The sequence below is a fragment of the Cryptomeria japonica genome, chromosome 3, assembly GCF_030272615.1.
Source record: "Cryptomeria japonica chromosome 3, Sugi_1.0, whole genome shotgun sequence".
NCBI lineage: Eukaryota > Viridiplantae > Streptophyta > Pinopsida > Cupressales > Cupressaceae > Cryptomeria > Cryptomeria japonica.
The window spans coordinates 228,546,051-228,834,408 of NC_081407.1; the positions used below are offsets into that span (position 1 = coordinate 228,546,051).

The following is a 288,358-nucleotide window of genomic DNA, read 5'->3' on the forward strand; positions in this document are numbered from 1 at the left end:
GTAGGGTATGACCCTGAGCGTTTGACCGAGTGGGGGTGGAGAAATAGGAGCATGCATAGGGTAATAATACCTAATTAAACATGTCGGAGTAGACAGTTCATTATCATGATGAGAAGAATGAGAAATTGGCCACGCAACAACATTCGATTGAATGAGACTGACGATTTTTTTGCTAACCGAAAAAATGTTGCCCTAATAAAACCATAGGGAAAATTGAAAAACAAAGATAGGATTTTGTAGCGGACCCCTCTCGTGGCCCTGTAGGTTCAAACAGATCATTTGCAAGTGCCATAGATTCTGAGTTAGGGCCCGTCAAAGTTTGACAATTTTTAGCACTCAGGGTGCTCAAGGGATGACGTCGGTAGGGTATGACCCTGAGCGTTCGACCGAGTGGGGGTGGAGAAATAGGAGCATGCATAGGGTAATAATGCCTAATTAAACATGTCGGAGTAGACAGTTCATTATCATGATGAGAAGAATGAGAAATTGGCCACGCAACAACATTCGATTGAATGAGACTGACGATTTTTTTGCTAACCGAAAAAATGTTGCCCTAATAAAACCATAGGGAAAATTGAAAAACAAAGATAGGATTTTGTAGGGGACCCCTCTCGTGGCCCTGTAGGTTCAAACAGATCATTTGCAAGTGCCATAGATTCTGAGTTAGGGCCCGTCAAAGTTTGACAATTTCTAGCACTTAGGGTGCTCAAGGGACGACGTCGGTAGGGTATGACCCCGAGCATTCGACTGAGTGGGGGGATGAATAGGAGCATGCATAGGGTAATAATGCCTAACTAGGTGTGTCAAAGCTGATGGTTCATTATCATGACGAGCAAAACGAGAAATTGGCCACGCGACAACATTCGATTAAATGAGACTGACGATTTTTTTGCCAACTGAAAAAATGCTGCCCTAATAAAACCGTAGGGAAAATTGAAAAACCGAGATAGGATTTTGTAGGGAGCCCTCTCATTGGTCCATAGGTTCAAACATATCATTCGTAGGTGCCATAGATTCTGAGTTAGGGCCTGTCAAAGTTTGACAATTTTTAGCACTTAGGGTGCTCAAGGGACGACGCTGGTAGGGTATGACCCTGAGCGTTCAACCACGTGGGGAGGGGGGGGAATAGGAGCATGCATAGGGTAATAATGCCTAACTGGACATGTCAGAGCCTACGGTTCGTTATCACGACGAGTAGAATGAGAAATTGGCCACGCGACAACATTCAATTGAATGAGACTGACGATTTTTTCGCCAATTGAAAAAATGCTGCCCTAATAAAACCATAGGGAAAGTTTAAAAAACAGAGATAGGCTTTTGTAGGGACCCCGCTTGTGGCCCTGTAGGTTCAAATGGATCATTCACAAGTGCCACAGATTCTGAGTTAGGGCCCATCAAAGTTTGACAATTTTTAGCACTTAGGGTGCTTAAGGGATGACGTCGGTAGGGTATGACCCCGAGCGTTCGACCGAGTGGGGGGGTGGGAATAGGAGCATGAATAGGGTAATAATGAATTGAATTGTATTGTTCATTAAATGAATTGTATTGTTCATTATACAAACAACACTTACGATGAAATGAAATGAATTGTATTGTTCATTAAATAACCATTATTAACCATTGTAAATTATTGGATTGAAGATTAAAGTTTTCCATGATAACACCATGTACACATGAGCAACAATTTATATGATCAAATATCAACTTCTGTATATATGAAAATGTCAAATGATTACAAGTGTATGTCCATACACAAATATGGCATAAATGCCAACTCAAACAAAATGTATGTCTATATACGTGAATGTATGTCCATATAAAAAATATACATGCCAAATAGACATGTAAGCATCCCAAAACTATCTATAACATCCTAAGCTACTGATGGATCATCAGAATTGATCTTCGCCACACTGCTCGGCTCTGAAGGCACCTGCACAATAAAAAACAAACCACAATTAAGATTAGTTATATTATACAACTCACATTAAAAAAGTTAACATCAAAATGAACTATAATTGAACTATTCTTGTTTACCTCATATCCATGTTTTCTCTTTGGCTTTGCAGAACTCTTGATGTATGTCTTCAATAGAGGAGGTATGTTTTCAATATTTTCATACGCAACCTACATATGTTCACAAACATGACATTGATACAAGTTAGCATATAATTGTCACTGATAATAATGAATTATATCTACTAAACACAAAATAAAATAAACACACATGTACTTGAGGCATCTCTTCTTCTTCTTCATCTTCAAGTATAATGGGTGTAGTCAACAAGGATGTGAAACCAAGAATTCTTTGTACATATACACAACAAGTATATGAAACTATCAATCTATGTCTAGACGTGTGTAATCATTATAAGTTATTTAAACTATTCATTAAATCATATTTACATTCAATTACCTTTCCCTTGTCTCCAACTGCACTACCAGATCCTAAATCACACAGCCCCACACTCATGCTACTTGTTCCCTAAAAGAGTAAAATAAGATATACATGCAAGTTACTACATAATCTAATTAATACTAATATAAATGATGAGCATGTATGTACAATAAAATACAAACGACTAGGTGCAATAATATATATATCGTAAAGCTATCAAAGGCCAAATGAAATGATCATCAAGGTGCCCTCCTGGATCTTTGTCAACTCCTCCTCGGTCATCAACTGTTAAATAGACCATGTAAATAAAAATTAGTACTTAATATTATCTACTTATAAATATTCATTTAAAATATAGAATGAACTATGAAAATACAAATCTTACCACTACATCATCAATGTATGATGAAGGTGTCTCCTCGCCTCTAGCATGTGAGGACTCTCTAGGGTATCCTCTAATCTGTGTCATAACATCTGGTGCATCATGCATCTCATGCACCTCATAATCTGCATTGTGCGCAAGAAGATCAACAGGTTGTCCAACTGGACCCAAGCATACATGCCCACACATGACACAACTATGGGGCACACAAATGTGTGGCCGAGGAGGACATGTCAGCGCCACCGGATGCACCGCTACCATCAAAAGTAGGTTGAGCTACTGACCCATCTTGAGAAAGAAAAAGGCTACTCAAAGAGTGAATAGCCGATATGGTCTGTGATGTTGTCTCACAGATGATATCTAGATGTTGCACTGGAGGTGGGGGATCAACAAAAGGAGGGGGGACATATGGGCCCTGGACTACTCTGATTTCCCTAGGTCTATTTTGGGGCATACCTAAACCCATGCCCTGAAAAGGTTGGATATCAAAGTAGTTCACATGTTTTCCTAAAACAAACTCAGCATACAATTTTTTGATGAAGTAGAAGGGGACATCAAGATTGTTGTTGGGTGGTTTGTCAAAAACCATCCACCAATGATCCCAAAAGTTTTTCACAATACCATCATTTGTGCACCATTTAATAGTAAGTTTTGTTTTTTTGGGGTCTACGGGTTGACCAGTGTGGGGATTCACAAACAATGTGGCGATAGCGACTTTGGATATCTCAAGATCCTTGATCTCCTTATAGGACAAGCCATCTGCATATTGTTCCCTCATAGAATCTCGCCACAAAAGAGCGACATTGTGCTCCTCAGTGACAATTTCTATACTCTTTATGATCGACATGAGAGGATCAAACATTGGGTTCAGACAAGGGATCCTACGATAGACATCTACGATCCCCCTCAATTGGTTCAAATTTTGTGCTATTAAATCCTGAATTGAGGGGGGTTTGGCAAAAGAGAGTTTTGTGTAGGAGGGTTTGGTTCTTGCAGTTGTGGTTGATCAATGTTTTCACTGTTATCCCCCATTTTTAACCTAATTGAATGTAAACAATTGAATTTAGTTAACAAATTTGAACAATTTTGTATTTGATTTTAAAAAACCTAGTTTTCATGAAAAAACCATATTTTCAATGAAAAACAAATCAACTTTAAAAAAAATACAAAAATTGAATGAAAATGATGAAAAACAATAAAAATCCTACCTTTTAATGTATTTTTTTAGCAAATTTGGGTCAAACAACCATATATCAGGTCCAACCAGATATCGGATTCTAAAACATCGCGCAACCCATGGGTTAAAATAACTCACAGGCTGTTGCAGTCCATTTATATTGTCTCAGAAAATCGGATATCCAATTTTTATACTTAAATTATTTTAAAATAACATTATATTATATAATATAATTTAATAATATATTATGCATTACAATATAATACATAATATATAATATAATAATAGATTATAAAATATAATATAATATTATATAATATATATAATATAATAATATATTATATATTATATAATATGTAATTATATAATATATTATTATATTATATATATTATATATTATATAATATAATTTAATATTATATTTTATAATTTAATATTATATTATATATTATGTATTATATAATATATAATATAATATAATATATATTATATAATATGTAATATATAATATATTGTTATATTACATTATATATTATATAATTTATTTTTTAATTTAAAATTACATATAAAAATCGAATATTCGATATTATCGGATATCCGATTTTATCCGATATCTGATTTGCTTACGTGTTTACCATGCCAAGGTGTGCTGACACCCAGTCCAAGCAAAAAGTCAACATGGATTTTCATGTTTTTAGGCAAGTGGAGAAGGCTATTTTTTTCACATTGCCACTTTTTGGCCCCCCATGATCCTGCACTAACCCATATGGAGGCTCAAAGCTCATGTACTTTTAACCTAAGAAAAAACTGATATTTTAATTCCATGAGTGCATTCAAATAAGACCTAGCTAAGCAACTATAGCTTCAATCAAGAAAAAATATTCAAGAATATCACATTGTAAAAGTTTGATGATAACAAGGCACATATATGCAATAATTTACAAAATACTTGCCATTTGGTTCACTCTTATGTTTCAAAGGCATGTCAAGGATAGGAAACATGCCATACACCTATATATATGACATTTTAGACTAATAAAATTGACACCATGTAGCACATATCCCTTTATTTGTTCATACTAGGTCCTATGAACGATACATGTCAATTTTATTAGCCAATGCATTTTCCCACATTAGGATTAATAGTTTACATTATTAGATCTATATAAAGGTGAATATCATTGCAAAGGATAAGAAAAGATTATTATGTGTACATGATCTCATGTTGAAGATATAACATAATGTGACTTCTTCCACAAGGAGTATTGTATGATCTTTGCCCATATGGGTTTATTATTTTTTAAAGTACATTGAGTATAAGAGCACCTTGACCGTCAAACATCTCTTATGTAGTCTGATCTATATTCTTGTTTTGTATATTTTTATTATTATCTAATATATTTCTACTATTATAAACATGAGATATAACATAATGTGACTTCTTCCACAAGGAGTATTGTATGATCTTTGCCCATATGGGTTTATTATTTTTTAAAGTACATTGAGTATAAGAGCACCTTGACCATCAAACATCTCTTATGTAGTCTGATCTATATTCTTGTTTTGTATATTTTTATTATTATCTAATATATTTCTACTATTATATGTGGATCTTGCAATCTAGGTAATATTGTGAAGACTACAAATTCTATTAGTTTCTTATGTATTTTATTTTCCAATTTGAATTATTTCTTATGGCAATATCTTATAGAAAACAAACATAAAGTCATATGTTCTAGAAAAAGTGTATATTGATTTGTTCTTATGTTTCCTTGATGGGTTAAGAGAAAGAAAAGTATACTATGTATTTATTTGGTAGGGTTTAACACCCCATATGGATTTACCTTCCTAAAAGAAAACTATACACATATGAAATTTATAATTTTAATTAAATGTGATTTCATATTAGAATGTGATTATACGGCAAATATGCTTAGTCATTGAGAACTTAATTGACCTAAAAAATAAGGCGCATAAGTCTGTCTCTACTCATCTAGTAAGAATGCAATGTCAAAAAATGAGCAAGACTCAAACCAATTACAAACCCACCAAGAAGGCAAGAAAAACAAGACTCAAAAGAAGTGATATTGAGCCCAGCAAAAGCTTTTGACTAGAGCAGGTTTTCCAATGACCCCAAAACCTAGAACAACAACAAAGAACAATAAAACACCATGGAATTGGCCTTAGGAAGGCCATCTAAATGTTGCAAGACAAATAGATCAAACATCTTACAATTTGTAAGTACTTAACATTCTAATGCCAATCTCAATAATGTTTTTTATATATTGATACTAATCTTCTAAATTGGTGGCCAATTTAACTTATAGCTAAAATCATTTAATTGGTTATATAAACCTTGTTCCATGGGGATTCCACTCCCCTACCTTCCCCTACCCACTAAAACATCCATATATTTATAGGAAAATTGGGCTTTGAGAAAACGTTGTTCCATTGTCACCACCATGCACTTAAGGATGTTTCTAAAACATCCCATCAAAGGAGGTGATGTTTTCAAGATGTCTCCCTAGTTTGGAGATGCCTTGGAAACTTTGGGACATCCCCAAGACACCCACATGACTCCCAAGAGTATTCTAAACAACCCCAAGACTGAACCATCCCTTGCAATAAGAAAATGAAGAAGTCAATATTTCTTACAAATCAATTTTTTTTCGATCTACATATCAGAAACTCTATCCCTAATGGTCTATGGGCTCCACACACATGCTAAGAAATCACAAAATATTTATAAATAGGCATCTAAGATTTATTCCAAAATCCAAATTTCCCAAGTCACATAAATAGAAAGAACTTGTTATTTTTAAAACAATTGACAATTTGTGAAAATGGGGTGCACCATGAAGGTTTGTATGGTTTTGAAGGCATTAATTTGTGTTTGATGGTAGGTTTCCCTCAACCCTACCCTACATAACAAGGAATGGCCCCTATCCCTACAAGGGGTCCTGCCCCTCAATCCTATTGGGGGCTCTATCCTCAAACCTTTACCCCCCTAGTGTCACCCCACCATCTCCAAGTCTAGGCCTTGATCCCCATGTTCCCAAGACCCATCCCCTCATATTAAGCCTCCTTGGAACATAGATTATAAGTGATTTGGTGACATTAATATTCTGAATAAGAGATTTCAAATATGTATGTTGTGTTGTGATGATAAGTCAATCAAGTTATGACAAGTTAATAGGTGAGGATGCCTTAATAACTCAGTTGCAATATGTTGTGACATTTTCACACATTATCCTATTGAAAATGGGGACCCCCCACTTTTTATTGGCTTAGGTGTCTTAGTTAGGTCATCTCCAAGCTTGGTGATAGTCATGGTTGTTATCCTTTGCTTGTAAAAGAGGTATGTGTTGTGAGTGTCAGGGTTGAAAGATGACATAATGTTGTCCATTCTCAAAAAGTTGTCAAAATTACTAAATTTGCTAATATTGTCAAATGTTGTCAAGTAGCTAGGACAACAAGATGTTGTTCGATGTTGATGATTGTGCACAGATTCGTAAGTTTGCTTGCAGTTCCATCAAGAACTACAAGCACAACACCTAAGGTCATATATTTCAAGTCCACATCATGCAAGGTCTAGGGAGAGAAATGATGAAAATTTGTCTAAGTAAAAGTCAACCACCTCCTCTCATGTACAAGTTTATATGAGGTTTCAAAGGGTAAGTTGTGCATTAGTGTCTAGCCCAACATCATGATCAAACTCTTGAGGGTTTAGGTATTACACCAAGGGACCTTAATTCTACTCAAGGTGGATGGATTGTGTCCATCATGATTCCCTCATCTGACTTGCGAAAGTCAATCCCTGATATTGTCTCTAGAGGAAGGTTTAAGGAGGATGAAATTCGACTAAGTGAAATACAACCCCCCTTGAGCATATATAAGGCTATGCATGGTGACCCTCAAAGACTACCCAATTTGCATCTTTCTGCAAGCTAAGCCATCAATCTTGCCCATGCTATTTTGTGCAAGCTACCCTTTGTTTGAAGTATGAGCTTGTATGGTTGTCATTAATGTTAAAACTAGTTATCTGGATAGATTCTGGTCCAAAAATGCTCCTAGTTCTTGTAGTTTTGGTTGCGTTACAAATTTGAGTTTGGTACTTTTGGTGTTGGTTGTGGTATTTCGATTCAGATGGTTATTTTTGTTCTCTGGTAGTAAGTGTGTTTGTTAAACTAGTCCAGAAAGTCTTCAATAGCCTTTGGATATGTTGCAGATTGTGTTGTGGTTTAGTGGATGTGATTTTATGACTCGTGGAGTATTCTTAGTGTGCTTCTTTCATGGTTTCTTCATTCCATAATAGAGCTTTGTTGATTAATGTTTGGGATATTTAGTTGTGTTATGATTTGGTTCGTGCAATTGAGTTATCTTGATCAAATCATATTCCTTTGATCCAAATATGCATCGGACAATGCATTAAGAAGTTGTTATGGGTCTTACCATGATGATTGGAGATCCGTGTAAGGTATTTTGTATTAGAAGATGTTCTTTGGTCAGCTAATTGCTATGTTTACTTATTACGCTAGGTAACATCTTTAGAGAATGTATTATTGTGTGTAGATTGTTGGATTCATCTGGGAAGGATGTATTGGGACGTGTTTTGGTTTTCTCTTTCTCTTGTAGTGGACCACATTGAGTATTTTTGTTCTGGGTGGCTTATTTTGTGTCATAATGCTTATTCTATTTTTCACCAACCCTCAACTAGGTTTTTGATGATCTATATCATATTTAAGGTGTGTGGATGTATGAGTTGAGCGTGTTAGATGAACTATGTGTGAATTAATGAGAAGAGTATGTGAATAATATGCAGGTAGATTTAAGATTCCAAAATTACAAAATTCAGAGCTTTGAATGTGATATATTCAGTGAGATAGTGTGTTGGGATAGTGGTGATTATCAAATATGTTTATCATGATGTTGATCGCTTGATACTATTATTCAATGACAATTTCATGTTCAAGAGATCCTTTTTAATTTTAGTTCTACTATTTCTTTTGTGGTTGATAGACAATGAGTCCTTCGACAATGGTTTGTATCTTGGCTTGAAGTAGTGAGCCTCAATTATGCAAGTCCTTGTATCTTGCCCTAAGGTAGTGTGACTTAACCTTGCAAGTCTATCAAGCGTTCTTGCTCCTTGGCAGTGAGTCTTAACTTAATAATCATTCACAATAATATTGTGAGTTAGATATTCACTGTGGTTTTTCCTTATTTGGGTTTTTGACGCAGGAGCATCCCCAACTCTTGGCAATCTTGCATCAACCAAAAATATTTATTTTTAGTTGTTTTCTATTCTACAGTTCCAACATTTCTTTTTGCATTTTATTGGATTTGTTTACTGGATCTTGTGGAGATATATTTTTCTTGTGAACATGATTATCTTTCTTATTCCTGTGCTGCGATACGTTTGAATCTTTTTCTGGCAAGTTATCGCTTTTGAATTCTGAGATAGTTTTTTGGCTTAGAACACCAGAGCCGCTTGGACCTATTTGTTATAGTTGAATCTTGTGGATCCTTTCCATAGCTTGCGGAGCCCCAGTTCATTAATTCCAATGTTCCTTGGTATGTGGCCAACCTTCCCTCTAATCCCCACTTCTTCCTTTGGATTTTCCAGAGGATTTTCATGGGCGGAGGCCGACCTGGTGGTTTTGCACGTTTGATCATGTTCACCATTGTTTGATTCTTCTTGGGCCGACGAGATCCCTCTAGATCATATAAATCAATGTAATTAAGCATCATAAAACATCAAAGAGTATATAGAAGATATATCTTAAGATTTAGAGGTCCGGAGTTGACCGATTCTGTAATTGAGCATGTATGTCACAGGCTAGTGAGTTGAATCTTGTAGCCCGAATGTTATCGGTTATTTGTAATCAGTTTCATGATTTAATTCATTCAATTTTACATTGCCTCCATCATCTTGTCTTGATTTCATTGTGTTTACTCTCGTTGCATAGTACAAATAGATCTCATTGAGGTCCCTCCTAATCATGACTGCACCAAGTGGTATCAGAGCGAGATTTTGTTGTCCAGAAGATTTTGTTGTGGGGTCGTGGACTGTCGATCCAACCTGCAGCTACAGAGAACTGGAATGAAGATGGCACGAAGAGTAAATAGGAATGGTGGAGCTCGTGGGAATGCAGACCCTGCTATGATGGAAATGTTGAGAGGAATTAAAGCCCGGTTGAAGCAGTCACCGACTAGGAGGGACCTCAAAGAGATCACTCCAGTCCGGTCAGCAAAAGTGAACACAATGGAAACATAAGGACATGATGGAGGAAATGCAGAATAGATTGAATTATATCATGAAAACTAGTTACAACCAACCGGTAACAACCGGGTTACAATAACCCGCTTGCAGGCCTGCCAAAACATGCTCAAAATTCAAAACAGGTCACAACCGGGACCTTAAATCTTAAGATCTATCTTCCATGCTCTGTCTAACTCCTTCGATTCATTCTAATGCTCTATTAAAATTATTTATATGATCCAAGGGGATCCGGTCGACCCAAAAAGGATCAGAACCTGAATAACAAGACCTAATGTGTAAAACCAACAAAGAAATTCCTCTAGAAAATCCAAAGGATGAAGTTTAGATCATGGGGAAAGGTCGGCCACATGCCAAGGAACATCGAAATTAATGCTCAAGGATCTACAAGCTATGGAAAGGATCAAGTAGATTACCAATGCAAATAGGTCTAGGCAACCGATAACAGAAAACTGTCTCGGAAACCGGTAGTGATAGCTTGTCGGAAAATGATCCAAATGCTCCATGGTTTGGGAATAAGGAAGATGATAAAGCTTCAAGAAAAATCCAACTCCAAAGGTTCCAGTGAGACAAATCCAGGAAACACAGAAAGAAATGCTAAAACTGCAAATAAAAAGCAAAACAAAAAGGAAATATTTTTGGTTGATGCAAGATTGCTATGAACCGGGGATGCTCCTGCATCAAATATTTGAGGTTGTTGAAAAAGTGAGTCTCTCACTTTGCTAGGGTTAGAAGAAAACCAAGGTGGTCCACCTCTACCTAAGAAATCCAAGATGAATCTTCAACTGGTCTATCCTTCCACTTCACAAGATACTCCTTATACTGACTACTCCGGGTACTATGCCCAATCCTACTATCCAAAATGTCTTCAATCTGATCTGATTTCTTTCAGGGCAACTATTTCTCCAAGTTTGAAATATTGTCCTCACTAATTCTGGTTCATGATACTGATGAAGATCTGCAATGTTAAACATGGGTGAAATACTCAGACTATCTGGTAACTCCACTTCATATGCATTTCCATAACTGAACTTTCTCAAAATCTTGCAAGGTCCAAACTTTCTCATCTACAACTTGTTATAAGTTCCAACCGGGAATCTTTCTTTTCTCAAATACACCATCACTTCATCGTCAACTTCAAATTCCTTATGTCTTCTCTTCTCATCTGCTTTCTCCTTTTACTTGTTGTTCATGTCCTCCAGATGTTGCTTAACTTGAATATGTAAGTCCTTCATGTGATCTACAAGTTCTTTTGCTTCTGAACTTCTCCGGTCTTCACTGCTAATATCTCTTAATACTGATATACCTCTAGGGTGTGCTCCGACAACAATCTCAAAAGGTGTCCTTTCGGTACTCATGTTTATTGAATTATTGTAAGCAAACTCTGCTTGTGCAAGAGTCAAATCCCAACTTCCGATTTTGTCTCCAACTAAACATCTCAACAAATTTCCCAAGCTTCGGTTAACTACTTATGTCTGTCCATCAATCTGTGGGTGAAAAGTAGAACTAAACTTCAAATCTGTCTTCATCTTCTTCCAAAGTGTTCTCAAAAAATAACCAATAAACTTAGTGTCTGTGTCTGAAACTATGCTCTTAGGTAATCCATGTAATCTCACTACTTCCTTGAAAAATAGATATGCATGCATCTGATGTTTTCTTACAGGATATGAAATGAGCCATCTTCGAGAATCTATCCACCACCACAAATATAGAATCATCCCCTCTCTGTGTTTTAGGAAATCCAAGCATGAAATCCATTCTTATATCCTCCCAAGGTCTTATCGATACTGTCAAAGGTTTATACAATCCCACATTCTGACTACTACCCTTTGCAACCTGACAAACTCTATAATTTTGCACATATTTCCTAACATCCTTATGAATTTGGGGCCAAAAGTAATGCTCACTCACCAATGCTACTATTTTATCAACACCAAAGTGTCCAACTAATCCTCCACTATGTTCCTCCTTTATCAGAATCTCCCTCATAGAACTCTTAGGTATGCACAATTGTATTCCTCTTAATAACATCCCATCCTGAATGAAGTAATCCAACCACTTGCTTCTATCTACTGTAACCGGTTCTCTACATGCTCTCCAAGGTTGTGCAAAATCTGGGTAATCATCATACAAGGTCTTCAATTCCTCAAATCCTAATACTGTCACTCTCATCTCTGTCAGCAAATTCCTTCTCCTACTCAATGCATCATCAACTTTGTTAGATTTCCCACTTCTATGCTTCAACACAAAGGTGTAACTCTATAAAAATTACACCCATCTCATATGTCTTTGATTCAACTTACTCTGATTGTTCAAATATTGAAAAGCTTGATGATCCGTATATAACACAAACTCCTTACGCAACAAGTAATGTTTCCACTTCTTCAAGGCTTGAACTATGGCATAAAATTCTTGATCATACACTGAATATCTCCTCCAGGAATTATTCAATTTCTCACTGCAAGAAGCCACTGCTCTCCCTTCCTGACTCAAGACCGCTCCTATTGTTGTTCCACTTGCATCACAATCCACTTGAAATACTTTATTGAAATCCAGTAAAGCTAACACAGGATACTCAGTCACTTTCTGTTTCAACAGTTCAAAAGTTTTGTTTGCTCTAGTGGTCCACTTGAATTCCTTCTAATCTCCCCTCATTGTCTTAGTCATAGGGTTGCAAACTGAACTGAAATTTCTCATGAACTTTCGGTAGAAACTAGCCAATCCATGAAATGATCTTACCTCTCCAATGCTTTCCGGTGTAGGCCACTCAACAATTGCTTTTACTTTCTCAGGTTCCATCTTCAAACCATCCTTAGATATCACAAATCCCAAATATACTAATTCTTCCTTCATGAAAGTACACTTCTTAAGGTTTATCGACAACTTTTCTTCCCTCAACCTCTGCAAAAGTTGTCTCAAATGCAACACATGCTCCTCTTTTGTCTTATTGAAAAATCAGAATGTCATCCAAATATACAATAACAAACTTACCCAAGAAGTTTTTCAATACCTCATTCATCATCCTCATGAAAGTACTTGGTGCATTAGTTAACCCAAAAGGCATCACCATCCATTCATACAGTCCTTCATTTGTCTTGAATGTTGTCTTCCACTCATCTCCTTCTCTAATCCTGATTTGATGATATCCACTCTTCAAGTCTATCTTTGTAAAGTACTTGGCTCTGCTCAAACAGTTCATTATGTCATCCATCCTAGGCAAAAGAAACCATAATTTCACTGTGATCTTGTTTATTGCTCTGGAATTGGTACACATCATCCATTCTCCACTCTTCTTAGGTGCTAATACTGTTGGTACTACACAAGGGCTTAGATTTTTTCTGATCAAACCTTTCTTCAACAACTCTTGCGCTTGTCTATTCAACTCTTCATTCTCTACTGGTATCATTCGGTGTGCAAATTTGTTAGGAAAACTAGCTCCAGGAACTAGGGCCATGCAATGACTAATACTTCTCATAAGTGGTAATCTGCTAGACACATTATCTAAAATGATGTCTTCATACTCTGTCAACAAATCTTTTATCTCTTCTCGTTGTTCTTCTTCATGCTCCAAATTCTCAATCTTCTTAGGAACTAAGGAAAAACACACATTCCCATGTCTCAATCCACCCAGGAATTTCCTTCCATCCACCAAATAGATTCTAGCATTCGTACAAACTTCACTCTTCAAAGGTTTCTCCAAGGGCAACAAGGTTTTCTTAATCCCATTGGCCACAATAGTGTATGTATTCTTCCTCCCATCATGTATTGCATATCTATTAAACTGCCAAGGTCTACCCAACAAAAGGAGACAAATATCCATAGGCATAATATCACACAAGACTTCATCATGATAATTCCCAATTTTCAATTTCACCAAACATTGCTCACTTACTAACAACTTATGATCATCCTGAATCCATGCTATCTGATAAGGCTTAGGGTGTTTCAATCTTTCCAAATTCAACTTATTCACCATCTCTTCTGAAACAAGATTATCTGAACTACCACTATTAATGACAACTTTACAACACTTACCAGATACCTTACATCTGGTCTTGAACAAATTCTTCCCCTACAAGGGTTCTTCATCTCTCCCGGTATGACACAAAGCTCTTCTCATCATCAGTAGTTCTCCATCTTCTAATTCATTATTTGGTCGAATAGAGTTTTCTTCCACCACTATTATTCTTCTCGTATTCTCTGTCTTCTTACACTCGAAAGCACGATGTCCTTCTCATCCACACTTATAGCAAGTTCCTCTAAACACTCTCTTGTCTTGTATTTTGTCATCTCTTCCAAAATTCTCATTCCGGAAGCCATCTGGTTCTCTCCTTCGCTAAATTTTTTTATCATCTTTCCGGTATGAATTACCTTCTTTGCTCACTTCTTTGTCCTTAATCTGATCCATACAGGTTCCTCTACCTTCGGTATATCCTCTTCCTCCTTGAAATCTTCCTTTGGAAAACCTTCCACCTCTGCCTCTCTGCCTCTGCTCATGTCTTTTTCTTAGCTTCTCTTCTACTTTCAAGGCATACTGGTAAGCTTCTTCAACACTCTGCAATTTGATCAGACTAAGTTCATCTTGTATCAGCACCTGCAATCCATTCAAATATCTTGCAACTTGTTCAACTTCATCATCAACATGTCTGGATCTAATATTCAACTTGTAAAATGCTTCGGTGTGCTCCTTCACACTAGATTTCTTCTGTCTCAAATTCTGCAACTTCTAGAACATATTTACTTCATAATCAATTGGCATAAATTTTGATTTCAACTTAGCAACCATCTGATCCCATCTCTTGATCTTCTCTTTTCCTATTCTTTGTCTATCAACCTGCAAATGCTCCCACCAAAGAGATACATGACTTTTCAACCGAGTACATGCATATTTCACCTTCCTTTCTTCTATAGTGTTTTCAAAATAAAAATATTTCTCCATCTCCGAGATCCAATCCATCAATTCATCTGAATCCAACTTTCCATCATATTTTAGTGGAGTAAAATGAGGTTTAGTATTCACCCTACTCAAAACCCTCAAAAACCTTTCCTCATCCGGATCAATTGTTGGTGGGTTTACTTGTTCTGTCGGGGCCTCTTCTCCTTCATCTTCACTTACATCTTCAATGTGTTAGCCTCTTCTCTGGGATGTCTCCATGGCTTCCAACCAACTGCAATTCCTTTCAACATTTCCATCACAACAGGGTTTGCATTCCCACGTGCTCCACCATTCCTAGTTCCCCTTCATGCCATCTTTACACCAGTCCTCTATAGCTGCAAGTCAGATCCACAGTTCTCCACCCTACAACAAAATTTCTCAACACAACGCAATCTTCAAAATGAAAGATCGCTCTGATTACACTTGAAGTAGTCACTGACTAGGAGGGACCTCAAAGAGATTAGTCCAAACCAATCAACAAGAGTAAACACAATGGAAACACAAGGACATGATGGAGGAAATGTAGAACAAATTGAATTATATCATGAAAAATAGTTAAAACCAACCAGTAACAACTGGGTTACAGTAACCGGCTAGCAGGCCTGCTAAAACATGCTCAAAATACATAACAGGTCACAATCGGGACCTTAAATATTAAGATCTATCTTCTATGCTTTGTCTAACTCCTTTGATGCATTCTAATGCTCTATTATAATCATTTATACAATCCAAGGGGATCCGGTCGGTCTATAAAGGGATCAAAACCCAAAGAACAAGACCTAACGTGTAAAACCAACAAGGTCGGCCTCTGCCAAAGAAATTCCTCCAGAAAATCCAAAGGATAAAGTGTAGATCATGGGGAAAGGTCGGCCAGATGCCAAGGAACATCAGAATCAATGCTGAGGTCTCCACAAGCTACAGAAAGGATATGGTAGATCACCAATGTAAATAGGTCCAGGCAACCAGTAACAGAAAACTGTCTCGGAAAATGGTAGCAATAACTTGCCGGAAAATGATCCAATGCTCCACGATTTGGGAAAAAGGAAGATGATCCAGTCTTCAAGAAAAATCCAACTCCAAAGGTTCCGGTGAGCCAAATCTAGAAAGCACAAAAAGAAATCTTGAAACTACAAATAGAAAGCAAAACAGAAAGGAAATATTTTTGGTTGATGCAAGATTGCTATGAACCAGGGATGCTCCTGCATCACCAATTAGAAGTCGTTGAGACATCCTAGAGAAGAGGCCGACATATTCAAGATGTGAGTGAAGATGAAGAGGAAGAAGCACCAACAAAACAATAAACCACATTTTACACCACCGAAGTATGATGGAAAGTTGGATTCAAATGAATTAATGGATTGGATCTTGGAGATGGAGAAGTACTTTGATTTTGAGAACACTGCAGAAGAAAGAAAGGTGAAATATGGATATACTCGATTGAAAGGTCATGCATCTCTTTAGTGGGAACATTTGCAGGTTGATAGATAGTGAAGAGGTAAGGAGAAGATCAATTCATGGGAGCCAATGGTTGCTAAGTTGAAATAGAAGTTTATGCCAGCTGACTATGAAGTAAATCTATTCCGGAAGTTGTAGAATTTGAAGCAGAAATAATCAAGTGTGAAGGAGTATACCAAAGCATTCTACAAGTTGAATTTAAGATCCAGACATGTCGATGATGAGATTGAACAAGTTGTGAGATATTTGAATGGATTGTGAATGTCGATACAAGATGAACTTATTTTGATCAAGTTGTAGAGTGTTGAAGAAGCTTACCAATATGCCTTGAAAGAAGAAGATAAGTTGAACAAAAGACATGAGCAAAGATAGAGAGGTAGAGGTAGAAGGTTTTCTGGAGGAAGATTTCAAGGAGGAAGAGGATATTTTGGAGGAAGAGGAACCTGTACAGATCAGAACAAGGACAAAGAAGTAAGCAAAGATGGTAGTTCATATCGACAGGATGATAGAAATTTCTACCAGAGAAGAGAACCCGATAGTTATCGGAATGAAAATTTTGGAAAAGATGACAAAAGACAAGATAAGAAAGTGTTTAAAGGAACTTGCTTTAAGTGTGGAGGAGAAGGACATCGTTCCTTTGAATGTAGGAAAGAACACAGGGTGAACATCCTTGATAGAAGAAAGCCCCACCAGATCGGCTAACAAATCAGAAGATGGAGAACTATTGATGAGGAGGAGAGCCTTATGTCATACCAGAGAGGATGAAGAGCCCTTGTAGAGAAGAAATTTGTTCAAGACCAGATGTAAGGTATCTGGTAAGTGTTGTAAAGTAGTTATTGATAATGGTAGTTCAGATAATCTTATTTCAGAAGAGATGGTGAATAAACCGAAGTTGGAAAGATCGAAATACCCTAAGCCTTATCAGATAGCATGGATTCAAGATGATAATAAGTTGTTCGTAAGTGAGCAATGCTTCGTGAAATTAAAAATTGAAAATTACCGTGATGAAGTTTTGTGTGATATTTATGCCTATGGATATTTGTCACCTATTGTTGTGTAGACCTTGGCAATTTGATAGTCACTAAATACATGATGGAAGAAAGAACATATACACTATTGTAGAAAATGGGATAAAGCAAACCTTTTTACCCCTGAAGAGTGAAGTCTGCACGAATGCTAGAATCTGTTTGGTGGATGGAAGGAAATTTTTGAATGGAATGACACATGAGAATGTGTGTTTTGCCTTAGTTTGTAAGAAGACTGAGAAGATGGAGCGTGAAGAACAACCAGAAGAGATAAAGAAGTTGCTAACAGAGTATGAAGACATCATTTCAGATAATGTGTCTGATGGATTACCACCTATAAGGAGTATCAGTAATTGCATGGACCTAATTCCCGGAGCTAGTTTGCCTAACAAAGTTGCACACTGGATGACACCAGCAGAGAATGAAGAGTTGAATAGACAAGTGCATGAACTGTTGAAGAAAGGTTTGATTAGAGAAAGTTTGAGTCCTTGTGCAATACCAACCATATTAGCACCTAAGAAGAATGGAGAATGAAGGATGAGTACCGATTCTAGAGCCATACACAAGATCACAGTGAAGTACCAGTTTCATTTGCCTAGGATGGATGTCATAATGGATTGTTTGAGTGGAGCAAAATACTACACAAAGATAGACTTGAAGAGTGGATATCATCAGATTAGAATTAAAGAAGGAGATGAGTGGAAAACAACATTCAAGACAAATGAGAGATTTATGAATGGTTGGTGATGCCTTTTGGATTGACTAATGCACCAAGCTTTCATGAGATTGATGAATGATGTGTTGAAGAAATTCATGGGTAAGTTTGTTATTGTATATTTGGATGACATTTTGATTTTCAGTAAGAGAAAAGAGGAGAATTTGTTGCATTTAAGAAAAGTTGACAAAGGTTGAGAGAGGAGAAGTTGTTGATAAATCTTAAGAAGTGTACTTTAATGAAGGACAAATTAGTATATTTGGGATTTATGATATCTGCGGATGGATTGAAGATGGACCCTGAGAAGGTAAAAGCAATAGTTGAATGGCCTACACTAGAAAGCATTGGAGAGGTAAGATCATTTCATTGATTGGCTAGTTTCTACCGGAAGTTTATCAAAAATTTCATTTCAATTTTTAGCCCTATGGTTGAGACAATGATAGGAGATAGGAATGAATTCAAGTGGACCACCGGAGCAAACAAGAACTTTGAATTGTTGAAACATAAAGTGACTGAACAACCTGTGTTAGCTTTACCAAATTTCAACAAGGTATTCCAAGTGGACTGTGATGAAAGTGGGAACACAATTGGAGCATATTAAGTCAGGAGGGAGAGCAGTAGCTTATTTCAGTGAAAAGTTGAATGATACAAGAAGGAGATATTTGGTGTATGATCATGAATTTTATACTATAGTTCAGGCCTTGAAGAAGTGGAGACATTACCTGTTGCCTAAGGAATTTGTGTTGTATATTGATCATCAAGCCTTACAGTATTTGAACAGTTAGAGTAAGTTGAATTAGAGACATATGAGATGGGTAGAGTTTTTTTAGAGTTACACCTTTGTGTTGAAACATAGGAGTGGGAAGTCAAAAAAATTTGTTGATGCATTGAGTAGAAGAAGGAATTTGCTGACATAGATGAGAGTGACAGTATTAGGCTTTGAAGAGTTGAAGAACTTGTATGATGATGACCTAGATTTTACAGAACCTTGGAAAGCATGTAGAGCACCGGTGATGGTAGATAGAAGTCAGTGGTTAGATTATTTCATCCAAGATGGGTTGTTATTCAGAGGTGTTCTGTTGTGTATACCTAAGAGTTTTATGAGGGAGAATCTGATAAAGGAGAAGCATAGTGGAGGATTAGCCTAAAACTTTGGTGTTGACAAAACAATTGCATCAGTCAGTAAACATTACTTTTGGCCTCAGATTCATAAGGATGTTAGAAAATTTGTGCAGAGCTATAGAATTTCTCAGGTTACAAAGGGTAGTAGTCAGAATGTGGGATTGTATAAACCTTTGACAGTACCAGAGAGACCTTGGGAAGACATAAGCATGGATTTCATACTTGGATTACCTAAGGCACAGAGAGGGAATGATTCCATATTTGTGGTGGTGGATAGATTCTCGAAGATGGATCATTTCATACCTTGCAACAAGACATTAGACACACTGCATATAGCTAACTTATTTTTCAAGGAAGTAGTGAGATTTCATGGATTACCTAAGAGAATAGTTTCAGATAGAGACACTAAGTTTGTTGGTTATTTTTGGAGGACACTTTGGAAGAAGATGAAGACAGATTTGAAGTTCAGTTCTACTTTTCACCCATAGATTGATGGACATATAGAGGTAGTTAACAAAATCTTGGGAAATTTGTTGAGATGCTTAGTTGGAGAGAAAACCGGAAGTTGGGACTTGATCCTTGTGCAAGTAAAGTTTGCCTACAATAATTCAGTGAATAGGAGTACCTGAAGAACACCTTTTGAGATTGATACCGGAGCACACCCTAGGGGTATAACAGAATTGAGGGATATCAATAATGAAGATAAGAAGAGTGCAGAGGCAGAAGAATTTATAGATCATATGAAGGCCTTACATATTCAGGTTAAGCATCATTTTGAGGAAATGAACAACAAGTATAAGGAGAAAGCAGATGAGAAGAGAAGACATAAGGAATTTTAAGTTGGCAATGAAGTGATGGTTTATCTAAGAAAAGTAAGATTTCTAGTTGGAACATATAATAAGTTACAAATGAGGAAGTTTGGACCTTGCAAGATCTTGAGGAAATTCAGTTGTGTAAATGCATATGAAGTGGAACTACCAAATAGTTTGAGTATTTCACCTATATTCAACATTACAAACCTACATAAGTATCATGAATCAGAATTCAGTGAAGATAGTATTGCAAACCTAGAGAAATAGTTGCCCCAAAAGGAACTAGATTGGATTGAAGACATTTTGGATAGTAGGATTGGGCGTAGCACCCGAAACAATCAGTACATGGAGTATCTTGTGAAATGGAAGGACAAACTAGTTGAAGATTCATCTTGGATTTCTCAGGTAGAGGTGGACCGCCTTGGTTTTCCTCTGACCCCAACAAAGTGAGGGACTCACTTTTTTTTCAACAACCCCAGATGTTTGATGCAGGAGCATCCCCAGCTCTTGGCAATCTTGCATCAACCAAAAATATTTCTTTTCAGTTCTTTTTTGTTCTACAGTTTCAACATTTCTTTTTGCATTTTCTTGAATTTGCTCACCGGATCTTGCGGAGCTGGATTTTGCTTGTGAACATGATTATCTTCCTTATTCCTGTGCCACGAGACATTTGGATCTTTTTTCGGCAAGTTATCGCTTTTGGATTCTGAGACATTTTTTGTCTTAGAACACTAGAGCTGCTTGGACCTATTTGCTATTGACGAATCTTACACATCTTTTCTGTAGTTTGTGAAGCCTAGTTCATTGATTCCAATGTTCCTAAGCTTGTGGTTGACCTTCCCTCTGATCCACACTTCTTCCTTTGAATTTTCTGGAGGATTTTCATTGGTGGAGGCCGACCTGGTGGTTTTACACGTTTGATCATGTTCATCATTGTTTGATTCTGCTTGGGCCTACCGAATCCCTCTAGACTATATAAATCAATGCAATTAAGCATCATAAATCATCGGAGAGTATATAGAGAATATGTCTTAAGATTTAGAGGTCTGGAGTTGACCAATTCTGTAATTGAGCATGTATACATCAGGCCAGCGAGCCGAATCTTGTAGCCCGGATGTTACCAATTATTTGTAATTAGTTTTCATGATCTAATTCATTATGTTCTGCATTGCCTCCATCATCTTGTCTTGCTTTTGTTGTGTTTACTCTTTTTGCATGGTCTAGATAGATCTCATCGAGGTCCCTCCTAACCGTGACTGCACCAGTTTTCCACATAAATCTGGTGTTCAAAATGTTGATGAGTGATTTTTATGTGTCGATGATTTTTAAAATAATTTGCTTTGAAATTCTAGATCGATTCAGCCCCCCCTCTCTCAATCTTGTTGTGTATTCAACAATTACTATCAAAGCTTGGGTTCTTCTTTAGAAATCTCAACTGCTTGAGGTAGATCCTGAATGGTGCAGGAAATTTATCTTAAAGCACCGATGTTTAATGGAACAAATTTTCCTTATTGGAAGGACAAAATGGATCCTTACCTAGAGACTTTGTGAAATGGAATTTGTGATATTATATTATCTAGATTGGCTATATACCTCTTATGAATGGATGTACAACTCCAGATGAACTTAAGGCTCATGAGACAAATGCAAACACTACAATAGTACCTATCAATAGTCTAAGTGATGTAGTATTTGAAAAAGTTAAAGGATTGAACGAAGATAAGAAAATATGAAACAAGTTGTGTCGTGCATATGAAGGTGATCTCAAGATAGGAAAATCTAGGTTGATGAATGTAAAACAAAAATATGAATGTTTGAGAATGAAAAATGATGAAATTGTTGAGAAACACATACACAAAGTGAATGATACTGATGAGGCTATTTGAATTGTTGGTGGAACATTAGAACAAGGTGATGTTATAAGACTAAACCCTACAAATCAAGGAACTATGTGATTGAGGAATGTCATGATATGAATAACTACTCGATTGATCTATTCATCAAAATATTATCCACTTTCACAATTAGAGATATGGATGATATAAAAATCTACTAGAAAGAAGATGCATTTAATGTTTCAAACATATCAAAATATGAATCGAAAATAAGTGAAAACTTGGATGAGATTGAATTGAACTTAGCAAGAAGATTGAAGAGATGAGTTGGAAAGTACAAAGGTAAATTACCTTTGAAATGCTTTAATTGTGGTAGAATTCCAGTCATTATGCTTCAAAATGTATGTATAAGGAAGATTACAAATTTTTTTATGATGATGAAAAGAAAAGTAGATATAAACGACACGATTTCAATAAAAAGACAAATGATAGAGACAAAGGGAAAAATAATTTATGTTCTATGGAGATACACTCATCTAAGGATGAAGATGGTGAGGACTCGAATGAATAATCTTTATTATTGTATAGAAGAGAACCAAGATAGGCCCAAAAGACATGAAGATGTCCAAGAAAACATAAAGACATCAAGATAAAAAACTACACTGCATGCTAAGGTTGAATAAAGAATATGGATCATTGATTCTAGATGTTCAAATCACATGACCTGAGATAAAAATGAGTTCACTTATTTTAAGAAGTACGATGGTGGATCAATAAAATTTGCAAGAGAGGAAGTTGCACCTATCTGTAGAAAATGAAGTATCTTGATTGATGGTAAGCATAAAATTGATTATGTTTATTATGTTGACGCAATCAAGGTACAAAGATCCAATGAAGGACATCCCAGCCTTGCAACCTATAACACAAAACACCAAACAAGATACCGACAACCGGTAATAGATAACAAGATGTAACTGGTAAATAAATAAAGACCAACCTAACCGATAGGAGAAACCCATGATATAATCAATAACCAGATAAATCAATCATTACAACCCTTTAAAGAATTACATATGCCTTCAGTGGCTACACCTGCTACACCGCGACCCAGGATTACAAAACAATTCATGCAACACAAAACTAAGATCCACAGATCTTTTGCTCAACAAATCAGCCTCCAATAACAATTTGTACTGATCCGGACCTCAGTCCCTCTAGACTTCAGTCCCCCCGGATTAGAATCTCTTTGAAAACTACATCTTTTCTCGATCTCTACTTCCTCCGACCGCTGTCTAGAAAAATGAATCTCTAAAATTTCCCTTTATACCATCCGCAAGCCATAACAACTCGATCAAGTTGGCTAAAGACCAACCGGTTCTTGATGAAACATGCAAATGATATCATGTCGGCCCAAATCACAAAGAACATCTTCAAATGCATAAAAATTCATGCAATCCTCCGAAAATATAGGACAAGGCCCAAAACAACATCGCTCAATGATCTGCAAGTTATGGAAACCACCTGCAACCCAATTCATCTTCGCTTCATACACTGCGAAACCAATCGGTAAGAACATACCAATACCGGGATCAATGTCTCACCGGGAGCAAGTCCAAATGCCAGTTTGAACTACTCTGGTGCTCCTACATCAGACTCTCAGGGTTAATTGAAAAGTGAGCCCGTCACTTGATCTGGTTCGACGATTTGTCAGTAGGTAATTGCAACTGCCTCAGGGGTTCGATGGTATGGCTACAGGTTTTGGTTGCCTCTCCTCGATGATCTACCAGTCCACCCTGCAACCTGCCTCAGTTTGGCGATCTATTCAAGTCTCCACCCACTAATTGCCTCAAGCTCAAGCTCTAGGTTTGACGGTCTTCTTGCAAGCCTATACTACCTCACGTTCTGTAATCTGAACAAGTCTACAAGCTGCCTCAACTTCCTTTCCAACCAACTGGTTCATAACCAGGTCTTCTTCAATCAACAGGTTCACAAACTAGCTTTGATACAAATTGACATAGTCAAGGTAGGAAGATCCAATGAAGGACATCCCCACCTTGCAGCCTATAAAACAAAACACCATGCAAGATATTGGCAATCGATAACAGATAACAAGATATAACCGGTAAATAAATAAAGAGAAACCTAACTGGTAGGAGAAACACATGATATAACCAGTAACTAGATAAATCAATCATTACAACCATTTAAATAATTACATACGCCTTCAACGGCTACACCTATTGGACCATAACCCAGGATTACAAAACAATTCATGCACCACAAAACTAAGATCCACAGATCTTCTGCTCGACAAATTGGCCTTCGGTAATAGTCTGCACTGTTCTGCACTGATCTGGACTTCAGTCCCCTTGGACTAGAATCTCTCCGGAAACTACATCTTCTCTTGGTCTCTACTTCCTCTGACCGATGTCCTACAAAATGAATCTCTAAACTTTCCCTTTATACCATCTGCAAGCCATAACAACTCAATCAAGTCGTCCAGAGACCAACCGGTTCATGATGAAACGTGCAAACGATAACATGTCGGCCCAAATCACCAAGAACATCTTCAAATGCATAAAACTTTATGCAGTCCTCCGTAAATATCGGACAAGGCCCAAAACAACATCGCTCAACGATCACAAGTTACGGAAACCACCCGCAACCTGATTCATCTTCACTCCATACACTGCAAAACTAACTGGAAATAACACACCAATATCGGGCCAATACCAGGATCGATGTCTCGCCGGGATCAAATCCAAACGTCGGTTTGAACTACTCTGGTGCTCCTGCATCATATGTTGAAGGTTTAGGACATAGTTTCCCGAGTGTTAGTCAGCTGTGTAATAAAAGTTATAAAATTTTATTTAGTAAGACCAGATGTGTGATTAAAAAAGGAATTACTAGAAGAACGGTAATAGGTCTTAGAACAAAAGGAAATGTTTATTTCATAAAGGAAAAGAGTGGAATTAGATGTTTTCACACATAGAGAAATGAATGTTGGTTATGACATAAAAGGATGGGACATGTTAACTTTGACAATATGATAAAGATTAGTAATACTAAAGCAATGAGAGATTGACCAAAGATTATCAATTCTACTGATACTATGTGTAGGAAATGTTAATTAGGAAAGAAGACAAAGAGAAGTTTCAAGAACAAGAAGCATTCCACTTCAAGACCCTTGGAGATGGTTCATATAGACCTTTTCTTACATACATGGACAAAAGAACTTAATGGAGAAAGATATTCTATGTTACTCATTGATGATTATTCCAAGATGACCTGAGTTACATTTTTGAAAGAAAAATATGAAACTTTTTCAATAAAGATTTAAAGTGTTCAAATCAATGGTAGAAAATCAAGTGTTTAAGATTTGATAGAGATAGAGAGTTTATTTCAAATGAATATGATAATTTTTGTGAGAAATATGGTATTAGAAGACACTTTTCTGCTCCAAGATTCCATCAACATAATTGTGTGGTAGAAAGGAAGAATAGGTCTATTATTGATATGGCTAGAATTATGATAAAGGATGCTAATTTGACTAATGTATATTGGAAAGAAGTTGTGCATACCATTGTTTACATTCTTAACAAGACACAGATAAGAGTAAATTATACTAAGACACTCTATGAGTTGTAGAATGAAAGACCCCCTATTGTAAAGTATTTCAGAATATTTGGGAGTAACTGTTATATCAAAAGAGATGAAAATGATCTTAGAAAGTTTGATACTAAAGTAGATGAAGGAAGATCCTTGAGATATGCTACAAATAACAAAGCCTACTATGTTACAATAAGAGATTGAAGAAGATAGGGATAGCACAAATGTGAAAGTATATGAAACATGGGATCATATTACCCTTGAATCCGTACATGAGTGAATTTGAAATCATTCCTAGTGCAGTAGAAGAAAAGGTAGATCTAGAAGACAACAATGGGAAAGAAATAGATGAAATTAAAGAGGAATAAAAACCATAACAAGTGATTAAGAATCCAAAAAAATAATTTAGAAAATCATATAATTAGGGACAAAAAAAAGGAGTTTAAACAAGAAAAAGAATTGCAGAGATAAATGAGAAAGAAAACTACTATTTTCTTTTGCTTGTGGAATCTAAATCATATGAAGAAGCAAACAAAAACGTAATTTGGGTAAAAACAATGGAAGAAAAATTTAATCAGATATAGAAGAATCGGACTTGGAAGTTGGTACCTAGACTAGTAGACAAGAATGTGATAGGAACTAAGTGGGTATTCAGAAACAAGCTAAATGAACAAGGACAAGTTACAAGAAACACAACAGGATTGGTTTGTAAAGGCTATTCACAAGTTGAAGGTATTGATTTTGAGGAAAATTTTGCTCCATTAGTTAGGATGGAAGCTATAAGAATGTTTTCTTTATTTTTCTACTTTTAAAAATTTCAAGGTATATCAAATGAATATTAAGTTAGCATTTCTGAATGGAGAACTGGAAGAAGAGGTATACATTGAGAAACCAAATGGATTCAAATTGTCAGAGGATCTGGATATAAGTTTACAAGTTAAAGAAGGCATTTTTTGGACTCAAACAAGTACCTAGACCTTGGTATACTAGATTGGACATATATTTGTTATAGAAAAACTTCAAGAAAGGTGTTGCACACAACAATCATTATTCCAAGATTGAAGATAACAAGTTGTTGATTGTGGTTGTCTATGTTGATGATATTATATTAAGAGGAAGCAATGATTTATGTAGAGAATTTGCAGAAGAGATGCAAAAGGAATTTGAAATGTTAATGATTAGTGAGATGTCAATCTTTCTTGGTTTACAAGTTACTCAGTCGGAAGAAGAAATCTTTATTTCTCAAGCTAAATATGTCTAAGAGATGCTAAAGAAATTTGATATGGAAAATTGTAAATTAGTTACTACCCCTTTAACTATTAGTTGCAAATAAGACAAATATGATACATCTCTGGATGTTGATCATAATGTTGGAATCAATGAACACTGAGAGGGAAGGGGGGTTGAATCAGTATTTTTCAATTAACAACTTTCTTAAATTGATTATTAAACCACTAGATGCAAGTGAATAAAAGAAAAGTGCAGAAACTAAATGCAAACAAGCACAAAACCATAACTGATCATAATGTTGGAATCAATGAACATTGAAATGGAAGGGGGGTTGAATCAGTGTTTTGCAATTAACAACTTTCTTAAACTGATTCTTAAACCACTGGGTGCAAGTGAATAAAAGAAAAGTGCAGAAACTAAATGCAAGCATGCACAAAACCATAACACCAAAATTTTTACATGGAAAGCCAGTAAGGCAAAAACCATGGTGGGATTGAGACCCACAATATTATAATACTGTGATCAGGAGTATAATAATATTACAAGAGGGGAATGAACATGCATTCAAGAACACTGCCTAAAGGTCACTGCTCAAATACAAAAGGGGGCTACAACCTTGGAGGACCCATTGTCCTAAAAATGATTTACAATGACAACAAGAATGTTTGAACTGATGAGTAGCATCTACAAATTACCAAAATGCAGTTTCAGTTAAGCACAAAAAGTCTTCTTCCACTGTTCTATCTCACTTCCATGTTCTGCTCTGCTTTGTCATATACCAAAGCATCAATCCAAGGATAGTGCACATGAAACTGTGCACCAATGCTCATACAATATTTGTACACACACATCAATCCACAAAATGCTCATGCAAGACAATCTTATATATCCGTACCAATTGATTAGGTCACAAATATGTTGGCTACAAAATATTTGCAAAACATGAAATGTGTAACAATAAGTCGGCTCAATCTGATTACAAATCCATATGCGGACCTAAACAAATTGATAATATGCTTTACACATGTTGGCTCGATCACCTCAAACTTAAAACCAATCACCGAAATCATCCCAAAGATTCTGCATAACACGCTTCACCAAAATAACCCTGTTCTTCCTGAAATATTGGATACCAGATCTTCAATCTTACACGAGAATCAATACCGGAGGCTAGGATTGCAAAATAAGTTGTTTTGAACATCCAATCAGCTACCTCTTCCATCGCAACCAAAACTGTGCAACCAAAATTGAGTTCTACCCAATGTACCCATACTCTACCGCATATCGTATTCCACCTTCCAGACTTAAGAAAAATGGATATCAAACTTCTGGTAGAACAATTCAGCATATACTGAATGTGATTTCTGATCTGAGTTGCCATCAATGACAACCCCGAAACATTCCTCATGCACTAATCTCTACTGGTACAATGTCTCTTGCCAACACATAAGAAGTACATATCTATGATTGGATGACCACTATATCTAATTGCCTCTAGACCTGATATTATGCAGGCTATATTTTTAATTACAAGCTTTCAAACTAATCCAAACACTATCACATGAACAAGTAGTGAAGAGGATTTTCAGGTACTTGTAAGGGACTTAAGCTTATGGTCTTTGGTACAAGAAGCATGAAGATTTCATGTTGAAAGCATATACCTATGTTGATTGGGCCAGAAGAATTGATGAAAAGAAAAGTACTAGTGGTGGTGCATTCTTTTTGGAAGACAAATTGGTATCATGGTTGAGTAAGAAGAAAGACTCAATGTCATTATCTACTGCAGAAGAATACATTGTGGCAACATCCTACTGTACTCAAGTTATGTGGATGAAACAAACACTTAAAGATATTAGAGTGGTGTATGATGAACTATTCCTATTATGTGTGATTAGACCAATGCTATAAACATTTCTAGGAGTTCGATAATGCATTCAAGAACAAAATATATCTCAATCTATTATCATTTATTAAGGGAGAAGGTTGCAGAGAAGGAAGTCAAATTAGAATTATATTTCTACAAAATATTAGGTATCAAACATTTTTATTGAGGCGCTGGTGAAAGATATTTTGAGTATCTTCGAAAGAAACTAGGGGTTATTGGCCCTACCTTTTTTAACTAGATACATTATAGTGGTGCATCTTTCGAGAGGGAGATTAAAATACATATTCTTTATCTCCTGAATTTCTGATGTCACACTCTTAGGGGGAGAAGTGGTATGTGTTGGTCAATATGTCATGCAACACGCTTTGTCTTTGATGTCAAGGGGGAGAGATAGTTGTTGTGATATTTGGAGAAAGAGTTGTAAGATTTATGCAAGTATTAATCAAGTGTTTTCATCAATGACAAAGGGGAGATTGTTGGAAGTATGAGCTTGTATAGTTATCATTAATGCCAAACTTGGTTATCCGGATAGATTTTGGTCTGAATATGCTCCTTTTTGTTATAGTTGTTGTGTTGCAGATTGAGTTTGGTACTTTTGGTGTAGGTTGTGGTATTTGATTCAGATGGTTATTTATGTTCTCTAGTAGTAAGTGTGTCTGTTAGATTGGTCCAGAAAAACTTCAGTGGCCTATGGATATGTTGCAAATTGTGTTGTGGTTTAGTGGATGTGATTTTATGGCTCGTGTAATTTTCTCAGTGTGCTTCTCTAGTGGTTTCTTTGTTTCACACGAGAGCTTTGTTGATTCATGTTTGAGATAGTGTTATGATTTGGTGTGTCTGATTGAGTTATATTGATTGGATCATATTCCTTTGGTCCAAATATGCATTAGACAGTGTATTAAGAAGTTGTTGTGAGTCTCACCATGACATGTGGAGATCTGCGTGAGGTATTTCGTATCAAAAGATGTTCTTTGGCTGACTGATTATTATGTCTACACATTACATTTCATAATGTCTTTGGAGAATGTTTTAGCATGTGTAGATAATTGGATATGTCTTGGATGTATTGTGATGTGTTTTGGTTCCCTCTTTCTCCTGAAGTGGACCGATTTGACTATTTTTTGTCAAGGTAGCTTATTTTATGCTTATTTAGTTTTTGGTTGACACTCAACTAAGTTTTTGATGATCTATCTCATATTTAAGGTGTGCGGATGTACAAGTTGAGTGTGTTAGATGAACTATGTGTGAATTGATGAGAAGAGCATGAGAATGATATGCAAATAGATTTGAGATTGTAGAAGTACAAAAGTCAAAGCTTTGAAGGTGATATATTCAACCAGACAATGTGTTGGGATAGTGGTGTTTATTAGAGATGTTTGCCATGATGTTGGTCACTTGATCCAGTTGTTCAAGAACAATTTCATGTTCAAATGATCCTTTTCAATTTCAGTTACAATTTCCTTTGTTGCTGATAGACAGTGAGTCTTTTGACAACAATTCGTATCTTGCCTTAAAGCAATGAGTCTCAGTTGTGGAAGTCCTTTTGTCTTTCCGTAAGGCACCTTTTGTCTTTCTGTAAGGCAATGTGCCTTAGCCTTGAAAGTCCATCATGCATTGTTTCTCCTTTGCAGTGAGCCTAAAACTTTGTAAGCATTCATATTCATATTTTGAGTTAGATTCTCATCATAGTTTTTCCCTATTTGAAATTTTCACGTAAATTTGGTGTTCATGTATTGATGGTTGATGTTCATGTGTTGATGATTGATGTTCATGTGTCAATGATTGATTTATTACTGCTATGTTAACCGGTGCTATTTATAATTAATCTATTTCAAAGTTTCAGACTAATTCACCCCCTACAAGTCCTACCATGTGTTCAACAATTGGTATAAGAGTGTTGGTTCCTCTTTCAAAATCTTAACTACTTGAGGTAGATCCCAAATGGTGTAGGAACTTTATCTTAAAGCATTTATGTTTGATGGAACAATCTTTCTTTATTGGAAGGATATAATGGAATCTTACTTGGAGACTTTATGGAATGGAATTTGGGATATTATTCAGATTGGTTATACACCTCCTCCGAATGGACCTACAACTCTGGATGAACTTAAGGCCTAGGAGTAAAATGCAAAAGATACAACAATACTTATCAGTGGTCTAAGTGATGTAGTATTTGACAAAGTTAAATGATTGAAAGAAGTTAAGGAGATCCGGAACAAGTTGTTAGTGTTTTATAGCTTCGGGAGCTATTTTCTCTTAATTAAAGGCAGGTCGGCCTTCATCTTCTAAATAAAAATTAAATGAAATGTTTTCCAAGGTAGGTCGGCCTTGATGGGCAATTAATATTTTATATCTTGTTTTTTCTCTAGGGGCCCGACCTAGAGAAGAGGTTGCCTAGTTATGTATTTAAGGAAGATCAAGTTCTCTCATTTTGAACATCACAATTCATCCTCTTAAGTTCACCTCTCCTAAGCAGCAGTAGAAGTTCACATCCTCCTTGCAGTAGATCTAATTCTTCAAGAAGTATAATCATTCATTCAAGAGAAGAGACATATATAAAATTGTATGAGACATGGCCCTGTATAAGGCCTAATTGTTGTATGTAGAATTCTACACTTCTTTATCTGATATATAAGAGATTATTTGTTGGGTTTTTCTCCCTCAAGTAGGAAGGTTTTCCCAAGGTAAACGTCATGTTCATTATCTTATGTGTTGCATATTCTAATTTCTTACATTTCTGATCCTAAAACTAACACAAGTTATGTTGTGCATATGAAGATGATCTCAAGACAAAGCAAGATACTTTGATGAATTTGAAAGAAAAATATGAATGTTTGAGAATGACAAATGATGAAAGCGTTGAGAACTAAGTACACAGAGTGAATGATACTACTGAGGTTATCCGAGCTTCCAGTGAAACTTTAGAAGAAGGTCATGTTATAAGAAATATCTTGTTTACACTGACTAAACCCTACAGATCGCGGAAGTGTGTGATTGAAGAATGTCATGATCTAAATAACTACTAGATCAATCAACTCATTAGATTGAAGTAATAAAAGTTAAATAAGATTGAAGCAAACTTCGCGAGAAGATTGAAGAGAGGAATTGGAAAGTACAAAGGTAAGATACCCTTGAAATACTTTAATTGTGGTAAAATTGGTCATTATGCTTCAAAATGTATGTATAAGGAAGAATACAAAAAAATCTGATGATGATGAAAAGAAAAGTAGTTCTAGAAAACATGATTTTATGAAAACAACATATGATAGAGATAAAATAAAAAAGAGTTTATGTTCTATAGAGATACATTCATCTGAGGATGAAGATGGTGAGGACTTGAATAAAGAATCTTTACCTTGGCTATAGAAGAGAAGACCCAAGATAGGTCCAAAAGATAGGAAGATGTTGAAGAAAACAAAAAGGTAGCAAGAGAAAAGACCGCAATGCATGCTAATGTTGAACTGAGAATGTGGATCATTGATTCCAGATGTTCAAATCACATGACATGAGATAAAGATAAGTCCATTAATCTTAAGAAGTATGATGGTGGATCAATGAAATTTGCAGCAAAAGAAGCTGCACCTATTTGTGGAATAGAAAGTATCTTAATTGATGGTGCACATAAAACTGATGATGTTTATTATGTTAAAGGTCTGAGACAAAGTATGTTGAGTGTTAGTTAGATGTGCAATAAAGGTTATGAAGTTTTATTCAATAAGACTAGATGTGTGACATGAAAAGGAAAAACTGAAAGAATGGTAGTAGAAGGTATTAGAACAAATGGAAATGTTTATTTCATTAAGGACAAGAGTGGAAGTATATGTTTTCTGACACAGAGCAACGAATCTTGGTTATGACATAAAAAGATGGGGCATGTTAACTTTGACAATATATTAAAGATCAGTAATACTAAAGCAGTGAGAGATTTACCAAATATTGTTAAGCCCACTGATATTGTGTACAAGGAATGTCAACTAGGAAAGCAGACAAAGAGAAGTTTCAAGAACAATGAGTATTCCACTTCATGCCCCCTGAAGATGGTTCATACAAACTTTTGCGGACCTACAAGGACAAAATAACTTAATGGAGAAAGGTATTTCGTGTTACTCGTTGATGATTATTCTAGGATGACATGAGTTACATTTTTGAAAGAAAAATCTGAAGCTTTTGAAATATTTAAAGTGTTCATATCAATGGTAGAAATTCAAGTTGATGCTAAAATCAAGTGTTTAAGATCTGATGGAGGCAAAGAATTTACTTCAAATGAATTTGACAATTTTTGTGAGATAGAAGGTATTAGAAGACACTTTCTGCTTTGAGAACCCCTCAACAAAATGGTGTGGTAAAGGAAGAATAGGATTGTTATTGAGATGGCTAGAACAATGTTGAAGGATGCTAACTTGGTTAATGTATATTGGAAAGAAGTTATGCATACTATTGTTTAGATTCTTAACAAGGTACAAATAAGAGTAAATCATAATTAAGACACCTTGTGAGCTTTGAAATGGAAGACCCCCTAATGTGAAGTATTTCAAAATCTTTGGGAGTTAAGTGTTATATCAGAAAAGATGAAAATGATATGGAAAGTTTGATACCAAAGCAGATGAAGGAATATTCTTGGGATATGATATAAACAACAAAGCCTAGTGATGTTACAATAAAAGATTAAAAAAGATAGTGGAGAACACAAATATGAAAGTATGTGAAGCGTGAGATCAAATTGCCCTGAACCCATATAGGAGACTAAATTTGAGATCATTCTTGTTGCAATAGAAGAAAAGACAAATCCGGAAGACAATAATAAGAAAGAAACAGATGAAATTGAAGAGGAAGAAGAACCAAAGTAAGTGATTAAGATCCCAACAAAATATGTGCAAAGGAATCATTCAAAAGATCAGAGAATTAGGTACAAAAACAAAGGAGTTCAGATAAGAAATGTTACAGAGGTAAATGAGCAAGCAAACTACTATTTTCTTTTGCTAGTGGAACCTAAATCATATGAAGAAGAGAGGAAAGAAGAACATTGGGTAAAAACAATTGAAGAAAAACTAAATCAAATACAAAAGAATTAGACTTGGGAGCTGGTACCTAGACTAGTGGACAAAAATGTGATAGGAACTAAGTAGGTATTCTGGAACAAGCTAAATGACCAAGGACAAGTTACAAGGAACAAAGCACAAGTTACAAGGAACACAATAAGATTGGTGTGTAAAGGTTATTCAAAAGTTGAAGGTATTGATTTTGAGGAATCATTTGCTCCAATAGCTAGAATGGAAGTTATAAGAATGGTTCTTGCTTTTCTTCTTATAAGAATTTCAAGGTATAGCAAATGGATGTTAAGCCAACATTTTTTAATGGATAATTGGAAGAAGAGGTATACATTGTGAAACCAGATGAATTCAGGTTGCTAGAGGATCTAAATATGGTTTGCAAGTTAAAGAAGGAAATGTATGTACTCAAACAAATGCCTAGAGCTTGGTATGCTAAATTGGATAGATATTTGTTACAACAAAACTTCAGGTCAGGTACTCCAAGCAACAATCTTTATTTCAAGGTTCAAGGTAACAAGTTGTTGATTGTGGTTGTCTATGTTGATGATATTTTATTTGGAGACTGCAATTATTTATGCAAAGAATTTGTAGAAGAGATGTAGAAGGAATTTGAAATGTAAATGATTCATCAGATGTCATTGTTTTTGGTTCTACAAGTTAGTCATTTGGAAGACAAAATCTTTATTTATCAAGCTAAATATGTTAAAGAGGTGCTAAAGAAGTTTGATATGTAGAATTGTAAACAATTACTACCCCTTAAATTGTTTCTTGCAAATTAGGCAAACATGATACATCTTTGAATGTTGATTAGAAGAAGTACAAATCTACGATTGAAGGACCGTTATATCTAACTGCATATAAAGTGGATATTATGTTGGATGTATGTTTAGCTACAAGATTTTAGGCTAATCTGAAGCAATCACATGAACAAGCAGTGAAAAGGGTTTTTAGATACTTGAAAGGGACTCGAGATTTTGGTTTTTGGTACAAGAAGCATGGAGATTTTATGTTGAAAGAATATAGAGATGTTGATTGGGCCAAAAGCATTGATGACAGGAAAAGTACTCTTGGTGGTGCATTCTTTTTGGGAGATAGATTGGTCTCATGGTTAAGTAAGAAGCAAGACTCAGTGTCAATGTCTATTGCAGGAGCATAATGATGAATACTAAGAGGGGGGGGGGCAGGGGGGTGAATTATTATAACCAAAAACTTTCACAAACACAAGCAATTGTATTGTAGACCGGTATAGTCCTTTAGACAAAAAACTGGTTAATACACAAACAAGCCAAATAGAAAATAAAGCATTCACCCACAATAACACAATCACCATAACACAAGATATTTTGATGTGGAAACCCAAATGGGAAAAACCACGGTGAGTAAAACTCACAAGTCTACTATCTGCAGAATAGCAACCAAACCGGTTAAGGTCAGAACGGTTAAGGCCTTACAATGTTCTTCACCAGAACAGATCCTGTTAGGAATCTTGATCTTTGTTAGGAGATAAGTCTTCTTAAAGACTACCCTGTTAAAGGATTTCAGATCCACAACTGTGAATCACCTTGTTAGAGGATTTTGAACAGGCTTAACTAAGCCTACCCGGTTAAGGGTTTCTGACTTGTAGAAGAGATTAGTAATCAACAAGTAAGTGATCTACAAAGTAGCACAAAATGCTTAGTTAGATCCTTGATTGCTCTTTGTTAATGCATTGCAGCATTACTTCAGTCTTCTATTCAATCTATGCCGCAAAGACCTAATCTTCTCTACAACAATTCACACTCACAAAACCCTAGACATGATGTCCTCATATAGGAATTTGATTTCATGTAAGTTCAATGAGATTAGACTACAACTTCCTAGGTATAGTGCATCTAGACATAATTTGTAATACGGAACAGAATCACTGCATTGGTGTCAGTGGATGATAACTCAGCACACTTTACAAGTTTGTCAGTTAACAAAACACAGTATACCGATTACCGGTTTACAAACAAAGACTGGTAAACTGGAACATAGTGTTCCGATCTTAAAAAGATTGGTTGTCGCTTGGGGTCCTCGATCATGCTTTGATCGGTAAGTTCCTTTTGCAAACAACAATAGTCTTCTACAAATAAAGACGTATTCATACAATGGCATATAATACCGGTTTGAACAATACATCACATACTATCGATTGAGAATACCTCATACAACAAATAAGTGTGTGTCCATCAATGACAATCACAACTAAGTACAAAACATCATCAAAATGGAAACAACCTCCCCCTTTGGCATTGATGACAACACTTAGGAAAATTTGACATCTAAGTGGTTACAAAACAAAAATGATGCCATAATCAAAATTACTCCCCCTAAGCATATACACTACTCCCTTTGCCAAAATTACAAGCATGTACTACTTCCATTTGCATAAAATTTTCAATCAATACCACTCCCCCTTTGCCAACAATGACAAAGTAATGCAAACATGCCAAAATCATATTGCATAACATAAAAAACAGAGTATATGTTTATGATAATAATGAGAAACTTTTCAAAAATGAATTTAAAGTTTTTTAGAAAATCCTTCATGTCTATAGACCAAGTATCTAGGAGTGAGGCAACAATTTCACTCTGAGTCTTCATCTCGAATGCTAAATCCTCCATGACATCAATAGTGCTCAACTCCTGAGTGACAATAATGGCGTCCATGTTCATAAAGCACTTCTGAAGAATCAGCAAATTAGGTAACAAAAGCAATTGAAGCTTCTGCAGATCTCTGAATCAATCCTGGCAATCTGTTGCCTGTGAGTCTGTATAGTCTACTCATACACTATGAAGGAATCATATGGCACTTTGAAGTTCTCTATATACTGCTTTAATTCCGATTGGAGTTGACCTTTCTTCTTTAGAGCATCATCACAGAATAGATCGGGCTGACAAATTTTGCTCAAAAGTTTATGTCCTTCAGCCATTGCCAGGCTGATATCATCTCTCTAATGGATCAGCTTGGCTCTGTCTTTGTTAAATTGCTTCATCAATGCAACTTTTAGTGCCTTTGCATGCTTTTTCTCTGTAGTAGCCTGGACAACATCTTCCAATGATTGTACTTGATCACCCACTATTGTGCATAGAAGCTTCAATCGGGCCAGTGAGGAATCGGTACCAGAAAGATCAATATTGGGGACTTGAAAGAGTATCAACAAGTTGAATAACATCTTTTTCTTTCTTCTTTCTTAGTTCCTCCAATCTTTCTTGAGCAAGTTGAATACTTCTAAGTAGCTCATTTTCATCTACAGATTTGGTAAGACATCCAAGAGTCAATTCATTGTGACTGGTGCGATCAACCTGTTTAGCTTGAACTTGATCTCCGGTTGCCTTGGGAGTCTCGGAAGTCTGTCCACCTTCCTTTGCTTTGATCTCGTCTTGTCTCTTCTTCTCCTTCTCTTCTTTCTCCTTAGCCTCCTTGACGACCTTCTCTTTCTCCTCTTTTTCCGCTTTCTCCTTCCTTCTCTGCTTTCTCCTTCTCCACTTTCTCCTTCTCCGCTTTCTCTTTCTCTGCTTTTTCCTTTTCCGTTTTCTCTTTCTCTGCTTTCTCTTTTTCTACTTTCTCTTTCTCTTCTTTCTCCTTTTCAGCTTCCTCCGGTTTAGTACCTTCAACATCTAAGGCATCCACATCAATGGGATCATTTTGCTTAGCTATTGTTTCTCCCTTATCATTGAAGGTTTCATTTGGTTTTGATTTTGATAGGTCAAACACTTGTTCAACTTGTAGATTTACTTCAGATACTTTTTGCATCATGACAGCTTCTTGAGCTTGTAGATGAGTGTCTTTTTCTACTTAAGAGATTTTACCTCCAAGTAAATGAAGTCTTCTCTTTCTCATGAAAAAGATGTCTTTGTACCAATCAAGAAGCTCAAACAATTCAAAATTGAAAGCATCTGGGAAATATTGAGCAAAAATTTGCTCCCTAATTGTTTGCTCATTTTCAATGACAATGAGCCATTTATTATCCAAAGAATCATAGAAAGAATTAGAAACTCTAGGTTTAATATCGGTTGGAAACCAATCATTATCACATAAATACTTAATGAGTTCTTGCTCTACCTCCTTCTTTTCAGTATCGTTAAGATCATCAATATAATCTTTTAGATCATCAAGAATTTACCTTCTAATATTCTTTATAGTCCTTTGAAAATGTGTCATAGGCTTGTAAGAAGGAATGTGTATATTTACCGTTGCAGAGGTTACAGGTACATTACCAGTTAGCTTGGTCTTCTTACCCGATATTTCAGCTTCCGATTCAGTGTCTTCTGAATCTTGTGCTCCATTCTTGGTTCTCTTCTTCCTCTCAAATACCTTTGGGGGACTAGCCTCCGGTTTCTTCTTGGTCGGTGACCTCTTGGTCACTTTTGGACTGGCAGCAGATGTAACCAGTGCCAATGCCGATGGCACAACTTTCCTCTTCTTCTGCTTCGGTACTTCAGTAGGATTAACCCTCTCAGAGTAGGTATCAATCCTTTTCTTCTTTAGATCAAGCGGTGAAGCAAGTAGGGTAGAGGCATACCTAGTGAGTATATTGTTCACCACTTCATAGCCCATAGGTTCAACTTCCTCTTTTCTAGGCTCAACCGCTTCCATTATGCAATGATCTACTTTGATCGTGAAACAAATATCATCCTCATACTTCTTAACCAAGTCACCTGATATCCTTGTTCTCTAGTTCATCTTCAATCTGAACTCATCAAAATACCTGTTCAGAGTCTCCGGATAAGTAGATCCCACTGCTTACAGACTCTCCTTGATTTGTCTTGTAATCGGTAGGTCACTTGACCATTGAACATCACCAACTCCCGAAAAATACACTTGAAAGTAGAAAAACAACCCGACAAGCAGTTGACCAAACTTGAACCTTAGTGCCTTGTCCACTTTGATGGATTTCAGATTCTCCATGAGTTGTTTTTGCATGCAGGTACACAAGTCGTACTCTACATCTTCCTTGATCATTCGATAAGCGACATTCACCGCAGCTATAGGAACAAAATTGATCCTGCTAACATAGAGTACTCTATACCCGATCACCATGCATGCATACTTCACCAAGTCATCTCTTATGTTGTTGACAGTCATTGCCCGCTTGTCGCTCATAGAACCAGTGAGCTCTATCACTTTGGCTTTTGTGATCTTATGAAGAACAGGGACTTCTCCAATATTGCAAAAACCAGTCACGCCATGGATTGCCTCTGGTGTGATATCATGGGTTCGCTCAAGATACATCTTGTCACCATGAACCCTACTAAGAATAATTCTTATATGATCTATGAATTCCTCGAGAAAATATATTGCATTGTGGAAATTCTTCTTTTTGATCATGCTTTACTCTGGTTTAATCTTCTTATCTTTTCCACAGAACAAACTCAATTGGGAGTGAATCACTAGAGACACTAGGTCTTCTAGTTTGCAATCAATGTAACCAAAAACATCCCCTTTGACAATGACTCTAGCGGGAATTTGAGATAGGGCATTGTATTTCAACTTCTTCCTAAGAGATTCAGATGACTCCTCAGGTGCGGAAGAACTAGAAGAGACTTTGGATGTAGAAGCCATGTCTAAATAATTCCAAATGATAAGAGTGATTCGACGAAAAATACCTTTTCACTTTGAACTAGGGTTTGCTGATGTCGAGCACAACACACTTCTCCAAAAGCTTGCTTTACCACTCTGACCTCCACTTTGGATAACTTGAAATGACTGTTGGGTCTTGCATAAGATTTCTTTCTGGATTTGTTTGAATGCAAGATTGATCGCTTTTTTTGCACTGCTCAAGTTAGACAAATGCTTCTTCGAAAATAGGTAAGTAAAAATGACTACAAGAATTGCCTTTATACATGCTCCTACCTACCATAATAAATGCATCACCGTTAGGGTACAAACCCTAATTTTACCTTTTACCACTTCATTTCTTATGTCGGTGGATAGGTAACCAATACCAATAAAAGCACTTTACCAATATACTCCGGGGGTCCAAAACATTGTTACCGATATGTTCCCCCTTAAGATTTTCGAACCTCAATTTGTTGATTCAGGGGTCTCCACATTGGGTGTGGAAACTGGTACATCTTAAGGCTTCTCTTCAGATTTCTTTTTCCAAATTTTATTCATATCTGCCTGACCGGTTTCAACATCGACCTTTCCTTTACCTTCTGGGTCGACCGATTTGTCTTTCGATAGATTATGTCTTAGTCTACATGCTCTGGCAAGATGTCCCGGTTTGTTACAATGATAGCATACCATACCAAGTTCTCTCCATGGTCCGGTGTTCACATTTCCATTCTTTCTCCTGCATGTTGCAGCAGTGTGACCGCTACCATGACAGATCACACAGGTTGCTCTCCAATCGTTTGTCACTCCATAACCATTTGACCAATGGTCATAGGTTCTATACCGATTTGGGTTCCGATTCACAAGAAGTTCTTGGACAACTCCTTTTGATCTCGGTGCATAACCTCCAGGGTTGTTCACAACCGATCTGCACTCAAAAAATCTATACCCAAACTTGTTGCATGTATAAAAATGACCATTAAATCTACCAGTTCCAACCTTGTGGTCATACACATTGTTTTGCATGTAAGGGAAATTATTATAAGTCTTGCTCCTACATACATTGGCAGTATGTCCTTCCTTATGACAATGAAAGCATAGAGGTTTGAACTTTGACTTACCTTTTCTTTTGCTTCTTTTCTTAGGTATCGGTTGCTCTTTTGGTGCATCAATCTTGGTTCCAGAGGATTCACCTTCCTCATATGCAAAGAAACCAAGTCCAATGGTATCCTTTGATGGCTTCATTGATTCCAGCTTTTGGTCCAATTTTGCAGCGCTTCGGTTGAACTTTGCAAGTATATCCTTCGACTCAGCAAGTTCTTTGGAAAGAGCTTCATTGGTCATCATTAAGGTTTCATTCTGAGAAATGGTTGCATTGGGTTCTGCTTGCATTTCTTCTTTCTCTTCCTTACCCTCTTGCAGATAAGCGGTAATGGTACCAATTTCTTGATTCAACTTAAAGATCTCGTGCTCCTTGTCCTTCACTAGATCCTCAGCTTTTCTTCGGTTTTCCAGTTCCCGACTCATCCTAATGGTTAGTCCTTCCAGCTCCCTCCTCAGGTTAGTTTTCGACTCATTCAGTTTCTCCACTTCTTCAACTAGGGCATTCATGTTTGCTTCATCAGAAGAGTTGTTTTCAGTAATTCCCAGCATTTGCTCAAAAAGTTCTCTTCTTTTGGCTAAAGAGGCTTTATACTTGACCTTAAGTTCATCATAGGCTCTCTCAGATTCAGCCAGACGATGAGTGAGTTCCCTCATGCTATATTCCCCCATATCTCATTTCAAGTGGTTAGACTTAAAGAAAGGTTGGCTCTGATACCAATTAATGAATACTAAGAGAAGGGGGGGGGGGGGGGGGGGGTGAATTAGTATACCCAAAAACTTTAACAAACACTTAAGTAATTTTACTATAGACCGATATAGTCCTTTAGACAACAAACTGGTTAATACACAAACAAGCCAAATAGAAAATAAAATATTCACCCACAATAACACAATCACCATAACACAAGATATTTTGACATGAAAACCCAAATGGAAAAAACCATGGTGAGTAAAACTCACAAGTCTACTATCTGCAGAATAGCAACCAGACCAGTTAAGGCCTTACAATGTTCTTCACCAGAATAGATCCTGGTAGGAATCCTGATCTCTGTTAGGAGATAAGTCCAGTTAAAGGCTACCCTGTTAAAGGATTTCAGATCCACAACTATGAACCACCTTGTTAGAGGATTTTGAACAGGCTTAACTAAGCCTACCCCGTTAAGGGTTTCTGACTTGTCGAAGAGATTAGTAATCAACAAGTAAGTGATCTACAAAGTAGCACAAAATGCTTAGTTAGATCCTTGATTGCTCTTTGTTAATGCATTGCAACATTACTTCAGTCTTCTATTCAATCTCTGTCGCAAGATACCTTTTCCACAAAGACCTAATCTTCTCTACAACACTTCACACTCACAAAACCCTAGACATGATGTCCTCATAGAGGAATCTAATCTCATGTCGATCCAATGAGATTAGACTACAACTTCCTAGGTATAGTGCATCTAGACATAATTTGTAACACGGCACAGAATCACCACATCGGTGTCGGTGGATGATAACTCATCACACTTTACAAGTTTGTCGATTAACAAAACACAGTATACTGATTACCAGTTTACAAACAAAGACTGGTAAACTAGAACATAGTGTCTCGATCTTAAAAAGATTGGCTGCTGCTACTTGGGGTCCTCGTATCGCTTGAAGTCCTCGTACCGCTTGAAGTCCTCGTACCGCTTGAGGTCCTCACTCATGCTTTGACTGGTAAGCTCCTTCTGCAAACACCGATAGTCATCTACAAACAAAGACTTATGCATACAATGACATATAATACCAATTTGAACAATACATCACATACTACCGGTTGAGAATAACTCATACAACAAATAAGTGTGTGTCCATCAATGACAATCACAACTATGTACAAAACATCATCAAAATGCCAACACATAATACCTTGTGGCATCATCTTGATGTACTCAAGTTATGTGGACTTAAAGATATCGGAGTTGTGCATGATGAAGCTATTCCTATTATGCATGATAATACCAGTGCTATACACATTTTAAAAAAATCAAGTAATGCATTCAGGAACAAAACATAACTCAATCCATTATCTTTTTTTAAGGGAGAAGGTTGAAGAGATGGAAGTCATATTGGAATACATTTCTACAAAAGAACATGTAGTAGACATTTTCCCTAGGGTGTTGGTGAAGGATACTTTTGAGAATCTCAGACAGAAAATATGGCTTATTGCCCCTCCTTATTTTAACTAGATGAATTAGTGGAGCATCTTTCTAGGGGAAGATTCAACACTTATTTTTTATCTCTTGGATTGATGATGTTACTGATCTCTCAAGGGGAGCAGTGGTGTGTGTTTGTAAGTATGTCATGCAACACCCTTTGTCTTTGATGTCAAAAGGGGGGAGAGAGTTGTGAGATTTATGCAAGTATTGTTCAAGTGTTGCAATCAATGACAAAGGGGGAGATTGTTGGAAGTATGAGCTTGTATGGTTGTCATTGATGTCAAACCTAGTTATATGAATGCATTTTGGTCTGAATATGCTCATGGTTGTTGCAGTCGTGGTTATGTTGCAAATTGAGTTTGGTACTTTTGGTGTTGATTGTGGTATTTCGATTCAAATGGTTAATTTTGTTCTCTCGTACTAAGTGTGCCTGTTAGATTGGTTTGGAAAGTCTTCAGTGGCCTCTAGATATGTTGCAGATTGTGTTGTGGTTTAGTGGATGTGATTTTATGGATTGTGTAGTATTCTTAGTGTGTTTATCTAGTGGTTTCTTTGTTCCACAAGAGATCTTTGTTGATTCATATTCGAGATATTCAGTTTTGTTATGATTCGGTGTGTTCGATTGAGTTATGTTGATTGGATCATATTCATTTGGTTTGGATATGTATTGGAGGATGTATTAAGAAGTTGTTATGGGTCTCACCATGGCATGCGAAGATCTGCATGAGGTATTTCATATTGGAATATGTTTTTTGGCCGATTGATTGCTATGTCTACAGATTACATTTGGTAACATCTCTGACAAATGTATTAGCATGTGTGGATCATTGGATTCATCTTGGAAGGATGTATTGTGATGTGTTTTGGTTTCCTCTTTCTCTTGGAGTGGTCTGATTTGAAAATATTTGGTCTAGGAGGCTTATTTTGTGTAATAAGGCTTATTCTATTTTTCACCGACCCTCAACTAGGTTTTTGATGATCTATCTCATATTAAAGTTGTGTGAATGTACGAGTTGATTGTGTTAGATGAAATGAGTGTGAATTGATGAGAAGAGTATATGAATGATATGCGAGGAGATTTGGGATTGCAAAAGTGCAAAAGTAAGAGCTTTGAAGGTAATATATTCGGTGAGACAGTGGTGATTATCAGAGATGTTTGCCATGATGTTGGTCACTTGATCTAATTGTTCAAGGATAATTTCATGTTCAAGGGATCCTTCTCAATTTCAATTCTACTATTTCTTTCGTTGTTGATAGATAGTGAGTCCTTTGACAACAATTTATATCTTGTCCTAAAGTAGTGACCCTCAGTTGTGCAAGTCATTGTATCTTGCACTAAGGCAGTGTGCCTTAGCCACGGAAGTCCATCAAGTATTGTTTCCCTTTAGTAGTGAGCCTAAAACTTTGTAATGATTCATATTCATATTGTGAGTTAGATTCTCATAGTGGTTTTCCCTATCTGAGTTTTCCAATTATATCTAGTGTTCATGTGTTGATGATTGATTTGATACTACTATGTTAGTTGCTATTGTTTATAATTAATCTGTTTTGAAGTTCCAGACTGATTCACCCCCCTCTCAGTCCTATTGTGTGTTCAACACCCTTCAAACTCCACCCAAGGAAGATTTGTGTGAATAAAACCCCTAAGTCTGCTTTACCTTCATTTTGTGCATTGGAGTAACATCTTTTAAGGGTGCTCCAACTTACCCTTGTGTAAGAACCACCTTAAAATATGCTCAAACATCGTCTATGTGCATGGAAATAAGTGAATCATGTCATCGCAAGGCACCTGCCTAAGTGCTCGTAAGGAGGAAGAGTGTGAAATATTTTAAGTCAATGTTGTGCATGCAAACACATCAAACTCGCTCAGCTAGTGTTCATTGCAAGACCTCTCTCTAAACTTGACCTTATCTTTGGTGGTTCATTACATGCATATGGAGTAATCCCACCCTATATTGTTTGTGCAAGGCATCACTTCATATGCACTCATGGGAGAAGGAAACTCAAATCATATAAGGAGCAATTAGCAATCAGAATTGAGGCATTAACAATCATATCCTAGGAGTATTGAAGTCAAACCTTGCTTATACACCTTAATGATGCCCTTGCTTTTGTGCATTCTAAGTGTCTATGTGCACTCAAGGGATTAATTTGTTTGAGAAAGATCCTTGAATGTGCTAAGAAAGCTTGGGTCTAATACACGCCATGTGTCATGATTTGCACATAAATCTATCTCACTTGCGCCCTACTTATTACTTGTACAAACTACCTTTTTGTCTGCACTCCAACATTTCTATGTTTGTGAAAACTTGGGACTAAATCTTGCCCATGTTGTACATATATAGGTCTCAAATACACTATTAGTTGTGCACAGCAAACCTTAAAATCCACTCTTCATGTGTGTTTTGTACTCCCTTAGACCTTAGGGACAGTCAACATTTGCTTGTGCAAGAGAACTACTTGAAACCTTTGTGCAACCCTAGCTCTCATTTGCGCCTAGCAAGGTTGAAAGCTAGAATTGCACACATGTAAATTAGACCTTAAATAATGAAAATCGGGTCTTAAAGCTTAAGATCGGACCTAAAATCAAACTTGTAAAGACAAAATCAAACTTGTAGCTAATCAGATCAGACCTCGAAAAGGTGAAAATATAACTTCAAGAACAAGGAATTCAGATCTAAAACAAGACATCTAATCTTAATTCATACGCAGATGTAGCGAGTAGAGCAAAATTAATTAGGAAATTGTAAATTGAATAAAGTGAGGAAATGGGGGCTTTAATCATTCATTTATACCCCTCAAATTCATGGACAAAGACAATCGACTTGATCAAAAAGAGGATGTAGGCTGACTTGAAGGGAAAAACAATAAATAAAATGCAAATAATAATAGAGAAGGAGGGGGGGGTGAGGGGGCGACCTAAGCAAGAGATATAATGATGCGTGTGGGAGATGAATGAGAAGTGTTAGCCGACCTGAAACCTAGGAAGAAAGTTTTGCCTTTAGATGCATATAAAGGTTTAGCCAATGAATCACCTTTTCCATGTCATTCAAAACAGTATTTAAGGAGTAGATGTGCAAGCCTATCTAGAGCAGAGGTTCGAATTCCATTACAGTAGAGAAGTGGACATCGAACAAAGCAAATTCGAACTTAAAACTGATCATCGAAAGGAAATACAAGCAAATGAGAAGCAAAGAAGTATGAACTAAAGGTAGATCAAGGTAAATTCAGGCTTGGAAGAGGTAAAATCAAGTTTGGAGGTAAAATTAGACTTGTGGGATGTCATTTGCAGACCCTACAATTCTATGTTTTTAGTAAAATTACCATGTTCAGATTGGAAAGAATTTTCGAAAGCATGATAATTGTAATAGTATTATTTCTTATAAGTTTGAGTTTCATTTCATTCTCCTTAATTCCTAATGTATTCTTTTTTAGGTTTCACACAAAGAAATATGCTTGGAGTGATGGTGAACTACGTTGGAGGACTCAATTAAGACGAATTTTTTTCAACATTAAGGCAAATCAACATCATGAAGGACTTACACACAATATTCATGCCTCAAGAAAGATATTTCAAGCTTAAGACATTCGTGAGGAGGGTGATCAAAGGAATTGAATTCATCAACATCATGAAAGAGAAAATACAAGAGATGAAATGCTGAGTAAGAGTGAGATCAATGCATCAAGGTGACAAAGGACAAACACAATAAAAGAAGTCAAATTTCAAGGATGAAATGAAAGATCAACACCTTCAAAGATATCATGAATGAAAGATGAAGACAACAATGCTAATAGAAGACCAAGAGCTAAGATATGAAAGACATCTTAACAATGAAAATAGAGATGTTGCAACAATCTTGAATTTCCTCTGGAAATCCAAGATCACTATGAGTGCACAAGTAATCTCGATGGAGAACATTCAAGATAATAGATTTCAAATGAGATGCATCACCAAGAGGCAAATTCCCAAAATTTGAAGCTTCAAGTATGATCAAGTTAGATAGATTCAAAAAAGTTGAGCAAAGTTAGCAAGTCGACTTGATCACTAAGATGATGCAATTTGGGAATATGTTCGATCATCATCACATCAGCCAATTGGATAATGTTGAGTATCAAGAGATATTGTTCAATCAAAAACACTTTGTGATGATCTACATGAAAAGAAAACTAAGGTGGTATCCTATTCATCATCAACAAGTCAAGTTATCCACATTAGCATGTCCAAATTCATTATAGCTATATAATCTCATGAAGGAGCAAGTGACACATGGCATTACATTGGAGATTGTTCCATGTACCTAACCTTATTCCTAATTGGTTTGCATTTAAAGGACATGTGTCCATCAAAATGTAATTATTTCATTGGTCGAAGGGAAGTTAGTTATAACTAACCCTAATTAGGGTTTTATCAAATTATCTCAATCATTAATCATAAATCAAACACGGGAGCTTCAATGACTAGGAAATATTATATCATGTGCATTCATATTGGGGGGTTTAATATCCAGAAAATCGAGAACAATAGATTGCCTATCTGGTAAAAAAAGGGGGGTTCCTAATTTGGGCTATGAAAAAATACAATATCTGGTGAAAATAGGGGGGTTTTAATTTGGGTTGTGTATTGGGAGGGGTGACAAAAAAAGAGTTTAGGGCATTATTTTTTGAAAATAGGGTTTAGTATGTCATGAATGCACGTGATATAACCCAGGTTTACTAAGTGGAGCCCTCATGGAACCAATCTGAGCCCTTGAATTGTAACGAGACCTCTATATAAGGCTTGATTCTCTCATTTGTAAAGGTTAACAATTAATAGACAATTGGTAGATTATTAGAGCTAGTAGTAGAGTAGGAGGAAAAAAGATTTGTTGTCAAAGCTTGATGGAATAAACATGCTACTCATTGAAGATATGGTCGATTTTGTGTATTATTTCAACATGTTGCATGGTCTCTACTTCTCAAGTTTTATTTGTTGATTAGATGAATGGAAGACATTATTATTGATGAATGGTCAAGCCTAATGTTCATACCACTTCAAATTTTTTGATTGCAAGTTGCACTATGGTGTTAGACTGAACTTGATCAAAAGCTTAACTTCAATTGCTATATGCTCATTGTTCCTAACATCGGTGTGCATAAGTGATATGAAAATCATTCGCTTACCCTTAGGAGATTACATCCATCTTTGTGTAGTTGTTTTCTCATGGCGAAGCAAAGCTTGGTTTGGTTGCACCAAGTCAACAATCATTTCTTATATTCCTAGGTTTATATTAGATTTCTCAACCCTTCATCTCGTTTGTCTTTATTTTTTAAGTTGAGTAAAATTCCACGTTCCAACAATGTTCATAAGCGTAAGTCCCTTTGTGATAACCAACAATATCACATCATATTCATTGAGTCTATCTGAGCATAAAGTTGATTGTTCGCATTGTAAACCTTGGAGTTGCATTATTTGATCACATCGTCTTAACATATAAGATTTGTTTGTTCAAGAGAAGATAAAATAGTATTTTATTTTGTGTTCGAGGTGTCCTAAAAAACACATCAACAAAATTGGTTGTAGGAGGAGGGTTTGAACACTTGAACATGTGAATAATTGTACTTGTGAATGCAAAAGCCTATCAATTTAGGTAGAGAGTTAGTGGAGGTATAATCTTTTATGCTCGACAGAGTTATCATAAGAATGAAGGTGAGAACACTGGATCATCAATAGGATGTGGAAAAGAAGGGAAGCAGTTCATGTTCAAATCAACCACAGGTTGGAACCAATATGAGCTTTCAAGATACATTCAAGATTTGTTAGATCTCTTTTAAGTTGGAAAATCCCCAAAAAGTGATAAATTTCAAAAAAAAAAATAAAAAAAAAATCTAAAAAAATTTCTCAATGTATGGGCAACTTCATGTTTCACATGGCCAAGGGGATCAACATGTTGATATTCTTTAACTTTGGTGGACTTTGAATGAACAACTACACCCATGCAACTTGTCTAAATTTGTAGTACCAGGGCATTGTAGAGTGCATGAGAGAATTGAGCATGATGACTTACATTGCTTGACATTCTTGTCAAAAGTTGATCTAGCACTACAAGGAAAAATCTTCTTTTGGGATATCCCCAAGATGGAAGTCTTTGTAGAGTTAGATAATTTCAATTGGTGAATTCACCAGGTTCGAAGGGTTGAGTGAGAATCAATTAAGCCTTGATGAAGAATTATGCCTAGAGAGTATAATGCTACCTTGGTGGTGTAGGATTCACAATGCACACGCTCAAATTTTACTTGTTCATTGTGTCAGGATACCATCAACTAGGTCAAATGTCAATATGGTTTACCTGAATCACTAGATGAGTGCATCACTGACAAAATTTGGAGTGAGTATCTTGTAGTTAAATAATATAGAAGAACGAAAGAGCATCATTTGATAGTGAAAAAATGAGTTGCAAGCTAGTATCACAATTCAACCTAGTGATCAATGTGTAGTAGTGAATAGTAGCTTAGTGTACCTTGCACCTAAGGAAGAGTGCAAAACAATTAAAGGTGTTCAAGAAAATGAGATAGTGGCAAGTGAAGATCAATGTGTGGAAGCATTTGGGCAGGAGGTTCTACAAAGCATGGATACTTGTGAAGAGCATCATCAAGGAATTGAAAAGGGGAACATAGCAAATAGCATGAGTGACTTGAAAGGTTATCATACACTTGATGCCTCCTCGTTGTTTCAAGAATAAAGATGAAATTTCAAAACACTCCAAGAGGAGGCAGTCCATGATGAAGATTCAAATGAGCATTTATCACGTATTCAAGAGGAAGAGATCTTTGGTGAGCATTCCTCCTTACAACAAGAAGGGGATTCAAATGAAGAGTTTCAAGACATTCCAATATAGGATATTTCAAGAATCATTGGAAAAGATGATCAAATGAACATGGTTATGGAGCTAGAGAATGATAAGCAGTTTGAAGGGGTGCTACCATTAGAGATTGTACTCTAGGAACAAATTTGCAAAATCTTTGAAGATCAACTTATCAAGGAGGCTATAATTTTCGAAGATATGCTTACAAAACTACATAAGACGCATGGTTTATGCAAGACAATGAGTTTGTCATTACCATGAAGGCCAAGTATGAAGAACAATTTGAAGTGGTGCTACATCCATTACTAAACATTCACAAAAAATTGATAGGTGAAATGTTTCATGTTTATAATTTCAAATTTCCATTTGAATTCAATGTTCACCATTATATGATCACTAATGAGGGTAATTTTGGTTTACATGTTTTGAATGCCTGAGGGATGATACATCACCAATGGCAACCGCTTGAGGCAATTGGGGATCCCTTATCATACAATGTGTTGGGGTAATGGATAAGGATCTCCATTAGAGCTTGAGTCATGCCAAGTTGTCTCTTTTCCTACTCCTAATTTTGAAAGTTGTGAATTTGATTATGAGGGGTTAGGAAGAACAACTTGCATATGGATTGACCATGGACCCGATGAATCGCCACAATTGATAATCTTGCGTGAGATTTTGATTGAATTTGAGAGTTGCATTGTGAGAGCTTGCTTCTTAGAGTTTAAGGATGAGTTCAAGCTCGACTTCGAACTATCACCTTTGCCATGTTTTTGTTGAACAATTTGAGACATCATGTCAAGTCATGTACATATGTCACTCCTTTGAGTCATGTTCAATCTCAGACTTTTTGTATATAGCTTAGGGTAGGTTTTCCTAAATTATGTGTTTTAGTTTAGTCATTTTGTTGAGTCAAGTTATCAATTTGCTTCGAGTCATTTGGTTCAAGATTGTTAAGTGGCTCAAGTCATTTGTTTTCTTTAGTTTGGTTTGCTTTAAGTCTTTTGGGTTAGTCGGCTTTCTTAGTTTAGATGTCCTTAAGTGAGAACTTTATTTGTGAGAAAGGTGTTTGTGTTTTCGCATACACTGGCACAATTTGGATCTCATGTTTGGTCCATTTCCTAAATAACTATTTATGAAGTCCTTTAGAATTTGAGGTTATTCTTCCTTAACTTTATTGTTTGGTTAGGATTTGTACTTAATTTGGAAGGGAATCACCTATCATGTCGTGATATCAAAATCTTTTGATTACTATATTTTACATATTAATCAATTGCTCTAACTTTGTTGTTTGGTTAGGATTCGCACTTAATTTGGAAGGGAATCACCTATTGTGTCATGATATCAATATCTTTTGATTACTATATTTTACACATTTAATCAATTGCTCTAACTTTATTGTTTGGTTAGGATTTGTACTTAATTTGGAAGGGAATCACCTATTGTGTCATGATATCATAATCAAAACCTATTGTGTCGTGATATCAAAATCTTTTGATTACTATATTTTACACATTTAATCAATTGATCTAAGTCATTGTAGTTTCTTAGGTGAAGCCATGGCTAGTGAAAAATCTTAAATCTTGCTTCAACGCTACTGTAATTCTCAAACCCATGTGAGCTTCATTTCGTATGAGACAAAGTGTGGGAAATATGTGAGAAAAGAAAGCAATATCAAAAGAAAGAAAAAAAATCAGAAAGCAAAAGGAAAAAAATCAAGAAGAGAAAAAATGAAATAAAATGAAAAATCAAAGTAATTGGCTTTGGAAACATGTGAGTAACTCCATCGGGGCTATGGACAGCCAGCTAGCAATGGAGCAATATTTGTGAGATTACAACAATAAGCTCATTGGGGCTATGGATACTTGTTGGCAACGAGGCTATATCCAAGATGCTTTTGAAGTTAGAATACTCATGTAGCTTGTCACTATAGATTCTAAGGGTCACAATGATCAAAGGAATGGAAATCATCAACATCATGAAAGAGAAAATACAAGAGATGAAATGCTAAGTAAGAGTAAGATCAATGCATTCAAGGTGAAGGATAAACACAAGTGACGAAGTCAAATTTCAAGGATGAAATGAAAGATCAACACCTATAAAGATGTTAAAAAAAGATAAAGAAGGCAACAATGCTAATACAAGTTCAAGAGCTAAGATATGAAAGATGTCTTAACATTGCAAATAGATATGTTGCAACCATTTTGAATTTCCTCCAAAAACATAGGATCACTGTCAGTGCACAAGGAAGTAATCTTGATGGAGAACATTCAAGATAATAGATTCCAAATGAAATGCATCCCCAAGAGGCGAATTCCCAAAAGATGAAGATGATAGTGTGATCATGTTAGATAGTTTCAGAAGAGTTAAGAAAAACTAGAAAGTCAACTTGATCACTAAGATGATGCAATTTGGGAATATGTCCCATCAACATCACAACAAGCAATTAGAGAATGTTGAGAATCAAGAGATATTACTTAATTACAAACACTTTGTGATGATCTACATGAGGAGCGAACTGAGGTGGCATCCTATTTATCATCAACAAGTCAAATTACTCCACATCAACATGTCCAAATTCATTGTACTTGATTCATCTCATGAAAGAGCAAGTGAAACATGGTATTACATTGGAGATTGTTTCATGCACCTAACCTCATTCCTAATTGGTCTGCATTTAAAGGACATGTCCATCAAAATGTAATTATTTTATTGGTTCAAGGGAAGTCAATTATAACTAACCCTAACTAGGTTTTTATCATGTAATCTTGATCGTTAATCTTGAATCAATCCAAGCCCTTGATTTGTAAAAAGACCTCTATGTAAGACTCAATTCTCTCATTTGTAAAGGTTAATAGTTAATAGGCAGTTAGTATATTATTAGAGCCTACAATAATATAAGAGGAAAGGAGATTGTTGCCAAAGCTTGATGGAATAAACAATACTACTTTCATTGAAGATATGGTGGATTTTGTGGGCTATTTCAACATGTTGCATGGCATCTACTTTTCAAGTTTTACTTGTTGATTAGATGAATGGAGGACATTATTTTTTATGAATGGTGAAGCCTAATTTTCATACCACTTGGAATTTGTTGATACAAATTGCAATGTGTGGTTAGACTGAACTTGATCAAAATCTTAACTTCAATTGCTATATGCTCATTGTTCATAACGTTGGAGCACATAAGTGATATAAAAATTATTTCCTTATCCTTAAGAGATTGCACCATCTTTGTATAGTTGTTCCCTCATGGTGAAGCAAAACTTGGTTTGGTTGCACCGAGTCAACAATCACTTCTTACATTCCTAGGATTAGATTAGAATTCTCAACCCTTCATCTCTTTTGTCTTTATTTTCTAAGTTGAGTAAGATTCTGCGTTCCAACAGTGTTCATAAGCATAAGTCCCTTTGTGATAACCAACAATATCACATCATATTCACTAAATATATCCCATGTATAAAGTTGATTGTTTGCATTGTAAACCTTGGAGTTGTGTTATTTGGTCACATCATCTTAGCATATAAGGTTTCTTTGTTCAAGACAAAATAGAATACTTAGTATTTTATTCTATGTTCAAGGTGTCCTAAAAAACACATTAACACAATGTATTATCCTAGTTTCTATATTCCTTACAAATCTATCAAATGCTCAAATCTTGTGTTATAGGCAATTATCATTGTTTTGTTTTTTTGATAATGTTACTTGTCAGATACTCTTTTGTTGAACGGCATGCTTCTATTGGGCACTGCTAGTTTTAACGGCTAAGTGACATTGTACAGGATAAAGCCTAGCCAAAGATATTTGGCTTCACACTAACTACGGGGTTCATTTCCAAGGTGAGGTTTGTCAGCTTCCAATCTCCACAAATCCCTTTGATAAGGTTCCCAAAGGCCTACTTAACAGATGTTTCCTATGCGATACTTTCCTAAAAGTTATCCATGCATCTGTAATATTCATGTATTGTTTTCTTTTCTTTTGCTGGGTAAACCTTGTGCGAGCTTATGGGCTGCCTTTAATGTCCTGAAACTGCAATCTAATAATTGTAAATAAGTACTACATTCAAATGAATCCAATAACAATTACAATATGTTATAGACCAAGTTAACACAAGGAGGCAGATTTGAATTTTGATCACTCTTACAACACAAATATTGCCATTACATCGCAACTCACAAATATTGCCTTTAACCATATTGTATGTTGTCTTAAAAATAGTTTTTACTTGGTTTATGCACGCAAATTTATAACTACATCATCAATCATGTACATGCTGAGATTTTACCCAGCTGTGCTAATAGGCAAATTGTTAACATAAATGACCCTGGAAAGTTGCTTACATACAAGTGCTTAAATTAAGAACCCTCTGTAAGGCCATCTGTCTGACCACAGTAGAACCCAAAGACTCTCGTTGATGTTTGCATCCACGTTTTTATTTCAAAAAAACTAAATTCCAAGAATATCGAAAAAGCTTACTTCTGGAGTGAACAAATACATCTCACAAGCATGAGTGTCAACGGTGACCTCCATACTCCCAACCATGTTTTTGGATGAAGTTTCATGCTGCAAAAAAAAAAAGTTAAGATACTACAGTTTCCAGATAATCAACCTCTCAAATAGTTTCCCAAATTGTAATTACTTTAATGATTAATCGTTTACGATCTCAAAAATTACTTTGGTTCACTTAAAGGATAATAACAATGCAGTATATAGAACACGGGTAAAGAAACTTGCCTTCCACAAATCCCTAACAGTAACAGCCACATTTGCTTCAAGACCAATAGCATCCCATGTGACTTCAATAGTGGTAGGTTCTGTGCACCTGTTCCAAAATGCTACCACTAAACGTTCTTCAGACAGTGGGCCAGCCCATACCTGAAATAGCAATTCAATCATTTAATATACACCATATTCGAAACATTTACACCCGATACATAGTGGCTGAAACTATGTTGAGCTAAAGAGAACCCTGTCCTATGACATGTCGATGCAATTTTTTTTAAATATCAATTTTAGTCACAAAGAGCCCTCCACAAAAAATACGAGAACAATGCACCACATAACACTAATTCCTCGGCCAATAAATTGTTCTAAATGAAGATACCATCCTAGACTTCAAGTCAGAATCATGGCTGAGACATCAAAACTAACCTTAAAAAGGATTTTATAATTTGTATTGATAATACATGATAAGTGAGAATTCTAAGTTTGTAAAGCTTTTTGGTAAACTGCATAACAAGTTTCACATCAACATTTTGGATCATACTCCAATGATCCATTATTGGGATAACTTAGTAAATTGTGAAGAATACAGAACCTAGTCACTGAAGTTCCAGATGTCAGGATGGCAGTAAGGCTGGAATAGGGATAACAAATTGGTGAAAATTACTCAATGTGAAACAAAGGAGCGAAATGAAGAAAATATAATAAATTTTGTAAGATGAATAAACCTAATTACAAACATCACTGAGAGCCTAAGAGATGAAAAAGTTACCAAAGAAAAGTTAAATTGGATAAGTAATTATAAAAATATATAATATATAAACTAGAGAAATGTTATAAAATAAAATTGAGGATAAATAGAATTTAACAGTTCAAAAGCAGGCGTTATAGAATAAAATGAGTATAATTTGAAAGGTAATATGATGGTATAAAAATATAAAAAGAGAAAACTAATGTAGATATGTAAAATTTTAAAATAATAAAGAATAATTAAATATTACAAAAAGTTATTTAGTACAGTAAATGATACAGGAGCGGAAAAGCCAGAAAATGATGGACTAAATGAACGAGAAAGTAAATAAAGGCAAAAAAGAAGCTGGGAAAAACAAGAGGTTGGGTACGAGCGAATGTCACACAGAAAATTTAATGTAACATAAGGTGAAATAGCATATAAATGAACAAAAATGTCAACAGGTAAAAAAGAACCAAGGCACAGAGGCTGTTCAGGTAAACAAAAATATTATTATGTAGAAATAAATTAGAAAGTATTGAAGTGAACAAAGGTGAAATCAAAAACTCAACAGGAAAGGAGGGGGAGAGAAAAAACCAACAGAAAAGCAGCAGAAAGGGTGAGAGATAAAGGGAATAGGTTGGGAGAGATTAGTAAAAGAAATATTGCACGGTCAAAGAAAAATGAGGGAGCAGAGTGATGAAGAAAAGGAAATAAAAATGAGGACGACAGAAACCCTGAAGAAAAGTTGAAGATCTGGAAAACAAAGCAACTGAGGCTTAACGTCAGTAAGGGTTTGAATCCCCTAGGATTTTGTAAGAACCCAACTTGGCTCTCCTCTGCTGACTGTTTCTTTTGAATGCAATAGATTTGAATTTGTTTTGGTTTTTGAATGTTTATAGATTTTTTTGTGTTTTTTTGGTAATAATGAGCAATGAAACAATACTGGAATAAACTCCTATGCTTAAAATAATACTGGAACAATAATATTACTGCTGGAATTAATTTACGAAACTATCAAGGGAATGTTTGTTCTGTTTTATGGCCAATATGCCTGGAAAACAAATTCATTACAATGTAAGATAAAAACCTGATTTTTGCTGTCCCAGTAGTTGAAAAAAATCTGCCAACTGCAAATTTTAATTTTTTTGAAAAAATTACTGTTCACGCGGTACTGTAGCAGTCCGTACGGCGGTACTGTAGCGTTTACTGTAGCACGGGTACTGTAGCAGCAATTGTATTTTGAAATGATTCGTTCAATTCTGATTTTTAATGGCTGCCAAATGAAACTGTAGGTCTGCAATTAATATATATTCGAAAATCTGCATACCCTAGATGTCTTCCCTTCTTTTTAAAGCCCAAATAGAACTCCAGAATGAAGCTCTCCTGAAATGCCAAATTTAGTGGATATTTCACTACCTCAAATGGTTGCAACACTGAAGAATTGTCGCTCTCCAATGGCTGACTGAATCAGAAACCTGTTGACGTGTATTTTGTACACCATCATACACAGAATAAAATACCTAAAGGCATCTTATCCTCTCTTGAGAAAATAGTCTCTAACTGCTGAAGATTCGCGTAAAGGATCAGTTAGGTAGACTCCAAGGTTCTTTGATGTAGGGTCTCTACGTGTGGACAAGCTCCAGTGGTATGATGTGATTTGCTGGGATCACAAGGGGACTTACATGTGATGATTGAACTTCCGATCTGCTTTGCTGGACACAGGCTCTTACTAACTTAGATTTGAAAAAAAAATGAAAAAGGATAAGGGTGAAGAGAGGATCTAATCCTAATACTAAGAATGTAGGAGCAATGATTGATCTTTGACAAAACTCTAACTAGGTCTTGTTTTGACATCAATGGACCATCTCCACAAGGCTAGTGCAATCTTCTGAGGGAAGCTTTATGATGTTCAAATCATCACCGCAGGCATAGACACCATCCAAGTTGATGCATATCAATGAAGAGGCGACAAATTGAAATTGAGCTTAGGCTGAACGATTCCAGTTGACTACACAAGGCAAGTCTGCAATCAACAAACTGCTAGTAGTATGGATATACGAATTCCACCATCAATCAATCACATTTCCTCCATTCATCTAATCATCTACCATCTAGGATTGAAGACTCAACAAGAAACCATGCAAATTGCAAGAAACGACACACTTCACCATTACTTCAATGAAAATAGAGTTTGTTTACAATCAATGGCAACAATTTCTTGCCTTGTCCTCCTATTCTACTCTAATTGCTATTCTATTTCTATCTTCTAACTATTCCAACTATCTCCTAACTCTCTAGCTATTGCTAATTAGCCTTTACAAATGAAATGCCTGGGCTTATATAGTGCCCACAATACAATTTGATGGCTTAGATCAATTCAAGATCAATGGCCAAGATTCAACAATGAAAACCCTAATTAGGGTTTGTTACAACCATTACATAACATTTAATGCTTGACCAATGATAAAATTGTATTGCTTGGACACATGTCCCCTCTAGAAAAATCGACCAATGGATAGCCGGGGTAGGTACATCGGAGTTTGTGCCACCTTCCATGAGTTAAGTACATTGAATCTGGACATGCTGAGGTGGACCACACTGACTGGAGGAGCGATGACTAGGATGCCACCTCATCTGACACTTGTAGCTTGCTAGATATTCAATTTGATGTCGTTGAGAGGCTATCTTTAATTAACTCTTGTCCTAACTCCTTTTGTCCTTGATGTGCAAGACGATGATGTACCTCGCCTTGGAATGCTGGATTTGGAAGAGGTCGCCCCTGTCTTGGCTTGGTCGTCCCGGGGAAGACCGTCCTGGCGAAGACCGTCCTTGATCCGGCTTGATTTTCCTTGATGAGATCTCCATTTGATGCCTACACAACATTTCAAAATTAGAAACGTGATTTTGCAATATATAACATAGATTAGATTATTTTTTAGGAAACTTCATAATAAATCCTTGAGTTATTATTTCCTAAAAAACGATTGAGCTTATTGAAATTCAAAATTTCAAAAATTCAAAATTTGAAGCTATGACGATCAAAAACTAAAACAATAAAACAAATATCGCCATACCTCAGTAGAGAGCTAACTCTAGAATGCAAAACAAGGAATTTGCCTAGGCAAAATCAAAATTAGATGGCTTCAACGTGATCTCCTTTAAATGAACGATCCCTTTATCAATTCATCACCCTTGAGGATATCTTTGACGTGGTCTTTGGCAAGTTCGCCCAACTTGAGGCTAAGCTCGCACTCCTTTGATGATGTTTGCGCCCTCCTCTTGAATGACAATTTCGCACCTCCTTTGTATTCTCCAAATCGCATGCTAATGAAGGATGTTAAATGATGATTTGAAATGAATAAACCACCTTCCCTTTATAGGCGCTTACCTTCATATTGATCTTAGGCCGACTTTGGTAAATAAGACAAATTTAAAATAAACTTAAAAGGCCGACCCTTGTAAAATGAAACAAATTTTAAATCAAGCGCCCCATTTGATTTTTTATTAATTAATAATTAATTATTAAATGCCTTTATTATTTAAATTAATAAATTTCGATTTTTATAAAGGCAAAAATAATTAATAGATATCAAGCGCAAATTTTAAATGCCATTCTTAATTAAATTTGCAATCCATCGATTTTAGCATTTAAAATAAATTTAAAGAAATGTGTTTGAGCGCCAAATTTTTGAAAATGAAATAATACATACCTCATCGCCCTGGTCCTTGACTGAGGGACAGGAGCGATCCATCAATTTGGTCTTAATTCTTGCATTTTTGACGTTCAAAATCTTGATCCTTACGTTCAAATCGGCATTTTAGCTAGGTCCTTCAAGTTTGATTGACTTGTTTGTGCGAAGGAATGTCTTTAAGATGTGATATCGCCCTGGTCCCTTGGAGAGGGACAGGAGCGATCTTGATGTTTTCACTTGAAATTCTCCATTTTGATATCAACTTTTCCTTGTATGGTGAATAATAACCTTGCTTGTTCATTCCATGCTTGTATCACTTGACTTTTATGAGGCATTTGGACGTTAGAAGGATCATCGCCCTTGTCCCTTGGAGAGGGACAGGAGCGATCCTTGTCTTTTCTCCATTTTAAGCTCAAATTGGTAATATTTAACGTCTATCTCCCTTTGTATCGCCTTCCAAACGATGTTTAAAACCTTGTGCAACCTTGTTTTAACGTGATCTTTAAAGGATATCATGTGTTTTAGTAAATATCGCCCTGGTCCCTTGGAGAGGGACAGGAGCGATATGGTCTCTATGTTTAATTTGATGATCATTTTACGTTCAAAATCCTTTTGTATCACCCTCTAATCATGCCATGGACCTTCTACAATCTCGCAAAACTTTGACCTTACGTAAATCTTGCATGAAGTGGCCAATATATCCAACATCGCTCTGGTCCCTTCCTGAGGGACAGGAGCGAAGTTCATCATTATGTGCTTGTTCTTGTTTTTACCAACTTGCAATCATCTTCATTACGTGAAATGATGTCCTTTCGACCCTCTTGGTTGCTCGAAACTTGTTTGCCTTTTGAAATTTACGCCATTATAGAGATATCGCTCTGGTCCCTTCCTGAGGGACAGGAGCAATCTGGGTCTTAGAGTGTAAATCTCTTCATTGTGATGACCTTTAAGTGCTTGTGCTCGATGAAGATGTCTTGAAATGTCCTTGTCCTCAAGCAACTTTAACTCCAGATGCTGCAAAATCTCCTCATTCTCCCAAGTAGCATCCTCTACTGGCAAATCCTTCCACTTCACCAAATATTCCCGGATGTTACGTCTCCTCAAGTTCCTTTCTCTGAAATCAATGATAGCCTCCGGTATCAAAACAAGTTTTCCCTCATCATCCAGGGGTGGTAGTACTGTAGAAGGCACAATATGATGTCCTAGCGCCTTCTTGAGGCGTGACACATGAAAAACGTTGTGCACCTTGCTCTCTGCCGGTAAATCTAACTCATAAGCCACCTCTCCCACTTTCCTGATAATCCTAAATGGACCATAGTATCGTGGCTTAAGTTTCTCGGCACCACTCTTCTTGAGAGTGGATTGACGGTAAGGCTGCAACATAAGATACACCATATCTCCAACGTCAAAAGTCCGCTCAGTCCTCTTCTGATCTGCATACTGCTTCTGCTGATTCTGTGCCTTAGTTATATTACCCTTGAGAGTCTTAACAATGTCTTGACTCTCCTGTAACAAATCACTTGCACTGGGCACTCTACTGTCACTCAAAAGCAGATCCATAAAATTGGGTGCCTCATACCCATACAGGGCCATAAAGGGTGACATCTGAATAGACATGTGATAAGTGGTATTGTAGCAATACTCACAGAGATAAATCCACTTTACCCATGCCTTCTGTTGCCCTGCTATATAATTTCTGAGATATCCCTCCACCCATTTGTTCACTATCTCTGTCTGACCATCTGTCTGAGGGTGGTAGCTAGTACTCGGAGTGAGCTCTGTCGCACACAACCTGAATAGCTCCTGCCAAAAGTGACTCATAAACCTGCTGTCCCTGTCACTCACAATGCTCCGAGGTAAGCCATGTAATCTGAATATCTCCTTGAAGAACAACTCTGCCACCTGTGTAGCAGTGTATGTAGCAGTGATCGGAAAGAAGTGTGCAAACTTCGTAAGGCGATCCACAACCACATATATGTAGTCCCTGCCTTGGGCCCTAGGCAGTCCTGTGATGAAGTCCATAGACAAACACTCCCACTTCCTATCAGGAATTGGAAGTGGCTGAAGTAAACCGACTGGATAGGAGTGTTCTTGCTTATTCTGTTGGCAGGTGGGACACTCCCTAACATACTGAAGTACCTCTGCTTTGAGCCCTTTCCATGTGAAGCGCTCTCTAATCTGCCGGTATGTCTTGTAGTAACCAGGATGTCCTGCCATAGGTGAATCATGAAAAGATTTCAAAACCATCCTCCTCACTGCTGATCCTGGAACCAAAAATATTCGCCCTTTGTAAATGATTAGCTCATTCACAAGGGTGTATCTGCTGTCCTGAATATTCCCATCTATGAATCCAACTGCCCAAGTATCCTTTGCATACTCTGCAAGGATCAAGTGTCTCCAATCCTCCGATATGTCTGTCAATAAGCTCAAATGGGGCCGACGTGATAAGGCATCAACAACTACATTCTGTGTCCCCTTAAAATATGTAATGTCAAAGTCATAGGACTATAACTTGCTCACCCACTTCTGCTGCCTATCATTGAGATCTCGCTGCCCCAAAAAGTATTTTAGGCTATTATGGTCGGTTTTGATACAAAATTTGCTACCTACCAAATATTGCCTGAATTTAGCCAAAGCATGCATAATGGCTAACATCTCCTTATCATATATGCTGAAGCTCCGCTCTGGCCCTCTCAATTTCCTGCTCTCATAAGCAATAGGGTGCTTCTCCTGCATAAGCACCGCTCCAATGCCTTCCCTGGAAGCATCACAGTGTAGCTCAAAAGGTTTGCTGAAATCTGGTAATGCTAACACTGGACAAGAAGTCATCAACTCCTTAAATTTCTCAAAACACTCCTGTGCCTCAGGAGTCCACAAGAAAGCTCCCTTTCTCATCAAATCTGTCAAGGGTGCTGCATGCCTCGAATATCCATCCACAAACCTCCTGTAGAAACCACATAAGCCCAAAAAGCCCCTCAACTGTGTAAGGTTCACCGGTGAAGGCCACTCCACAATGGCACGAATCTTTTCAGGATCCATGCATACGCCCTCTGCACTGATGATGTGACCCAAGTACAACAACTCTGTCATGCCCAAATCACACTTTGACTCCTTTGCATACAAGGACTCTCTGCCCAATATATCCAACACCTTGTCAAGGTGAACCAAGTGCTCCTCCCAAGATCTACTGTATACCAAGATATCATCGAAGAAGACAAGTACAAATTTCCTCAACTGAGGATGGAAAACCCGATTCATTGTTGCCTGAAAAGTAGCAGGTGCATTAGTTAGCCCAAATGGCATAACTACAAACTCAAAATGGCCACAATGACATCTAAAGGCTGTCTTCTCAATGTCCTGTTCTCTAACTCTGATCTGGTGATAACCTGATCTCAAATCTATCTTCGAGAAGAAGCAAGCTCCATGAAGCTCATCTATCAACTCATCAATCCTAGGAATGGGATACCTGTTTTTAATTGTCTTCCTATTAAGCACCCTGTAATCAATGCACATCCTCAATGTCCCATCCTTCTTCTTCACTAAGACCACTGAAGAAGCGAAAGGAGACTTACTTGGTCTAATGTGGCCCATAGCAAGTAACTCCTTTACAGTTTTCTCAATTTCATCCTTCAACCTCTTCGGATGCCTGTAAGGTGTAATCATGATGGGTTTAGCCCCCTCCTCTAACTCAATGATGTGCTCAATACCCCTGTCTGGTGGTCTACCTGGTGGAATGTCACTGAACACCTTAGAGTGTTTAACTCTAAGCTCCTGAATATCAGGAGGATATTCAATCTTCTGCTGTCCCTCCTGTGATGGCATCAACATGCACTCTGCTGCCCACTCTACCTGATCATGTCGAATCAATCTAGCCATCCTCCGGAAAGAAACCATCCTGAGATCACTGTCCCTGATTGCCTTAAGAATATGTGTCTTCCCATTCACTTTAAACCTCATCTCCATCTCCTTGAGGTTAAGAGTGAACTCCCCAATATCATGCAACCAACTCATCCCAAGGACTATATTTGTATCTCCAATAGGCACAACATAGAAATCTGCCTTAAAGTCATAATTATTAACTTTCAATGGGAGTCCAGTGATCTTACGATCACATTTGAGGACATAGCCATCAGCTACCCTCACTCTAATTCCCCCAAACTCCTCTGTTTGTATGCCACGCTTCTCCACCATCCTAGCATCAATGAAATTATGAGTGGCACCTGTATCAACCAAAGTTATGACTCGCTATCCATCAAGCACTCCTCTCATCCGGAATGACCCTTCCTGCTTGATACTTGTGAGACGAGCTTCCCTAAGTTGTCCATCTCCTTCCCCATCCTTGGACTCCATTTTAGACAAGTTTTCAGCCTTGTCTTCCTCTTTTTCACCATCTATTTCCTCTATATCAGACTGCTGATCTGAATTATCTGATTCCGTTTCCTCATAGTATGCCCACATAACTCTGTTAGCTTTGCCCTTTGGTCTAAGAGGACAATCATGGTTTGCATCATAGGGTCCCTTACAGTAGAAACATAATTTTTTCTTCCTCAAATCATTTAATGTTTCCCTGTCAAAAGGTGCTGGAGTTTTATCTTTAGAATCATTTTTAAAATCAGTCCTCTCTGGTTTTTTATAAAATGGTTTGTTATCCTTACTAGAAGATGCTCCTTTGGACTGAAATTTGTTTGTTGGGACTGCATGTTCCATACTTCTTGCCTTTTTCATAGCTTCCTATAAAGAAATAGGATCAAATGCCTTTATCCAACCTCTTAGTGGTTCGGATAGGCCCTCAATGAAAAGAACTATCAATCTACGCTCTGAAATGTTTGGCACCATGACTGCCAACCGCTGAAATTCACCAATGAAATACTCCAAGTTGCCTGTTTGTTTCAGCTGTGCTAAGTCCCGGAAGTAAACCTCTGGATCTTTCTTGTCAAATCTTTCAACCAACCTATCCACGAAGTCCTGGTACTCTGTCACCTGATTATGCTGAAGTGTTACCATACCATGGTACCACCAATCATGTGCTACTCCCTCCAAATGCAAAGTGGCGTATTTGATAGCTTCAATCTCTGTCATTGGCCTCAGTGCCAAAAATGTGTCAAGCTTATGAATCCAAGCTTGAGCTGTCATCTTACCACTCCCATCAAATGTAGGCATAGTAAGCTTGCCTGTAACCCTATTCAGCTCACTATTTTGACCTCTAGGCCTCCTATCCTGTCTGAGTGACCTGTAATGCTCTCTCCTCTGATTAACAAACCTCTCAAATGTCATCCTCTCTCGCACCTGTGGAGTCAATAAATCCCATTCGTCATTCGCAGCCATGAGGATATCTGCGAACATCTCCTCTCCTGGTTCTCCTGTAGGTGCTACCTCAGGCTCATCTCTAATGAAGGTAGGACGTGTAGGCCTGTCTGCTGTCCTGGAATGAGTCCTATGAGCTCTAGGTGATCCCACTGCACTCCTGTTATCCCCTTGCTCCTGATTCTGTCTGTCTTGTGGGTTCATGCGCTCAATCATGGTGGTGAGTGCCTGCAAGGCCTGAGCCATCTGCTGCTGTCCTGTAGCCATTACTCTGAAAAATTCCCTTGTTTCTTGCTCCTCATTCCTATCGCCTCTGGGTGGGCTACCCCCTTGCCTGTCACCCATGGTGCCCGGCTGCCTGTCAAATTCTTGTTCCCTGTCAAACAAAGCTCGCCTGCGAGTGTAATATCTGTGAGAACCAACCTCAGGCGGCTGCATGTGATTGCTAAACCCTCAGGATGGCAGGATTTAGCTCTGATACCAATGTAAGAACCCAACTTGGCTCTCCTCTGCTGACTGTTTCTTTTGAATGCAATAGATTTGAATTTGTTTTGGTTTTTGAATGTTTATAGATTTTTTTGTGTTTTTTTGGTAATAATGAGCAATGAAACAATACTGGAATAAACTCCTATGCTTAAAATAATACTGGAACAATAATATTACTGCTGGAATTAATTTACGAAACTATCAAGGGAATGTTTGTTCTGTTTTATGGCCAATATGCCTGGAAAACAAATTCATTACAATGTAAGATAAAAACCTGATTTTTGCTATCCCAGTAGTTGAAAAAAATCTGCCAACTGCAAATTTTAATTTTTTTGAAAAAATTACTGTTCACGCGGTACTGTAGCAATCCGTACGGCGGCACTGTTCACGCGGTACTGTAGCAGTCCGTACGGCGGTACTGTAGCGTTTACTGTAGCGCGGGTACTGTAGCAGCAATTGTATTTTGAAATGATTGCTTCAATTCTGATTTTTAATGGCTGCCAAATGAAACTGTAGGTCTGCAATTAATATATATTCGAAAATCTGCATACCCTAGATGTCTTCCCTTCTTTTTAAAGCCCAAATAGAACTCCAGAATGAAGCTCTCCTGAAATGCCAAATTTAGTGGATATTTCACCACCTCAAATGGTTGCAACACTGAAGAATTGTCGCTCTCCAATGGCTGACTGAATCAGAAACCCTTGGCTTCTTCTCCCAAGTTCATAACAAATAAATATCAATTCTCTGGATGGATGATATAAAATGAGCTCTTAAGTCCCTTCTTATTCTTTCTTATGAGAGCTCGAACACTTTCTTGGCCAATGTGGGATTAAAGACATATTCACACATTATAATATTAAAGTGACTTTATTATTATAAAGTTACTTTATAACTTTATAATAACATTAAAATATTTAAATAAATCACTTAAGTCACTTTTAATTAAATTAATTAAATATAAAGTCACCTTTTTTTAATTTTATTTTATTTAATGACTTAATAAGAAATTAATTTAATCAATTTCTCCTTATTTCTCCACTTAGCCTTCGGAGAATGTAAAAGCTAAGAACTCCAATGAGATGCTAAAAAGGTGGGGACATTACAGATTTTCAGGGAAACACAGGGAGGACTGAGGACTGAACTTAGAATTAACATATAATAATTTCTCCAGTATAAATTGTTAAGTTTTGGTGATCAGATTATAATTGCAAAATTATTAGCCAATAAATTGGATTCTTCCTTACAGGATAGTATCAATACGTTCAGACTATAAATTCAATCTGCCCTATCAATGATGATCTGATGATAGACAGAGGAATCACGGCACAAAAGAGAAATTCAAACTGATTGAAGATAGTGTAATGCAGAATGGAAGATGAAGGAAACTCTGCAGAACAAAGAATCCGATTTACTATAGATGCTGATCGAATCTGATATGTAGAATGTAGGACTGTGTTTTATGATGCTATCTTATCCTTCTTATCAATCTGCAGATAGAGAAAGAGATCGATCTTAAAATACTTAACCTGATGCCTGTTCCAAACAACACATCTCTATTCAACCATCACATCTCCCCCCCTTGAATCGGTTATGCATAAATACGTCTAAATACTGCAGTTAGTTAATATGTTTTTACATAGAATTGTTTCATGTATTTAATCGATTCATATATTAATTATTATGTAGCATCAATTCATATATGAATCGGTTCATGTACATTAAGCATTACATAGAATTGAATTTTATATATATATATATACATTAGTTGACAATGAATATTAATATCATTTCATCATAACAATATATTAATTAATTGGTGAACTAAGTTGTCTAATTCCGATTAGACAACTTAGTTAACTCTGTCAGATTAGAAGATTACTTACCGACGCTAATCTTCAACACTCCCTCTTAGCTAGGGAGGAATCTTACTCAAGATCTGAGTCACATAGGTATCACCTCACTGTGATAGCAAATAGCATGGCAAATCCATAGACATCATCTCATGTGATGTCCACCATTATGGCTTATCCACGGATATCACCTCACGTGATATCCACCATAAATATCTCCTCGAATAATATCCACCATTATGGCATATCCATAGATATCACCTCATGAGATATCAATCATTATGGCATATCCATAGATATCACTTCACGTGATATCCACCATAATGATATATACAACCATTATTGTGAGATCGTCACCTTACAATAATGGTGAGATGTACAAGTGTTCATCATTGTGAGATCGTCACCTCACAATGATATTCACCATGGCTCATCCAAAGGGTAAACACACAAGTACAAGAAAATCATCATGGACTCTCTCATGTGATGTTGTCATGGCGTCCCACACATGACATCCACCATGAACCATATTAGAGGGTGGAGATAAGGACTTTCACCTCAAGTCTCTCTCAAGGAGAAATGCATTAACAAGAGTTTATACATTAAACATCTATTCTCAATTAGAAGAATACATTAGTATAACATTTAACTAAATCAATGATGTTGAGACTCAATTTCAGCTATGGCTTCATTCTCCGCCATACCAAGCTTACCTCGAAAGTATACAAACTTTATTCTGAAGAGAGGCTTAGCGAGAATGTTTGTCGTCTGCTCATTAGTACTAATGTATCTTAACCGAATAGCATACCTTTACGCCATGTCTCTAACTTGATCTCCACATGCTTTGACCTTTCAAGAAATACAAGGTTTGGAGTCTGCATCACTCTTGGAGTATTCCAAGATCACCAAATATTTATCTATCCCGGAATATCATGACCTAGGAGTCAGCATAAAGGCCTTCCACCTACAACATAGGTCTCCATCATATGAATCATAGTCCTTTGACTGGTCACTAGAGAAACCATCTTGACATGGTCCACTCCCTCTGAACCAATATGACCAAGATCCTCGGATATCAATCAAAGCACATCCTCTTAGCTGCTCCCTCTGTCACGGAAGCATCCCCTGCAAACATGGTCCCAATCATGGAAAATATCTTGCTTCAGGAGACTCTCATCATCTGGTATGATCCTCATACGACTAGATCCAAAGCCACCATGGATCTACTGTCATAAGATTGAGCCCTAGGTAGGGATATGACCATCTTGAGATTTAGAACAAAATCTCCTTGTAGTGCGCTCCCTCTCACTGGAAGAGCCTTCTTGTCTCATCTTGCTTCATAACCCTAGATGCTATAATCCCCTGCACAAATGCCTCTATGGCTTTCACATGTGAATTACACTTCTGCACGTAAATATTTGTTTTGGAAATGCAAAATCTCGGAATCTCCACTAAAGTCCTCTGCATATTCTTCTTGAATTTCAATCTCTTCATCACAAATAGAACTTACAAACTCTATAACCTGAAAAGCAACAAGGTGTGATTCTAAAGATGTCTTGTATATAAGAGACAAGTTTCTCATAGTAGATTGAAGACATTTTAAAAAAACAAAATATCCAAATGCAGCTTTGTTGTGACCATTTCACACATCGCCCCATTAGAATGGGGACCCCCTCATTCTCGCTTTTGTTTTGCTTGTTTTTCTCTCTGCTTTTAGGATTTTGAGTGAGTGAGTTGTCTATCTGGGCCAGGGCTAAGCCTTAGGGGTTTCTTTTGGATGTTATTCAAGCTGAGTCCAATCAAATTTTGAAAATTGTTAAGTATCCTCCCGAAGATTGAGATGATTGAAATAAGGTGGGTTTTTTTAGGAGAGTCAAATATGTCTCAAGTTAGGTCTAATAAGGGTTTTTTAGGGCAAAATCCAATTTTGACTAAGTGTTAGCATTTTTGAAGGTGAAATTGTGTGTTCTTGCCTAGGTGAGTTTTGATCAAATTTTTGAAGCAAGATGATGCCTAAAACAGACAAATCGCTCCTGACCCTCAAACAAGGCCCAAGGCGAAATTTATCCTGAATACCATTTCTTGTTTTTGATGAACTTGCTAACTGGTTCCTGGCCTTGAAAATGACCTAACTTTGCCTTGTGAAGCAGTTTGGTACTTAAATTTGAAGCAGTTTGGCCTAAAAAGGTAAAATCGCTCCGGACCCTCAGAGAGGGCACAAGGCGAAAATGTTGTTTAAGTCATATTTGTCACTGACTTTTCTAAATTACTTTGTGCAGGGTCTCCTGGAAGGATGATTGAACGTGAATTGATGCTTTGGACGGTTTGAAGACATGAAAGATGGTGAATTTTGGAAACTAAGGAAAAAATCGCTACGGACCCTCAGAGAGGGCCCACAGCGAGATTTTGATTTCCTTCATTTTGCAATGAAAAAAAAACCAAGTTTTCATCATAAATGGAAAATAAATGACTTTCTCCACCCACCTGAGGAATTTTTGGCTAGAAATGATGAAGGGCCTTGTTGAAAACAGAAAAATCGCTACGGACCCTCAGAGAGGGCCCACAGCGAGAAATCTTATAAGGATCATTGTAAGCTTTATTTGGTCAATTTGAGAGGTCAAGAACATGATGAAGGATAGAATGAACATAATGAAGTATCCAGACTTGATCAAAGATGATGAATTGAAGGAGTTTTGCCCAGGAAAGGAAAAATCGCTACGGACCCTCAGAGAGGGCCCACAGCGAGAAATCTTATAAGGATCATTGTAAGCTTTATTTGGTCAATTTGAGAGGTCAAGAACATGATGAAGGATAGAATGAACATAATGAAGTATCCAGACTTGATCAAAGATGATGAATTGAAGGAGTTTTGCCCAGGAAAGGAAAAATCGCTACGGACCCTCAGAGAGGGCCCACAGCGATTTTCTTTGTGTGCACATTTTTGGACAATTCTTGGACATGAATTTTTATTCATAACAAAGAACAAGATGAAATCTTCCTTGGCAAAGTGATTTTTAGACGAAAAGTGAAGCATTTTGGTCCAGGTAGCAAAAATCGCTACGGACCCTCAGAGAGGGTCCACAGTGAGATTTTCAAATATGCATTATTCTTGCAAGATCAAAGTGATTTCATGATTGGAGGGGATGGAGGAAGGCATGGTCTATCCATTGAATATAATTTGGAGGATCAACACGAGGAAATCAACCCAAAATAAAAAAATTTGCTCCTGACCCTCACTGAAGGCCCACAGCGAGAAATCGCTATGGACCCTCAGAGAGGGCCCACAGCGAGAAACCTAAAATGGGAAGTTTTCATCCAAGTTTGAGGAAAGCTAAGGTTAGGCATGGGTTAGAAACGATGTTTGAAAAGCCTTGAAGTAAAAGGAAATCGTTGAGAATCAATATTTTGAAGGCAATTCAAAAAATCGCTACGGACCCTCAGAGAAGGCCCATAGCGATTTTCCAGTTTTCTCTTAAAGAATTGAGATAAAATCTTGCTTGGACAGGAGGAGAACGTGATGTGTTATGCCTTGGAGGTGATTTGAAGATTAAAAGATGAAGGAATTTGCCTAGAACCAAAAAATCGCTCCGGACCCTCACTGAAGGCCCACAGCGAGATTTTCAAAAAATGTATGTTTTCTTCAAAATGGTGCTAAGGCAAGGTTTGAACAAGGAGAAAAGACCTCCAAGAGCAGGATGAATATTATTTTGCATTTAAAACTTGATGATTTTGGTCAGAAAATGAAAAATCGCTCCGAACCCTCAGAGAGGGCCCATAGCGATATTGTTGAAAATCCTCGTTTTACCTTGCCACAACAAAGCGAATTTGGTTGGAGTGGATTAAGGGAAGGCATTGCCAAATGATGAATGAAGTTTTAATGAAAAATGATGAAGAATCAAGCCTAAATTGCAAAAATCGCTATGGACCCTTAGAGAGGGCCCACAGCGAGAAACTTCAAAATCACACCTTTTCTCCAAAATTGGATTGAGCTAAGTTTGCAATTCAGTGAAAGGACCTAGTTGAAATGTCTTGACGAAATTTTGGAGGAGGAAAAGTGCTAAATTTGAGCAAAAAATGAAAAATCGCTCCTGACCCTCAGTGAAGGTCCAGGGCGAAATCCTCAGGAAGTTTCATTAAGCCTTGTTTTAAAAATTAATATTCTCCAAATTGCATTAGATCGCCAAAATTGCTAATTTTGAGGCATTTGAAAAAATTAAAATTAAATTGGCATTAAATAAAAGACATTTTGGCATTTAATAAATTAATTTTAAGCCTTAAAAAATCGAACTTCTATCTTGGAGGCATTTAAAATTAATTTTTATTAAATTAAAATTAAATATGAAGCGCTTAAGGCCTTATTTTCATTTATTTTGCCAAGTCAGCCCCCCTTTTTTGGAATTTTATTTATTTTTTAACCTCTTTTTGCCAAGTCGGCCTAGAGGGAGCAAAGGGGTGAGCGCTCTATATATTGGAGGTGTTTTTTCACAATTCAAATTATTCAATCATTGCTTCAAGTGCGAATTTGGAAGGCTAATTGAAGGTGCGAAATCTGGTTTGCTTGGAGCGAATTTATTTCAAGTGTTGGAGACTAGAAGGAAGTGGAGTTGATTCTTGTGAAGGCTAAAGGAGGCGCATTTTATCCAAGGGAGAACTTTGATCTACATTTTGCCTAGCGAAATTCATCTATTTTTGCATCATTTCTTAGAGTTTAATACTCAAAAGGAGGTATGGCGAAATCATCTTGACACCATTGTTGAAGATTTGAATTTTGAACTTTTTTTTTGAAAATTCTAAGTTTGGCATAGTTAATTAGGAAATGATAACTCAAGATTTATAATGAAGTTTCCTAATTAAAATCTTAAATCTTCCTTTCTACTCTATATTTTTACGCTTCAAGATATATTACTAATTGTGAAATGTTGTGTAGGTGTCAAGATGGCGATTCCAAAGGTGGGAGCATCTACTAGTCGCCCGGCTCTCATGAAGGAAGATCAGAAGAATGAAGAGTTGGAGACTAGGATCATGTCCAAATGGAGCAACATCGGAGATACCAACTTGGGAAACTTCAGTGTGAAGAAGTTTCGAGAGGTCCCCTACATTGGCAAGCCATCACCTATTGCGAAGAAGATAATTGAAAGTGGCATCATCAAGGCGGCCGGTTTCCCCCCAGCAGTCCAGTGTCATGAGCTGATGATCGAGTGTGCCCGCCATTATGACTTACAATCAAGATCGATCGTGTCCAAGGAAGGAAACACTTTAGCTTACCTTTCAGAGGAGGCTATGAGCGAAGCTCTTCATCTTCTAGAGCATAATGATATGATTTACAAAAGCCTAGAAGGAGCCAGGTCAATGTATGAAGATGATCCCGACACTTGCCTGAATCTCATCAACAAGAATTGGTTGCTCAAAAGTCGTCCTCGCCTGAACAAGATTCCCAATACACCGCATAGGATTGATTTCCAAGAGGAGTACAGAGATTTGATAACTTTGCTCAATCGAGTTACGGGGGCTCCTCAAGCCTTCTACTTCGAGAAATGGATGTTCTACTTCATTCAAGTGATTGTCCAAGGGAAAGGAACGATTCATTGGGCTAGAATTATTAGCAATAGCCTGGATGTGTAGTTGAGAAGACTAAGGCCTACCAAGTCGTTCCACATGAGCTCATATGTCATATATGCCTTGATCAGGAGTTTTGAGTATGCAGGGCTACCTCACAGAGGAGTGATCGGAAGCGGACCTGGAGAAGTGAGAGTTTGTGACTCTTATGTTCATTTGCATCATCCACCTGGAAGTGACTACAAGTTAGTCAATGATACCTTCATGATGAACATCACTAGGATATTGCAAGGCGGGATTCACAATCGACTATCTCTGGATGCACAAGAGCTTGTGAAGAGGTATGGTGCATGGTTCATCCAGTTTCAAAAGTTTACATATATCAGAGTTCAGGGGTGTCCTTCACCTCCCTACATGTTGTCTAGGTATCCGACAAACAGGATAGTGCTACTTGAGGTAACCAGGCAGTTGGTAGCTTGTGCAAAGATATCCAGACACAAGCATGGAAATGGAATTCCCGTACCTATCATATTGGGGAATTCAATTGAGGTATGTCCTAATACTCAAGCTTCAGAGGATGCAGAGAAGGAATTAGCCTTGTATTCATTCACCTTCTTTGCCACACGAGAATTTTGATCCTTATGGTTATATGGAGGAGACAGTTGCTAGGAAGTACGGACATAAGTTTCAGGTAGAAGACTTTTGGATGAATCTCTCAAGTGATTTAGAAGTGAAAAGAAAGATGCATTCCAGATTACCTATAGATTTCATCAGGAAATGCAAAGTTTACAGAGTAGCCGATCAAGCTCAAGACAATGGCAGACATCTCCAGTCATCCTATGACAAAGAAGATAAGAGAGTGAAGATAGATTGGAGCGAGCCTGAGATTTCGGACTTGAGAGCTTTGATGGCTCCAGTTTTGTCATGTACTCGCAGATGGGTGGATGTACAACATCAGAAGTTAAGAGAGCAGAACATACCAATGACTTTTACTTTGGAGGAAAGACCAGAAGGAGGAGCGAGTGTAAGTGAAGACAATTCTCATCCTAGAGGTGCAAAGAGGAAAGAAAGACCTGAGAAAAGAGAATCCTTCAAGAAGAAGCAAGAGGCCAATCGAGATCGCCCATCAGATACATCTTCCTGACATGGAAAGAAGGCAAGTCAAGTTGAAGGTCAAAGGAAGATGGTACCTGAGATTGATGAATCTATGGAATCCATGGTACAGAATGATAAGTCAGAGAAGGGACAAACACCTCAACATTCATCAAGTCAACCTCTACAAATTGATGAGCTACAGGAGAATCAAGGAAATGACGATGAGGCGACATCTCCTCTCCGAGAAGATGAACCCTTACTTAAAGAAATACAAGTTAGAGAGACAAGATCTGCCATTCCAGATTGGTTGAAAAAGAGACTGACAAGGGTGATTGTGATTGAAGAAGAAGAAGATGTAATTGACTTAGAGAGCCTTATAGGGAATTCTCAAGAAATAACGGAGAAGAAGAAGGCCACCAAGATGTCCAAGGTGATAAGGGATGAGACAGGATCCAAGAAATTGCAGATAGCTACACCAGTAGTGGACAAGTATGAAGGTGAAATTCTTGCAGATGATTATGATGTAGAAACATTCGAGCTTGGTCCACTCACTACTGAACAGGCAATGGATGAGGCAACCGATTCATTTGAAGCACTTAAGGGAAAACGTAAGGAAGAAATGGAAAAGAATAAGAGGCTTGAGAGAGAGGTCAGTGCTTGGAGAGGCTACTTTAGTCATCTTAATCAGCCCTTGAGACGTCAGGATCCAGTAGTATCTCCTGTGCAAGCACTTCCTCTTGAATCAGTTGGCGAAGCAGAAAGAGTCAAGAGCTTGGTTCAGCTTATGAGCTCTTGGATTGACAAATCCCACACAGTAGCTATTGAATTTGCAACAAGAATGATGAAAACAGTCCATCGAGCTATCCAGGTCCTTGAGATTGTCCACAATCTAATGATAACTGTAGCCGCTTTCGCTCACACTAGAGATGTTATCATTCCTGTTCTGCAAGTAATCAGGCAAACACCAAGGAAGATCCTAGCACAAGAAAAGATAATGGATGGAGGAGCTCATAACCTACTTCAGTGGTCAACTCTACTCCAGATGAAAGAGGTTCTTTTCGAAGACATCAGCATCAAATGCAATCAAGTTGAAGGCGTCATCCATCCAATTCAGGATAAGGTGTTTGAAGTGTTGTGTACCATTCTTGGCAGGCGGATCAAAGTTGAGATGGATGTGGACCTCCAAGAGTTGGAAGAGAGAGTCAAGGTCATCTTTTGCAAAGATGAGAATGTCATCACAGATGAGCAATGGGATCTAATGTTCACTACTATGCTCCTGATTGAGAAGATCAAAAAACTCGAACCTGGATGGGAAGCGGCTCTTCTCACTACCTTTGATCAGGTTATCCACTTGGAGGAACGAATGAAGAACCTTCTTGAGATTCCCATTGTTGAGATTGAAGGAATTGTGTCCAGATTCGTTGCATATGCTAAGAAAGAGCATTGGAAAGGGAACAAGGTTCTAGAAGAAAGGTTGTTATAGAATGATGTGGCATCTTAATTATCATTGGTCTATGTTTCCTCGACTTTTGTGCCAATTAAATATTTGGCTATGCATTTAATAATGTTCATCTAAAAAGGGAACTTTTTGTAACAAACCCTAATTAGGGTTTAGGTGTCAGAATCTCAGCCGTTGATCTTCTTTTGATCTGGGTCGTTCATTGTAATTGAGGATGCTATATATACCCTCACTCATTTTTATTTTGTCATTAGATATTAAGGAGATAGATAATAGTTAGAGCTTTGGAGAGAAGAAAGTTATTTTGTAGCAAGATTGAGTAGTGAAGAAAGAATTTCGAACAATTGTTGTCTATTTTGGCTTTGAGATCAATAAAATATTGAAGTTATGGTGTTTTATTGCAATTCTTGTGGCTATCTTCATGATTGTTTACTTTCTTGAATCATTCTCAGTCGAAGTAGTATTTAAGTTTGAAGGACTAAGTGTTGTGCTTGATCTTTGGTGAGATTCACGTTCCAAACCACTAGCTTCTTACTGATTGTAAGGACGCCTTGTGTGGTCAACTGGAGATATTTAGATTGCTTGAACCTTCAATCATTATTGAACTATTGATATGTATCTTTATGGTAGTATCTATAATTCTTGATGATTTGAAAATCACTAATCACCTTAGAAGATCGCATCAATTCCAGTAGAGTTGTAATTCCTTGGCAATACTGAAATTGGTAGAATCTTACCAAGTCTAGCCTACATTGAGTCATTCTTAGGATTAGATTAGTATCCATCTCTTGAAATCCTATCTTTTTCTATTTTTGAGAACCTGTTAGCATTTAGGAAAATCCCGTTCCTGCAGATCAAGAATACGTAAGGCCCCTTGAAGAAACAGCATTCACAACGACCACTGGTGCTTATCCACACGTAGAGATCCTACAACGAAGAACCTTGAAGTCACCCTGATTGATCCTTTTCACGATATCTTCAGCATTCAGAGACTTTACTCAAGAGAGGATAAGGTACCATTTGGGTATTTTATTCTGTGTTTGATTGTGTACAAAATACACGTCAACAAGCTTGTCGTAAGCGGACATTTGATGACAATGTTGTTTCACAAATAACACATATAATGTAATTGCATGAATTAATAACTACATATGAAATTCAAGAGCATTATTCAACCATAAAACTTATCTCTTTCAAATTAGAATATGAATCCATTTGCCTCCTTTTGTGGAAGAGTCTCACCAACATCCGCAATGGAAGCTTGAGGCATAGTCTTGGTTGGACATTTCATTGCGTGGTGACCATATTTGTCACATCTAAAGCATTGGATTTCTAAAATATCCTTCCTTCTTTTGAAATGTCCTTTCTTACCTTTTTTCTTTGAGGAGTGAGAGGCAAGGACATGAATATCTTCATTTGTAGAACTTTGATCAATGTCTCTTGTGACCAATCTTGACTCTTCTTGAATGCAGTCTATCTTCAATCGATCAAACTTAGGAAGTTTTGATCTTGCGCTTATCCCTTGAATAAATTACTCCCAAGATGAAGGGAGACCATTGAGTGCTAACATGGTTAACTCTTTGCCCTCTATAGTATGTCCAATGGTAGAGAGTTGATCTCTCAATTCAGTAATCCTCATGAAGTATGAGGTGATGGATTCTCCTTTCGTCATTTTGATGTGGTGAAGTTGTTGCTTTAATGCAAGGGCTTGGCTAGTGTTGTTTATCTCATACATCTCCTCTAATGCTTTGAGCATGCCATATGCTGTCTCCAACTTGGAGATAATTGGCACGATGTGATCTTTCACCGAGTCAACCAACATCTTCATTGCTTTATGGTTCTTTCTCTTCCATTGAGGCTTCTCATCCTCTTCAGTTGATTCTGGTATGGCTTTCTTCACGAATTCGTCTAATTCATTTTCCCCCAAGGCAAGCATAATTCTAAACTTCCAGGATACGAAGTTTGATGCTCCTCCAAGTCTGTCTTCAACTCTAATTCCATTCACCATCTTGACGTTGATAGAAGTAGATGAACTTGAAGACAATAATAGAAGATAATCTTGCTTATATGAATCTGATCTATCTTTGCTCAATCCTGCTCTGATACCATGTTAAGTTTTGGTGATCAGATTATAATTGCAAAATTATTAGGCAATAAATTGGATTCTTCCTTACATGATAGTAACATTTGTTCCGACTATAAATTCAATCTGCCCTATCAATGATGATCTGATGATAGACAGAGGAATCACAGCACAAAAGAGAAATTCAAACTGATTGTAGATAGTGTAATGCAGAATGGAAGATGAAGGAAACTCTGCAGAACAAAGAACCCGATTTACTATAGATGCTGATCGAATCTGATATGTAGAATGTAGGACTGTGTTTTATGATGCTATCTTATCCTTCTTATCGATCTGCAGATGGAGGGAGAGATCGATCTTAAAATACTAAACATGATTCCTGTTCCAAACAACACCTCTATTCAACCATCACGTCTCCCCCCCTTGAATTGGTTATGCATAAATACGTCTAAATACTGCACTTAGTTAATACGTTTTTACATAGAATTGATTCATGTATTTAATAGATTCATAAATTAATTATAATGTAGCATCAATTCATATATGAATCGGTTCATGTACATTAAGCATTACATAGAATCGAATTATATATATATTAGTTGACAACGAATATTAATATCATTTCATCATAACAATATATTAATTAATTGGTGAACTAAGTTGTCTAATTCCGATTAGACAACTTAGTTGACTCAGTTAGATTAGAAGATTACTTACCGACACTAATCTTCAACATAAATTGTCTTTAAATGTAATTCGATCATGTAAAAACTGGTGAATAACAATTTTTTTTGACAAATTCTTATTTGTTCATGTCACACAAATTAATACAAAGAATACTAGAATAACCTCAAATAACGTCAATTATTTAAGTTACATAACATAGACTGACCCAATACAGCTTGTTTCGGCCAGCTTTAATTAGGATGTACCATAACTATTCACTTCACCATCATCTTTAGCTCTTCACATATTACTGTGAGGAAGCCATGTACAGAGCATATATAGTCATGGCAATTCCTCATGATAAAATAAAAGGGAAGCAAAAGAAACCAAATTGCACGTAGTTTTAGATTAGCCTATTTTATGATGCTTATGGAACACTTCAATAAAATTTACAATGTAAAATGTCTGTGTAGACACCTAAAAATGGTCAACGCTTGCGGGATCATACTTTAACATTTGCGCATTGCCTCATTTTAGGTTTTTGCGTCGCATTAACATTTCTCCTATGATTTGCACTTGGTCTTTATCATTTGCGAGCATCGAGTCATTCTTCTACATTCTTCATTCGTCTCGCTCTCAAATTTGGTCTTGTTGATAACAATCTTTAATCATGATTTTGGTCGATCTTGTCAATCTCTTATCAACTTGTCAATCTCGTCGTTTTACGATCGATTTGTCATCGATCCTTTTCCTCTTCAATCATGTCAATTTGGGTCAATTTGTCATTGTTCCTCGGCGCATTTATCAATCAGATCATTTATCAATTCAAAATCATGATCAAATCAATATCAACGATCCTTTGTCAAGACCTAATTGTCGTCCTTGTATTTCTAATTCATCTTCCAAGGTTTTATGATTTATTCATTTAATCTTGTTTGGCATTTTCCCTCTAGGTTAAATGATTTATTTATTTATCCTAAGTCTTCTTGTCACAATTATATGTTTATTTAATTGGCTAATTAATTCCTCCTATTTTTGTAAATTAATTAATGAATGAAAAATTATTAATTAATTTACCTAATTTGCATCAATTTCCTAATTTCCACCTATTTTCTAATTTGTCAAATTTAATTTCCACCTAATTAATTTCTCTCTAGTTCTCCCTATTTTTATGCTTCGGTGGAAGCATGAATTTCTCATGCGTCATACTTTTGGCATAGCAAGATGTCATAAGCCTCTAGTCTTCTAACCTTTGCATTGGCAATATGTCATAATTCATGACATAGAAGGTGTCATAACCTTCTTCTTTCCACTCAATTTTCCTATTTTTGAAATCAATTGCCTAAATATCAATTTCATGCTAATCTTGTCTTCTCTCCAATTTATCTATAAATTGGATGAATTTCTTCAATCAAGACCCCCAATTGATCACATTTTTGAATCCCTAATCAGACTATTGAATTTCTAATCACTTTGTCAAATCACGCTTCTAGTATTCTTGTGTCAAAGTCAATCTTGCTTTCTCAATTAGGTTTATGCACTTGAAGATGAGATCTACAACAAAACTATTTGGAGAAGAAAGAAGAACAATGGAGCCGCATGAAGGGAACATCTGGTTTGCATAATCTTTTTAAATGTTTTATCTTTATGTCTCTATTGAGTGTTGTTTAGGATAGATCATTGCAATGAATGCATTTGTGATTGAGCTATTACGTTTATCTTGTTTTGTGATGATTTCCTATTTCCTAACGTACATTAATTGGTGAACCCGACATGAACACTAACCTTCTAACCTCTTTATGGTGTTTTGAATGCTCTCAAGTTGATTTGCAGGCCAAAAAAACCAAAAACAGGGTCGTGCAGGGTTTTCTGGAGACTTCTGCGCCTGTGTCCTGCATCCTGCGCCTGTGTTGAGCATTTTGCGCCTGTGTTGAAGACATTCTGCGCTTGTGTCCTGCTTTCTGCACCTGTGTCCTCAGTTCTGCGCCTGTGTAAAGTCCAGAACAGGGGTAAAAATGCAGTGTTTTATTTGAAATTTGTTTAGTTTTTGCATTCTGTTTTCTGTGCTTTAGATTTTGGTACTAATTATCTGTGCAAAATCTTGGCATATGCATGGCAAAGACAATAAATCAAACTACTAACATGTGTTATGCAGAATCGATAGCCAAAGACAACAAATCAAACTTCTAACTCGGGTTTTTGCAGGTTGCCTTGGAGAAACAACCAAACTTTGTGTTTGTGTTTTTTAATTAGGCACTTAGTGATTTTTTAAATAGGTTGGAATGAACGTGTTTGTGCCTTGATTGTTGAGTGTGACATTGGAGTAGGAGAGTATGCTCTCATCCTTCTTAGGGTGATCAGAAATCCAGATCTTCGATACCATACTCATGTCTTTGATTGTTTGTCTCCTTTAGAGGGCTTGCCTTCCCGACCACTTTGCTTTTGCAAGCAAGTGATAATCGTGAGAAGGGGACGACCCAAAGTGAGTACGGCTAGAATTCCTTGGCATTCTAACTCACTATAAAAAAATACCCGATGAGCGAAAGCTTTGAAGGAAGTATTACGTGGGAATTGCAGTTACTTGGGAAGTGATGACCCTTGGACTCTTTCTCATATCAACATCTAAGTAGGGCCTCTTGGTCTAAATCGTGCTTGCGCGACTACATTTGTTTGGTATCTTGATGGGCTTAATGTCTCAATCACGCTTGCGTGACATCAAGGAGTAATGCTTAACAGAAATCCTTACTAAACACCTTGTTTTTAAAAGCCAAAAACCCTTCTAGTTGCTTGAGAAGGACAAGTTCAGATACTTGGAAGAGATACTAAGTTCGCCATGGGGAGATTTCCATGGGGATTGATGCTTGGCTGCCCTGAGAAGTGAGTGCCGTGGAGGGGAGCCCGTGGGGTCAAGCATCTATGTATTCTCCTTGAATCTTATAACAAGTCTACCTCTCAAGTACCTAATGTCCTTGCCTACCATAAGAAATGTGGAAATGAGCATGATTGTCTTGAGTCTATGTTAAAATATCTTGTCTTCTTTACTTGTCAAAAGTTGAATTGCATCTCATTTCAAAAGCAAAACAAATTGATCCAACATAAGATTAAACACAAGAGACATTCATCCAAGAAAAGTTCAACAAGATTCAAAACTCATCTTCAAACATGGTTAGCAAACATTGTTCAAAATCTTGTCTCAACATTCATGTCACTTACATTTAGGTTCATCCTAGGTTGCATTTTGCAAAATTCATTGTCAAGTACCAAGGTTAGGTTTCACCTAAGTCATACTCCTTTGCATATCAATAAGAGTCATCCATTTGCATATGTCCTCTTGCATCAAAGTCATATCATTGTCATACATTTACTTTGCATACCCTAAGTCTCTTCATTAAGCTTAGGTCATTATCATATCATCTTAAGATCATTTGCATATTAATTGTCCTTTTGCATATAGTCTCAAACTAGGTTTTGTCATACTTGAGTAATCCAAATCTTTGATAAACCCTAAGTCATTGTTAGGAAGTCTAGACCTTGTCAAACTTTTGTCTTTTGTCATCAATGTTATTTGGTCAAACCTAGCTTAGTATCCAAGCATATAGGGGAGACTTTGTCATTTGTCCTTTTGTCACTTGGTCCTTTTGTCCTTTGAGGTCTAGACATCATTTCAATTTCCCAAGGGTCCCTTTCTTAGATTTGCATTCCAAAAAGTTTGTCAAAATCTTGAAAAACAACCAAAAACATAGGTTGCATTCTTGCCATAGATTGCATTTTCATCTATTTAGTTTGCATTTAGTTGCATATCATATATTGTCCTTGAAAAATTCCAAAAATATTGCATTTGCATAAGTGACATGTCTATTGAAACAAGGTTCCAAGCACCAATGATGCAACAAAGTTTGACATATCAACCAACAATGCAATCACAATTCTATCCAACCCAACAACAAAGCGACATTGATCAAACTTTTTATGATGAAACAAGTCTCCAAATACAAAAACTAAAGAAGAAGCTAGCTCAAGAAGAGGAGATATTGGAACAAAGAGTAAAAAACATTGAGAAGAATAGATCACAAATGTCCAAAATGTTTCGAAAATTTCCAGGTCAAAATCTAAATATTGAGCCAATTGATGTAAGGTCTCTTATCGAACGATCAGACATACCAGCTCTCCTCTCCCAAATAGAGATGATGAAACAATTTCAAGAAAAGAGACAACATCAATTTCAACATTATGTGCCTCCACAACAAGAACAAGAAGGTGTTTACTATCAATCAGATTTTCAACCATCACAACCAATTGTCCAACATATGCAACCAGTACAACCAATGGTCCAATCTCAACAATATGTCCAACCGACTATCAAGTATCAACAACAAACTCAATGGACAACTCAGTATCAACAACAACAACCAAACATTCAAAAACAAAGGTTGCAGCACACACCAACCCAAGTTTCAAACATGTTAGAACAATTAAACTATCAAAACATGACATCAGATCAGAACCAAATCCTTGCCAAACAAGTTAAAATTCCAGATCCAATCATGTCAAAACCTCGAAAGAAAGGTGGCTTTATTGCAATGCTCTTAAGGAAATTACCAAGTGAGTTTATTGAGGAAGATCAAGATAATACAACTATGTCTAGCAATGCCTCATCCCCTCGCAAACAAATTGACTCTCCAGTGGCATCTATCCCTACACCTCTAGAAGTTTCACAAGATCCTTCCATATTGTCCTCATCAAACAATACACCCAAGGATGCAATTATCCAAGGGCTATCCATAATTGATTGCCAAGATAATCCAATTCATGATGCACATCCTTGTCATGTTTCAAAAATACAAGACCCAATGCCACCATGCACTTTATTGCCATTACCTGTTTTAGAGGACCCCATTCGAAGTCCCTCTTCCTCATGTTCAAGCATTGATTCCTTGCCAAAATCCATCACAAATGTTCAAAGTGCATCTCCTTCATGCCAAACCATTGATCCCTTGTCAGAATCCTCCATGCATATCAAAAGTCCAACCTCATGTCAAGAGGATAATTTAGAGCATGAAGAAACGTGTCCTAAAGAAAATCAAGATCAAGATCCCGAAACCTTATCATCCCATCCAATTGTTGACCAGGACCCCATGTTCCTAGACACTCACGATGGTTCCCCTATTCTTGTCCATCCTATTCAAAGTCCTATTGACACTCCATTCCCCGAGCAAGATCAAGATATCCCAGTTCATCCAATCCCAAATGATCCCCTTCCATTTCATGAAAACAATGTCCTTTCAAATACCATTGACATTCCACTTCCTAAGAAAGATCAAGATATCCCTTCCATCCTTTCCGATGATCCCATTAAAAGTAAAGAGCAAAGCACCTTTAAAGAGGATTCCAATGATCTTCCTCCTTGTCAAGATCAAATTATTCCTTTAAATCCTCCACAAGATCCTTTTGTTCCTCCATCTCCTTGTCCTAATGCTCCATATACACTCCAAGAGCGCATTTCTTTTGATGATCCCATTATTTCTCCCATTCCATCTCTTGAAGAGCCTATCATTGAACTATGTCCACTACACAATCCTAGTCCCTCTCATGATCCTAATCCCCCTCATGATTCTAACGTGTCAGTGCAAGATGTTCATGAACCCTCGACATGCATAATGGGTTCTTCCACTTTGGTGAAATCCGATCCACTTCAAGAGCTCATTATTTCTCTCATATCATATCCACCTCATAATGGACTCACGTCTTCTTCCCAAAGAAAAGAGTATCCTACAAGTCAAGATATTCATAAAGGCAAAGGAGTAGACCTTCATGAGCAAGAACACCTCCATATCAAAGAATATACTAATGGTCATGGCTACAGAGCTCACACTCAAGGCGCTGGTATCCCTTCAAAGTCAAAATCCAAATGTCCACCTTCCCCATCATCGCTTCCATCCATTCTAGGTCCCTATATCCCTCCATCTCCTATGCAACATCAGCAAAGGCACATATCCTTGAGTAAATTTCATCCATCCAAAAGAACTCTATTTCATTCATATCCATCCATGCATTCCTTTCCTCCTCCAAGCAATTTGGATGCCAAGTCTAAAAGTCATAAGTCTAGCAATCCACATGTATTCAAGGATCAACATGTCCAATATAATCGACATGTCAAAGCAAAGAAAAATTTGATCTATAAAGAAAAAGAAATATCCAAAAGGCCACAAAGGCCCATTGAGCAAAATAAAGCAAAGTCAAAATGTATATGGGTTCCTAAATCCCTAGTACAAGCAATGCACTCCAAGGAACCACAAAAGCATGAAAAATCAACAACCATGTGGATCCCTAAGCGGCTCCTTGAAGCACAAAAGCCTAAAGAAAAATCCAACTTGGCATCCAAAATTGCTATTCCTCCATCCAAACCTCTCAAATCTATTCCTCCATCACCTTCTTCATCCATTTTGGGCCCTTATATCCCAGAATCACTATCCTTTCCTCCATCCAAATCTCATAATTTGAGATCTGTCTTTCCTCCATCAGTCCATCACCCCTCAAGGTGTGTGCCAATGCCAATCTTGCCAACATTTCCATCTACTCAAGCCCAGTTCTTCCAATACCCTATCCATTATCCAATGCATATTTTCCATCCTTCCATCCCTCTGGTCCAATCCTTTGCATAAATCCTTGCCTTAGTTTCATCTCATTTTCCATGTCCTTATCCTACCAACGTCTTTGAGCATACTTTTAAAGGTCATGGTCCATTTTTTTTCAAGGCTACTATCCAATCAAAAAGACGCTTGAGTCCTTCTTCCATCCCCTATCATGTGTCCATCTTCTATTGAAAAAGTCAAAAAAATACACAAAAAAAAAAAGTGAAAAAAAAAAAAGACAAAAGAAAAAAAAAGTAAAGCAAAAAAAATAATTCATCCACTGGTGAAAACCTAGCAAACAGGCGCCTTGGGCAAGTACCGTGATGAAAACCTGGCAAACAGGCGTCATGCGTAATCTATGAACTTCTTGCACACCACACTTGGGGGCAGGTTTCCTCCTTCATATCCTTTTGTCCTTCATTGTTCCATTATCCTATCATACCATGTCATACTCCTTCATGTCCTATTACCCTTCCTTGTCCTATCATCCCTCATGTCCAGTTTCCCTTTCCACCTTTGATCTTGACAAGGCTGAGGATCGTCATGAGCATCATGTATCTTGTTTGCAGCTTTTAGTCCATCATAGCTTTTGGTCTTTATCCATTTGCTTATTACAACCTTTCATCCATATTCCCCGTCTTATTGCAACTTTCTGCCACTATCCCTTAACCTATCCCGTATCCTTCCTCGACCTTCAGTCCATGTCCCTTATCCATTCTTGGTCTTGCTTATCCTATCCATATCTTATCACTATCCATACACTCTTTTTCATTCCTTGATCTTGATCTAACATAAGGACGCAAAAGTTAAACATGGTTTCAAAAACCTCTTGACATGTCCCTCATGCCATGTCACTGCTTTACATTGTCATATCCAGTCTCTTGTCCCATCACGCAATAGCCCTTGAAAATTGCATCTGTATTGTCTCCACGATAAAAGGCCTTTGTCTTCCCTCTATCCACCATCATTTCAGCAAGCCTATTTATTCACCTATCATATTCCTTGCCTTGCTAGACACTGGGGGCAAAATCTTAAAAATCAAATAATGTTTGGAAAAAATTTAAAAAATTGAAAATGTCCTAAAAAAATCTCTAAAAATCAAATAATGTCCTGAAATAAATTCAAAAAAATTGAAAAATGTCTTCACAAAATCTCAAAAACATTTAAAAATGTCCTGAAAAAAAAATCTCCAAAACATTTAAAAATATCCTGAAAAAATCTCTTAAAAATTGAAAATGTCCTGAAAAAATCTCAAAAACATTTAAAAATGTCCTGAAAAAATCTCTTAAAAAAAAAAAAAAATCAAATAAAGTCCTGAAAAAATTCAAAAAAAATAAAATCAAATAAAGTCCTGAAAAAATCTTCAAGCAAAAAAATCGAATAAAGTCTTGAAAAAAGTATCTAAAAACTGAAACATGAAAATCCCTAAAAATCATAAAAAGTCCTTAAAAAAATGCACAAAAAACATTTCAAAACATTAAAATCCAAAAAACAAGCATTTTGCAATAAAGGATCCCTTGGTGCATAGACAGATCACTGAGCATCCATCCAATGCCTCGCAATCAATCGAACATTGTGCTTTATTGAAATCACGCTTAAACAGATGAACTTTTCCAATCAAACCAGACATTCAAACTAATCAAAATTGTCATATCAATCAACCGCAAATTTATTTGTCCTTGGCACACTATCATGGGTCTTATACAGGGTGTGGTATACTCGAAACCAGACTGTGTCCTGTCTTAGACGGGGTACCGCATGTCCTGAAACCAGACAGCATGATCGTCCTATCAACACTTTTAACTTTTGACAATGAAGATCAAGATGTTTGTTTGATTTGTTGGAATTTGTGCATCTTATCTTTTTACTGATTTATCTTTGGCTTTGGTCATGTTCCTATGTTGCTCGATGCTGTCACTGAGCGATTTAGAGTGACCGGGATGGTTCATGGTCCCTTTCTTTTTGTTGTGATTGCTATTTGTCTGTGATGTGTCTGTCTTTTGCAAAAAGGGTTGCATTTCAGCTCTGGCCTTCCATGCCATGATGCTACGCATCCATTCTGCTACATTAAATAAAGGTTCTCACCTACAAAGTGCATTACTGAAAGCAAGTTTTTCTTCATCTCTAACTATCCTCTATCTAATTTCTTCTTACTAACATTTCTTTCGTCAGTCTTGGCAGTCCATTCGATCTTGTCATCTTCTATCATTCTTATCGATCAATTGGCCTCTTTTCTAGATGTTTCCGGCCAATTCCTCGAGGGGGCATGCATATGTCATTGTCATTGTCTGGGGCATTTTCATTATTGTTCTTTGAAACAACGCTTAAAATCGCATTGTCTCAAAGAGGGGCAAAATGTAGACACCTAAAAATGGTCAACGCTTGTAGGATCATACTTTAACATTTGCACATTGCCTCATTTTAGGTTTTTGCGTCGCATTAACATTTCTCCTATGATTCGCACTTGGTCTTTATCATTTGCGAGCATCGAGTCATTCTTCTACATTCTTCATTCGTCTCGCTCTCAAATTTGGTCTTGTTGATAACAATCTTTAATCATGATTTTGGTCGATCTTGACAATCTCTTATCAACTTGTCAATCTCGTCGTTTTACGATCGATTTGTCATCGATCCTTTTCCTCTTCAATCATGTCAATTTGGATCAATTTGCCATTGTTCCTCGGCGCATTTATCAATCAGATCATTTATCAATTCAAAATCATGATCGAATCAATATCAACGATCCTTTGTCAAGACCTAATTGTCGTCCTTGTATTTCTAATTCATCTTCCAAGGTTTTATAATTTATTCATTTAATCTTGTTTGGCATTTCCCCTCTAGGTTAAATGATTTATTTATTTATCCTAAGTCTTCTTGTCACAATTAAATGTTTATTTAATTGGCTAATTAATTCCTCCTATTTTTGTAAATTAATTAATGAATGAAAAATTATTAATTAATTTACCTAATTTGCATCAATTTCCTAATTTCCACCTATTTTCTGATTTGTCAAATTTAATTTCCACCTAATTAATTTCTCTCTAGTTCTCCCTATTTTTATGCTTCGGTGGAAGCATGAATTTCTCATGCGTCATACTTTTGGCATAGCAAGATGTCATAAGCCTCTAGTCTTCTAACCTTTGCATTGGCAATCTGTCATAATTCATGACATAGAAGGTGTCATAACCTTCTTCTTTCCACTCAATTTTCCTATTTTTGAAATCAATTGCCTAAATATCAATTTCATGCTAATCTTGTCTTCTCTCCAATTTATCTATAAATTGGATGAATTTCTTCAATCAAGACCCCCAATTGATCGCATTTTTGAATCCCTAATCAGACTATTGAATTTCTAATCACTTTGTCAAATCACGCTTCTAGTATTCTTGTGTCAAAGTCAATCTTGCTTTCTCAATTAGGTTTATGCACTTGAAGGTGAGATCTACAACAAAACTATTTGGAGAAGAAAGAAGAACAATGGAGCCACATGAAGGGAACATCTGGTTTGCATAATCTTTTTAAATGTTTTATCTTTATGTCTCTATTGAATGTGTTTAGGATAGATCATTGCAATGAGCTTTCGTGATTGAGCTAATGATTAGTATGTTTATCTTGCTTGTGATGATTTCCTATTTCCTAACGTACAGTCTGATTTAGATAAGCTTTCAACCATATTTATTACGAGCTCTTGGGATGCTAAAAGATGGTCTCCTTGTAGGAACTGAAGAATCTGGGAATTAATAGATGATTATGTGAGCAAATGTTATCTTAATGAGAATATAATTGATCCTTTGAAAAGTTATCAAATAATCATAAAATTATCAAGCATCTACAAAATTGTCAGCCATTTTCACTTTCTAACAGCCATTAACATAATTACCTAAGTCCTTGTCAAGTAGTATTCTGTTCTCCCTCAGATTTTCTCAAAACATGCAGGTTTCTTTGAAGGGTAAAACTTATTATATAGCATTGCAATTGCCCGACATCCATTTCCCTAAAATCTCTTAAGCATCAAAAAATGCTCATCGATTCCGATATCTCTAAAGAATTCGAGAAAATCCAGCTCAGAGTTGATTGATCATGTACTCTCTTAGTATGGTTTTATTAAGGCATTCATTTAAAGTTTCTAAAAATTTTCGTCAACAGGTTTGGTTATTCCATCACCTTTTTTTTCTAAGCGTTGAAGCACTGAGTAAGGCTATCCAATCTGTCAAAATATGGAACAGGCTGCATTTGCCTACTCCTAATTCTGAGGCTTGTCGATAAAAGAATAATTTTTTGGGCTTTTTTCACCAACTGGCTAATTTCAAAAGTTAGACTCACTAATGAGCAAATTCTTGAACAACTAATTGCCATTTGTTTCCAATAGAAAAATATAAGCTTGTCAAATTGCCAAAACATGCATGTATTGGTTGAAATATCCCACCCCTCTATAGATATTTAATTTTCTGATTTGTCTTTGTTTTTTCTAATTTCTGTTTTTTTTTGTGTTTTTTGAGATATAAATATTGCACATAAATGCTTGAAAATAAATTGAAATAACTTTAAATACTAAATGAGGATTTAATACACAAATTCACAATTACCATCACTAAAATGGTGAAAATGCTCCATGTTGGGAGCTGTCCCAAAATTTTCTGCTACATTCAACTCTTCAACTGCTGCAAGCACATCATTCTCTATTAAGTTTATTTAAATTCTGTGATCAAGAGGATAGAAGAGATGAAGATATAGTCTCGAATTAAATTTGAACTGCAGTAGTGCGAATGAAAGGAAGCACAACACTTATCGATTTCAGTATTCTGTTCCTCCTTATTGTATGTGTGTTATATATATGTGGAAGAGGGGTTAAGTAGTGAAGAGATATGTCTTCCCATGTGGGAAGACACATCTCTTCCCTACGTGCCACCCATCACCCGTTAACAGCCCGTTAACAATACTAACACAGCCCGTTAATAACATAGCCCGATAACAATTTAAGATCATCGCTGATCGTGAGGAACGCGATTATGAATCGCTTATCATAGCCCGTTAACATGAAAGGGTGTGACCGGTCAAACATCATAATTTGGTTTAGATTTTATTATTGATTTGTTAACATACATACTAATAGTTAACATGTAATCAATGTATCGGAATTATGAAATTGTACGACTGACGTTATATGAATTAACACTCCCTCTTAACTAGGGAGGACACATTTCATGTTAGAGAAAACATCACAATTCATCCATTGATTGTGAAGAGAAGAGATATCACACCATAGTGATATCCAGAGATATGGTCCAACAATGAATATCAAGTCTCATGATACTCACCATAACTCATAGTTATCAAGTAAGGTATGTGCACTGGCATCAAGTCACATGATGCCCACCATACTGATAATGATTCATGGCATGTCTACGAATATTATGTCCATAATATTCACCATGAAGATCTCTATCATAATTATGGTTTATTTAATGATACCAACCAACTGATATCTACCATAATGTCTCAGAGATATATACTATCATGACATGTCCACAGATATCAAGTCACATGATATCCATCAAGATAGATAAATTGATAATTGTAAAATCATCACCTTACAATATCAATTTGAAACAAGTGTTCATTATTGAAGAGTTGTCACCCTTCAATAATGTTCATAGGAGGGCCCATGAAGTCATGGAGTCACACACATGACAAATAAAAGAGTTTACACATTAAACATCTTAAATATATTAGTATATCAGAATAAATGAGACTCTATCTCAAAATTAAATAACATTTTCAACCATACCAAGTTTATCTCTAAAGTGTTCAATCTTGATCCTGGAGAGAGGCTTGGTAAGAATGTCTGCAATCTGATCACCTGTACTAATACAATTCAGTCGGATCACATTCCTTTCCACCATATCTCGAACATAGTGATAAGGAATCTCAATGTGTTTAGACCTGTCATGAAATATTGGATTCATTGAAAGCTTGATGCAACTCCGATTGTCACAATAGATGACAGTAGGATTTAAGGGCTGACCAAAAAGTCCTACAAGCAATTTCCGGAGCCATACTACTTCTCTTGCTCCCATGGAGGCTGCAATGTATTCAGCTTTTGTAGAACTCTGAGCAACTGAAGACTGTTTTCTACATATCCATGAGATCATTCTTGATCCTAAACTAAAGCAACATCCCGACGTTCTTTCCCTGTCAACTATGCTTCCAGCCCAATCAGAATCAGTGAATCTGTGTAGGTCAAGGTCTACATGTTTAAATTTCAGACCAAAACCAATAGTTCCCCGAAGATATCTCAGAATATGCTTTGCAGCAACGAGATGTATTTCCCTAGGTTCACACATGAATTGACTTAGTGTATTAACAGCATAACATATATCAGGTCTTGTGTTTACCAAATACATCAGAGATCCAATAACCTATCTGTAGAGAGTAGGATCTGCAAACTCTAATTCTGCAGTTGCTTCCTTTAGCTTGTGCAGATTTGTCTCCATAGGTGTGGTCATGGATCTACAATCCATCATTCCAAATCTCTTGAGTATATCAATGGTGTATTTTCCTTGATTAAGGATTATACCATCTGCCTGCTGCCAAACTTCCAATCCAAGTAGTGAAGAATTCCTAAATCCTTCATATCAAACTCAGAGGCTAATTCTTTCTTACACTATGAAATACGATTATCCTCTCCTGTGATTAGTAGATCATCAACATAAAGAATAAGAAATAATAATTCACCATTGATTACCTTGTAGTAAAGAGATCTGCTTCATTCTTAGAAAACCCTAATTCCAAGAGATGGTGATCAATTCTTTCATACCATGCTCTGGGGGCATGTTTCAGTCCATATAGGGCTTTCTTTAATTTGCAGACATGTGATTCAACCTTATGAATCACAAAACCTTCAGGTTGCTCCAAAGAACTTCTTCTTCAATCTTACCATTCAGAAAAGCAGTCTTAACATCCATTTGATGGACTTTTCATCCTTTAGATGCGGCAATAACCAAAACTGCTCTGACAGAAGTGTATCTGGCAACAGGAGCAAATGTCTCTTCATAGTCAATACCTTCTTTCTATGAGAAACCTCTGGCAACAAACCTTGCTTTGTGCTTCTCAATGCTGCCATCTGCTGCATGTTTGATTTTAAAGAGCCATTTAGAAGATACCACAAATTTGCCTTTAGGCCTAGGCACAATATCCCAGACATTATTTTTTTAGAATTGACTGATTCTCTTCTGACATAGCATCTTTCCAAACTTGATGCTTGAGAGCATCTCCAACACAGGAAGGTTCTGCATCAATGGTCTCACTCATCAAGGTAGCATAACTGGAAAATTGGTTAGGTCTCTTACTTTCTCTGAAGGTCCCCTTTGGAGCAGCATAATTTTCAGCTTCTTGAAGCACCTTTTTAGCCCAAAGTGGTCTCTTCCTAGTTTCAGGATAATGTTCTTTCAAAGGTAAGTCTTGAACTTCATGCTCAGCGTTTTCAGAGGTCTCCCTCTGAATCTCAGGGGTGGGGTCCTCATCCATGCTTGTAGGAGGATCTTGGTTTTCTAATTCATTGGAGCTTTTGGACATCCTGAATGCTATGCCTTCTTCAAAGATGACATCTCTACTTTGTTCAATTTGCCTTTGTCCAGGTATGCATACTCTGTAAGCCTTAGAGGTTTCACTGTACCCAACAAATACCCCTTTCTTTCCAGAAGGTTCTAATTTTGATCTCTTTTCTTTGGGAACATGAATATAGACTGGACACCCAAAGATCCGGAGATGACTTATGTCAAGTTTGTTACCAGTAAAGGCTTCTTCAGGGGTTTTATTATCAAGAAGAGAATGAGGACATCTATTTTGAATGTACACAGCTGTCCTAGATGCTTCAGCCCAAAATGAGGTTTCTATATTTTGGTCAAACAACATAGCCCTAATAGCTTCTACTATAGTCCTATTCTTTCTTTCAGCTACCCCATTTTGTTGTGGGTTATAAGGTACAGTTAACTCCCTCTTAATCCCAGCATTTATACAATAATCTTTAAACATATCAGAAGTGTATTCCCCCCCATTGTCTGTTCTTAAGGTTATGATTTTCTTACCTGTCATGTTTTCTGCAAGAGCTTTGAATTCCTTAAATTTAGAAATGATTTCTTAAGATTCTTTGTACCTCAAAAAATATATCCAGGTCTTGCTAGAATAATCATCTACAAATATTACATAATATAAAAATCCTCCTAAGGAGGGTACAGACATGGGTCCACATAAATCAAAATGAACTAATTCTAATACATTTTTGGATTTATTGTTGTTAGAATTGAAAGACCCTTTAGTATTCTTTCCCAAGGCACACCCCTTGCATGCTCCTTTAGAACTATGACGTAGCTTGGGTAAGCCAATCACCATCTTCTCTATCTTAGGTAGGGCATGGAAATGAAGGTACCCTAATCTTCTATGCCAAAGTTCATTCGAATCTGGAGTCTCATGAATCAAGACTTGAGGTGGAGTGGTGCAAAGTCTGTAGAGGCTCCCTAGTCTTACTCCAATGGTGTGGGCTTTCTTGATGGTGGAGTTCTTTGGCTAAGCAAGTACCTTTCCTTCCATAATGGTTAATCTGTAACCCTTATCTTCAAGTGCAGAAACTAAGACAAGGTTTCTCTTTATACCGGGTACAAATAGAACTCCAATCAGCTGTAGGGATATGCCTAACTTTAGGTTGATATTGCAGGTTCCTATTCCCATAACTGGATAATTTGAGACATCACCAATTGTCACTTCTTCATTTGAATTTTCCACAAGTGTATCTAGGTGCTCACAAAATCCAATGATGTGTCGAGATGCTTCGCTGTCTATCACCCATGTGTTCGAACTGGAGGTGACTTGACTAGAGAGGGCTGAGTAGAAGACTAGTCTCTCGGAATCACTCCCTTTCTTAACTTCTACCATAGAAGCATGTTGCTTGATCCCGTCTGAACACTTCATTGCATAGTGCCCATATTGGTCACATCTGAAACATTGTACTTCAGACATGTCTCTCTTCTTCTTTGAAGAGCTCTTTCCATTTAAGTCGTTGTCCTCTTTCTCTTAGTGTTCTTCTTCTTTCCTTTCTTGTGGGAATTAGAGTTTAGAACTTGAATGTCCTCATTACCATTGTTTTGTTTTATTCCTCTTGTGACAAGCCAAGATTCCTCTTGAATGCAATCGGTTTTCAATCTATCAAACTTAGGAAATTTAGAACGAGCACTGATTCCTTGAATGAACGATTCCCACGAGGTAGGAAGTCCATTTAGGGCCATCATAGCAAGTTCTTTGTTGTCTACTAGATGTACAATAGTGGATAGTTGATCCCTAAGCTCAGTGATCCTCAAGAAATAGGATGTAACTGTCTCTCCTTTATTCATCTTTATATGGTGTAGTTGATTCTTCAAGGTGAGAGCCCTGCTAGTGTTGTTAATTTCATAAATGTCAACTAGGGCTTTGAACATCTGAAAAGTCGTCTCATATTTAGAAATAACTGGCACAATGTGGTCTCCCACTAAATCCATGATTATCTTAAGAGCCTCCTCACTGTCCTTGCTCCACTGAATTTTCTCCGTATCATCAGAGGGTTCAGGAATTTCACTTTTGACATGGGAGTCAATTTTATTTTCTTTCAAAACAAGCATGATCCTGAATTTCCAAGATACAAAATTTGATGCTCCATCTAGTCGATCTTCAAACCAAACTCCGGTTGCCATTAGGATTATAGGAATATGATCTACTAAGAGCCGGGTGAATGTCTATGAGATCGTTACAAAATTTAATTTGATCTTCCTTAACTTAGCTCTGATACCATGTTAAGTTTATTTTAATTCTGTGATCAAGAGGATAGAAGAGATGAAGATATAGTCTCGAATTAAATTTGAACTGCAGTAGTGCGAACGAAAGGAAGCACAACACTTATCAATTTCAATATTTTGTTCCTCCTTATTGTATGTGTGTTATATATATGTGGAAGAGGGGTTAAGTAGTGAAGATATATGTCTTCCCATGTCGGAAGACACATCTCTTCCCTACGTGCCACTCATCACCCGTTAGCAGCCCGTTAACAATATTAACACAGCCCGTTAATAACATAGCCCGATAACAATTTAAGATCATTGCTGATCGTGAGCAACGCGATTATGAATCGCTTATCATAGCCCGTTAACATGAAAGGGTGTGACCGGTCAAACATCATAATTCGGTTTAGATTTTATTATTGATTTGTTAACATACATACTAATAGTTAACATGTAATCAATGTATTGGAATTATGAAATTGTACGATTGACATTATATGAATTAACATTCTCAATGTCTTCTTCATCATCATTTGTCTTTGATTCTAGCATCTTCTTTTTAGACTCTTCCTTATGTCTAGATTTTGCAAAAATCTTTACAAATCCCTTTTTAATGTCTGGATCCTTCGTCAAATTAATCAATCATTGCATCATATCAGACAAAGACTCATCAACTGTGAACATGATTCTGAAACCAAGACATTGAAACTGATAACAACAATAACCCAATGGGCTGGCAGGAAGAGACAAGCTTTGATACCACTGAAATATCCCACCCCTCTGTGGATATTTAATTTTCAGATTTTTGTCTCTTTTTAGTTTTTTCTAATTTTTGGTTTTTTGTGTTTTTTGAGATATAAATATTGCACATAAATGCTTGAAAATAAATTGAAATAACTTTAACTACTGAATGAGGATTTATTACACAAAATCCACAATTCTTTTTCCAATAATTAAAATTAACAAGCATACCAGGTGAAATGCCTTGCCTGGCAAAGAATGATTGGAAAATAACAATTGTCAATTTGATAATTAATCCTTATCAGAAGCCATATAGTCAAAACCCAATTCCAAAAATCTGGAAATGACACAATTTCCAACTCTCTATGATAAAACCCAACCATTATTACTCTAAATGCCTCTTGAAGGATGATAGGAAGTGATTAATGGCCTCCAAGCTGCAATAAACATTTTGCCTTAGAATAATTCTGTAAACCCCTAAATAACTCTAGAAATCTAAAACAATTATGCCCTACTATAATCTCTAAATGAGATTATCAATTGAGTGCCCTTGGGTGATCTCTCAAACCTGCAAACACTGTCCTTTCTAAGGGATTTCGTCCTCAACAAGTTTGAATGTTCAACAGCAAACCGTTGCTCTCCAAAAAGCTTCATCAATTTGCAAACAATAATGAATTAATGAGCTCTCAAGTGCCCTTTTATAACTTTCTCAAAAACCCACGACTGGGAGAAAATGAAATGCACTTTTATAATTTCATTTTATTTCAATTAATCATTTAATGTAGTTGGCACCTCCATAAAGGCTTAATAAATGACTTTATAATCATTAAAATAATTTGTGCAATCAATACTCATTACATCCCCTTAATATAAAGTCATTAATTTGATTAATATTATTTAAGCCAAAACTTTAATAAATTAGTATTAATAATTAACTCCAATGAAAGCCAATATCGCAACATTTAATTAATTATGCCAACTACCCAGCAATAGTCGTTGTACCCTCCAACCATCCCAATGACTTACACTAAATACTAAGTATGGGACCAAAACATCCAAGTGACTTACTAAAAATAGTGTCTATCAAATAGCTATGAATGATCCCTAGAAGGCAGACGATGAACCAACTGATGAACTAAGTTGGAGAACACTAGAAAAGACATCAAAGTGTCAGTTGAAGAACCTTAGATTACCCTCTAAGGGCCCCCTAATCACCACATTAGTCTACAAGGACCACTGATAATAGGCTGACCTTTGAAAATTACTGATACTTAGGCATGCACAAAAATGGGGACATTACATTAGCAATAAACTATAGTTATTGAAACTTTCCATAATATTTTTTAGACTACAAGAATCGGGTATAGTACCCCCTATAGATTGCAGTACGCCTAGTAAACTTTTTAACATGACCGATGACGCTGATGCAACACGTCCTCCAATACCATGTGGGCTGGGGGGAGACTAGACCTTATGAACTCAGGCTTTACCACTCAAAGCTCTCACCAATCAAGTTAAGCCCCCAGCCCAAACTTTCCATAAAATTCATCTATACTACATCGCTTTATTTTTTATGCTGAAAATATTCAACTACAATTAGATACTTGATTGAATTTTCCTCAATTTGCCAATATAGTGATTCTTCTTGAATGTATCATAATTTAAGTCTAAGTTACCGGTTCTTTCCCTTTTGGCCTGGGTTCGGGTACTAGTTCGTGCCTGATCCTGGTTCGGCTCGGGTTCGACCTGGGTTCCACCCGAGTCCTTCCCAAGTGGCTGGGTGCAGGACCCACAGGGAACCCGACCACCTAGGAAGGACCCGGGTGGAACCCAGGAGGACCCGCGTGAACCCAGGCCCGTGGGTTCCCAAAAACGGGGCCCACGGGTCAAAAATCAATAAAAAAAGACTTTTTAAAATAGCTTTTTAATAATAAAACCCTAATTCGCCCCTTTATGATGCATTTCATGCATCAAAATATTCATTCAACTCATTCTATTTGCATTTTTGAAGATTTTTCTCTAAAAGCCAGGTTTCTTAGTTTTTGCATTTTTCTTCGAAGGTGGTGACTATGAAGATGTGAGACATGCATAAAGGCGTAGGAATCACTACAGAAGGAAGATTTAGCCATCAAAGGTGAGTGAATCTGAATTTTTTACAAGTTTTCAAGAATTTTTTCACGTTTTTTTCAAAAAAAATTTTTAAGTTTTTCTAAAAAAATTTAAATAAGCCTTGTATATTTTTTAACACTTTGTATGCATGGTATAGGGTTATAATGCCGAAATTTAATCAATTTTTTTCAATAATGTTGTGTTTTCTCTTTTTATTTTAGGTGCATTATTCATATAATCATACATAATGGCTAAAACTGGAAGTGCAAGTGCAAGCTCTAGTTCAATTGCCCATACCCGAACTGAAAAATAACCCCTTTAAAATTGATCAAGAATTATGGATTGTATATATTGAACATATATTTAATTAATATATATATGTGTGTGTGTGTGTGTGTGGACGAACCCGTACCTGTACCCAAGAATTTTATTTTTTTTGCGAATCCGTACCCGAATCCGAACCCGAACTGGTAACTCAGAAATTTTAAGTAGCAAGAACACATTAGCCAATTCTGACTTTGATTTTTCCTAACCTCAGGAAAGGAGATTATCAAAGATGAATCTAAAACTGGATTTTAATAATTCATTCGCTTGGAAGGTAAAATAAACCCGTTTAATTATTCAGACTTGGTAGTCCAAGTTTCCTCCTCAGATCTAACTTCCTTTTAAGTAAAGCAGAGATTTTAATATGAATGTCAAGCTTCCATGATAGGTTGATGCATGGAAATTCTCCAATTGGAGCACTCAGAGTTAACTCTAGCCAGAAATATATAGTTGCTCAGGTCTGCCCTACATGAAAAGAAATCTGATTGGGGTAGAATTCTTTTATCAATCTAAAATCATATGTAGTTGCTTGAATTAAGCTTTTTCCTTCAGAATCAAAAACAATATTAATCTCGGTAATCATTTCTTATTTGGGAAGAACTTAAGAGCAGAATTAGCCTCAATAATATATGAGCTGTCAGATTTATTTTCTGAGCTGCTGAAATGAAACTATTTTCCACACTGAAGTTCTCAACAGAATCGCGATACGGAATTCTATATGTCAAGTTTTAAAAGTCCTAGTTCAGAGATATTATTTTTGAAAAAATAAACATAGCTTTTGGATCATTACTAGAATCACATGCACAAATTAAATTACAAGAATACAAAGACATGCTTCAACATACAATAAAAACTGAAGGCTTTGTCAAGGCATACAAGAATTGGATAGCTAAACATCGCAACTACAAGCAAACTTACCACTGCTTACTCAATCATCAACTCCTAACGACATCCTGCACCCCTAGCAACTTGACAACTTTTCAACATTGACAACATGACAACTTTAGCAACTTACCTCAATCCTAAACGAAACCAAACCAACCTCCTCTCACAAGCAAAGGTTAACAACTAAAACCACTGCCAAGCTTGAAGGCAACTAAGCGAAGCAAAAAGTGGGGGTCCCCATTTGGGGTGATGTGTGAAAAAGTAACAACACTACTGTAATCCCTATGGCAACAAGTTTGGAAAACAACACCTTCCAAACAAGTGAAATGAGAAAAAATTATATATCCTAACTCATTTAATATTTTAAACATTGAAAAATGAAATTAAAACACGAGAATTTGTTTATAAAAATAATGAAGAAAAAAACAAAACTTGCCTCCAATCCAAAAAGCTTTCTCTATGATCTCCTTGGCAGGGAATAGGCTCTTGCACATGTATAGTAATAGCAAACCAACAACTTTGAATAGGCTCTAAGTTAAGCATGTATATTTGATATGTGTCTTTTGCATTCAAATGAATTTGTTTTAGTGACTATGTTACTGGGTTCTCCCAGAAACCCCCATACTCGTATGGGTCTAGTTTGGGGCTTTTATGTCACCGCGTTCACCCAGAGTCACATGCAGGCACCCAACACAAAATCAGGCTAAACCCAACGGCCACCCAAAAACAAAAATACATTTTTATAAACAAAAACGAGCCAAACCCACAGATCCCCACAACATTGCATAGCCTTTTCCTACTCTGGTCTTTTTTTGGCTTCAGGATATCCCTGAGGTATTAAAGGATACTGCAAATCAGCCATTAAAGCAAATTTTACTATTTTACCTTATTTACATCTTTTGAATCTTCCTTTCACCCTCCTATCAATCAGTTCATCCCAATGAACATCATTATTTGTGTTGTACCTCCGTTTGGGTCTCTTCTATTGTCTCTCTCTTGTTGAATCAGCATCATCTTGTTGCAAATTTTCGTAGTGTGCAGCAGTTCTATTTGAATCTGCATCATCTGGCTGATTTCCATAATATGCACCAGCAGTGGGGCTTGTAATTTAATGGCAACTCTACCTCTCTTGGCCCCAGACCTAATTTCTTAGCCAATTTTTCCAGGTTTTCAGTAATTTTCAGCTCTGATTTCTGCTCTATCATTGACTGAAACAGCCCCGCATTCTCAACGATTACCACATCACAACTATAGAATGTTTTGTTAGAGTCAATGTCAACAAATTTCTATGCTTTGTGAAAATTGCTATAGCAACATAACCTATAAGCATCATTTTCTGTGTTTGGCATCAAGTTTGGTTTCTTTTTTCTGTAAAACTAGGAACCTATGTATTAATGTATATATGATTGAATCAATAGTTTTAAGATGACCATCCAAAACTACTAGATGACTACTGTAATAATATGATGCTAACATGACATATAGTGCTAACAAACTTAGTAGGCCATTAAAAAAAAGTTAAAAAAATTAAAAAATTAGAAGTTAAAAAAAAAATATTCTAGTAGGGTTTGTTCCAAGTCCTACAAAATGGACCCAAAGTCACTTGAGCCTGTTCTACAGCAGAGCTTGCCAAATCTAGCACTATTTTGCACGACCCTAGATGGCCCCACAAGGCAACCAGATTGGGTTCAAATTCAACCCAAATCTAAGGGTTTCCAAGAGCAAACTGGTAACATAACTAAAAGGTAACTTAAAATATAAGTTACAACTACCATGTAACTTCCCCACTTGGTAATAAATAAAATCATACACTCATTGAACTGGGTGCCATCCAATTCTCTCAAATTCCTTACATTCATTTTCCCAACGAACATACAGCTACCATTACATAATTTGCTAATAAGCTTGTCGTCCATCAGATTTTCTTAGAGCTACACATTGCAGAGTAAAGATCTCAATTATTATGTCAAGGGTGATGCTGAAGTATATAATTTCTACATGGCATAAGATTTTTTAAACTTCTATGAAACCAAATTGGAAAACAAACAATTAATATCCTAGCATGGAATTGTTTGTCTTGTCTTATACCTCTTAGTAAGCATAGTTATGCCATGCAAACAATCACTTTCCAGAAAATAAATCAGACCTTGTATACTTTGCCAAATTACCTCTTAGCTCAAGTGTTTCTGCTCAGCATGTTTTTTGTTGATCTTTTATGAAACAATCAGGTCTAAAAGCTAGTCTTGGTTCTGCTGAATGATGGTAACAAAACAACAAAGTATAGATCGAAGGGAGTGCATTTGGTTCATTGATAAAGTTACAAATCCTAGAAAACATTCATCTGGACATCTTTAAAGAAATTTGCAACGTGTAAGATAGATGGAAAGAAAGGGAATAAAGGAAGATTAAAAAAAGGGAATAAAGTTACAAATCCTAGAAAACATTCATCTGGACATCTTTAAAAAAAATTGCAACGTGTAAGATAGATGGAAAGAAAGGGATTAAAGGAAGATTACCTGTCTACATCCATCTTTACCATCTATGAAAACTTTTCTTCCTTGTATGCCAAGGGTATCTGCAATACAACAGGTAATTACCAGTCAGACCGATCTCAATGTCAAGTGAATTTAGCATCTTTATTTGTTTAAAGTCCAAGATGGAAGAAAAGTACATGTATCAAAGGGTGTAGTTACTCAAGATCACAGTGTGAACTTCCAAATTCTATGGAATTTATCCAATTTGAATGAAGCAAAGTGACAATATATATATATAAGTAATAAAGATATAAGAAAATGGCCTATTACTCTTTACTCTTTAGTACCAGAATCATCGCTAATAATAGAAAGATGAATCTATTACTGGAAGGTATCTGTTCTGCTTTCAAAATCAGAAGTGAAACTTTTCTTAATATGACTTCTATTAATGTGGATGCATGAAAGCCCTGTAGCATGACTGTGATGTCCCCTACTTGGAGGTAGGCTGTTTATCAACAATTAATCTATATTATTGAATGCATCATTAAATATTATAATATCTTAATTTAAATGTTTAGAATAGTAGGCATTTACTTCTTAATAAATAATAATACAATTCCATGACCCTATGTATCAAGGTCTTATCCCTGTTACTTCTCTAACCCAAACTGAAGAGGGGAAATTATTGTGCTAGGGCACTTAGAGACCAATCCACAAGCAGGCTCCCTCAAGGTTTCCGAATGCAGGCCCTTACCCTATCTTGGGACTACTCCGTCAAGGCTTTCGGCATACCTATCCTTACCCCATCTCAGGATTGCCTGACTTGTGAGGATTTAGAATGCCTTTCCCTACACAATCATCCCAATCCTTACCCAGGTATTAGCAGAAGAGCAAGGTTTAGTCCTTTTATCTTATTAGCTTTCCAAGTAGTACAAATGTATAAGAAATTAAGTATGACTGTCATACATATTGCAGTCAATATTAATATTATCATTAAATCCTGCATAAGACATTATCAGGCTTCATATAATAAGCATGCATATTAAGCACATCCCCATGCATATCACCAAGAACAAGGATGTTACTGCCTGTAGCTTAATAACAGTTCTGATCTGATTATTGATGGTGATGTCACTGGATACTTTGATTCCTTTCCTTCATATCCCTCAATGTGAGGGAGAGGTCACACCTCTTCATCATGTACGCCCTTTGGCAAGAGACACACCCTTTCACCATTAGCACACTTTGAAAGAGTGCAACTCTTCGTTATTTCTGCCCTTTGAAAGGAACACAACCTTTCACAATCAGATTTATTTAAATCAGATCTGCACTTCTGATTCCCAAATTTATCCCCTTCAAATGAGGTTCTCTTCTCCCTTTTATATCTCATGTTTGAGGGAGTCACAACTTTTCATTTCATGTCTTTTTACCATTCATTAACTTAATTAATTTTAGTTATATTTAATTATATTCTTTTATATTTTATATTTTAATTTTATTATTATTATTTATTATTAAATTCTATTTCAAAGTGGGGACATTACACCGATATCTAAGGTTTCAGGACGTTTTTTGACCATAGTTCGAAGACTCTGCAAGTACTCTACAAGAATCGCCAAACTCCCAAGTCTCTAAGCTGGTTGAGCCAAGCCAACTAGACTCCCACGCTGAGTATGGCCACCTACTCCAAGAGTCCCAAGTCTTAGGCTCGAACTCTTTTGGTACCTGAAAAGCAGAGTGACTGAACTTTTAAATTTTAAGAGTTTAAGGATCATATGACATGTGTAATGTTTGAATTATAATAAATTGATAGTCAAATTAGACTTTTATATTCTCTAAATACATTGATTTCTTTTTTTGCGTAATTATGAGGTTCATTTTTTGCCGAGTCTCGAGTACCAGTCAAAATTTTGAGCTGCTGAGTTGAATCCAGGTTCAAGTTTTCAAACTATGTTTTGAACAACACTTGTACCACTTCCTACTTGAGATGATTACTAAAATAGAGGGGTTGGAGAGGGTCTAGTGCCATTTCTTGCAATTTACCTTACAGGCCAGGAAACCTGTAAAGATATGCATCACCAAGCTTTGGCCCATACCTCAAAATAAATCATCACTTATTAAGAAAATCACAAACAACCACTTAACAACATTGTAAACAATAAAGACTCAAAAACATATTGCATATATAAATGATCACTTCAAATTGATTGGAAAATTGTAACTAGCACTGTTGAAATTTTAATTTTTATGGCATTTACGAAACTAGTACATTTTGGTAGATATTTTTATTTACCAATAAAAACTCCAAACAGATGCAATATTTCTAGCTTTCTTTAAGCTCCTCTCAAATGATTACTTAAGTTAAAAGCATCTACCTTGATTAATTGCAATCACTTCTTCATTGCTTATGATTTCAAATGTTTCTTTGGTCATATTTCTTACGTCACATCCAACCAAGAGTGGTGCCTGCAAAAAAACAGTAATCAAACACAAATAAGACAATCTATAAATTAGAAAATTAATGAAAAATAATCTAAGGACAAAGGAACCATGATTATAAATTGTTAAACGAAATTTAAATCGATGGATAAGCCTGATCCTGGAAGAGCTGTAGTAGGCAGCTTGTAAGGGATCTAGAGGGATCATTTGATGTCGAGTTATGCATTTCATTTAGAGAACTAGTTAAAAACATTTGTTGGGTTATTCCTTTTCTTTAGATGACTAGTCAAACAACTTGGTTGGGTTATTGCATTCATTTAGTTTAGAGACATATGAATTGTCATCACAAGATCATCGAATATGGTCAAAGGCCATGTTTAGGGAGGGAAATTTCTGAAAACCTACAAACAACCCCATGGCCCTGCAATGGAGTTAGAAAATTTTGAGAGCTTAAGATGAAAATGAGGTTAGTTGTAGAATTAATGAATAGGACAACACTTTAGAAGCTTCCCGATTATACCAGTTTTTAACAAACCATGATCAATTAACAATAATTACAGAAAGAGATAAAAAAACACCATGTACAATGCTGATATAAAAATGGATGGATAAAAAGCATCAACTTTAGAATTTACAACACCTAAAGTAACATCTTCCCAGATAATGGCACCGATTTGTTGGGTGTAAATTGACATGCTATCAAACTCACCAAAACAAAATGAACATTTTAGCTGAGGCGTTTAAAACATCTCCAATTGCCTAAGATTTGGCAATGGCTAATTCCTTCGCAGCAATGTGTGATGTCCCCTCACTATATTGCCCTAAAATCACATTGCTCATTAAGCAATATTAGAATGTCAACTCACCACTAAATGTCCTAGAAAGGAGCAAACCAGGGTCTCAAACCTACAATCAAAATTGAAACAACAAATGCAAACATACACCTAGATCTTTTCAAAATTTAGATAGCTCTTCCTATTTATAAGCATGCAACATATTGGAGAACGATCATGGAGGGTCCACTCGAAGCACTTTCCTATACCAAGCCTAAGAGGGTGTATACTGCAGCTCTCTCCCTTGGTGGCTTGTATGTGCATTCCCTGTCCACATCTTATCTCCCAAAAACACAATTGCCACCTTGTGGGATTGGACAGGGGTTCTAAGCGGACTACCTAGCCCTTTAAGTAAGTGCCCTCTGGTTCTAGGGACCCCTTCGATCCATTCTAGAACAGCCTCTTACCAATCCTAGTTCATCCTTCACTGCTTATACCCTAGACCCGTTGTATAGGGTGGTTTTTAGACACATAAACATTTCTATCATTCTATCATCAATAAGAATACATTCAAGTGGCCTTTATTATATATATACAATGTATACCAATGCAAATAATGATTGGCAGATAATATGTAAGCAATAACTATACCACAGAATAATTAGTATGTTTATAAAGTGCTGGTAATACAGACTGAAATAATTAGAGGTCTGTTATAATTCGGTGTTAGTGGTCTGATGGCTATCTTCCTTCTTAAAAGGCTGCCCTCCTATTTGATGCCTGCAATCTTTGTTTATGGAGTTAAATGCTGATGTTCGATCTGCTAAATGATCGCACACTTGTTGATATTCATGGTTGTTGTTTTGGATTCCAATCTCTATGTATCAGCTTCTCCGCGATGCCTTCCTCTCTTCTTATATCCTCTTCCATCGTTTGAATAATGTGTCCCTTGGGAAAGAGCCTCCACTTTGAAAGGTGGCGTCTTTCCTTCCTACATAACCAGTGCCCTAATTATTTCATTTGTCTTAACAGCCACACTTAATGTATTTGCTTCATTACTTATCCCTAGGCAATGTGAATATCCTTTCCTTCCTTGTGTCCAGCCTACTTGGGTCATGTAAATGTAAGTTCACTTTGGGGGTCATGACCGTCTGCCCTCCTTGAGATTGTTTGTCCTCAAGCAATATCAGATTCAGATGGTTAAAGATCTCTTCTCCCTCCCACATGGCATTCTCCTCAGGTAAGCCCTTCCATTTGATCAAAAAATTCAGGATGGTCTTATTCCTTAATTGCTTCTCTCTCATATTGAGAACTGCTTTAGGCTTTAATATTAGTTTTCCCTCATCATCAAGCGAGGGTGACTCCAAACATGGAACAATTCACTGCCCTAACACTTTCTTGAGTCTTGACACATGAAAGATGTTGTGAATACAGTTGTTCTCGGGCAACTCCAACTTCTAAGCTACTTCGCCTATTTTCCTTACGATCCTATAATGTCCATAGAATCGGGGTTTCAATTTTCCTACTCCACTAATCTTGATGGATAATTGTTTATAGGGCTGTAATCGTAAGAATACTAATTCTCCAACTTCAAATGTTCTGTTCATATAGTTTCAATCAGCATAGATCTTTTGTTGATTATGTGCTTGATGCAAATTGTCCTTGAGAGCATTCATAAAAAACTCTATTGTACAAAACCTTTTGTCCTTGGTACTCCGCTTTCTTGTGAAATCAAGCTTCCAAAGGAAACTAGTTCATAACTATATAGTGCTTTGAATGAACTCATCTTGATTGACATGTGATGAGTGGTGTTGTAGCAATATTCACCCAAATGTAACCATTTTACCCATGTGTTTTGTTGGCTAGTGACGTAATTCCTCAATTATCCCTCTATCCACTTATTAACAATTTCAGTTTGTCCATCTGTTTGAGGGCGGTAGCTTGTACTGGGTGTAAAATCAGTTCTTGCTAATCGAAAGAGTTCTTGCCAAAATTGACTAAGGAAACGACTGCCTCAATCATTGACTATGTTACTTGGTAGGTTGTGCAATCTAAAGATCTTGAAGAATACTTTTGCTATTTGGGCGACCTGATACTCAGTGGATATTGCCAAGAAGTGAGCATACTTGGTAAGACGATCCACTATTACATAAATGCAATCCTTCCCTTGAACTTTAGGCAACCCTGTTATGAAATCCATCAATATACTTTCCCATTTTTTTCTAAAATGGGCAAAGGTTGTAGAAGTCTTGCTGAATGGCTTTGCTCTGTTTTCTTTCTTTGACGGGTCATGCATTCTTGTAAATACTTAAGGACATCCTTCTTGAGGCCCTTCCACGAGTATCTCTCCTGCACCTATTTGTAAGTTTTATAATACCCTTGATGCCCTACCAAGGGATTGTCATGGTACTCCTTAAGGATTTTATCCTTCATTTTATAGTTGGGCACAAGGAATATCCTATTTTTATATAGTATGAGCTCTTATTCTACTGTGTACTCTTCATTGGGTAAATGTCCTTCAAGGATATTGTTGAAGTTTCAAAGCTCTGATACCATATTGAATTTCGCAACACAAGCCTACAAGATCAAATGAAAAACAAGAACACCTTCCACAAGAGAGCTGCACAAAAGAATGCTATATTACTCAAAAGTAAAGAATACAAAATTACAAGATGAACTACAATTGTTCAATGAGGTGCTTATAAAGAAAGCACAAATCTAAATTTAGGATAACTAAAGTGCAAGCATGAGGAGATAAATAAAGCTCAACTCTAGCTAAACTAGATGCATAAAAGGTAAACTAGGTGCACAACTAAAATAGCACTCCTAAGTGAACTTAAGCAAAAAAGCATAATGAGTTGTAAAAAAGAAACTAATAACTAAATATGCTCTAATAGATATCATTAGCTTGAGAGTCTTTGACATATTTGGCAATGATACCATCTTCCAATCCGTCCCTATGCTTGTTAGAGAATTGAAATAGGGTTGTCTGGATAAGTCATTTGCTACAACATTATTTGTTCCTTTCATATACTCAATATCAAAATCATTAGCTTGTATTTTGTGTACCCACTTATGTTGTCTATCATTTAGGTCCCTTTGATTCATAAAGTACCTCAAGCTATTGTGATCGGTTTTAACATGGAATTTTCCGCAAACCAAATATTTCCTAAACTTTGCTAGGGTGTGCATGATTGCTAACATCTCTTTATCACAAATTGAGTAGTGTCATTCAACATCAGTGAGCTTGCAACTTTCAAATGCAATGGGATGCTTATTTTGCATAAGTACATCTCCAATTCCTTCCTCGCACGGATCACCCTACAACTCAAAGGAAAAGGAGAAATCAGGGATAGCTAATATGGGGCATGAACTCATTGCTTCCCTTAGCCTTTCAAAAGTGTGTTGCGATATCTCACTCCATGCAAAAGCTCCCTTTTTAGTCAAGTCCATGAGTGGGGCAGCGATTTTGGAAAATCCTTTTACAAAGCGTCTATAGCAATTGCATCGACCCACAAAACCCCATAGTTGTGTTAGAGTTTTGGGTTTTGGCCATTCCTTGATGGCTTTAATCTCCTCTTCATCTATACTCACCCCTTGTGCATTGATCTTGTGGGCCAAGTAGAGGATTTCTTCTAAACCAAACTCGCATTCTAAAGCTTTGGCGTACAAAGATTCTTGCTCCAAGATGTTAAGGACTTCCTCAATGTGCTTGAGATGTTCTTCCCACGTCATGTTGCACAAAGAATATCATCAAAAAATATGAGTAGAAACCTTCTTAGTTGCCTCTGGAAAATATGATTCATGCATGATTGAAATGTTGCCGGTGCATTAGTTAACCCAAAAGCCAAGACTAAGAACTCAAAGTGCCCATAATCACACCGAAAAACAGTTTTTGGAATGTCTTCTTTTCTCATCCTTATTTGATGATACACAAGACACAAATCAATTTTGGAGAAGTACTTGGCTTCATGTAACTCATCAATTCTTGGTATAGGACAACAATTTTTAATTGTTTTCTTGTTCAAATCTCTATAGTCAATAAACATTCTCATTGTACCATCCCTTTTCTTCACTAGTACCACGAATGATGTGCAGGGACTGGAACAAGGTTCAATATGACCCATCTCTAGTAGTTCCTTAATGGTCCTTTCAATCTCTTTCTTGAATTTGTGGGGACATCAGTAAGGGGGTAGTGATTACAGGTTTTGCCCCCTCTTCTAATTCTATGTTATGCTCAAACCCTCTTTTCGAGGGTAGTCCCGAGGGAATGAAATCAAAGATCTTATGATTGCTCAAAATTGGTTGGATGTCCATGTGAATAGGTTTACCTTGTGTGGAGGTTTTATGAAGGATCATACATTGTGCAGCCCACTCCCCTTGCCAGTGTCTAGAGATTTTTTCCATTCTTTTGCAAGAGATTACCTTGGGGGATCCATTAGGTAACCATTTCAAAGTGACTTCTTGTCCTTGGTGTTGGAATAAAATGGTCAAGTTTGGAAGGTTAGACATGGAACAACCTAGGGATTATATCCAAGGAGTGCCTACTATTACATCAGCATCTAAAGTAACCACATAAAAATCTTCTTTAATGGGATGTTTTCCTATGGTCATTTCTAGTTGGGGAACTAACTTAGTACATTGGACCATGGCTCCTGTTGCAATAGCTACTGTAAATCCTTTAAATTTTTGGGTCCCCAACTTCATTTTTGCAACTAGTCTCTCATCAATAAAGTTGTGGGATGCCCCACTATCCATAAGAGTGATAACTTTCTGCCCCTTGAGGATGCTTTTAATTTGGAATGGACGATGCTTGGAAGTTTGAGAAATGGTGGCCAATGTTACATACTCTTCATCTTCATTCTTTGCTTTCTTCCTAGGACTTTCTTTGATTTCAAGGTGGCTGGTTGCTTATATCGTATGGGCTCGACCTCCCTTTTTACATGTGTCCATGTTCCCATGGTTCCTTGCACTTGAAACACAAATTATTCCTTTGCAAGTCTTCCCATTGTTTACATACATGTCCTCATTACCACTTCCCATTACAATGAAGGCACGAACATCCTTGAAGCTCCTTCTTAGGCCTTTCATCTTTATGAGGGTACTTTGAATATGTGCTAAAGTGCTTAGGCTTGTCCTTTGATGGATTACTCTCAAACTTGATTGCTTTTTGGACTGCCTCTTCTAGGTTGATTGATCTAAAGCACTTACTATGTTTCTTATTGATTCTTTCAATCCTTTCACAAATAAATAGGTGAGCCTCCTTTGAGAAATTTCTAGAACCATGACAGCCGACTTTTGGAATTCAATGGCAAACTCCTCTACTGTTCCTTTCTATTTAAGTTGAGTCAGTTCTTTGAAATACCAATCCGGTTGCTTCTGATCAAACCTTTTGATGAGTTTCTTTGTAAATTCGTCATAGGTGGCTATATGTTAATGACCTTGGGTAACAAGGCAATGATGCCACCAATCATGGGTTGTTCCTATCAAGTGTAACACAACAAATTTGATGTAATTCTCCTCTATCATTGGGCCTAGTGAAAGGTAAATGTCCAATTTTTGGACCCATGAACGTGCTATGAATTTCTCACATCCATCAAAACTAGGTAGGGTCATCTTGCTCACTCTCTCCTTTAGGTCTTTGTCATGGTGCCTTTTTCCTTTTCTTATTTGGGGCAGCTCTCATTTTGGCATCGCAATAATCTTTAACGAAAACACTTCTAAATTTGGGATCGAGTCTATGATATGCTTCCACAATCTCATCAACATTATCCGTGTGTGATTTTGTTGATGGTGTTTTTATGCACTATGCAACACAAAATAAAATACTAAGTACTCTATCCTCTCTTGAACAAAATCTCCTCTTATGCTAAGCTTCGTGATCATAGGAGGTGACTCCAAGGTTCTCGATGTCAGGTATTGACGTGCTTGTGGATAGACTCAGTTGTTTGATGTGATATTGCTGGAATCACAAGGTGGATTTACGTAGCGTCTTGAATGCTTTAAATATTGCTAAAACGATGGACAATATTTGGTAGAACTCAACAAGGCTTTTCTTTGACATGCAGCGAACATCTCCACAAGGCTAGTGCAATCTTCTAGGGATAGATTTATGATTTTCAAATCACTACCACAAGCATAGACACCTTCAAGATGAAGCATATCAATGATGGAATAGCAATTGAAGTTAAGCTTGGCTAAGATGGATCCAGTCGATTACACAAGGCACTTTACAATCAGCAAGGTGTTCGTAGTATGGATATAAGAATTTCACCATTGATCATGCACAAAGTTCTTCCATTCATCTAAGCAGCATGAACGAGAAGTAGAGACCATGCAAATTGTTGAATCAACACATGAAGTTCACCATATCTTCAATGAAATTTACATGTTTCTTACAACATTGTCTTGGCAACAATCTTTGCCTTCTCTTCCTACTCTACTCTAACTATTTGCTTGCTATTTAACTTCTTTCTACTATCTACTCACTATTTTCCATTAATCTTTACAAATGAAAGAGTGGAACCTTATATAGTGCTCTCATTACAAATGAGTGGCCAAGATCAAATCTTCATCAATGGCCAAGATCGAAAGATAGAAACCCTAATTAGGGTTTGTTACATCCATTACAAAGCATTTAATGTTTGACCAATGGTAGATTTACAATAAATTAGAATCTTACGGTTTGCTCAACCAAGATACAAGGCAACCACCTAGAAAGAATACACCTCCACTTGTGCTCTTTCTATCATTAACAAAACCACCCCAATCTGCATCTGTATAAGTTGTAAGTGTAAAATCATTACCTTTAGGATACCATAACCCTTGATCTATAGTACCCTTAAGATACTTGAAGATCCTCTTAACTGCATGTATCCTTAGGAGTAGCCTAAAATATAGCAACATAACCAATTGCTTGCACAATGTTAGGTCTAGTAGCTGTAACATATAATAAAATTCCTATCATAAACTTGTACAAAGTTTGATTAGCATCTGGAAACTCATCATTTTTACTTGACTTACATCTTATCACCATTGGAGTTCTCACAAGATTGCAATCATCCATTCTAAACCTTTTCAACATCTCTCTAATATGTTTTGTTTGAGAAATAAAAAATGCCTCTATCTGATTGACGAATTTGGACGAATTTGCAAACCAAGAAAGAAGGATAACTCACCCAACATGGACATTTCAAACTCCTTAATATTAGCAGCAAAAGTTTGACACATCTCTTCACAATCACTACCAAAAATCAAATCATCCACATAACTACAACAATCAGCATATGATTACCTTCTTTAACATACAAATTGTTGTCCGCTATCCCTCTTCTAAATCCTTGCTGCTGCAAATAATTGTCTACTCTAGCATACCAAGCGCATCGGGCTTTTTTAAGACCATTAAGTGCCCTTTTAAACTTCCATACATAGTTCTGATTTTCTGAAATAACAAACCCATATGGCTGCTCTATATAAACTTCTTCATTCAAATTACCATTAATAAAAGCATATTCAAACATCCATTTGAAATACTTTAAAACCTTTAAAATAAGCAAAGGCTAAGAACACTCTAATAGCTTCTAAACATGCAATAGGAGAAAAAATTTCTTCGAAGTCAATATCTTCAACCTGTGCATAACCTTTGCACACAAGTCTCACCTTGTTCCTCACCATTTTTACCATCTTCATCTAACTTATTTTTGTATACCCACTTTGTGCCAATCACATTCTTATCTTTGGGTCTTGGGACAAGTTCCCAAGTTTCCCTTTTTTGAATCTGATCAAGCTCTTCTTCCATGGCTGCCACCCAATATTTATCTTCAGCTGCCTCCTCAAAACTTTTAGTCTCAATCATGAACAACAAGGAGATATCCTCATTTTCAGAATAGTTAACACTTCTTGTGGCTCTTGGCCTATCCTCTTGTAAAATCTTATCAATAGGACAATTTCTTTGAACAAACTTTGATGAAGTCTTCAAAAAAGACCTAAATGTGTTCTTACCCTGGTCATTTGTAGGTACATTTTCTGTACTTACATCTACTATCCCATGTCGAACACTTAAAGATGCACATTCAAAATTTACATCTATTGTCCCATGTTGTACATTTGAAGGTGTTTGTTGAACAGAACTTTCTTCTTCATCTACTTGACAACTACCATCATCATCTTGCACTTTGTCATAAATGTTAAAATCTTCACCTTCACATTAGCACTTTCAACAATATTACGTAATCTTTTGTTAAAACATCTATAAGCTTTGCTTTTAGAAGAATATCCCAAGGAAATCCCTTCATCATCCATAGGATCAAATTTTCCGAGATTGTCTTCATCCCTCTTAATATAACAAAAACTACCAAAATTTTGGAAATATTTAACTGGAGTAGTCTTACCTTTCCAAAGTTCATATGGAGTTTTTTTGCGCTTTGCTCTAATCAGCCCCCTATTCTAAATGTAAACAATAGTATGGACTGCCTCTCTCCAAAAAGAATCACACTTTAGACTCATTCATCATACTACGAGCCATTTCTTGAACTGGTCTGTTCTTCCTCTCAACAACACCATTTTGTTGTGGTGTCCTTACAGCTTAGTATTGTCTTTTTATACCATGATTTTCGTAGAAATTTACGAACTCATTTGATATATGTGAACTCTCCCCCATTGTTTCTAGACCCTTTTGATTCTCCACTAAAGCTTTAAAAGTCTTAAATTTCTCAATTGCCTCTGATTTTTCGTTTAAAAATGTAACCTGTCATTCTTGAAAAATCATTAATCAAAAGCATAAAATACTTCTCACCTTGCATACTCCTAGTTCTCGTAAGCCCACATAAATCAATATGAATCAACTCAAGAGGCTTTGTGCTAGAATACTCTTTTGATTTGAAAATTTCCTTGTTTTTTATTCCAGCTGACAAACTCTACAAACAATGTTTGAAGGTTTAGTGAGCTTTGGCATGTCTCTAACAACTTCCTTTATGTTGATTTGAACAAGACTATCAAAGTCCATGTGTCCCATCCTCCTATGCCATAGCCAATTTTCATCCACCCAACTCAAACAACACTTTTCACTTTTGATATCATCAAGAATATACAGATTGTTAGCAGCCCTACTTGCATCAGCAATATGTTTACCACCTTTAATAATTTCACAATAATTTGAATTGAAAATTAAACTATCCTTGATCACAAAATTGACTCACCCTTGATAGATTGTGTTTTAAGCCTTCTACGTATAGAACATTCTCAACTTTGGTCTCACCATCATCCAAAACAAGTGTACCTTTAACTTTGATTTTCACAAATGAATTACCACCAAATCTTACCTTTCCTCCATTAGTGCTTTTGAGAGAGAAACTTCCTCGTCTCCAGTCATATGTCTAGAACAGCCACTGCCCATATACCATATGTCTTTTTCATTTTGTGCATGAAAGGTTGTTTGCAGTTTGCACAATCAAGAATCCTACTAAAACTTCTTTCCCCTTCTTCCTCCAAACCTTAGTAACCTCCTATGCTTTGTCCTCTTTTTCAACCATCTAGTTTTTCTTAGAGAAATCTACCATACCACTTTTACAAGCTTTTGCAGTATGACCCAAGTTATTACATTTATAACATTTAACATTCTAATTCCTTGGGGTACTCAGTTGCTCGCCTTGTGTCCAAAATAGTTGCAAGAGAAAGAATTGTCAAACCTAGTCACATGTGCTTGTCTTGAGATAGGAGGCCTTTTGAAAGCATTATTTCTGACTTTTGATGGTGAATCCTTTGTGCTGTCTGCATTAGTCTTTTGCTATTTTTCCTTTTATAGACTTAGAACTTTGACCTTCTGTCATGTCCCCGTCTTGAAACTTAAAAGATAACAAATAAAGATAGCAATGATATTAATTTGGATGCAGATTGGAGACTTCCTTAATGGTCGGCCGACTTCATTAAGAAGCTATCAGACTTTCATGTTAATCACCGAACCATTTATTTAGAACAGAAATTATTATTAAGAGAAACGATCGTATGAAAGAGGCAATGATTTAGTTATAGATGATGGAAGCGACATTATACGCAGCAGATGGAATTCATCATGATCAGTTACCTACAGCGATAAGAAGTATTGATCCGATCTTAGTGGCAACATGTTAAGAAACAGAGATTCATTATATGTAAGGATCAATTGGTGGTAGTGATACAGATTACTGAAGAATAATAGAAAGTCAGCGATATTGGAGAGTAGTGATTAACATTATACAATAACAATCGATTAACACTACTCAGCAATCAACATAATATCATTAATAGATCACCACCTTAAAGACGTGCTATAGCTTAATTGATAATAGAGGTGTGATTAACTTCGAGGAGGCCAAGACTATATTATGTGATTTGCTTTGGTAAGGAGGATTAAAAAGGCAGCACTTGTTACACTACCAATGTACAAAGGATGCGATGTGAATTAAGAGCTTGAGAAAGGTGCGATGTCACAAAAGGAAAGGGCACAATTTGTTATAGATATTAATCATTCTTATAATGAGTGCAATTATAGTTTTGAGAAAATGATTTTATAAGAAACCACAACAATTCGATGGTTGTAAAAGAAATGTGACTTTTGTGAAAGGACACACAAGAGATATAAAGGAGATTACGTTGATTGTTTAAAGGAAAGGAAGAAGGGACTAAGGCAGATAGATATGTCAAACACATAGTCAGATTTACTTATTCTATTTGACTCAAGAAGCACTCAAAAAACATATATTAATTCAGCATCATTTATAATTATATGTGATGTGGAAGCAAATTATAAAAGGAGGAATACCACGTGGATCTCACCATGGGTATCAAAATTAAAGAAAGAGGACTTCAATAGCAATTCAGATTTATTAGTATAGAACAAGTCTGCCAAAAGGTGCTTTGTGGGCCCCAAACAGTAATTATTCAGCTTTCTATAATTAAAGGATTCTCAAATGGTGATTGCATCAATTAGAAAAGGTTTTAAAGATTTCACAATTATTTTGTGTTTTTAGCAGCAGCCCCACTAAATGGAATGGGACCCACTTGGAAGACTTTGCAATATTGGTAAAAAGGGCAGAGAAATATGTGAGTAAGATAAAAGAATATATATTTAAAGAGTGGAACAGTGTGTGTTGGGAAATATAAAAGGAAGATTATTTGAAAGGATATTAAATATGAATAAATAAAGCAAATATAATGAAATATGTATAATATATTAATTAAATAAAGAAAATATCAAAAGGAATGTCTTTTAGATAAAAGACACAGTTTAAAGGTCTATAAGGAAGAAGCGAAAAGCATGAAGTCTACAAAGAATTAAATATACAATACAACAAAAGAGAAGAATAAGTAGATGCTGTATGAAAAATGATGCTATATTAGATTTACTTATAAAACAAGAAGTTCATACAGATATAGAGGAGGATGTTAATATAGAAGATACGTAAACATTAAGAAGATCTTGCAGATATAGAAAGGAAAATTTATATCAGTGGAGATTTTGGAGATATGAAATGTAATTCAGATTTATATCAGAATATATGAAGAATGTTAATGTTGTGAGGGGAAGAATATATGATACAATGCTATAGAGAAAAAAGTTGGAGAAGACATAGTCACACTAATGGCCAGATTTTGAGGAGAGATATTACCATATTTATGATCAACACAAATTAGAGGAATCCATCAAGATAAGTCCAATCCTCTAAACTATTTTTAAAAAATTTGAAGTCAATATTATAATGAAATGTATTCCATTCTGATAAAATTATGTTTATTAATATATTACAACTCTCACTTTAAATTAAAATTGTTATCTCACGACTACATGGAGGTAAATCCTCAAAGGGGACATTACACCTTCTTCAAGACCAACTCCACCTTCATCAGTAGACGATTTTCATAAGCCAATGACTACATCCAATGACATGGAACTTCTGATTTATCTTCTTATGATTTAGGATTTAGCAATAATTTTAGAATTTAGGAATAGGAGCTCATCCTTTATACAAATTGACTTTTTTTCCATATTATCCAGCCATAGCTAATATTATGCATACCTATCAATCATTTACTTATGCCAATAATGAAATGTTAAAATATTTTTTATTAAGATGAATAGATTGTTAATTTGTTGTATGATTTACTTCCGATAGATTGCATGAGACTCCTCTTCCCTATTCTGCTAAACCTTACAAGATGGAAGATTTATTGTTCCAAAGGCGCATGATACAATCTACATGAAGCTCCCTCAAGGTTTTCTACCTGTCTTGAAACATTTCCGCCATGTGACCGATTTACTCTGCCTTTCCCCCACACACTCCCTATCTTTGCAAGTATTAGAGAAAAACGAAGAATCAGCTCACGAAAATCTATGGGTAAAGAATTAAATTTGATATGGCATTAGCAAATATTCAAGATCAAAACTCAACAACATATCATCTTTAACAATATAGGCATGAATTTAATGCATAACCAGATACATTAATAAATCATCAATAATAGAGACATAAATCAGATTACAAATTAAGCATAGTTATTATGTAAATCAGAATGAACAAATATACATCTTACAATCATTTATCCAGATATATATATTTGTAATATTCCCACTGTTTTTTTTTTAAAGCAATATCGCAAACACACCAATCACCCGTTGAGGTTAGAATAATGAAATCCAAACAACTGGAAGGAACCCTACACTTTATGATCACCGAGAGCCCAGACTGGGAGGGTGAGAGCATACAGTAGCAGGGGATCGTTAGAGAAAAACTGTTGAATTGTTAAATACAATAACAGGCTGCAAGCCAGCCCCTTCCGCTTATCCAGCAGGAAAACAAGGAAATTAGCGGTAAACCAGCCAAGAGAACAATACTCCAAACACAAATCACTCAACCACAATATTTCAGCAGGAAGACTAAAAACACTGAACAAACTCAACTCGGCCGCTTATGCAGCGGGAGGATCATTAAAACCAATATCACTCAACTGCTTATGCAGTGAGAGGACTGAGTTACAAAATATCAAATATAGGCAGCAAGCCAGCCTCTTCCACTTTTCAGCAGAATATGAAGAATACAATCCAAAAACGGTTAGTAGTACTACTACTTAACCTCACAATAGTGAGGAAAGACAGAGGAGTATAATGTTGAACACATGAGATAACTATCATCAAATAACTCAACACCTACTTCTTGGAATCTGATATAAAAGTCAGCAGGCTGGAAATGCATAACCAACAACACATAAACTCACTAAATTGCTCATATCTCACTCAAATCTCCTTCAATTCACCCCAAATCACTCTCAAACTAACACTAGACAAGCAGCGACTAAGAACAAACCAAAGAGGAGCTACAAACACCCCAAAACACCTTGCACGCATCCCAATGCACTCACCAAAACCCGCACCTAACTAGAAAATTTCCATTTTCATAATAAAATCTAAAACTCCAAATAAAGGGCTGTAAACTTACAAAATGTATCGCCAATAGCATAGAAAAGGTTTGAGCCAGTACCCAGAATGACCAGTCGCTCAGGCAGGGAGGTAAGATCGAAAACTTGCTTCAGCCAAAGCAAACCAGCAACTCCAGAAAACACACACCACTCCAAAATACTGAAAATACGCACTGAAATGTCACAAGAATACACCACTCAACTAGGTACTATGTCTCAAGTACAAAACTGGTAATACTAGGGAGCCACACTCCGAAGCTTCAAGTTCATACGCCAATCTGACAGCATAACCGTGCAATTTTTCAAGATGCCCAAAATGAGAGCCCAAGGCTCATATTTATAACTTCATGCTCCCCAAATTCAAATACAAATGCTCACAAATACGCCCAAATTCACCTTTCCCATTTGCGTTTCATTTCATTTCATGTCTTCACTCGACATGGCGCCCACTTCCCTTCTTCCTAGGCAAGTTCGAACTTTACCCTTTGATGACAATTTTGCAACAAAAAATAATATAACATGAGATGTTTTATTATCCCCAATCGCCACCAAAAATAACGCCATGGACTTAGGAAAATAACACATTGATATCAAATAATTATTTTTCCCTAAGTCATCCTCAATATATTTAATTAGTAAATACAAATATTTAAATATTAAACCTTAGGATAAGGAATTAATATTTAATTAAATCACTTCTAACTCCAATACTGATTATCAAGCAAAACCAAGATGAAGCTGAGCAAAGAAGACCACTGAACTGTTGCAAGATCAGGACCCTGTCCACTGCCAAAAATAGAAATGCTTCATACTGCCACTTACTAAAAATAGTAAGTCATGAATTACTCCTCTGAAAAGCATGATCTTCACACCCAGAGAAAGAGCTTGGAATGCTCAGTAAGACGGCATCATCCAAATAGCCAAACCCTAACTTACTAAAAATAGTAAGTTCTCGCTTCACCGGCATTGGAAACCCTAATTCTCCATTCGACATAGCCTACGAGTCTCCTAGTATAGGCCAATGGACCACTGAAAGCACATCATTGAGCAGGGGACATTACAATCCGCCCTCCCCAAAATTGCTTGTCCTCAAGCAACTGTAAGGCTGGATGCAGTAAAATCTCTTCATTTTCCCATGTAGCATCCTCTACTGCCAAATTTTTCCACTTGATCAAGTATTCCTTGATCACCCTTCCCCTCAACGAATGCTCCCTGAGATCAAGGATAGTTTCAGGAATCAAAACTAACTCTCCCTCCTCATGAAGCAAAGGTAACTCTGTCGAAGAAACAACATTATATCCAAGAGCCTTCTTAAGGCGAGACACATGAAATACATTATGAATCCTACTGCTCGCCGATAGTTCCAACTCATAAGCCACTTCTCCAACCCTCCTGTTGACTTTGAAAGGTCCATAAAATCATGGTATCAATTTCTCAACTCCACTCTTCTTGAGAGTAGACTGTCTGTAGGGTTGGAGCCTCAAATAAACCATGTCGCCCACCTCAAAGGTGTGCTCAATTCGCTGCTGATCAGCATACAACTTCTACTGATTCTGAGCATGCTGGAGATTGTCCCTCAAAGACCTCAATATATCTTCACACTGTTGCATCATATCCTTCGCCTGAGGGGTTCTACTATCACCAAATATCAAGTCAGTGAAGCTAGGAGCTTCATAACCATATAGTGCCATGAATGGTGACATCCGAATGGACATGTGATAGGAGTTGTAGCAATACTCTCCTAGGTGAAGACATCTCACCCATGTATTTTGCTGCTCCGAGACATAGTTTCTAAGGTATCCTTCCAACCACTTGTTCACTATCTCGGTCTACCCATCAGTTTGTGAGTGATAACTTGTGCTTGGAGTGAGCACAGTACCACATAATCTGAAAATCTCCTGCCAAAAAGCACTTAGGAACTTGTTGTCCCTATCACTCACAATGTTCTTTGGTAATCCATGTAACCTGAACACTTCCTGGAAGAACACTTCAACAACCTGAGTTGCTGTCAATGAGCAAGTGATGGCGAAAAAGTGAGCAAACTTAGTTAATCTATCCACCACCACATATATACTATCCTTCCCTTGAGCCCGTGGCAACCCAGTGATGAAGTCCATGGATACACTCTCCCATTTTTGACTGGGAATGGGCAAGGGTTGTAACAAACCAGCTGGCAGAGTGTGCTCATCTTTGTTTCTCTGACATGTATGGCACTCCTTAATGTACCTCAAAACATCATTTTTTAGCCCCTTCCAAGAAAACCTCTCTCGGATCTGCCTGTATGTCTTGAAGTAACCTTGGTGACCAGCAAGGGGAATGTCATGGAAAGTCTTCAAAATTTTCTCCTTCAGCTTAGATTCGGCCACAATGAAGCTCATTCCTTACTAAAGAATCAACCCCTCAACCAATTTGTACTTTTCATAATGAAAAGTACCCTCTATGATGCTGGTTGCAAACTTATTTTTGGCATAATCAACAAGCAACAACTCCCTCCAATCAGCAGTAAGCTTGCACAGTGAGCTCAAATGGGGCCTTCTGGACAAGGCATCAACCACAATGTTATTCTTTCCTTTGACATACTCGATATCAAAGTCGTAAGCCTGTAGCTTACTCACCCACTTTTGTTGTCTTTCATTCAAGTCTTTCTGATGCATGAAGTGTTTAAGACTGTTATGATCAATCTTAACAACGAACTTACTCCCTACAACATACTGCCTAAACTTTGCAAGGGCATGCATTATGGCAAGCATCTCCTTGTCATATATCGAATATAGCCTTTCGGGCCCTCTCAACTTCCTACTCTCGAAGACTATAGGATGCTTATCTTGCATGAGGACTGCACCAACACCTTCTCCAGATGCATCACACTGCAGTTCAAAAGGCTTGGTGAAATCAAGTAGAGCCAAAATAGGGCAGGAGCTCATGATCCCCTTAAATTGATCAAATACTGTCTATGCCTTTCCTGCCCATTCAAAAGCTCCTTTCCTTGTAAGATCTGTAAGGGGGGCAGCCAACTAAGAGTATCCCTTCACAAACCTACGATAAAAACCACAAAGACCCAAGAATCCCTTTAAATGTGTTATGTTCTCAGGAGGAGGCCAATCAATGATAGCTCTAATCTTTTCAGGGTCTACCTTCACACCTTTGCATTGATAATGTGACCAAGGTAGAGCAATTCTTCTATTCCAAATTCACATTTGGACTCCTTTGCAAACAGGGACTCGGATTCCAGTATGCTCAACACTTCATCCAAGTGTTGTGAGTGCTCCTTCCAAGATTTGTTGAATATGAGTATGTCATCAAAGAATATGAGTACGAACTTCCTCAACTGTGTTTGGAAGATTTTGTTCATGCATGACTGGAATGTGGCAGGGGCATTAGTCAAGCCAAAGGGTATGACTAGGAACTCAAAATGCCAAAAGTCGCATCTAAAAGCAATCTTCTCCACATCTGAAGCTCTCATCCTAATCTGATGATACCCCGACCTGAGATCAATCTTTGAGAAGAACACTGCACCAAGTAGCTCATCAATTCTTGGGATAGGATACCGGTTCTTTATAGTTTTCTGATTCAGGGCCCGGTAATCCACGCACATGCGCATGGTCCCATCCTTCATTTTCACCAAAACAACAACCGAAGCAAATGGGCTTTTGCTTGGTCGTATGTAACCCATGTCAAGCAGCTCCTGGATTTCTTTCTCGATCTCATCCATCTACTTCTTGGGGTACCGATATGGAGTAGTCATAACCGGCTTAGCTCCATCTTCAAGCTCAATGATGTGTTTTGCACCCCTTTCAGGAGGTCTACCAAGAGGTGGATTCTCAAACACTTTACTTCTCTTGGTTATCAAGGCTTGAATGTCTTCGGGATATCTCTGATTCTCCTCTAGTGATTTGGAAGGCATGACCATAATCTCTGGAGGTCTACCAAGATATGGCTTCCCAAGGACCTTACTTTTGTCTATAACCAATGCTTGAATGTCTGTCGAGTAGCTGCCCTTGTCTTCCAATGGGTTTGATGGCATTATCAAACACTCTACTACCCACTCCACTTGGTTATGGTGGATCAGCCTCTCCATCCTCTTCAATGAAACAACTCTAAGTCCACCATTCGACATTCCTCTCAATACCACCTTCTTCCCATCAGACATGAATTTCAGCTCCATGGTTTGCAAATTTAATGTGATCTCACCAAGAGATCTCAGCCACTGAATCCCAAAGGTTGTATCATCGGTCCCTCCAATGCTAACCACAAAGAAATCATCTCGAATCTCATGGTTTCCCAACTTCAGAGACATGTTGGAAATCATTCTATTGCAAGATATAGTGGAGCCATCGGCTACCATGACTTTGAAGCCTTCAACTTCCTCTGCCACTAGCCCCCTCTTTGCAACAATCCTCTCATCAATGAAATTATGAGTTGCTCCTGTGTCAATGAGAGCACTGACATGATGCTCTCCTATCACACCCCTAACTCTAAAGGACTCATTCTTGTGAATGCTCGAGAGTTGAGAAACCACTCCTCTATCTTTTGTCTCAATTTCAGGCCCTTTAGGAGCCTCTTCATACTCGTTGTCCTCAATTTCAGGCTGTTGTTCTGACATTTCAGAATCTGATCCATCCGCAGAATAGCACTCTATTTGATGCAAATTGCCCTTCCCATGACACTTATGCCCTAGGGCCCAAGGTTCTCTGCAAGAATAGAAAGAATTCTTCCTCCGAAGCTCTTGACGAAGCTCATCATCCATTCGCGAAGGAAACTTCTTGGTCTGATTTGTAAACTTCTTCTGATCCTTTTAGAAAGGGAAAGGCTTGGACTGAAATTTGTTCTTTGAGGTAGCCAACTCCATGCTTCGAGCCTTCTTGATTGCATCAGCCAAGGTGGGCGGGTCAAAGGCTTTTACCCAACCTTTCAATGGTTCTTCAAGTCGCTCAGTAAATAGGACCACCAACCTCTTCTCCGAGATGCTACTAACCATAACTGAAAGACTTTGAAATTCGGTTATGAAAGTGACCAAAGAACCTTGCTGTTTGAGTTGAGCAAGTTCTCTAAATTTCACCTCCGGGTCCTTGGTATCAAACCTTTCAATGAGCTTGTTGGTGAAATCAACATATGTGGTGATCAAGTTATGACCAAGGGAGACCAACCCATTGTACCACCATTTGTGGGCCACTCCATCCAAGTGTGAAGTAGCGAACTTGATGGTGTCTTCTTCAGGCATAGGCCTCAAGGACAAATAATTGTCCAACTTCTGCACCCACGCTCTAGCTATGCTCTTAGTGCTTACATCAAAATATGCTAGAGTCACCCTTCCAAGAGCTTGTTGATAATCTCTTGGGGCAAAAAATTTGTTGTCATTCCTCCTTCCTCGCTTCATTTTTTGATTCATGAACTAATCCAAGGTGAGGATATCTCGGATCTCTCCAGGGAGAGAAGCATACTCCATATAATTGTTCCTTATCTCATCAGTTGTAGGTATCTCAATTTCAGCTTCTTGTGCTTCTCTTGGTAGGAAGACAGGTTGCAGAGGTCTTGGAACTGAACCTCCACTATTGCTCCCATTGTTACTCCCATTTCTATTTCCTACAGGAGCATTAGAAGTACTGGCTTCCAGTCCATTGTTGGGTTGATTAGGAGTCATGTTATCACAAAAGCTTGCACCCTTGCTGAGCTATCAACTCAGCAACCTTGTGAAACATAGAAACAACCCCGAAATGTGGGACCTTGCGCAAGGGGTTGAATCTCCGGAGAAGGCGAGCTTCCTTCTCAATCCAGGTGCAGGTGTTGAACCAACTCAACACTTCAAAACTAACTCCTAAGCCTATCCTAACAACTTGCAAAGGTAAAGGGAAGAGAGAATTGCTTGAAATAAAGGGAGGTGATGCACCAAGAGATTGTTCCTTTCCCTACCGAAATGACACAAGGAATTAACTGAAACACCCTAGAAATGCACAAACTTCAATTACATAAGTGGCCCACAAGCATGTATGGAGGTTAGAATTTGCTAAGTGTCGAGGGGAGAAGGATTCCCACAAGTCACACTCTGAAAACAAGTTAACACAGCACATATGGAGAGAAAAGCCACAAGACATGCACCTATGATGAAGGTAAGAAAGCATATACAACATACATAAGTTGAAGAAGGCAAGAATGGTGATCTTCAATTAATTCAAGGCCAAAAGCCAATCTTATAGTTGCATAAATTCAAAAGATTACAAGTCTTCAAGAGAAGAGAAGAGCATAAGAAAGCTCAAGGCAGCAGGGAGAGAACCCTTTACAATGAGGCTTAAAAGCCTTATATAGAAAAATGGGTTACAATGGTGATCATGACCTCTGAATATCAGTCTGGGAGTGCATGCACTTGGCTTGTACATGCAAGCAACCTAGCCATACCTCCAAAGGCAATTCTGAGGAAGATAGATTGACTGGCCTTCCAAAGTCAGACATGACATAAGCCACCCAGCATGGCCCCGTACCTTCCTTGATGGAAATCCTGCCAAAAAACACTTAATGCACCCTTGTGGCTCCACAAAACAAAGCGCACAAGCCACCAAAACTGTTGGAGCATTTAAGGCCTTGAGTGTCGATCACGCCATCCGGAAGTGTCGTCAGTCAGAAGGAAGCCTGGAGACTTCGGAAGCTCAGACTCCCGAAGTGAGGAAGACAAGGGAAGAACTTCGGAACCTCGAGGTTCCGGAGTTCCGGGATAGAGAGAAGAAGAGAAGGGAAAGACCTTCAGAACCTCGGGGTTATGGAGGAACTAGAGAGAGAAGGCAAAAGGGGAAGGAAGTTTGGAACCTCGGGGTTCCGATGTTCCGGGGAGGAGGAAGAAGGGGAAGGAGGGAACCTCGAAACCTCGAGGTTCCGGGAAAGGCAAGGAAGGGAACTTCGGAACCTCGGGGTTCCGAAGTTCCGAAAAGGGAAAGGGCTAAAGAGAGAAGGGGAACTTCGGAACCTGGGGGTTCCAGAGTCCCGAGCAAAGGAGAATTCTAAGAGAAGAGGCGAAGGAAAGGAAAGCTAGGAACTTTGGAACCTCGGGGTTCCAGAGTTCCGAAGAGGGAAGGAGAAAAGGGACAAGGAACTCCGGAACCTCGAGGTTCCGGAGATCCAGATAAAAAGAGAGAAAGGCTAAGGAGAAGAGGGGCTAAGCTATGGAAAGAACCTTGGAACCTCGGGGTTCCAGAGTTCCGAAGAAACTGGAGAAAAGCTAGGGGAAGGAAGGGAACTTCGGAACCTCGAGGTTCAAGAGTTCCGAAGAAGGAAGAAAAGCGACTAAGGCAAAGAACTTCGGAACCTCGGGGTTCCGAAGTTTCGGGAAAGAAGAAAAGGCCAAGGGAAGAACTTCCTCCGGACAAGGCAACACTTCACACTTCATGATTCTTCTCTCCTTGATCAACTGGGGCTGCGCTGGTCCACGGAACATATCTCTGATCAGTTCTCACTAATGGACCAAGGGTGTCATAAAATGACAACAGGTCCCAACAACATTCTGGTTAAGTTTGGCCAACAATTGAGACATCATATCCATCATGACATTGAATTGCCTCTCAGTCTTTTTGCCAGGTGCCTCATTCTGTTCTGTAGCCTTATCTTCCATCGAATCTACTAAATCTGCGGAATCTACTTCTTTTCCTCTGTTTCTCAATACCTCAGAAAAGGTATCTTCTTTCGACATTGAAGGAATCTAAAACTATTGTCTCTTTTGTTCTCTGTTGTAGTAACGGACGTCTCTATCACTCGTGGAGAACTCTGACTAGTCTGAAACTCACAAGCAAGCAGGAAAACCAGCTCTGATACAACTGTAATATTCCCACTATTTTTTTATTTTTTTTTGTACCAATATTGCATACACACCAATCACCCGTTAGGGTTGGAATAATGAAATCCAAACAACTAGAAGGAACCCTACACTTTATGATCACTGAGAGCCCAGAATGGGAGGGTGAGAGTATACAATAGCAAGGGATTGTTAGAGAAAAAATGTTGAATTGCTGAAAACAATAAGAAGCTGCAAGCCAACCCCTTTTGCTTATCCAGCGAGAAAGCAAAGAACTTGGTGGTAAACCAGCCAAGAGAACAATACTCCAAACACAAATCACTCAACCGCAATATTTCAACGGGAGGACTAAAAACACCAAACAAACTCAACTCGACTGCTTATGCAACGGGAGGGCTGAGTTACAAAATATCAGATATAGGCGGCAAGTCAGCCTCTTCCACTTTTCAGCAGGATATGAAGAATACAATCCAGAAACAGTTAGTAGTACTACTACTTAACCTCACAATAGTGGGGAAAGATAGAGGAGTATAATGTTGAACACATGAGATAACTATCATCAAAATAACTCAACACCTACTTCCTGGAATCTGATATAAAAGTCAGCAGGCTTGAAATGCATAACCAACAACACATCATATCTCACTCAAATCTCCTTCAATTCACCCTAAATCACTCCCAAACTAACACTAGACAAGCAGCGACTAAGAACAAACCAAAGAGGAGATACCAAACACCCCAAAACACCTTGCATGCATCCCAATGCACGCATCCCAACCCACACCTAACTAGAAAATTTCCATTTGCATAATAAAATCTAAAACTCCAAATAAAGGGCTGCAAACTTACAAAATATATCGCCAATAGCATAGAAAAGGTTTGAACCAGTACCCAGAATGACCAATCGCTCACGCAGATAGGTAAGAATAAGATCGAAAACTTGCTTCAGCCACAGCAAACCAGCAACTCCAAAAACACAACACACTCCAAAATACTGAAAATACGCACTAAAAATGTCACAAGAATACACCACTCAACTAGGTACTATGTCTCAAGTACGAAACTGGTAATACTAGGGAGCCACACTCCGTAGCTTCAAGTTCATACGCCAATCCGGCAGCACAATGATGCAATTTTTCAAGACGCCCAAAATGAGAGCCCAAGGCTCATATTTATAACTTCATGCTCCCCAAATTCAAATTCAAATGCTCACAAATATGCCTAAATTCACCTTTCCCATTTGCGTTTCATTTCATTTCATGTCTTCACTCAACATGGCGCCCACTTCCCTTCTTCCTAGGCAAGTTCGAACTTTACCCTTTGGTGACAATTTTGCAACAAAAAATAATATAACATGAGATGTTTTATTATCCCCAATCGCCACCAAAAATAACGCCATAGACTTAGGAAAATAACAAATTGATATCAGATAATTATTTTTCCCTAAGTCATCCTCAATACATTTAATCAATAAATACAAATATTTAAATATTAAACCTTAGGATAAGGAATTAATATTTAATTAAATCACTGATGACTCCAATACTGATTATCAAGCAAAACCAGGATGAAGTTGAGCAAAGAAGACCACTAAACTGCTACAGGATCACGACCCTGTCCACTACCAAAAATAGAAATGCTCCATACTGCGACTTACTAAAAATAGTAAGTCATGAATTACTCCTCTGAAAAGCATGATCTTCACACCCAGATAAAGAGCTTGGAATGCTTAGTAAGACATCATCATCAAAATAGCCAAACCCTAACTTACTAAAAATAGTAAGTTCTCGCTTCACCAGCATTGGAAACCCTAATTCTCCATTCCACATAGCCTACGGGTCTCCTGGAATAGGCCAATGGACCACTGAGAGCACATCATTGAGAAGGGGACATTACAATATTGTATGCATTATGTATCTGTAAAGTCACCAAAATATAATGGTGGGTGAAAAATGTGTGAATGAGAGATCAAGAGGAAAACTACCCTTTCCCTCCAAGGAGAGATAAGAGTTTCACTACAGATTTCCCTTCAAACACTTTTCACCTATTACATTGGAAGAGGGGGGAAAATTCACTAAATTCAACCTCCAAAGAAGAAGACGAAGCCGCCCTGCGAATTTGAGGAAAAGTTGCCCGGACCATGGCGTGAATGTACACGGTCCTCCGAAAAATCCGCGAAACGAAAAGGTTTTTTCCGCCTCTGCAAATGGAGCCCGAATCCAAAAGTATAACTACGCACCTGCAACCTACACACAGAAAAGAGAGGAAAATGGGTTGGGATTAGGGGTTTGCCTTAAGGTCAAACCCCAGTTTTGAAATTAACCAAGTAATGAAAGAAAGTACTTGCAAGTAAATGTAAATGAAAGACTGAAATGTAAATCACCTCAAGGGAGGTTGTGATAGAAATGTTGATAGAAATGCTTGTGTGGAATTGAATGTTGGAATCAATCTCCTCTTCAATGGTTGAATCCTTGACTTGAATGCAGCACCTAGCCTTGAAGGGAGACTTGAGAATGCTCAATGCTGGAAAGGAATTTTTGATTGCTTGAATGCTCTTGAATGCTTGATCTCATGTAAACTTTCCACTCATCCAACTTATCCAACTTATTGAACTTTTTGAACTTTCTTTGAACTTTTTCAAATGAGAGGGCAAATGAAACTTAAATACATGTCAATTAGGGTTAATGAAACTGATTTTCGTCACAGGCCGACATCGAGGAAGTTTTCCCGCTCACTGCACAACCTACAATGCAAGCTCAGGGAAGGGTCCTGCCCCTTTCTCCAGGGCAGAGTGCAGACAGGGTGGTGCAGAGGCCAAGGGAGAAGCAGATTCCGAGGGTTGAGCAGTCTCCAGTCTCTGATCAAGCTAGGGGATTCAATTTCGCATGTATGAGGACCCTAATGCAGTCGAAAATTGCTAGGGTCGCAATTTAATGACACTACATTTAGCCCCCACTTTAGCGGGAGTATGAGCGTACGCCAATACTGTCGGTAAAGTACAAGGAAGCAAGATTGAAAAGAGACTACATTTAGCCCCCACTTTAGCGGGAGTATGAGCGTACGCCAATACTGTCGGTAAAGTACAAGGAAGCAAGATTGAAAAGACTTCTACCACGACAAGGAGGCAAGACGCGCCAAGCACCCAGTGGACTTAGGATCTTACAACTTCGATTGACAAAGTAAAAGGGAAGATCGAAAAGGGGAGAATCATGACTGCAAATAGCAAAGTTCCCCTCACTATGAGTCATGAAAGCAAGGATACCAAAGATTATAAAGCAACATAAAGTTCACTAAGTAATTCTAAGTATCGAGAAAGAAAATGTGAGCGGAGTGTATGGTCCACTCTATCTTGGCATCTTTCTTGAGCATGTCATTGAGCGGGCGAACTATTTTTTCAAATCCGGTTATAAATTTTCTGACAAAATTTATCTCCCTGAAGTATGACTTTAGTTCCTTTTTGCTTGCGTGGAGATTAATTTGCAGTATGGCTTCGATTCAATCAGGATCAATTGAAATCCCCTTTTCTGAGATAACATGACCGAGAAGCTTACCTTCGGTCAAGCCAAACATACACTTTTTGGGATTTAGAGATATCTCGAACTGGCGACGGCGCAGAAAAAGTTTCCACAAATCACTCACATGGTCTTCTCTTTGCTTGGAGAAAACATTCAAGTCATCCATATAGATAATGATACACCGGCCTACGAGATCTTTAAAGGCGATGTCCATAGCACGCTGAAATGTTGCTCCTGCGTTGATCAGACCAAAAGGCATTTTTCTATAAGCAAACACTCCCCACTTGGTGGTGAATGCGGTCTTCAGCCGATCTTCATACTCAACCATTACCTGGTTATACCCGGAATATCCGTCTAGAAAAGACATCATCTAGGATCCATTGACCATCTGCAAGACTTCATCAAGCGAAGGTAGCGAGTAGTTGTCTTTTTCTGAAGCTCTATTCAAGTTGCGAAAGTCTACACACAGTCTAATTTCACCGCTTTTTTTCCTTACGGGAACTAAGTTAGCCACCCAGGTAGAATGTCGAACTGGAAAGACAATGCGAGCAGCCAGCAACTTTTTCACTTCTTGATAGATCAAAGGCTCGAAGAGGGCATTTACTGGTCACTGCCTCTGTCTAAAAGGCTTTGAGTCAAGCTTCAGGGGTATAGTATGAGTTATTACTGAAGTATCATAAGTCTTAAGATCCTCATACCCCCAAGCGATGATATTTGGGAATTCTCTCATGTTCTTGAGAAATCCATCCCTTTCCTGAGATGTACATACCTTCCCAATTAGCACATTCTTCTGATTTTCTCGTGTGCCAATGTTGATTTTATCACAAGTGCCTCCTTCCGAAGTACTTTCCTTGCAGGACTTGAGCTGGTCCCGTCGGAGATCCTTTCAAGTTGCACCATACCTTTGGGAATGGTGTTTGTCTTGAGATTCAAAACCCCTTCGATGTCAATCTTGACGTCCTGAGGTTCTTCTTCATCAATAAGTTGTGCTGCAAACACATCGAAGCTCGTGATGAAGTCAATGATGTGCCTATCATCATCAAATACCTGAAAATTAGTGACATTGTTCAGAATAGATGGGACTGATGTCAACTCAACTGTGAATTTCTTCAAACTTTGCATTGACAGAGGTTCTAGCGAACTTGCGGCCTGTGCCAATGAATCAGCAACCTGATTCTGTGATCGGAGGATAGCTTTGATGTTGAAAGCATCAAAACTCTCGATTATATCCCACACGTGGTTGTGATAGACACTGAGTCTCTTATCATGGCATGTGTATTGCCTTCTAACTTGCCGAACTACCACCTCTGAATCCCCAAAATAGTGTAGGATCTGAGCTCCCTTCTTAATGGCTAGCAGCAAACCATGAATCAAAGATTCATACTCTGCTATGTTGTTAGTACAGTGAAACTGTAGTTGGTAGGCTGCCAAATAGGCTTCACCGGTAGGACTTATTAGTTCTACTCCTGCTCCAGCTCCTCGCTTGGATTTCGAACCATCAAACCTTAATGTCCAAGTCTCATTTGGGTTGGTAACCGTACCGGCTGCGATTCTTGGGCTCATCATTTCATTGTTTTCTTGCTTAGGGGCCCTCTTTTCAGGAGCCTCGGGGGAAGTGGTATCCTCCTGCCTAAGAGTATGGGCTTCTAGCACCTCTGAATGTCTCTTACATACTTGATTTAGTGCTACTCTACATAATGAACATGTCACTTCCGAATGGGCAGCATTATGAACTCTGCACCAGTCGAATAAAAGCAAGTCCTTAATAGAACTCTGGCACTCTAAATGCTGCATTTGCTCTGCATACTTGCAGAAAAAGTCTTTAAAATTGCTGAATAGCTCGTTTTCTTCTTGTGATGGCATCACCTTATCATAATTTTCTATAATTCCTTCTAGATTCTGAACTGGATTCAAGCATTGCACCAACAAAACTTTATTTATTGATCCCATGTCAACCCTATAAGTGCCCATATCTGATTCTAGAAATAGGGTTTCATTGGCCTGGTTATATTCGGTAATCATCCATTTAAGCCTAGGTTCAGACTCAATTCAGATTTGATTTGCTACACCTCTCCATGGCAGCCACATATGGGTGAAACTGGAATGCAGCCAGCCGTTAAGGATGCGGGTCCAGTCTCGGCTAAGCAACATACCATCTGCTTCTAGAATGTCCACTACCTGGATATCAATATACATCTGGATGCGCGGATCTGCTGTCAACTGCATGTGAATATTATTCAACTCACCCACCACAATCACTTCAGACTTGTCTAATTGAGTCACTTTTCGGTTAGTCTTGGTGGGGGTTAGGCCTAAAGCAGTGCATATGGATAGAGGCATAACATTAGCTAAAGCCCCTAAATCTATGAGACAATTATGCAGGTTCTTACCAAAGATTCTAAGCATTAGCAGAAAAGGTGGTGGTTCTAGCTTCTCAGTGAACAAATTGATAGTAGGTTCGGATGGGAGTGTATCATTGTTCATGATTGAGATATCCTGAGTTCTTCCCCGTGCACGCACTCCAAAACCAGTCTCCATGGGTTGATCATTTAAGAATTCTGGTTGTGCAGTGTAATTTACTGTAGAACCCCTAGGATTTGTCGGTCCTCTTACTTCATTACTGGCCTTCTGGGGTTGCTCTAGTGGCACTCTTCGCCCCGAGTTCTCATCGGTTCCTTTGGACTAAACAGGTGAGGGCTCCTTAAGGCTGCCCAAGACCATATCTCTAACCTCAGAAATTTTCATCAACTCAGCAAGGGACAAACTAATCTTGATCTTCCTGAATTCATCTGCTACCAACTGGCCTAGTCTAGTAATTTCTGCATTGCTGGACGGTTTAGTACTTGGGCTTTGAAAAATAGGTGCTTTTGGAGAAGCTTGTGTCTTTTGTGGCTGACTTTGGCTCGCATACTGCTGTGGCGCCTTAGGATAACTTGGGTTATTATCGGCATTCTGATCTGGGGGAACTTGAATATCTTTGGGAGGCGTGGAAGTAGTATAAGGGCCACTATTGCTGTTTTGGTTATTATTATTGTAATACCCCCAGTTGCCGCATTGGTACTGCTGAAATGCATTTACATCAACAGGCTGTTTTGGGTCTGCCACCTCATTTTCATCCTGATTAGGGAAGAAAAAGGGGGGAATATAGGTTTCTAGGACAAGTGTTGTATCATACCTTGGTGATGGAACTATCTCAAATCCGGTGGGAGGAAGCATTGGTTGAGGCATTGTATTCTCGACCTCTCGCTGGAATATATTAGCTGCCACTTGAAATTCATCACATTGCAGCTCTGAGTGTTGGTTGGTATTATGTAACCTACACCAATTAGATAGAGCTGCCTCTGCCAAAAATACCCTATATGTCGGTCTGTTTTCTAGTGCTAGTGGGTTATCTAGCGGAGTGGGGACTCCTCCATTGTTAGGACGGGTGTTCCATGTCCTCGTAGGCCTTTTATATCCTTGGTTTTGATACTGATTCTGGTGCTGACCTTGTTGCTGATTTCTCTGATTATTCTGCAATTGATTATTCTGATTTCGCAGATAAGTGACTTCAGAAGAAAGCTTCTTCATTTTCTTAGTCAACTCCTGCATCTCATCCTTCTCTTGAGTTCTAGAAGACACTGCGGTATTTTGCAAATATACGGGTTGTTTGGGAGGGATTTGAGATATAGGTGGTCCTGGATGGAGCACCAACTGATTTCTAGGTTGTTGGGGCTTATATGCCAATTGCGGGATCGGGTTCATGATAGGCATTTGGTCAGCCAAAGCCTAACTGATTTCTTGAATTTGGTTAGGCATTGTGGGAGGTCCTAATTGCAGCAATGGTCCTGCAATGTCTTGGCCTAGTCCTTTACTAATCTCCATAGCCTTAGCATATGCTTCAGTTAGTGTGGTCGGTGCAAGTTGCGACTGTCGGACAAACATGGTTGTCAAATAGTCCAGAGCTGAATAGTAAATCTCTCTTGCTGAAGCATCACTTACCACATATGGGTCTTGCAACCGGGTAAAGGCTTTGTGGAATCTATTGTTGAAGGAACTAATTGGCTCATGTCCCTATCTTTTGACTTCTACGAACTGTCTATATAGCTCTATGGGGGTTGTAGGAATGCCATACTTTCCCGTAAAAGTTGTCTTCAGCTTTTCCTAAGAATCAATAGAAGATATTGGCAAGTGGATAAACCAGTAAAATGCGTCTTCCCGCAAAGAGTAAGGGAAAAGTCTACATGCAACGTCTACATACTCAATCTGTCTATTGCGTAACGCATCTTCAAATATTTTTATATGCTCTTTTGTTGTTCTGTTTGGATCATTTACATGAAAAATAGAACAGAAACTATCCGGGCGCTTGGGCATATCATGGTAAGCTGCAAAAATTATTGGTGATGGGTTGTCTACCAACCAAGTTGCACCATTTGGAGTAGGTGGATTGTGCGCCATCTGTGGTTGAATTAATGGAACCAAAGGGGGAGCTGGAGTTGTAACAGCTGGAGTCGTGAAAACCGCGCTTGTTGGGACAACAAACTGTTGGTCCGATGAACTGGGCTCACCGGGGTCTGCAACCCAGCGATAACTTTTACGCCTGTAGAAGTGAAATCCAACAAATCTTTCCCATTCTGGGCTAGACCTCAGGACTCTTTTGAATCTCTTCGGAGAGAAAGATCCAGTTCGTTCCAACGTGAGCTATTTCTAATGTTAATTATGCTGATGCAGTGCAAGAGCAGGTTCAGGAGCTAGGTTAGCTTCTTCCTGTTCTCTCTAATTTTGTGTGTCGATGCGATCAGCAATCTCCTGTTCTTCTTCAAGGACAAAGCACATTCGAGACCAATCAGGATAATTTCTTTTTACAGACTAGGCCAAGCTATATAACTCAGTGATGAGGTTCTCTTGTTCGTCGTTGAAGTTCAAAGCTGGTTGTATCACTAGTTCGGGGTCTCAACCTGGTTGAGGAGGATTAATGGGCGGACCCATCTCTTACCATGTTAGCGGACTGGAAAGAAAATTGTCGTATTTCTTTAAGAACTTTCTTGTGAAGGGCACAAATTCTTTGTCTGTCTAGATTTTCCTTGATCACAGTCTCTATTTGCAAACCTTTTTCTTCTTCCTGATTAATAGTGTGACTTACTTGTCTGAAGTGAGGATGATTTATTTCTGATTTCCAGGCAAGTGCTCGTAACTGATCTGCAATATATGACTGATTCAGTTCTTGACCAGGCTTTTCAAGAGGCAGATCAAACAAGAATTCATGCAACAATACCATACTATATCATATGGCCCTCCTAGCACCAATTCTGTTGACGTGTCTAAAGTCGCATCGCTGCAAACTCCATCCGGCCAATGCGGAATAGAATGTACTCGTTGAGTATCCTATCCTCTCTTGAGATAAGGAAATCCCTAATGTTGTTTCTTGTTTGATCAAAGGGGATGACCTCAAGGTTTTGATTGTCAGGTCTTGACTGCGGGATTACTCAGTGGTTTGATGTGTTTTGCTGGAAACACAAAGGGGACTTACGGTGAGATGGACAATTTTCGGATGAGTTCCCTAAAATTCTCACAGTCTCGTTATCGGTGGATTTCAGTTGGATTGATACTAATTCAGCTCGACTATGGGGGTTTCTTGGTAAAAAAGGGGAAAAAGAGGGATAGGGAAAAGAGATATAGAAAATCTAACTAATTAACTAAGATTCAAGAAAAATAGACAGACACCTCCAAATAACCAGATTTAACACTATCAGCTATTTAAGCACAATGTTTGTAAGAATCCAGTGCGATCTTCAAGGAAAAATAAGTTTTCATGCTATTAACATAGATTCAGAATTTTAATATTCATTCACTAACTGTTTAATAACCGAACTAAGCATATAGATTGGTTTAGATTAACCATGCAAAGGGAATGGCAGTCAGTCAGTCCTTAATGGTATGAACAGCGAGGATTCTATCAAATATTTATCCTAAAATGCTATTTAAAAATGAAAGACATAACAGAATAATTTAAATGGTGAAGGAGACCATGCACTCACAAATGAACTAAAAACAACCTTAATTTTCCATTAATCCTATGTAAATTTCACCAAAGCTTCAGCAACAATCCTTGAACTTCTTACAAAAATGAGGGAAAACCAGTTCCTTTAAATAGATTTCCCAAAATAGATGAATGGCCAAGATTTAAACTAAACAAGTGGCCCAGATTTATCTATACAAAAAGGTACCCATACCCATAAATGGAAGGTAAATATCAGCAACCACCCAAAGGGGAGCAAACTACCTAAAAAGGTAATTAAAAACTATCCATAATAATTCAAAAAGTGCACATGCACAAAGTTTAAAGTTTACAGTTGACCTGGCAGTCAAATATGAACATTGGCCAAAAAGTGTTTTTTCAAACTTGAAAGAAAAATACATTTTAAGAAAGCACTTTTTCTTTTCCAGCTTCATATCCTCTTACTAAAAATTCATCCTCGCCATGCAAATACTCTTTCCAAAGGTCCCGACCTGCTGCACATTCTTCACGAACATACTCTTGGAACCTGATGCATAGCTGGAACAACACCTTGAATTGAGGCATAGGGGGATGACGTATTTTATACTGCATGCCCTCCAGATAACGATCTACGTGCTTCAAACTATCCTACCAGCTGGATCGATGAGCCTCAAAACACAAAATGTCTGAATGTAGTTTGTCGGCAAAATCCAGGTCCTCAGTGGAGTAGGCGATCTTGTCTGTTCTCAATCTTTTCTCCCAATCTGGTTGCACTACATCATCGGAGAGATCATTTTTCCAACACAAAACCATTGATCGGAGGATTGTCTTGCCAAGTTCCTGCATGTTCTTCAGAATTCCCTCACATGCATCTTGCTCTTTGTCAATGATTTCTCTTGTCTCACTCTTCATAGTGATAGTCCAGTACCATTCTTTAAAAATGTTAATGTCGTGGGGGTCCAGGATGGCGGACAATGTAGGAATCTGTGCTTGGGTCCAGAAAAGAGCTCTTATGAGAGGAAGAGTTGTAGCAGCTACCTCATGGACTTTGAGGCATTCCCGCTTTACCTCGAGCAGCTTGACCAAAATGGTCTCTCGATGGTGGGCCATTTCTTTTACCTCTTCAATGATTTGTTCTCCCCTTTCTTTAATGCCTCGCATCCATTCCTTGACGGCCTTGGCAGTATCTAGTACTCCTTCAAATTCTGTGGTGGTCCTTTGCGCCAATGTTGTAGGGGGAATATGGGATTCAGGAGCATTATGCAATGGTCTCAGTAGTTGATCAATGTACCCTTCGGTCTGCTCAGCACGAACTCGATACATGTCCTTTTCAGTCGCTATCTCTTTGAGTTGTCTGAGCATGTTTTGCACGGAGTCCTTGAACTCCTCCCTTTCCTGCTCCTTGGTGGCTCATCCGATGGGGACAGTTGTGATGCTATAATCAGCCAATGTAACTTGATCTGCTGGCTTATCGACAGGCGGGGTGGCGATATGGAGGGTACGGTTCCTTTGTTCATCTTTGGTTATCTGGGAATATGCTTTAGGCTTCTTTTTCTTGAACTTGGCTTCGTCTATGCGCAATAAAATGTCCTCCAAGTCAATGGGTGGCTTGGTGGCGGCCTTTCCTTGAGCTCGAGCAATTAACCAATCTTGAGGTATAGTCTGTCCTGATGCTATGGTTAAATTTGTGCTCTGCTCTTTAATGTTTTCAACTGGCTCATTGCATATTTGTAGCTGCTCTGTTACAGGAGGAGTGGAGGAAGTGTCAAGTCCCTTCCTTGCAGCTGAATTCTCTCCTACTTCGCTGAACAACTGTTTGGTATCTTTATGTGATGGTTGTTCTTTAGTCCTTTTAGGCTCGCAGGTCTCATCTGTCCTTTGCTCTCCTTCAACAGTGGAGTCATCCTTGGCAGTACTATGCAGTTGTAATTCATCGCGACTCCCCTGGGTGGGTTCATGTACCTCAACCCCTTGAATGGATGGAATTTCTCCTTCCTCCACTTAATTCTCAGGTTCGGCAGCCTCAATGACCCTGACCTCTGTATCTAGCCTGTCTTGTGCAGGAGGATCATCAGCTCCGAATGCGTCAACATCGCTCTGGGAAGGTAGAGCAGGTATATAATCTAGTTCTATTACATCATCAGATGAACTGGGGTCTTTTAATGATGAAGTGACCTCCGGTCTCCTAATAGGGATCTTCTCCCTTCTTGTTCTTTTAGATGTCCGAGTCCCTCTGCTGGCTTTAGCCTTCTTCCTTTTCTCGGGCTTTTCAACCTCTTCCCTTGGTGCACTCGAGGTTCCCTCATCTTCGAAGGACTGAGAATCAAAGCTACCCATCATTTGGTAGGTGAATTGGATTCCCTCATGAATCAGTCGCTCAATTTGTTAATGTAACCACTGATCATTGTATCTTCCTGGGGCTGCCATGACCGCCTCAAAATCAGTGATTGGATCTTGTGACCAATCGATGCCTAGCAAGAGATGTCTTACTGCCTCAAATTCCCAGACTTGTAAGCAATTTCCAGAATCCGTTCGCTGATGCGAGACCCGACAGTATTCATAGAGTCGCATTTGTTGCACACTCAGCTTTGAATACTCGCGTCGTCAGACTTCATAGTCATTAGAGCAGTTCTTCCAATAATCTTCAACTGACTCCTTTGCTCTGTATCGCCTGTCGTAGGCTCTATTTGCCAGACTGTCGTGATCAAAGCATTTCCTTGGGAAATGTCCCTGCAGGCCGTAAGAGGCTAGTTCTGCAAGGGATTCCTCTGCATGGGCCGGATTCTTCAAATGGACATCAAGGTTACCTATAATCGTAGGGAAGACGAATCCAAACTGCCTCTTGCCTCTGAGTAAATTGTTCGCCGGACGTGCCTGCCTTGCAACTTCCAGGAGAACTATTTTGTCGGTTGGGTATTGCGAAAGTCGAAAAGAAGCGCCTTCAAAGCCGGCTATTCGGATGTAGGAGAATCTTGGGAGCTGAATGAACCAAGCGCCATACCTCTATATCAGAATGGTAGCTTGCTCTGAAAGCCTTATGTGTAGTCCTTGCATCAGCCTGACCAGGCGCATTGTGAAAGCGTCATTGACATGCTCATATTGACCGACTACATAGGCAGGGCTATTCTTTTCCCTCTGAGCTATGTCCTGATAATGTAATTGTGGCTAGCAATCATATACCTTCACCTGATTGGGCCCATTCCCAATTTCACCTTTCATGATTAAACCTGGCAGTGGCTGGTTTCTGGCGAACATATAGACTAGATAGGATGTCATGGTAAAGTACTTCTCCTCAAGTTCGATCAACTGGGTATGGATGTTGTCACTTATGATCTGGGCCCAGTCGAACTTGGACTTCCCAGCGAAGACCTGTTCTGTAAGGTAGAACATCCACTCTTCAAAGTAGTTAGATTGGGGGAGTCCCATAACCCTGCTGAGCAATGTGACCATATCTCCATGCTCATTTTGAAAGTCGCTTCTGGGGATCTTTTTCCCAATTCTGATGCTTGGAGGTTTTCTCTCCTTATACCACTCCTCATTTATCAATGTTGTGCATTTGGCAGGATTCATATCATACGCCACTTGCGCTTCATCTATAGTTGTTGCTATGGGGTTGTTTGGGAAGGGGATGTCAAACGCGTCGCCAATGGCTTCAGGAGTGAAGTCAGCGAGGACCATATTTTCAAGGAGCACCAATTTGGTGTTTGGTTGGTAATGTCGAGCAGCCTCTACTACCAGCTCATAATTTTGTATTGATGGGGTAAATCCTGTTGCCTGGGCAATGCCACTCTCCATCATCCGCCTAGGCCTGCCATAGGCGTTAGGGGAGAAAACTTTCTCTGAAATCTTGAATATCAATGTGGCCCAAGTCAGTATCACCTACATTTTCCCACACACTTTGAACTTTTGATTCCCTCAGTCCTCCTCTCTGATACTGATATTTCATCTTTTCGACTCTGCGAGGGATGTCTGACTTGGATGCTCTGGACGTTTCGGCTACACCAGGTGTCTTTGAGGACTCTACTGCAGATTTAGGCATTTATCCTACACAGCCGGATGCAGATTACGAGACGATATGAAGGAAACAAAGCAGGATAGGTAAAAGGGATACGTTAGCACACAAGGATTAATTTGAAAACCGAATTTGAAGACAGCATGATCCTTCAGCTAAAGAGCTTGATTGATTTAGACATGAACATTACTAAGCTCTTCGATTACACATTTACTTATTTGGCTGCAGTTCAAGGACTTAGGCGATTTCGACTGCTAAATTTACACTTAGACATTTAGGATCAATTTTCAAAATGGGTGAGGTTTAAATATTCCCTTAGTCTGAAAAATGCGTTTTCTGGTTAACTCCTAGGAACAAACTCTGATTTCAATTGTTTTGCCTGATGCCTTTCAAATGGGAAAAGATGTGGTTTAAGGATTTAATCATTTGATCAATTTTGCGCGAACACAACTATCCAATTTTGCATACATTTTAAATGATTTTAAGAGAGAGACAAAGCAAACTTACCCAGCGAGATAAATGGTGTCAATCCGCACAATATGGCCTGCAGGATTGATTTACTTTGGAATTTGAAAAAAAATGCCTCTCTTATGCTCTATGCTTTGAAAAGACAAATGCACAACTTGCAAATTTAGAATGGGAGAGTTCTACAATTTAAAATTTTAACGGTTAACTCCCTACTTCTCTGATTTCGCGCCTAAGTTTGGAGAAGAAATGCAGTTTAAACACTTAGACTTAGCAATTTTTTTACCTTGGTGATTTGGCGATTTATTCCTGCGTGATTTTACCTTGGGCATTTTGAAATGGGTTTATGGCGTCTTGTTATTCAACAAACTATTCAACCTCCATTTTACCTATAGCGTTGAAAATGGGTTTGGAGAGCTTTGAAAACCCCCAAACTCAGCGATTTTGCCAAACTTCAGGATTCTAGATAGGTTTACAAACATTAAAAATTCAACACTTTCCCCCTTTATGGCGAATTTCGGAGAATGCGGGAGAGGATTTCATGCAAACTTTAAAATTTCAATCTCCTTTTTGTGTGATGAGAATGAGTTTGGAGAGCTTTGCAAGGATTAAAAGCTTCGCGGGAACTTAACCCTGCGCGAACTTCGGGGTTTCTAGAGAATTTGAAAACCTTTTAAACTTCAAACACTTACCACAAATCGCGATTTCGGAGTTTGAGGAGTTTATGCAAACTTACACTCTAGCAATTTTGCCTTGGCCGCCAAACTTCGGCGATTCTACACCTTTTGCAAACCATGGAAACCTCGCGACTTCGCCTCTTTGGTTGGAACTTCGGGTTTTAAGAGGCGTTTGCAAACTTTAAAAAATTCCACGGTTTTATCTTATAATGCAAACTTCGGCGAAATGGAGCACTTTGAAAACTCTTTTAACTTTTAACATGCATCCCCCATAGTGCGAATTTCGGGGTTTTGAGGAGATTTGCCAAGTTTCACTTTCATTCACTTTTCCTCCAGAATGCGAATTTCAGCGATTTTGGTTGCTTTTTAAAACTCTTCACTTCTTAAACTTACCCTTTATAATGCGATTTTCGGTGATTTTGGTTGCTTTTTAAAACCCTTCACTTCTTAAACTTACCCTTTATAATGCGATTTTCAGTGATTTTGGTTGCTTTTTCAAACTTTGTTTTGCATTTACCCTCTAGATCCCGATTTTTGGAATTTTGGATTGGTTTGCAAACTTTAACGTTTCGCACTTTTCCTCCATAATGCAAATTTCGGGATTTTTAGGCACTTTGTAAAATTACAAATTCCTGCATTTTACCCAATACTGGCGAATTTCGGGGATTTCACCCATTTTGCAAAATTTTTAAAAACCTTTGCAATTTTCCCCCTTAGTGCGAATTTCGGGATTTTGAGAGGTTTTGTGAAAGATCCCTGATGGATCTCTTTTACTAATCTGCTGTAATTTTTATTATTTTAAATTGATTTTTCCTGCTTATTAATATTTTCTTTCAGAAATAGACAGAAGTTGCAAAAGAGTTGGATTCTTTTTGTATTTTGATGATTTTTCAACAAGTAAATAATGAAGTACAAGAACATGAACAAAGTACTGAAAATGAAGTTCATATACAGCCAAAACAAATTCGATTCAAGACAGATTTCTGAATATAAAATCAAATATTTGACCAGATGAAGATTTCCAATAATTTCACGAAGATTACAATCACGAATAATCCCAACCTGGATGCTGAAAGAAAAACATAACCAAGAATGAAGCTGCGGCAAGATTCTAGCCCTCCAAGTGCTACACGTGGGAAGGAAAGTGGCTGCCAGGTACAGCCGTACGGCTGCCAAGTACACCCAACTGGTTAGAAACCCCAAACCCCACGCTGAACTCTGTCAGAATCGCTAAACCTCCAGAAAGAATGCCGTACAATCTTCAAGATGCTAATAGCTGCAAACAAATCCAAACCACTGTATTGGGGGCTACGTCCCAAACACGCAAGGCATTGGGGTTGGCGTCCCAGATGCTGAAAAGCTCTTGTAGAGCCAAATCTCAAATCCAAGATGTAAAATGTGTAAAAAATAATAAGAATTAGGTCTCAACTTCCTTATAACACCTTCCCACTTAGCTCGAACCCTAAAAGTGACTCAATGGGGCATTTAGGGTTAAAATGTTATATTTCTCATTTTAAGTTCCCAAGTGCATAGAAAATGACCTTTTTTTCAAATATAAAGAAATCCGTTCACCGAAAAGATCTGAGTCAAGAGAGAAATATTTAGAAAAGTCCAAGACCTTTCCAACAAGCTATTACAACAAGGGATACGCATCCAAATGAGGCCAAAACCCCCTTATTACTCCAAAATGGCTATAAACATAGCTTTATTTAAATAATTAAACGCTAACTTAGGAAATATTTAAATATATTAAAAATATATACCAAATAGTTGTAGAAGGTTCAAATGACTCCAAAAGACTGAAACGGAACCTCCCACCAGTCTGTGACTGAAGTCCGAAATCATGGATCAACTGGCAGTCTCATCCCTAAAATCTAGGGATGCTCCTAGAAACTAGGAAACACACCCAAATCTCCTGAAACTGAAACCATCTAAAAGGTCATGAATAACCTCACGACTAGCAACTGTCACGACCTCCTAAAATTTAGGGATACCGCTTAAAATCTAGGAACTGTTCCAAACTAGCTCCAAACTGCCTGTAAAGCCAAAATCCAATCACTATATGCACTGAATGAGTCCCCATCAACCTCTGCTAGCCTACGAGACTCCAATGATAGGGCAACTCCTCCGTCTCTGATGTCCACTCTAGAAAGGGGACATGACAAGCCTCCCCTCTCGAAGTTGCTTGCCCACAAGAAACTAAAAATTAATCCTCCACCATCCCAAATAAGACGTAAACAAATCATTGCATGTAACTGCTGCTCATCTCTGATATAAACATCAAACAGTACCCCAGTCTGGAATGGCTCCTCAAAACGCTGAAGCACCTGTGCTGTCAAATCAACACTGCCTGGGTCCCAAAGCGAAGCACAGCTCCCGCTGAATACCTCAAGTGAGCAATGGAAAACTATATCATCTCCATAGATCAAATATCCATAAATGCCAAAACCACTAGTGTGTCTGTGATCACCAACATGCATAACATCCGTCATAATATCCAATGAATGCCAATCCATGGAAGACCCTCTGTGATCTGACTCCATCTGACACAAGTGACACACAACTGCCACACACTGCTGCTGATGTGCGGGAAGATCTAATGCCATCTCACTAGACAATATATAATACTGACTAAAATCATCACTGTCCAGGCTGGCATCTAAAAATATGTAATCACCAACCAGTAATGAAACAATCACCATGTCTAGAGAATCAGGTGAAACTGGCACATCAACTGGTTCAAACTACTCACTAGGACTAACATCACATGACTCATCCACGTCAGCTATCTGATGACAATCAACCTGTGGATCAACTGTCGTCCCACTTTGCTCGATAGACTGAGATGGATAGTGGGTAAACTCCAGCTCCATCCTCGTGATATTCGGAACATACCGTCCAACTGTCAACAACCACTGTATACCCACGACTACATCTATACATCTGAAGTGAAGCAACCCATGTAGGATCCACGAAAGAAAGGTACTACACATGTCTATACCATGATCCCACACAAATCACCTGTAGGACATAAACTGTTCCTGCTGCTCTCCTCTGATATAAGTGCCATATAATCTTAATATCTAGAGTAACATACTATAATCCCTATAAGATGCTGTATCAAATGAATCAACACATGGATCCCCAATAAAACTAAATCCACATCCATCTGTCATGAAGAGACAATGATAGTAAGAGGCATCCTCGATACCGTGTCTCTCTATAGCCACTGTGAAACCATAAATACCACCAATCTTCAATGTTGAAATGGACCCATCAATAAGACAATTTCCAACAAGCAAAGTGTGATGGAAACCTCTCCAAAACCTTTGATCAGCGGCTGCAACTTGCCCAATTTCTCCACAAGTTAGTATGTCTTCATTGGAGAATGGCAAACAAATATATTGTTTAGCCATGCACCAAATATAGTCTCTTACATGCTGATCTTCATAGCCCACTATCACATCTAAGAAAACTGAGTCACCAATTAATAAGTACATCGCTGCCCTATCATATGAAAGAGGTGACAAGTCCACAAATGAATAGTAGATGTTTTTGTTCTGCAACATGGATAAACCTTCAGTGGCTGGTCCACTATGAATGCCACCTAACAACTCATCACACCTAGTCTTCCCAACTTGAATGTTCTGAATGCAAGGTTTCAAATTTGACTCATTAGATGAAGGAGAATTGCTGATCAAACTCAGAAAATCAAACTGATTTCTATTTCCATTCAATATATCATTGCTATCCTTTTCTTCCCTTGGAAGAAATAAAGATCTAATGGATGATTCTCTTTGTATCCTTACGTCATCTAACCGATTGTGACGCTCTTTGACTCTTTGGAGGTGGTGTCTTGCTTGGGCAGCAAGGGTTTTTGCTTGGGCAGCTCTATGTAACCAATCTTTGTTCAACTTTTGGCAATGTTTTATACCAGCTGCCCCAAAGTACACAAAATCAGACTTATGGTGAGTTGTATTATTTGTATCAGCATAACCCATGCTTGTACCATAAGCACCCGCAAATGTAGAATGCAAATCTTTATTCTTTTCATGACCAAAGGCTGCCATATCTTGAGGAAGAGAAGTTACGTCACTGCTGTTATGGACTTCAGAATTATGATCATACCATGGTGACAAATCCTTGGATTCACTATACACCATTAAATTTCGACTTTCCTCATGGTCTTCCCAGTTGAGAAGAGGAAGTAGTGTGACAAATGAATCCAAACTTACGCTGTCCATTTCAACCTCATGTTCTTCATCAATTGCTGATTCAAAATCAGTCTTTGGGCAATCTGAAAACTCATCAAACCTCTGATGAATGTCTTGTGTATTGATTGAAGTTACAAACTCTTCCTTCACATCTTCCACCAAAAATAATGGTACAGTGTTGTAACCAACCAAAGAAGCACCAATTGGATCTACATGTCTCTCAAAATCTTCAAATAGTTTCCTACCAATCTCACTGGTAAACATCATATCTGCTCCTCTTCCTTTGCTTCCCTTGCTCTGAATTGACTCTTGTTTTGTTCTTGGTTGATGACATGGACTTGAAAACATCAAGTCATCTTCAACTGGTACACCAATGAATTGTGTGAAGGAAAGGTGATCACGTATCTTCTTAGGAAGAGAGCAATACTTATCATAGTTGTTCATAACTGTATGATTGAATGTCTTGGCAAGAGACCTTCTCCTTGTACTTCTTGAAGGAGTTGTACCCTTAGACTGTCTGGAACTCCTTGAAGGTGTTTGTTCAAATTCTTTCCCTACTTGTTTATTTCTAAACAAACCTGTCATGATGTCCAATTTGATTTTCAACCAAACTAAACTCAAATCTGAATTAGAACTCTTGATCTTCACCCAACAGGCTGGCAAGATCAAAGCTCTAATACCACTAAAAGATCCCTGATGAATCTCTTTTACTAATCTGCTATAATTTTTATTATTTTAAATTGATTTTTCCTGCTTATTAATATTTTCTTTCAGAAATAGACAGAAAATGCAGAAGAGTTGGATTCTTTTTGTATTTTGATGATTTTTCAACAAGTAAATAATGAAGTACAAGTACATGAACAAAGTACTAAAAATGAAGTTCATGTACTGTAATGTCCCCTTTTTAGCGCAACATGATATGGGGTGTCATTAGCCTATTCTGACACAGTCCCGAAGGCTAACAAGGACATTGGTGGGATCCTGAGGTGTTTTGGCCTAGGTGTTTTCAGTTTCAGGCCAATCGGTGCTGCTCTGACAGGGTTTCTAGACACTTACTATTTATAGTAAGTTAGTCTCCAAGCAATGACTTGAAATTTTTAGTGTTTCCCTGGTTGGCATAATTATCAGTAAAAAATATTTGAAGGCGACAATGATTTAAAGGGATTATCAACAATGTTTTAATATTTAATGATAAAGTGTTAAGTTAAATTAAATATTTAACTTTATCGTTATATTATAAGGTTGGGAATATAAAGTAATGTTTAAAATATTAAAAGTTCCCTTTAATGTGTGCATTGTGGGAAATAATATTTTATTCTAAAATGTATTATCCCACATTTAGGAAATGAAGTGTTTACATCCAGGAAGAAGATATAAATTGAGGTTGAGAGCTCTCTTTTGGGGTATGCTTGGATGAGATTAATGTTATGCTGTTGGATTTCGTAGAGATTTGATTATTGGGCTTGGAGGACGGAATCCCTCTTTGCTAACATTCTCTTCGCTGTTGAAAGACACAGTCAGGAGGATTAATGGTGTTTTCATTCAGGAAACACATTGGGCTTCATCTAGTGCTCTCGCATGAAGTTTTTACAGAGGTTTGAAAGTGCAGATTTGAAGATAGTGTTTTTGCTACAGTACCGCGTGAATAGTGTTTTTGCTACAGTGCCACGTGAATAGTAAAAATGCTATAGTGCCATGAATGGTGCTGCTATAGTGCATGAACAATGTTGGTATGAAGTTTACTTGTTTTTCCTGCTGATTAGAAGTTTGGAAGGCTACCATTACATCTGCAGACCACTACAACATTCAATTCCAGGTTTTTTCTATCATATTTTCATAACTAAGCATTGTAATTGTTGAATACAAACCTGAATAATTGTCGCAGCCCATAAGGCAGTTGAATGTGCACATTTATATTGCAAATCAGTATTTAACAACAACTAAAAAGTTTCGGGTTTTGCGTATATTGTTGTATGTTTGTCAAGTGTTTGATAAAATGCCATGTTGATTATTAAGCAATTTAATTGATATCACATAGTAGTTTGCAAGTCTCTTTCAAAATGAAAATAGGGGTGGTCATTACAGTGGTATCAGAGCTATAAGTCCTACCATCCTGTGGGGGTCTTACAAAGACTTTGGAACAGCCGGATAGAGGGAAAAGTGTTTGACAAAATATCAAAACACTAAAATCAGAAATTAATGAATTAAAAACATGCTAAGCATGTATGTTTAAGCATGCAACAGGGGCCTTATAACTTCCGCCATACCAAAGCAAGACAAAACAAAAATTTGAACTGACAAAGCGAGCAGTCTAGTTCATCCGTGCAGGTGGACATAGAATCCAGTCATACAGACATAGAGGAGATATTCTTTGATCAGGACAGCAGTATGGGTGACCGAGATGATAGGAATACCGGTCCAAATCAAGGGGAGGTAATGTTCAGACAGTTACTGGTTACGTTAGAGCAAGGGCAGCGTATGCAGCAGGAGCAGAATAGGCGAATGGACATGATGTTGCAACTTATGGCTAGACAGATGGGCGTCAATATTAATCCAGGTGATGCCAACAATGGAAACAATAACAATGGGGGAAACGATAACAATAGGGGCAATGATAATAATGGAGGCCGAGGCAACAACAATGGCCCTGAGAATAACATTAATGGTAATAATGGACATGGCAACAATGGGAATGAGGCGGATAACTTTAGACACGTTGCACGCCCAGCTCGAACAGCGAGCTCGAGACCTCTTCTACCCACCTTCCCACCTAGGGATCCGGTTCAACCAGTGAACGAACCGTAGATTACTGAGTTACAGGGTCAGTTCAGGAGGGACTGGGAGGCCAGTGGACCCAAGTTTCAGGCAGATATTTCCCTCAGAGATTATATGGACTTGAGGATGAGACATATGCCTAGAGCAGGAGGGAGGAATCAAAATTTTGAGATGAGAAAGAAAGTTGGAAAACTTTCCTTGCCTTATTATGATGCTTCAGAGAAGATGACCGCACGAGCTTGGGTGCAGAAGGTAGATACATACTTGCAGCTAAATCCTATGCCTGAGGAGGAGGCTATCAAGTATGCGGCTATGCATTTGGACGGTGTTGCGCATGAATGGTGGCATCATGGCAGGTGACTCTGGGGCATAATCAGATTACATCCTATGAGAAATTCACAGAAAGATTGATTGAGAGATTTGACACTAGGGATCCCGAGTTACATTTCAAGGAGCTAGCACAGTTAAAACAGTCAGGTTCTGTGGATGCTTACATCGCTGAGTTTCAGCGTTTGTCTGTACTTGTTACTGATATCTCTCCTAAGAGATTGGTGGTGTTATTTTGTGATGGGCTTGCTGATCCATTACGTGGTTGGGTGAAGGGACATGATCCACTCACCTTAGCAGAAGCAACTAAAAAGGCACGAGATTTAGCCCCTTCGGTATACAAAGGAAAATACCATTCAACAGATTCTTCCTACCGCAAGGACAAAGACAAAAAACCATTTCAAAAAGAGTATAACAAACCCAAAGAAGGATCAAAAGGACTAGACAGTGAAACCTTGAATGAACTTCGAAAGAAGAAACTGTGCTTCCAGTGTAGAGAGCCTTGGGACTTATCTCATAAATGCCCTCTCAAGGCTAAGGCAAATCAAATGGAGTATTTTTCAACAGAGGAGTCAGAGTCAGAGGGGGAGGATCAGCACTCCGATTCAAATGAGGGTAACACGATAGAGGAGAGCAGCATTCCTAAGGATGATTGATCGTTGGCATGCTTGACAGGGGCCCAAAAGGCAATCACATTTAAGGTCAGGGATACTATCCAGGGGCAGAAAGTGATATCTCTCATTGACACTGGGGCTACACATAACTTTATAGATACACAGTTGGTAGCCAAGAGAGGCTTACAGACAGAGGAGCATGATGGTTTTAGAGTCATGGTGGCTAATGGCCAAAAGCTATTATGTACTCAGAAGGTCTCAAATCTTCACATTAGATTTGGAGATGGCTATGAGTTGGAGGATGATTTCTATGTTGTGGACATGGGAGATTATGACATCATCCTCGGTATGACATGGATGGCATCGCTGGTTGAGTTCACTTTCAACCTAGCGAAGTTGGAAATGAGGTTTCAGCATGAGGGTAGGACTGTTGTACTCAGGAGACTTTCAGATGGGAGTTGCAGGGTAGTCTCTTTGAGGAGAATGGAGAGACTTTTTCGGCATAATGACATAGAGTGGGCAACAGAGTGCTTAGTAATGTCATCTTCACCGGAGCCTCGGGTGAAGAGTCATCCACCAGATATACAGGAGATTCTTGACAGACATGCCAAGGTATTCAGTGATATTCCTCATGGGGTTCCTCCTAACAGGGGTGCAGAGCATGTTATTGAGCTCGAGGAGGGAGCCAAACCAGTGATGATCACTCCCTATCGTCATCCTAAGAAACATAAAGATGAGATAGAGAAGGCAATTAAGGAGTTGTTGGAAATGGGGCACATCAGGCCTAGCAAAAGCCCCTTTGCTTCAGCTGTAGTTCTGGTAAAGAAGAAGGATGGGACAATGCGCATGTGCATCGATTATAGGGCATTGAATAAGAAAACAATAAAAAACAGATATCCCATTCCTCGGATTGATGAGTTGATTGATGAATTGCATGGAGCATGCTTTTCACCAACATAGACTTACGGTCTGGATACCATCAGATCAGGATGAGGGCAGAGGACATTGAGAAAACTACTTTCCGATGTCATTATGGTCACTTTGAGTTTCTGGTTATGCCATTTGGGCTAACCAATGCACCTGCTACTTTTCAGAGTTGTATGAATCAGGCATTCTGGGGGCAGTTGAGAAGATTCGTCTTGATTTTCTTTGATGACATCTTGATCTTCAGTAGGACTTGGGAAGAGCATCTGCAGCATCTTGAGGAGGTGTTGTTCATTCTAGAGAGGGAGTCATTGTATGCCAAGCAATCGAAATGCGAGTTTGGCATGACTGAGCTTCTCTACCTTGGGCATATCATTAGTACAGATGGTGTTCGGGTTGATCCCGAAAAGATTAGAGCTATAGTAGATTGGCCTACTCCCACGAACCTCACACAGCTTAAGGGGTTCTTTGGTTTATGCGGTTTTTATAGGAGGTTTGTTAAGGGGTTTTCACAAACTGCAGCACCTTTGACAGACCTCACTAAAAAGGGAGCCTTCGTATGGACAGAAGCAGCGCAACGATGTTTTGACCACTTCAAACAAGTGATGTCATCTTGTCCGGTTTTAGCTCTACCAAATTTCACGAAGCCATTTGAACTTCAATGTGATGCTTCGAGTGATGGGATAGGGGCAGTATTGATGCAGGAGAAGCATCCCATTGCATTCGAGAGTAGGAAGCTCCGAGGTGTTGAGAGGAGCTATTCTATCTATGACAGGGAGATGTTGGCCATAATGCATGCATTGGCCAAATTCCGATCATACTTAGTAGGTGGACGGTTTGTGATCAAAACTGATCACAATAGCATAAAATATTTCATGAGCCAGCGTGATCTTAATGACAGGCAGCAAAAATGGATCACTAAATTGCAAGCTTATGATTTTGACAGAGTTTGTCAAAGGGAAGAAGAATGTGGTGGCCGATGCTTTATCCAGGAGACCGCATGTTTGCGCTCTAGTTGAGGTTTCAGGGGATTGGAGAGATCGGATTATAGCAAAGTATGTAGGGGATACTTGGGCTTCTGGGATAGTTGCAGGTACCATACAGGATGATAGGTATATGGTGTTGGATGGGTTGATCAGATTTCAAGATAGGATTTATTTGATTCCTACATCACTGTTCAAGGGGGAAATTTTAAGGGCGTTCCATGATGCGCCTACAGCTGGACATCCTGGGATCTTCAAAACTTACAAGCAGATCCTTGAAAGGTTTACTTGGAGGGGACTTAAGGATGATGTGTAGAGATATGTGAAGGAGTGTGCAGTATGTCAGCAGAATAAGGGAGAGCACACTTTCCCTGTTGCTTCAGCCTTTGCCCATTCCAGATAGGAAGTGGGAAAGCATATCCATGGACTTCATCACTGGACTATCTAGAGTGCAAGGGCGAGATTGTATATATGTTGTGGTAGACCGCTTGACAAAGTTTGCCCATTTCTTCGCTATACCATCTACTTACACAGCAGCGCAGGTGGCAGACCTCTTTTACAAGGAGATATTAAGATTGCATGGGTTGCCCATGTTTATAGTGAGTGATCGCGATAGCAGATTTTTGAGTGCTTTTGGCAGGAGCTCTTTCGGTTGTGTGGTACGGAGCTCACACCCAGCACTAGTTATCATCCACAGACGGATGGTCAGACAGAGATTGTGAATAAGTGGGTTGAGGGTTACCTACGAAATTATGTGACTGCACAACAGAGGGCTTGGGTGAGATGGTTACACATGGGGGAATATTGTTACAACATGACATATCATATGTCTATCAGGATGACACCCTTCATGGCACTTTATGGCTACGAGGCGCCGAGCTTTGTTGACATAGTCTTGGGGTATAGCAGAGTACCCAAAGCCCGAGACTCATTGCAGGATAGTCAGGACATCCTAAGGGCGCTCAAGGAGAATATACAGCAGGCACAGAATCAGAAAAAGTTGTATGCTGATCAACACAGGGTGGAGCGTAGTTTTGAGGTTGGTGACATGGTGTATTTGAGGTTACAGCCATATAGACAGTCATCGCTCAAGAAGAGCGGAGCAGAGAAGTTGAGACCCCGGTTTTATGGCCCCTATAGAGTCATTCGCAAGGTAGGTGAGGTTGCCTACGAGATAGAGCTTCCAGAGGATAGCCGTGTGCACAATGTGTTCAATGTATCGAGGCTTAAGAAAGCCATTGGTCAGGGTGTGGTGCCGTCAACAGATTTACCTCCTTTACACGAGGAAGGGAGACTAGTGTTGATCCCTGCAGCTATTCTGGACGTCAGGGAAAGGACACTCAGGAACAGAATCGTTAAGGAATACTTGGTGAAATGGAGAGACCTGCCAGATGAGGATGCTACATGGGAGAATGAGCAGGTATTGCAACATTCAGGACCGAATTTGCTTGAGGACAAGCAATTTCAAGGGGGGCGGACTGTAATGTCCCCTTTTTAGCGCAACATGATATGGGGTGTCATTAGCCTATTCTAACACGGTCCCGAAGGCTAACAAGGACATTGGTGGGATCCTGAGGTGTTTTGGCCTAGGTGTTTTCAGTTTCAGGCCAATCGGTGCTGCTCTGACAGGGTTTCTAGACACTTACTATTTATAGTAAGTTAGTCTCCAAGCAGTGACTTGAAATTTTTAGTGTTTCCCTGGTTGGCATAATTATCAGTAAAAAATATTTGAAGGTGACAATGATTTAAAGGGATTATCAACAATGTTTTAATATTTAACGATAAAGTGTTAAGTTAAATTAAATATTTAACTTTATCGTTATATTATAAGGTTGGGAATATAAAGTAATGTTTAAAATATTAAAAGTTCCCTTTAATGTGTGCATTGTGGGAAATAATATTTTATTCTAAAATGTATTATCCCACATTTAGGAAATGAAGTGTTTGCATCCAGGAAGAAGATATAAATTGAGGTTGAGAGCTCTCTTTTGGGGTATGCTTGGATGAGATTAATGTTATGCTGTTGGATTTCATAGAGATCTGATTATTGGGCTTGGAGGACGGAATCCCTCTTTGCTAACATTTTCTTCGCTATTGAAAGACACAGTCAGGAGGATTAATGGTGTTTTCATTCAGGAAACACATTGGGTTTCATCTGGTGCTCTCGCATGAAGTTTTTACAAAGGTTTGAAAGTGCAGATTTGAAGATAGTGTTTTTGCTACAATACCGCGTGAATAGTGTTTTGCTATAGTACCACGTGAATAGTGTTTTTGCTACAGTACCGCATGAATAGTGTTTTGCTACAGTACCGCGTGAATAGTTTTTTGCTACAGTACCGCGTGAATAGTGTTTTTGCTACAGTACCGCGTGAATAGTGTTTTTGCTACAGTGCCACGTGAATAGTAAAAATGCTACAATGCCATGAATGGTGCTGCTATAGTGCATGAACAATGTTGGTATGAAGTTTACTTGTTTTTCCTGCTGATTAGAAGTTTGGAAGGCTACCATTACATCTGCAGACCACTACAACATTCAATTCCAAGTTTTTTCTATCATATTTTCATAACTAAGCATTGTAATTGTTGAATACAAACCTGAATAATTGTTGCACCCCATAAGGCAGTTGAATGTGCACATTTATATTGCAAATCAGTATTTAACAACAACTAAGAAGTTTCGGGTTTTGCATATATTGTTGTATGTATGTCAAGTGTTTGATAAAATGCCATGTTGATTATTAAGCAATTTAATTGATATCACATAGTAGTATGCAAGTCTCTTTCAAAATGAAAATAGGGGTGGTCATTACATATACAACCAAAACAAATTCGATTCAAGGCAGATTTCTAAATATAAAATCAAATATTTGACCAAATGAAGATTTCCAATAATTTCAGGGAGATTACAATCAGGAATAATCCCAACCTGGATGCTGAAAGAATAACATAACCAGGAATGAAGCTGCGGCAAGATTCCAGCCCTCCAAGTGCTGCATGTGGGAAGGAAAGTGGCTGCCAGGTACAGTCGTACGGTTGCCAAGTACACCCAGCTGGTTAGAAACCCACAACCCCACGCTGAACCTCCAGAAAGAATGTCGTACAATCTCCAAGATGCTAATAGCTGCAAACAAATCCAAACCACTGTATTGGGGGCTACGTCCCAAACAGGCAAGGCATTGGGGTTGGTGTCCCAGATGCTGAAAAGCTTTTCCAGAGCCAAATCTCAAATCCAAGATGTAAAATGTGTAAAAGATAATAAGAATTAGGTCTCAACTTCCTTATAACACCTTCCCACTTAGCTCAATCCCTAAAAGTGACTCAATGGGGCGTTAAGGGTTAAAATGTTATATTTCTCATTTTAAGTTGCCAAGTGTATAGAAAATGAACTTTTTTTCAAATATAAAGAAATCCGTTCACCGAAAGGATCCGAGTCAAGAGAGAAATATTTAGAAAGGTCCAAGACCTTTCCAACGAGCTATTACACCAAGGGATAGGCATCTAGATGAGGCCAAAAACCCCTTATTAATCCAAAATGGCTATAAACATAGCCTTATTTAAATAATTAAACGCTAACTTAGGAAATATTTAAATATATTAAAAATATATCCCGAATAGCTATAGAAGGCTCAAATGACTCCAAAAGCCTGAAATAGAACCTGCCACCAGTCTGTGACTGAAATCGGAAATCATGGATCAACTGGCAATCTCATCCCTAAAATCTAGGGATGCTCCTAGAAACTAGAAAACACACCCAAATCTCCTAAAACTAAAACCATCTAAAAGGTCATGAATAACCTCATGACTGGCAAATGTCACAACCTCCTAAAATTTAGGGATACCCCCTAAAATCTAGGAACTATTCCAAACTGGCTCCAAACTGCTTGTGAAAGATCCCTGACGGATCTCTTTTACCAATCTGCTGTAATTTTTATTTATTTAAATTGATTTTTCCTGCTTATTAATATTTTCTTTCAGAAATAGACAGAAGTTGCAGAAGGGTTGAATTCTTTTTGTATTTTGATGATTTTTCAACAAGTAAATAATGAAGTACAAGTACATGAACAAAGTACTGAAAATGAAGTTCATATACAGCCAAAACAAATTCAATTCAAGGCAGACTTCTAAATATTAAATCAAATATTTGACCAGATGAAGATTTCCAATAATTTCAGGAAGATTACAATCAGGAATAATTCCAACCTGGATGCTGAAAGAGTAACATAACCAGGAATGAAGCTGTGGCAAGATTCCAGCCCTCCAAGTGTTGCACGTGGGAAGGAAAGTGGCTAGAAACCCAAACCCCACGCTGAACTCTGTCAGAATCGCTGAACCTCCAGAAAGAATGTCGTACAATCTCCAAGATGCTAATAGCTGCAAACAAATCCAAACCACTGTATTGGAGGCTACATCCCAAATAGGCAAGGCATTGGGGTTGGCGTCCCAGATGCTGAAAAGCTCTTCCAGAGCCAAATCTCAAATCCAAGATGTAAAATGTGTAAAAGATAATAAGAATTAGGTCTCAACTTCCTTATAACACCTTCCCAATTAGCTCGAACCCTAAAAGTGACTCAATGGGACGTTTAGGGTTAAAATGTTATATTTCTCATTTTAAGTTGTCAAGTGCATAGAAAATGACCTTTTTTCAAATATAAAGAAATCCGTTCACCGAAAGGATTTGAGTCAAAAGAAAAATATTTAGAAAAGTCCAAGACCTTTCCAACGAGTTATTACACCAAGGGATACGCATCCAGATGAGGCCAAAAACCCCTTGTTACTCCAAAATGGCTATAAACATAGCGTTATTTAAATAATTAAATGCTAACTTAGGAAATATTTAAATATATTAAAAATATATCCCAAATACCTGTAGAAGGCTCAAATGACTCCAAAGGCCTGAAACGGAACCTGCCACCTGTCTGTGAGAAGTTGGAAATCATTAATCAACTGGCAGTCTCATCCCTAAAATCTAGGGATGCTCCTAGAAACTAGGAAACACACCCAAATCTCCTGAAACTGAAACCATCTAAAAGGTCATGAATAACCTCACGACTGGCAACTGTCACGACCTCCTAAAATTTAGGGATACCCCCTAAAATCTAGGAATTGCTCCAAAGTGGCTCCAAACTGCCTATAAAGCCAAAATCCAATCACTATATGCACTGAATGAGTCCCAATCAACCTCTGCTAGCCTACGAGACTCCAATGATAGGCCAACTCCTCCGTCTCTGATGTCCACTCTAGAAAGGGGACATGACAAGCCTCCCCTCTCGGAGTTGCTTGCCCACAAGCAACTGAAACACTAATCCTCCACCATCCCAAATAAGACGTAAACAAATCATTGCATGTAACTGCTGCTCATCTCTAATATAAACAACATGCAATACCCCGGTTTGGAATGGCTCCTCAAAATGCTGAAGCACCTATGCTGTCAAATCAACACTGCCCGGGCCCCAGAGCGAAGCATAGCTCTCGCTGAATACCTCAAGTGAGCAATGGAAAACTATATCATCTCCATAGATCACATATCCATAAATGCCAAGACCACTGGTGTGTTTGTTATCACCAACATGCATAACATCCGTCATAATATCCAATGATTGCCAATCCGTGGAAGACTCTCTGTGATCTGACCCCATCTGACACAAGTGACACACAACTGCCACACATTGCTGCTGATGTGCCGGAAGATCTAATGCCAACTCACTAGACAATATATAATACTGACTAAAATCATCATTGTCCAGGCTGGCATCTAAACATATGTAATCACCAACCAGCAATGAAACAATTACCCTGTCTAGAGAATCAGGTGAAACTGGCACATCAACTGGCTCAAAGTACTCACTAGGAGTAACATCACATAACTCATCCACGCGAGCTATCTGATGACAATCAACCTGTGGATCAACTATTGTCCTACTCTGCTCGATAAACTGAGATGGATAGTGGGTAAACTCCAGCTCCATCCTCGTGATATTCCGAACATACCGTCCAACTGTCAACAACCACTGTACACCCACGACTACATCTATACATCTAAAGTGAAGCAACCCATGTATGATCCACGAAAAAAAGGTACTACACATGTATATACGATGATCCCACACAAACCACCTGTAGGACATAAACTGCTCCTGCTGCTCTCCTCTGATATAAGTGCCATATAATCTTAATATCTAGAGCAACATACTATAATCCCTATAAGATGTTGTATCAAATGAATCAACACCTGGATCCCAAATAAAACTAAATCCACATCCATCTGTCATGAAGAGACAATGATAGTAAGAGGCATCCTCGATACCGTGTCTCTCTACAGCCACTGTGAAACCATAAATACCACCAATCTTCAATGTTGAAATGGACCCATTAATAAGACAATTTCTAACAAGCAAAGTGTGATGGAAACCTCTCCAAAACCTTTGATCAGCGGCTGCACCTTGCCCAATTTCTCCACAAGTTAGTATGTCTTCATTGGAGGATGCCAAATAAATATATTGTTTAGCCATGCACCAAATATAGTCTCTTACACGCTGAAATTCATAGCCATCTGTCACATCAAAGAAAACTGAGTCACCAATTAATAAGTACATCGCTGCCCTATCATATGAAAGAGGTGACAAGTCCACAAATGAATAGTAGATGTTTTTGTTCTGCAACATGGATAAACCTTCAATGGCTGGTCCACTATGAATGCCACCTAACAACTAATAAACTTCACACCTAGTCTTCCCAACTTGAATGTTCTCAATGCAAGGTTTCAAATTTGACTCATTAGATGAAGGAGAATTGCTGATCAAACTCAGAAAATCAAACTGATTTCTATTTCCATTCAAAATATCATTGCTGTCCTTTTCTTCCCTTGGAAGAAATAAAGATCTAATGGATGATTCTCTTTGTATCCTTGCGTCATCTAACCGATTGTGATGCTCTTTGACTCTTTGGAGGTGGTGTCTTGCTTGGGCAGCAAGCGTTCTTGCTTGGGCAGCTCTATGTAACCAATCTTCGTTCAACTTTTGGCAATGTTTTATACCAGCTGCCCCAAAGTACACAAAATCAGACTTATGGTGAGTTGTATTATTTGCATCAGCATAACCCATGCTTGTACCATAAGCACCCGCAAATGTAGAATGCAAATCTTTATTCTCTTCTGTTGTGCGAATCGCACACCCATCCCCGTCTTGGACAGGGACCCCCCCAGTTCGTGCCTTTCTATCCTGCCCTGAAATTTGGCTAAGTCTGGAATTTCTTGATCCTGAAATTTGGCTAACTCTGGAATTTCCTGATCCTGAAATTTGGCTAACTCTGGAATGTCCTGATCCTGAAATTTGGCTAACTCTGAAAAATTGAGGAAACCTCAAAAAACCAGAATTTGCAATATAACTCCTGGAGGTCTAAAACCACTCTCAAACATCCTGAAAGTATATATGGAATATAACTTACTTATACTTATATGTTATATTCCATATGCTCAATTTCGGACCCAGAAGCCAAAAGTTGAAAAAGTTAAAAGTTGCCAAAAGACCCTCAAGGTTCGAAATTCACTTTAGACCTCCAAATTCGGGCCCTGGGGCCGAAATTTCTAATATGACAAAATCGCAAAAGGTGTTCAGAGCTCTGAAATTTGCAAAAGGATGGTCTAGGTCCGATTTCACTTAAGCGTCCTCATTTTTGGACCTAGGGGGGAAATTGGAAAAGTGTATCGAGTTTGAAAAGGGACGCACTTGGTCCGAAAATCGTAAAAGTGCCCCCCACCTCCGAAAATCACTAACTGATTATGTTTTCGGACCCTTTGGACCAAAGTGAAAAAACGCAAAATGTTTCCAAAGGCGTTAAAATTCCGAAAAGCACTTAGAGCTTGTTTTCGGACCCTAGCTCCAAAATGAAAGATAAAAGGAAAATCGCGAAAGTCCCCCCCCCCAGCTCCGAAGTTTGTTATAAATTTGCCAAAACGCCTTATGGTCCGAAGTTTTCTTTTAAAATTCCAGAACGCCAGGAGGTCCGAAAATGATAAAGTTGCAAAGGTTCAAACAATCCGAAATTTCCCAAAAGGGTGCTTTAGGTCCGAAAATGCTTAAAAAGTTTGTACAAAACCCCAAGAGCTCCAAATTTCGCCCAAAACATCAATTTCGGACCATGGGGCCGAAATTTAATATTTGGAAGAGTTGCAAAAATCCCCAAATGGTCCGAAATTTCACTTAAAATGCCAATTTCGGACCCTGGGGGGCTAAATTGGAGAATATGATGAAATTACAAAAAGTGCCCTCCATTCTCCGAAATTTACCAGAAATGCATGAGTTAGAGTTTTAAAATTTGCAGAAGCTCTTCAAACCTCCAGAATCGCGCCATAAGAAGATTTCAAAACACCCAACACTCGAAAGGTAAAATCACGCAGAAGTAAACAGCCCAAGGATCAGATTTCACATTCGAAGAGAAAGGAGAAGCATTTTCAAGATACATCTCGCAAAGAGCTTCTCAAGCCAGACGTCGTAATTAAATTTAATATTTGTTAAATTAATTAATTAATTTTTCAAATTGATTTAATGAAATGAAATTGGTTGATCGCAGGACGTCATCGAAGAACCAGGAGAAAGACCTGAAACGCAAATCAAGGAAGGGTCGCAATTCAAGGCCAGGCGCTGAAGACTGGAAAAAGAAAAGATACAGGAGCGCAAGAGCAACCAAACATTGGGAACCGTGCCGCTGAACAAGGATGAAGTCCACCGCCGGGACTAAAGACCAAAGAACACTCTGAATGCTGCAAGTTTATGCATTATCAAGAAAGTGCAAAGCTGGATTTAATTCAAGGAATTCAATTCCTAAAAAGCTGAAATTGCTTTATTGTAAACTGCCTATGGGTCCCGTGCAAGATATTTTTGTGGATAACTATTCCCAACCACCAAGAAGATTGGATAAACTTGAATTAAAGCCAAATAGTGGCAGGTAGTTGAGATAGTTGCTGGTTGGATAACTGAGAATTAATTAGGCATGGGTTAAAGCTATCAGCTTCTGGAAGACAGATCAGGGCCCTTGGATGCAGTCCATCCTAGCCTTCGGTTCAAAATTGTAATATCTATAAAAGGCAGAGGCCTTTCTTTTGTAAAGGGTTAGATTGTTAGATAGTGAGATGGTTAGATAGTTAGATTTTAGAGTTAGAATAGGTTAGATCTTAGCAGTAGCATAGAGATGCTGCAGAAATTGTTGTAATAGGCAGTTGAAATCAATATATAAACATTGATTTGGTGTATATTGCCTTGTTTTCATCCTGTTTGCATGGTTTCTCTGAGCATTTTAGATAGATCTTTCTATTTTGGGTGTGCAGGTATTTGATAGATTCGGGCTCATACCACTGAGGATATGCTGATTGTGTATCCTTTTGTGTGGTTAACCTGAGCCTTTGATTGTGCTTAGTTCAATTGCAGGTGTCCGTCTGAGCTGGGCCAGAATTGGGTGCTTAGCCGTGCGTCTCCAGTCTGAAAATCTTCCAAGTCCCTTTGAAGATTGCACCGTTCCTGCAAGGTTGTGAGCTATTCTGGCCAAGTAGGAATTGGTTATGTTGAATCCGTCTACCCGCATACCCGTGTTGTTAGTTTTAGATCTCCTAAACCTTTCCTTTTGCTCTTTCTTGCGTAATTCGAGAATCACAGCAGACTAGCTTGTTGCAAATCGTAAGTCCCCTTGTGTTTCCAGCAAAAACACATCAAGCCGCTAAGAGATCCCGCAGTCAAGACCTGACAAAAGAAACCTTGAGGTTGTCTCCTTTGATCAAACTTAGAAAACCAGCATTAGAGACTTCCTTATCTCAAGAGAGTAGGATAATCAATCGGCTATTCTATTCTGCGTTGGCCGTATGGAGTTTGCAGCAATGCGACTTCAGACACGTCAACATCTTCATGACCAAAGGCTGTCATATCTTGAGAAAGAGAAGTTACGTCATTGCTGTTATGGACTTCAAAATTATGATCATACCGTGGTGACAAATCTTTGGATTCACTACACACCATTAAATTTCGACTTTCCTCATGGTCTTCCCATTTGAGAAGAGGAAGTAGTGTGACAAATGAATCCAAACTTACGCTGTCCATTTCAACCTCATGTTCTTCATCAATTGCTGATTCAAAATCAGTCTTTGGGCAATCTGAAAACTCATCAAACCTCTGATGAATGTCTTGTGTATTGCTTGAAGTTACAAACTCTTCCTTCACATCTTCCACCAAAAATGATGGGACAGCGTTGTAACCAACCAAAGAGGCACCAATTGGATCTACATTTCTCTCAAAATCTTCAAATAATTTCCTACCAATCTCACTGGTAAACATCATATCTGCTCCTCTTCCTTTGCTTCCCTTGCTCTCAATTGACTCTTGTTTTGTTCTTGGTTGATGACGTGGACTTGAAAACATCAAGTCATCTTCAACTGGTGCACCCATGAATTGTGTGAAGGAAAGGTGGTGACGTATCTTTTTAGGAAGAGAGCAATAATTATCATAGTTGTTCATAACTGTATGATTGAATGTCTTGGCAGGAGACCTTCTCCTTGTACTTGTTGAAGGAGTTGTACCCTTAAACTGTCTGGAACTCCTTGAAGGTGTTTGTTCAAATTCTTTCCCTGCTTGTTTATTTCTAAACAACCCTGTCATGATGTCCAATTTGATTTTCAACCAAACTAAACTCAAATCTGAATTAGAACTCTTGATCTTCACCCAACAGGCTGGCAAGATCAAAGCTCTGATACCACTGAAAGATCCCTGATCGATCTCTTTTACCAATCTGCTGTAATTTTTATTTATTTAAATTGATTTTTCCTGCTTATTAATATTTTCTTTCAGAAATAGACAGAAGTTGCAGAAGGGTTGAATTCTTTTTGTATTTTGATGATTTTTCAACAAGTAAATAATGAAGTACAAGTACATGAACAAAGTACTGAAAATGAAGTTCATATACAGCCAAAACAAATTCGATTCAAGGCAGATTTCTGAATATAAAATCAAATATTTGACCAGATGAAGATTTCCAATAATTTCAGGAAGATTACAATCAGGAATAATTCCAACCTGGATGCTGAAAGAGTAACATAACCAGGAATGAAGTTGTGGCAAGATTCCAGCCCTCCAAGTGCTGCACATGGGAAGGAAAGTGGCTGCCAGGTACAACCGTACGGCTGCCAATTACACCCAACTAGTTAGAAACCCCAAACCCCACGCTGAACTCTGTCAGAATCGGTGAACCTCTAGAAACAATGTCGTACAATCTCCAAGATGCTAATAGCTGCAAACAAATCCAAACCACTGTATTGAGGGCTACGTCCCAAACAGGCAAGGCATTGGGGTTGGCGTCCTAGATGTTGAAAAGCTCTTCCAGAGCCAAATCTCAAATCCAAGATGTAAAATGTGTAAAACATAATAAGAATTAGGTCTCAACTTCCTTATAACACCTTCCCACTTAGCTCGAACCCTAAAAGTGACTCAATGGGGCGTTTAGGGTTAAAATGTTATATTTATCATTTTAAGTTGTCAAGTGCATAGAAAATGACCTTTTTTCAAATATAAAGAAATCCGTTCACCGAAAGGATGAGTCAAAAGAAAAATATTTAGAAAAGTCCAAGACCTTTCCAACGAGCTATTACACTAAGGGATACGCATCCAAATGAGGCCAAAAACCCCTTATTACTCCAAAATGGCTATAAACGTAGCCTTATTTAAATAATTAAACGCTAACTTAGGAAATATTTAAATATATTAAAAATATATCCCAAATAGCTGTAGAAGGCTCAAATGACTCCAAAAGCCTGAAACGGAACCTGCCACCTGTCTGTGACTGAAGTCGTAAATCATGGATCAACTGGCAGTCTCATCCCTAAAATCTAGGGATGCTCCTAGAAACTATGAAACACACCCAAATCTCCTAAAACTGAAACCATCTAAAAGGTCATGAATAACCTCACGACTAGCAACTGTCATGACCTTCTAAAATTTAGGGATACCCCCTAAAATCTAGGAACTGCTCCAAAGTGGCTCCAAACTGCCTGTAAAGCAAAAATCCAATCACTATATGCACTGAATGAGTCCCAATCAACCTTTGCTAGCCTACGAGACTCCAATGATAGGCCAACTCCTCCATCTCTGATGTCCACTCTAGAAAGGGGACGTGACAGCCTGTAAAGCCAAAATCCAATCACTATATGCACTGAATGAGTCCCCATCAACCTCTGCTAGCCTACGAGACTCCAATGATAGGCCAACTCCTCTATCTCTGATGTCCACTCTAGAAAGGGGACATGACATTTTGTCAACTTTTTGACACTGCGCATTTTTTTTCTCTCCTCTACATCCTTTGGCGAAAATCGACACTTCGGGTCCTTTTGTGACCTTTAGATGCTTTATCTTTTGGGAATTTCGCAAACTTCCACCATTCCTTACCGAACTTAGGCGATTTTACAATTTTAAGCAATCTTCTGGAATTTTTAACGCCCGAACGTTAAACTTACCTTGCAAATTCCCTGGCTTCCGCTCATGAAATCATCATTTCTTGGACTGACTACGGGCACACTCAAAAAAGGACACGAGACACCCTGCGCAAAACTCAACAGGGCGAAGGCGAAAAGACCAAAAAAGAAGGGGACCCTGTCAGCAACAGGGAGCATGTGGAACGCACAACAAGTAGGAATGTTTCTCTCCTTGATAGTTGAAGGTTTAGGTTGTCTTTTAGGTTGAACAAGAGGAGAAGCAGGCAGGCCTTCTCTCTCGATAAGAGGAAGGAGGTGGAACTGCGCTATACAAAGGAGGAATATTAGGTGTAGGAAGGAGACCAGGTCCATCATGAGGAGGTACAAGTCTAACCTTAGGAAGAATATCCCTTATCTTTTTAGGAGATGGTATAGTCGCATCCATAGGAATAGGTTGACGATCTTCCTTAGGAGGGAGATTAGTTCTATCCATGAGGGAAAGAACCTCATCTTGAAGAATAATAGGAATGTCAAGTGTTGGGGATCTAGGTTGACTTAAGGATAAGATCATATCTTTCTTCCATTTTTGATAAGATTGAAAAAGAGCATCGCTCCTTGATGGAAGAGATTGAAATTGTTTAGGCCAAAAGAAATCAGTAGGAACACCGGGGCTTCTTTCGGATGGACTAAATAAGCTATGGTTCACGGTTATGATTTCTCCATTGTGAGGAAATTTCAGACACTTGTGGATTGGAGAAGCAATAACCTTCATGGAAGATAGCCAAGGATAGCCCAACTTCACACGGAATTGCTCAAAAGAGGGTATGATAACAAAGTCAACATCCATGGATTTAGTATGAACTTCAACAGGAAGGGTGATAGTGCCAATGGTAGGACAAGAGAATCCATCAAATAACTTTACAACCACATTAGAAGCATCATATATTGGTTTATGCAATCATAAAGTGAAAAGATACTCCTCAAAGATGACATTAACCATGCAAGAGGGATCAATAAGGGCACCACGGCAAGGGATATCCTTAACCTTTGCAACTATGTATAAAGGGCCATCAGGTGCTCTAATGGTCTCACTAGGGTCAAATGTAATACAAGGATCCTTAGGCGTATCTTGTTTTTCTGCCATATTTACCAAGTTCAGAGCCATAGAGGTGAATTCCTCAGAAGAGAAAGAATTAGGCACAATCTCAATAACGTTAGAGGTATGAGAAGGTAAGGGATCAGTGAAAATCTTAAGATTTTGATTAGGAGGAGCTACTGATTTATTCCCTTTATCATTCACACTTGCCACAGATATAGCATTGTTATCAATTAAATCTTGAATCTTATTTTTCAATGCGAAACATTCCTCAGTATCATGACCAAACTGACGATGAAATTGATAAAATGAATTGTTATCAAAATAAGGGGATGCAAGTTTAGAAGGATCAACTAGTTTTATAGGAGGAAGTTTGATAACATTTCTTTGCAACAATTGAGAAATAATACTATGTAAAGATTCATTCAAAGAAGTAAACTGTCTCTCTTTGGAAAAATTTAGAAATGGAAGGCACACCTGTTGTAGCATTCACATTGTTGTTGTTGATTGTGTCATTTAACTTGATGAAGCTTTTTGTTGGTTTGAACTTCGCAAACGGTTGTTGAACACTCTCCCTCTTATCACTCAGAGCCATAGGAGTGGATTGCTCCATTTGACTCACAGTCAGTTGATCATTGTGGAGTGTTGCACACAACTGCGGAAAGGCAGTAAACTCAAACAAAAGAAGCTTTTCCCTAATATCTTTTTGCAAATTAGAAATGAAAATTCTTTGAATATTATTATTAGGTACATGAAAAGAAATTTGAGCACACAAATGTTTATATCTACCAATGAAATCAGTCACTTTTTCTTTAACACCTTGTTTACAATGCATTAAATCAGTCAAAGTGATTTTAGGACCAATGCTGTTTTGAAATTGTTGGATGAAAGCATTTGCCAGTTGTTGAAAGGAAGTGATAGAATAAGAAGGCAAAGAGCAATACCATTGTAAAGCCTTATCTCTTAGCGTTCTTGTAAACATTTTTGCAAGCTATCTTTGATCATAAGCAAAATCGGTACACAAGGTTTGAAATGTTTTGACATGCGTAAGAGGATCACCTTTTTCATTATAGAGTTCTAATTGAGGGACCTCAACATGTTTAGGTGGCACGACTTTAACAATATCAAGAGAAAGTGGGCATAGAAGCAATTTGTTGTTGTAAGGAAGACACGGATTGAGCAAGATTGTTAATTGTCGCTTCAGTAGAAGAATTGATGTTAGACATAGTTGATTGAGAAGGTGGTGTAATGTTATTGAAGGAATGCATGGATTGAGAATAAGGTGGTGGGACATTATGATAAGTAGGCATAGGTGATGATTGGGTAGGAAAAGGGACACTTAAAGGAGGAACAAAGTTGTTGAAGGAATTGCCCCCTTGTGTCACATTGATTGGTTGAGGAATAATAGGAATACTTATGGAAGACATAGGTAAAGATGGAGGATTAATTGAAGAAGAAGGATTGCCCCCATGACCAATGGTTGTGGGAATGACATTTTGAGTTGATGTAGCCATGATGTTAAAGGTAAAAGTAGGAATATTAGTCATAAGAGTGGTCAAAGGAATTGAAGGATTGACTTGTGTTGAAGGTTGTGAATAACCTAGGGTTTCGGCACAACTCTTGATAGGCATGACATTAGAATCAACAATATGTGCAATGCCACGCAATATATCAATTCCATTCTTATCACTTTGAATCATGCGTTTAAGACCTTCAATTAATGGAAGAGCTTCACTATTAGGGTATTCTTGGGACATCCATTGTTGAAAGTTATCAAATTGATTGTCCAATGTGAAAAGTTGATCTACAAAGACCCTAGTTAAAGCTTCTTCTTCATCATGGGATTCATCAATGGGGTGAAGAGGCACATGATTAGGATGGGAAGAACTAGCATGATCCTCATTAAAAAAGTCACCCAAATTAGGCTCCATCTCCTCAGTAATTAAACCTTGGGAGGCCTTAATTTTAATGCTTCGTCTAACGGGGATAGTATAGGTAGGACTAATAGTGGTGAAACTCATGCACTAGAGGGAAAATTTGAATTTTGAATTTTGGAACAAAGCTTACAAAATTGATTAATGCAAAATTTAAGAAAATACTGATTAAACAATTTGAACTTTGTTGGAAGAAGAGGACGACACAATTTTCGAAAATGAAAGGAAATTGGAATTTTAAAATTAGGGCCAAAGGAATACCACTTAATTTTAAAATCAGAATTTTTAAAATCAGGGTAGACTATAATTAACCTCTTGATTTTAAAAAATTTCTTGAAATTTGAAATGTTGAATTTTGGAGGTATTTTTTATTCTAGAGGGATCAAAAATCGACAAAATCAGCCAATCTTCTGGATTTAGGCTATTAAATATAGTCATAACAGTCTCCCGAAATTTCAAGAAAAAAGTCGAGGATCGTGGTGGGAATGCACATGGTCCGACCAACTTTTTTTGAAATTTTCAGGGATGAATATTACAATGATTTCAAAGCTAACCCCAAAAAATTGACGAGTTTTACAATTTCTAGATGGGCAAAATTAAGGTTCAAATGTAAAAATAGGACCCTATTAGGGTTTTCAAGAAAAAGAGGAATTGAATTGCAACTTTGAAAAAAGTCAAGCCTAATGGATAGGGACACCTTGGAAAATGTTTAGAAATCTGAATTTGAATGAAATTAATTGAAATTTGCACAAAATCCAATTAAATTTGAAAATTAGGGTTTTATGACCTAACCACTTAATTTTGAAATTTGAATTTTGGGAAAGAGGGAAATTGAAAATTTGAATTGTAGGAATGAAAACAAGTTTGAGAACAATCAGAAATCTAAAAATTAAATGGAAATCCAATTTTTGCACAAGTTCAAGATGATTTTTGAAAATTAGGGTTTTAACAAGTAACTGCTTAATTTTGTAATTTGATTTGCAAATTGAAAAAAACTGAAGAAATTGAGTTTGACGAAGAAAACAATTTTCAAATCTAATATAACCACAAGCAATTTTTACAAATCACAAGTTCAATTTTAATTTTAAAAACTAGGGTTTTTAATGATTTAACCACTAAGTTTGCAGAAATTTGAAACTTGCAAATGAAAAATACGCAATTTTGTTCAAAGGAAAGCATGCAAGACATCGAGTTCACCAAAATGTAATGGTGGGTGAAAAATGTGTGAATGAGAGATCAAGAGGAAAACTACCCTTTTCCTCCAAGGAGAGATGAGAGTTTCACTACGGATTTTCCTTCAAACACTTTTCACCTATTACATTGGAAGAGGTGGAGAAAATTCACTAGATTCAACCTCCAAAGAAGAAGATAGAATTTTAAATGAAATGGGAATGATAAGTTAATCCCCTCTTCCTATTTGAAATGGAAAGGAGTCGATTGAATTATGTATAGAGATTAAGTGCAAAAGTGACAAAGAACTGATTATAACTTGAGATCGGAGTATGGGATGAAGCAGTGCACCTGGATCTGGCAATAATATGTCGAGACGAAGCCGCCCTGCGAATTTGAGGAAAAGTTGCCCGGACCATGGCGGGAATGTACACGGTCCTCCGAAAAATCCGCGAAACGAAAAGGGTTTTTCCGCCTCTGCAAATGGAGACCGAATCCGAAAGTACAGCTGCGCACCTACAACCTACACACAGAAAAGAGAGGGAAACGGATTGGGATTGGGGGTTTGCCTTCACATCAAACCCCAGTTTTGGAATTAACCAAGTAATGAAATGGTACTATCCAAGGTCTTTTTGTAAATCTCATTCAAGATCGAGAAACAATCAAAAATAAATTTGTTCTACAAACACTAATTGGTCGTGTATTAGCAAACTGAAATGTAAATGAAAGACTGAAATGTAAATCACCTCAAGGGAGGTTGTGATAGAAATGTTGATAGAAATGCTTGTGTGGAATTGAATGTTGGAATCAATCTCCTCTTCAATGGTTGAATCCTTGACTTGAATGCAACATCCAGCCTTGAAGGGAGACTTGAGAATGCTCAATGCTAGAAAGGAATGTTTGATTGCTTGAATTCTCTTGAATGCTTGATCTCATGTAAACTTCCCACTCATCCAACTTATCCAACTTATTGAACTTTTTGAACTTTTTTTGAACTTTTTCAAATGAGGGCAAATGCAACTTAAATACATGTCAATTAGGGTTAATGAAACTGATTTTTATCACAGACTGACATCGGGGAAGTTTTCCTGCTCACTGCACAACATACAATGCAAGCTCAAGAAAGGGTCCTGCCCCAAAATAGGGCAGGGACAGGGGTACCATGCCCCTGTCCTGCCCCTTTCTCCAGGGCAGAGTGTAGACAGGGTGGTGTAGAGACCAAGGGAGAAGCAGATTTCGAGGGTTGAGCAGTCTTCGGTCTCTGATCAGGCTAGGGGATTCGATTTCGCATGCGTGAGGACCCTAATGCGGTCGAAAATTGCTAGGGTCGCAATTTTGGGACACTACAGTATCATATACCTCCTAATATATATATCTATATATAACTCATAATTATTACTATCACCATATATCTAAATTAATATAGATAATTCAAGATTATACATTTTATTTCCCACAATTACATCATACCGGTATTAATGTCTTATGTTTGGCCTGAATGTCTATAACCAGATATGATTCTTCAATGATCTTTCTTAGTGATCACCCCTTGTATATCCTTCAACACTCCCTACCTCTCGATTCCTTCTCAGATATATAGTTATGTACTTGTAATTGATTTAACCAAGTAGTGTATTGCTCAAACGAGCAAATCCAGTTAAGTATAAAATAAATTTTCAGATCCATGTCCTGGTGAAGTGAGATCGAATGTCTTCTTATACCTTGCAATTAGAAAGGATTGCACCTCTTCATGAACGATGGGACATAACTCTTACAAGCAGTCTTCTTCTTCTTAACAAACTGATTAGTCTTTTAACATTGTTATTGCCATTTATTAATTGATCTTGTTATCAACTTTCGCCATTATCGGTTTTGTTATAATCATGGTCTTTATGACTAGTGATGCTCATTATTAATCTGGATCGTGCCTTCCTCAAGACAGAACAAATAGTCAACTCACCTTTCCTTGTCTACCGATATTACTAATTTAATTGCTATGAACTTTACTAAATCATCAACATCTTTATTGTGTTAACATAATCGCTAAGCTATTTACCGCCTCTTTGACTAATTGTTGTTCTAAGTCTCTTCTCATCATTGCTATCTTCTTAATCCATGTCGCCACCTTTCCATGACATTATTAGTCAGCAGTGTCATCTCTACTCCTCTTTTAATAATTGATGATTGTTATTGTATTTACCTCCTTGCTAATCAATTGAATTTTACATATCGCCACAGTCCCATTGAGAGTAGATCGGTAGAGGTAATGAATCTGAAGTAGATGGAATACTTACAATCTGCTATGTTGATGCTTATGATTATGAGATCATTAATTGTCGATTGTGATCATATGCTTTGATGCTTATTACTACATCGATACCAAGTCTATTGGATTGATATGTCTCTCATTATCTCTTTCATCTTTCTCTTGTATGATAGATATTATAGATTGATGTAAGAGCTATTTATTATGATTACCTCTTCATTATGTAACTTAGTAGATTATATGCCCTTATATCTTCATTCCTTGATTATGAGGACATATTGAATCTCTTGTCTTCATTGTATTGGCTATGAATATTTTATAAAGATAATACCAAGAGTTTTCTCATGGGTATTTCATATTGGTTTACATGTTTCGATCTTGTGACATGGTGGGGAATGACACTGCCTCCCTTTGGATGAAGAATTAGCGTTTGTTCTCATCTCATATGTTGTTAGAATGCCACGTATCTTATCAACAATCAACTTATCAAGTTCTATCATCTCTTCAATCGCTAAAACCTTTACATCAAATCGCAAAGGAAGAGACCTTAAAATTTTCTGAACTACTATGGACTCCTCAACTTTTTCTCCTAAACCCTTAATAGAGTTGACAACTTCATCAACTTCCAGGCAACTTGAGACTTCCAAAAATTCTTTTGAGTCTGAAGTTTTTCTTTCTTAACCTTGTCATCTCCTTCATATGCTTTCTGAAATTTCTCCCAAATGTCATGAGCTATATCACAATGTATGACTTTCACAAATTTTATCTCTAAAAAACCACGTAAGATTGCATTCATGGTTTTAGCATTATTTCAAAATCCTTCCTCCCATCAACATCCATTGGAGGAATTGAAGGAATTGTGTAGTTAAATACCACACTTTTCCAAACGTCAAAACCCTGAGACATTAGATAAGTACGCACTCAAACACTCCAAAATGCATGGTTGGAGCCATCAAATAAAGGTGCTCTATTCGTAGCAAGACCTTCAAGAGAACCCATGTGTGCAATTAGGATCAACCTCAAGCGTTTAAGCTCTATTTCGAAAGGAACCCTTCTCTAATACCAATTGAAAAGCACACATAAAATACTGAGGGAGGGCAAAGTGGGTGTTAATCAGTATTTTAAACTTCTAAATGCACAAAATCGCATAAAATATAGAAGGAGCAAACATCAAGATGCAAACACTGGATTTCACATGGAAAACCCTTTCGGGTAAAAATCCACGACACATCAATAGCTTTCAATTACCAAATGAGCACCAACTCGGGGATACATAAGTGAGCACCAACTCTAATTACATAAGGGAGCACCAACTCGTTGAGATCACCAACTCTCCTTGAAGCACCAACTTCATTCAGCTTTTTATAATAGATATCAAACTAGAAGTGTGCTCTATGACAAATTTCATTTAACAATTCAAGAATCTCCTTCTGAATTCAACATGTCTTCATTGAATTGCACAAGTGCTGTGAACTTCACCAAACTGAAAAGCAATATTGTGAACCTCTGTGTTTAAATCAATCTAGCCAAATGAAACCCAATGCCATGAAATATGATTTCAGACCAAAGAATAACTCAGAAAATTGCTGCAGCGGCCGGGATGCTAAGACAATAGGGGCAATCTCCTTGAATAGATTCCCATAAATTCAAAGCTTGCGTCAAATAGCTACACCCACATATTATATATTTATCTTAAAAGTCATCTCACCAAGTGAACCAGAAAAAAATAATCAGAGCAACAATAGTCTCAAAACTTGTATATTCATACTCTACCAACAGCACACTCTTAAAAGTCTTCTAGCACAAAAAAAGTAAAGGCAATAGATAAAGAAGCCACTTAAATCAGCGAATACCACACAAGTATCAAAAAAAAGTCTACCCCAAAAATAGCTTCCGTCAAAAACGTTTTTCCACTAAAAATTTAGAAAAGTGATGCAATTCCTAATGTTTTTTATCAGCAAATGCTATATCTTCCTCAAAAAAGACTCACCAAAAATAACGACCCTATAACAGACTGACACGTCTTAAACAAAGATATGAAATAAACCACAGACCTCTCCATGCACGATGTCTATAAAGAAAAAAGTCTCTATCGATTCATAAAGATGAATATAAAGTTTGAAGCCACCCCACTACAAGGCCCATCGCACCTAAAAAAAGATAAAATCTGACACAAGAATCTGATGCCGTAGACCCATCATTTCCAAGATATCGTAGCCCATAAAAAGGTGAATCAAAATGCTTTTAGAAGTCAACATTCAAAAGCTGAGATGGCAAAATAGTTCGCTAAGCAGGTGAAGTGGACAAGCAACCAGCTCAAGCACATACCCAAGTAGCTCAACCAGGTAGCCAAGTAGCTCAAGCACACAACCAAGTAGCTGATGAAAATCTGATGAATAATCAGCAACTTAACTAGTACTTCACTCCAATTCTCTTTCAACAAACCTTTGACATCAATGACAAAATAATCAACAACCTTTACATTCAAAAACAGTTTTGAATGAATGAGGTAGCATACAAAATTGTTCAAAAATAGTTAAAGTACAGTATTCTACAAAAATAAAGTCACACCCACTAAGGGGCATCCATAAGTGTCTGATATGCTAAAAATATACCATGCTTGCTTCTTTTTTGCCAACTAATAAATATTGTTTAGAAAAGTTATACTCGTGAATGATAATAAATGTTTCATAGAAGTTATATACCAAATATTAACACAATTACAGCATGCATATGTATTTTTGTGGGCCCACTATCCATCAATCTCTGACAGTACAATTTCACCTACAAACCTAAATTAGTTTAAACTTCACAATTTAATGACATGCATATGTATTTGTGTAGGCCCACTATCCATCAATCTCTGACAGTACAATTTTACCTACAAACCAAAATTAGTTCAAACTTCACAATTTAATGACAACCATGCATTATACTTGGTCTATAACATATCCACATTAAAAAAAAAAAAAATTCCTAATTTGGAAAAAGATAATGGTTCAATTGCAAGATCATGAACACAAGAACTACGTTAGGAATAAGACCAATTGTTGAACCTTCATTAAAGCCCAAATACTAAAATGTGCGCGATATTCTTTATATGTCATGCCACCATTCCCAACCTCCAACATGTCAGGATCTGCAGAAAGCAGAAATCATAATGACTACATTTTAAGCTACAAATTCCAGAACTCATACTTGCCTCCATGAACTTGTAGATTTCCAAATAAAAAGCCATTAAGATTCATATTTTGAAAAGAATTAAAAAATATGATAATATATATATACTAAATAAAGAATTGAAATTACCATTCCATCCACCAGGGCCAGCATATGCTGCCCATTTATCATTCAAATCTGCAATTGTGGTCATACTAGCACAAAAAATAGCAGACCACAATTAGACTGAAATCAAGGATAAAATCACTAAACAAAGAAAATGCACAAATCAAAATATTTCATAAAATATAATTTATGCACCATAGCAAGCTCACCTTCTCCACGAATCACTGATGTCATCAGTTGTGCGCCAACTATTCCCAACATTGTTTGCCCACAAAGCTGGATCATCCACACCCCTATTGAGATGCAAACAGGTTAGATGCTAGATAAAGTTAAACAACGTGTCAAAAATACTACATAAGATGGTAGCAGGGGTAAATTTATAACAGAAACATCACCATTCACAAAGTGAGTAGAAAATTGTACGTCCAGTTGCATTTAGTGCCTCCCTCATAGGTGGGTATCTAAAATCATTTCACAGTAATTTAAGGTTAAAGGATGAAATTATAGAACAGCATCATGTAACTATCCCTTCCAGGTCAGTGCTGTTACATATTTGAGAACAAATGTATAAGAAAGGACTAACCGATCTTCTGGTTTGATGCCAAGATTGTAACAATTATCGTATTTCAAATAGTCAATGCCCTGAAATCCATCCATATGAAAAGAAAGTCTATTTTGGTTACAGACAAAGTGAACGAAAATTACAAAGAAACTACCATGATGCATTTCATAATTTAAGATTTTCTTCTGACTGGCTTGGTCACTCAGAAATTCAAACAACTTAGATACAGAAAAACTTCATCCTCATCTTAATATTTATTGGGAAGAAAGAAAATTCACAGTAACTTACCCAAGATGCAAACAACTCTGCATCTCGATTCTCATGGCCAATTGAGCCTGGTCGAACTTGACAGGTAAATATCCTAGAATTATACTAGGTATAATCAAATTACATTGAATAAACAATAGCGATGCAATTTTTCAACTGAACCAGAACTGTGAAATCCTTCATAAACAATGAAAATGAAATTTCATGAAATGGATAACTCACCCTGCATCAGAATAGATACCAAGTTTTAGGCCTTTTGCATGGACATAGTCAGATAGTGCTTTGATCCCTGAAGGAAATGTCGTTTTGTCTGGCTCCAAGTCACCCTGGATAATGACTCAAATATTGATATTTCTTACAATTCGTGAACACAAACTAATATTACAAGAAACACAATAGAATACTTCAATTGCTAGTTAAAACACTTTCAGGTCAAAGATTACACAAACTGGAATCAAATATTCAAACAATGTCTAGTCAAAAAACCATTTTGTCAGTTGAATTTTTCTGTTAAGTTCTTTAGTTCTGGAAATTTAAGAGAAAAATTCAAATGACAGGCACTTCAAGGATGGAGAGAAAAAATTTCAACAGACATAACTTTGAGCTATGGAAGCTCAAGATGTTGACACAGATCAACAGCTAGTTGTGTTAGAACAGAAGCCTACAGGTATGGCGACAAATGACTAGGATTACATTGACAGATCCCTTATTTGTAGTGTTGTGTAATGGTGCCCCTTCATATCTTTTTTATGGTTTTATACATTTTTTGTATTTTCTGGTTTTTTTGAAACAGGAAACAAACTGAAACAGCGAACTGAAAATTGAAAATAATGGTGGAAAATAGTTGATCAAACCCTCAAACACTTCATAAGCCTAATCTGAACCCAATCTTGATAAATTAAATGGCTGGTACAAAAACTAGGTCACTCCAAATGCTTAGATCAGATTCAAACATAAATTTGGAAACCCCCAAAGTCTGATATTATTGATTTTTGCAAATTTGACAAGCTGGAAATTACTTTAAAACCAAAATCAGATCTGAAATTACAATTTTCAACTCACATAAACCTTACTGGAGTGGAACAGCTGGCTGATCCAACTAGGCTCTATGGCTGTGGTAAGAGCTTGCAATGTACAAACAAACTATTTTTGACCCTCCTTTCTACCGACGTAATGCTTATTAGACCTTTTAAACACAAATCAAACCTCATAGTGCCAAATAAGCATACATGGACTGTCCTCACAGCTGGTGCCTGCCAAATCAGCAATAAATATCTCAAAAAAAAATGTTTCACCACCGTTGAAATATAAGTTTTGAATTTTTGTGCAGCTGGGCTATTTTCAAAAGTAGTGTCAGCTGGGCTATTTTCAAAAGTAGTGTCAAAACCCTCAAATGATGTCAACTAGCAGCTGGTATGCCTGTAACAAATCAGATCCAACCCTTTATTTAGGATGCCCAAAATTTCACCAAAAATCTGAAACTCAAGATCTAAACCCTCAAGTATGTGTCAATGATGATTTTTTTCTTGCCAAAAACACTATAATGGCACTGTAGCAGAATTCAAATCAACCACAAATTAGCACATTCATGTTTCCCAGTTAAAATCACACAAGATTGGAAACAAGGGTTTTTGTCCTTGATCCCAAATGTGGAATTCAAGAGGGTTTTCATCATCTCATACCTCAAGCAAACCAAGAGTTTTCATCCTTGGTTGTCCTAGATCGAACAAACTGCTCAATTCTGAAAATTGGATGCAAAGAGATACACTGTAGCAGCACTATAGCAAAATCCAAATCCACCACAAATTAGCACAATAATGTTTCCAAGATGGAATCACCCAATTTTGGAAACAAGGGTTTTCATCCTTAATCCCAAAGGTGGAATTTAAAAGGGGCCCTAGATTGAAGAAACTGCTCAAATCTGAAAATTAGATGCAAAGGATAATTTGAATGATCATGAAATGAGGAAAAATACTCTAGTTCCGTTTTTCAGGGCCCTCCATTTATTTTTTATTTTTTATTTTTATTTTATTTTCCCTCCAAGTATTAAAGATATTGTTCATATTTAAGTGTTTCAAAAATATACTTTTTCGATTTATTAAAATTATATTATTTAAACTGCTCCAAAAAGAAAATTGACCGGGCCCAATTTAAAAAACATTATTAATTACTTGAATCTGAAAAAGGGTACATGCCATATTTTTGGTCTTTTTTCTACTCCCTTAGCCTTGCAATGCCTTAATTTGCATTGCAATGCTTCCCCATCTCTTGTCATACTTGTAACTTTTGTTGCTTGCCCTACTTGTAAGTTGTCGTCACAAATGGTTGTGCACTAATAGCTAGCCTTGCTTCCCCTTTATGGCAATTGTTCCTCATGCAATGATCATATTTACTTTGCCCTGTAAGCCCTTGGTGTCTTGGGGCTATCTTCTAGACATGCAATTGAATTAGTCCCTCTTGGCCATTGCTCCACTTCGCAATTGTTGAGGTCACCTTGGTTCATTTTGTGGTGGTTTTTCCTCTTCTTGGTAATTCAATCCTAATGTAGTTGTTAGAGTTGGGAATTTCTAGGATATTTCTTCTAAACGAGAGAAAATCACAACTCCAAAGGATTGATGCAATCAAATGCAATCCATGAGCATTAATTACAAAAGATATAAATTCCACATAAACTAGAAAAGAAAAAATCAATCTTATCATCGTAAGTAATAAGATAGACAACAAATAAAAGGAAAATAAAATCCTAATTATGACTCTCTAATTAACTTAAGATAAACTGTGCATATAATTTGACACCAGCAGCAACCAGTGATGATTATGAAAAGCAAATGATTAGTATGGGTTATGGTTGTTCCTATCACTGTTGCAGCAGTTGATGTGGTGTTTTGCTCATTTGCAGTAGAGTTGCAACTGTTTTGTAGCAATGAGGCCATGGTGGCTTCACGGTGTTCTTTCATTATTTTGAGGTCATTGCTCATTGTTTCGAAGTGTTGATGTGTTCCCCATGACTATGTACTATTCAATGTTCCCTGCTTCCACATGCAAAGTCAATATTCAAACAAGTTTTGAAATGTTTATCTACCCTGTCATCTATTCTTTATCCTCACCTACCATGGTGAGTGCTTCAAGACTTATGGGTATTTCAAATGTTCAACATATCTAGCTAGCCTAATTGTTAGTTGGATATGTCTTCGCCATTAAGGACTTGTCCTTGATATTCCCCAAGAGTTGAAATGTTCTTGCTAGGTATGGATCAAATGTTCATCTCAGGCCCTACAAGAGTCATGGCAGACCTATTTATTTCAAAATATTCTTCCCACAGCATAAGGACATGTTTAATGTCAATCTCATTAGCAGTTGACCCTAGTGGTTTCCTCTGCCCATGGATGTCTCGAGGGCATTTCTAGGTTGACCTCGCATGATCGTAAGTATTCTTTTGTGGTAGGATGTTGTTTGTATTTTTCTGGCAATGAGAGGGCAAAATTTTGATTTTCTCTGCAATGCTTGAGTTTGAATGGTATATCTTGGTGGGTTGGAGTAGGAAGAAGCGTTGATTGTTGGTTTGTTGGGGTTTGGAGGGCATATTGTTGCAGAACAAAGAGAGAAAGAAAGGTGCAGAGTTTCCTCACATCTTATATCATGTTGAACAACGATGAATGTATAAGTTTTATTCTCATTGGTTTCTTTTTCCATTCATTTTTTATCATCTGTGTACTACCACTCTCTTTTTCAAAGACTATCTATTGTTGTTTTCAAAATCCTTTCTCTATTTGAAGAGAGATTTCTTGTGGCACTTATTTTATTCTTCAAAATTATTTTTTTCCCTTTCCCAGCCATGACCAATGTTGCTTGGAAAAAAACTGAATTACCACCAAATAAATTAACAAAACCTACACCTAAGTTAGCCACTATAACTCTTCTAGTCCTTGTGTCTATTAGGGTTCTTGAAATCCAATTTTTAATATGCCGAGGCAGCTTGTCTAAAATGAATATGCTATGAACTCCTTGTGGCAGCAAATAAATTTAAACTCCCGATAGTTATTAAAACTAACTTTGAAATCTTTTTGCCTATATCGTATTGTTGAAGCTACTCGCAAAAGATGTCTGCTAGAAAAAATTTCTCATAGGAGAGTTCTATGGCTGAAATGATAATTCGTTATTGTAATAAATTAAGGGGAGGAATACTCCTTATATAGAAAATTACAAGATGATCTTTCCATAACGGAAACAATCGTGAACTAAAGACAAAAAAGGAAACTTACTAAAAAGAAACTAGATGACCATTATAGATAAATATAACAATATTACTTTAATACCCTTCTTTAATGGTCATTCTACTAACTACCCTATAGAAGAATTGACACAATATGCAGGTCATTTGGCCACAAATGCATAGAAGGCTACCCCCTTCTCAAAACGCTATGTGACATGAGCCTGCTAAGACCCTCCCTGGTTCTACAAAACTTCTGAATATGACCAAGCTTACCACAATCCTTCCAACTTGATGTTGGGTAACAAAGCTATCCCTCCCTTTATCCAAAGACACCAAGATCAGCTTCTCAAAAAAACAATCAAGGTCTGTAAGAACATGATTTTTCCAAAAATTGTCAAAAGAAGCAACACCCACGATTTTTTTTTTTTAAATGTCAAAAACTTTTGCAAAAGAACACAGTTAGCCCTACAAACCCTAGGTGCAACCCAAAAAACAAGTTGCACGATACCACGATTTTTGCAAAAAAAATGATCGAACCCTTGATGTAAAGCTGAAATCACACAACTTCGTTTTTTGTTAAAAAATGTTAAAAACCTTCATTTTTTTGGAAAAAACAGTAAAAACAGCAACACCCTTCATGATTTTTTGTGGAAAAAATAAAAAAACCCTCCAACAGAGAAAGAACCTATGATTTTTGTGTTAAAAAATCATGCAAAAACCGAAAAAACCACGACCACGATTTTTGTTAAAAAAATGGGCAAAAAAATTCAGAGATTTTTCATGTGAAAAACTTGAAACTCTACAAACTTAGAAAACCATGTTTTTGGAAAAAAATGACCATAAAAGTTGCAAAAGCTCCAAAGCACTCTAAAAGTGGTAGCCTGCAAAAATCGCAGCACAAATATCAAAATATATATATATATATATATAATTTACATGTTTTTGTACTAACGAACCCAAACCCCTTTCCAAATTTTGCTGTACGGCAACCTAGTAAAAAACCCATGTTGCACTGAAAAGAAAACTCTTGTTCATAGCATGCAATCAAGAAGACCAAGTTGTGTGCAAGGCAACTCCCAAAAAATCCTCAACATAAAAAAAAAACGCCCACAACTTTCGCACAATTGAATAGCAGAGAAGAAACGTGTCGAAAACCCTTAGAATGTGGAAGAAACAACCCAAGTTGTGAGATTAGAAATAGTGAGTTTCGCAGCTTCAAAAGAGAAAAGTCGAAGCCATTTCCACCTCAAGTAAAAAGAAAACGCTACTAAAAACCAATGGAAAAACATTCACATGGAAAAAACGTGAGCAATCCTTGCGTGATTTTAAAAAATCCATGATTCTACAAAGAAGGGCATGAAGAAAACTCGCGATTTTAATGAAAAAATTCAATGTGATTTGTCTTCCAACAAATAAACAAATAAAACCCTTCGACATGCGGTAACAAAAAAAAATGTCAAGTTTGAAATAGAGAATACATGAGCAGCAGCGGAAGATAGAAGAAACCCTTAAAAATCCAAAGAAAATTTGACACGATTTGTAACAAGTGAAAACCACATTTTTTTGACAAAAAAAAATTCTAAAAAAATTTGAAGTTACCACAAATTAAAAAAAAAAAAAACATCAAAGAATCTTTTCTCGCTCTGATATCATGAAATGATAATTCATTGTTGTAATTAATTTAGAAGAGGAATACTCCTTATATAGAAAATTACAAGACAATCCTTCCATAACGGAAATGATCGTGAACTAAAGACAGAAAAGGATACTTACTAAAAAGAAACTAGATGATCATTACTAGATAAATAAAACAAAATTACTTTAATAATGGCGAACAGAACTAGTAATCTTTTAGCCATATAGGAGGCAAAAAATGAACTACTTCAGCCATACAAATGGATGAATAAACAGGTCAGAGTCATAACCGTCTAGGACCACAAGAGAGAATTGTTGTACAAAAAAGATAGAAGAAAGTAATTGTATGGAGGATTGTCCAATTATAGACCATATGGCACAAATATGCGATAATACAGTAATGTCAACAACAGCAAAACTCCAACTTACAAGTCGTATGGTGACTATAAGTTGTACAACAACTACAAGTCATACAACAACTACTATCATCCAAAATATGATTGATCAGTTTGTACAGTGGAAAGGGGTAAAGTCAACAATTTGCAATGTATAATTGGATGCATTAAGTTTGAAAAAAACCCTCACTATTCCCTTTTTGCCTATCATATGGTGGAAAAATTATTGAACTTTTTGATATTTCATCAACTTGCCATATGGTAGAATTTAATGTTTTTCTTTTTTTTGTTGAGCATTCCTTTTCCTTTTTCTATTTTTCTCTTTTGCATCCTATTTTCCTTAGTTCATCCATTATTTTCTTGTCCAGTTCATTCTAAGTTTACCTCAATGTCGTGTTGACATATGCAACATGAATAAGCTCATTTATAGCATTCTTTAGTACTATAAGTGCTTATAGATTCCAACCCAAAAATTTTATTAACATAATTAATTTGGGCCATACCTTTATACTTTATCAGATCTTCAAGTGTTTCTCCTAAATCAGTTATGTGTGAAACTTTTGACTTTTGATAACAAGTTGTTAATTGAGAGTTATGTATTTCTTCCCACGTGGATGAACTTGTCAAAGAGTTGCTCTCTTCAGTACACACTACTGTTTTCAAAACTCGAGATGGCTTTGATGCATAGGAACTTTCTAAGTGATTCTTTCCTTGCAGCTTGGACAGCTTGATCATACCTGATCACTCAACCACTAGTAACCATTTTTTCACAAAGATTGGATGAAGATCCAAAGTAGTTACTTCTTTTGAAAGTAGGAAAGAGTATTTATCAAGAAGAAATTGATGTACACAAAAGTCTTCCAAAAAGTCAACATATCCAGAACATAGACTGATGTACAATGAATGCATGTGCGATTTGCCATACAATTTAGTTAACTCTGTAGACAAATCAAACAAACAAGTGGTATAGTCGAGATGTGTGCTCAAATCTGAAAAATGCTTTTTCAGGTTGGTAAATCCAATTAGTATTGCACTTGCTTAACCAACATTCTTATCATAGTCCACAGTTATCTCACTCAATTCTTAATTTTCAATGTCCTCCCAATTTATAACTTATTGCCTTCTCCCAAATTTTGTAGATTCTTTTCATTGATGTCATTGTTTACTAGGCATTGAATACTATAATCAATTGCCTATTTCCTTCCCTTATTTTCAATGGGCGAGGTATTCCTCTTCCAATTATGATCGACTTTGACTAATATCAACCATTCCACCCCAACAATGCATCATAGGCTTTGCTATGCAAGGAAATGACTACAAAATTCAATAAAAATGGTTAGGTTCCAATTAGTACCTTTTGGCCCATTAAAACCCTTAATATCTTGATTCCTTGTTGATCTACACCTACCAATTGAAAATTTGGTGGCTAGATGGTTGGCTTTCCCAACCTCTTCCACGTATCTTCAAGTACATTTACTCCCGATACTTTGTTGATGATTGTATTAGTAAGATTCTTTTAAAGAACCTCCATATGTACTACAACGGGCTTCTTTGCCAAGTTTACCGTCAATGGCATGGGATCTATCACTTGGTCACCATGTACTAGAGGCTCTATTATTAAATCTTTGTTCTTCTCTTGGAACATTCTTCCTTCTCTTTGGCCACTATCCATTGTGGTGGTAGTTGCAATCCTTAGTATTGAAATGCTATATAATAGATCTATCAACTTGACCAATTGGTGGTTTGTAGTACCTATCTTGCAATATTATTATCCAATTCCAACCAAATAAAAGTACTTACATATTCATTGGAGTGTCATTTTTCCTTTGTCTATGCTTGTTCTATTCCTTTGTCTAGGCAGTACAGGAAGAGTTAAATTCCTTGGAAAGGAATCACACATGGCAGTTAGTCTCTCTTCCTAAGGAAAGGAAACTCGTTTGATGCAAGTGGATCTATCAAACAAAATTTGCAGCAAATGGGTCAAGTGATAAGCATAAGGCTTGCTTGGTAGCAAAACGATTCTCCTAGTGTTTACTCCCTTAAGTATCAGTTTGAATTACAGAGTACAGAATGGTGATACACAGATAGCATTTATAAAGCAATTAACAGAACATTACAGAATCATATAGGCAAGAATGATATATCTTTTATTGCATTCAGTAAAAGGATGTACAATCAACACTGCAGCCGAGGTTCCTTACAATCACATATATACTACTTGGCGGTTGGGGGAGGTACCAACTGCCACAACTACCAACTACCCCTACGGAACCCCTCATGGCCAATTAATTACATAACAAAGCATAACAAAAGTATTATTCTTATTTCTCACCTAACATCAGCCCCCAAAAAATAGTCGTCTTCCAGACGAGTGAAACAAAATGGGAGCTAATCTAATCTAAGAACTAGTGTTGGGACGGATGAGAAGGCATCCCTGGCAAAACTAAAGACTAGGAAGTGCCCGCGTGTTGCTGGAGATGTTGGAGACGCTGAATGGCTGCCATCTCCCGTTCTATCACCATCTTGACCATGTGGGCAACTTCCACCACTTTCTCACGAGCTTTTTGAAGTTCCTCCCTGTATCTGCATACTCCTCCTGTCATGCCAAGTTGGCCTCCAACTCTTCCACCTTGACTGCCCACTCCGCCTTTTGTTTGCCACTAACATCCAACTCCTGAACATGCTTGGCCACCGTTTCCTCCAATGAGGTCACTTGTGAATGCTCCTGGGCCAGCTGCTCCGGGCTTTTCTAGATGTGGGTGCCCAATGTCTTCCTGGCAGTCTTAGCCTACCATAAGGCTTGATCACACTGTAGGGTTAGGGATTCCACCTTGACCACTATTGTCCTGAGGTACATCAACACCAAATCCTAGAATGCAACCTCCATCCCCCGCAGAAATGCATACACAACATGTCCTTACATCACTACTTGGTTGGTCATCCATTTGTCAATCATCTCCGGGGTCTTGGACTTCGACCATCCCTTGGCCGTGAAGCAACAAAAGAACTCCCCCTCATAGTCTCCCTTCATAAAAGATAGGAGCCATTCTACAACTCTAGCAATTCTAGGGTCCTGTCCAACCTCAATGTTTTTCACAATGTTCCCCACATCGCTCAGATATTTGGCCATCCCTTCCAACTGGGATGCACACTGCTACATAGTGTCGAGCGGGTCCTCTGGATTGGGCTTCCCCAACCAGAGCATAATTCCCTCTTCCCGAGAGGAGGATTCCTCCCCACCTGCCTGCTCTCCTGCGTGTTGTACCTACAATGTCCCCTCTTCCTACTGAGAATCCCCTTCTGCATCCTCCATTCCGCCAAGTGGCAGTTCCATCCTGTCATTGTCGACTCCGACAGTATCGCCAGGTGGAGATGGAAGCTCTGGTAAGTTCTCCACCCGTACGCCCAATGTCTCCAGAAGTCATGAGTCAATAGTTTCCTCCTAGCGGTCAGTACCTCCCATAGGGCTCAACTGTACCAATGCTATGTCTGGCAAGGAGTCACTTTAGGTGGAGGTGATGCCTCTACGTCGACCACATCAATCACCTATTGGGGAATTTCTTCCCTTAACCCTTCCTTTTTTGCGCCTTGAGTCTCCTCCATAGGTTGGTTGTCGTGGCCTCCGCCTGGTGATGTGGGAATGGTAGCCTCTATCATTGCTTCATGAGCACTTTCCCCTACACCTTCCACCAATGGTGTTTCTCCAATTACCTCCACTTCCTCTGTTCCCCACACCATAGGCAAGGTCTCCTCTTCTGCACTTTCACCGTTAGATGAAGAAGCCTCGAGATCCTCTTCCTCACTCGCTTTGCTTTCCATACTAGTCAACTGTGCTACGTCATGTCGTCTTCTCTTCCTCTAAGGCTCCCCACCAGCCACCATGGTGTCCAAGTGAGCCCAGTAAAAGATAGGCGGTTATAAGGCTCCAGTCTAGGAAGTGTTTGCAAAATGCCTCTCTTCTCTGTTGGCAATCCAGTACGTATGGCTTCCAAGAACATGGCGATGGCATGATAGGACATGTAAAATGCCTTGTGTTGTAGACCCAGGCATTCGTGAATTCTCTCTAACAAGAAGGACGCCCAGTTATAAACCATACCATTTTGTAGTCCATTCATTAGGAAAAACATCTAGACGGCAATATCTGATCCTCTACTTGCTCCCGTTAGCCTGCTCTTAATAATGTCCATAATGCAGCGCCATTTTGAATTAGCCAAGAATGTTCTTTTCACTCTGTGGCTGCTTCCTGACTTCCAGATGTTGTCCTATTCCACCTGCGTTAAATCCCCTCAACAAATTAGGCAAACCAACTGTTGTTTTTGCTCCAACGACATCTTCCTCTTGGCCACTGGACTCCCCTGGTTGGGAATCCCAAACACCAGAGCGAACTCCATGGCGGAGACGGAGAAGGAGATGGTAACGTGGCAGCTGTCGTATTTCACCGTGGACCTGTGCGTGTGTCTATCATATCCTGCAACCATCGCCTTCAACACTGGCTCAAAATCCTTGATGCTGAACACAGGCATGAGTAAAATTTTGTCCACTCCTGCTCTCTTCAAGTTCATCTTGATAACATTGGCGTTGTCAGTTTCTTCCCACCAAGTCCTGCAATCAACTCCACTCAATCCTTCCCAGGCTAAGGAATGCACTGTGACTCGTTCATCCCTCATGTACTTGTGCACGAACCTTCTTTCTTTGCTTCTACTAGGCATAGTCACAGTTCCTCCTTGTGTCGATTTCACCCTGCTCCCGTCCTGAGGATTTCCAAAATTGATTTTCGGCATATTTATAAAGGACAAAAATTCTTCTTTGCAGTTGCACGGCTGTCCTACCAATTGTACAATTTCCTGAGCAGAACTGTTCCTGCAACCGTTTCGTCTACCACACAAATTCTGCCACCTATCCTCTTCACACAGAAATTCCTCTAGTTGGTCGTACTACCATCCTATCCCCTGGCGGTATGATTTCACTTCCCGACCGTCTTCCTCCCCACCTCTCTGACCGTACTGGATCACTTTTGCACCGTACTGACATGCCTTCTCTAATATGGTACAGATTTCATATTGATTTTGTTCTTCCACTATTTTCGTAGGGATCCCCTCCAATGTTGCACGGATGCCTGCAAACTTTGACCGAATTCTTTCACGCCTCGTACGGATGCCTTCCTTATTCGTACGGATTCCTCCTTCGACTAATTGTACGAACTTCCGAATTTTCGTGAATGTGTCGAATAATTCCGTACAGACTTTGTCAAAACCCTTCCTTACTTTTGTATGGACTGCATCGGGCTACGTGTAGGTATTGGTATGAACTTCCTTACTCGCTACCCTACGGATGGCTTGCTCCCACTTTCGTGCGAGTCACTTTGAGATTTGGTAACCCTGACCGAAGACGTTATTTCCTCCTGCCTTTCGTACGGACCCGTACAGTGGCACGTGTCCCTGACAACTTCTCTCCAAAATCCGTACGAAATCCTGTCCTTCTTGGCTTCGTACAGAACTGTACGACAATTCACTCTAGCTTCCCACAATCCGTACAAGGTCGTACGGTGATGTCTCTGGTGGTCGTACGGCTTTGTACGATCTCCTCTTGCTCTTCGCTTTCTGCACTTCTTTTCACCTCTCTTGTCTGCTATGAATGGTCTCCTCGGAAAATTTATAAAGTTTCTTATTTCCAGGCTTAGGGTTATAAGAATGTACTTTATCATTTTTTTGTAAAATATTCTCTTTTTAACTATAAGTATAGCTTCTCCTTTTTTGTCTTTGTTATTTCCCCTATTGCTTTTAATTTTTTCATAAACTTTGACCTCCTTTTAATTATTACATCTTGTCTTATTTAAATATTTCTTTATTGTCTTACTTTTGCAAGAAGGTTTAAATTTTATTCTTTGTACCATTAACGTTTGTCAATAGTTTCCTACCTTTGACTTTTTGCTTTTTGGGGTCCCCTCTACCATTTTTGGGTATGTCAATTTTCTGCCATGGATACTTAATTTCCTCCTTGCGACGCACATTTGGGCCTTCGTGTTTTTCCTTTGACCTTCTTCCTTTTGGCCTGGTAGTCTACCTCCATTTTCTTTTGTTTCTACCTCCGTCTATCTCCATCACCATCATCATCGTCTTCCATCCTTTGTTTTACCCTTGTGGGGTCTCCCTCATGCCTCATTTTGATCTCGGAGTCGTGTAGCCAAGCGCACATGTATGGTAGCCTTCTATAGCATTCCTTCGGGTAACACGTACCTACATATTCCAGATCAAAAAATTTGTCTAGTAGGGGTGTTGGTCCCATGCCCTTGTGTCTTCCATCTATGTACCTTCTGCCATATTGTTGGTATCAAGTTACCTTTTCTCCATCAACTTGCGGTGGTCCAGTAGGATTGGGGATTACTAGGTAGAGCAAGTTGGGCCCTACCTTCCGCTCACCACGATATACTGCCACCATGAACTGATCCTCAGCCTTCAATACCCTCTTCAGACATGGCCCAAGCATTGCACCATATTCTTCCAAGTCTATTTCCTCCTCTAGGTCAAATGGCTCATCCTCCTTTCCAACCTGTTCCGCCTTCCTTCGTATCTCAACTTCCTCGTCAATATCGTAGGCAATGTATCCCTCACGAGGTCCCTCATATGAAGTCCTCTTCTTCTAGTGTCCGCCAAGCATTATCCACACTACTAGGTCACAAAAGTAGGCGTTAGTAAGGTGTTTATGGATCCAAGGTACTGCAATGCCTTCGACCTACTTCGGCACCAATCTTTCTTCTATGAAGGTGATTGGTTTGGCCCAATCCTCGTCTGGTCTGTAAGGCTCTGCAACAACCACCGAATCTTCTTCTATTCCCTTGGGCCTGTCGATGGTGCAGTCTCCCTTAATTGCATAGCCTAGCATGTTGATTGCTATTACCGGTTTATCACGTTCCCAATAGAGTTTATAGGATCGCGGATAGGATTGTCATCCAATGTAGAAAGTTTTACTGCTCCGTTCTTCCCAACCTCCTTGACTTTATAAGGTCCCAACCAACGGACTTTGAACTTCTCGGGTCAAAGTTTGTTGCGACCATTGTACTTCACAACCAACTGGCCGATACAGAAGTTTGTCCGCTAGAGATGTTTGTCGTGCCAATACTTCCGTCAAAGTTGGGCAACCTTCGTTGCCCACTGTGCCATCATCCGTCGTTCATCCAACCGTGTGAGGTTCATAAGACAGGCATTTAGGCTTTCCTCATCCCCAAGTCGGTTATCTACAGCGATTTGTAAGCTTGGTACAATGTATTCTACTGGCACCACTACTTCTTGGTCGTACATCAACTGGAATGGAGTGTGAGCCATTGTCACCTTGTATGTTGCACGGTACACCCATGTACCGCTGGAAGACATTCCTCCCAGTCCTCCTATTCCATTCCACATGACTTATAAATGATCGATACGAGTACCTTATTTGTAGCTTCCGACTGACCACAGGCTGGATAGATTGTGGAAGATTTTAAACTCCGTCGTCATCGTCTGAATGACCTGGTTAACAAAGTGAACTCCCCTATCACTTGTGATCTGGATGGGAATCCCGAACCTGGTTACAATTTGCTCGTACAAGAACCTTCCCGTACTTATGGCAGTATTATCCAAGAGAGCTCTAGCTTCCACCCACATCGTCTGGTACTTCGTGGCTACAACAATGTACCGGCATCTATGCATGTTGCTCACTTTGAGAGGTCCCACAAAATCCAAGCCCCATCTTTCAAATAATTTATGCCGCTGAGAAGGGAACAGAGGCATAAAATCCCGTTTAAGTGGCTTCCCCGTATGTTGGCATGTATCACATCCAACCACCCACTCACACACATCGGTGTGCAAGGTTGGCCACCATAGTCCTGCCAATAGTACTTTCTGTGCGGTGGCATTAGGTCCCATGTGGCCTCCGACAAGTCCATCATGAGCTTGTTTCAGTACACTAGGAATTTCCTCCTACATCACACATCTCCTTAGGATTTGGTTGGGTCCCATCTTGTACAGTAGGCCATTGATTAGCTGGAATGTTTTGCTCTTCAGCACCAACTTACGTCATTCCCCTGGCAGCATGTCTCGTAGAAACATTGAGGTGGACAAATGCTCGCCAATATTCTCGTACCATGGAGGTAATGCTGCTATTTTGAACAAGTGAGCATCTGGAAAGTCTTCATTCACCCCTTCTGTGGGTTCTCCAGATTTGATCCTTGACAATCGATCGGCGATCACATGGCTCTTCCCAAGTCGTACTATGATCGTGAAGGTGAACTCATGTAGTAATAACAACCATTGGCTTACCCGGCCCTAAATTATTGGCTTATTTACCAAGTACATTAAGGCTTGGTGGTCCACATAAAAGGTGAACGATGTAGCCAAGAGGTAACGGTGAAACTTTTGGACGGAGTACACCATCCCAAGTGCCTCCCTCTCCGTCGTACTGTAGTTTCGTTCGGCCTTGGAGAGCAATCAGCTAGTTAAGAAAATGGGATGATCCAATCCCTGTACGCCTACCTGTGCCAAGGTGGCACCGATGGCATAATTGGAGGCATCCACGTGAATGTGGAACTCCTTGTCCCAGTTAGGGTAAGCTAGGATTGGTGCACTTACTAGTCGGGATTTTAGCTCCTTGAAGGCTTCTTGTTTGGTCCCCCACGTGAACGGTTCACCCTTTCTTGTCAGATTGTCCAGAGGGCAGGAGACCTGTGCGAAACTTTTGATAAACCTGCAATAATAGCCGACATGTCCGAGGAAGGATTTCACTCCCGTGACATCCACCGAACTTTCCATGTTCACAATAGCCCCTACCTTGTCAATGTTCATCTTCAACCCTTCCTTACACACAATGTGGTCCAACAGCTTACCTTGTGGTACCATAAATCGACACTTCTTGGGATTGAGAGCTAGTCGGACCCACCAACACCTCTCCATGCATTTCCAAGTGCCTTCCGGTGGGTTTCCTGAGCACTATAGATAGACCAATCATCTAGGAACGCTTTGAAACTACCGACAGACATCCTATCAAAAATGTGCAATATGATTCGTTGGAAGGTGGTTGGAGCGTTACATAAGCCGAAGGGCATCCGATTGTATGCATATACTCCGTCCTCCACTATAAATGTTGTTTTCAGCTTATCTTCTCTGTGATGCTAATCTAGTTATACCAAAAAAACCCATCCAGAGACAAGTACATCTCGTGGCCTGCCACCTCCTCCAAAATGTTGTCCGTGAATGAGATTGGGAAGGGATCTTTGATGGTTACGGCATTTAGGCAACGAAAAATGCACACATATCTTGATCTGATTTGCTTCTTTCCTCAAGGAGATAACGATTGGCGAGACCCAATCACTGGTTTCAACCTTAAAGATGATGCCAGCCTCCAGCATCTTCTCAATTTCTTCATTCACCTTTGCCACATAATTCTTGTTCATTTTGTATGGCCTTCTCCATACGGGTTGGGCGCCCGGTATGAGGGGTATTTGATGTATGCACAATTTTGGGGGTATTCCCTTCAAGTCCTTGTAAAGTCCATGCGAAAACATCTTTGTATTCCAAAAATGTTTTGAACGCTGCTGCTTTCAATACGGGGTTCCAATCATCCTCGATAAGGATCACCTTTGGATTGTCGCCACTCCCCAAGTTGACCTTCACGTTAGATTCCTCATATTTGATGGCCTTATCCCGTTCAAACCGGTGAGCAGGTGTATCATCCACCCATGCTATACCCTCTCGGTATTCTCCTTACCCTAGAGGAAAAGTTACACCCTCCGTGCTTCCACCCGGTTCCTCAATCTAACAGATCTGCAGCATGTGACAGTCGAGATGGAACACCTCATAGTCCTCCATTTGCCAATGGAAGAGCCCATTAAGAGAGCTAGTTTCATCCTCCGAGCATCCCTCCAGCTCCAATACCCCTTCATCGTTAGGTTCCATCTTCCCACTTCCATCTTCCGAACCCCATTCAAAATCATCCGCGTCATCGGAGTCAAAATCGGATGACTCCAATTCCTCGCTCACCGTCTGATTCCTTAAGTCAATCACGTACTTACGGCCTTCACTCTAAATAGGGTGTGTTTTTCTTCCAATTGTGATTCGCCTTCGCCATGATCAGCCAACCCCTCCCGAGGAGAGTGTCGTGCACCTTTTTCTCTAATGGAATGACGACGAAGTCAAGAAAGAAATGTTGGGTGCCCACAATCACCTTATGTGCCATGAGTGTTCCCAAGGGCTTGATACCGTGTTGGTCGGCACCGACAAGGTGGAATGTTGGTGGCCAGAGAGTTGGCTTGCCCAAACCCCTCCATATCTCCTCCGACAATACATTCACTCTGGAGCCGCCATCGACGATGGTGTTCGTCAACTTTTGTCCCATTATCTCCATTCTACTACGGCTAGCTTTTGACCGATACTCACGGTGAGCAGCATGGGGTCTTTGGCGGATGTGCCAGGCAATTCGGTTGCCGTCATGGGATCTGTGCCAAATGGTTTTGCTGCCATCTGACGGTGTTACCGGTTGATGATGTTGTCCCCAACTACATTTGTAAGAGCCATCTTCAATTGTGGCATTGTCTGCAGAAGGTCAGATACCTGTACGGGTACAGTGGCTTGAAACATTTGTTTGATTATAGTTTTCTCGGACCTTGACCTAAGTGGGGTACTAGCAACATTATGTGAGGCCCTTCGTTCTTCCACCATCGCCCGTTCTACATCAGCCTTAGCTTTGTGGAGTCTTTCCTTCTCTGTATGGGGATAGGCGTATACTGCCTTCTTGCTCTGCAATCTTGTAATTGCCAATACCTACTCGTTTGGCACCTCGACGTTCAACATGTTCACTCCCTTTTGCTTTGGACAGTCAGTGTCCTCATGGTTCCCAAGACCACACCACTTACACAACAAACTTCCATTATTGTTTCATCTCTGACACTCCCGAGCAAAGTGGCCCCACTCGTTACATTTGCAGCATTGAATCATGGGTCACCCCTTCGCATCGTACTATACTTTACTCCTCGGCATGTTGTTATTGGATTGATTGTTCCCTCACCGATTATTGCGGTATCATCCTGGTGAACCTCAGGGTTTGTTGGTGTTTTAGGTGGTGTGGTTGGCGAAGTAGCTTGTTCACCTTGGGTGAAGAGCACTTGTGTGCTCCGTGTTATTAGATTGTACAGGCATTCCTTAGTGGAATGTCCCAACACCTGACAAATGTCACAGAAAGATTTCCTTGAGCATATTCCCTTAGTATGATCTTTTACCTTGCAGTCGATGCACCAAAGTTCCTTGCCCTCTCTGCCATTCTCCTTGTCCGCCTTCAATTCCTTCATCATCCGTATCATGTCCTTCTGGAGGGCTTGTATGGTTTTGGACTCTCCGTCGCTACTTCCATTCGTACTGTCATCATCACTGGCCCTCGTCTTACCTTTTGATGTTCTCGCTCTCGATTACCATCGCTCTATTATAAGCTTCATAATATGATGGCGGAGGGACCATCTCCATCTTCCTTCTGAGCGATGGTACGAGTCCTTCCACGAACCAACGTTTCTTCAATTTGTCAGCTGGTTGGTTTTCCACCTTGTTGAATAATTCTCTCAACTGACAATTGTAAGCTTGAACACTTTCACTTTTGCCTTGCTTGGTATTGTAGATTTCAGGCACAATCTCGTTATCCTCCCTTAAGAGTTTGAATTCCTCTTGGAAGGCCTTCTTCAAATCATTCCATCTTGTTTTGTGTTGGGCCTCAAGGTCTGTATACCAGTCAATGGCGATCCCCCGAAGAGTGGCCGAAAACACCTTTAACCAATAATCCTGGTCGTCTTGGCCATTTGCCTCCCAAATGGTTATACATGTTTTGATATGTTGCACAAGGTCCTCCGACCCGTCTCCCATGAATCTTGGAATCTTTTGTCTCTCAAGAGTATTTTGATTGCGTGCCATTGTTTTTGTCTGGAAGGTATTGTGTCCTGCCTAGAAGGTGTTGTGTGCCGCCCGGAAGGTACAGTATGCGTTTGACCAGATTGGACCGTTCTGCTCCATATGCGAGCTTTCTACGCGTCCACCTTATGCGTCCTCCGCACCTTGGTCACCCTCGTTTCTATAGTTCCTCCTTCCTGGGGTCTTTGGCTCCGACCCTCCTATTTTTGACTACTTCGCAATAGACAAGTTTCCAATTCTATATAGATTATTTTCAAAAAGTTCAGCAACCTCACCGTGCAAGTCTCGTACAATCTCTTCATCACATTTGGATTGTTCCAACGAATTATTTCCACTCAGTTCCAGATTCTTCACTCGATGCCGAGTGAGCAGCCTAGTCGGCAAGATCTTCCTCCACTACGTCAGGAAGTGGTAGGTTCTTAGAAACCTCTACCAACTGATTCCACGTACACGGTTTCTGCCTCTCCCGACTAAAACTCCGACTCACACTTCGACTCTTGCTCTGCCTTTCCGAACTCTGTGAGCCTTCAGCAATCTCCCTTAGCCGACGTATTCGTTGACTTTGTTCTCTATTATGTAGGGATCTTCGTACCGACCCCTCGCCTACCTCTCGATTAGTACCAGTATGTCGTTGATCTTTGTTTAGACGTAGGGGCAGTAATTGCCAGGGGTACAGTGTGTGCTCGTATCCCTCTCTTCCTTCTCCCTACGGTTTCGTTCTTCGTACCGCTACAATATTTGCTGCCGACGGTGTTCACGACTGATTTCTTCCCTCTGCTCTTGTCGTTCAATGAGATTTTGTGCCAGCAGTCTGAGAAGGCTCCCATGAAGATCAAATACAGTAGGATTTACTGTGAGTTCCTCATGTACCGTTCCATCAGGGACCGCTCTCTCCCGAGCTTCCCTCTGCATGTACTGAGTGACAGAAACGTCCCACATATCCACCAAATCCTCCTTCAGTTGATCCTCTCGTGCTTCAACCTGCATGACCTTGTATTGTCCCTACTAGTTAGAGATCATTGTCCTGCAAAACAGATTGTTAGAACACAACAAAAATATATACATAACTAATCTAATTTGCAATTAAAGTTCAATTACTTAATTAACACTAATTTCAATTCTTAAAAATAAAAAGGATACGAATGCCATACGGAGATATGTCCTTAGGCAACTATGAAGCTCGCCTTCTTGGAACCCATCTTGGTTCCAAGCCATCCAGGAAATCGAAGGTGAATTCAATTCCTGTCTTGGATGTAATTTCTTACACCCAAGCCATCCAGGAAATCAAAGGTTAATTCGATTCCTGTCTTGGATGTAACTTCTTACACCCAAGCCATCCAGGAAATCGAAGGTTAATTCGATTCCTGTCTTGGGTGTAATTTCTTACACCCAAGCCATCCAAGGAAGACTATATGTCAATTCCTTGCCTTGGATGATGCATCTCATCATCCAAGTCCATTAGAGGGGACCGACCAGATCCGTCTCTTCTTGGATGAACTTAGTCAACCAAGCCATATATATGCATATAGATATTCAGTATATACTGCCTACCAGGGATTATCATAATCCCACCATTAGGCTAAGGGAATTTCTTTCCTATAGCCTCCATCATATAATCACATTAATATTACATTTTATAATTCATTACTGTTTTCCATTCCATAATTTACGTCTTCATTTACATATTCTTTAATCTTTCTAATGATCCTAAATATACATACATATTCTACATAGATTCCTATCTTTATTGCTACATTCATATAAGTAATAATTAGAGATATATGTATTCATAAAAATGCATTAATGTATATGTGTGTGTGTGGCACACACATCCACACACATATATACCTTAAGACTTCATCTTTCTAATGATCCTAAATATACATACATATTCTACATAGATTCCTATCTTTATTGCTACATTCATATAAATAATCATTAGAGATATATGTATTCATAAAAATGCATTAATATATATGTGTGTGTGTGGCACACACGTCCACACACATATATACCTTAAGACTTCTTAACCCCTCTTACCTATACGCAGATTGTAGCCTGCGGTTAGAGTTCGCACTGTAGATGTCGCCTGCAGATTGGGAGGCATACCACAAAGAACACAAATGTTACTTCCTGTAACTTGATAACAATTCTGATCTGATCTTATCAATGGTGATGTCACTAGATGCTTTTGATTCCTTCCCTTTATATCTCTCAATTTGAGGGAGAGCTCACACCTCTTCATCATGTATGCCCTTTGGCAAGAGACATACCCTTTCACCATTAGCACCCTTTGAAAGAGTGCAACTCTTCATTATTTCTACCATTTGAAAGGGACACAACCTTTCATAATCAGATCTGCACTTATTATTTAAATCAGATCTGCACTTCTCATTACCAAATTATCCCTCCTCTCAAATGAGGTTTTCTTCTCCCTTTTATATATCATTGTTGAGGGAGTCACAACTTTTCCTTTCATGTCTTTTGACACTTCATTAACTTAATTAATTTTTTATTAATCATATTTAATTATATCATTTTATACTTTAATTTTATTATTATCATTTATTATTAAATTCTATTTCAAAGTGGGGATATTATTATCATTTATTATTAAATTCTATTTCAAAGTGGGGATATTATTATCATTTATTATTAAATTCTATTTCAAAGTGAGGATATTATTATCATTTATTATTAAATTCTATTTCAAAGTGGGGATATTACAGGACCTCTTCGTGTGTATCACTTTCAGTAACAATCAATTATTGATCGAATGGCCGGCCCATTAGTGTTTACCACCTACCGCCATCTTGATCTCCGGAATTCGTACAGCAACGGTGCCAAAATGTTTACTCCCTTAAGTGTCAGTTTGAATTACAGAGTACAGAATGGTGATACACAAATAGCATATATAAAGTAATTAACAAAACATTAAAGAATCACATATGCTAGAATGATATATCTTTTATTGCATTCAGTAAAAGGATGTACAATCAACACTACTGTCAGGGTTCCTTACAATCACATATATAGTGCTTGGCGGTTGGCGGAGGTACCAACTGTTGCAACTGCCAACTACCCCTACGGAACCCCTCATGGCCAATTAATTACATAACAAAGCATAACAAAAGTATTATTCTTATTTCTCACCTAACACCTAGGTTCCCAAGATTGACTACTCTAAGACTTTTGCACCAATTGGTAAGATGAATTCCATTTGACTTGTCCTTGTTGTAGCCCATTGCTGGGAAGTTCATCGGATGGATGTGAAGAGTGTCTTTCTTCATGGTGACCTTCAGGAGGAAATCTAAATGGAGTAGCCACAAGGGTTTTGTTGTGACGTTTTCACACATCGCCCCATTGCGAATTGGGACCCCCACTTTTTGCTTAGCTTTAATGTCCTAGTTAGGTCACGTAGCAGTTAACCTTTGCTTGCGAGAGAGATAGAGAGAGTTTTGTGAGTGTTAGGGTTGACTGGTTGAGGTCATGTTGTCAACATTGCAAAGGTTGTGAAAATTGCTAAAGTTGTTAAGTGTTGTTGAAAGTTGCTAATATCGTCAAATGTTGTCAAGTGGCAAGGGGTGCAAGATGTCATTGGAGGTTGATGTTTGTGCATGCAGTAGTAAGCTTACTTTTAGTTCCATCGGGAACTGCAAGAACATCACCTTGGAGCCATGAGTTGCAAGTCTACACAATGTAAGACTTAGGGGAAATAATTATGGAAATTTGGCTAAGTAAAAGTTAACCCCCTTGATTCATGTATAAGGTTGTGTAGGCCAGAGTCTAAAATGCGCTCAAGGACAAATTTGCGACTTGTGTATCATACCTACCTAGGTGCGCTCAAGCATAAAGTTATTCAACACAACCCTTGAATCCTACCAATGCATGGAGGGATCTCAATTGCGCCTATCAATGTGTGCTATAGTAACTTTCATACAAGTCCCCACTTCAAATGTGCTCATGGGGAATAGGGTAAGGATCAACTTTGTGCAAGCTACACCCTCAAACCTACCAATGATATTTTGAGGTAAAACTGCACTAAGTCAATGAGAATGCAAGACTTCTTCCTAAGTCTGCCATCATATGAAGCCAAACTGTTGTTCACCCCCCTAATTAATGATGATGCAAAATGTTGATAGAGCCTCTAATTTCACCCTTAGATAGTATTGAAAAATTGAAGTTGGCAAAATGTTAAGCTTGCCTAAGTTCGTCATTCAAGCAAAAATTGTAAGGCATTCCTTCAAATCTGCCATGCAAGAGCATCTCTGATTTCCGCCCAAGGTAGGAGGAGGAATATGAAGTTGTTCAAAAATATTAACTCTTATGCACACAAGACCCTCATATGTGCTCCATTTTATGCACATTAGCTAGTGCAAATACCTAACTTGAATGCACCCAGCTTTATCTTGTGCACTTGAGCATCCCAAATGTGCTCAGACTTTGTGCAAGAGGGGCTCTGAGATCCGCTCAGAATTCATGTGAGAATGAAACTTAAAAGGATAGAAGGCATGAACAATCAGACCTTGGAGAATAGAAATCAGACCCTAAAGGTATTAAAATCAGGCCTTGAAGGGATTTAAACTCAGAAGTCAGCCCTAAAATACATTAAAATCAGGCCCTGAGACCTGCTAGCATCAAATTCGCACCTTAGGAGATAGAAATCAAATGTAGATTGTGAGAGGGAAGACCTAATTCGTAGTAAGTACAGGGCAGAGCAATCCAAATCGGTGAAGAATGTGTTTTGAAAGGGGAGCTTTACCCCTATTTGTATCTGCCCTATCCACAAGTTCTCTTGCTTAGCTGACTGGAGGAGGAAAAAACAAGTCAAAATATGCATATAGCCGACCTCCTTGTGCATGCAAAGTCTCAAAACCCACTCCACACATTTCGCAAGCACTTACATGTAATGCGCTCATCCTTGTGCATGAGCATGCTCCAAGCCCACTCATGATAGGAACAAGACCCTAAGTCGGCTGTAAAGGGCAAACTCAAGCAATTTAATATGCTAAATAAAGGTCAAAAAGCCCTAGTCAGCTAAGCAAGGTAAGCTGCAAATAGTGAGAGTGAGGATTGCTATAAAGGAGGACTTAAAATCCATTTCAAACATCAATTTGCCCAAATTAAAGGCGCGGCAGACCTAAGGAGCAGGAGTGAAGCAAACTTTTACCAGAAAATGTCATGCAATTTTTCATCAGCAAGAGATAAATTCAATCAGCATTTAAGGACAGATTGCAGATATTGCCTTGGAGCAAACATATGAAGGCAAATCTAGTGTCATTTGTAGTGCATTTTGGCCACTTTTAAGGGCCTGAGTTATTATGCATTAGTTTTATTTCCATTTCAATCCATGTTATTTGATATTAAAATCTCTTCTTTTTTTTCTTTCAGATTTGAGCTCAGCAATAAAGCCCATGGAGCAAGGAACAAAAGGATATCAAGCACTGATGCAAGGGATCATGAGATCAAGAGGAGAGTGTTTAGGATGATGAACCCTGTTGTGACGTCTTCACACATCACCCCATTGTAAATGTGAACCCCTACTTTTTTGCTTTCTAGAGTAGTTGTCTTAGTTCAGTTGCCTCGCTTAGCAATAGTTTCCTAATTTTAAACTCTTACTTGAGAGATCATGCAGTGCAATTTCTAGGTCGTGTCCAAGCATGAATTCCATGATGAAGGGTCGGGGTAATTCAATAATCCTCGAGAAAATCTGTATCTCAACGAAAATGATAATTGATAGTTAAGGGATGTATGAAAGAGGAAACTGGGAGTATCAATTGCTTTCCTTTGATTTCCGAAAGGAAATTCAAGGATAAAATCTCCATATGAGGGAGTCTGCTTCTCCATCCTTCCGTCCATCCACTTCCATCCTTTTGTCCATCTTCATCCCACATCCTTCACTCCTTCCTTGACCCTCACCCATCCTTCCCCATGGCATCCCTTCCAGCCTCCATCCTCCCACATCCTTCCTTCACCTTCGTCTTCCACTTCACCCTTTCTTCATCTTTCCATCCTTCACCTACCTTTCCTTCATTCATTATACCCCCACTCTCTATCCTCACTTCCAATCATTCCTATCCTCCATCTACCTTTCACATCCCCATCCCTTAACCTCCTTCACTTTCCTACCTTCCTATCCTATTGTAACCCTTCACCTACCACTATCCCTTATACCTCCCAACTTCCATCCTATCCTAACCTACCCTTTCACCCCCCACATCCTTCATCCTTTTACTTCCCTTGGCCTAACCTCTCTACCCACCTACCTATCCCCATCTCCTACCTTCACTCCCAACATATCCTAAACTTCCTTCACTATATCCTTATAACCCCATCCCATCCCGTATTACCCTTATACCTCCCATATCATCCTACCTTTCACTTCCCCTCACTTCCTTCCATCCATATCTTCTAACCTGCTTTCCTTCCTATCCCATCCTAACCCTTCACCTACCACTACCCTTTTATTTCCTACATCTTATCCTAAACTTTCACCTCAATACCCCCTTTACCTTTCACCTACCTAAACCCCCATCCCATCCTACCCTTCTAATACCATCACCAACCCCTTTTATCTCCCAATATCCCATGGCACCCATCCTTATTTCTCCCTTTCACCTTCCACACCCTTCACCCCTTATACCTCCATCCCTTACCGCACCCTTTCCTTACCACATCCTTTACTTTCCATTCCTTATACCTCCCATCTCCCATTTTCTACCCACCACCAACTCCTTATTATCCTTCCCTACATCCCCTGGCATACTTTACTTCACATCCTTCACCCCTTATTCATCGCAGCATATCACTTATATCTCCCTTCCTTACACCTCTTCCCCCATGGCATGTCCTCACCCCATATCCCTTACCTCCTATCCACTGCGGCACCTTCCTTCTAACCACATCCTTCTCTCCCTTCCCATCTCGACACATCCCCTTTCCATATCCCGCACCCCACTCTCCCTCACGGCACATATTCATCACTGACCTTCCTTGTGCCTCCCTCACCACAGCATGTCCTTATACATCCCCTGCCTCCTCTTCGCGGCACATGCTTAGATCCGCCTCCATCTCAAGTCTTTCACCGCACCAAAGTGCCACCATGGCACATGCCTAACTTCAAACCACCCGATAATACATGAAGAAGAAGTTAGCGGTGGCAAGGAGGTATAGAGGGCCCCACTCATAACACGAGGTATTTTATTTAAAAAATGAGACCTTTGAAACCTTGACCCATAGAATCCATGACAAAGGTGAATAGGGAATAATGATGTAAGAGGAGGGTGTAATGTTCCCTTCTCAGTGATGTGCATTCAGTGGTCCATTGGCCTATTCCGGAGACCCGTAGGCTATTTGGAAAGGAGAATTAGGGTTTCCAACTTTTGTGGAGTTCTGCACGAGCTTTTTAGGGTTTATCCGGAGGGAATTCTTCAATTCTGCTTATGGTTTCCTTCTGGGTTTTTCATGAACTTCAGGGTGGCATAACATGCACTTGATACTTTGGTGAAGTATGAACTTACTATTTTTAGTAAGTTGGGGTTTGGTTGTCTGGATGATGCAGTTCTATTGATCCTTCCAAGCTCTTTCTCTGGGTGTGAAGATCATGTTTTTTGGAGCAATATTTCTTGACTTACAATTTTTAGCAAGTGGCTGTGTTGAGCATTTCTATTTTAGCAGTCTCGGATAGGGTCCTGATTCAGCACAGTTCAGTGGTCTTCATCGCACAACTTCATCCTTGATTTTGATGATAATCAGTAATGGAGTTATAAGTTATTGAATTAAATATTATTTCCTTATCCTAAGGTTTAATATTTAATTATTTTATTACTGATTAATGTTATATTGGGTGACTTAGGAAAAGACATTTATATCTAATATCAATGTTATTATTTCCTAAGTTAGGCGTTGAAATTTGAAGAATGCATTAAGTTATTTTTGAGGACTTAGGCAAGTTCGAACTTGTCTAATTATTGGTTAAAATACAACTTGGGCGCCCACCTTGGGAAATGAAATGAAATGTAATTTGGACGCCATGTGATAGTGAAATGAAATGCAATGAGATTTGGGAGAATTTGGGAGTAATTACATTTGAATTTCAGAGGGGAAAATCTATAAATACAGGTGCATGGCCTTTCATTTGATATCTTGAAGAAATTACACCGTTATGCTGCCGGTTTGGCGAATGAAATCTGAGCTTCAAAGTGAGCCTTCCTAGCTAAGTGCAGTTTCGTACTTGCAAGACAGTACCTAGCTGTTTTCCATGATCTTTTAGTGATATTAGGGAGTTTGCTGAAGTGTGGGATTGTTGGTTCTGCTGTAGTTCGAGTTTTGGTGTGTTTCCAGGCTGCTGGGGACGTCATGGTTGAAGCATACTTTTGTTCATAAGTCTCCGCGTGATCTCCCGTTGCTTTTGGGTATCGGCTCCTTGGTTTTCTATCCTAGGCGATGTTATTTGTAAGTTTCCGGCTCGAATCTTTGAGTTTTCAATTTAATTATGCAAATCGAACTTCCCAGCCTAGGCGTCATTCTTAGTGTGGACATTTGGAAGCAAGTTGTGGTGGTTGGTATATGTAGAGGTCATTTTGCTGATTTTACTTGGTCATTTATGATATATTAGCAGTTTGGGAGTTGTTTGGGGATGTTGGTGTGAGTTGTGAGCGAGTTTTATGCATTTTAGTGTGTCTTGGTGTTGCTGGTTGTGCATTTCCAGCTTGCTGTCATAAATTACAGATTTCCAGAAGTTAGCGTTTGGGTGTGCATTTCGAAGTGTGAGTAGATTAGTTGATTTGGGTGTGATTTGGGGTGATTTCGGTGAGTTTGGAGAGAGATATGAGCATTTCATAGTTCCTTGAAGCTACTGGTCTGCGTGTTATTTGTTGAGACATGGACCAGCTAGGACTCGAACCTAGGACCTTCCATATGTTGTTGGAGTGCTCTACCACTGAGCTACTGGCCCCTCTTGGACCAGTCCATCGTCGATCCGAGTGCGTCTTATTTCCAACACCAACACCCCCCCTTAAGCCACACCTCTCGTGTGCTTGGGGCTCCTAGCCTGGACCTGGCTCTGATACCATGTTGAGACATGGACCAGCTAGGACTCGAACCTAGGACCTTCCATATGCTGCTGGAGTGCTCTACCACTAAGCTACTGGCCCCTCTTGGACCAATCCATCATCAGTCCGAGTGTGGCTTATTTCCAACACAAAACACCCCCCCTTAAGCCACACCTCTCGTGTGCTTGGGGCTCCTAGCCTGGACCTGGCTCTGATACCATGTTGAGACATGGACCAACTAGGACTCGAACCTAGGACCTTCCATACGTTGCTGGAGTGCTCTACCACTGAGCTACTAGGCCCTCTTGGACCAGTCCATCGTCAGTCTAGGTGTGTCTTATTTCCAACACCAACATTATTGATCCTAGAATTTCATTATTACATGTTGAAGGATTTTTGGGAGTTAGTAATTGTTTGGAGATATTTATCAGCATTGTGTTGAGACATGGACCAGCTAGGACTCGAACCTAGGACCTTTCATACGCTGTTGGAGTGCTCTACCACTGAGCTGCTAGCCCCTCTTGGACCAGTCCATCGTCGGTCCAGGTGTGGCTTATTTCCAACACCAACACCCCCCCTTAAGCCACACCTCTCGTGTGTTTGGGGCTCCTAGCCTAGACTTGGCTCTGATACCATGTTGAGACATGGACCAGCTAGGACTCGAACCTAGGACCTTCCATACGTTGCTAGAGTGTTCTACCACTGAGCTACTGGCCCCTCTTGGACCAGTCCATCGTCGGTCCGGGTGTGGCTTATTTTCAACACCAACACATTGGACAGCATTACTTCTCTATTATAACTCTCTATTTCTATATTGTAAGGTTAGGTAGTAGTACTACTAACCATTTCTGGATTGTAAGTTTTCCCACTGAAAAGTGGAAGAGGCTGGCTTGCCGCCTATATTTTGATATTTGTTGCTCAGTCCTCCCATTGCATAAGCGGTTGAGTTGAGCTTGTTTGCTGTGTTCAGTCCTCCCGCTGAAATATTGCGGTAGAGTGATTCGTGTTTTGGAGTATTGTTCACTTGGCTGGTTTACCGCCAAGTCTCTTGCTAACCCATTGGTTAAGCGGAAGGGGCTGGCTTGCCGCCCATTATTGTATTCAGCACTTCAGTAGATTATCACTAACGATTCCCTGCTACCGTATCCTCTCACCCTCCTAGTTTGGGCTCTCGGTGATCAGAAAGTGGAAGGGTTACTTTCAGCAGTATTGTGATTATATTTCTCTAACCTTAACGGGTTATTGTGTGTGCTGTAAATCTTATTGCAAAAATTAAAAAAATTAAGGGGAATATTATAGAGGGGCCCGCTTGGAAATCAGTGTTTCATTTCAAATTTTATAAACAAAACAAGTCAGCCTCTCCACACATTGAAAGCGAAATTTTAAGAAAATTAAATAAACAAAACAAGTCGGCTTCTTGCTATCATCTTTTATAAAAGGGAATTGATGATCACTTTGTTTGATCACCACCTCAAGTGATTTTTTTTATCTTCCTTCATAAGCCGTGATCTTCCTTCAAAGTAGCAATTCACTTTCATTGAAAGGCAAATTTATGCCTGATTGTAGCCAATTCGAAATCGGAACTAAAGCGGACTTGATATGAGGATTGATGTAAAGCAAGTTAAGGCATTTTTTTTACTGGTTTCCAGCACAAGGGTGATGTGAACTTCTTCAGGTGGAGCTAATTTGGTGCAGACCTGACTTAGGTCATTAAAATCAGACCTAATACGAATTTATCAGACCTGACCTAGGGTGATTTTAGGGACTTCTTCCTGGGTGAGCTTCTTCTTGAAGTAATTAAACCTGTTTTCACCTGATTTTGATCCACAAATCTGCCAAATTAATCAATTTCCAGCTTAGCATGAAAGGTGTGGTAACCTAACATGGTGTGAATTACTCCAGTATGTCACCTTGTATACCATATTCAGAAATCAGACCTGATGTAAAGTTAAAATTCAATCAAGGAGCATTTCCAGATTTGCATTTTCTGATTTTTCAATGTGATTTCCAGATTGGGAGGGGTTTAAGGAAGAGTGATTTGCTGAAGTATTAGTATTATTCTCATTAATTGCTTAATGTTTTGATTTAAAATCTTTTGTCCTTCAGGTTTGATGCATTAAGAGAACTTCACAAGGGACACCTCAAGGGCATGGGAAGGATTCACTAATACAAGAACATGATCCACACATCCAAGGATGTGGATGAAAGAATCAACAACATGAAGGGAATCACAAAGAAGGAATTCCAAAGGAGTGAAGAAGCAGTTGCGACATCAAGGGTTCATTCCAAGGCAATATCAAGATTCAAGACTAAAAGGAAGTCAATGTATACACCTTGCACCTTCATGAGTTTCAGCACTGAGACATTCAAGAAGATAGTTTCAGAAAAAGTTAATCAAAGTTAGAGGATAAATTTCACCAAAGTCATCATCACATCAAATGCTTGATAATGTTGAGTATCAAGAGATGTTACCTAAAGGCATCAACATCCATTCATGATAATTTGATAAAGTATCAAGTCTACTATGCAAATTGAGGTGGCATCCCAATCACTACTCACCCAATTAGGAAGTTCCACATCAGCATGTCCAAATGCAATGCACCTGACTCATCATATGGAGGCACAAACTTTAAGCTACCTACCCCCATTTTCGGTTGGTTCACATTCAATATTGAACCTAAATGTATTTTTCTCATTGGCCAGAGGGAATTGTTTTAACAAACCCTAATTAGGGTTTCCATTATGTAATCTCGGCCATTGATCGTGACTCAATCCAAGCCATTCATTGTGAAGAGCTATCTATAAAGGCCTCAAACTTTTCATTTGTAAGGATTAATGTTAGAAAAGTGGAAGAATAGATAGATTAGAAGTTAGAAGTTAGAAGTTAGAATAGAGTAGGAGAAGAAGAAATTGTTGCAAAGACTTGTAAATGGATATACTCTTTTCATTAAAGATATGGTGAAATGTGTTATTTCAACAAGCTCCATTGTTTCTACTTCTCATTTGCTTTCATGTTGATTAGATGAATGAAAGGAATTGTGAATGATTAATAGTGAAATTCATTTATCCACACCACTAGTGATTTGTTGATTGTAAGTTTGCCTTGTGTGGTCAACTAGAATTCTTAAATAAGCTTAACTTCAATTGTTATTCACACTTTCATATGCATTACTTTGATGGTATATTTGTTGTTGATAGTGATTTGAACACCACATGATTACCTTAGGAGATCATACTAGCTTTGTGGAGTTGTTCATTGATGGCGAAGCAGAACTTGGTTGAATTTCACCTGATTGATCATTGTCTCTTGCATTCCTAGGATTAGATTAGACTCCCTAAACCTATCTATTTTGCCATTTTATTTTCTAAGCAAGTAGTTAGAATCTAAGTTCTAGCAACATCCAAAAGTTCAACATTACATTATTCAACGTAACTCCCCTTGGATTACCAGCAATCACATCAACCATTGATCATATCCACGAGTCAAGACCTGATAGTAGAAACCTTGGAGTCTTCCAATTGATCACATAGTTTAGCATTTGGGAAGCTTTTGTTTTAAGAGAGGATAGAATACCTTTGGTATTTTATTCTATGTTTGATTGTGCTAAAAAACACATCAACAAACCCCACTACATGAACCAAAGGAGTTCAATGAGAAGATGCATCAAGATCCACGAGTTTAAAGATCCAACATCAAAGGAGTCAGCATTAGGACAAGATCTCAAGTGCCATCTCAAGGTTCAGTCACAAAGCAGGATGGATGTGAAGACAAGGGCAAATCAAGATCAAGGCTAGGACTTCAAAGCATTATGATCACCACATGAAGTTCGCCTTACAAACACCAAGATATCCAATGCCTCACAATGAAAATGAGATAATTTGGTAATTATCTTGAATTTCCTTTGGAAATCCAAGGTTGCAATCAATATAGCAAGGGGAGATAAGTGGGGATTACTTCATATGAGAGGCTTTACATCAAAATGGGCTAAGTGAAGGGAAAACATTCAACAATGGAGATACCCCCTACATCATACACAAGGACGATCAATCATGAACAACATGAAGGAGTTCAAGTCAAGAGTAGGAGAGTCAGAAGAAACCATCATCAAGATGAAGTGCATCTCAAGGAAGATTCCCAATTATGCAGATGAAATTGAGCAAACGTGATCAAGGAGAGATAGTTTCTGAAGACTTAAGCAAAGTTAGAAAATCAGCTTGATAACCAAAGATGATACAATTTGGGAATATGATCTTCGTCACATTGAACAAACTGGATAATGTTGAGTATCGAGAGATATTGCTCAATCACAAACACTTTGTGATGATCTACTTGGGTCAGCTAAGGTGGCATCCTATTCATCATCAACAAGTTAAGTTACTCCACATCAACATGTCTATGTTTATTGAACCCGATTCATCTCATGAAGGAGCTAGTGACACATGGCATTGCATTGGTGTTCATTCAACATACCTAAATTCAATCGTGCACACTCAAAGAAAGACATGTGTCCTAAATAGTGTAATTATTCATTGGTCGAAGTGAATTAGTTGTAAGTAACCCTAATTAGGGTTTTATCATGTAATCTCGACCATTGATCTTGAATCAATTTGAGTCGTTGAATTGTAATGAGACCCCTATATAAGGCTCAAACCTCTCATTTGTAAATAGTTAATAGTTAATAGTTAATAGTTAATAGTCAATAGTTAAGTAGTTAGAGAATAGAAGTAGTTAGCAGCAGTAGAGTACCAGGAAAGGAGATTGTTGCCAAGGCTTGTTGTAATAAACATACTATTTTCATTGAAGTGATGGTGGACTTTGTATGCTATTTCAACTTGATGCATGGTCTCTACTTCTCATAGTTTAGATGTGTCAGATGAATGGAAGATCTTATTGTTGATGAATGGTAAAGCCTAATATTCATGCCACTTGGAGTTTGTTGATTGCAAATTGCAGTGTGTGATTAGACTGAACTTATTTAAAAGCTTAACTTCAATTACTTTATGTTCATTGTTCATGATGTTGGTGTGCATAGGTGATATGAAAATTATTTGCTTATCCCCAGGAGATTGCACCATCTTTGTGTAGTTGTTGCCTCATGGCAAAGCAAGAATTGGTTTGGTTGCACCAAGTCAATACTCATCTCTTACATTCCTAGGATTAGATTAGATTTCTCAACCGTTATCTCCTTTTGTCTTTATTTTCCAAGTGAGTTAGTTAGCTTCGACATTCCAGCCGTGTTCATAAACATAACTCGCTTTGTGATTACCAACATTATCAGATCAAACACATTGATTCTATCCAAAGCATAAAGTCGATTGTTCGCATTGTAAACCTTGGAGTCATCTCATTTGATCATATTATTTAGCATATGAGGTTTATTTGTTCAAGAGAGGATAGAATACCTTGGTATTTTATTTTGTGTTCAAGGTGTCCTAAAAAACACATCAACAAGTTTATTCGAAATCCCTCATTTTTGTGTCAACTTCAAAAGTCTCTATGGCATCAAACGGGCTTCTCAGGCTTGGTATACCATGATGAACTCATTCCCTTTGACAGTTGATTTCACTCAATGATATTTTGATTCAAACGTATACATTCTCCAACAAGATGACACTCACATTTTTGGTTCTCTATGTTGATGACTTGTTGATCACAGGGAGTCATTCATCCACTATCAAGGGAGTAAAAACCCCAAGTATGCACTTGATATGCTCTCCATATTTTGCATGGCTGATTGTAGGCCTGCACTGACTCCATTTTTATCAAGGGTCAAAATTGAGGCTAAGTGCTCTTCACCCTTGATTGATGGCACTTTATGCCAACGTCTTGTTGGGAGTCTCATCTACTTGACTCAGACGAGACCCAACATTTCATATGTTGTGGGCATGGTCTCTCGATTCATGCAGGAGTAAAATGAGTTGCATTGGAAAGCAACTAAGTGGATCCTCCACTACATTCAAGGTACTCACAATTATGGAATTCAATATGTAGCGGGCATGGATATTGACTTGGTGGACCACATAGATTCGAATTGGGCATGTGATTCTCAAGTTCACAAGTCTACTTCTGGGTATTTCTTCTCACTTAGTTCTAATCCAATTTATTGGTTGAGCAAGATGTAGCCTGCAATTGCTCTCTCATCAATAGAGGCTAAGTGTAAAGAGGCAGTTAATGCCACCACGGAGGCTAATTGTCTTCAAAATATTCTCATTGAGTTTAGTATTCTAGTCACAAAACCTACCATCATCTTTTCTGGTAATCAGAGCACTCGATAGATCTCAAAAAATCCAATTCATCACCAAAGGATGAAACACATTGAGATACATATGCACTACATTTGGGAGTTGATTCAGAAAGGCATCATTGATCTTAAGTATTGTTCTACATCGGAGCAAACTGCAGACATCTTCACCAAACCCTTCACTAAAAGCAAGTTCCTTCATTTGCGAGCTTTGCTTGGGGTGCGACATGTATCTACTTTAGGAGGGGCTTCTTAGTCCTTCCTTCTCTCCCTCTCTACTTTTGGGGGGGGGGCCATTTTCTCTCTCTATTTGGGGGGGCTATTCCTCTTGTAGGGGGGCTTCTTCTTTTGGGGGAATATCTATCTACATGTATACCTAACATGACCTCATTTGTTGGGACCCATCTTTACACCCACCTAAGCTACGCTTAGGGAGGGTGTTAGTGTAGGTTTCTTATTTTCCCTATGTTAGGGGGTATTTATTTTTCCTACACACTATTTAAGCTTGCTTAGGTTATTAGGAGTGGTTGATATGAGGACACATGGCAAAATATTTCAGCTACATGTGTCACTCTCTCCCACACATGGGTAGTTGAGTTACGTACCCTCTTTTGGCTTGTTGTGCCACCTCTAATAACCACTATTTTGTCATTACCTAACTAGGTTATGGGGTAGTTGGGTTTCACACCCTCTTTTGGCTTTATGTGCCACCTTTCATAACTCCTTTCATTTCGTTGACCCCTATATAGAAAAATGGAGTTTTGTCTTCACGTAAGGAGGTTGTGCCACATGTTTCAGCATTTACCAAGTAGGTAAAAGCTCGCACCTTTATGGGAATTAGGAGTTAATGCACCTCTTGGATGTATATGCCTTTATTTTGCTATATATACAACACTCTCCTCTTAACTTTATTGGTTCAATGATAACTCGGTGAGAGTATCGAGAGTGTTTTGTAATTTCTCTTTCTTGTCTCTATTTTTTTGTCTTTAAATTCTATTTGCATTCTACTATTTTGATCTTCAATCATCTGTTGAGTGGCGTTGCATGTCATCTACGACCGAAACTAGATCCTAACTCGATTCTCACTTCTCATAGAATCTAACAATTTTTTATATTTAAATTTTTTATGTAGCCTTTATTTGAAATATTGTTTAAAGTCGTTTTACCCAATTTCTTAGGATTGTTCTTCATTATCTTCAAAATATTTTGTAACTTTGTATCTTGGTGTAGGTGAACTGGTAAGGCCAAAGTATTTGAAAGCTCGGTCATCGTGCAAAAGCCAAAAGACTAGAAATTTTGAAACATATATAAGATTAAGAAAAAAAGTTACCTTGTTTCCACAACAAGGTACTTGTTTAAAAGTTAATGTTGGCTCAATCATGAGCTAAAGATTTACCTCTATCTTTGTTTTTGTAATATGCAGCCCTCTTTGCCTTTGTTCTTTTTGGTTTTTTGATTGTGTTATGAGAATGTTTGATAGAGAAGATAAATGCAGGAATATATTGCAACAAATATACTTTATTACAGCAAATACAAATAGAATAACATAATCAGTCATATTTTGAAAGTACATTGCAGAAACAAAACTGAAGATACCCAGATGGGCAATACTGATTACAATCATGAATGTAACATACCCATTTTCTGGTAATGAAAAATAATGGACTGCAACAACAATATCCAGCAATAAAAAAAACCAAAAACCCTAGGCACTTAGCACAATGACTCCCAGCTTGAATGGCATGAAGGCAGACAAATAATGCAGAAAACACCTCCAAGTCCTCAATGACAACACCTCCAACAGCTAATCCCTATCTCCAAGGATCTCACATCCCTCCTAAAGCAAGTACGGCCACCCTAGGAAGGTACGGCCAGGATGAAATGTACAGCCCAGCCAAAGGATATTTCCAGCAGCAATCTCACCCTTCAATCAGCCCTTCTTGACAAAATATGCAATGCTAAATCTCTCAATGTCTGAAATCTGAAATACAAACAAGACCATGTTGCCTATATGAAAATACCAAGAAATTCTCCAAATTATGTCTCTCAATAACGTGGAGAATGTCGCTTGCAAGGGGCTTTGTTCTCACAAACCAAAGAAGAGCAATCTCCTCCAGAAGAAATGACAACATCAAATACCAAACTAGGCATGAGAAATGAGCTCCAAAAAACCGATTTATAGCTCTCCCAAGAAAATCGACCCTCTTCACTTTTTGCTTTTAATTAAATAAACGTAACTCTTTAATCTTCAAATGTAGCATCCAAATATAAAAAGGTTTGATTCATTTAAAATAAATCATCTTTCACTTATTACTGGCCCCTATAGTCCCTTTATTAAATAAATTAAAATAAAGATAAAGTTAAATCTTTAATTTAACTTTATAAATTTAATAACTTTCATTATTTTATTTAAAACCACTGGACTACATAGAATACTGAGATAATCATCAAAACTAAATCCACCGACGATACTAAAAATAGTAACCTTGCCAGCTGGCTAAATCAGTGCTCGAAACTGACTTACTAGCAATAGTAAGTAATGGAAGACTAACCCAAAATCACTCCAAAAAAGGGCATTATGCTCATAATAACAGTGGGGGCTCAACTAAACATCAAATACTCCAAACTAATTGGGCAAACTGCCTCCAAAGTTCCCTAATCCTAACTCATTAGCCTATGGAAACCAAACTGAATAAGCTAACAGTCCACCAACTCAACTAGTTAGGAAGAGGACATTACAGTTTTGCAAAATAATCTTGTACCTATGAGGAAAGAATCTACGTTCATAGTGTAATGTAGCTTGTTGGGACACTATAATCTTCAAAATTGATTTCATGTCTTTGTTTTAAACTATTTTATAGGCATTTTTATCATAGTGGATATCCACTGAACACAGCATTGTATTAATAGCAGCCAAACACAAAGATGGATAGGCAAATGATTATATCTAGTATTTTGGGGGTTAAATGGTCATTCTTTAACCCTCTCACTACTATATTACATGCATGAACAAAATCGATGGAAGAACTGAATAGATTCACAAATGACAGTGCCCTTCCAAAGATAGTTTGACAGTAAAAGTATCAATCATCACCAATTTATCAATAATTTTCTCCGTGGTGCCCTTTCAAAGACATTTCATTTTTTATAGTTTTGGCACATGTACTTCAAAAAGTTCAATGTGATTTTTATTCTTATTTTTCTATTCCAAATGTCTTACATTAAATGTATTTCATGATGTTTTGAATCATACACATCCCATGCTTCTACAAACATGGCTACTATAAGTGTATCCTAGTAGAGACCCATACATATATCCTTCATGCAATTTTTCTAGGATCTCAATATGTTTGATCACATGGGGGAGAAGAAAAAAAATAAACAAATCCAAATGAAGCTTCCCAAATAGAAACACTTTAATTGAAAATACATCTTAGCATCTATTATGTATGCAATAGTGAGCTACCTACTAAGCAATATGATTTCATTTACTCTGCCTAACTACTTTATTTGATTGGTAGAGGCACATCAATCAAACTATGGTGTTTTAAATACTATTTCATAGCCATTTGTCATAAAATTCTGCAAGCAGTAATTGAAATGGCCTGCCAACTATTCCATGTGAGCTCAACACTTGAGTCATATTCTGAGCAATAATGGACAGTTTGTTAGCAGATGAGCATGCTTTAGTATTTAAAGCTAAAGTTCTACCTGTGGCCAGTACCCAATAACTTTCAGTGTAGAGTATTTCAGAATGAAAGAAGATTCTTTCAATTTGTACTATATTTCAGGAAAACAAGAAATAATTTTAGAACATAGATCTACATAATAGCAAATATTTTCTGCAGGTTTTCAAACTGCTTCAGTTTGATTACACAGTGCTTCAAAAATATCCAAACCTTTGAATTGCGTATTATTGATGACCAACAATCATCTGTATAAACATTTGAAAACAAGATTAGAGTGTATTATTTTCCCATACATTGAAATAATAATGAGAAAGCTTTTGCAGCAGACAGAAAAATTATTTGCAAATAGGTCTTACCAATATTAACATATACATAGCCAAGATCAGCCAAGCCGGTAGAGACAAGTGCATCAGCTGCAAATACAACATCCTAGTTAAAAACCAAGTAAAGCAAGTATTAATAATTCTTTACTACGTGAAAGCTTTCACGGACGTTTTCAATGCCCATTTGTTTTTTAGTTATCCCGAGATGAACTCCATGAAAAGTCTTTACACTAACGAAAAACTTTCATTGTTCCTCATTTGGTCTAGCCTGTTCTAAATTAAAGGTTTTTGTCTGCAAGTAGGTCCCCTTGTCTTGTAACCACTATCAATATAAACAAGGAAATTATAATTTGTGAAATGACTACTCATGGATTTCATCTTGAGATTAATAAAAATGAGGTCGATACTAGTAAAAATTAGAATAAGAATCATTCTTCTCAAAGACAGTGTTAAGTATTCAGAGACTTTCCGAAAATAGTGCCTCGCTCTTGAATTTAGAAGAAACAAATATGTTATCATATATTTAGATGACTTCTCATTAAGGTCATTTCCAGTGACTAATAGGTAGGAACACATCATTTTTGTTATGTACCTGGTGGTATGATATGATATTCATTCTAGTAAACAAAAGTGAGTGCATATGCTTTGTAAGTCATCCCATTTGTTAATTAGAATACAAGTATTTGTCCCACATGCATGGGATAGTAGCAGTTGCATTTAGCAAGATTCTTTATATTGTAATGACTTCCCAAGGGTAAAGCATCTTGGATATTGTAATTGGAGTTTATGCTCTATTGAGAGGACTCTCCCCCTCAAAGTGGCTACTGTATGGTGTTGCACAACCTCAAGGATCTATTCTACTGTGAATACGGTGGTCTATGATTTGGAGTACTTCCATTATTGATACTAGGTTATTATCAGTTTTCTCACTATTAAATGAAAAAAGATGCATCCTAATTCAGACAATTTGCTGCTTTACATTACATTAATAATCAAAATTTCTTATACATGAGGGCTGCCAAATTTAATTATTTTCTGAAGGTAATAACCCAATTAAGAAGTTAATCTAATTACTTTCAGATAATGATGGTTAACATGACTTGAAGGGATTTCAAATAGATTTCATTTCAATGGAAATATAAAAAAAACTGAATTCCAATATAAGAATAGAGCCCATAGTTCTATAGGTAGTTTCTAGAGTTATTTGAGGAAAAATGTGTACTAAAACTGGCATTGTTTCCCATTCACTAGAAAATGGCTAATGGGGAAAACACAGTCACATTTTGAGGACACAGAGGTGTCTTGGAAACATCCTCGGGCCCTTGGTTGGACCAAAAACAATCTGGAAATGGCTCAAAGAAGTAGGGGATTGCAGGGGATGTCTAGTCATTCCCTATAATGTCCCCTACTGGAAGGCTACCTATTTCCCAATAATTATTAAACATAATTATGTCTTAAATTAAGTTATTGAGATTAGAAAAAATCTATTTCTTCATAATACAATTAATACTAATTATCTTAAGGGTTTGCCCTCAATTCTTCCCTAACCCTGATGGAGGATGGTGGAATTACTGTGCCAGGGCGCTTGGAAACTGTCTACAAGTAGGCTCCCTCAAGGTTTCAGGAACATTTGTTCATGTCCATCCCAAGACTCTCCCAAGGCTTCAGAAATATATGTCCTTACCCTATTTAAGAAACTTGTTGACGTGTTTTTTATGACTACGTCGAACACAGAATAAAGTTGCCTAACGGTCACTTCACTCTCCCTTGATCAAAGTGTGATTGCATGCTAAGATTGCAAGAAGTTCAAACAATCGACTCCAAGGTTCCTTTATGCTACCGATGTGACTTAGTTGGCTGATGTGATTGTTGGTAATCCAAGGGGCCTTACATTTGGATCGTTCTTTCACTTCTTTGTTGTGGCATGGAACTTCATCATCGGATATGGCAATTTTGTGATGCTTCTGCTTCAAACGAACTAAACTGGAACTAATTGGAAATAAAGGGGAAAGGGTTTTATAAAGATCTAAATCAACTCCTCAGGGCAGTGATATCAATAGATAATACTTTAGTGGACAAATTCCAAATAAACCAAGCTCTGCTTCGCCAAGTTCAACTACAACTCCGTGGGAACTGGTGCAATCTTCTGAGGATGTTGAAGGATTTTCAAATCGAGAAAGTGCATTTCAATACCCAAAATGGTGCAATCCAAATGACTATCCACAACCGAACTTAGCACAAATTTAGTGGCTCAAGCTAACTTTGCACTGCATCTTATAATCAACAAGATGCAAAAAGTATGAACCATGGAAATTCATCAAACACCATTACATTCTCCATTGAAATCAAAGCACTATACTACTTCTACTCTAAGTGAGGAAGGTAAAACCATGCAAGTTTTGAAAAATAAGTGGACACCATCAGAGAGACAATGTTTCACTGTTATTATCAAAAACTTATCGCAACAATTTCATACAAGTTTCCCCCCTATTACAAATGAGGGGGGGTCACCCCTTTATATAGGCTTCTGGCCTTGGCTACATGCAAACCCTAATTAGGGTTTTCCCTAAAAGATTCTCCACTCAAGGTGCAACAAGGTGGAAATCAGCATTTAATACCCATCAAGCCCATATACAATTATTTCAAATAGCCCAAAAATGGCATCCATCTGTGCAATAAATGCACCCCATTACATTAAAATTGCCCAAAATACAACAAATATTCCCCGTGCAAACATAAATGCCCATTATTCTTCATGTGACAGCTACATGCGGCAGGAATCTGTCATAAATCATTAATATGGTGGCTACATGCAAAAAGATTCTTCATGCATTCAACATGCATTGACCGGGCCACCACTACGTCAAAATATTCCTATAATAAGTGCACCACCACGAAGCCATAAATGCACCATCATCTCCTAGACGTGACGGCCACATGCAAAAGGAATCTACCATTAATTCAATATGCACTGACCTGGCTGCCACTTGGCAAGAAACCCCTAGAGAGAGAAAACTTCAAGAGGGAGAATCTCTGACTCTGGAAGTATTTTCTTGAAGTTTTTGAACTTGCCTTGCTCTGGAAGAGATTTTCAATGATTTTTCAACATCTCCTATTTTTTTGGAACTTCCCTAAAATTTAGGACTCGGGTCCAAGAGAGAGCTCTCATGATTCCAAATCTATAAAAAATTTCAGATTCTGATAAGATTTGGTATCTAATATTTCCAAAAAATTTCCCGAGGGGATTTATGCTTTTCATTCCTCCTTGACCCTTGGATTTTCATGCCTTACGACAATTTCTTTAGTTTTCCAACCAAGGCGAAGAATTCACTTCGTCATCGCCTTGATTTTTTTTCCTGACTTAGCCATTTCAACATTCTTTCCTGGCCAGGGTGTGTTTTTCAATTGGAGGAGGAAATTTGATTTTATTTATATGAATTCCATGACAGAGGAGTTTTGGCGCCCAACCTCCTATCCCAAGCGCAATCTTGACCTTGGCTTGGAATTCAATGTATTTTCCGTTTTCCATACATCATTGACTTTAGCGCCCTCCATTGTGCCTAGGCGCTATTTGCCATATGTGAAGGAATTCACAATTCCTTGAGTTCTTCATGAGGCTCCATCTCAAGCACCTTTGGTTTAGCATGGGCTCATTTTCACCTAAGACAAGGAATTCACTTCTTTTTTTTTTTGGTTGTTTCCATGGCATGAGTACTTTAGCGCCCATCTTTGTCCTAGGGCGGAATTCCATGCTTGTGGAGGAATTTGGTGATTTCCACTTTTTCCATGATGTTTGTCATTTGGCGCCCCATGTACTCCTTGGGCAGATTTTGGCATTGGTGGGGAATTCCACATTTTTTTTCCACTCTCCTTGTTGACCATGTTTTGGTGCCCTTTGACTTTCTTGGGCCGGATTTTGTCTTGGTCATGAATTTTCCACTTTCCATGCATCATTTCCTACAAAGCAAGGAATTCATCTTTTTCTTTTTAAACTTTCCCCTTCTCCCTTCATTTGGCGCCTTCCACAGTGCTAGGGCGCAAATTGGACTAAGGTAAGGAATTCATGAACTTAAGCATTTTCCAAGGCATATATTGAGTTCGGTGCCCTTGGTGAAGTATGGGTGCTAAAACCACTTAGGCAAGGATTTTCACATTTTTCCATTCTTCCCTGACCCCTCCTATTTGGCGCCCTATCCACCCCTTGGGCGCTAATTTGCTTTGTTGGTTGATATTTCAACATTTCCACGCTTTCCTTGGACACCCTGTTTTAGCACCCTTGCCCAAACTTGGGCACTAAATTGACTTGGGGAAGGATTTTTATGATTTTTTCCTCATTCTCTTCATCAAAATGTATACATGAAATATAACTTAAAGTATAAGTGGCATTTCAATATGTCTTTTTCCTTTCTTATACTTTAAGTTATATTTCATGTATATATTGGCAGGATGTTTGAGAGTGGTTTTAGATCTCTAGGAATTATAATGCAAATTCTAGGTTTTAGATCTTTTAAATTTTTAGACAGTCAAATTTTAGGCCATTTCCGGATCAGGATGACATTTGTGGATTGATGTGAATTTCTAGACTTCGATGATTTTGCATGCTTTCCACTTCTGGAATAAGAGTTCCATACTTACCATTTTTTTTTAATCCAACTTGTCTGCCTTCTAACTCTTTCAGATTTAGAATGATCTTCAAGAATGTTCAGTCTTCAGCATCTTCAGGGATGAAGCTGCCAAAATAGATTTTCCCAAATAGTAAGTGTTTCAAAATGTTAGGGTTTGGACAAAACAGGTCACGAAAGCACTTACTAAAAACAGAAACTTACTAAAATAGAAATTACTAAAAATAGTAAGTTCGATTTTTGGCAAAATTAGACCAATCCAAGAGGTAATGAAACTTACTAAAAATAGACTTCTAAAAATAGTAAGTGCTCAAAATTCGCTCAAATTTTACTGGGAGGTACCTTGAAGGGTCCTGATTCCAATTCTAAGTTGAGTTTTTCAAAAACCCTAAAAGAAACCCCTAAAATCTAGGACCGAAGGACAAAACCCTAAAATGACCAAAACAGGCCCTAGACTTAACCAAATTAGCTCAAACGAAAAGCAGACTTGATCAAATTGACCCCACTCACTTGCAAGCTTAGAGAGACTGACGAGACTACTACGAAAAGACCCAAAAAACGAAAGCCAAAAGACCGAGAGGACCCAAAAAGTAGGGGGTCCCCATTTGCAATGGGGCGATGTGTGAAAACGTCACAACAGCACTTACCCGTTTTGTGATAGAGTTACTCCACCTCTCCCTACACAAACCTTCTATCCCTACTTAGGCATTAGCGGAATACTAAGGACTGGGCTATATATATAATAGTCTTTCATGTACTATGAATCTGTATGAAATTAAGTATGACTATCATACATATTGCAGTCTATATTAATATTAATTTTAAATTCTGCATAAGAACATTATGAGGCTTCATAAATTAAGCATACATATTAAGCACATCCCCATGCATATCACCAAAAACAAAGATGTTACTGCCTGTAACTTAATAACAGTTCTCATCTGATCTGATATATGGCGATGTCACTGGATGCTTGATTCCTTTCCTTTAGCTCTCAATGTGTGGGAGAGGTCACACCTCTTCATGACATATGACCTTTGGCAAGAGACACACCCTTTCACCATTAGCACCCTTTAAAAGAGTGCAACTCTTCATTATTTCTGCCCTTTGAAAGGGACACAACCTTTCACAATCAGATCTGCACTTCTTATTTAAATCGGATGTGCACTTCTGATTCCAAAATTATCCCCCCACAAATGAGGTTCTCTTCTCCCTTGTATATCTCATGTTTGAGGGAGTCACAACTTTTCTTTTCATCTGTTTTGACCATTCATTAACTTTATTAAAATTTATTTATATTTAATTATATTCTTTTATATTTTAATTTTATTATTATTATTTATTATTAAATTATATTTCAAAGTAGGGACATTACATTCCCGCAATGACCGAATGTCTATGGATGTTCACTACAGTCCCAGAGAAGACTAGCTTAGGTACCTATCTCCCTCACCCTTTCTAAACCCCCTCCCTCCTAAAAAATTAAGGTAAACTAGGCTTGAGGAAAGTTAGACATGATAGAACTAAATAATTTATTTGGACAAAAAAGAGGGAGACAATAGCATTTAAGGCAACAAGCTTTAATAAATTTCTGTTGTTTTGGACCTAATTAATGTAATGAAATCTTCCTTCCACCTGAGCTATGTGGTATTCAATAATATTCATTATGGACATCTAGGGGAGAGGGGCCAATAATTGAGTGGGCTCCTATAATTGGTATAATACTTGTGGTTATGGGATTTAGTCATGCAACATATTTATCCTAATATATTGTTAATAGCTATTCTACATGTAAATTAACACGACCAATTGTTCATCAAGATGGACCCTCACATGAACACATGAGAACTTACGAATGTCATATTGAAAAATCATAAATATATTCATTAACAAGTATAATAAGTACCTTTTTGCTTTAAATAAAATATCATAATCGTCCAATAAGTCTGTCATTTATAAATAAAATGTTCACATGAACAAATTTTGCTATTATGTGGACAAATCATGTTCTTTTGTGAACAACTACTGGGGTGGCAATGAACATGCATTGGATTACTTTGTATTATATGTTTGTCTTATGACAAATGTAAAAGGTAAGTACAATGATACATTGTAATTTATCATGAAATGTAAAAGATTGGTGAAAAATTTTATGATCATTTAAAGTTTAATATAAGTTGTATTTTGAATTATTATTATTATTATTATGATTGATTAGATTGACCCAAGACCTTCCCCATTATGGAAGGCCAAGAGTCACAACTTAGAGTTCCACTTTAGATGTCCCTATTGGGAGTTGAACTTGGGTCTCCACGGTGAGAACCTAGTGTTTTAACCAGTTAAGCTCAACCCCTTGGACATCATATAAGTTGTATTTTGAAAAAGAATATAGTGTTTTAATAAAAACAAATAGTATTTTGAATTGAACTATTAGGTCATTTATGTTGGATATAAAGGTTAAAGATACCAAGATGTATAGTTACTTAAAGGTATTTTAAATCAATTAGGTTGTGTATAAGTTATATTTTAAATAAGAATATGATGTTCTAGCAACAAATGATAATTTTTTGTTCAATTACTAGGAATTCCATGATTACGTTTTGATCAAATCTTTAAAAAATTATTTTAGGGTCACTTCTCCCTAGACATGCTGATGTGGCAAGTTGCACGATCAGCGACACCTCCAAACCTTTGTTGTAGATGGTTAAGAGTTCATTTCACATTTCTAAAAAAATGGGATTCATTTGAAATTTCATGTAACCACTACGTGGTCGCAAAGTTAGCCTGCATAATTACAGGCCCCTCTCCCCCAAAGTACTCTATGATGATCTAATATCCTATTATTGACCAATGAGATAAAACGTCCTTAAGGAAATTCAAAGATTAAATGGTGTGATGCAGCAAAATACAAAGTTTGGAATTTATAAACAAGGAAAATCCTTCTTTTTGAGCATATCCCTTGGCTACAAGTCTAGCCTTATATTTGCCTATACTACCATCTACTTCGTACTTAGTTTTGAATATCCATTTACATCCAATTGCTTTCTTACCAAGTAGCAGATCAACAAGCTCCCAAGTGTTGTTTTTCATTAGAGATTGATACTCTGCATCTATTGCCTCTTTCCAAGGCTTTGACTCTGGTACTTCTTGAACATTAGATGGCTCAAAATTTTCAACAACTGTAGTCATTAGAGCTGAGTTTACCTCATTGCAAGCCATGCTGCAAGTCCTTGGACCTGAAGTGGAAGTGTTTGGAACTCCATCTAGCTTTGCATCTTGAATGGTACTAGTGTAGCACTTCGATAAAGGTTTTGTGACATTAGTGGGTGTTGATTGATTATCAACATTCCCATCAATTTTACCATCCATGTTGAACATAGGAGCACTATCTGTAGGAGGTGATGATGTGGGAGGAGACCTTGCATCATTTTTCTCATCAAAAATTACATCTCTACTAATGTAAATCTTCTTTGTATTGGGATCCATAAGGCAAAATGCCTTGGATTCAACACTATATCCTAGAAGAATACATTGCAGTGGTTTTCATCTAGCTTCTTCCTCTTTTGTTTAGGAATATGCACATAGGCAGTGCATCCAAAGACACGAAGATGAGAGATAGAAGGCTTTACCCCTATCCATGCTTCTTCTAGTGTGATGCCATCAAGAGCTTTGGTTGGTGCACGATTCAAAAGATAAACTGCAATGTGTACAGCATCAACCCAATATGCATGATCTAGTTGGGAATCTTTCAACATACTTTGGACCATCTCCACGATGATGCAATTTCTCCGTTCTGCAACACCATTCTGCTGAGGTGTGTATGCTACAGTTAGTTGATGCTAAATGCCATTTTTCTTCAGATATGTGGAGAATTTGTGCTGGTGTATTCCCCCCCTCAATCTGAGCGAAGGGCACAAATACAGCGATTTGTAACTTTCTCTACCTGGGTGTGAAACTCTTGGAAATAGGAAAGAGCTTCATCTTTATGCTGCAAGCAATATACCCACATTTTCCTTATGTGATCATCAACAAAAAGCTGAAAGTACCTGTATCCTTTATGAGTAGGTGTCATGGGGCCGCATAGATCAATATGCATCAACTGCAAAGGTTGGCTTGCACGATGCTCACTTGGATAGAAGGGTGCATGATGTTGTTTTCCAATAATACAGCTGGAACAAATAGCACTTGACTTCTCAAGTGAGGGAAGCTCTCTTACCATAATTTTCTTACTAAGTGTTAGCAAGTAACCAATGCTCAAATGACCAAATCTACGATGCCAAAGCATAGAAAGATCATTATCCTTAGTCACTAAGGCTTGATTATTTGCAGTTGTATCAAGCCTAAACATTTTTCCAATCTCAGTAGCACTAGCAACAATCTTTTCATTTTTAGACTTATCTTTGATAAGACAAATCTTTTTATCCTGATTGCTATCAAACTCTATCCTAAGATTGTGGTCAATAAATTGATTAACAGAAAGGAGATTTTTGGTAAGTCTTCGCACGTACAAGACATTAGTAAGCCTACAACGATTTATGCCAAATTCCAAACAGATGTCACCAATACCTTTGATTTGATGGGTGGTATCATCTCCAAGAGTGACTATACCATGATGGGGTTTCAATGTGAGAAACCACTCCTTTTGTCCAGTCATGTGCTTTGTAGCACCTAAGTCCACATACCATATTGAGGTGGATTTTGATTCATCTTCTGAAGTGTGGGTTGATAGCACATATTCCTCGTCTAGAAAATCATCTACTGCAGCAACATTGCTTTGCTGCTTTTGTTTGTTCTTTTGCTCCCATTGTGGTTTGCCACCTTGAAAGGCCTTATTTGGATGTGTTTTGTTGGATTATCCTTTGTTGAAGGAGTTGTACCAACAATTCTTCACATCGTGTCCAACTCTATCACAAATTAGACACTTCTTTTGAGGCCAAGAGGAACTGCCAGATTTGGGAGGCCCACTAGACTACTTCATAGGCTTCTCGCCTTTATATCGTGTAGCCATTGCATGATCATCTTGATCATGTTCTTGGCTTATAGGCTTTTCTTTCTGGAGAAGATTCACCAACTTCTCAAAAGTGGGTGTTGTCTCAATGACATTCAAGGTTGTCACAAAGACCTTGTATCTGGATGGTAGTGCTCGTAGAACAATAGGCATTAATATTGCATCATCAACTATTTCACCCTATGCTTGGAGCTAGGCTTTCAACTTTACAATCCGTTTGAGGAAGGATTCCAATTGTTCTCCATTCTTCATCTTCAGGCCATGTAATTGACTCTACAAGTTTAGGATCTGATTTTGATTCTTTGCCTCATACACCATCTTGAGCTTTTCCCATGCGTCTTTAGTTGTGGACGAGTTACGAATGAAAGGCTGAACATCATCAGAGACACTGAACAAAATGATCAATTTCACCTTTCTATCGGCTTGATCAAATTTCTTCTGCTCATAAGTGACTATTTTATGACTTGTTGTAGCTCCACTGACCACATCCCAAACCTCTTCAAACTCAAGTTGAGTTTTGAATTTGGTTTTCCATGCAGAATAATTATTCCCACACAGCAGCTGAAAATCAGGAAGAAGAAATTTTGGAGAACTTCCTGACATTTTGCTAACTAAATAGAGTGTTTTTATTGAGCAGGCATTGGGATTAACATATGCTTTATTATTGAATTCCCATTCATCTTATAAAATCACTGATATTGACAAAGCCAGGTGCAAAAACAAATCACCCCTATAAAGAAAATGTGACTCCCTAAATCACATGCTACAAGATTATTATCTATCATTATTAAGATTATTGGGCATTTGTAGCGACTCAAACTTGAGGTCGAGGTGGCATGAAGGAATAAAAAATAAAAAACTAATTCTCACACACAACCAATGCAGATTAAATATTGCAAATTGGACATTCACCATTCCATGAATTTTTTATAAGAAATTTATCTCAAAAGCACCGACACAACACACCTATTTTCCAAGTCCTTTGAAATTGAGACACAGAGTATTGCTTTTCATGTGAACCTGGTAGAGAGATTTACTGATCCAAAGCATGCCAAGAATTCAGGTCCCATGAGGCTAGGCACAAAGGTGCCACACAGATCAGATCAGAATAGCATGCAATAGAAAAGTTGCATGGGGAAACCAGGTGATAAATCAAAGATGATAAGACTGCTTGCCAAAAAATATGGATCTGCAACAAACTCCATGTGACTGTCCATGAACAGCTGGTCAATGTAAGAATGCACATGCTTCTACTCCGCCTTGATATTACATATTCAAACACAGAAGGCACAATTCTTTGCGCTTGAGCTACCGCTACATAAGAGCCTCTCAACAAGTTTTCAGATCATATAGATAGAGATTTTACAGAGGCTCCTGTGGTTTTGACTTGAATTGACCTCCAAGTCCTATTTATGTGACTTTCAAACAAGAAAACCTTGACTGTGCTCTCAACAACTGCAACAATCACCTCGACTATGCAACTCGGGCTTCCAAAGAATGTGCTGCCTCGCTGAGAATGAAATCCTTCGATTAAGGGAGACTTTCATATTCACACGCATCCAATACGCTGTAAAAGAGTCGACAATGGATTGAAACCGCCGTGGTAAGGATCAGAATCAACAAGATATGACCACCTAACATTATCATCATCAACAACAGGGTCAAACGAGTCTTGCTGCTCACTTCATCCTCACTTGGCCCCTAGTTTTATTCCACCTTTGCACTACACTGATTAGGATAGAAATTATCTAACCTATGGCAACCAAATCAAATCAGATTCAGATATCATATTGCCAATATTCTCTCATTATCAAAAAATAGGCACAGAAACTTTCTCTGCTCTGATACCATATCAGATTTTACATGATAAAAACTCAGTGAATTCACTTGCATTAGATGATGGGTATAAATACCCAAATATCATAGCAAATTCTGGTAAGCAGTCTTACCGGAATACCCCATATTAAAAACAGACTACTAACAAATAAACAAATCAATAACAAGTGTAAAACAAATAAACTACTAAACAATCTCACAGGTGTAATGATGGAATATCCAACACTTCTATCCCTGCTGAAATTGAAAGTTTCCAAGCCAGCGTGAGAAATAATGAGCCAAGAGATGTTATGACCAAAATACCATTGCAAGATTACTTTATCATCTGCACTAAGTCAGAGCAATTCTGTTGAACTAATTTGTCTTTCTGAGTTACAGCCATCTGAGTTTTGAAGCAATGGATTAAACCTCGCGTAAGAGCATAACTGAGTGCACACGTGCTCATAAACTGAAAATTTGAATAAATGAATTCAGTGAATGAAGAAGAGACCAGGAATATGAGCAGCATAATAAATCAGTGTCTTGGAAACGATGTCCAATGTCCACAAGATAGAGAATCTAAGAGTTTCATAGAAAACATAAACTGTGGCTACTGCACACCCACAACAGTTCAACATAGCAAATTATAAGATACACAAATGCACAGCATCATTGGTGCAGGCTTACTCTATAATTGTATGAATTAGGCTTGCAACATAGATGCGGTGCTATTTTCTACATTTTAGTTTCTTTGCATGCTAGACAAAGGTGCTAATGAAACATTAAGAACCTAAAGAAAAAAGTGTAATGAGTGGAAGGTGCTAATGCACTGTTATGTTAAAAAGGAAGGTGTTGATGTGTTTTTTACGCACATGCAAACACAAAATAAAATACCCAAAAGTATCTTATCCTCTCTTGAACAAAATCTCTCAAATGCTGAAGATTAGCTTAAGGATCACTTGAAAAGACTCCAAGGTTCATGAAATGTCGGGTCACGACATGTGGATAAGCTCATTGGTTTGATGTGATTATGCTGGAATCACAAGGGGACTTACGTCAAATTGTCGAATGCTTGAATCGCTAGAACTTGATCATCTGATGTTGCAATATGGTGATGCTTTTTGTCCTAACTAGCTTGATTTTAAAAAAATAGCAAAAGGTGAAGGGTTGAGAAGGTCTATTATAGGGCCTAGAATGTAAGAAGATGGGTGAATGATTAGATGGAATCCTACTGAGCGAGGTCTTACCATCAAACTGAACAATTTGACACAAGCTCGGTGCAATCTTCTAAGGACATTTTAAGATGTTCAAATCATTACTATCAAACATTGCTCACCATTCAAGTCAATGCATAAACAATGGACGCATAACAACTTGAAGTTAAGCTCATATCATTTCTAGTTGAGCACACAAGGCACACTTACAATCAAAAAGAGGTTAGTGGTATGGACTAAACGAATTCCATACAAATGCATTCAACAAATCCTTCCATTCAATCTAATTAATTTGAAAATAAATAGAGAAGTAGAACCATGAGGCTTGTTGAAATAACAATTTTCGCCACAACTTCAATGAAAAGAGTACTTCATTTACAAGTCATATCAACAATTCTTCCTTCTCCTAATCTACTTCTATTTTATCCTCTATTCTATTCTTCTCCTGCTACTAACTATTCGCTATTGCTATTACTATTAACCTTTACAAATGAGAGATTTGAGCCTTTTATAATGCTCCCAATACAATTCAATGGCTCGGATCCATTTGAAATCAATGGCCGAGATTTTATAATGAAAACCCTAATTAGGGTTTTTTTACAACAAACTCAGTTCTAGCCAATGAAATAATTACAACACTTTAACATAACCAATAGATGATACGGGTAGGTGCCTCGAAGTTTGTGCCATCACGGGTGAGTCAGGTACATTGAATCAAGACATGCTGAGGTGGACCTTCTTTGATTGGTGAGTGGTGACTAGGACGATGACTAGGATTCCACCTTCAACTTGCACTTGTAGGCTTGATAGATCATCATGAAGGAAATTTCTTGATACTTAACATTATCCAGCTTTAGCGATGATGACGATGATCTTCTAACTTTGATTAACTCTTCTAAAACTGTCTTCTCGAATGCCTTGATCATGGAAATGCAAGGTATAAATCTTAGTTTTGAAGTATTGATGAACTTTTGATGTTACCACTCTCTCTGTCCTTCGGAATTCCTTCTCTTGGGACTCCTTTCATGTCATTGATGTTGTAGATCATGTCTTTGTGTAAGTGAATGCTTCTTGTGTGATCTCTTTATTTCTTTCTTCATCTCCTGCAAGACAAACAAGCAAGTATTAAATACACTTGATATATAGGTTTAATAAGAGCATATAAAAGGAATTCGCCCTCATGAAGGGACACTTGAAGTTGGTTTTTTTCGCTCTTGAAGTTTACTCCACCCTTGATGTTCATTAAGTTGCCCTTGTCTTTTGAACTTGTTCTCCTCCATTTTCTTGAACTTTTCTCATACCCTTGGATTCTTGAACTTCGTTGATGTATCTCATTTCCTGAAGTTGCCTATGTGCATTGATTTTTGAAGTTGGCTCTTCATGCTCTAATCTTGAAGTCGCTCATATACCTTGACTTTTGAAGTCACTCACCTTACTGAGATTATGAAGTTGCTAATGTAGATCAAATCATGATATTTGCTCATGTGGGTGAGTTCATGAAGTTTTCTCTTATACACCATTTTGTGAAGTTCATTCATCCTGAAAATGTAAAACTCGCTCATATACCTTGAGCTATGAAGTTGAAATTCGCTCTTGAAGCTCTCTACATGAAGTTCGCTCATTTCATTGAGTTCATGAAGTTCGCTCATGTGCCTCCAAACATGAAGTTGAAATTCGCTCATGTATGTTTGAAGATGAAGATCACTTGTCTCTCTCAACTCATGAAGTTCGCTCCAAATCTTGAACTCATGAAGTTCGCTTGTGTTGTTGAGTTCGTGAAGTTCATTTCAAATTGAACCCATTCAAGATTAAATGCTATCAAGTACCCTTCGCTCCTTTACTTCCAATTTTGTTCATGAAGGCTTGAAGGTGAGGTTCGCTCATGTGTGTTCATTCAAGAAGTTCGCTCCAAATGTTCAACTCATGAAGTTTGCTCCAAATTCCCAATTCATGAAGTTCGCTCCAAATGTTTAGGTCATGAAGTCCCCTCCAAATCCTCAACTCCTGAAGTTCGCTCCAAATCCTCAACTCCTGAAGTTCACTCCAAATCTCTAAGTCATGAAGTTTGCTCCAAATCTCTAAATCATGAAATTCGCTCTTAAGTGTTTGAACATGAAGTGAGTGCTCTCAAATTTCCTTCATTCCTCTACTTCCAATTTCGCTCATGAAGGCTTGAAGGTGTAGTTCGCTCATGTGTGTTCATTCATGAAGTTCGCTCCAAATGTTCAACTCATGAAGTTTGCTCCAAATCTCTCCAACATGAAGGTGAAGTTCACTCCTGAGGCTTTGAAGATGAAGTTCACTCCTGAGGTTGAGCTCATGAAGTGGATTTCAAATCAAGACCAAACTCCTCTTTGCTCACTTTCACTTACGCTCTCAAGTTCAATACATGATAACTTGCTCAACATGAGATCTTTAGGGTGAATTTTCGCTCTGTGGGAGAAGTGCAAGAAATTCGCTACACAAGGAGTGTTCATGAAGTGAAGTTCGTTCCTTTAAGAGGAGCATTTGAAGTGACCTTCAAATTAGTAATCCTTCCTCACTCATGGTTGAACTCATGATATCTAGACTTTGCAAACTTACATCACACTCATGCAAGACTATCCACCTAACTCCTAGCCATTTGAGCACCTATACCTCTCTAATGCAAAGGCTAATAGCTAAGGACATCAAACACTACCTAGAAAGCAGGAAAAAAGTGGGGGTCCCCATTTGCAATGGGGCGATGCGTGAATACCTCACAACAGAAGGGAAGGATTTAGATGAGTGGAAAGTGTTCACGAAACTAGTTAATTCAAGAAAATTTGGTAAACCTACAGCCCCTTTGCTTGGCAATTAATCATTCTAAGGGCCATGCATTCACATTGACAAAGCTGACTTTCATCCAAAACCAGATAATCCTAGACTGACAGCTTATTAAAGTCCACCTGCCCATTGCTATGTGAAATAAAATCTTGTCAGCACCCCCCATGGCAACATGGCTAAGGCTGGGACCAGCTGTTTAATATGTAATTAATTTTGGGATTCTGATTGAAGCCCACTTTAGTTTTTCTTTCCAGCTGTAAACCTAAAGCCCCTTTGCTTGGCAATTAATCATTCTAAGGGCCATGCATTCACATTGACAAAGCTGACTTTCATCCAAAACCAAATAATCCTAGACTGACAGCTTATTAAAGTCCACCTGCCCATTGCTATGTGAAATAAAATCTTGTCAGCACCCCCCATGGCAACATGGCTAAGGCTGGGACCAGCTGTTTAATATGTAATTAATTTTGGGATTCTGATTGAAGCCCACTTTATTTTTTCTTTCCAGCTGCACTAACAACAAAGAAGATATTTCTGCACTGGTTGGAGGACTGTGAATGGCTAAAAAGATTAGCATATCAAAGCTTGGAACTGAATATGATTCAAAAATTATTATTGAAGGCATGAAGAAAGGCTCTATGCCTGGTTGGAAGCTTAATGTTGCACTGGCCAATGCCCCAATCCTTGCAGAGTAGTTTGAAATGTCAACTGTTCACATTTTCAGGGAAGGAAACAAATCTGCTGACCTGCTTGCAATCCAGAAGCTGAACAAGGGTTACTTATTCTTAAGTCCAGCAAACAACATAACAAGTAGGAAGACCTTTTAAAAATCTTAATTAAACATAAAGGCCTAAACTTTCAATGGTTTACCGTCTTATTTGAACATGTCTGATACCTAGTTGTAATGATTAGTTGGCTGTGGTCTAACTGGTCATCACGTAGATGGGTTTTGATCATTATTCTTATTGTCACCTTGAAAATACCTATCTCTGTCTCATCTGCATCAGTCTTTTTGCTACATATAAAGCTAGTTTCAAACCAGAGAGGGTGCTCGTCACTCCACATGGGAGAGACGGTGAGGTCCCAAAAGTTGTGGGAGTAAATGCTTGTATAGTTTGGCAAGGATTTATAGCTGATATTACATTTCAACATTCACAGCGGTGAAAGTTTGGCACTAATTAAGCTGATTTTGAGGAAATCAGAGATAAATAATATCAGAGTTTGTAGATCAAAATGTTCAATCCTCAAGCAATTTTGTGAGGGCCAGTCTAAGATCCTTCCTATTGCTAACATTTGCACTCAGATTTTTACTAGGGTTCCTGAATCTCACAGTGATTTTGCCTTTTCAAGAAAAAATCTTATGAGATCGTCTGCCATTCCCTCTGAGCTAAGTACTGTTTCATTTTCTGAGCACTATTTGGCTTGGGGCCCTGGTTGCTTGAGTAGGGTCTGAATATAGGGCCCCAAAGCTCCACCACAAGCATCGTTTTGAATCTTCCATCATAAGTTATAAACTTAGTCATGAACAAATATTATTACATGCTTCAAAGTTAAATCTCACAACATATAATTTTTAATGATATTGGTTCTGAAGCATCTAAATATTAAAAAAGAGATAAATTTTACTTGGAAAGTGACTAAACATACTCTCCAAAGCAAAACAGCATTATATTTTGTAATAATCACTCTAGAGATTCCAACAAAAGAGACAATTTTACTTATCAAACCCACAAATTTAATGTAAAAACAAAATGATATAATATTTATGTAGTCTTCAAAAACAAAAGATATTCGTTGAACATATAGATTTAACATATAAGTTTTCTCTCAAGAAAAATAACATAATCCTTAAAACAATGGGATATATTTCCTCATCAAACAGATAAATTTACTCTCAAAAGTCATACAGCATAATCTTTACCAATAACATTCAAATAGAAGGGATAAATTTAATCACTCAAAGCATAAATTTATTTTGAAAGAGCAAAACAATCATCTTTATCAATAATCGTCAACAGATTCACAAAATCGATAACTTGAAATCATTCAATGAATGGATCAATTTACCTTCCAAAGATAAAAGTAAAACAATATGAACTTTACCAATATTCTTCAAACAAAGGAGATAAATTTACTCGTCGCATAAAGAAATTTATATAGAATACAAAATAACATGATATTTATCAATAAAAATTCACACAAAAGGTATATATTTTCTTATTGGATGGATAAATAATGATGCGACTTTGATAGTTGGCGCACGGCTCTCCCTCCTCTGTTTCATAACCTATACCTCTGGCTCTGAGCGGCATGATTGGCAATTAATTGGGATTGTGCATAGTAATAATTCCTATTACTATGGCATGCATATCAATCTTTTAATCCTATCCTAGTTCTATTTTCTTTTTCTCTGGGCTTGTTGGTCTAAAAATATTGTGTGGGTTGGGGATAGCTAAGTTTGCGTTGGTGTTGGCTGCTGGTCTGATAATGGGTAGCGACAGAGTTTGCATTGAACCTAGTACTTCTGAGGAATTCAAGGATGATGCCATCTAGAGTGCCTAAATTGTTATGATGAAAGTCTACTGGTCCAATTAGCTAGCTCTTGAGATAATCAGAGGGTGCAGGTTGGTGGTATTTCTTTTGAAAAGGTCCTTGCATAAATGCAAAGGCTACTGGAATGACTACTAAAGGAAAGAAATGGAAGAAACATAGCAAAGTTGCTAATAACGACAGCTTGTCCCTTTTCTTCAAGGAAGCTGAAAAATCCATCAAGCTTCATGGTGGGTTCAACAGAGAGGAATTGCTACAACCCTGGGGCCAAGTATGCTTGATGCCCATGAGGTTTTTTACTTTGGAGGGGAGATTTAAAGTCTATTATTTCTATCATTTGCCCCTCAACCATTTATGCCACAACTCCCTGATTAGCTTTCCCTTTTTTCTGCTTACCTCTTTGGAAAGCTCCATTAAAGATGCCTAGGAGATGGCTGCTAAAAACCTTGATAAATTGCCCATCCCTCTGCACCAGAGTTTTCTTTTTTGCCTCTATCACTTTCATCTTGCCCTATATCCTCCTAAACCTATTGTTGTTATTGAGGACCCTCCGCTTGCTACTATCTAGGAAGGCTCTGGTGGCCCCAATAGCAAAAAGAAGCGTATTCAGCATCTAGTCTCTGGTCAGGCCTCCCCTTCCGCTAGCAATTTGGCTAGTAAATCTCTTGACACTCCTACTACCTTTGGTTTACCTACCTCCTATGGTAGAAAATCCACTCCCAAAACTACCCTCACTTGACACTGCATGGCAGCTCAAGGTCTCTGTAACCTCAAACACAGCCCTTCATCTCAGAATTTGGGTAAAAGGGGTAAGTTGGGGAAACAAAAAATGCCCCATGCTAAAAAATGAAGAAGACCCAACTGCCGATTGAGGAAATTAATACTGAGGAGATAGCTCAAGATAATAGAGAGGAGGCTAAGAATGCTAGTGGCACTAATCCCAGAAGGTCCAATAGACTTGCATGCCACCCCATGACTAAGGGTAAGAAGATGGTCAATGTTGATCTTGGTAGTGAGGGGAATTCGGATACTGAAGAAGAGTATGAAAAATAGTAGGGATGATAGAGAGAGCTCAATTAACACAACTAACAGTCAGTCCAAAGACACCAATTTACAGGACTCTGATAGCATTAAGACTACCCCTACAAACCTGCCTAGAGATGCCCACAACAGTACCAAATGTGATACTACTGGTGCTAAACTCTGAGCACTTATAGTTAAGGTGCTAGACCTAGAAAAGAAGTTGGTGAACGTTTCCAAATTCAGCTATAAAGCCATTCATAGATCGGCCAGAACGCTCTGTTTGCTGCAGGATAAGGAGATCGGCAAAGATGGTAACAAGGAAGGGAAACATAAGGAACTGTTCAAGTTTCTCACTGAAGACTGGGGCCAACTCTTTGGCTAGCCCCCTGCTGTCAGATTTTTGGTGTTCTTTGATATTTTCGTTTAAGGACTAGATATGTTGATGGATCTTTACTTTAAAGAGTGTTTTTGCTATTAAGACTGTTATTAAGACTTTCTATGAGATGTTAATATGCTGTCAACGGTTTGCTAGTCTAGTTTTGTTGTCTCCGAGCTGTTTTGTAATAGGGTCAGCACCCTGATTTTGCTACTTATAATATCCAAAACATAATCTTTACCAATAAACTTTAAAGTTAAACAGAATGTACACATGTAACCCGTTAAACTGGTAATTTAATCTCCACAAAAAAATATCGTAATCTTTAGCATAGACTTAAGAAGGCATAAATTTACTCGTTGCACTGAGTAAATATGCTTTCACAAGCAAAAATAACATAATTTTTCGAAATCTTCAAACAAAAAAGTTTTAAAAAAAAAATTAACTTTCAAAAACAATATAATATCATTTTTACCACCACAAAAAAACAAAAACATAATCTTTACTAATAAACTTAATTCAGATAGCATAAATTTACTCATTGAAGGAGTAAATTTCCGTCCAAAAGCTAAACAAAATAACCTGCCCTGATAGTCATTCTAAATATTCAAATAAAAATGCTAAATTTAACTTGACACACCTGTTTCCCGAATGACGGTTTCATTTATAGCACAGGCAAAGAAATTCCAACTGTTCCACCTATAAAATTAACAAGAAGAATATATATTCACGTGACTGATTTCGCACAAGCACTAAGATATTCCAGCTGTTCAAATGATAATAAGGAAATTAAACACTGGTTTTCCACAGCTACGAAGATTGACAGAGAAAATAAACGACAAAACAAAATGCCCTCTCAATGCCGTCCCCTGATATTAATTGAACAATGACAAGAAATTATGTACTGAATAATCCGTATCAGAAAAATTCTAAATCTCTTCGCGTTGCAAAGAGAAAAGTAGATGTAGTAAAAACCTTACCCCATTTGTGGAGTGCGGGCAAGTCCATTCTCAAGTTGAAGTTTTCCATACATGGAATTATGATACAATTCATTCCAGCGTTTCGTCCCTTGAATTTGACGCCCTGAAACTGTCAGGGAGAGGCTTAAAATTAATAATACACCCAAAAACGCTGCCATTTGACAAGATCGATCGATGTTAAGGTTCCAAACTTGGCTTAATGCTTGAAGTTCAGTTCTGTTCAGCTTGGATGAGCAGGGGAAGAATTCTAGGCGAAGTTAATTCGTTGAGTGAAATCCAAATTTGCTACATCTTAGTGAGCAGGTGGTCCAGATAATGGTTCCAGGTTGTTGTGTGTTTTTTTAATCGGTTATCTTGGTCTTTGCTGGAAGAGTAGACTAGAATATCAGGTAGGTAACCCGGATTATTGGCATTACTTTAAATGAAATATTTGAGAAATTGAAAAAAAAACTCTGACGTGCCTTCAACAAAAGAGAAGAGAACTTTCAAATATTTTAGATTTTATCTTCAAGCGTGGAAGGACGTCCGTGAAGATCCAAAAGAATTACGTCATCAAAATCCAAGAATGGTGGGTTATGTATGATGAATTGTTTTTTAATTTAAATAAGTGTAAATAGGTAAGCAAGATGAATTGGGATTCTTTATTTTAATAGAGAGATTTTGTTTGATGCTATGAGGAGAAAAAGTCATCTAATTGAGAATATGATATTAGATTATTGATTAAAAGTTTGAAATGATAAAAATAAGAGGGGGTTGAATGTTTGGAACATAATGATACGATCTTATATAAGAGGGGTGATTTTATCTTAAATATAATCGAATCTTTAATATGTATAAGATATGTTTGTCTATTGTATATGAAGGAAACTTGGTAGTGTCAAGAAGTATTATGGGATCTATTATGCAATAATTGAAGTTTAAGACTTCTTTATACGTTAGCTAGGCGTCTTGGATTAAATTTGCAATTGTAAAGGAGAGATAGACAATGACAAGGAATGTCAATGTTTATGGTGGTCATTGGAAGCTTTAAACAAACTAATGAATGATTTGTTGCAAGGTGTGCGCCCTTAGTCTCCTTGTGTTTTACAATGCAATGCTCAGGTTTGTGACATGGCTTAACCGCCTCCTGTGGATTCTATAAGTCTAGTGGTTGTATCGAGCATTAATAGATCAATCTTTTGGTGCAACAGCAACCGCACTTGTAACAAGTGGTATCATTGCTTGGTCACCAGTTCAAACCCCTTGCTTGCACTAGGGGGGATTGGTGCAAGGTGTGCGCCCTTGGTCTCCTTGTGTTGTGCAGTGCAGTGCTCAGGTTTGTGACATGTCTTAAACCGCCTCTTGTGGATTCTATAAGTCTAGTGGTTGTATTGAGCATTAACAGGTCAATCTTTTGGTGCAACAGCAACCGCACTTGTAACATGATTATGTTTGAAGGTGTGCTTAAAGTGTGCCTTTGCAATGGATGTTGATTATTAATTATTAAAGGTTCTCAATGCTTGATGCTAATAGATAAGGATTGTGATTGATTCTTGCAAAATGAGCAAAGCTTCTTGTCATTTTGATGCTTTACAATTCTGTTATCCAATGGCATACAAGTGTCCTAGGATGATATCTTTATGTACACAATAGGCTAGATGCATGATTCAAGCATTCGACACATATACCAATGGGCAATGATTAAATCCTAAGATTGCTGACCTAGGAATGAAGAATTAAATTTTGAAAATAGGGGATGAGATGTCACCTAATTGTATCTAGATGATAGAATCACAAGTGCGGTATGATCCAAGATAGGAAATTTGATGCAAACTAGGTTAGATAAGCTATGAATAAAGTGATTCAGCATAACTTAGTTTTGAATTTGCCATTGAGTTAGTGAATGTGCCAAAGAAGTCAATGTATGTGCTAAAATCAAGAATCAATGATATCATCTAAAGTGTTGTAAAATGAGTAAGGGAAAATTTAAAATATAGGCAATTTTCTTCACTGCATTTTGTCCCATTTTAATTTTGTGCAAAACTAAGAGAGCATATAAACAAATGTAGAAATAAAGGGAAAAAATTATATCAAGATTTTTAGTCCAAAAAACCTAAGCAACTAAAGCATGTGTTACCTGTGAACATATGTGTAAATTGAAATATAATTAGTAGACAATATGCCCAGGTAAGTGCACAAAGATGGTGGTCAAAAAGGGGGGCATAAGTGGACACTTTTTTTCTGAAATCAGGTGAACCTGAGCTTGGAGGCAAAATTTGAAAGTCATCCACTCAAGATATGAAGATAATCAAAGAACAAATATTGTAGAACTTTGAATCTAGTTTCCAAACTACTAAACTTTTTCAAAATTAGATAAGATTAAGGGGGTCAAATCCTTCACGCACGAAAAACTGACCCTGATTTTTTTGAAAAATATAACATAGTGTCTGATGTGCGCATCAAAAAAGTCATAGTTAGATTTAGTATTTTAACAAATCCTTTGGCTGAAAGATAGTTAAAAGTGAGCACTAGAAGATGTGTATTTTTTTGTAATTTTTTGTTGAGTATTTTATTTTTTATGATTTTTCCAATCGAGCACATCTTGAAAATTAGGTACCTATTCGTGCACGAAGCATAAGTTGCACTAAACAAATCGAAAATACAATTTTATTTTTTTTAAATTGTAAAGAATCAAGTTCACTACAATAATATATAATTTTTTAAAAATTTGGATAAGTATATCAAAAGTTATTCAAAAAATGGTGCACCTATGTCTGTGAGAACTATGGAGACACTGGTAAAAGAAATTCAATAATAATATGTTATTGTTGTTCAAATTGAAAAAAAATTATATGGTTAGAAAGCTCAGAAGATGGGTAAAAATATGGTGGCAATTTTAGAAATACCCACTTTATGAAGTGTAAACCTGATGATGACAAAATCGATAAACCAAGTTGATAAAATAAAACATGTCAAAAATGAGAGAAATGGAGGGAAATCAAACTTCCAAACCGTAGCTTTGTCATCCAGGCCTATTTCCAAGCCTAAACATTCAAAAGCGCGTACGGGGTACTTATGGTTTAAACAGCGCATATGGGGTACCTATAGTGTAAGAAGTGCGTACGCACTATTGTATAATATGATATTCTATATATAATATGTGTATATGCATATAATATATGTAATATATAATATGTGTATAATATGATATTGTATATATAATATGTTTATATACATATAATATATGTATATATATAATATATTAAACATATATATACACATGTAAGTGTATTGTCTCCCCCTCTCAAATGCATACAAGGTGCCTCTCTCTCTCTCTCTCTCTCTCTCTCTCTCTCTCTCTCTCTCTCTCTCTCTCTCTCTCTCCATACCGCGTCCATCTTTCTCTTCTTCTCTCCCTCCCTCCCTCCATACCCCACTGCAACTATGTCTGCACTTCTATAGAAGTAAGTGAATTTATTTCTTGTCTGCAACTTCCTCTTTGATTTTTATCATGTATCCTCTCCTAAAAAAATTGACTGATGGATTTGTGTGTGTATATTGAATAGGAGGAATAGGGTTTGAAATTGAACCATGGGTGTATTACTATGACAAACAAGGAAACCTATAGCAATATTCTTCTTGAATGTGTTTTTAATGAGTAGAGTAGATGTGAAAAATAGTGGACCAATAAAGCAACATGATGAGTCAGAGTACCTGCAATATGTTTTTCAAAAGGAAACAACAGGAAGGAAGAGAAAGAGGGAGAGTAACACAGATGATGTCATGTAGAATGATAGTGGTGGGTATGCGAGAGTTCCCATGTTGTTACACAACGCCTGTCACCTAAAGAAATTAAAGTTTGTTGTATGCATGGTAGTGGTAGTATATGATGATCATCACTTGTCAAACAACAATCAAGTGTGTAATTCCTATAGTCGCAATCGAGATCAGTCTTATAACCTTGCAAATTTAATAGCATCATATGTTTTACAACCTAGGCAATACTCTTAGGGTTAGGTCAAGCTCTTACACTTGCTTTTTAATGAAGCCTCGTTGTTTGTTCGCTTGGAGTCTCGTTGTATGATGTTTTATTCATAACTTTAAATTTAATATATCATTTTATTAGCCCACCATATGACCCCTTAGGTGTCATTAGAGGTCGTATTGTTTCCTAAGAGGTCATATGGTATCATGTGACCCCTTAAGACCCCTCCTCTTTCCCTCCCCCCTACTCTCCCCCCTCTCCCTCCCTCTCTCTCTCTCTCTCTCCCTCTCCCTTCATACATACCCCTTCTTCTCTCCCACCCCCCTCTTCTCTCTCTCTCTCTCTCCCTCCATCTACCTCTCTCCATCTCTCTACCTTCCCTCCTCCCTCTTCTCTCCCTCTCTCCCTCCCTCTACCTCTCCCTTCCCCCCCTCTTCTCTCCCTCTCTCTCCCTCTCTCCCTCTCCTCTCCCTCCCTCTCTCTCCCCCCTCTCTTCTCTCCTCTCCCTCCCTCCCCCTACTCTCCCTCTCCCTTCGTCCATACCCCTTCTCTCTCTCTCTCTCTCTCTCTCTCTCTCTCTCTCTCTCTCTCTCTCTCTCTCTCTCTCTCTCTCTCTCTCTCTCTCTCTCTCTCTGCCTTCCCTCCCCCCTCTTCTCTCCCTCTCTCCCTCCCTCTCCCTCTCCCTTCCCCCCTCTTCTCTCCCTCTCTCCCTCTCTCTCCCTCTCCCTCCTTCCCTCTCTCCCTCTCCCTTCCTCCATACCCCTTCTTCTCTCTCTCTCTCTCTCTCTCTCTCTCTCTCTCTCTCTCTCTCTCTCTCTCTCTACCTTCCCTCCCCCTCTCCCCTCTCTCTCTCTCTCTCTCTCTCTCTCTCTCTCTCTCTCTCCCTCTCCCTCTCCCTCTCCCTTCCTCCATACCCCTTCTCCCTCACTCTCCCTCTCTCCCTCTCTCTCCCCCCTCTCTCTCTCTCTCTCTCTCTCTCTCTCTCTCTCTCTCTCTCTCTCTCTCTCTCTCTCTCTCTCTCTCTCTCTCTCTCTCTCTCTCTCTCTCCCTTTTCATTCACATCTTTTCTACTACCAATAGCGCGTACGTGGTACTTATTACTCATAAGCACGTACAGGGTACTATTCCCATTATTCATTACCCTGCAATAACATTTTTTAGGCTTAGTAGCGCGTACATGCTACCTATCAGTCCAGAATGGCAAAAAAGAATATTGTTGGGATTGTCAACATTTTATGGTCTAACAGCACGTACGTGGTTATTAATGTAGCACGTATGCGGTTTATAGACATAGTTTTAGTTGCCCAAGAGCCTCAACGACCTCAAAAGAAGTCTTTGAGGTCGTTGAAGGCCCCACTAGAACTGTGTCTACACTTCTATCACTGTTGTATACATAAAAGTAAGTGAATTTTTTGTTTTTTCATGATTTCAAATGATTGAATTGTTGTTTTTATTAGTTTTTTGTTTTTGCATGGTTTCAAATGATTGAATTGTGATTGTTTAATAGTTTGATTCCAAAAAATAGTGATAGGATGCATATTTATGGTTATTTGTTTATTTATGAACTTTTCTTTACATATATATGTAATATGATTCTATTTAGGTCAACCGATATCAACCATGGGAAAGAACAAGCGAGGAACGATGGAACAATGAGAGGCTCAAAAGTAAAGACAAAGGCAACAACGTATGAAGAAATTGCATGACATAAGAACAATGGGAGAAGAAGGTATGTCATCCTCAACATCTCAATTCGATTTACCAAACGAATATAATGCACCTAATGCAATTGAAGAAGAAACATTTGATAATTTATTGTTTGAACCTAATGCAATTGAAGAAGAAACATTTGATATTTTATTGTTTGAACCTAATGCAATTGAAGAAGATACTGCATTGAATAATCAATTAAATGATGAACATATTACACCTTCTTTACTTGATGAATTGAATGTACATAATGCACCGATGTTAACACCTCCTAGAATCATTCGTAGGAAACCAAAGTATCTAATTAACATTGATGAGAATATATTGAAGTCAATGCCCAATAAAATGAATGAATGAACTTGTAGGAGAATGGTTAAAAGAATATGGCAAAACTATTTTAAAAACTTAAATCAAACTGCAAGATGTCAATTAATTGTTCAGATGATTAAAAATTTGAATTTTAGAGAGATAGTGAAAATTCTAGGCCTAAGATCATCTGAAAGTAACAGTGAAAGAACTATTGTCAGAAATCTATTTGATGCATATCAATCTATTGGTTCAAAATCACGTAGTAAAGATTCTAATGCTACTCGACGTGTCATTACATCAACCATAATGAGCAAGAAAATAAAAAAAGATCATTTGATAAACACAACAAGTAAGTCATTAAACGTTAGTAGGACAACATTAAGTAAAGCATTAAAGAGGTGGGAACAAATAGAGGAACCTAACAATAATTCTCTTTGGGCATTCTTGGGTAGACTACCACTCAAAGACAAGGTTGTTGTTGATGCACTAAAAATATTAATTGAAAATTTTTGGCATGACAACACAAGAGTATCGCCCAACCAAAGAGGTGAATTGGGTCTAAAAATCATGAGCTACATGCCAAACACTATTTGGATATGACTCAAACTAAATTTTATGAAAGATTCCTTCAATAGTTTCCTCAAATAAGAATTTCTCAAAGATTTTTTGAAATGACAAAACCTTTTTATATTAAGATTAATCATGTACGCACCACGTGTTGTTGTAGGATGCATATTGAATTTTCCATGCATTATGATATTTTTCATCATATTTGTTCTACTTTGCACACTAACGATGTTTTTCAGGAATGTAATATACAAGCACCTCTTAAGTCGGTAAGAGAATTTATTTCAAGTGTGCTATGTAATAGACATGATGGTTGCATTTATTATAAGATGTCTTGTTTGGAAATTTCTTGTGCTATATGTGGTGGTTTGCAACGTTTACCAAGATGTGTACATTTGGAGAGCACACATGAAATTGGTACGAAACTAGTTTCTTTCAAAAAATACAAGACAGTCACATATGGAGTTAAAGATGGAAAAGATTTGAAGAGATGTGAGCTAGTGAAAAATGATATATGTGTAGCTCAATTTATGAAAATGTTTCAAGAGAAACTAGCTTATGAGTACATAATGCATACACATAGAGCTTGATGGTTAGATGAGCAATTCAAGTTATGTAAGGACACATTTCCTCTTGGCACCATTGTCTCTATCATTGGTTTCGTTGAAAATTATACTCTACAACCTCAAAATGAAGTGCAATCCATGTATTATCACTCTACACAAGTTTCTTATTTGTACACATAGCATTCATGCATGTAGATGATAGCACAAAGGAGGATAGAAAGGTTGTAAGAGAGTATCACTTCTACATAAGTGATGATCATACTCATTCATCGGAGTTTGTACAACGATGCTTTAAAGTTTTCTATGATAATTTAAGGGAAAGGAACATACGACACAACCGACACTTAATATGGTCAGATAATTGCACTGCACAATTCAAGAATGCAAGGATGTTTTATTGGTTGACAAGGATGCATGTGACAAGAGGTGTACAACATTTTTGGAATTTCACTGAGGCTGGACATGGTAAGGGAGAGCACGATGGTGCAGGAGCATGTGTGAAAAGAGCCCTAACCAAGGAAGAATTGAAGTATGAAGGTGGTGCTGAGTTGGTAGATGAAGAAATAATTGTGCGATGGTGTAAGTCTATGATGGGTCCAGGTAATCTAGGTACGTCATTGGTTCGTAGATATTTTTGGTTGATCACTAAATCTAACATTGAAAACTATCTAGATTGTTGTACATTTGCAAGATCGAGTGACATGCACTCATTTATGAGTTCAAATTCAAGTTCACAAGTAATTTATACGAGACAAATGGTATGTTTTTGCTCTTCATGCATGTATTGTTTGTGGGAAGAATGTGAATCACAAGAGTGGGTTGACAAATGGTCTTGTAGACCATTGTTCCCATTGATTCATATCAAATTCCCAAAGCACTACAATTGAGCCAGATGGAGACATCAGTGGATTTTGACCATGTATCCGACCTAGTGGATTCAGGTGATTTTTTGAGTTTTTTTTTTTGCAAGTATTCTTTTTGGTTCATTTTGTTGTACATCATACTTTATTTTTGGTATTAATTAACACTTTATAAAATGCAGGTCATGTGTATGCAATTGTTGCAGAAGAGAACAATGAAGAAGGAAAATATTACTATATGTGTCGTTGTGTTGAGCCTAAAAGAAAATTGATAACCACACTCATTGACGGAGAGGGTATTGAGTACCCAATAGGGTCTGTTGTCATGATAGGAGCATGGCTTCAGAGATACCCTATCAAGAATTCTGATGTTTGGTTGTTCGAGGACTTTGAAACACACAAACATATTCTTCATTTATCTAACCTTGTTGTTGCAACAAATATTCATTTGATGAAGTATCGTGGTAGACCTCATAACAAGATTTTATGGAAAGTTCATAAATCTGACCACTAGGCAATACTTGACACAATATGGGTTAGAGTCAATCCTGAAGGCTCACTTGATTGATTCTACGGTTCAGAGTAGAATGATTTTGAGAATTTTGTATAAATCGTCGATGAATTGTTCTATATTCGTTTTTTGTATATATAAATGCCCATGAGCTGAATTTTACAAGTTCAGGGGCATAATTTTGTATATTTAAATGGCAATGATCTGATTTGTACATATGTACATACCAAATTTTGTATATTTAAATGGCGATGAGCTGAATCGCACACATTGTAATGCCAAATTTTGTATAAAAGCCCATGAGATGATTTGTATACTAAAATGGTGATGAGTTGTAATCACACATATTGTAATGCCAAATTTTGTATAAAAACCCATGAGATTATTTGTAAGACATTTTTTTGTATAATCTAGCCAAGAGCTGATTTGACCATATTTAGAGGCAATTTTTTGAATAATATGTGACAATGTTTTGTGACTATTTTGTGTGTCAATGTTTTGTGACTATGTTTTGAGTATATGTGATGTGTCCCTAGTCAATCATAAGCATTCTTGATTCTTGTATAATCATGGAGAATTATTTAAGTCATTATCAGGTCATAGGAGTCATAAATTGAGACTAGATACAATTTGAGCAAAAATTGTCATTGTTGTCAAAACAATTGTCAAAAAAGTTGTCAAGCAACTTCTACATTACGTCAGTAGGGTATGACACTCAACGTTCTGGTGCGTTGGGATGCACGACAGGGGCATGCCTATCGTAAAAATGCTCACCCGGATGTGCTCGTGTCATCGGTTTGTGCACATGACAAACCAAATCAATTCTAGCCAATCTTGCAACTTTTCATTACATGCAACTGATGACTTTTACAGCAGGAAAAAAATGCTACCAATAAAAAATGGCTTCGATTCATCGAAAACCGAGATAGGAAATTGTAGAGGAGCCTCACGCAACCCCACGGGATCAAACGGATTGACTGTATGTGTCCTGGATTGGAAGAAACAGTTCGTCAAGTTTTGACAATTTTTTGGACTCAGGGCACTTGAGAGATCGCACCGATACGGAATGACTCTCGATGTTCTGGCGCTTTGGGATGCATGAAAGGGGCATGCCTAGTGTAAACCTGCCCACCTGGATGTGCTCGCGATGTCGGTTTGTGCACACGATGAACCGAATCAATTCTAGCCAATCTTGCAACTTTTCATTGCATTCAACTGACGACTTTTGAAGCAAGCAAAAAAATGCTACTAATCGAAAATGGCTCCAATTCGTCAAAAACTGAGATAGGTCATTGTAGAGGAGCCTCACATGACCCCACAAGATCAAACAGATTGACCGTATGTGTCCTGGATTGGAAGAAATAGTCTGTCAAGTTTTGACAATTTTTTGGACTCAGGGCACTTGAGAGATTGCACTGGTACGTAATGACTCTCGATGTTCTAGCACTTTGGGATGCATGACAGGGGCATGTCTAGCGTAAACCTTCCCACCCGGACGTGCTTGCGACGTCTGTTTGTGAACACGATGAACCGGATCAATTCTAGCCAATCTTGCAACTTTTTATTGCATGCAACTGACAGTTTTTAGAGCAGGCAAAAAAATGCTAATAATTGAAAATGGCTCTAAGTCGTCGAAAACCGAGATAGGCCATTGTAGAGGAGCCTCATTTGACCCCATGGGATCAAATAGATCGACCATATGTGTCATGGATTTGAAGAAATAGTCCGTCAAATTTTGATAATTTTTTGGACTCAGGGCAATTGAGAGATCGCACCGGTATGATATGACTCTCGATGTTTCAACGCTTTGGGATGCATGACAAAGGCATTCCTAGCATAAACCTACCCACCTAGACGCGCTCACGATGTCGGTTTGTGCACACGACGAACAAAATTTGACCATTGCGAGTGTGAGGGTTCTCTCGCACCAAACACATTGTTGTTTATATTCATATTGTTGATTTTTGTTGTTTATATTCATATTGTTGATTACATATGCAAATATTCATTTAAATTTATAAAAGAGCAGCCACCAAATACAACGAATACACAATAATGAATGAATACACAAAGTTTTGTAGGGTTAATTCAACATTTTAGTAATTTTATCAAATCATATTCCACGATTGGAATGTTTTATATCATATATTTTTGTTGTTTATATTCATATTGTTGATTACATATGCAAATATTCATTTAAACCTATAAAAGGACAACCACAAAATACAACAAATACAAAATAATGAACTCATTACACATTTATTGGATCAAATATCGATATTTATATATATAAAAAAAGGCATGTCTGCAAAGTCAATACAAGTATTACAAAAATGTGGCATATGCCATGTCCAAATCGATATACAATAAAAATGTAGAATATATCTACATGTATTGGTCATTCTATGACCAAAACTAACACTATATGATCCTAAACTTGTGGTGGATCATCAAAATCAAGCCTCTTCGATGCAGTACGCGGCTCTGTAGATGGTTGCAAAACCACAATTCAAAAGCCAAGTTAGAATTCTTTTGTAGAAAATAGTTCACAATTAACAACATAACTATGTATTTAACTTTAATTCCTTTGCAATTGAAATGTAGATTACCTCATCGGCTGATCTAGGAGCTAATGTATCCGCTCTCCTCTCCTTGTCACTCTTAGGAGTTTTCTTGAAGACATACTTAAATGGATCCATGTTATGGTTGTACCGCGAAGGGGTCTATTGTAGATTAAATGTATAATTAATACAATGTACTAACATAAATATATCAAAAACATTTAAAAGCTATAATATAGAGAACAATGACGTGTCTGTGCCTAAGATACTTCTCCAATGGCTTGAGGATGGCTCACCATCGATGTAGAAACTGTCGCTATTACCTATACAAAAAATATTCAAAGATTAAATACAACTAATATAATGATAAGTATTGAAGGTTAAAAATAATTAATTTTACATATCAAACAAAAGTGTATCGGATCCTGAGATGCTTCTCCAGTGCAAGGAGGAGAGTTCGCCATTGACGAAATAGGCATGGATATTTCCTGTATGAAAAAATTATAAGATTATAATATATCACAAGTTCACTTGTACGCGTGCATATAATCATGAAACAAAGAAAATGAAGTAGAGATACATACCTCCGCCCTCTCTTGATCCGCAAGCGAATCAGGTGCATTCAACAAATCCTCAAAGCTCAATGGTCGTTGTACATGTAAAATAGACAAAAAACACTAATCAATCTAAAAACCCCAACTAATACTTGATTTCAACATTTTCAAACAATTGTACAACTAAAAATGTGTTCAATTACCTTATTCCCACATTTTGGCATCTTTGAAGAATTCTTTTGCTTAGGATGAGGCCTAGACGTGGAGGGGGTACTCTAAAAAAACAAAATTAACATGAGATATTAGTACAGATAATAAATTAAGCATAATTTTAAAAATCTAAAATGAAATGACTTGCATATTCCATCAAAACAATACATAAAAAGAGTTGTACAAAATATGATACCATATAGCTTTGTAGGTCAAAATCAATCACTGAGAGCGTGATGTCATCAATCTGGGACATTTCATCCCCTGTCAACACCTACAAACCAGAAATTGGACCAAGCATTAAAGATAGTTACTATATCTTGTATTTTTTTGAATTCAAAGTGTACTATTCTATTTTAACATGTTACAAAATTTATACCTCAGGCATCGAAGTTGCAACTATAGTAACTCGGGGAGGTGTATGGGATACCGCAGCTGCATCCTGAAATGCATATTATTTGTCTCAATTTAAATCGATGTATAAATGAAAATTCATTTATGTAATTACAAATTTAAAGTGACTGATAAATAAAATATTATGAATTCAAATCAACACACCTGTGTTTGTGGCTCATGGGCAAACACCATGTCCATCAACTCATTTGTCAGCGTGACATCCTCAACCATGTGAGCCTGGCATCTACAACCGCAAATCGTGCACAGATGATATGAGGATCCATCTGCACCGACTGCATTCCCGAGCATATCCCCGAGCAACTGACACACATATGCTGGATGGACTCTCTGTCGCCCTCTAATGGCTCATCATCCAATACAATAGGGTGTGCTAATGACATCCCATGTTGGATGATGGCACCAGTCAATGATGTGGCCGCTTGAAGAGTCTGTAGCTCCATCAACTCTTTCAGCTCTAATGGGACAACATGATGCACCTTGGGTTTGGGTGCTAGGGGGCAGTGACTCTTTGCGGCTAATCGCCTATGGGCTCTAGGTCTATCTTGGGCAGAGCCACCACCTCTACCATGAAACTCTCTCATATCAAAATAGTTTGGTCTCACATTGAGCACAAACTCACAATATATTTTTCTCAAAAAATATAATGGCACCTCATAATTATTACAAGGTGGATCATCAAAGACCATCCACCACCTCTGCCAAAAAAGATTCTTCATCTGCACATTGGTAAACCAATGTATGGGAAACCTCTTTGCATTAATAGGTAATGACTTACCAATTTTGGGATCAACAAAAAGGGCACATATTTGTTGTTTAGTAATATTTTTGTTTTTTACTCCATCGTATGATAGCCCATTGGCATAGAATTGATGACACCTATCCCTAAAGCTTCCCCATTTGGTAATTTTTGTGGAAACAGCTAATGTTTCAAGGCTAGTGGCAAGGGATTGCTAATGGTCAAGTTCAGAAGTTTTCAATTTAACAATCAATCTATTGATTTTAGACGTATTTTGTCCTAACTGACTAATTAATTCTTCTTGTGTTTCGGGTGTGTGGTCAAAAGGAGGAATTGGGGGTTGTTCTTGTGTGTTTTCAGGAGGTACATTTGGTTGTTCTTATGGGTTTTTAGGAGGTGCATTTGGTTGTTCTTGTTCTGGATTAGAAGAATCTGGTTTTTGAAACAAAAAATGAAAAAACCTAATCAAAATTAATTAAATTAAATTCAAAATGTAAAACAAATTGCATAAACTGGAAAGAAAGACAAAAATAAACAAAAACTAACCTTGATCCATAGCTTGGAGGACAAATCTAGCACCCCGTTCACAGTTTAGGAGAGGAAAGGGGAAAAAACAAAGTTAAAAACACGCTATTCACGGGTAAATGAGACCCAATTTTTTTTTTTTAAACTATTTTTACCAGGAACCGCATACGCGGTTTTATTTGGATTATTAGCACTTACGCACTCATTTTCCTATGAGTAGCACATACACGCTCAATTTCCTAGGCATAGCGCATATGCGCTCATTTCCTAAAAGCAACACGTACGTGCTACCTTTTCTAGGCTCGAGAAGAACAAACCTAAGTGCATACGCGGGAATTTTAAATTTTAAAACCGCGTACGCACTGCTTGTTTTTCCACCTTTTTTTTTGGTGGTGTCCACTTTTCTGACCACCATCTTTGTGCACACGCCCACCCCCTTATATTGTATATATTATAAAGGCATGCACACAAGTTGAGGAGGGAAGAAAAAAACTATGACTAAAAACTAAGTATGAAGATAATGTTGAAATGGTAATTTAAAAAATTAAGTATAATAGGTGGTCATGTAAGTACAAATTTAACCAAAGAACACCTACCTAAAAAGGTACTTACCTACATAGTTGACCAATGCATGCATGCTTGTTGTAAATATGTGCCCACTTTTCTCTCAAAAAGAGCAAGTATGGCAATGTAAAATCTACAAAAAGTAATAACAACTTGCTTTTAATGGAAAGCATCAAGGAAAGTATGTACTCTAGAAAAATATAGCATATAAAGTAAAAAGTGTACAATACATGAAAAAGAATTTAGCTATAAAAATACAGCATATATTGCATCAATGCCAATTAGGCTTATTTCACATATGATTACATTGCTTTTTAATTACCTTTATCATAATCATGTGTTGGATAATGGCTTATTTCACTTTATATTTCTTCTTTTCATCCATACTATTTTTGCATATTGCATTTTTTAGGGTTTCTAAAATGTTTCCTACTTGCAAATCATATCTCAAAGATTTTATCCATGTTGTAATTTATTTAATGATAACCCTAAAGATGATATCCACAAAACAAACACTGGTACCTCTCCTAGGGTATCTAATGTGAATGAGGACAAAGTCAATACTCCTATCAATGATCTCTCTAATAGAGATAAATCATTGTAGAGCAACATGATACCACCCTCTTCTCATAGGCATACTTTAGTGTAAGGGGGGCAAGATCAACATGTTGGTTTATCAATCTCTCTAGATCCCCCTTATTCTCCTAGAGCTTATCTTGAACATCAAAACATGTGTAGGGAAAATTCTTTTATGCATTTTATTCATGACATGTCTCCTCACATAACATTAAGAAAAGATGAAGCCTTAGATGATAAATATCTTCCCTCCCAACCTATAAAAGAGGATGTGAATAATGATAATAGAATAGAGAAATTCCCTACCAAGGATATTCCTTCTTCATCTAATTCTCCCTTTAATCCTTCTATGTGTCATTGCACTATGAATTTTAAATAAGTTCATAGTTTTGGTCCTTCTTCTTCTCAATTAAAAATCTCTTATAAAAGTGTTTACAACATAATGTCAAAACAAGGTTATAGATGACAAGGACTTGGAAAATATGAACAAGGAATCAAAGTCTGTATAAACCCTCCTTCACAAGCTAGTACTAAAGATCTAGGAAATCCTTATCATTCACCTATGGATGATGTCTTAGAGTTTAAAAGATTAAGGAATACTTTCCAATACATAAAATATATCATCCATCTAAAGGTGCTTCTTCCTCATATACTTCTTTTTGCTCATTTCATCAAACTAACAGTCTAATGCTTATTATTGTCCTGATTTTTAAAAGGGAATGTAATAATTAGTTGTTAATGCAATTACCAAAATCATAGAAGATAACTCTCCTCCTTCTAGTTACCTTTGTCCTATGCCTATAGATGATCAAGAAAAGTTAGCTACAAGAATCTTTTGGATATTGAAGTATGATAGGAATATTGTTTTCCCTTTCATTAAAATTAATTACAATCATAAGAATAAAGAAGGTGATGAGAATTGTCTTTTTCATACAAGTTATTCTCATTCTCTTGAATATTGTAAAGCATTTAAAACATTTGTTCAAGACCAATATGATAGAGCTCGCATAGCTCTTACAACTGATTTTGCACTCTTTCTTGGTCAAGAGGTAGTGCCTTAGCACTCTATTCACCCTATCACGTTGCTCCTCACCCTATACCACTAGTAGTTAATTTAATTGGATGCTCTTTTTCATAAGAGGGGATTCCTTTTCAATTACAATCATCTTGGATTAGAAATGCAATTCATTCTTGCCTCTATTCTTGGGGGGAAATAATATTATCGTATCTCTACTCTCTATCTAAGGTTTCACTATTTCTTTTATGGGTTGTATTTTTTCATAACTTGATGTCCTTTCTTGCATGAAGTTATCCTCCACGCAAGTACATGTGTGTCCCTTTGTTAGGATCTATTCCTTGCTTGAAACGATACAAATCTTATGAATAATCTCTCCTTAGGGGGGGGGGGGTGTGATCCTTCATCTTAATTCTACATCTTTCCTTTTTTAAGATTACCTCTCTGTTAGAGATGCATTTTGCATATGTTAATTGTCTTTTCTTGAATTGAATATTCCTTCATGTGAGTACATGTGTGTTCCTTGTTAGGACCTTTCCTTGCTTACGGTGGTGCATTTTTCTTATGTATAATCTCTACTTGGAGGTTGTGTAATTCTTCTCATTGTCCCTAAGCTTTGGGGGGCATTGATTTTTCTTATCCTTTCTAAGGATCCACTTTTATTTTTTTAGTGGTGTTAGCTTACATAATTTGATCTTATTACTTGTGTGAAGTTTTTTGTTTGTTTGGGGATTCTTTCTTATGCAAGAGGTGTGTATCCTTCTCTACAACCTCTTTACACTTGGGAATGTATATTTGTTATAAACAAATCCCCCACTTGGGGTCAAAAGTGTGTCATCCTTCATCAAGAATCCCTTTAACATAGAAATAGGGGGAAGGTATGAATTCTTGTTCTCTTCCCTCTCGATGATGCTAATTTTGTTCAATAAATCCTCTTGGAGGTAGATGTCTTTGAGAAAAGATCTCTTATCCTCCAAGGATTCCCTTTACACTTGTTACAAGATATCTCTTTTTCAACTATCTTATCCTTGCTTGTAAGAGTATTGCCTCTTTAGCTTGAATTTATGAACATTGTTGCCTAAAAGGATACATGCTTGGTGTTGAAGGTGGGTATCCTAGCTTCTAGCTTCCTTAAGACATCAATATAGGGCTATGCTGAAATCTTAAGGGGGGGCATTCATATCACCCTCATTGTACTATATTTTTTTGCATGTCTTAAACTAAGTGTTCATATTCAAAACCAGACAAAACAAAGTCTTCTATGAGATGCTTCATGCCCCAAACTAGATGCAAAATTTATATATTTCTTATATAGGGTTACACATTCTTGAAACTATACAAAATACAATCTTACACAAGATGTTCCTAAAACCAAGCACATATTTGTGTTAGACGGGGTTACACATTCTCAAAACCAAACATAACAAAGACTTACATGAGATGTTCCCGAAACTAGACATTTTTGCATTTACATTACATGTCTTAAATGACGTGTTCATACTCAAAACCATTGAAAACAATCTATTATACAAGATGCTTCATTCCCAAAACCAGACACCAGCATATGCAACATGATGAGTGGAACTAGAAAAATAGCTAGACTATTCTGACTCTCCTCCCCAACATAGATCGCCTAGAAAAATACAACTAGCCCATGACATCCATGTCCCCTCTTTCTCTTCTTCTCATGGATTTCCTAATAAAACACAACTAGAATGTGATATATATGTCTTCCTTTTCTTCTTATCATGATCTCATATCTTTTCTATTTATAGTTCATGGTTTGGTGCATGCTCTTTCTCTTTTTATGTGATTGCTTGTGTTCTTGTGACAACATTTCAAGAATGATATTATTAGTTGAGACATTTTGCTTATCGAGGTCTCTTTAGCTAGTTGACTTGAGATCTTATTTTGGTTTTTAGCTTTTGTGTTGTCTGTATTTTGTCTCTGTTGGTCTTTGTTTGTCTGTTTTGTCTTTGTCTTGTTTTGTTAGTCCTTGCATAAGATTATGGTCTTGGTTCCTCAAAATTAGTGATGTATGATACTCCTTGTGATATTGCTCTTTATTTCTCTCCTCTCTCATATTTCATTTACTTTACTATGAGTATTTGCATAGGCACATACTCCCATTAAAGTGAGGGCTAAATGTAGCATCATAAATTATCATTGGTACAATTTACACCTCATGTTTGTGCTCCTATTTTAGCTTGTTCTATCCTCATCCCCTCTCTAGGTCCATTTTGTGCTTATTGTACCCAACTTTTATGTCATGTATAACCTGTTGTGGGTCCTATAGAGGGGTACCCACCTCCCTAGCACCTTATTTTGGTCCCCTTTGCAGTGGGACCAAAGCGTGGTACATCCTGATCTAGACCATGGCACTCTAAAATGCCATTGTCCCCCTCAAAGGGGTCTCAATTTGAAATGGGGTAAGTGTTATATTCCCCACCAAGATTTGGCCCCTGGGGCTACACATGATTGTTGGAGGTTGGAATAATCATTAATTTACCTAGACACCCCTATATAAACACATCTTATCAGTTCATTTTCATATCCACACCCTACCTAAAGTAAATTTGTGCATCCATGAAGCATTCATTAGTAAGCATTTTGAGAGATCTTCTAGGTTGCACATTCATCATCAAGCATTGTGGACCAAATTCATGTTGATTTTCATGCAAGCATGTGTGTGTGATTAGGATTTTTTGTTTTTCATGCCATTGCATACGACATTTGTGATTACATTCAAAGAGCATAACATCATCAACAACAATTTCATATCTAAGGTATATTTCCTTCAAAAATTATTTCAATATTTGTATTATTTCATTCAAGGTTGATTCCAAACCAGGTTTTGAATTAGGCAAACATCTATTCCCAATACATTTCCCATTTCTTTGTGTGTAGGAACATACATACAAAGTTGTAATCAGGAGGATCGACATAATTCGTAAAAATGACAAGTTCAACTTTTAGAGGCAAAGAATTTGGAGGACCATGACGAATTGATGCTACTTGGTCTTGAAAAACAACCTGAACTTCTGGGAACAAATCCAAAACATATTATTTTATCCAAATCTAGGTTGGTGTCTCAGTGTGACATCTGTAGCTCACTGTTTCTGATAGATTGCTTCAATAATCACCTATTTTGTCCTAATTCACAAACATTCAACATTCAACTTAGAAAGAGGATTAATCAACTCCACACCCCATTGAATCCAATCAAAATATCAGTCTCTTTCCTAAAAGGATTGAGCCTAGATCTATTGGGTTCAATCCTCTTTCAATGTAAGTGGGTTAATTAGGCTAGTTAGTGGCTTTATTATCTAAAACCTTATTTCCTAATTTTCCAACCATTACACATACAACCAATTCCAGACATCCCAAGGTTCCCTTTAGCTACCCCATCAAAGTTTTACTTGTATCTTCCTACTTCTAGAGCAACCCATCAAGCATCTTATCTAGGATTAGGTTTGCATAATGTGTTGTTTGATGGCGGCGTCACTCTCTTACAACATTTTTGGATCTCATTGTCCCACGATGAGAAAAAATATCTTTTTCTCCTAACTTTAGTGTTGACCACTTCACAAATTCCAACCTCAATTTTAGCGTCAACCACCTTCACAGTTGTAGAGTGATTACAAAATATTATTTTGTTCCTCTCTTTCTATACTTGCGAAACAACCATATAAGGAGCAACAATCTTGATATCAACCCAACTTGAAGATTCTCCACTAATGGGCCAACTAAGTAGGAAGATTTTGAACTATTCTATCTGAACATCTTCAATTGAGGAAGCAAACAATCCAATCCCAACATGTTACAGTAAAGGTGTAGTTTAATAATAAATGATTGCCAATCTCAAAATGCTTCAAACAAAGAGGAAATACACTAGGTACCTTGATTCCTACCATTTTGAGATGATCATCGATCAATATTCTATCATGCAAAGATATTCATAAGAAAGCTCCAACCAACCTTCGGTAGCACATTGGTGTTCCAATATAGTCTTAAAGGTCATTTTGTTCATTCCTTTTGCATAGCATGCATCTCATACCCAAGCTAAACAAAATACTCCCCTATCTTTGAGGCATACCATATAATTTCATCCTCCAATGTCAAAAAAATTCTTTCTATTCTTTAATATCTCACCCAACTTTTCATTTGCATTGGCAAGGATAATGGGACTATCAACTACACGCCAACACCATGTGTCGCCGAGGCATCCTTCCTTTCTTTTGTGTAGTTTTCTACAAACTCTCCATATTTCCCACTAACCTTAAGAATTCATTCTAGATTATCCATTAGGCTACTAATAGATTCTTCCCCATTCCATGAGTCCAGTCAAATATTGGATTTCTTCCCATTAGCTAGTTTCCATGTTATATGATCAACAATCATTTTTCTACTCTCCCATATGAATATCTAAATAGTTGGCCCACCAACTAAGATGGAAATTAAGATAATTATCATCAAATCATCTGTGTCAAGATATTTTTTCCTTGTTATTCTACACCATAATGTATATGGTTTTTTCCCCATAGCAATGTTCTATCATTCCATCCTACATAATCCAACACCCCCAAATAGTTTTGAAGTACGCCATCTCCAATTTTCTCAAGGGGATTCCTTTTTCCTCTTTAGTGCCCTCCTAGGGAAATTTCTTCAATATTCCTTCCAACTCAATGAGTGCTTTATTTGTAAGTTTGAAGCATGACATCACATAAATAAGGATTGTTGAAATAATATATTTAATCATCATTATCCTCCCAACTAGTGATAACCACTTATTCTTTCATACACCCATTTTAATCTAATAGATACTAATATTTTCTTCCTAGTGTGTAGTTGTGCTAGGTCCAATGAACAAAGGAACTCAAAGATGTTTTGCAATAAGTGAAGACACAAAGAAACCTAAAATCTAACATATCTTCTTTAAGACAACTTTCTTAGTATTGAGAAAAAAAATCGTAAACTTATCTTTGTTTAAATTTTGTCTGGAAGCAGTGGAGTAAAATTCCAACACCTCTTTGATGACCTCAACTTCTCTAACTGAATCTTCTCCAAACAAAATTATATCATCAACAAATTGGGCATGAGTGACAGGCTCAAGATAATTTGATGTTAAAATACCTTTCCATAACCTAATTTTATTTATTCTGTCAATCAATCATCCCATAACCACGACCATAATTACAAATAGGAAGGGGGAGATTGGGTCCCCTTGTCACAATCCATTGGTTGGGACAAATAAGCTACTCAATGATCTCCATTAACTAGTACAGAGAAGCGACACAATGTAATACAAGTCTTGATGATCTCCAACCAATGTGATTCAAAAACAAATCTACACATGACTTCTAACAAAAATTTCCATTAGACATGGTCATATGCCTTACTAACATCTAATTTAATATCCATTCCTTTAATCTTCTCAACATACATTGCATGAACTATCACAACTCCAAAGATTATGTTGTTGATAATATCCCTCCCAAGGATGAAGTCGTTCTTCTCCTCAACAATAAGTTTCCTCAGTGGTAAATTCAATTTGTTTGCCAAAGATTTTGATATTATATAGTGTTACATAATGAAATCAGCCGATAGACCACCATTGAGGAACAATCTTTCTTTTAAGGGATCAAGACAGTGGTAGCATTATTGATATCCCTAACAAAATTATAACTCTTTCTAAAGTCCTTTTCCAACAACCACACACCATGTCCAATGAAATCCCAACAAACTTGGTAGAACTTAAGTCATCGTCTCCTAGAGTTAGATGCAACTAGAATTCAACATTCTTGATTTCTTCCTTTGGAAATTCATTGACCAACATCAAATTATTCTCTTCTGTAATGCACTATAGAATCATTGAGAAGATAGGGTCATTTTTTCACAACAAACACCCCTGAGCCACTTGCCAAAATTGATTCAAAAAACCTAACTACCTCAAATTCAATGACTAACAAATGTGTTCTAATTGTGCCATCCACCAGCTTGACTTTTTCGATGTTGTTTCTTTCCCTTCGAGACTTGACAAAGGCATGGGAACACTTGGTATTCAAATCTCCATCCATGAGATAATTTTCGCGAGCCTTAACCCTCGAAAATACTTCCTCCCTAGAGAGATGCTCTAATAATCATTCTTTTAGATCCTTTTTCATTAGGAAATCTTCCATGTACATTATGTTCCTTATAATTTTCTCATTTAGATCGTGTAGTTTCTTTTCCACGTCTTCTTTCTCTATAAAGATATCCTTAAAGCTCTCCTTAATTTATTGTTTTAATTTCTCTTTAATAAACCCTAATATTTTTAGGAAACAAAAACTTGTGTTCCCTCCCTTGAAAACATCAATTTCCTACCAACATAATTCAATCTTATTCTTCAATGTGGTATCCCTCTACATATTTTAAAATTTAAAATATTCTTTTGTAGTGTCGTAAATTGTACACCCTTGCTAGGGTTGTACAATTTCACACTTAGGTTAGCACCTGCCTTAATGTGTCTTGCATCTTGCATTTCTAATTCCCCCTTAAGAATTTAATTAATTAATTAAATTAAATATAAGGTCATGTCTGATCACCTTACATATTATAAAGTTGGGCCCTTTACCCTAAGTGTGCCCCTTTTCATCTTATTCCTCCAATGAATCATTTAATCATGAACCCTAATTATGTCTTATTTTGACCATTTAGGCCTGATTTCGCATATAAAAACATCTTGAAATCAGATGTAACTTTGAGATGCGCTCCAATATCATCATATCTAAGGGCCCCAAAAATTTGGTCGGACCATGGCGAGAATGCACATGGTTCACAACTTTTTCCCCAAATTTTTGAGAGCATAATCCTATGATATAATAATGTTTAACCCCAAAATATCAGCGACAAATTCAAATCCTAGGTCAGCCTAAACATGAAATTAAGATCTAGGGTTTCATACTTAAGAGCTCTCTTTCTTAATTTGAAGGGGTATTTTTCTAAGAATCTAAGAGCAGGTTTTTGGAGTATTAGAGCCTTCTTCGCAGTGAAAGAGTAGATATTTGAAGTCTTCAATAACATTCAACATTCATCCATCAAGCATTCATCAAGCATCATTTTATCAATTGGGAGCTTTTGAAGATTTAGAAGAACAATAGGAGATCACCGACTGATGATTGGCTTGTACCTCTCTCTTGGGATTGGGTATGGTTTCATGTTGTTTTCATGTCTTTGCATAAGCTTCATTTTGATTCACATTCATGTTTTAGATCACTTTGCATTGTGGATTTAGAGCATTTACTTTGTCAATTATAAGCAATTAGGGTTTACTCTTTAGGGTTGCTCTAGGTTGTTTACTTTCATTCTTAGGATCTTGCACACACACAAGGTTCTTGCACACATATTTTCAGTACATTATTGGCTATTCATGGAGGTGGAAATCACCAATGCAGGGGTTTGACTAAGGCAAAACCCTATATAGCCTCCCAAACCCTCTTTTTCAGCGTCAGGTACAGGTTCGGATCTGAGCGTCGTTGGAAGTTTCAGGACTAGAAGAGCACACAGGGATAGTTCTGGGTTGCAGATCTTGGCAAAAGCCCTAAGGATAGGGGCATGGTGTCGTGGTCCTACCTAGGACAGTGGCGTGATGCCATGGTCCTACCCTTTGTTAGCAGGACTTGGCAGAACAACATTTTGCAGGCTTCATAATCCCTCATGTCAATTGCAGCTCTCAAAGTGCAGAATTAGGACAGTGGCGTGGCACCCTGGTCCCGGATATTTCTACTCAGATTTTAGACATAGGTGCACCTCTAATTTTTCCTTTTGATCTGTACTTTTTAGCAGTGTAATAGTTGTTCTTTGATCTACAATCTCAAATTAGGTTTTGCTTGCTTACTTGCATTCTAGGTTAGATTGCATTTTTCACCATTCCTCTCTCTAATTTACAACAAAGGAATAGAAAACCTAAGAGGTACCATGGCTCTCTCTTTATCATAAGAAGAAGCCAACGTGTGTTACCTCCCTAGGCTCTTTCATATTCCATGAGTGTGTATGAGAGTGGGATTAGGGTTTTCATACTTAGTCTCACTTTTTCCCCTACACATCTTTGGTGAACCCGATGTGAATCCAATTTCATTTTCATTGCATTGCATTGATAGGTATAGATGTAGTTTATTTCGTTTGCTTTTAAAAAAAAGAGAGATAGACTTCTTTCATTTTCTTTGCATTGTGTGTTTGAGTTTCATGCAATTTTCATTTCAAGATGTCAGATTTATATTTACAAGATGTTCATGCTTTTGATGATGTATGCAATTTTGTTGATTATGAGTTTAGTAAGGATGAATTAGATGAATCTCTAGATGGGTTTTTGAACCCTAAGCCTTCTAAACCCTCATTTTACCAAAAAATAATCAACCTAGTTACTATGCCATTTCGTGGTGATGAGAAAGATAAGTTGGATGATTCCTCTCATGGGTACATTCCTATCAACTCCTCCACTAGATCTAGCAACATGGTTGAGTCTCGTGATTCACTCTATGATGTTATGTCTCCTTTTTCTATAGATAAGTCTTTCAATCACTATGATCATGCTTTATTAGATGATGCCATTGATGACTTTGTCTTTGCCTAAACTTTCAAACAAGAATAATGCATCTAAAAGGTTAATCAATATGATCAATGTGAATGAACATAGCAAACCAATTTTTGTTGTCTAAGGCATTTTTCCTTCTCCAGCTTCACCTCTTCCTAATCAATCTCTTTTCACAGTTCAAGGTGGATATGGTCATGATTCCTTTAGCACTCCAAACAAACCTATCATTACGGTTCAAGGAAGGAATCCCACTAAGAGTCCTTATAGCTATGCTAGACAACTAACTAAGGAGAGTTATAATGCAGTTTCCCATACTTATAACACAAGAAACAATAGGCAACTTAACCCTCCTCTGGTTGTTCTGATTCCACTACCTAATCCTCAACCCATTCTTCCTCAAGCACCTTGTATTTCACAAACCCTTGGTAAAGAATATGATCTTGTCGAACAACTTAAAGCTACTCCTGCCAAGATATCCCTTTGGGATTTGCTTCAAACTTCCTTGACTCATAATGGAATGCTACAAGATGCCTTGAAAACATTGAATGTCCCACCCTCAGTGACATCCAATAATATGACTTCTTTGATTAACTCTATTACAACACCTTAGGTTCAGATTGTGTTTACACAAGATGAGATGCCCTCTAGTGAATTTCAACAATAGTATGATCACTTAATTATTGTGGTTATCATAGATGATAGTGTGATAAGAAGAACACTAGTGGACAATAGTTTTGGCCTTAATGTTTGTAGCATTAACTTGTTGCATAAGATCAATGTTGATACATCTCTTATTAAGTCTGATTCTCTCACCATCTGTGGCTTCGATAATGTTGCTAAATCTTCACTAGGTATCATTGTCGTATGTAAAATTCATCAAATCAAATTAACTAGAAACAAAGGGAAATCATGAATCCCTATCTAATCAAAGAATTCTAAATAAACCAATGAAATAACATAATCAAACAATAAGAATATAAAATCTATCAATAAAAACTTCCTATTCCATGACTGCATATAGCTTCTATTGTTCTTCTCTTCTTTGTGGTATGGTGGCTCTCAGATATTGCACTGACAACCTGGAAATGACACAAAGATTCAAAGTTCGTGATTGTTGAGAATGAAGATTGAATGCTCAATTTATATATAATTGGAGAAGATTGATTGAAAGGTGGAATAGATTGATCAAGAGGTGGAACTCAAGTGAGCTCACATGTTGATTGATAGTTGAACTATTGATTTGGAGGTGAAATAGAATTGATTGAATTGATTAAATGAGTCAACTGATTGAGAAAAAGTTGACTGAAGGAAGAAAAAGGATAATTAGAGGAAATAAAGAGGATGAAATAGTTAACTGATAGAAAGTTGATTAAGAGCTTTATTTAGAAAAAGCTAACTAAAGGATAGAAATAAGAATTGAAGAGATAATTGAATTAATTAATTAATTGATTGGATTAATTAATTTAGCATGTGCTTGAACTTTGACTTAGATTTTCAATTTAATCTTTGCATGAGAATTTATTCAAATATTGAATTAATTTTAAATTCAATTTGGTATTTGAATATACTTAGAACTTGACTTCAATCTTCAATTTGATTTTTAAAATCATGCACATGTATTTGAAATTAGAAGAAATTAGAATTTAATGAAATTAAAAGAAATATGAATATGAATTTGAATTTGGATTTAAATTTGGATTAGAAGAATTAATTAGTTAAATGAAATTAGAAGAAATATGAAATTATAATTTTGGGATTTGGAATTAGAATTTAAAGAATAAATTAGTTAATTAAATAATTTAAAGAAACTATTTAATTATTTAGAAATGGACTTTAATTAAATAATAAAGATTATTAAATTAAAGGAATTAAAATCATAATCAATGAAATAATAAATATTTAATTAATATTTAGAAGAGGGTTAATGATTAGATGATGATAGAAAGAACTTGAGAATAGAGTTTATTTAAATTGGGGAATTAATCAGAACAATTAATTAAATAATAAATATTTAATTAACATTAGAAAATGATTGAATGATAAAATGATGAAAGAAATGACATTGAATTAATTAGTAAGATGATGAATAAATATGAAATCAGAAGAACAAGATTAATTAACTTAATTAAATAATTAAAGAATTATTTTATCAATTAGAGGAATAATTAGTACATGATCAATGAGACATTTTAGGTGTCTACATTTTCCCCTCTTTGAGACAAAGTCAGAACGATGTTGTTTCAAAGAAAACAAAAAATTTCTTGTCCCAGTATGCCTTGGTAACACTATATAATGTAAATATGCCCCTTCGGAAAAGGTGGTCTAAAAATTCAAAAATTTAGACCATATTTTCGATATCAGTATAATGAGAAATTGTGTGAAGTTTCATGCAATTTTGAGATCGTCCGAGCAACCTACAAGTTGTTTGAAGTTGATAGGGACCACTCACGTCAGAGTGGGAAAAAACCCTAATTTTGAGCTATAAATAGAGATTTTAACGTTTCATTTTCTCATTTGCATTGTGGTGAATTCTTGGCGAGTCTTGCAAGTTTTCTGCTTTCTTGCGATTATTCGATCATCATGGCTAGCTATAGGGCACAAATGCACTTGCTTGATCGAGTACGTTCTTATCAGAGACCTCCAGGGACTAGCCACATGGTATTTTTCTAAATTTTTGCCTGATTTTTTGCTATTTTTTAAAAACTTTTTCAGAGACCTAATTTTTGAATCATCACACATTCGCTTGTCGGTTTTAACACATTAGCACTAAGTGTTACACATTTTCTCTAAATATACCATAAGATCTTAAGTGTACCGCATAGGTTATAGTTGTAACACATACGCTAATCTATTTCCACATTAGCTCATATGTTCACGCATACATGTTAAATGTCATGCATAAGCATTAAATGTAACACATTAGTGTAAAATATTACGCAATAGTGTTAAACATTACACATTCGTTGTATGTTAAAGTTTTTTGTGATGTGTATGATAATTTTTTGTAACCTTGTTCTCCGATATCTGACATTTTCATTATTTTCTCTATGCAGGAGAATATTGGAGTATTATATTGCCGACAGAGCAGACCCAGTGGACTCGATCTTTGTGTAGATTTACTTGATGAGGAGATTGCACATATCCGACATCTTGGACTATATCATGTTTTACATTTTCCAGAGGTTACGACCAACATGGTCTTGATTACAACTTTAGTAGAGTGGTGGCATTCTAAGACGTGTTCTTTCCATCTTCCTACTGGTGAGGCATCCATTACCTTAGAGGATGTATGACGTATACTTCATATTCCCATTCATGGTGCGAGAGTTGTGTATGATCATGATGATGGCGTCACTGGACTGTGTGCCCTTTTTGAGTGTGAGGAGAAGGATTTACAGATCAATGGTCATTATGATATCCATTAGGCTCACTTGGACTATGATGATCTTACTATAGTATTATGCAGTATCATAGGTGGTTTGTTGATTCCTGATAGACGAGGTCGTGGCTTTCTAGTTGGAAGGGGCAGAGTGCTCCATGATATGATTGTTCATTGTTGTGTATATGCTTGGGGTCCTTGTCTATTAGTCATGGTTTATTATCAGATGCACGACATTATATACCTGATGTAGACACCTAAAAATGTCTCATTGATCATGTACTAATTATTCCTCTAATTGATTAAATAATTCTTTAATTATTTAATTAAGTTAATTAATCAATTTCTTCTAATTTCATATTTCCTCATCATCTTACTAATTATTCTATTTCTTATTCTATCATCATTTAATCATTTTAACCATTTTCTGAATGTTAATTAAATATTTATTATTTAATTAATTCTGATTAATTCCCTAATTTAAATAATCTTTATTATTTAAATAAATTACTAATTATTCAATTTCTATCTCCAATCATCTAATCATTCAACTCTCTTCAAAATATTAATTAAATATTTATTATTTAATTAATTACGATTTAATCCTTTAAATTAAATAATCTTTATTATTTGATTAATTTCCATTCCTAAATAATTAAATAGTTTCTTTAAATTATTTAATTAACTAATTAATTCTCCATTTCCAAATCCCCAAATTCTAATTTCATTTAATTTCTCATTTCTTCTAATTTCTTCCAAATTCAATTACATGTGCATGATTTCAAAAATCAAATTGAAAATCAAAGTCAAGTTTTAAATATATTCAAATGCTAAATTGAATTAAATTAAATTTAATTATTTGAATAAAATCTCATGCAAAGATTAAATTGAAAATCTAAGTCTAAATGCAAGCACATGCTAAATTAATTAATTAAATCATTTATCTCTTCAACTTCTATTTCCATCTTTTAGTTAGCTTTTTCTAAATTAATCTTTCTTTGTCATCCTCTTTATTTCCTCCAATCATTCTTTTTCTTCCTTCAGTTAGCTTTTTCTCAATCAGTTGACTCAATTAATCTATTCAATCTATTGAGTTTCACTCCTACAATCAACAGTTCAACTATCAATTTTCATGTGAGCTCACCCGAGTTCCACCTCTTGATCAATCTGTTCCACCTTTCAATCAATCTTCTCCAAAAATCTATAAATTGAGCATCCAATCTCCATTTTCTTTGAATTACGAACTTTGAATCTTTGTGTCACTTACAAGTTACCAGCGCAATATCTCAAAGCCATCATACCACAGAGAAGAGAAGAGCAATGGAAGCGATATGCAATCTTGGAATAGGGAGTTTTTGATTGATTTGATTTATAATTCTTATTTCTTGATATTGCATTATTTCATTGTCTTGTTTGTTAGATTCTTTGATTAGATAGGGATTCGTGATTTCCCTTTGATTCTAATTGATACATTGTTATTAAGATGAATTTTACATGCACACATTTTGGTGAACCCGATGTGAAGCACAACTAACTTACCTTATTTGTTCTCTGTGTAATTTTTGTAGGTCGTACGGTTTTTTGCATTTTTAAATTTATTTTTTTTTACTGATTTTGCATGAATTTCGAGAATAAATATTCTGTCACGCAATCGCGATTACATCGTCCCGCAATTGCATAGACAACATCACGCATTCGACCCCTCGGGGTCACGCATTAGCTCTGACAAGGTTATGCAATTGCCATGTTCAGATCACGCAATTGCCCTTTCCGGATTATTCATTCGCAGGGAAAACTACTGTCTAATTTTTTATTCTATCTGTTATTTCGTCTGTCTAATTCTGTCTCAAATTGGGTTAATCTAGGATCAAATTGCTTTTATTTCATGATTTGATTATAACAGTTTATGGCAAGGAAAGTAGAGTTCAGGATTTCAGGTGTAAGAAGGATGAAACAACAAAGAAGAGAAGCCAAACGCTATCAAAAGGTTCTCCGGGCATAAAAATTGATACAGGATTCGGAAGAGCAACTGGCATTTGATAGATATAATAGATTAGTTCTTTCTTATCAAGTTAAATATGATCTAATCAATATTGAATGGATGATGAGAGACTTGGCTAGGGCTTCACAATTGGTTTTGTAGGTTCCTGATCGGGTTTAGTTTTCTTTTATTTTTTTTATTTTTTAACTTTTGTTGTTGTTTGCCTGTCTATCATGCAATCAACCTGTTAGTGCTACGCAATTGATCAAATATCATCACACATTAGGTCTGTTAGAATTATGCATTCTCTCTGTGAGGTTCATGCATTCGGTCTGTAAGTATCACACAATCGAACAGGTATTGTTACGCATTCGCTTCTGTCAAGTTTTGAGTTTCTGTTTTCTGTTAGTTTGATTTTACTACTAATCTTCTATTTACAGCATGTGGCGGATTTGCCGAGAGGATTAGATTAGTATTTTTTGCATGCATCACCTCACACTTCATTTTTTGGTGCTTATAATCAACAACAGTTAAAATGGGCATGCATGGATAATCTCACACTTCGTTGTTGGTGCTTAACATGAACATGGGCTAAAATTGACATGCATGTATCTCACACTATCTTTTGGTGCTTAAAATCAGCAAATGGTTAAAATTGACATGTATGCCTTCATATTTTGATTTGGTGTTTAAAATGTACATGCACATGCGTATCTAACACCTAAATTTGGGATATAAAACAAACGTGAATCAGGCTGCATTAGATTAAATCATTTTTCTTTTTTTTAAGGTAAAGAATTTTTATTGTGTCTGGGGTGGACCTACTGTTGTACTAACTGACTTTCCACCTACCTTTGGGGTCTTGGGAGAAAGGAGGAAGGTGACAACGACATCCAAATTTTATTTTATTCTACGTAGTGAGGGGTATCTTTGACTGGGGATTTCATCACCCCACAAAGGTACTTCTAATTGGGATGCGTTGGGGATATCATCTCTCCCAACGTACTCTCGAGCAGGTTTTTTGAGCCGCTATATAAATATACTGGTCAGGTGGCTAGAGTATTGAGTGAATTCGACATATGTGGGGGCCTTCCCTGTACTGATAAGCTCAACTAAAGTCTTAAGTGGCTTGCTCTGAGAATCCATCATTGGATCGAGACCCCTTGAAACCTAATACTACTGTAGCATCATAAATTGTACGCACTTGCTAGGGTGGTACAATTTCACACCTAGTTTAGCACCCGCCTTGGCGCATTTTGCATTTTGCATTGTATTTCCCTTTAGCACTTAATTAATTAAATTAATTAGGTCTAGGGTTCTATTTTATCATTTCATCATCATTAAGTTGGGCCCTTTTCATTAAAGTGTGCCCCTTTCATTTTATTCTTCCAATACATCATTTAATCAAAAACCCTAATTAGGTCCTATTTTGAACTTGGAGGCTTGATTTTGGGGGTCAAAACATCTCGAAATCACCTGTAACTTCAGGATTCTCTCTAAAATCATCATATCTGACGGCCCTGAAAGTTTGGTGAAAAGTTGTCGGGACCATGGCACCCGGAGTGCAACATGGTCCCGGACATTTTTCCCGAAATTTTAGGAGCGCGATCCAATCATAAAATAAAGCTTAACCCCAAGAAATTGGCGGGAGATTCAATCTCTAGGTCGGCCAAAAGTTGAAATTAAGACCTAGGGTTTCATATATAAGAGCTCTCTTTCTTCATTTGAAAGGATCCGATTTTTGTTTTCAGGAACCTCATATGCTGCGAAAGAGCAGATCTTTGAAGACTTCAACAACATTCAACATTCCTCTATCAAGCACTTATCAAATTCATTCATCCACTTAGGGCTTGGAAGACATTGAAGAACAATAGGAAATTACCGACTGAAGATTGGCTTATACTCCTCCCTTGAGGGTTGGGACCTTGCACACACACTAGGTCTGCACACACAATACATTTTACAATACAACTTGGCTATTCGTGGAGGTGGAAATCACCGAAGCGGGGGTTTGACTAAGACAAAACCCTATATAGCTGCCCAAACACCTTTTCAGATATAAGTGCAGGTTTCGGAATTCGGACGACGCCGCAAGTTGTAGATCCGGAAGAAGCAGACAGAGACCGAACTTCACACCAAATCTCAGAGCAAAAGACCAGGACAGGGGCGTGGGGCGCCCTGGTCCTTTTGACAGCAGTTTTCAGCATTTTTGACAGCTTTGCAAAACAGCAGTCTTCGGAGCAGTTTCAGGGGCAGAATCAGGACAGTGGCGCTTGCGCCCCCGTCCCGAACATTTTCAGTCAGATTTTAACTCCGGGTACGCATTTGCATTCTTGTCTTGTCCTTGTGTTTACAGCTTTTCATTATTTAAGTTCAATTCTGCAATCTTGTCATTAGTTCATACTTGCACTTCGGGGTTAGGGATTGAACTTGCATCATTTCATCTTACAATTACAACAAAGGAATAGAAATCCTAATAGGTAGCCCGTGGCTCTCTCTTCCACAACAAGAAGTAGCCAATTGTGTGATACCTCTAGGCTCTTTCGTATTCCACAAGTGTGTGGTTGAAAGTGAGATTAGGGCATGTTTGCTTAGTGTCACTTTTTCTCCCACACATTTTGGTGAACCCGACGTGAACTCCAATCTTCTCTAATTCTGATTTATGTTTTCAAATTTGAGTGCTTATGCTATTTCAAATTCAAATTTGTATTTACAAGTTTTAATTTCTTGCAAGATTCAAAAAAAAAAAATTTAGAGGAAATTTTTGCTAATTTATTTTTCAATTCAAAGTTGAACTTGTGGATAGCTTAATTTGGATCGATAATTTTAAATCTGATTTAGGAACTCATTTGAATCATAAATTTCATTTTCTAAATCTACATTCTAAGTGCTTGCATTGGTTAAAATTGAACATTTTCTTCTATTTTGCATGTGTTATCATTTGAAAGAGGAAAATTGTTGTCATGATGCATTCATTTCATAGATGTGATAATGGGTTAGCTTCCCTTGTTTCAATTTTTCCATCTCCTAAAGAACTTCCCCCTATCTATAACAACATTTTAGTGCCTAAAAGAGTTGCTACCAATCCCTTTGAGACTCTCCCATGCTCTAAGGATGAAGTCTTTAAGAGTGATCTTGATAATTCTCCTAAAATGTGCCCTTCCTATTTAGCTATCCTAGAGGAAGAGAATGATATCATAAACACCTTTCTTAATGTTACTTCACCTTCCCTACATGATGCCTCTCTAAGTGAAAAGGTATTGATGGACATTGACTTATTTTCTCCTAAAGTTGGTTCTTCCAATGGGGGCATGTTAGTGCAACAAGAGGTTATGAACACTTCTTTCAAAGATCTCCTTCCTAAGCATGAATCTTTGGAGAAATATGTTCATGTTCCTCCCAAAAAACACTCCCTTCATGAGGATCCTTTTGTGCAAGAAGATGACATTATCCCTACATTTCCTAGTGATGGCATTTCCTTTTCCAACAAAGTTCCCACTAGAGATGATGAATTAATGATAAATGCTTACCCTTCTCCTAAAGTTTGTCTTACCCATAAACATCCCTTAGAGAAAGAAGATGAAATAATAAGCAATTTCCTTAATTCTCTCTCCCCTAAAGATCACATTGAACATATTTTGAGGAAAGAGGATGAGTTTAACACATCTATTGATGCTCTCCCTCCTAAGGATGAGGAATTAATAGACAATGTTATCTCCTCTCCAGAAATTAACAATACTTCAAACATTCCTTTCAACAACTTCACTATTTGGGATGAACCATTAGAAGAAGGTGTAGATTATTCTCTCTCCCTTGATAATTTCTCACCTTCCTTGAATCTCAATTATTCTCCCTCTAAAAATAAAGCGTCTCCCTCTCCTCAACTTGGTTCTACTCATAAGCATACCCTAGTTCAAAGCAAGATGGTTAACATTTCTTTCAAAGATCTCCCTCTCAAAAGTGAGACTTTAGAGAGTGGTGTTGATCCTTCTCCTAGAGAGTTTATTCCCCATGTAGATAATTTGATGATAGAGGATGATATGACCTTTCCTCTTCCTACTAGAACATCAATGCCTACCCCTTGTCTCTCTCCTAAAATTGATTTAATCCATGATGAGATTTTAGTGCAAGAGAAGACTATCAATAATTCTTCCAACACTTTTGTTCATTCCTCTAAACCATCCTCAATCAATTTGATACATGTGAATGAGACACCTAACAAACCTCTCTTCACTGTCCAAGGTGCTTGTCCTTCTCAAAATTCTCAACCTTTAAGTAAGCCTATCTTAGTGGTTCAAGGTGGTTATGCTAATGATTCTTTTTGCACTCCTAAGAAACCTATTATTACTGTGCAAGGAGGTTATTCTTCTAAGAGCCCTTATGAGTATGTTAAGCAACTGACTAGAGAGAGTTATCATGCAGTTGCCCATACCTATAACACAAGAAACAATACGCAACCTAATCCTCCTCCAGTTATCCCCACTTCGCTTCCTCCTTCCCAACCTATTCTTCCTCAAGCTCCACGAATTTCACAAGTTCTTGGTAAGGAATATGATCTCATAGAACAACTTAAAGCTACCCCTGCTAAGATATCCCTTTGGGATTTGATCCAAACTTCTTCCGCTCATCATGGAATGTTACAAGATGCCTTGAAAGATTTGAATGTTCCTCCACCTAATACATCTAGTAATATAGTGTCTTTAGCTAACTCTGTGATGAATCCTAAAGCTCAAATTGTGTTTACTCAAGATGAGTTGCCTACTAGTGAAATTCAACATCAATATGATCCCTTGATGATTGTGGTTATCATAAATGACACTGCTATAAGACGAACACTAGTAGATAATGGTTCTGGCCTTAATGTGTGTAGCATTAATCTATTGCATAAGATGAATGTGGATACATCCCTTATTGACCCTGACTCTCGTCCCATTCGAGGCTTTGATAATGTGGCTAAGTCTTCATTAGGTATTATCACCTTACCCATGATAGTGGGACCTGTTACTTTGCCTACTCCTATCCATGTTATGTCAGGAAATATAACATACAACTTGTTATTAGGGAGACCTTAGATTCACAGTATGCAAGTTGTCCCCTCTACATTGCACAGACAAGTTAAATTTATTTATAACAATAAGACATATACCTTGATAGGTGATACTAATCTTCAGGCTTGTTTGCAAACATCTACTTCCAAAGGGAGTTCTTCTAAATCTTCCTCTTCTAATGATGACCCTTTGAACAAGATACCTATGGATGAATCCTTACCCTCTGATAATCAAAATTCTTTGGATGAGTCTGAAGCTCCTGAAGAAGGTCCTTCTCGACTTGAATCTATACATAAAAAGGCTTTTGATTCTGAGAAGGTTCTCACAGAAGACGATTGGGGATCTCTTGACTTTAATCCCACCTTTGTAGGTGAGTATAGGGTTCCTCCTAGAGAGCTTAAAGTTAAAAAGAAGGAAGAAACTAGAGATCAATCAGCCTTACCTGAACCTATGAGCAATAATTTTGTGGCCGCTTCTCAAACTTCTTCTCCTCACACCTCTAATTATGAAGAGTTTGATTCTTTGTCTTATGAAAAACCACCTTCTCTTCCTGAAATGGCTGATCGTTATGGTCGTGGTTTTCGCATTTTTGCTAAGCATGGGTATCATGGAAATGGTTGTGGCGCTCATGAACAAGGGATAAAAGTTCCTCTAGAGACTAATTTTCACAATTATGCCTTTGGACTCGGCTATAATCCCTGCAAACGTACCAAAGCATCTAAAAGACCATCTCTCAATGTGAGTGCTATATTTAGTAGTGATGATGATCTCACTTCAACTAAATCATCTTCTACTTCTATCAACTCTCATTCCCCTCATAAGGAAATCTTGGTGATGAACAAATCTCTTTATGACTCCCCTCAAATTTCTAAATCCACTTATGAATCTTTATCTCCTATTCATCATAAAATCCTTTCCTCTAGGGATAAGGCTCTAATAAATTACACTCATCCCTCTTCTAAGATTTCTTGTGACTTTTCTTCTTCAATTTTTATCATTTTATACATGTTTTTGATCTCACTTATAGTTGAGCATTTAACATGTCATATTCAAATACCTCATTCAATCTATCATGTCTTTAAATAACATTAATGGCTATTATGTTGCTCATCATTATGTGACATTGGTAGCTCATTTACTGGGGGCTCATTGTCATTCATGATGGTACAATTTCAAGTGCAATCATATTTTTTGAAGCAACATAATAGCCTAATTTTCTTGTTCCTATGGGGACAAGAGTGATTTCATACATCTCTTCTTTTGCTTATGTCCAAACCTCTCCCTAGAAGATTGTGTAAGTCCTTCTCATTGTCCTTATCCTTGGGAGGCAATGATCTTTCCTTATTTTTATCTAAGGATCCACTTTTTCCTATTTTGTGGATGGTGTGGACTTTATTACTTGATGTTATGCCTTGTACGCATTTGTTGTTGGTTGTTCAAGGATTCTCTCTTACAAGAGGTGTAAGTCCTTGACTACAACCTCTTTTGCACTTGGTAAAATACATCCATAATGAATTCATTCTCCCAATTGGGTTAAAAAGAGCGTCATCCTTTATTAAGAATCACTTTCACCTCGCAAAAGAAGGAAGTATTGCATTCTTATTCTCTTCTTTGTCTTATTCTAGAAGATGTTATATTTGTCCTCTCGGGGATAGGTGTCTTTTTGTACAAAGATCTCTTCTCCTCTAAGGATCTCCTTTACACATATTACAAGATATCCCTTTTCAACTATCTTATCCTTGCTTAAAGAGTGCAAAACTCTCTTGCTTGGATCTATGACATTGTTGCATTTTTTGGGTATCTTCTTTTGTAATAAAGGTAGGTATCCTTGTTCTACTTTACTTATGACATAAACATTACACTTTTTGGGCAATGGGTCATTCTCGGAACCAGAGCATAGACTCTTAGAGCGAGATGTCTCCATTTTTCTTTTATGCAAGGTGATTATTCTCAGAACCAGAGCACAGACTCTTAGAGCGAGATGTCACGCTTTTGTACTATACATATACAGGTTGTAGCATACTCAGGCATAGACTCCTATGAGATGCTTCTAACCTCACTTACACACACATGCACGAGGTTGAGTGGAACTAGCGGCATAAGGCTAGACTTTCTCACTCTCCTCCCTTACATGGATCACCTAGACAGACTCTAGGGGCTAGTTTTCCATGTCCTTTGTCCCATGGATCACCTAGACAAGATCTAGGGGTGAGAAGTCCATGTTTTCTCTCTCACTATTCTTCTCATGGATCACCAATGTGTGTATTCATGCTTTTTTGCCTTTCTTTTCTTTTCTTTGCATTTTGTTTCCATTTACATACTTCATCTTATGTTAGAGAACTCTCAAATCCTCACACTCTTTGTTGTGTTGGAATTGAGGTTTAGTCCTCTTTCTTACCAAATGATTCTCCATTAGTTTTTGATCTCATATCAAATCTTCTTGTGAGCATTTGTCATCAATATTCTTTAACAATTCGAAGTGGTAAACATGATACCCTGTTTCAACTCACTAAAATTAGCAAGCCGAAACAGGGGGGGGCATATAGCTACCCTCGAATTTTCATCACCTTCCTTAGTAAGCATTAGGTGATTTTGTGATCTAACGTGTGTTTTGTAGGGTGCGGTTCCTAACTGTGTACTGCAGATGCCGCTGGGGGCTTCGTCCGACAACTTATGGATATATCCTTTTTCAAATAATGTTTACTTTTCTGTACTTTAGCTTGCATATGAACGTAGTGTTCATATGACCACTAAAGTGGGGGCTAAATGTAGCGTCATAAATTGTACGCACTTGCTAGGGTGGTACAATTTCACACCTAGTTTAGCACTTGCCTTGGCGCATTTTGCATTTTGCATTGTATTTCCCTTTAGCACTTAATTAATTAAATTAATTAGGTCTAGGGTTCTATTTTATCATTTCATCATCATTAAGTTGGGCCCTTTTCATTAAAGGGTGCCCCTTTCATTTTATTCTTCCAATACATCATTTAATCAAAAACCCTAATTAGGTCCTATTTTGAACTTGGGGGCTTGATTTCGGGGGTCAAAACATCTCGAAATCACCTGTAACTTCGGGATTCTCTCTAAAATCATCATATTTGACGACCCTGAAAATTTGGTGAAAAGTTGTCGGGATCATGGCGCCCGGAGTGCAACATGGTCCCGGACATTTTTCCCGAAATTTTAGGAGCGCGATCCAATCATAAAATAAAGCTTAACCCCAAGAAATTGGTGGGAGATTCAATCTCTAGGTCGGCCAAAAGTTGAAATTAAGACCTAGGGTTTCATATATAAGAGCTCTCTTTCTTCATTTGAAAGGATCCGATTTTTGTTTTCAGGAACCTCATATGCAGCGAAAGAGCAGATCTTTGAAGACTTCAACAACATTCAACATTCCTCTATCAAGCACTTATCAAATTCATTCATCCACTTAGGGCTTGGAAGACATTGAAGAACAATAGGAAATTACCGACTGAAGATTGGCTTGTACTCCTCCCTTGAGGGTTGGGACCTTGCACACACACTAGGTCTGCACACACAATACATTTTACAATACAACTTGGCTATTCGTGGAGGTGGAAATCACCGAAGTGGGGGTTTGACTAAGGCAAAACCCTATATAGCCGCCCAAACACCTTTTCAGATATAAGTGCAGGTTTCGGAATTCGGACGACGCTGCAAGTTGCAGATCCGGAAGAAGCAGATGGAGACCGAACTTCACACCAAATCTCAGAGCAAAAGACCAGGATAGGGGCGTGGGGCGCCCTGGTCCTACCAGGACAGGGGCGCTGGGCGCCCTGGTCCCTGGGACAGGGGCGCTGGGCGCCCTGGTCCTTTTGACAGCAGTTTTCAGCATTTTTGACAGCTTTGCAAAACAACAGTTTTCGGAGCAGTTTCAGGGGCAGAATCAAGACAGTGGCGCCCGCGCCCCCGTCCCGAACATTTTCAATCAGATTTTAACTCCGGGTACGCATTTGCATTCTTATCTTGTCCTTGTGTTTACAGCTTTTCATTATTTAAGTTCAATTCTGCAATCTTGTCATTAGTTCATACTTGCACTTTGGGGTTAGGGATTGAACTTGCATCATTTCATCTTACAATTACAACAAAGGAATAGAAATCCTAATAGGTATCCCGTGGCTCTCTCTTCCACAACAAGAAGTAGCCAATTTTGTGATACCTCTAGGCTCTTTCGTATTCCACAAGTGTGTGGTTGAAAGTGAGATTAGGGCATGTTTGCTTAGTGTCACTTTTTCTCCCACACAACTACAAACCAATTTAGTTTCTAAAAATCCTACATTCAGTGATTCTGGGAGTGCGGCTCATACCACATAGATACCCTTCATGTACCTTACACTATGATACAGAAATCCCTCGGTTATAAGATCTTCGGATCTTCGGGGTAAGAGAGACTAACATGCCTAAGAAGTGTGTGTCGTGGAGTGGAGCCAGTTCTACGAGACTCTCTATCTGTTCATTTTGTTTTGGTATTTTATTGTAAGGGCCTCATTTGAATGGTTTCCCCTATCCAGCCTAAGATTGTATTCCATTCTTTTTTATGTATCGTTGTGCTAGACTAGTATTGAGTCAGTCCCTTGGGCTATTTCAGGCCCTATCCCACGTATCTCTGAATTTTCTGAGATTGTATGAAAATTAATTCAGTCAACTATACATACCTACCAACCATTGTTCTTAGATTTGGAAAACTACAAAACATTGTCCCACACATGAAGCTACAGAAAACAAAGTCCATTTTTAAACCAAAACTCAAAAGTCCTTACATACTTGTGACCCTAGGCAGTCTTTTGCATAGTTTGCACTCACGTCCGCATTATCGTCCTACATCTTTTGCATAGTTTGCACTCACGTCCTCATTATTGTCCTACATCTTTTTTATATTCCCACTTACTCATTATCATCCTACGTATTTTGCATAGTCCCACTTATGTCCTCATTATCGTCCTACGTCTTTTGCATAGTCCCACTTACGTCCTCATTATCGTCCTACGTCTTTTGCATAGTCCCATGTAGATCGTCATTATTGTCCTAAGTCTTTTGCATTATCATCCATATTAGTTATATAGTCCTACATTATCATATACATTTCCATCTAGACCTCATATACGTCTACGTTCATTTTCAGTTATAGATTCATAGCATGTGTCTTCATGGGTCTCCCAGGTGATGGTTTGCTCCCCTTTGAGCAAGCTAATCTAGTTCCAAATGGAGGTCAATGAGAAATCATTGATGGTCTAGCTAACTTAGCTTGTGACTTAAGAAGAAGCACACCTCAATATAGAGGAGTCATACATGAGATAAACATTGAGACTAAGATTTCCCGTAGAATTGATAGAGAGATTGAGGCTGAACAACTTAGTCAAGAAATGAAAAGACTTGCATTAGAGAAATCTAGAAATGCTCAATAGGTCTCACATCAAAATCATTAATAGAGAGTCTAAGTATAGTCTTGCATACCTCATATTTACATCTACAGTCTAGTGTTAAGTCGTCATCTTGCATAGAACCACCCTCATATAAGCAATTTTAGATGCCCGTCACAAGGTCACAAAAAGCGAAAGGAATAATGGACCCGAACAACATAGTTTGTAAACCCTACTTGGAATATGGACATGGCAATAGGTCAACACTCAAGTACATAGACAATGTCCACCCTAAACGAATTACAACAACATTTGACAAAGGAAGAAATTGAGTCCGCTCAACAAGACCCACATGTCCTCATGATCCTAGATGCACTTATACATAGTGATAGGGACAAGTATCTCTCGTTGTTAATACAAAATGGGGCAAAATTACTTGAGGATTTTGACGTCACAAAGATCTTACCACCAGGAAAAACTTTAGGTCAAGATAACAGTCAAACACCACCCTTGACACAAATACAAGCAACTACCTCCAGTTTTCCTCAAAATGTACCTATCCAAACAAATGTCAACACAAATGCAAAATTTCAAACAAGTGTGTCATTCTCGGTGATCAATGATAGTATACCATCTCAAAGCATATCGATAATATCAAGTGTCTCAACACCTATTCAAACACAAGCAACAAGTGCAATTCAACCTCCAGTTTCCTATTCTATAGGATCCACATATAGTTATCAAAATGCAAATCTAGGTCTTGCCAATACAACAAGTACAACTCAACCAAACATGGGTTCGCATATCACCTATTTCACAGTACCTAGTGGAATGCACAACACACAAGGTTATAATCTTGGTACCTTCCAACAACCTCCTAGTTATGCAACCACGAATCCTTTTGTGGGACATAAACAAACACAAGGTATACCTTTGACACAAACAGATATTCTAACACAACAAATATAGAATTTACAACAACAAATGACGACCATGCAAAGTGGTAACGATAAAAAGAGATACACAATGTAGGACTTACGTCCTTATCCATTTGATCACACATTATACATGCTACCTTTCCCACAACATTTTGAAACGCCTAATTTTGATAGATATCGAGGGAAGGGTGATCCTAGAGATCATATGAGAGATTTTTTTACGGCATGTATAGAGGTTGCCTTAGAAGATTCTTATCTAATGAGACTATTTCCTAAAATTTTGGGAGGGCCGACTTTAGAGTGGTTTTCACATTTACCACCAACCATCACATCATGGGGAGAATTAGTTGAACAATTTATTGCAAACTTCTCGCACAACATTGACACCCCGATAACATTGATGGACTTATGTGCCACTAAAAAATATGAGAATGAAACATTTGCATCCTTCATACAATGATGGAGGGCTCTCTATAGGAGGTGCAAGACAGTTATCCCAGAAATAGAGCAAGTGGACATGTTCACAGAAAACTTGATTCCTAAGATTAAATATCCGATACAAATGCAATGTTTAACCACATTCAAACAAATCACGGAAAAGGCTCTGAAATATGAAAAGGGACTAGTAGAACAAGGTCTTATTAAGTATGGCAACACCAACAACAATGACAAATCTAAGTTTTGGTCGAAAAACAAAAATGTAACCAATGATGGTATTGTAGACGCCAAAACGATAAACAAAATTCAACCCGTTTTATCTTTGGGAACAAGTCAGTCATCTAATCCACATATAGGGAATAACACAACCTCAACAAATGTAAATGCTACACAAAACATGAACACAAGATACCCCAGGATAAATGCTCCAAGAAGAAATTACACACCTCTAGGAGAACCTATTAAGTTAGCACTCAAAAAATTAATACAGACAAACATGATCACTTTACCTGAAGTAAGAGTGTATGAACCAGGTCCTTTGAAACCCACATGGTGGAATGATAATGATTTTTGCGATTATCATCAGACTAAAGGTCACAAAACAACAAGTTGCTACAAATTGAAAAACTTGGTCCAAGATATGATAGACCAAGGGGACAACACAATTGATACCGATAAAACCTCAACAAACACAAATCATACGATTTTTAAGGATCGTTTTGTTAAGCATGACAAATGGAAAGCTACCACATCAAGTACCCAAGACAATACAACTAACTACACAAAGGTCTCATACCACTACACTATTCATGCCATTAGCTCAGGAGATATAGAAAACAATGATTCACAAGAAACACTTGATCAAGATGACCAATATCAAGACACTCATAGAGATGATAACCAAATTTGCATGATATCAGAGGCACCGAAGTACGATGATGATAGAAATATTTGTCTCAAAGACTGGGGGCATGATCAACCATCTCACTCAGGTTGGTTTGAAGATGAACTCATAGAACACATTATGGATGTCAAACATACACATAAAGACTATGAAGAGGGATTTAACATAAACCTCGATAAAACAACCTATGATACAGACAAATCTTGTAAGTCAAATGCTACAGTCACTAAAATCACCATTACTCCTAGAGACAAAGACTGTGTAGTAGTTACTCGCAGATCAAAGGTAACTTTACAAGGAATACCACAAAATCAACCACCAGTAGTAGGGACTTACAATGCTATTGAGCAACTTAAGAAAACTTTGACACATATATCATTATTCAAACTATTGCGTATTTCACCCACTCATAGAGCTATACTGGACAAAGCACTTCAAGATTCGGTAGAGGACAAAGATATAGATGAAAATGCCTTCTAGTCTATGGTGGGAAATTTGACACAAGGCACACGTATTGCATTCACAGAACAAGATATTCCTAGTGATAGACTGCTTCATAACAACCCACTACGTCTGGAAGCTTACATTCATAAGAAAAGAATCAGAAGAGTACTCATAGATGGGGGAGCCGGTCTCAACATTTGTACTTTAAAGTTGGTCAAAGCACTAGGATATTCTGAACTTCATATTGATTCTTCCAAGAGGATAAATATCAAGGCTTACGATGATGAAGAATGTCCATCAAAAGGCATTGTAACATTACCTATACAAGTAGGACCTATAACGACAGAGGTCACTTTTCAAGTCTTGGACAAAGAGCTAGGATATAACATGTTATTGGGCCACCCATGGATCCACACCATGTAAGCAGTACCATCCGTATTTCATCAGTGTGTCAAATTACCATACAATGGTATTGAAATCACCATAAAGGGTGATTCAAATCCATTCCAACATTGCAATTACCCGAAAGACAGTGTGGATAATCAGGTACCTATCAATCAAGTCACACCTCTCACTATACAACTGGAAACATTAAAGATCACAGAAACAAAAAAGGAAATGCCTACAACATCCTCCTTACAAATAAAAGATATGGGTTGTGGAGAGTAGTCTATTGCAAATACTTTAAGTGGGAGAAACTTGTCTCTTTCTCTTAAGTCCTTTTAGAAACCTCACACTACAGTGCAAAAATAGGACAAAGGAAAAAAAATTGTCAGATACACAGACTCATGCTCTTTCATTAGATGGGGTGACTTACAAGAAGAATCACTGAACGAAGATGTTAACCATTGGATATATAGAGAAGAAGATCACATGATGATACCCAAGATACCCACAGATCTGTATGGAAATGGATTCAAAATGCTCTAGAGACATGGATATGATGGTACCACAGGCCTTGGGTTGTAGAAACAAGGAAGACTAGAACCTGTTGTTCCTTATGATAATCCAGGGAATCAAGGATTGAGATATAAGCATGTACAACATATCACTGAAGCAAGACAATGTACCGTTGATATACTAAATTGACCAAGCAAACCATTAGACTGCATACCACAAAGGGATTTGTCCACACAGGCACTTCCATCTTCATCTCAAATAAGTAATTAGGTACCCACATCACCTAGTGCAGAATCAGATGGAGAAGACATGAGACAACTCCTGCAAGAACCTACCATTGAGTTATAAAATGATGTCGTTGTTGACACAACAATATAGGCTAATGTGGCAATAGATGTAGGTTTACCACCACCACCAAAATCCCATCCGTGGTTATTGTCACTACTTCTACCATGAGAAACAACTCAGGTTCAACCTAACGAAACATATGAAGAAAGATTGCAAAGGATTATACCAGGCTTAAGAAGGGTAACTAATGTCCAAAGAAGGCTAGTCAATCTACAACATAATCAGAGGCAGGAACAAGAAGAAATAAGTGATGATAGCTCATATGATGAAACATATATTGAAAGTGAGACAGACTCTCATGACTACGAATTCTTATCACTTGATGATTCTAGCCCACCAGAAAGTATAATATCAAGGTATCAAATATAGCTTATACAAGATGAAAATACACAAAGTCACTCAAGCAATCAAGTCTTCATGTTATGAGAGTCTACTAAAGAAGGGAATAATGATTTACCCCTAGTGCATTCACACTTGATTGATTGGGGGTAAGAAGGAAAACCAACACTGGATTGGTTTAAAAATGACGAAGCAATTTCAGAATTTCTAGGAGTTAGAGAGGGATTTCCACAAGGTGATCACAAAGCAGGGTTTGTTGTAGACCTAAATAGAACAACATACTTTGGAGAAGAGAGTGCTTCTGCAATAGAAGATAAGGATCAAACTACCCACAATGGCAAGAGTGACTTGGATAATCTTCCCAGGGAAAGAGAAAGTTCAACATTACTTACAGAGGAAGCAGAAGAAGTAAACATAGCAGAAGGGGAGGTTGTACATAACATCCATCTAGCAAAATCACTAAGCAAAGAATAAAAAGACAAATTCATTCATTTTTTCAAGCAATGAACTATCAACTTTGCTTGGTCCTATTTAGACACACCAGGCTTAGACTCTGAATTAGTGTTGCATCACTTACCTTTGATACCGGGAGTTAAACCTTACAAACAAAAATTGAGAAAAATGCATCCAAGTATCACATTATTGGTTAAAATAGAACTACAAAAGTTGCTAGATGTAGGTTTTATTAGACCTATTGACTATGCGGAATGGATATCCAACCTGGTATCTATGACTAAGCCCACAGGAGGCATAAGAATCTGTAGTGATTTTCGAGATCTAAATAAAGCTTGTCCTAAGGATGACTTCCCACTACCTAATATCAACATGATAGTTGACCTAACAGCTGGAAATGAGATGCTATCCTTAATGGATGGTTTTTTAGGATACAACCAAATTAAAATTACACCAGAAGATCAACATAGAATGACCTTTACATGCCCATGGGGAACATACTGTTGGAATGTGATGCCATTTGGTCTCAAAAACGTCGAAGCAACATACCAAAGAGCCATGACAACATTGTTTCATGACATGATCTATAACATAATGGAAGATTATGTGGATGACATATTGGCTAAATCAAAAACAAGAGAAAGTCACCTTGCAGTTCTTACATAGATATTTGATCAATTGGAACAATATAATGTCAGATTAAACCCGAAGAAGTGTGTGTTTGGTGTAACAACAGGTAAACTGTTAGGGTTTATAGTGTCAAACAGAGGAATTGAAATAGACCCTGCCAAGGTCAAGGCAATCATTGATATGCAACCTCCGTTGACACTTAAACAACTCAGAGGGTTACAAGAAATATTGCAATCCATAAGGAGATTCATAGCATAGTTGGCAGATAAGTGTCACCCATTCCATCATTTACTCAGGAAAGGAGTTACTTTTAAATGGACAGAACAATGCCAGGAAGCTTTCCAAGCTCTGAAAGATTATCTTTTGAACACACCGGTGTCAATATCTCCTACTCCAGGAAAACCTCTATTGTTATACATATCAACAACAAACTCACCTCTAGGAGCTCTATTGGCACAACATGACAAAAATGGTAAAGAAAGACCCATTTATTATATAAGTAGGAATCTGATCGGCTATGAGCTTAATTATACCCCTATAGAGTGAGCATGCTTAGTATTAATCTTTGCATCCCAAAAGCTCAGACATTACATGCTGAGTCATAAGGTACAACTCATTGCATGCTTTGACCTGCTCAAGTACCTATTGAGTAGAGCAACATTGACGGGGCGATTGGCTAAGTGGGTTATGATTCTGAGCGAGTTTGATATAGAATATATAGATAGAAAAGACATCAAAGGATAAATTATAGCAGATCAATTAGTAAAGGCTCCTTTACAGGACAATCACCCGTTGCTGATAGACTTTCCAGACGAATCCGTGTTTACATTAACTGCCTCTATAATGTGGAAATCATATTTTGATGGGTCATATACAAGTCATGGATCCAGAGTAGGGATTATTTTCGTCACCCCTAAAGGGGATGTTATACCTAAGTCATTTAGGATCAATTTCCAATGCAGCAACAATATGCTGAATATGAAGCTCTCCTCATAGGGCTTCGTGCAACTGTACAATGGAGAATGCAAGAGTTACAGGTCTATGGTGATTCACAATTGATTGTAAACCAGGTCAATGATGATTACAACATGAAGGATGAAAAACATATGCCTTATGAGAATTTGGTCGAAGATTACAAGGAGCACTTCAACAAAATTACCTTCAAACAGATCCCAAGGATACAAAACAAGGCAGTAGATGCAATGGCAACCATAGGATCTCTTCTTAATATGTCTGCTAACAAAAATTAGTTTGAGTTCATCATAGAACATTTGATGCTACCTGCATATGAGACTCCCCTATCAGAATATGTATGTGCAATTGTGGGTCCAGAATCACCTTGGTACAATGAAATATATACATATTTACATACTCAATACATGTCACTGAATCTGTCTAGAAATCAAAAGAAGACCTTTATTCATCAGGCATCTAGATACACCATTATAGCTGATACTTTTTATAGAAAGGGCTTTGATGGAACTCTTCTCTGATGTCTTGATGAGAATGAAGCACACCTTGCTTTAAAAGAAGTCCATGATGGAATTTGTGGGGCTCACCAAAGTAGTCCACCATTGTCAAATAAATTGTTGAGAACAGGTTATTACTGGCCAACTATGAAAAAGGACGCTTACAAGTATGTACAAAAGTGTAAACAATGCCAAATGCATGGAGACCTCATTCATGCACCAGCATAAGATCTTCAACCCATTACATCACCATGGCCATTTTTACAATGGGGATTAGATCTAGTGGGTAAAATCAACCCTACTTCTTCCAATGGGCACAAGTTCATCTTGACAGCCACTGAGTACTTTACCAAATGAGTTGAGGCAAATCCTCTTACATACACCACTGGAAAGAAGATATCAAAATTCATGCTCAACTACATTATATGTAGATACGAAGTTCCAACATGCTTTGTTACAGATAATGGATGTCCATTTAAAAATCAGGAAGTGAAAGAGTTGTGTGACAAATTTCACATACAACAGAGATTTGCCATACCATATTATCCACAAAGTAATGGACAAGAAGAGGCTACAAATAAAATAATATTGAAAATTCTTAAGAAAGTAGTCACTGACACAGGACGGGACTGGCATCTCCAGTTAAATCCCACTCTTTGGGCTTACAGAACAGGAGTATGCACACCTACATGAGCAACACCATATTCCTTGGTCTATGGTATAGAAGCGATACTCCCCATTGAAATAGAAATACCGTCTCTAAGTGTCTCCTTACAGAACATCATATCAGAGGAAGACTACAAGGTAGCAAGGTTACAAGAACTTGAAACCCTTGATGAAAAAAGACAAACAACGTTCAACCATTTACAAGGATATCAAAACAGATTGAGACGGAGTTATAATAAAAGAGTCCGCCCACAAACTTTTCAAGTGGGAGATCTAGTACTTAAAGAGAATCAAAGGAACCTAGTGGAACGAGAAAGGCTAGGGAAATTTGAACCTAACTAGCAAGGTCCTTTCATCATAACAAGGGTCATAGGCAATGGAGCATATAATTTGGCTACCATGGAGGGAGATCCACTCTCTGACCCTATGAACAACATGCACCTTAAGCAATATTATACCTAAGGGCTATGTAGTTTTGTTTTTACTTTCTACATTACATATCATATCATTTAAAACACTGCATTACATATACTTTCTTTTTTAAATGCATCACATTCTCAAAGTTTCGGCAATTACATATAGCAGCATCAATAAAACAAGGCAACTATCCAAGGTTATCATTCGTTTGCATTCAAGAGAATCAAGGTTAATCTCCTTTCTTAGATATTAGGACATGAAATCTTTGAGATCCTAAGGTCATTCATTTTCAACATTACCCTGTGACGACGCTTTACTTATTGTTGGGTAGTGATTTCACTATTTGAGACTTGTTAACCCACAATCTATCAATTGCTATATCTCAAACATATTAAGAAGATCTCTAATTCATTCTAGACACCTAGTTGATCATATGACTAGAGAAAAATCTAAAATTCTGCTTCAGTCCTGCTTTAATTATCACACCCAAGTAGGTTTCATTACTTACAAGTCAAAAAAAAAAAAAAAGCAAAAAAAAAAAGCAATGATATATAACTGAAATATCATGCATACAAGTACGACAAAAAGATTGACTACGGGAACATACAAGTAACTCCATCAAGGCTATGAACACCTACTAGCAATGGAGCAATATTTGAGAAATTATAGTGTATAACCTCGTCAGAACTCTCAAGGCTTGCTGGCAGCGAGGCTCTATTCGGGATACTTTTGAAGTTAAAAAAAACCATGTAGCTAGTCATATAGGATGCTAAGGATCTTTAGTGAACACAAGAGTAAGAATTAACTCATCTGCACACACATGGGCAAAAGAAGATCAAAGTTTCAAGAACCAATGGGGAAGTTTTCCGCATCTCCATTTGTAAATCCTAGTCACTAAGTGTGTTGAGATGAATGTTCCAAAGGAACCTTAGGGGTCGATTGACCTCTTATATATGAAATGTTTTGCACCTCTATTTCAATTGATGTATTACAAATGTTAAAACAAACACAGTCAACCTTGTTTGAATAGGAAATGCATCTTCATCCTGCATATTGCATTCACATAGGTCATGTCAAAAATTCATTTATCCCCACATACATTTTGCAGATCATCATGTCATACAGGTCTATACACTGGGGGCATAACTGAAAAAATCCTTAAAAATCATGTAACGTCCTTTGAAAAAATCCAAAAACATCGAAAAAACATTGAAAAACTTAAAATCCAAAAACATTGAAAAAACACAAAATCAAAAAACAATGAAAACTTCAAAATCCAAAAACAGTGAAAAACTCAAAATCCAAAAACATTGAAAAACTTAAAATCCAAAAACAGTGAAAACCATAAAAAATACCAAAAACATCCATATAAAGTCCTAAAAAAATCATCCAAAAACATTCAGATAAAGTCCTGCAGAAATCCAAAAACATCTGCAAAAAGTCTTGAATTTTTTTTTAAAAAAATCAATCAAAAACATTCAAATATCAATCTACATAATCCAAAAACATAAAAAAAAGCTCTTGGAAAAGAACTAAAAATTGAAAATCAATCAACCAATAAACTTGCAATAAAATGTCTTGTGAGAAACAAATACCCTAGCAGATATCTAGCAAACACTTCACACGAAGTTAACAAAGGATACAACTATCCATTCAAACATCTGCAATCAACTGATCAAACCGTCTTATCAATTGTATCATATCCATATCAACGTGATCATTATCTTGTCTTAAACAGAAGAGGATACACTTGAAATCAGACAGGCCAGTCTTAAACGGGGTCTGCAACTTTTTGAGATCAGACATTATTAACCATCACATCAAGCAACTGATAACGAAGGCATAAGGTCAGTATAGCTACTGAATTTTGTCCAGGTCAGTCTTTATCTTTTTATCATTTGGCGACATATATTGTTCCTATGCTACTCAAGGATGTCTACAAGTGATTAGAGGAGATATGATGGGCGTTATCTTTTTCTTTGTTTGTTGTTTGTGGTGTGAACCAATGAAATTCTAGGGGAATTGCTCTAGTAGGTGTCTATGACAGGAGCTTCCAGCTATTGGATGCCACATATACCTCGACCGCTAGTGTAATTCCCAGAATGGAGGGGTTCACTCCTTATCTGCTATGTGTTTGTTTCTACAATGAGATATCTTTGCATCTTGGTTCCTTATACCTTGATGTGCTAAGCTTTATTGTTCAATAATAAGGCTCAGTGATGAATATATATTGATGCAATAAAATATGTGACATGGGTTCGTGATTCCTTCAAATTTCATTCTCATCTCATTTGCTTATTGATAGTTTGTTGATTTCTCATATTCTGTCTAAATTGCATTCTTTCTAACATTCTTTCTATCATCAATTTTTCTTTCTATCATCTAACTAACATTTCTTCAAGGTGTATTTGAGTTAAAATTGGTTCAACCATTATATAAAAAAAAACATTCATATAGATTCATTGCATTCATATAGATTCATTTCATTCATTATAGATTCATTTGCATACAAAAAAAAAACATTTCATTGCATTCATTATAAATTCATTGCATTCATTATAAATTCATTTGCATTCATTTAGATTTCATTTGCACCATTAATACATACATGGACTACCATTGCATATAGAATCAAATAGATAAGCATCATAAAACTCATAGCATCATATAAGCATACATGGAAAACAAAACATAAATAGATCACTGTCAAAACCCGTATATCATATATATATAACTCAAAAATGATAATGTGTGTGAATACAATAAATAAGCCCGAAGGCTCAGATAACATGATCAACCATCACTGCCTCTATCAACAGGTGGATCCTGTCCACTAGATCCTGCCCCAGGATGTCAAGGTGGTCCCATAACGCCACCACTGCTAGTCCATCATGAAGTAGATCTACTCGATCTCCTCCCCATAAACGCACTGAAGCTAGGCTCTCTCTGACCCTCAGGGATGGCTCTCTCATATGACTGTCTATAATAAATAGCCTCCTGTGCAATAGTGAAATACCTATATGCCTAGTCACGCGCATCGGTACTTGCTCTAAAAAGCTGATCAAAGGCATCCATGGTAATCTGACATCTCTGCATTGCCTCATCTCTCTTCCTCTAGAGACAATCTCTCTCAACCTCAAGGGCACCATAATATGCACGATAAGTCTCTTGCTCGATATCTCATCTAGCGACCTCATCCTCCAAACTCTAGACCCACGCTCTAAGAGTCTACAACTCATCCTCCTCACCAACCTGTCCTCTCCCACCCTTGGCAGCAGACACATCCTCTAGCTCCAGCATATCCTCATCATTATCTCCATCCTCGCTACTCGATGACTCAAAAGAATCATCGCTATCCTCACTGCTAATAGACTTGATGTCTCCACCAATATCTACATCCTCATCTCCCTCATCTCCCTCATCTCCTCCCTTATCATCCTCACCTCCTCTCTCAGTTCCACCCTCTCCTCCTCATCTGGCTATCTCCCTTGCGTCTATCCTCAACTGTTGTCTAGGATGGCAAATCTGCTGTGCTGTAATCAGAACAACAAGATCAGTCAAAGGCACTGGCCTATGCCTAGCAAACCACGCATCATACTCCACCGTCGTCCCTGGATCCGCTACACCTCTACCCCAACCCTAGAGTAATGGCTGCAGAGAATCAAACTCAACATAAGAAACATGTGGTTGTATGCTAACACCCTAATCAGATACCTCCCGTGATAGATGAGCAAAATAAGCAGTAACCACTAGTGTCACCTGAACCTCTCCCAACTATCTTAGAACCCACCCTAAAAGATACATCTTGATAATCCGCTGGGTCTCAAAGGTCCTACCAAATAAGATATCTCTACTGTGGACAGAAAGGCAAGTGTACTGCATCATCCTCCCAACCGGGGCAATCTAAGTATTGTCTCCAAATAAAATGTTGCAATATATCAAACTGATGTCTCCAATACAAGGTATTCCCCGAGCCCCTGTGTCTAATACCTATTGTGTACCTGAAAGAATAAGGCTCACCATGCTACAAATCAACATGAATAATAGGCCTCGAAATATAAATATGCTCCCATGCCCATGTCTGGAGCAAAGTAACACCACAACTGATAGAACGATATCCAAGATACACAATACCATGCAACTGATAGTACAACATGGCTAGAAGACAAGGACCCCACACATACAATCGACGATGAACAATCATATCATGGATCACTCTACCCCATCCAACTAGAAACCCATGACCTCGTCTGTCAAGTATCAATAAACCACCAACAACACCGCATAATACAATAGTCATGTCATCATAGTCTAATCGGGCCCAAGGGATGTCATAACGACCACTGATCTACAAGTCCTGAATCTCACACTCGAAAAGTGCACATAGTCCAACAATGCCATCATCATGGTCATATACAACTCTCTCACCATGAATAGGAATATGAAGTATACACCATACATCCTCTAATGTGATGGATGCCTCACCAGTCGACATATGGAAAGAACAAGTCTCACAATGCCATCACTTTATCTATACAGTAATACCGAGGCATACTGGGGCAAAATTTTTTGTTTTCTTTGAAACAACGTCATTTCAACATTGTCTCAAAGAGGGGCAAATGTAGACACCTAAAAATGTCTCATTGATCATGTACTAATGATTCCTCTAATTGATTAAATAATTCTTTAATTCTTTAATTAAGTTAATTAATCTATTTCTTCTAATTTCATATTTCCTCATGATCTTACTAATTATTCTATTTCTTATTCTATCATCATTTAATCATTTAAAACATTTTCTGAATGTTAATTAAATATTTATTATTTAATTAATTCTGATTAATTCCCCAATTTAAATAATCTTTATTATTTAAATAAATTACTAATTATTCAATTTCTATCTCCAATCATCTAATCATTCAACTCTCTTCTAAATATTAATTAAATATTAATTATTTAATTAATTGTGATTTAATCCTTTAAATTAAATAATCTTTATTATTTAATTAATTTTCCATTTCCAAATCCCCAAATTCTAATTTCATTTAATTTCTTATTTCTTCTAATTTCTTCCAAACTCAATTACATGTGCAAGATTTCAAAAGTCAAATTGAAAATCAAAGTCAAGATCTAAATATATTCAAATGCTAAGTTGAATTAAATTAAATTAAATTATTTGAATAAAATCTCATGCAAATATTAAATTGAAAATCTAAGTCTAAATGCAAGTATATGTTAAATTAATTAATTAAATCATTTAATTAATTAAATCATTTATCTCTTCAACTTCTATTTCCATCTTTCAGTTAGCTTTTTCTAAATTAAGCTTTCTTTGTCATCCTCTTTATTTCTTCCAATCATTCTTTTTCTTCCTTCAATCAGCTTTTTCTCAATCAGTTGACTCAATTAATCTATTCAATCTATTGAGTTTCACTCCTACAATCAACAATTCAACTATCAATTTTCATGTGAGCTCACCTAAGTTCCACCTCTTGATCAATCTGTTCCACCTTTCAATCAATCTTCTCCAAAAATCCATAAATTGAGCATCCAATCTCCATTTTCTCTGAATCACAAACTTTGAATCTTTGTGTCACTTGCAGGTTACGAGCGCAATATCTCAGAGCCATCATACCACAGAGAAGAGAAGAGCAATTGAAGCGATATGCAATCTTGGAATAGGGAGTTTTCGATTGATTTAATTTATAATTCTTATTTCTTAATATTGCATTATTTCATTGTCTTGTTTGTTAGATTCTTTGATTAGATAGGGATTCATGATTTCCCTTTGATTATAATTGATTCATTGTTATTAAGATGAATTTTACATGCACACACCTGGGATACTGATCTATCAGTTATGGTGTGACATTGTTCTAGACTTGGGCGTGGGAGCACATTTCTATCTTGAGACCAGTTATTCATGTTGACTTGCAGTCTGAGAAGCCTTATGCATACAAATACATACCTGGTATTAGACACAGGGGTTCAGGTAACACCTTGTACTGGCGACATCAACTTGATATTTTGGAGCATTTCATTTGGAGACCATATTTAGATTGCCCTGGTTGGGCAGATGATGGACAACATTTGCCTTTCTGCAGATAACAGAGATATCTTATTGGGAGGACTATTGAGACTCAAAGGTTTATTGAGAGGTCTCTTCCAAGACGGGTGCTCGGATAGTTTGGAGAGGTATAGGTGACACCTATTGATAGAACGTACTTTGCTCATGTTTCTTGTGAGGTTTCTTATTGGGGTGTATGCATACAACCACATGTGGTAGCTATTGAGTTTGATGCTCTTCAGGCATTACAGTGGGGTTGGAGTGCAGGTACAACAGATCTAGGGACTACTCTTGAGTATGATGCATGGTGGGCCAGACATAGGCCTATTCCACTGACTAATCTGACTATTCTAATCAGAGCGCAACAGATTCAACATCCCAGACAATGACTAAGGATTGACATGGGGGAGAGGAGAGGAGATGACAGGGGTGGAGGAGATGGGGACATAGACATTAGTGGAGACACCGAGTCTATGAGCAATGGGGATGACGATGATCCTTCAGAGTCGTCGAGTATTGAGGATGGGGATGACGATGATATACCCAAGCTAGAGGACGTGCCTATTGCAGAGGGGGGAGGAGGATAGGGTGGAGGAGATGATGATGGTTCATAGATTCTTAGAGCATGGATTCGCAATCTAGAGGACGAGATCACTAGATGAGATTTTGAGTGAGAGGCATACCGCAAAGACTACGGTGCACTAGAGACCGATAGGGATCATCTCCAGAGGGAGAGAGATGAGATGGTTAGGAGAGCTCAGATCACAATGGATGCATATGATCAGTTATTTAGACCGGTGACAGAGGCACGTAGCTAGGTAGATAGATATTTTGTTGCTGCACAGGAGGCTATTTATTATCGGCATATTTATGAGAAAGCTATTCCTGAGGGTTAGAGGGAGCCTAGTTTTAGTGCCTTTATGGAGAGAAGATTGAGTTGATCTACCTCTCGACGGACTAGCAGTGGAGGAGTCATGGATCCCCCTCGACATCTTGGGGTAGGATCTAGTGGGCAGGATCCACCTGTTGACAGAGGTAGTGTTGGTTGAGACCTTTAGATCATGTTATTTGAGCCTTCAGGCTTGTTTATGATTATTGTATTCAGACACATTACCATTTTTGAGTTATATATATGATATGCAGTTTTTGGCGGCGATCTATTATGCTTTGTTTCCTATGTATGTTTATATGATGCTATGAGTTATGTAATGCATGTCTACATGATTTATGATGTAATGATGAGTGAATGGTTTCTACATGATTTATGAATGTAATGTTTACTAAATGCAATTTAAACTAGATGAATTCAACTTAAAACTATATGGATGCACTTTTGTTACTATATGGATGCAATTAAAACTACATGGGTGCAATTAAAACTATATGGATGCAATTTTGTTTTTGTATGATAATGACAAAATATTCCTTTAACTTAGATGGATCTTGAAGAAATGTTAGTAAGATGAAAGAAAGAATAGAATGATGAACGAATGATGTTAGAAAAGAAAATGATTTAGAAAGAAGATGAGAAATTAGCAAATTATCAATGAACATATGAGATGAGAATGAGAATGAATGATTCCTGAACCTGTGTCATTATTTATTGCATAATATATATTAATCACTGAGCCTTATTATTGAACAATGAAGCTTAGCACATCAAGGTATAAGGAATAAAGATGCAAAGATATCTCATTGAAGAAACAAACATGTAGCAGACAAGGAGTGAACCCCTCCATTCTGGGAAATACACTAGGGGTCGAGGTATGTTTGACATTCACTAGCTGAATGCTCCTATCATAGACACCCACTAGAGCAATTTCCCTAAAACTTCATCGACTCACATCACAAACAACAAACAAAGAAAAATATGATGTCCATCATGGCTCCTCTAGTCACTTGTGGATATCCTTGAGTAGCATAGGAACACAATCTATTGCCAAATGATAAAAGATAAAGACTGACCCAGACAAAATTCAGCAGCTATACTAACCTTGTGCCTTTGTTCTCAATTGCTTGACGTGATGGTTGATAATGTCTAATCTCAGAAAGTTGCAGACCCCATTTAAGACTGATTTGTCTGATTTCGAGTGTATCCTCTTCTGTTTAAGACAAGATAATGATCACTTGATGTGGATATGATATGATTGATAAGACAGTTTGATCAGTTGATTGCAGATGTTTGACTGGATATTCATATCCTTTGTTAACTTTGTGCGAAGTGTTTGCTGGATATCTGCTAGTGTATTTGCTTCTCGCAAGACACTTTATGGCAAGTTTTTGATTGATTTTTTATTGTTTTTGGATTTTGAAGATTGATATTTGAATATTTTTGGTTGATTTTTTCAGGATCGTATATGGATGTTTTTGGTATCTTTTAGTACATTTTCTAAATATTTTTGGTTTTATGTTTTTCAATGTTTGTGGATTTTTAGGTTTTTCAATGTTTTTGGATTTTTGAAGGATTTTAATGTTTTTGAATTTTTGTTTTTTTCAATGTTTTTAAAGACTTTTTCAGTACTTTTTATGATTTTTATTATTTTTTCAGTTATGCTCCCAATGTGCAGACCTATATGACACAATGATCTGTAGGTTGCATGTGGAAACAATGAATTTTTGACATGACCTATGTTAATGCAATATGCATGATGAATATGTGTTTCCTATTCGAACAAGGATGAGTGTGTTTGTTTAGCATTTTGTAGTACACCAATTGAAATGGAGGTGAAAAACATTTCATAGATAAGCAGTCAATCAATCTCTAAGGTCCTTTGGAACATCCAAATTAACACACTTAGTGACTAGGATTTACAAATGGAGACTCGGAAAACTTCCCCATTGGTTCTTGAAAATTTGATCTTATTTTGCCTATGTGTGTGCATATGAGTTAATTCCTGCTCTTGTGTTCACTAAAGATCCTTAGCATCCTATAGGACTAGTTACGTGGATTATCCTAACTACAAAAGCATCCCGAATAGAACCTCGGTGTCAACAATCTTTTAGAGCTTCGACAAGGTTATAGACTGTAATTTCTCAAATATTTCTCCATTGCCAGAAAGCATTCATAGCCTTGATGGAGTTATTTGCATGTTCCCATGGTCAAGTTTTTTGTTGCACTTTGTATGTGTGATATTTCAATAATATATCATTTCTTTTTTGCCTTGAGATGAATATTTGGCATAGCATTTTTTTCTTTTTTCTTTTCTTGCCTTGACTTGTAAGTAATGAAACCTACTTAGGTGTGACAATTACAATAGCGCTGAAGTAGAATTCTAGATTTTTCACTAGTCATATGGTCAACTAGGTGTCTAGAATGAATTAGAGATTTTTTTAATGTGTTTGGGATATAACAATTGATAGATTTTGGGTTAACAAGCATCAAATAGTGAAATCACTCCTCAACCATAAGTAAAGCGTCGTCACAGGGAGATGTTGAAAATGAATGACCTTAGGACCTCAAAGACTTCATGTTTGAATATCTAAGAAAGGAGATGACCCTTGCTTCTCTTAAATGCAAACATATGATAAACTTGGACAATTGCCTTGTTTTATTGATGTTGCTAAACGCTAATGGAGAAACTTTGCGAATGCGATGCGTTAGAAAAAGAAACTATATGCAATGCAGTGATTTGAATAAAATGATATGCAATGTGGAAAGTAAAACCTAAACTAACCCAACCCTTAGATATAATATTGTTTAAGGTGCATGTTGTTCATAGGGTCAGGGAGTGGATCTCCCTCCATGTTAGCCAAATTGTATGCTATGTTTCCTATAACCCTTGTTATGATAAAAGGACCTAACTAGTTAGGTTAAAACTTCCTTGGCTTTTCTCATTATGCTAAGTTCCTTTGGTTCTCCTTGAGAACTAGATCTCCTACTTCAAAATTCCTTGGGTGTACTCATTTATTGTAACTCATTCTCAATCTGTTCTAGTAACCTTGTAAATTATTGAAAGCAGTTTGTCTCTTTTCATCGAGTGTTTCTAGCTCTTGTAATCTTGCAACCCGATAGTCTTCCTCTGATATGATATTTTTTAAGGACTCTTAAAGATGGTAGTTCTATTTCAATAGGTCGTATCGCTTTTGTACCATAGACCAAGGAATATGGTGTTGCTCTTGTAGGGGTGCGTATTCCTATTCTGTAAGCCCATAGAGCGGGATTTAACTAGAGATGCTAGCCCCGTCTTGTTTTAGTGACAACTTTCTTTAGGATTTTCAATATTGTCTTGTTTGTTGCCTTTGCTTGTCCATTACTTTGAGGATAATATGGTGTTGCAAATCTCTATTGTATTTGAA

The 288,358-nt window shown here is 37.6% G+C and overlaps 1 protein-coding gene across 2 annotated transcripts; it reads right to left on the reverse strand.

Moving 5' to 3' along the window:
• Positions 1–1,791: 1,791 nt before the first annotated feature.
• On the reverse strand, positions 1,792–230,505 carry LOC131075448 (alpha-galactosidase 3). 2 transcript variants are annotated; one of them, XM_058012296.2, is made up of 18 exons: positions 230,044–230,505; positions 229,704–229,762; positions 209,684–209,740; positions 209,538–209,572; positions 172,402–172,505; positions 172,201–172,273; positions 171,934–171,992; positions 171,746–171,811; positions 171,560–171,643; positions 171,375–171,439; positions 171,122–171,204; positions 102,609–102,699; positions 100,276–100,334; positions 54,351–54,491; positions 54,093–54,179; positions 2,417–2,485; positions 2,038–2,127; positions 1,792–1,933 (listed from the first exon to the last, which is right to left on the reverse strand). In XM_058012296.2, exons 1-18 carry the CDS (start codon positions 230,199–230,201, stop codon positions 1,874–1,876), a joined length of 1,440 nt encoding a protein of 479 aa, XP_057868279.2. In that variant the 5' UTR covers positions 230,202–230,505; the 3' UTR covers positions 1,792–1,873. The 2 variants fall into 2 exon arrangements, with proteins under 2 accessions (XP_057868279.2, XP_057868280.2); XM_058012297.2 differs by lacking the exon at positions 2,417–2,485 and having other exon boundaries at positions 230,044–230,504.
• Positions 230,506–288,358: the final 57,853 nt, after the last annotated feature.

Bases quoted from the DNA above. Each gene is read 5' to 3' on its own strand.
- LOC131075448 (XM_058012296.2), bottom strand. From the start codon at position 230,201: ATGGCAGCGTTTTTGGGTGTATTATTAATTTTAAGCCTCTCCCTGACA. The intron at 209,573-209,683 runs GTAAGACCTATT...ATGTTTATACAG, and splicing joins CTATGTATATGTTAATATTG to ATGATTGTTGGTCATCAATA. The intron at 172,506-209,537 runs GTTTGGATATTT...GTCATTATCCAG, and splicing joins CAATAATACGCAATTCAAAG to GGTGACTTGGAGCCAGACAA.